Below are 257,255 nucleotides of genomic sequence, written 5' to 3' on the forward strand. Positions count from 1 at the left end.
GTGCCAGGAGGAGTTATACTGTGAAGGAGGAGTTATACTGCGCAGGAGGAGTTATACTGTGCAGGAGGAGTTATACTGTGCAGGAGGAGTTATACTGTGCGGGAGGAGTTATACTGTGCCTGGAGGAGTTATACTGTGCAGGAGGAGTTATACTGTGCGGGAGGAGTTATACTGTGCAGGAGGAGTTATACTGTGCAGGAGGAGTTATACTGTGCAGGAGGAGTTATACTGTGCAGGAGGAGTTATACTGTGCAGGAGGAGTTATACTGTGCCAGGAGGAGTTATACTGTGCAGGAGGAGTTATACTGCGCAGGAGGAGTTATACTGCGCAGGAGGAGTTATACTGTGCCAGGAGGAGTTATACTGTGCAGGAGGAGTTATACTGTGCAGGAGGAGTTATACTGTGCGGGAGGAGTTATACTGTGCCAGGAGGAGTTATACTGTGCCAGGAGGAGTTATACTGTGCAGGAGGAGTTATACTGTGCCAGGAGGAGTTATACTGTGCCAGGAGGAGTTATACTGTGCAGGAGGAGTTATACTGTGCAGGAGGAGTTATACTGTGCAGGAGGAGTTATACTGTGCCAGGAGGAGTTATACTGTGCAGGAGGAGTTATACTGTGCCAGGAGGAGTTATACTGTGCAGGAGGAGTTATACTGTGCGGGAGGAGTTATACTGTGCAGGAGGAGTTATACTGCGCAGGAGGAGTTATACTGTGCGGGAGGAGTTATACTGCGCAGGAGGAGTTATACTGTGCCAGGAGGAGTTATACTGTGCAGGAGGAGTTATACTGTGCCAGGAGGAGTTATACTGCGCAGGAGGAGTTATACTGTGCAGGAGGAGTTATACTGTGCCAGGAGGAGTTATACTGTGCCAGGAGGAGTTATACTGCGCAGGAGGAGTTATACTGTGCAGGAGGAGTTATACTGTGCCAGGAGGAGTTATACTGCGCAGGAGGAGTTATACTGTGCCAGGAAGAGTTATACTGCGCAGGAGGAGTTATACTGTGCAGGAGGAGTTATACTGTGCCAGGAGGAGTTATACTGTGCAGGAGAAGTTATACTGTGCAGGAGGAGTTATACTGTGCCAGGAGGAGTTATTCTGTGCAGGAGGAGTTATACTGTGCCAGGAGGAGTTATACTGTGCCAGGAGGAGTTATACTGTGCAGGAGGAGTTATACTGCGCAGGAGGAGTTATACTGTGCCAGGAGGAGTTATACTGTGCAGGAGGAGTTATACTGTGCCAGGAGGAGTTATACTGTGCAGGAGGAGTTATACTGCGCAGGAGGAGTTATACTGTGCCAGGAGGAGTTATACTGTGCAGGAGGAGTTATACTGTGCCAGGAGGAGTTATACTGTGCAGGAGGAGTTATACTGTGCCAGGAGGAGTTATACTGTGCATGGAGGAGTTATACTGTGCAGGAGGAGTTATACTGTGCTAGGAGGAGTTATACTGTGCCAGGAGGAGTTATACTGTGCAGGAGGAGTTATACTGTGCAGGAGGAGTTATACTGTGCAGGAGGAGTTATACTGTGCCAGGAGGAGTTATACTGTGCCAGGAGGAGTTATACTGTGCAGGAGAAGTTATACTGTGCAGGAGGAGTTATACTGTGCCAGGAGGAGTTATACTGTGCAGGAGGAGTTATACTGTGCCAGGAGGAGTTATACTGTGCCAGGAGGAGTTATACTGCGCAGGAGGAGTTATACTGTGCCAGGAGGAGTTATACTGTGCGAGGAGGAGTTATACTGTGCCAGGAGGCGTTATACTGTGCAGGAGGAGTTATACTGTGCCAGGAGGAGTTATACTGTGCAGGAGGAGTTATACTGTGCAGGAGGAGTTATACTGTGCCAGGAGGAGTTATACTGTGCAGGAGGAGTTATACTGTGCCAGGAGGAGTTATACTGCGCAGGAGGAGTTATACTGCGCAGGAGGAGTTATACTGTGCCAGGAGGAGTTATACTGCGCAGGAGGAGTTATACTGCGCAGGAGGAGTTATACTGTGCCAGGAGGAGTTATACTGTGCCAGGAGGAGTTATACTGTGCAGGAGGAGTTATACTGTGCCAGGAGGAGTTATACTGTGCAGGAGGAGTTATACTGTGCAGGAGGAGTTATACTGTGCCAGGAGGAGTTATACTGTGCCAGGAGGAGTTATACTGTGCCAGGAGGAGTTATACTGTGCAGGAGGAGTTATACTGTGCGGGAGGAGTTATACTGTGCCAGGAGGAGTTATACTGTGCAGGAGGAGTTATACTGTGCCAGGAGGAGTTATACTGTGCTAGGAGGAGTTATACTGTGCCAGGAGGAGTTATACTGTGCCAGGAGGAGTTATACTGCGCGGGAGGAGTTATACTGCGCGGGAGGAGTTATACTGTGCCAGGAGGAGTTATACTGTGCAGGAGGAGTTATACTGTGCCAGGAGGAGTTATACTGTGCAGGAGGAGTTATACTGTGCCAGGAGGAGTTATACTGTGCCAGGAGGAGTTATACTGTGCAGGAGGAGTTATACTGTGCGGGAGGAGTTATACTGTGCCAGGAGGAGTTATACTGTGCAGGAGGACTTATACTGTGCAGGAGGAGTTATACTGTGCCAGGAGGAGTTATACTGCGCGGGAGGAGTTATACTGTGCTAGGAGGAGTTATACTGTGCAGGAGGAGTTATACTGTGCCAGGAGGAGTTATACTGTGCAGGAGGAGTTATACTGTGCTAGGAGGAGTTATACTGTGCAGGAGGAGTTATACTGTGCGGGAGGAGTTATACTGTGCGGGAGGAGTTATACTGTGCCAGGAGGAGTTATACTGTGAAGGAGGAGTTATACTGCGCAGGAGGAGTTATACTGTGCAGGAGGAGTTATACTGTGCAGGAGGAGTTATACTGTGCGGGAGGAGTTATACTGTGCCAGGAGGAGTTATACTGTGCAGGAGGAGTTATACTGTGCGGGAGGAGTTATACTGTGCGGGAGGAGTTATACTGTGCAGGAGGAGTTATACTGTGCAGGAGGAGTTATACTGTGCAGGAGGAGTTATACTGTGCCAGGAGGAGTTATACTGCGCAGGAGGAGTTATACTGCGCAGGAGGAGTTATACTGTGCCAGGAGGAGTTATACTGTGCAGGAGGAGTTATACTGTGCAGGAGGAGTTATACTGTGCGGGAGGAGTTATACTGTGCCAGGAGGAGTTATACTGTGCCAGGAGGAGTTATACTGTGCAGGAGGAGTTATACTGTGCCAGGAGGAGTTATACTGTGCCAGGAGGAGTTATACTGTGCCAGGAGGAGTTATACTGTGCAGGAGGAGTTATACTGTGCAGGAGGAGTTATACTGTGCCAGGAGGAGTTATACTGCGCAGGAGGAGTTATACTGTGCCAGGAGGAGTTATACTGTGCAGGAGGAGTTATACTGTGCCAGGAGGAGTTATACTGTGCCAGGAGGAGTTATACTGTGCGGGAGGAGTTATACTGTGCGGGAGGAGTTATACTGTGCGGGAGGAGTTATACTGCGCAGGAGGAGTTATACTGTGCCAGGAGGAGTTATACTGTGCAGGAGGAGTTATACTGTGCAGGAGGAGTTATACTGTGCAGGAGGAGTTATACTGTGCCAGGAGGAGTTATACTGTGCGGGAGGAGTTATACTGCGCGGGAGGAGTTATACTGTGCGGGAGGAGTTATACTGTGCGGGAGGAGTTATACTGCGCGGGAGGAGTTATACTGTGCAGGAGGAGTTATACTGTGCAGGAGGAGTTATACTGTGCAGGAGGAGTTATACTGTGCCAGGAGGAGTTATACTGTGCCAGGAGGAGTTATACTGTGCGGGAGGAGTTATACTGCGCGGGAGGAGTTATACTGTGCGGGAGGAGTTATACTGTGCGGGAGGAGTTATACTGTGCGGGAGGAGTTATACTGCGCGGGAGGAGTTATACTGTGCCAGGAGGAGTTATACTGTGCAGGAGGAGTTATACTGTGCCAGGAGGAGTTATACTGTGCAGGAGGAGTTATACTGTGCGGGAGGAGTTATACTGTGCCAGGAGGAGTTATACTGTGCCAGGAGGAGTTATACTGTGCAGGAGGAGTTATACTGTGCCAGGAGGAGTTATACTGTGCCAGGAGGAGTTATACTGTGCCAGGAGGAGTTATACTGTGCAGGAGGAGTTATACTGTGCAGGAGGAGTTATACTGTGCCAGGAGGAGTTATACTGTGCCAGGAGGAGTTATACTGTGCAGGAGGAGTTATACTGTGCAGGAGGAGTTATACTGTGCAGGAGGAGTTATACTGTGCCAGGAGGAGTTATACTGTGCCAGGAGGAGTTATACTGTGCGGGAGGAGTTATACTGCGCGGGAGGAGTTATACTGTGCGGGAGGAGTTATACTGTGCGGGAGGAGTTATACTGCGCGGGAGGAGTTATACTGTGCAGGAGGAGTTATACTGTGCAGGAGGAGTTATACTGTGCCAGGAGGAGTTATACTGCGCAGGAGGAGTTATACTGTGCCAGGAGGAGTTATACTGTGCCAGGAGGAGTTATACTGTGCAGGAGGAGTTATACTGTGCAGGAGGAGTTATACTGTGCAGGAGGAGTTATACTGTGCAGGAGGAGTTATACTGTGCCAGGAGGAGTTATACTGTGCCAGGAGGAGTTATACTGTGCGGGAGGAGTTATACTGCGCGGGAGGAGTTATACTGTGCGGGAGGAGTTATACTGTGCGGGAGGAGTTATACTGCGCGGGAGGAGTTATACTGTGCAGGAGGAGTTATACTGTGCAGGAGGAGTTATACTGTGCAGGAGGAGTTATACTGTGCAGGAGGAGTTATACTGCGCGGGAGGAGTTATACTGCGCGGGAGGAGTTATACTGCGCAGGAGGAGTTATACTGCGCAGGAGGAGTTATACTGTGCCAGGAGGAGTTATACTGTGCAGGAGGAGTTATACTGTGCAGGAGGAGTTATACTGTGCGGGAGGAGTTATACTGTGCCAGGAGGAGTTATACTGTGCCAGGAGGAGTTATACTGTGCAGGAGGAGTTATACTGTGCCAGGAGGAGTTATACTGTGCCAGGAGGAGTTATACTGTGCAGGAGGAGTTATACTGTGCAGGAGGAGTTATACTGTGCAGGAGGAGTTATACTGTGCCAGGAGGAGTTATACTGTGCAGGAGGAGTTATACTGTGCCAGGAGGAGTTATACTGTGCAGGAGGAGTTATACTGTGCGGGAGGAGTTATACTGTGCGGGAGGAGTTATACTGCGCAGGAGGAGTTATACTGTGCGGGAGGAGTTATACTGCGCAGGAGGAGTTATACTGTGCCAGGAGGAGTTATACTGTGCAGGAGGAGTTATACTGTGCCAGGAGGAGTTATACTGCGCAGGAGGAGTTATACTGTGCAGGAGGAGTTATACTGTGCCAGGAGGAGTTATACTGTGCCAGGAGGAGTTATACTGCGCAGGAGGAGTTATACTGTGCAGGAGGAGTTATACTGTGCCAGGAGGAGTTATACTGCGCAGGAGGAGTTATACTGTGCCAGGAAGAGTTATACTGCGCAGGAGGAGTTATACTGTGCAGGAGGAGTTATACTGTGCCAGGAGGAGTTATACTGTGCAGGAGAAGTTATACTGTGCAGGAGGAGTTATACTGTGCCAGGAGGAGTTATTCTGTGCAGGAGGAGTTATACTGTGCCAGGAGGAGTTATACTGCGCAGGAGGAGTTATACTGTGCAGGAGGAGTTATACTGTGCCAGGAGGAGTTATACTGCGCAGGAGGAGTTATACTGTGCCAGGAAGAGTTATACTGCGCAGGAGGAGTTATACTGTGCAGGAGGAGTTATACTGTGCCAGGAGGAGTTATACTGTGCAGGAGAAGTTATACTGTGCAGGAGGAGTTATACTGTGCTAGGAGGAGTTATAATGTGCCAGGAGGAGTTATACTGTGCAGGAGGAGTTATACTGTGCAGGAGGAGTTATACTGTGCAGGAGGAGTTATACTGTGCCAGGAGGAGTTATACTGTGCCAGGAGGAGTTATACTGTGCAGGAGAAGTTATACTGTGCAGGAGGAGTTATACTGTGCCAGGAGGAGTTATACTGTGCAGGAGGAGTTATACTGTGCCAGGAGGAGTTATACTGTGCCAGGAGGAGTTATACTGCGCAGGAGGAGTTATACTGTGCCAGGAGGAGTTATACTGTGCGAGGAGGAGTTATACTGTGCCAGGAGGCGTTATACTGTGCAGGAGGAGTTATACTGTGCCAGGAGGAGTTATACTGTGCAGGAGGAGTTATACTGTGCAGGAGGAGTTATACTGTGCCAGGAGGAGTTATACTGTGCAGGAGGAGTTATACTGTGCCAGGAGGAGTTATACTGTGCAGGAGGAGTTATACTGCGCAGGAGGAGTTATACTGTGCCAGGAGGAGTTATACTGCGCAGCAGGAGTTATACTGCGCAGGAGGAGTTATACTGTGCCAGGAGGAGTTATACTGTGCCAGGAGGAGTTATACTGTGCAGGAGGAGTTATACTGTGCCAGGAGGAGTTATACTGTGCAGGAGGAGTTATACTGTGCAGGAGGAGTTATACTGTGCCAGAAGGAGTTATACTGTGCCAGGAGGAGTTATACTGTGCCAGGAGGAGTTATACTGTGCAGGAGGAGTTATACTGTGCGGGAGGAGTTATACTGTGCCAGGAGGAGTTATACTGTGCAGGAGGAGTTATACTGTGCCAGGAGGAGTTATACTGTGCTAGGAGGAGTTATACTGTGCCAGGAGGAGTTATACTGTGCCAGGAGGAGTTATACTGCGCGGGAGGAGTTATACTGCGCGGGAGGAGTTATACTGTGCCAGGAGGAGTTATACTGTGCAGGAGGAGTTATACTGTGCCAGGAGGAGTTATACTGTGCAGGAGGAGTTATACTGTGCCAGGAGGAGTTATACTGTGCCAGGAGGAGTTATACTGTGCAGGAGGAGTTATACTGTGCGGGAGGAGTTATACTGTGCCAGGAGGAGTTATACTGTGCAGGAGGACTTATACTGTGCAGGAGGAGTTATACTGTGCCAGGAGGAGTTATACTGCGCGGGAGGAGTTATACTGTGCTAGGAGGAGTTATACTGTGCAGGAGGAGTTATACTGTGCTAGGAGGAGTTATACTGTGCAGGAGGAGTTATACTGTGCCAGGAGGAGTTATACTGTGCAGGAGGAGTTATACTGTGCTAGGAGGAGTTATACTGTGCAGGAGGAGTTATACTGTGCGGGAGGAGTTATACTGTGCGGGAGGAGTTATACTGTGCCAGGAGGAGTTATACTGTGAAGGAGGAGTTATACTGCGCAGGAGGAGTTATACTGTGCAGGAGGAGTTATACTGTGCAGGAGGAGTTATACTGTGCGGGAGGAGTTATACTGTGCCAGGAGGAGTTATACTGTGCAGGAGGAGTTATACTGTGCGGGAGGAGTTATACTGTGCGGGAGGAGTTATACTGTGCAGGAGGAGTTATACTGTGCAGGAGGAGTTATACTGTGCAGGAGGAGTTATACTGTGCCAGGAGGAGTTATACTGTGCAGGAGGAGTTATACTGTGCAGGAGGAGTTATACTGTGCCAGGAGGAGTTATACTGTGCAGGAGGAGTTATACTGCGCAGGAGGAGTTATACTGCGCAGGAGGAGTTATACTGTGCCAGGAGGAGTTATACTGTGCAGGAGGAGTTATACTGTGCAGGAGGAGTTATACTGTGCGGGAGGAGTTATACTGTGCCAGGAGGAGTTATACTGTGCCAGGAGGAGTTATACTGTGCAGGAGGAGTTATACTGTGCCAGGAGGAGTTATACTGTGCCAGGAGGAGTTATACTGTGCCAGGAGGAGTTATACTGTGCAGGAGGAGTTATACTGTGCAGGAGGAGTTATACTGTGCCAGGAGGAGTTATACTGCGCAGGAGGAGTTATACTGTGCCAGGAGGAGTTATACTGTGCAGGAGGAGTTATACTGTGCCAGGAGGAGTTATACTGTGCCAGGAGGAGTTATACTGTGCAGGAGGAGTTATACTGTGCGGGAGGAGTTATACTGTGCGGGAGGAGTTATACTGCGCAGGAGGAGTTATACTGTGCCAGGAGGAGTTATACTGTGCAGGAGGAGTTATACTGTGCAGGAGGAGTTATACTGTGCAGGAGGAGTTATACTGTGCCAGGAGGAGTTATACTGTGCCAGGAGGAGTTATACTGTGCGGGAGGAGTTATACTGCGCGGGAGGAGTTATACTGTGCGGGAGGAGTTATACTGTGCGGGAGGAGTTATACTGCGCGGGAGGAGTTATACTGTGCAGGAGGAGTTATACTGTGCAGGAGGAGTTATACTGTGCAGGAGGAGTTATACTGTGCCAGGAGGAGTTATACTGTGCCAGGAGGAGTTATACTGTGCGGGAGGAGTTATACTGCGCGGGAGGAGTTATACTGTGCGGGAGGAGTTATACTGTGCGGGAGGAGTTATACTGTGCGGGAGGAGTTATACTGCGCGGGAGGAGTTATACTGTGCCAGGAGGAGTTATACTGTGCAGGAGGAGTTATACTGTGCCAGGAGGAGTTATACTGTGCAGGAGGAGTTATACTGTGCGGGAGGAGTTATACTGTGCAGGAGGAGTTATACTGTGCGGGAGGAGTTATACTGTGCCAGGAGGAGTTATACTGTGCCAGGAGGAGTTATACTGTGCAGGAGGAGTTATACTGTGCCAGGAGGAGTTATACTGTGCCAGGAGGAGTTATACTGTGCAGGAGGAGTTATACTGTGCAGGAGGAGTTATACTGTGCAGGAGGAGTTATACTGTGCCAGGAGGAGTTATACTGTGCAGGAGGAGTTATACTGTGCCAGGAGGAGTTATACTGTGCAGGAGGAGTTATACTGTGCGGGAGGAGTTATACTGTGCGGGAGGAGTTATACTGCGCAGGAGGAGTTATACTGTGCGGGAGGAGTTATACTGCGCAGGAGGAGTTATACTGTGCCAGGAGGAGTTATACTGTGCAGGAGGAGTTATACTGTGCCAGGAGGAGTTATACTGCGCAGGAGGAGTTATACTGTGCAGGAGGAGTTATACTGTGCCAGGAGGAGTTATACTGTGCCAGGAGGAGTTATACTGCGCAGGAGGAGTTATACTGTGCAGGAGGAGTTATACTGTGCCAGGAGGAGTTATACTGCGCAGGAGGAGTTATACTGTGCCAGGAAGAGTTATACTGCGCAGGAGGAGTTATACTGTGCAGGAGGAGTTATACTGTGCCAGGAGGAGTTATACTGTGCAGGAGAAGTTATACTGTGCAGGAGGAGTTATACTGTGCCAGGAGGAGTTATTCTGTGCAGGAGGAGTTATACTGTGCCAGGAGGAGTTATACTGCGCAGGAGGAGTTATACTGTGCAGGAGGAGTTATACTGTGCCAGGAGGAGTTATACTGCGCAGGAGGAGTTATACTGTGCCAGGAAGAGTTATACTGCGCAGGAGGAGTTATACTGTGCAGGAGGAGTTATACTGTGCCAGGAGGAGTTATACTGTGCAGGAGAAGTTATACTGTGCAGGAGGAGTTATACTGTGCTAGGAGGAGTTATAATGTGCCAGGAGGAGTTATACTGTGCAGGAGGAGTTATACTGTGCAGGAGGAGTTATACTGTGCAGGAGGAGTTATACTGTGCCAGGAGGAGTTATACTGTGCCAGGAGGAGTTATACTGTGCAGGAGAAGTTATACTGTGCAGGAGGAGTTATACTGTGCCAGGAGGAGTTATACTGTGCAGGAGGAGTTATACTGTGCCAGGAGGAGTTATACTGTGCCAGGAGGAGTTATACTGCGCAGGAGGAGTTATACTGTGCCAGGAGGAGTTATACTGTGCGAGGAGGAGTTATACTGTGCCAGGAGGCGTTATACTGTGCAGGAGGAGTTATACTGTGCCAGGAGGAGTTATACTGTGCAGGAGGAGTTATACTGTGCAGGAGGAGTTATACTGTGCCAGGAGGAGTTATACTGTGCAGGAGGAGTTATACTGTGCCAGGAGGAGTTATACTGTGCAGGAGGAGTTATACTGCGCAGGAGGAGTTATACTGTGCCAGGAGGAGTTATACTGCGCAGCAGGAGTTATACTGCGCAGGAGGAGTTATACTGTGCCAGGAGGAGTTATACTGTGCCAGGAGGAGTTATACTGTGCAGGAGGAGTTATACTGTGCCAGGAGGAGTTATACTGTGCAGGAGGAGTTATACTGTGCAGGAGGAGTTATACTGTGCCAGAAGGAGTTATACTGTGCCAGGAGGAGTTATACTGTGCCAGGAGGAGTTATACTGTGCAGGAGGAGTTATACTGTGCGGGAGGAGTTATACTGTGCCAGGAGGAGTTATACTGTGCAGGAGGAGTTATACTGTGCCAGGAGGAGTTATACTGTGCTAGGAGGAGTTATACTGTGCCAGGAGGAGTTATACTGTGCCAGGAGGAGTTATACTGCGCGGGAGGAGTTATACTGCGCGGGAGGAGTTATACTGTGCCAGGAGGAGTTATACTGTGCAGGAGGAGTTATACTGTGCCAGGAGGAGTTATACTGTGCAGGAGGAGTTATACTGTGCCAGGAGGAGTTATACTGTGCCAGGAGGAGTTATACTGTGCAGGAGGAGTTATACTGTGCGGGAGGAGTTATACTGTGCCAGGAGGAGTTATACTGTGCAGGAGGACTTATACTGTGCAGGAGGAGTTATACTGTGCCAGGAGGAGTTATACTGCGCGGGAGGAGTTATACTGTGCTAGGAGGAGTTATACTGTGCAGGAGGAGTTATACTGTGCCAGGAGGAGTTATACTGTGCAGGAGGAGTTATACTGTGCTAGGAGGAGTTATACTGTGCAGGAGGAGTTATACTGTGCGGGAGGAGTTATACTGTGCGGGAGGAGTTATACTGTGCCAGGAGGAGTTATACTGTGAAGGAGGAGTTATACTGCGCAGGAGGAGTTATACTGTGCAGGAGGAGTTATACTGTGCAGGAGGAGTTATACTGTGCGGGAGGAGTTATACTGTGCCAGGAGGAGTTATACTGTGCAGGAGGAGTTATACTGTGCGGGAGGAGTTATACTGTGCGGGAGGAGTTATACTGTGCAGGAGGAGTTATACTGTGCAGGAGGAGTTATACTGTGCAGGAGGAGTTATACTGTGCCAGGAGGAGTTATACTGTGCAGGAGGAGTTATACTGTGCAGGAGGAGTTATACTGTGCCAGGAGGAGTTATACTGTGCAGGAGGAGTTATACTGCGCAGGAGGAGTTATACTGCGCAGGAGGAGTTATACTGTGCCAGGAGGAGTTATACTGTGCAGGAGGAGTTATACTGTGCAGGAGGAGTTATACTGTGCGGGAGGAGTTATACTGTGCCAGGAGGAGTTATACTGTGCCAGGAGGAGTTATACTGTGCAGGAGGAGTTATACTGTGCCAGGAGGAGTTATACTGTGCCAGGAGGAGTTATACTGTGCCAGGAGGAGTTATACTGTGCAGGAGGAGTTATACTGTGCAGGAGGAGTTATACTGTGCCAGGAGGAGTTATACTGCGCAGGAGGAGTTATACTGTGCCAGGAGGAGTTATACTGTGCAGGAGGAGTTATACTGTGCCAGGAGGAGTTATACTGTGCCAGGAGGAGTTATACTGTGCAGGAGGAGTTATACTGTGCGGGAGGAGTTATACTGTGCGGGAGGAGTTATACTGCGCAGGAGGAGTTATACTGTGCCAGGAGGAGTTATACTGTGCAGGAGGAGTTATACTGTGCAGGAGGAGTTATACTGTGCAGGAGGAGTTATACTGTGCCAGGAGGAGTTATACTGTGCCAGGAGGAGTTATACTGTGCGGGAGGAGTTATACTGCGCGGGAGGAGTTATACTGTGCGGGAGGAGTTATACTGTGCGGGAGGAGTTATACTGCGCGGGAGGAGTTATACTGTGCAGGAGGAGTTATACTGTGCAGGAGGAGTTATACTGTGCAGGAGGAGTTATACTGTGCCAGGAGGAGTTATACTGTGCCAGGAGGAGTTATACTGTGCGGGAGGAGTTATACTGCGCGGGAGGAGTTATACTGTGCGGGAGGAGTTATACTGTGCGGGAGGAGTTATACTGTGCGGGAGGAGTTATACTGCGCGGGAGGAGTTATACTGTGCCAGGAGGAGTTATACTGTGCAGGAGGAGTTATACTGTGCCAGGAGGAGTTATACTGTGCGGGAGGAGTTATACTGTGCGGGAGGAGTTATACTGTGCCAGGAGGAGTTATACTGTGCCAGGAGGAGTTATACTGTGCAGGAGGAGTTATACTGTGCCAGGAGGAGTTATACTGTGCCAGGAGGAGTTATACTGTGCCAGGAGGAGTTATACTGTGCAGGAGGAGTTATACTGTGCAGGAGGAGTTATACTGTGCCAGGAGGAGTTATACTGTGCAGGAGGAGTTATACTGTGCAGGAGGAGTTATACTGTGCAGGAGGAGTTATACTGTGCCAGGAGGAGTTATACTGTGCCAGGAGGAGTTATACTGTGCGGGAGGAGTTATACTGCGCGGGAGGAGTTATACTGTGCGGGAGGAGTTATACTGTGCGGGAGGAGTTATACTGCGCGGGAGGAGTTATACTGTGCAGGAGGAGTTATACTGTGCAGGAGGAGTTATACTGTGCCAGGAGGAGTTATACTGCGCAGGAGGAGTTATACTGTGCCAGGAGGAGTTATACTGTGCAGGAGGAGTTATACTGTGCCAGGAGGAGTTATACTGTGCCAGGAGGAGTTATACTGTGCGGGAGGAGTTATACTGTGCGGGAGGAGTTATACTGTGCGGGAGGAGTTATACTGCGCAGGAGGAGTTATACTGTGCCAGGAGGAGTTATACTGTGCAGGAGGAGTTATACTGTGCAGGAGGAGTTATACTGTGCAGGAGGAGTTATACTGTGCCAGGAGGAGTTATACTGTGCCAGGAGGAGTTATACTGTGCGGGAGGAGTTATACTGCGCGGGAGGAGTTATACTGTGCGGGAGGAGTTATACTGTGCGGGAGGAGTTATACTGCGCGGGAGGAGTTATACTGTGCGGGAGGAGTTATACTGTGCAGGAGGAGTTATACTGTGCAGGAGGAGTTATACTGTGCAGGAGGAGTTATACTGTGCCAGGAGGAGTTATACTGCGCAGGAGGAGTTATACTGTGCCAGGAGGAGTTATACTGTGCAGGAGGAGTTATACTGTGCCAGGAGGAGTTATACTGTGCCAGGAGGAGTTATACTGTGCAGGAGGAGTTATACTGTGCGGGAGGAGTTATACTGTGCAGGAGGAGTTATACTGCGCAGGAGGAGTTATACTGTGCCAGGAGGAGTTATACTGTGCAGGAGGAGTTATACTGTGCAGGAGGAGTTATACTGTGCAGGAGGAGTTATACTGTGCCAGGAGGAGTTATACTGTGCCAGGAGGAGTTATACTGTGCGGGAGGAGTTATACTGCGCGGGAGGAGTTATACTGTGCGGGAGGAGTTATACTGTGCGGGAGGAGTTATACTGCGCGGGAGGAGTTATACTGTGCAGGAGGAGTTATACTGTGCAGGAGGAGTTATACTGTGCAGGAGGAGTTATACTGTGCCAGGAGGAGTTATACTGCGCGGGAGGAGTTATACTGCGCGGGAGGAGTTATACTGTGCGGGAGGAGTTATACTGTGCGGGAGGAGTTATACTGTGCGGGAGGAGTTATACTGCGCGGGAGGAGTTATACTGTGCCAGGAGGAGTTATACTGTGCAGGAGGAGTTATACTGTGCCAGGAGGAGTTATACTGTGCAGGAGGAGTTATACTGTGCGGGAGGAGTTATACTGTGCCAGGAGGAGTTATACTGTGCCAGGAGGAGTTATACTGTGCAGGAGGAGTTATACTGTGCCAGGAGGAGTTATACTGTGCCAGGAGGAGTTATACTGTGCCAGGAGGAGTTATACTGTGCAGGAGGAGTTATACTGTGCAGGAGGAGTTATACTGTGCCAGGAGGAGTTATACTGCGCAGGAGGAGTTATACTGTGCCAGGAGGAGTTATACTGTGCAGGAGGAGTTATACTGTGCCAGGAGGAGTTATACTGTGCCAGGAGGAGTTATACTGCGCAGGAGGAGTTATACTGTGCCAGGAGGAGTTATACTGTGCAGGAGGAGTTATACTGTGCAGGAGGAGTTATACTGTGCAGGAGGAGTTATACTGTGCCAGGAGGAGTTATACTGTGCCAGGAGGAGTTATACTGTGCGGGAGGAGTTATACTGCGCGGGAGGAGTTATACTGCGCGGGAGGAGTTATACTGTGCAGGAGGAGTTATACTGTGCAGGAGGAGTTATACTGTGCAGGAGGAGTTATACTGTGCCAGGAGGAGTTATACTGTGCCAGGAGGAGTTATACTGTGCGGGAGGAGTTATACTGTGCGGGAGGAGTTATACTGTGCGGGAGGAGTTATACTGTGCGGGAGGAGTTATACTGCGCGGTAGGAGTTATACTGTGCAGGAGGAGTTATACTGTGCGGGAGGAGTTATACTGTGCGGGAGGAGTTATACTGTGCGGGAGGAGTTATACTGCGCGGGAGGAGTTATACTGTGCGGGAGGAGTTATACTGTGCGGGAGGAGTTATACTGTGCGGGAGGAGTTATACTGTGCGGGAGGAGTTATACTGCGCGGGAGGAGTTATACTCAGAAGCCGTACTGCGCATAGTCCTGTACACAGGGGAGTGAGTATAACTTGTACTGAGCATTCTGCGATGACGTAACATCACGTGACACCGCAGCAGCGCCGTTAGGGATTGTGCTTGTCTCATTGTACGGAATGATGTTCTGGTTGCTGAGTGATGACGTATCTATCACATGACACAACAACCCATTGACATCCTGGAGATTCCTCCCGTAGTCACCGGCCTGTTGTCTGGGCCGCTTTATTCTTCCATCGTCCCCGGCTCTCTCACATTCCTGCAACCGGGCCGGTAAGTGTCGTCAATGTGAATATGGGTGGAGGCTGAACGCCATATTGTTGGTGGGTTGTAGTGCTTGTGTGTCATCTACAGATCCCCCATAACAGTGTCATCTACAGATCCCCCCATAACAGTGTCATCTACAAATCCCCCCCCATAACAGTGTCATCTACAGACCCCCCCATAACAGTGTCATCTACAGACCCCCCATAACAGTGTCACCTACAGATCCCCCATAACAGTGTCATCTACAGATCCCCCATAACAGTGTCATCTACAGACCCCCCATAACAGTGTCATCTACAGATCCCCCATAACAGTGTCATCTACAGACCCCCCATAACAGTGTCATCTACAGATCCCCCATAACAGTGTCATCTACAGATCCCCATAACAGTGTCATCTACAAACCCCCCCCCATAACAGTGTCATCTACAGACCCCCCCATAACAGTGTCATCTACAGATCCCCCATAACAGTGTCATCTACAGATCCCCATAACATTGTCATCTACAGACCTCCCATAACAGTGTCATCTACAGATCTCCCATAACAGTGTCATCTACAGATCTCCCATAACAGTGTCATCTACAGACCTCCCATAACAGTGTCATCTACAGATCCCCCATAACAGTGTCATCTACAGATCCCCATAACAGTGTCATCTACAGATCCCTCATAACGGTGTCATCTACAGACCCCCCCCCCCCCATAACAGTGTCATCTACAGATCCCCCATAACAATGTCATCTACAGATCCCCCATAACAGTGTCATCTACAGATCCCCCATAACAGTGTCATCTACAGACCCCCCATAACAGTGTCATCTACAGATTCCCCCATAACAGTGTCATCTACAGATCCCCCATAACAGTGTCATCTACAGACCCCCCATAACAGTGTCATCTACAGATTCCCCCATAACAGTGTCATCTACAGATCCCCCATAGCAGTGTCATCTACAGACCCCCCATAACAGTGTCTTCTACAGATCCCTCATAACACTGTCATCTACAGATCCCCCATAAGTGTCATCTACAGATCCTCCCATAACATTGTCATCTACAGACCCCCCATAACAGTGTCACCTACAGACCCCCCATAACAGTGTCACCTACAGATCCCCCATAACAGTGTCACTTACAGATCCCCCATAACAGTGTCATCTACAGATCCCCCCCATAACAGTGCCATCTACAGACCCCCCCATAACAGTGTCATCTACAGACTTCCCATAACAGTGTCATCTACAGATCCCTCATAACAGTGTCATCTACAGATCCCCATAACAGTGTCATCTACAGATCCCCCATAACAGTGTCATCTATAGATCCCCCATAACAGCGTCATCTACAGATCCCTCATAACAGTGTCATCTACAGATCCCCCATAACAATGTCATCTACAGATCCCCCATAACAATGTCATCTACAGATCCTCCATAGCAGTGTCATCTACAGATCCCCATAACAGTGTCATCTACAGATCCCCCATAACAGTGTCATCTACAGATCCCCCATAACAGTGTCATCTACAGATCCCCCATAACAGTGTCATCTACAGATCCCCCATAACAGTGTCATCTACAGACCCCCCCATAACAGTGTCATCTACAGATCCTTTATAACAGTGTCATCTACAGATCCCCCCATAACAGTGTCGTCTACAGATCCCCCATAACAGTGTCATCTACAGATCCCCATAACAGTGTCATCTACAGATCCCCATAACAGTGTCATCTACAGACCCCCCATAACAGTGTCATCTACAGATTCCCCCATAACAGTGTCATCTACAGATCCCCCATAACAGTGTCATCTACAGATCCCCCATAACAGTGTCATCTACAGACCCCCCCATAACAGTGTCATCTACAGATCCCCCATAACAGTGTCATCTACAGACCCCCCCATAACAGTGTCATCTACAGATCCCCCATAACAGTGTCATCTACAGATCCCCCATAACAGTGTCATCTACAGATCCCTCATAACAGTGTCATCTACAGATCCCCCATAACAGTGTCATCTACAGATCCCCATAACAGTGTCATCTACAGATCCCCCATAACAGTGTCATCTACAGATCCCCCATAACAGTGTCATCTACAGATCCCCCATAACAGTGTCATCTACAGATCCCCCATAACAGTGTCATCTACAGGTCCCTCATAACAGTGTCATCTACAGATCCCCCATAACAGTGTCATCTACAGATCCCCCATAACAGTGTCATCTACAGATCGCCATAAGTGTCATCTACAGATCCCCCATAAGTGTCATCTACAGATCCCCCATAACAGTGTCATCTACAGACCCCCCATAACAGTGTCATCTACAGATCCCCCATAACACTGTCATCTACAGATCCCCCATAACAGTGTCATCTACAGATCCTCCATAACAGTGTCATCTACAGACCCCCCATAACAGTGTCATCTACAGACCCCCCATAACAGTGTCATCTACAGATCCCCCATAACAGTGTCATCTACAGACCCCCCATAACAGTGTCATCTACAGATCCTCCATAACAGTGTCATCTACAGACCCCCCATAACAGTGTCATCTACAGATCCCCCATAACAGTGTCATCTACAGATCCCCCATAACAGTGTCATCTACAGACCCCCATAACAGTGTCATCTACAGATCCCCCATAACAGTGTCATCAACAGATCCCCCATAACAGTGTCATCTACAGATCCCCCATAACAGTGTCATCTACAGACCCCCCATAACAGTGTCATCTACAGATCCCCCATAACAGTGTCATCTACAGACCCCCCATAACAGTGTCATCTACAGACCCCCCATAACAGTGTCACCTACAGATCCTCCATAACAGTGTCATCTACAGACCCCCCATAACAGTGTCATCTACAGATCCCCCATAACAGTGTCATCTACAGACCCCCCATAACAGTGTCACCTACAGATCCTCCATAACAGTGTCATCTACAGACCCCCCATAACAGTGTCATCAACAGATCCCCCATAACAGTGTCATCTACAGATCCCCCATAACAGTGTCATCTACAGACCCCCCATAACAGTGTCATCTACAGATCCCCCATAACAGTGTCATCTACAGATCCCCATAAGTGTCATCTACAGATCCCCCATAACAGTGTCATCTACAGATCCCCCATAACAGTGTCATCTACAGATCCCCCATAACAGTGTCATCTACAGATTCCCCCATAACAGTGTCATCTTGTTTCTTCAGGCCTCCTCGTAGCGTCATGCATATCTGTAAGGAGCGCAGTCGGATTTCAGACGTCTTGCGCCATTCACTGATGATGACAAAGGACAAGATGGAGGTGACTGAGAAGATCCTGAACCTCACCCTGGAGATCATATTCCTGCTGACCGGAGAGGTGAGGACGAGGGCGGTGGGATCTTGTTTTATTCTCCACGTCATATTATAGGACTTATGTGGCTGGCGTATAACACATGCTGCCATTTATGAGCCCATCATGACATTGCCCTCTGACCCTCCACCATCCACATCCGTGTTCACACCTAGCTGCTGGCTGGTAGGATGGAGATGCTGATGTGGTGGGTGATTTGTCTCCAGAGCCGTCCTCCATGATCTAATAACCATTATATCTCCTTACAGGATTTTGTCCTGAGCAAGAAGCAGAATGACCAATCCTCAGATGACTGCCAGGCATGTTTATCAGAGGGACCGACCAAGGTAAAAAGTCCAAGCAAGGAAAGCATATGTCAGACTTCAGCACCTGAGGAAACCACAGAGGAAGAGACCCCAAAACCTACCAAGACCACCAATAGCAACACTCAAGAGGTGGCCATGTTATCTGTATTGCAACTGCCTCAGTGAATGTGGAATAATAATCCCAGTAACTTGTTTTCTCTTCATTGTCTCAGTTTCCTGTGCGGTGTGAGGATGTCGCCGTCTTCTTCTCCATGGAGGAATGGGAATATCTGGAAGGACATAAGGAGCGTTACAAGAACCTGGTGTCAGAGAAGCATCAGTTGCCAATATCTGCTAGTATGTTATTAGGGTGGATTCCCCTTTAAATAGTATATTACTGATTGCTGATCTTCAGTTACATCCTGTATTATACTCCAGAGCTGCACTCACTATTCTGCTGGTACAGTCACTGTGTACATACATTACATTACTTATCCTGTATTATACTCCAGAGCTGTGCTCACTATTCTGCTGGTACAGTCACTGTGTACATACATTACATTACTTATCCTGTATTATATCCCAGAGCTGCGCTCACTATTCTGCTGGTACAGTCACTGTGTACATACATTACATTACTTATCCTGTATTATACTCCAGAGCTGTGCTCACTATTCTGCTGGTACAGTCACTGTGTACATACATTACATTACTTATCCTGTATTATATCCCAGAGCTGCGCTCACTATTCTGCTGGTACAGTCACTGTGTACATACATTACTTATCCTGTATTATACTCCAGAGCTGCGCTCACTATTCAGCTGGTGCAGTCACTGTGTACATACATTACATTACTTATCCTGTATTATACACCAGAGCTGCGCTCACTATTCTGCTGGTGCAGTCACTGTGTAATACATTACATTACTTATCCTGTATTATACTCCAGAGCTTCGCTCACTATTCTGCTGGTACAGTCACTGTGTACATACATTACATTACTTATCCTGTATTATACTCCAGAGCTGCACTCACTATTCTGCTGGTATAGTCACTGTGTACATACATTACATTACTTATCCTGTATTATACACCAGAGCTGCCCTCACTATTCTGCTGGTGCAGTCACTGTGTACATACATTACATTACTTATCCTGTATTATATCCCAGAGCTGCGCTCACTATTCTGCTGGTACAGTCACTGTGTACATACATTACATTACTTATCCTGTATTATATCCCAGAGCTGCGCTCACTATTCTGCTGGTACAGTCACTGTGTACATACATTACATTACTTATCCTGTATTATACTCCAGAGCTGCGCTCACTATTCTGCTGGTACAGTCACTGTGTACATACATTACATTACTTTTCCTGTATTATACTCCAGAGCTGCGCTCACTATTCTGCTGGTGCAGTCACTGTGTACATACATTACATTACTTATCCTGTATTATACTCCAGAGCTGCGCTCACTATTCTGCTGGTACAGTCACTGTGTACATACATTACATTACTTATCCTGTATTATACTCCAGAGCTGCGCTCACTATTCTGCTGGTGCAGTCACTGTGTACATACATTACATTACTTATCCTGTATTATACTCCAGAGCTGCGCTCACTATTCTGCTGGTACAGTCACTGTGTACATACATTACATTACTTTTCCTGTATTATACTCCAGAGCTGCGCTCACTATTCTGCTGGTGCAGTCACTGTGTACATACATTACATTACTTATCCTGTATTATACTCCAGAGCTGCGCTCACTATTCTGCTGGTACAGTCACTGTGTACATACATTACATTACTTATCCTGTATTATACTCCAGAGCTGCGCTCACTATTTTGCTGGTGCAGTCACTGTGTACATACATTACATTACTTATCCTGTATTATACTCCAGAGCTGCGCTCACTATTCTGCTGGTACAGTCACTGTGTACATACATTACATTACTTATCCTGTATTATACTCCAGAGCTGCGCTCACTATTCTGCTGGTACAGTCACTGTGTACATACATTACATTACTTATCCGGTATTATACTCCAGAGCTGCGCTCACTATTCTGCTGGTACAGTCACTGTGTACATACATTACATTACTTATCCTGTATTATACTCCAGAGCTGCGCTCACTATTCTGCTGGTGCAGTCACTGTGTACATACATTACATTACTTATCCTGTATTATACTCCAGAGCTGCGCTCACTATTCTGCTGGTGCAGTCACTGTGTACATACATTACATTACTTATCCTGTATTATACTCCAGAGCTGCGCTCACTATTCTGCTGGTGCAGTCACTGTGTACATACATTACATCACTTATCCTGTATTATACTCCAGAGCTGCGCTCACTATTCTGCTGGTACAGTCACTGTGTACATACATTACATTACTTATCCTGTATTATACTCCAGAGCTGCGCTCACTATTCTGCTGGTGCAGTCACTGTGTACATACATTACTAATCCTGATGACGTCACATTTCCGTCTCTCAGGCTGTGAGGGTGTCACTGCTGTAGATGAAGATGAGGAGCTGCAGAACATCCCGGTAGATCCGTCCTCTACAATTGCAGACGCTTCCATCACAGGTCAGTGTACGGTAACATCTTACTCTGGGTTTTCCCTCCACTCCTCTGTGTGCTCATGTCTGTCTATTCCCTACAGCTGGACGTGTTCCTACAAACCCCCCTGAAAGCTGCATGAGTCCCCTCGTCTCTGATCAGGAGGAGGAGAGCCGGAGCGTGTCACAGGAATCCCAGGTACAAGGACCTGCCGCACCCACTCTAGCTCACCCCTCTTGACACATTAGGTGACTATGCCGAGCAGTCACTGGCAGCTGCTCACTCAGCACATGCCCCTCTTTATCCCCAAATGCACCCAGTAACTTTTTCACAATTCCCCAGGGTGGAGCTTCACACTTGAATCAATTTTCTTCTAATACTCTGTCTGCAGTAGATTACCGGCTGCAGCAGGAGCCTCCCCCCACTGCTCTGTCTATAGTAGATTACCGGCTGCAGCAGGAGCCTCCCCCACTGCTCTGTCTGCAGTAGATTACTGGCTGCAGCAGGAGCCTTCCCCCACTGCTCTGTCTGCAGTAGATTACTGGCTGCAGCAGGAGCCTCCCCCACTGCTCTGTCTGCAGTAGATTACTGGCTGCAGCAGGAGCCTCCCCCACTGCTCTGTCTGCAGTAGATTACTGGCTGCAGCAGGAGCCTCCCCCACTGCTCTGTCTGCAGTAGATTACCGGCTGCAGCAGGAGCCTCCTCCCACTGCTCTGTCTGCAGTAGATTACAAGCTGCAGCAGGAGCCTCCCCCCACTGCTCTGTCTGCAGTAGATTACAAGCTGCAGCAGGAGCCTCCCCCCACTGCTCTATCTGCAGTAGATTACCGGCTGCAGCAGGAGCCTCCCCCCACTGCTCTATCTGCAGTAGATTACCGGCTGCAGCAGGAGCCTCCCCCCACTGCTCTGTCTGCAGTAGATTACTGGCTGCAGCAGGAGCCTCCCCCCACTGCTCTGTCTTTATTAAGCCACACCCCTTTAGTCAATCCTTGGGCAAAAATATACTGTGCCTCTACGTGTAAGAAGTCAAGCCTTGTTCTTCTGTGACAGGCTCATCCTGAAGAAGGGACATCATCGCCCCAATGTAAGGAGGAGGACGTCCCAGTGGAGATCGGCTCAGGTGAGATGTCACAGGGTTTTATAGATTCGGAAATATTGCTGCAAAGTGTCCAATAATCTGGAATATTTTGCCATTGATTTACATTGATTCTGGATTATAGTCCAGACTATGTAATAATCCAGTGCCGGACAATAGGAATGTCACTGCTCTACCTCTTGGTAGCAGGTACTTATAATAACTGAGGCCCTATGTCCATCTCCTATAGGTGACCAGAGATCTGTGAACCGCCCCAAAATAAGGGGGAGCCCCGCCCGTACCCAGGATCATGTAGAGAAAGATAACGGGACCAGTCCACAGGAATATCAGGTACTACAACCTCCTCCATCTTTACACCACCTTAAAGTGAAACCCGCCCGTTTAACCCTTTGATCACCACAGGTGTATGTGGCATGATTAAAGGGGCACCCTACCCTAATTGGTTTGCCATGTTTCCCAACACAGACAAGTATGACAGGTCCCCTGATGGGGGGTGCACACATGAGTCCCTAAATGGATAGGTCATCAGTATGTCATCTGTTGGAGTCTGACCCCCGGACCCTGCGCAGATCAGCTGGACCAGAAGCTGCTATAGGGGATGGGGTATGTACATGTCACTACTATTCAAGTAATAGGCACTGCTATACCCCTAAAACCAATGCTATGGGGTGCGGCGCCGCTCCTATTACTTGACTAGGAGAGCCTGCACATGCGCCACGTCCACTCCAGTAACTGCTGATCTTCATGTTGGACCCCCACAGATCAGACAGAGATACTGATCAGCATGAAAAATCCATTTGGGGCTAAAAAATTCCTTTAAGAGGCCATTGCACCATGTGACCTGTGGGAGTCACGTGACCATTGAAAGTTTTGGATGGTAAGGACAATAGCAAGTCTGGGGCTCATTACAGCAACAAAAAAGTTTGATCCTGGAATATCCCTTTAATGAATATCCCTTTAATAAATTCTTCCTTAAATGGGTTTCCTGGCTCCTCCGTGGTCTTTTTTGTACTGATGACCCATCCCCCAGGGTAGGCTGATTGGTGGAAGTCTGATACCCCGACACTGCAGCGGTCAGCTGATCGGGTACCCTCCAAGGCTAGACACGGAGCCCTGTATAGCAGTAGCAGCGGAGTACTGCAGCTCTTTGCCTATTACTTGTATAGTACGAGAGCTGCTTCAGATGATTGTGGGTGGTCCAGGTGTCAGATCCCCTCCGATCGAATATGACAAGACTGCCTGGGGGCCAGAAAAACACTTTTAGGGGCGTGGTCGAAAATAAAGTGGAATTCTAGCAGCACATCCGCTTTGGATTCCTCTTTATTTCCCATGTCTCGTTGTGGTTTTCCACCATTGATTAGGTCCAGATGAGTCAGCGGGGAGTCTCTGCACCTAAATCCATCCCAAATCAGCGTGTGAACATACCCTAAGTACTGCCTTAGCAGCAGCCGGTGTCATGGCGGTGGTGGATTGAGATGAGATGCCTTGTTTGCCAGAAGACTAGTGTACAAGGCATGATCAATTGGCCCAATGGGATACCAGTTATGGGTTGGGGGCCCGGTGCCTAGCACGTTCATGTCTACTATTGTGACGATTCTTGTATTACAGGATGTAGATGGAGACAACATGTTGCTTAGCTGGTGTAAGAAGGATCCAGAGCCTTCCAAGATCACCACAGGTGAGTAAAGAAACCATTTTTAGTGTCGGGCCGGCTAGCACTGACCACTTTTTGGTGTCCTACACTGTTTACAATGCTGAGCAGCTCCGCGTGGGCGGGGCTTCACTGTGATTGGCTTCTCTGCTCCAGAACAATATATCCTGTTATACCATTGTCCTGCGTTGGGGGATCACTGCATAATTTCGTCAGCCAGACATGACCACTTTTTGTAAGCCACCATATTATGTAGGGGCCCTAGAGCGGGGGGTCATTTTCATATTATAATGAGGCCGTGGTCAACTTCTCCCCTCTGACTCTATTCCAGGTCTACCAACCAGCTGGAAGGTGCAGCCCAACTCCCCCCACCTGCTGATTCCTGTCCATAAAAAGGGCGTTAACCCAAATAACCCGGAAGGGAGTATTCCCAGTGACAGTCCCCCCATGGTGGTAATGGTAAAACCCAAGACCGTTCCAAATGACGTTCCGGCCTTGAAGTGCAGAACAGACCAACCACACCTGTACTGGCAGAAACCCCGGAAAGATGGCTCCTCCAGCAGTCTAATGAAGTACACCAGTGGGGCCTCAAACGTACAGCCGGTCCTGGAGAGCCCCATAGTGCATAAATGTCTACAGTGTGGGCGGGGCTTCCGAAACGAGATCGACCTGTTCTGTCACCAGAGGACGCACAAAAAAATGTACCACTGTGCTTTGTGTCAGCAGAGCTTCATGGATAAGGCCGCCCTGGTGGTCCACGAATGGACTTTTCATATTCACGAACCCAAGGTGGGGGAACCCCAACCCAAACACGTGGCGAAGGAGGAAAGGCCGTTCTCGTGCCTGGAATGCGGGAAGTCCTTCATGAAGAAATCGAGTCTGGTCAAGCATCAGAGGATCCACACCGGCGCCTTCGCCTGTCCGGACTGCGGGAAGTGTCTCTCGGACAAGACGGGACTCATTATACACCGGCGGACTCACACGGGGGAGAAGCCCTATGCTTGTTCTGAGTGCGGGAGACGGTTCACCCAGCGCTGCCATCTCATCACCCATCAGAGCGTCCACACGGGCAAGGAATCGTTCGCTTGCGCTGACTGCGGGAAGTGTTTTCCGGTCAGGTCGGTCCTGGAAGCTCATCAGGCCTTCCACAATCGGCACAAGGCCTTCCCCTGCTCGGACTGCGGAAAGAGCTTCCTGCAGAGGTCCGCCCTTATGGCCCACAGCAAGGTGCACGCCAGGGGAACGGAGCCCAGGTCATGATCCTGGTTGGGAGCACTCGTGATGAATTGTTAAAGATTAGAGATGAGCGAGTAGTATTCGATTGAATACCTCGCTCCCGTAGGAATGCGTGTAAGCGGCCGAACACCAAGGGGTTAAGAGCAGTGAATATTCTCTGGTGTTCGGCCGCTTTCACGCATTCCTATGGGAGCGAGGTATTCGATTGAATACTACTCGCTCTTAAAGATGTCTTCTGGGACTTGTATATCGATGACCTATCTATAGGTTCATCAGTCACATGGTACAGCAGCAACTCAGTCCCATTCAAGTGAGTAAGGCTGAGCTGCAATACCAAACACAACCACTATCCAATGTACGTAGCTTTGTATTCAGCAAAGAGGCCGCAGTTCAACCAAAAGATCATTGGGGGTCCTGGGTGTTGTACCCCTATTGATAGAGAACACCAATGTGTAAGTCCCTAAAAAACCTTTTTACTAGCCCAATTCAGTCCCTCATCATTTTAAAGATTTCTGCTTGTTGTCAGTAAAAAGGATAATTCTGGTTTACATGCAGAGGTTACAGATCTCAAGCTGAGGGTTTGCTGCAATGTTTTAGTGTAGTCCCCCTATATGATACTAGGACAGGATGGAGAAGCTCCTGGGCCCCAAGGCCTTCTATAATACTGATGTCTTATTACACTAAACCTTTGGGTCCCCTTTGACTTCAGGGTCCGGTAGCAACTGTTAACTCTGCACCCCCTATAGCTGCACCCCTTGTAACAAATCCTCAGCTGTGAGAAGGTTTTAGATCTGTGCAGGTGTCCAGCCTCGGAGTAAGTATCAGCGTGTCCATTCACTGACAGCAGACCGGGATCTTGAAAATGATGAAGAACTTTATTATTCGAGGATTAGATGGTTCACTCCATAATATGGAGCAAACAAGATAATACGTGTAAGATGCCGAGTCCGTAACACAGATTAAAGGTTTTGTGTCTTTTGTGCCCTTATATTTTGTATATGTTACGTTGCACACAATCTGCCTTATTTATCATTAAAAAGTAACCGATACAAGGCCGTATACTGGTGACTGACTATATACCATACACAGCCTGTATATACCTCCATGTCCTGCCGTATCTCATCTTGTATCCAGACTACAGGTGTAACATCTGTGGTAAAGGTACTGCTATATACCATACACAGCCTGTATATACCTCCATGTCCTGCCGTATCTCATCTTGTATCCAGACTACAGGTGTAACATCTGTGGTAAATGTACTGCTATATACCATACAGAGCCTGTATATACCTCCATGTCCTGCCGTATCTCATCTTGTATCCAGACTACAGGTGTAACATCTGTGGTAAAGGTACTGCTATATACCATACACAGCCTGTATATACCTCCATGTCCTGCCGTATCTCATCTTGTATCCAGACTACAGGTGTAACATCTGTGGTAAATGTACTGCTATATACCATACACAGCCTGTATATACCTCCATGTCCTGCCGTATCTCATCTTGTATCCAGACTACAGGTGTAACATCTGTGGTAAATGTACTGCTATATACCATACACAGCCTGTATATACCTCCATGTCCTGCCGTATCTCATCTTGTATCCAGACTACAGGTGTAACATCTGTGGTAAATGTACTGCTATATACCATACACAGCCTGTATATACCTACATGTCCTGCCGTATCTCATCTTGTATCCAGACTACAGGTGTAACATCTGTAGTAAATGTACTGCTATATACCATACACAGCCTGTATATACCTCCATGTCCTGCCGTATCTCATCTTGTATCCAGACTACAGGTGTAACATCTGTAGTAAATGTACTGCTATATACCATACAGAGCCTGTATATACCTCCATGTCCTGCCGTATCTCATCTTGTATCCAGACTACAGGTGTAACATCTGTGGTAAATGTACTGCTATATACCATACAGATCCTGTATATACCTCCATGTCCTGCCGTATCTCAGCTTGTATCCAGACTACAGGTGTAACATCTGTGGTAAATGTACTGCTATATACCATACAGAGCCTGTATATACCTCCATGTCCTGGCGTATCTCATCTTGTATCCAGACTACAGGTGTAACATCTGTGGTAAATGTACTGCTATATACCATACACAGCCTGTATATACCTCCATGTCCTGCCGTATCTCATCTTGTATCCAGACTACAGGTGTAACATCTGTGGTAAATGTACTGCTATATACCATACACAGCCTGTATATACCTCCATGTCCTGCCGTATCTCATCTTGTATCCAGACTACAGGTGTAACATCTGTGGTAAATGTACTGCTATATACCATACAGAGCCTGTATATACCTCCATGTCCTGCCGTATCTCATCTTGTATCCAGACTACAGGTGTAACATCTGTGGTAAATGTACTGCTATATACCATACAGAGCCTGTATATACCTCCATGTCCTGCCGTATCTCATCTTGTATCCAGACTACAGGTGTAACATCTGTGGTAAATGTACTGCTATATACCATACAGAACCTGTATATACCTCCATGTCCTGCCGTATCTCATCTTGTATCCAGACTACAGGTGTAACATCTGTGGTAAATGTACTGCTATATACCATACAGAGCCTGTATATACCTCCATGTCCTGCCGTATCTCATCTTGTATCCAGACTACAGGTGTAACATCTGTGGTAAAGGTACTGCTATATACCATACACAGCCTGTATATACCTCCATGTCCTGCCGTATCTCATCTTGTATCCAGACTACAGGTGTAACATCTGTAGTAAATGTACTGCTATATACCATACACAGCCTGTATATACCTCCATGTCCTGCCGTATCTCATCTTGTATCCAGACTACAGGTGTAACATCTGTGGTAAATGTACTGCTATCCACCATACACAGCCTGTATATACCTCCATGTCCTGCTGTATCTCATCTTGTATCCAGACTACAGGTGTAACATCTGTAGTAAATGTACTGCTATATACCATACAGATCCTGTATATACCTCCATGTCCTGCCGTATCTCATCTTGTATCCAGACTACAGGTGTAACATCTGTAGTAAATGTACTGCTATATACCATACACAGCCTGTATATACCTCCATGTCCTGCCGTATCTCATCTTGTATCCAGACTACAGGTGTAACATCTGTAGTAAATGTACTGCTATATACCATACACAGCCTGTATATACCTCCATGTCCTGCCGTATCTCATCTTGTATCCAGACTACAGGTGTAATATCTGTGGTAAATGTACTGCTATCCACCATACACAGCCTGTATATACCTCCATGTCCTGCTGTATCTCATCTTGTATCCAGACTACAGGTGTAACATCTGTGGTAAATGTACTGCTATATACCATACACAGCCTGTATATACCTCCATGTCCTGCGTATCTCATCTTGTATCCAGACTACAGGTGTAACATCTGTGGTAAATGTACTGCTATATACCATACACAGCCTGTATATACCTCCGTGTCCTGCTGTATCTCATCTTGTATCCAGACTACAGGTGTAACATCTGTGGTAAATGTACTGCTATATACCATACAGAGCCTGTATATACCTCCATGTCCTGCCGTATCTCATCTTGTATCCAGACTACAGGCCTGTAACATCTGTGGTAAATGTACTGCTATATACCATACACAGCCTGTATATACCTCCATGTCCTGCCGCATCTCATCTTGTATCTAGACTACAGGTGTAACATCTGTGGTAAATGTACTGCTATATACCATACAGAGCCTGTATATACCTCCGTGTCCTGCTGTATCTCATCTTGTATCCAGACTACAGGTGTAACATCTGTGGTAAATGTACTGCTATATACGTACACAGCCTGTATATACCTCCATGTCCTGCCGTATCTCATCTTGTATCCAGACTACAGGTGTAACATCTGTGGTAAATGTACTGCTATATACATACACAGCCTGTATATACCTCCATGTCCTGCCGTATCTCATCTTGTATCCAGACTACAGGCCTGTAACATCTGTGGTAAATGTACTGCTATATACCATACACAGCCTGTATATACCTCCATGTCCTGCCGTATCTCATCTTGTATCCAGACTACAGGTGTAATATCTGTGGTAAATGTACTGCTATATACCATACAGAGCCTGTATATACCTCCATGTCCTGCCGTATCTCATCTTGTATCCAGACTACAGGTGTAACATCTGTGGTAAATGTACTGCTATATACCATACACACCTGTATATACCTCCATGTCCTGCCGTATCTCATCTTGTATCCAGACTACAGGTGTAATATCTGTGGTAAATGTACTGCTATATACCATACAGAGCCTGTATATACCTCCATGTCCTGCCGTATCTCATCTTGTATCCAGACTACAGGTGTAACATCTGTGGTAAATGTACTTCTATATACCATACACAGCCTGTATATACCTCCATGTCCTGCCGTATCTCATATTGTATCCAGACTACAGGTGTAACATCTGTGGTAAATGTACTGCTATATACCATACAGAGCCTGTATATACCTCCATGTCCTGCCGTATCTCATATTGTATCCAGACTACAGGTGTAACATCTGTGGTAAATGTACTGCTATATACCATACAGAGCCTGTATATACCTCCATGTCCTGCCGTATCTCATATTGTATCCAGACTACAGGTGTAACATCTGTGGTAAATGTACTGCTATATACCATACACAGCCTGTATATACCTCCATGTCCTGCCGTATCTCATCTTGTATCCAGACTACAGGCCTGTAACATCTGTGGTAAATGTACTGCTATATACCATACAGAGCCTGTATATACCTCCATGTCCTGCCGTATCTCATCTTGTATCCAGACTACAGGTGTAACATCTGTGGTAAATGTACTGCTATATACCATACATAGCCTGTATATACCTCCATGTCCTGCCGTATCTCATCTTGTATCCAGGCGAGGTGTAACATGTGTGGTAAATGTACTGCTATATACCATACACAGCCTGTATATACCTCCATGTCCTGCCGTATCTCATCTTGTATCCAGACTACAGGTGTAACATCTGTGGTAAATGTACTTCTATATACCATACACAGCCTGTATATACCTCCATGTCCTGCCGTATCTCATATTGTATCCAGACTACAGGTGTAACATCTGTGGTAAATGTACTGCTATATACCATACAGAGCCTGTATATACCTCCATGTCCTGCCGTATCTCATATTGTATCCAGACTACAGGTGTAACATCTGTGGTAAATGTACTGCTATATACCATACAGAGCCTGTATATACCTCCATGTCCTGCCGTATCTCATATTGTATCCAGACTACAGGTGTAACATCTGTGGTAAATGTACTGCTATATACCATACACAGCCTGTATATACCTCCATGTCCTGCCGTATCTCATCTTGTATCCAGACTACAGGTGTAACATCTGTGGTAAATGTACTGCTATATACCATACACACCTGTATATACCTCCATGTCCTGCCGTATCTCATCTTGTATCCAGACTACAGGTGTAACATCTGTGGTAAATGTACTGCTATATACCATACACAGCCTGTATATACCTCCATGTCCTGCCGTATCTCATCTTGTATCCAGACTACAGGTGTAACATCTGTGGTAAATGTACTGCTATATACCATACACAGCCTGTATATACCTCCATGTCCTGCCGTATCTCATCTTGTATCCAGACTACAGGTGTAACATCTGTGGTAAATGTACTGCTATATACCATACACAGCCTGTATATGCTTCCATGTCCTGCCGTATCTCATCTTGTATCCAGACTACAGGTGTAACATCTGTGGTAAATGTACTGCTATATACCATACACAGCCTGTATATACCTCCATGTCCTGCCGTATCTCATATTGTATCCAGACTACAGGTGTAACATCTGTGGTAAATGTACTGCTATATACCATACACAGCCTGTATATACCTCCATGTCCTGCCGTATCTCATCTTGTATCCAGACTACAGGTGTAACATGTGTGGTAAATGTACTGCTATATACCATACACAGCCTGTATATACCTCCATGTACTGCTGTATCTCATCTTGTATCTAGACTACAGGTGTAACATCTGTGGTAAATGTACTGCTATATACCATACACAGCCTGTATATACCTCCATGTTCTGCTGTATCTCATCTTGTATCCAGACTACAGGTGTAACATCTGTGGTAAATGTACTGCTATATACCGTACAGATCCTGTATATACCCCCATGTCCTGCCGTATCTCATCTTGTATCCAGACTACAGGTGTAACATCTGTGGTAAATGTACTGCTATATACCATACAGAGCCTGTATATACCTCCATGTCCTGCCGTATCTCATATTGTATCCAGACTACAGGTGTAACATCTGTGGTAAATGTACTGCTATATACCATACACAGCCTGTATATACCTCCATGTCCTGCCGTATCTCATCTTGTATCCAGACTACAGGTGTAACATCTGTGGTAAATGTACTGCTATATACCATACAGAGTCTGTATATACCTCCATCTCCTGCTGTATCTCATCTTGTATCCAGACTACAGGTGTAACATGTGTGGTAAATGTACTGCTATATACCATACACAGCCTGTATATACCTCCATCTCCTGCTGTATCTCATCTTGTATCCAGACTACAGGTGTAACATGTGTGGTAAATGTACTGCTATATACCATACAGATCCTGTATATACCTCCATGTCCTGCCGTATCTCATCTTGTATCCAGACTACAGGTGTAACATCTGTGGTAAATGTACTGCTATATACCATGCACAGCCTGTATATACCTCCATGTCCTGCCGTATCTCATCTTGTATCCAGACTACAGGGGTAACATCTGTGGTAAATGTACTGCTATATACCATGCACAGCCTGTATATACCTCCATGTCCTGCCGTATCTCATCTTGTATACAGACTACAGGTGTAACATCTGTGGTAAATGTACTGCTATATACCATAGAGATCCTGTATATACCTCCATGTCCTGCCGTATCTCATCTTGTATCCAGACTACAGGCCTGTAACATCTGTGGTAAATGTACTGCTATATACCATGCACAGCCTGTATATACCTCCATGTCCTGCCGTATCCCATCTTGTATCCAGACTACAGGTGTAACATCTGTGGTAAATGTACTGCTATATACCATACACAGCCTGTATATACCTCCATGTCCTGTACATGAGTGTATAGTCAGAGTGCTTGTGGTGATGTCTTGTCCAGCTCAGGAATGGCAGGGACGACGCAAGTAAATGTTAGTGTAAATCTATAACACATCCCCTGCTGTCTGCAATAAAAGTTTTGATCCTGGGACCCCTTTAAATGAAAGGACCAATGTGAACATCGGGGGCAGAATTTTCAGGGGATGTCCGTTTCCACATCGATGCAATTAGTAAATCCACATCCAGATCTATCACCAGATATATGTAATGATTTGCTTTATTTTTGTGTTATACTCCAGTTAGATCCAGAGCTGCAACCACCTGCATAAAAACCAGTAACAGATTATATACAGTATATACATATAATAGATACAAGCAGAGGGCGAGTCTGTGGTGTTATCTATCCGTATTCAGTGACCGTCACTACTGCACATGGCGGTAATACACACAGATCATTGGGTCTCAAAGCCAAGTGGCTGCTGCAGAGGGGTAAAGCTCCCAGCACTGACCTGTGGAGTCCTTCTCCCAGTCCCATGGATGCCAATGAAAAGAAGCTGCATAGCTCCATAGCTTCTCCAGGATGATGGTCGTGTCCGCTCCCGCACAGGTGCATAAACGGGACATCCAGAGCCCCGACCTCCACCTCACACAACACTCCCAAAATCAGGGTCAATCACATCAACTGACTGAAGATCAATGGCCAATGAGGAAGTTATAGAAATGATGGCTGGAGACGGACAGAGCAGTCTGGAGAGGATAAAAGGAGTCTGGAGGGAATAGGAGGAGTCTGGAGAGAATAGAAGGAGTCTGGAGGGAATAGAAGGCGTCTGGAGAGGATAGGAGGAGTCTGGAGAGAATAGGAGGCGTCTGGAGAGGATAGAAGGCGTCTGGAGAGGATAGGAGGAGTCTGGAGAGGATAGAAGGAGTCTGGAGGAAGATAAGGGAGTATGGAGGAAACAGAGGGATTTGGAGGGAACAGGAGGAGTCTGGAGAGGATAAAGAAGTCTGGGGCAGGGGTCTGGAGGGGACACAAGGAGTCAAGAGGAAGACATAGCAGGCTGGATAGGATAGAGGAGTCTGGAGGAGGACACAGAGTTCTGGAGGAGGATATAGTAGGCTGGGGAGGATAAAGGAGGAGTATGGAGGAAACAGAGGGGTTTGGAGGGAACAGGAGGAGTCTGGAGAGGATAGAGAAGTCTGGAGGAGAACACAGGTGTCTGGAGAGGACAGAAGGAGTCAAGAGGAAGACATAGCAGGCTGGAGAGGATAGAGGAGTCTGGATGGGAGAGGAGTTTGGAGGTGGACATAGCAGGCTGGAGTGAATAAAGGAGTCTGCAGAAGACAGAAGAGTCTGGAGGTGGAAAGAGAAGTCTGGAAGGAGACAGAAAAACCTGATAAAGAACAGAAGAGTCTGTAGGGGATCGAGGTCTTAAAAAGGACAGAAGAGTTTGAAGGGAACAGGGGAATCTGGAATGGAGCAGATGGGTCTGGAGGGAACAGAAGGGGGCAGGCAGAGACTTATTCCCCACTACATATTGAGAACACATACACCCTCATCCAAGCCCGGCATGCATGTGTATGAGAGACTCAGGAGAAGTATGTGTCATCCATCTGCCATGTCATGTGTATGGTCAGGGTCAGTCCGTGCAGTCAGCACACATCCATAACCACAAAGTCCTTCTCAGAAAGTGCTGTCAGCTGTCACCCCCTAAGAAAGTGGTTCCTTCCACCAAGTCCATAGACACAAACAGGAAGATTATCATAAATAGGAGGCAAATGGGGGAGGACGTGTCTATAAGACCTGGTGCAGTATTCTTTGGTGCCGCACTAGATTGGAGCTCTGAGAGAAGCAGCGCCCGCACTGAGAACATACAAACGGTCTCTCGCCGGTGTGGATTCGCTGGTGTTTGACCAGGCTGGACCTCTGGACGAAGCTCCTGGCGCATTCTGAGCAGTTAAAGGGTTTCTCTCCAGAATGGATCCTCTGATGAGTAACCAGAGCCGACCTTTCCGCAAAACATCTCCCGCACACCGGACACGAGAACGGCTTCTCCCCCGTGTGTTTCCTCTTATGGGACAGGAGACGTGAGCGCTGGTTGAAGGATTTGCCGCAGTACGTGCAGTCGTAGGATTTCTCCTCCGTGTGGAATCGCTGGTGGGCGGCAAAAGTCATCTCAGAAGTGAAGCGAACTCCGCAGATGGAGCAGGAGAGCGGGTTATCGGCGCAGGACGATTTGTGACAGGCAGCCCGGTCCGAGCGATTGGGGAAATGGCGAATCGCCAACACGTCCAACGAGGAGACGGCCGGACCTGTAGGGAGCGAGATTAATGGCATAAGAGCACAATAAGTGTTAGTATAGAAGATACACAAAGTGTCTAGAAGTCTGGAGACACCGGGATTAAGGAAAACAGGGGATGGGAACGCCATCTTGTGTGTGGCATGTTATTAAGGCGGGACTATATATACTGTATATATACAGTACATATATAATATAATACACTATAATAGTACATAGACCAGACGTTGTGTTATTACCTGAGGTCACCTCCTCATACCCGGCCTCCTCCTTACACGGCTGGTGAAACATCTCGTCCCCGACATCAGACTGCAATAAGGGAGCACGATATAACGGATCACATGACTCACACGTGGGGCGGGGCACAGGAGGAATACAGGACACGTGTAGACTGTATGTGATATGGGGTCAGTGTACCTGATACGGGGTAATCATCTGGTTATCCTCCTCTATAAGATCCTCAGAGCAGGCAGGGTCCCGATATGGCTCCTGGGGGTCCGAGGAATCATCTCCACCTACAAGACATGAAAGGACAACACTAGCCCAACATGAAAACTTCCATCCTTATGAGACAGGAAGTAGCTGTCTGTGCGTCAGTTTCTGGGACAGGAAGTAGCTGTCTGTGCGTCAGTTTCTGGAACAGGAAGTAGCTGTCTGTGCGTCAGTTTCTGGAACAGGAAGTAGCTGTCTGTGCGTCAGTTTCTGGGATAGGAAGTAGCTGTCAGTGCGTCAGTTTCTGGGACAGGAAGTAGCTGTCTGTGCGTCAGTTTCTGGGACAGGAAGTAGCTGTCTGTGCGTCAGTTTCTGGAACAGGAAGTAGCTGTCTGTGCGTCAGTTTCTGGGATAGGAAGTAGCTGTCAGTGCGTCAGTTTCTGGGACAGGAAGTAGCTGTCTGTGCGTCAGTTTCTGGGACAGGAAGTAGCTGTCTGTGCGTCAGTTTCTGGGACAGGAAGTAGCTGTCAGTGCATCAGTTTCTGGGACAGGAAGTAGCTGTCTGAGTGTCAGTTTCTGGAAGGGACAGGAAGTAGCTGTCTGAGTGTTAGTTTCTGGGACAGGAAGTAGCTGTCTGTGCGTCAGTTTCTGGGACAGGAAGTAGCTGTCTGTGCGTCAGTTTCTGGGACAGGAAGTAGCTGTCAGTGCGTCATTTTCTGGGACAGGAAGTAGCTGTCTGAGTGTCAGTTTCTGGAAGGGACAGGAAGTAGCTGTCTGAGTGTTAGTTTCTGGGACAGGAAGTAGCTGTCTGTGCGTCAGTTTCTGGAACAGGAAGTAGCTGTCTTTGCGTCAGTTTCTGGGACAGGAAGTAGCTGTCTATGCATCAGTTTCTAGGACAGGAAGTAGCTGTCTGTGCATCAGTTTCTGGGAAAGGAAGTACCTGTCTGAGATTCAGTTTCTGGGACAGGAAATAGCTGCCTGAGCTTCAGTTTCTGGGACAGGAAGTAGCTGTCTGTGCATTAGTTTCTAGGACAGGAAGTAGCTGTCTGTGCGTCAGTTTCTAGGACAGGAAGTAGCTGTCTGAGTGTCAGTTTCTGGGACAGGAAGTAGCTGTCAGTGCGTCAGCTTCTGGGACAGGAAGTAGCTGCCTGAGCGTCAGTTTCTAGGACAGGAAGTAACTGTCTGTGTGTCAGTTTCTGGAACAAGACGTAGCTGTCTGAGAATCAGTTTATGAGACAGGAGGTAGTTGCCTTAATTTCCGTTTCTGGGACAGGAAGTAACTCTTTAAATTTCAGTTTCTTCTCTTATGTATAAATGGCATCCTGGGAAATAAGCTAAAAATCAAGGAGAGCTTGGAAGTATAGTCGTATCATTAAGGAAGTAGCTACATATAAATGGAAGCATAGGACACAAGCTAAAATCAAGGAATGCTGGGAGGTGTAGTGCTATCATTAAGGAAGGGATCATAGTAGCCAAACTTAGTTAGCTACTCATCCTGCATATAAATGGTAGTCTAAGAAAAAACAGACTGAAAAACACGGAACGCTGGATTGTGTAATTCTGCCTGTGAGGGGAAGTAGCTAACTTCTTCTACATATAAACAGCAGGCAGTCTGGAACAAGTTGATAATTAAGGGTTGCTGGGAATTCTAGTTCTATGACTGAGGAAGGAAGTAGCTAACGTCTTCTTCTATATATAACTGGCAACCAGGGACATAAGGGGTTAAAAAAGAAGGCTTGCCGGTAAGTATACTCACACTGAGGGGGAAGTAGCTAACTTCCCCTTTTATATGTAATTGGCAGCCTGGGACATGACAAGCTGGAAAACAAGGAATGCTGGGAAGTGTAGTTTTATCTTTAGGGAAGGAAGTAGCTAACTTCTCCTCCTAAATAGAATCGTCAGCTTAAAACCTCTGGAACTACATAGTAATTTAGGAATCTTATGATTTATGTGACTGCTATCAGGATGGGGGAATCCTATACAGGTCACATGGCCGCGTGGTTATGATCTATCCTTACCTGACCCAGTGACATCAGGAATGGCCGTCTCCTCCTTATACTGCTGATGAAATATCCCATCCCCCGGCGGGTCAGCCTGTCATACACAGACAGTCATGTTATATGAATATATTCTAGCACGGATGAGACCTTGATGAATGCCGCCATATTGTGTGATGTGTCTATAGTCAGGGTGGCCATGTCTGATCAGTCTCATTTACAGTACCTGGTACTCCAGTGTGCTTGAGTCCTGAGAACACAGGGGGGTGCGACATTTTCTGGGGGGGCTTTCTGTGCCATGTGCTGCTGTGGAGGAGACAGTGATAAGGATAATGGGTATATTCTACAGAAGCCGCCACTACCCCCGCACAGCAGAGCCGACTACTCGCCTGATATGTAAGGAGCTTTAAGGTCTGTAGAGTCCTGGAGACCAAAGACACCCAACTCGAAAATTTCCTGAACTGGGGCCGAATCTCAAGAAAATGAACAATTTCATTTATAACTTTGTAAATTCTTAAAGGGGGACCCCACCTCAGTCCGATACAGTGACTACATACATAGGGTACGACTAGTGTCGCCCACCGTGGCAGGATCTAGGTTTATTTCTCCCATTACAGCTCGCTTTGCTGTATTCCACTATGGGTCACCTGGCTACTACATCACTTCCTGTCTGGGTGACTACCATTTATGTACATGGAGTTCAAAAGGGACCAAACTTATATAAAGGGTCCCTGGTTCTAGTGACTGAGGGGGTCTCTGGGTCTGTATAAGTAATGACGTATCACAGGATAGAGGAGTGAATATTATCAGACGTAATTAGGCAGATTTATTGGCCTTAAAGGGAATCTATTTTACTTGCCCACAGCAACCAATCACAGCGCAGCTTTCATTGTGTATTCTGCTCCTGAAAAATGAAAGCTGAGCTGTGATTGGTTGCTATGGACCACAAATACAGATTTGCTTTTACACCATGTTCATAGATCTGCTCCAATATGTCTGAACAGGTACTTACTGTCTGAGCAGCGCCGCTCCGGGCCACTAACCGCCATGGCGTCCTTCTGCTCCGCCGAATAGTCCCAGGCGCAGATTTCTGCATCTTCGGATTTTATGAGAAGCTGTAAAGCAGGAGGTGTCAGGCGTCAGTACTGGAGCTGCGTACAACAAACGAGAACTCATAAGATTAGGCAAAACACCTGAGGCGGCCTTGTACTTCTCAGGCCCCGGTCACATCTGCGTTCGGGTTTCCGTTTGGGGACCCCCCCGAATGTAAACCTATACGCATTAAAGGGATCCGATCATTGGAATCCCTTTTTTTCTGACTAACACGTCTTCTTCTACCTCTAGATGTCTTCTCTGCGCCGCCATTTGGGAGAAATCTGGATTTTCTTCAACATGCAAATGAGTTCTCTCGCAGCACTGGGGGCGGGCCCCAATGCTGCGAGAGGACTCTCCAGCACCGCCTCCATCTTCTTCTGTTACGCCCTCTCCCTGTGTCTTCTTCCGTCCTGGGTTTCAATCTTCTAGGCCTCGGGCGCATGCTAGCGGCCACAAGAAAATGGCCGCTTACTCGGTAAGCTGTGTATACAGGCACAAGAAAACGGCACAGTGTAAGCGGCCCTTTGCTTGTGGCCGCTAGCATGCGCCTGAGGCCTAGAAGATAGTGTTACGTCCGTTGCGTTTTCAATGGACCCGCCCACGACTACGACTACATCACCTTTTCTGCTTTGCTGTGATTATTCTTGGCAGGTTCCAGGGTCCTCTGGGCGGGGGTCTCTTCTGTTACAGGCGGGCGAGGTGAACCCCTTAGACCCTGGGCCTCGCTACACTTGTCCACCACACGACGCCCCCTTTTCTCTGCGGATTTTCTCACCACGATATAATCCTAAACATAGAGAAACCTCATTAGCATCCCATTAATTAATCTCATTAATGTCGCTATAAATTAATAATAAGTGGTTAAAGGGGATGTCTGGGCCGATAATATTGAGCGCCATTTCTTCTTCGAAGGCGGAGACGTCACGACCATTGGTCACATCTCCATGTTGCAGCTCAGCCCCATTCAAGTGAATTAGGCTGAGCTGTAATACCAGACACCACCTCTATACTATGTGCGGCGCTGTCCCTGGTAAGTAGTGAAGACACCACAGAAATCAATACCCTAGTCCTGGTTAACCCCTTAAAGGGGGCGGGGAAATAGTTTCATATCTATGCCCCTCCCACTGTACGAGCAGAAGCAATAGAGATGACATCACACACATCTCTGCTGACATCACTACTAGAAAGGGGAGGGGCTGACAAATAATGGATCCATTAACCCATTCCCGTTTCTCACCTCCCCGGTCAGCAGGCAGATGATCTCCAGGGTCAGGTTGAGCAGTTTGTCTATGATGACATCTTTGTTCTCGTCCATCAGGAGGGAGTGACGGACGTGATCCATGAAGGGGATCTCCATGTCCATTGGTCGATGGCGGCTGCGGGATAAAACAGTAAACAGAAGTCATGAGGGGGTTCATAAGTGTCACCCCTGAGGCCCCTCGTCCACTCTGACCACGACCCCTGAGGTCACCAGTCCATGACATCATCCGGCTCCAATCTACCAATCTGTTCATTTCGAGGGTAACTCCGAAAACCATAAATTTTAGGTTTGGCGGATAGTATAAAGTCACTCAAATGACTTTCTCTAGTTTGATTTAGTTTGTTTCGATTTTTTGGCCATATTTCAAGTTGGATAGTGCGGACTCAAGAGCGTGGGACGGACCAGGACTAGCCACGCCCACTGGAACGTGCTCAGCCAATGAGAGCGTGGAAGGCCAGAATTTACTAACGTCATTGGCTAGGCTGAATGTCACTTAAGTTACGAGGGGCTAAACCTATGTCCCCGCCACCAGGTGGGTCATTCTCACTAATAGCATTCCCAAAATTTTGGCCAATTCTGCCCTTTGGGAGCGATTACTGGCTAGAGAGTGCTAAAGGCCATGTCTGCTACAGCGCCCCCCTACTTCATAGCATAGAATAGCACATAGACCTGATAGCCAAGCTGGCCGTGGTCCTGGAGCAGCAGATGGACACCCGGATCACGGCAGGATCTCCTGTCCACACTGTACCTGTATTCTGCCTGCAAGGGGTCACGGGAGTTGTAGTCCGTTCTGTTTACAAACCAAGGTAATTCCAATACCACAAGACTTCAATTCCCAGAATCCCCCGCGCGATAACGGCTGCAGTAACTATTGGTCTTCAACAAGATGGCCGACGACTGATTGTACACTACAGAACGCTGACAAGATGTTACTTCAAGATGTTGCTGCCATCTTCTGGGAGATGGTGGAATTGCACGCTAGGAGGTTAGTCAGGGACGTGTGCTTGGAGTCTCCATGGTAAGGGTGTTGTGTCTCTCCCAGGGTGCACCGCGGCCCGGCGTCCTTAGTGACAGCGGCAGCACGGCCGGGGCTCATCATGGGGCAGGATTACTACTCGGTGCTGGAGATAACCCGCAGCGCTGGGGATGCCGACATCAAGAAAGCGTGAGTGTGACCCTGAAGCTAGGCCGCGGAGCTGGCACTCACTAGGGGGATGTGTCCAGGCATGCTGGGAGTTGTAGTTCTTTGACAGCTGGTGCTGTTGTTTTGCTGGGACTTGTAGTTTTTCCACTACAATAGTGACCCCCCTCCCCCAACTCTTATACAGGGTGTTGGGGCATTGCCCTGCGCTCACTGATGGGGGCGCTGTAACCTGCTGCCCCTTATTACCCCATTAACCCTTCTTGTTCCCGCTTCAGGTATCGCAGGTTGGCTCTGAAGTATCATCCGCTGAAAAATAAGGAGCCGTCCGCACCGCACCGATTCCGGCAGATCTCCGAGGCCTACGATGTTCTCAGTGACCGTAAGTCATTTGTATAGTGTAGGTTATATTTACCGCCAAATTGTGTATCCTCCATTATACTAGTCACAGCTGAGCGGGGGCGTAACTAGGAATGGCGGGGCCGCGGCCAACTGGTGATATGGGCCCACCCATGACTGCGCCAAAGACCCCGACCCCCCCCCTCATATTCCTGCACACAGTATTATCCCCCATAGTGGCCCCTGCACACAGTATTATGTCCCATAGTGGCCCCTGCACACAGTATTATGTCCCATAGTGGCCCCTGCACACAGTATTATGTCCCATAGTGGCCCCTGCACACAGTATTATGTCCCATAGTGGCCCCTGCACACAGTATTATCCCCCATAGTGGCCCCTGCACACAGTATTATGTCCCATAGTGGCCCCTGCACACAGTATTATGTCCCATAGTGGCCCCTGCACACAGTATTATGTCCCATAGTGGCCCCTGCACACAGTATTATCCCCCATAGTGGCCCCTGCACACAGTATTATGTCCCATAGTGGCCCCTGCACACAGTATTATGTCCCATAGTGGCCCCTGCACACAGTATTATGTCCCATAGTGGCCCCTGCACACAGTATTATGTCCCATAGTGGCCCCTGCACACAGTATTATGTCCCATAGTGGCCCCTGAACACAGTATTATGTCCCATAGTGGCTCCTGCACACAGTATTATGTCCCATAGTGGCCCCTGCACACAGTATTATACCCCATAGTGGCCCCTGCACACAGTATTATGTCCCATAGTGGCCCCTGCACACAGTATTATGTCCCATAGTGGCCCCTGCACACAGTATTATGTCCCATAGTGGCCCCTGCACACAGTATTATACCCCATAGTGGCCCCTGCACACAGTATTATCCCCCATAGTGGCCCCTGCACATAGTATTATGCTCCATTGTGAACACCCATGAACCATTATTATACTCACCACTGTCACTTACTATAACCCACTGTCACTTACCTATCCCTGGCTCCGCTGCACTGCTCAGTGGTGTCAGCCATCTTTAATGACGTCTGGGACGTCACATGACCTGAGACGTCACACAACTAGGCCCGAAGCCTGCCCAGAGAGGTAAGTAACACTATTCTTTATGTTCTCTTACCTCTCCCGGGCCTCTGATCATTATACTCTGAAAAGACCCCCGAGTATAATGATAGTGCTTGTGGGGCCCCTGCCAGGATCGGTAAGTAAATAGGGCCCGTTACCATCTGGAGTTACTCCAGTCGATAACGGCCTATTAAGGAAAAAGAAAAAACGCAGCAGTAGCGGCTGTCACTGTGCACCTTAATGTCCCGGGCCCTGTGGCAGCCGCTACCCCTGCTACCCCGGTAATTACACCCCTGCAGCTGAGGGTTTGTTACAATGGCTTCCATCTTGTCCTGTCCTACACTAACACCGAACATTGTCTGTTATCTCCGAGCAGTCAGGAAGAAGGCGACCTATGATAAGTTCGGAGAGGAGGGGCTGAAAGGTGGGATCCCGGCTGAGTTTGGGGGTGAGGACGCCTGGACCTCGGGGTACGTGTACCATGGCAATCCGGAGAAGACCTTCAAGGAGTTTTTTGGGGGTGACAATCCGTTTGCAGGTAGGAATGGGTAAAGGCCACACCAAATGAATTTCGGTTTCTATAGATTTAGTCCTTCTTCAAGCTTTATTTTTTGCGCACCAAGGTGGGGGTTGGGGTCGCACCCACTGTAAATTTGGCGTCCGGTAATCTGGGGATGATCTCACGTCTGATCTTCCGCTGATTTATTTTATTATATTTCTGCTCTAGACTTTTTCACACCAGATGGGTCTGAAGTGAACACAGGATTTGGGGGTCTTAGAGGACGAGGAGTCAAGAAACAGGACCCCCCGATCGAGAGGGACCTCTACCTGTCTCTGGAGGACTTGTATTTTGGGTGCACAAAGAAGATCAAGATTTCACGGAGGGTGAGAGGCGCCCCCTGTGGAAGATCTGTTACTGCACAGGCATTTTACCCCAGCCCATTACTTGCGCTTACTCAGAAGCCAAGGTCGGGCAGTTGCTCTTTGCTGAGACACCCAGGGTCGGGCTGTTGCTCTTTGCTGAGACACCCAGGGTCGGGCTGTTGCTCCCTTGCTCAGACACCCAGGGTCGGGCAGTTGCTCCTACAATCAGACACCCAGGGTCGGGCAGTTGCTCCCTCACACAGACGCCCAGGGTCGGGCAGTTGCTCCCTCACACAGACGCCCAGGGTCGGGCAGTTGCTCCCTCACACAGACGCCCAGGGTCGGGCAGTTGCTCCCTCACACAGACACCCAGGGTCGGGCAGTTGCTCCCTCACACAGACGCCCAGGGTCGGGCAGTTGCTCCCTCACACAGACGCCCAGGGTCGGGCAATTGCTCCCTCACACAGACGCTCAGGGTCGGGCATTTCCTCTTACATTCAGATACCCAGGGTCGGGTAGTTGCTCCCTCGCTGAGACACCCAGGGTCGGGTAGTTGCTCCCTCGCTGAGACACCCAGGGTCGGGCAGTTGCTCTTCGCTGAGACACCCAGGGTTGGGCATTTCCTCTTACATTCAGATACCCAGGGTCGGGCAGTTGCTCCCTCGCTCAGACGCCCAGGGTTGGGCAGTTGCTCCCTCGCTCAGACGCCCAGGGTCGGGCAGTTGTTACCTCTCTCAGATGCCCAGGGTTGGGCAGTTGCTCCCTCACACAGACACCTGGGGTCAGGCAGTTGCTCCCTCACACACACACGGCCAGGGTCGGGCAGTTGTTACCTCTCTCAGACACCCAGGGTCGGGCAGTTGCTCCCTCGCTCAGACACCCAGGGTCGGGCAGTTGCTCCCTCGCTCAGACACCCAGGGTCGGGCAGTTGTTACCTCTCTCAGACACCCAGGGTCGGGCAGTTGCTCCCTCGCTCAGACACCCAGGGTCGGGCAGTTGCTCCCTCACACAGACACCCAGGGTCAGGAACTTTTACTTACAGTTTCTATAACCTGCAGGTAATGAATGAAGATGGCCACACGTCCAGTATACGGGATAAAATCCTCTCCATAGACGTCCATCCTGGTTGGAAAGCGGGGACCAGAATTACATTTCCTAATGAAGGTGACCAGGTCAGATCGGCCGCTTCTCTACTGCTTACTTTACATTGTGTGTGTCCCTTTAAGGCTGGAATATAACCAAATTCTGTCCTCAGGGCCCCAACATTATCCCAGCAGACATTGTATTCCTCGTGAAGGAGAAGCCCCACCCCCGCTTTGTAAGACAAGGGGACGATTTAATCTACACGGCGAATATTGAACTTGGCAAAGTAAGAAGTGTAGTAAGAAATACTTACATGGAGCGCGTATTGTGCTTGCTCTGGGGTTGCCTTGGTAGCATTAGCAGATTAACTGGACTTCCTGTCATGTGATCTTCACTCTGTGTGCTTATGATTGGAGGTCACATGTCTCTGCTACTATGGCAACCCCAGAGCAAGCACAACTATTACACTGCAGCAGGGACTTGGTACAATGTGTCTTATAGGTTACGGATACATCATCCAGTATGGAGAAGCGAAAGCAGAGAAGACACTACAATATAACGGCCAGCCAGCAGGGGGCAGCGGTGCACTCACAATCTTATTGTATTTTGCAGGCCCTGATTGGCTGCACTGTGGAGGTGGAAACACTGGACGAAAGGATATTAAATATCCCCATCAATGACATAGTACAGTGAGTATTAACCCTGTGAGTGCTGGAGATATAGGGGCAGACCCCAGGCGACGGCCACCATGTGCCGCAGAGAGATGGCCGACTGCAGGTTGTGGCCGCGCTGGTCACTGCACCCCTCACGAGCTCTCAGTCTGGCCTTACACACCACGGGACAGCTCTGCGCCCCAACCAAATGTCAATTGACCCATTTAAAGAGGTTCTCAGGCTTAATAATCGATGACCTATCCCTATCTCATCCTCACATTCCACTTCACAGGTCAGGTGAGGTCACAGTCCTATGGCCTAATCACAGCTCAGATCCATTCAGGTGCAATACCAGGCACCACCACTATATGGTGCTGTGTTTTATAGGCTGCAGCGATCACCTGATCGTGTGGGAGGGGTTTCCAGATGTTAGGCCATGAAGATACATGGAGATCCATCTTAAAGATATCAATTGATAAGCCTGGAAAATCCCTTTAAATGGGATAGTTGGTGCCAAATAAGATGACTAGGTGTCAGACTCACCACCACATACGGGAGGCACCCAAGACATTGGTGGGCCCTGTGTCACGACTTCCTGCCTCCAATTTCATGTTACCCCTTTGACCCAAGGTACCACTATGATTAAAGCAGCCCTGGGGGTGGGGTGGGCACCATGTGGCTCCCTCTTTACATGCACCTAGTGGTTACTGAAGGTAATAACACCTCATCTTTCCCTCCAGCCCCAAGTACAGTAAGGTTGTTCCGGGGGAGGGGATGCGGACGCCCGGAGACCTCACCGTGAAGGGAGACCTCATCGTCCAGTTTGATATCCAGTTCCCCGAGCACCTGACACCGCAGAAGAAGGAGCTGCTGCGGAAGGCCCTCCTGTCCTGAGCCGTGGGTACAGTGTATACCGGTCATGTATCAGATACTCACCATGTGGACTCATAATAAAGAGACATGTCCCATAGACACCAGATCCTCCTCCTGTCTGATTGTAGGGGTCGGGCACCCCACTACTGGATTGTGACTGCACTGCGGGGGGTGGGGCAGAGACTACCCTGGACGTAGTGAAGAGTCAGTGCACCTCTACTTCTGGCATGGGGTTCACCATCAGATTCTGGCTGTGTATTGACCCCTCAGTGCAAGACCCTTGACCATCACCCAGTAAAGTGACTACCTTAGAATCAGGGAATAATCATACACATCACAGAGAGTGTGTGCCTACATGGGCGTACGGAGACTTACAAGTCATTCCTGCTCCGCTAGGGATTCTGGGTAAAAAAAAATATGCAATATCTATTCAGGATGTAAATAGAACAGTGCCTCTGTATGCCGCCCTCTAGAGGGCAGCCTCCTTAACATCATGCATGACTCAGTTAATAAGCCTACTATCATGATGCGGATTTAATTGCCAAATTAGTATTTCTATTCCAAAAGGAACAGATTCCCAGCTATGGACAGCGCTGTTTTGGTCTTTTGGACCTCCTCAGCATAGCGCAGAGATACTGATTTACATCCTGGAGAATAGATTTGCATATTTTTTTTATCCAGAATCCCTAGCGGTGCAGGGATGACTTGTAAGTCTCCGTACGCCTATGTAGGCACACACTCTCCCTGATATGATTATCCCCTGACTCTGGTTTATAGTCTCACTCTGCCAAATCAGTATCCCTGCGCTATGCTGAGGAGGTCCAAAAGAGCAAAACAGCGCTGTCCATAGCTGGGAATCTGTTCCTTTTGGAATAGAAATACTATGTTACGGAGGCTGCCCTCTAGAGGGCAGCATACAGAGTGCACTGTTCTTCTAATTACATCCTGGAGAATAGATTTGCATATTTTTTTACCTTAGAATGGGAGTTTACAGCTCAAGTGAGGTCAGATCTCTATGATAGAAACAGATTTAAAGGGCCAGCCTTTCACAAGTATGACTCCTCCAGAGACAGCACCACCCCTGCCATTTGGTTGCAGCTAGAATTGCAGTTAAGTTCTATTGCAGTCAGTAAGGATGAGCTGCAGTACCAGATGCTGCCTGTGGTCAGGTGTGGTGCTCTTGTTTTGGTAGCAGCCATATATTTCTAGTCTTCTACAATCCCTTTACCTTACAGTAGAGCGATTCAATGTTATCTATACTTTGTGGAGCTGAGTGATGACCAGTATAGCTACAAGCGCAGCTCCCCCTCCCCCCGGGAACATAAATGGAAATCTCAGGTAAATCTGATGATTCCTATACTGGCAACACCCAGCTTTCCCAGGAAGTGACAGCTAAGCAGCTTCTGATTTGCGCTGTGTGAGCTCTGCTACATTCCTTCCCCCGCTGCAGTTTCGGTTCCGCGACTGGGACAATAACCTCCGGAGGCGACAGCTCTTGTTTGTGAATTGTCTTTATTTTTAGAACATGCAGAGTCATCCATAGAAAAGACAGACTAAAAACAGCGTGCACAGAAGATTTGGTCTTGGGCGAGGCGTCAGCGTCACAGGAAGACGACGAGTTACGACAGTCACTCAGACTATGAAGGCAGAAGTGGTCTGGGCTTGCAGCTTGGGTTGTGCATGGAGGAACCAGAAACTGCAGCCAATAACTAAAGCTCTTACAGTGACCTGCAAATACTGAGCGCTAGATCAGTTATACTCCAGTCACAGCCAAAGCTGCACTCAAGTTTTTAACTTGATGTCACTTAATTCGCCTGCCCAAGCCAGCTTAGACAGGATTGCATGTGCTTGACCGCTGCATGGCATTGTGGGAGATGCAGCTTTATACATAGGAGGACACATGGTCCCGGCACAAAGACTACATCTCCTACAATGCACTGCAGCACGCTCAGAACCCCCCCCTATAACTCCCAGCATCCTCCAACATATGACTCCCATCAGGTCTGTAGTCTAAGACATTTAGGGCAACATGGTCCTGAGCCAAACTGTCACAACGGCAGCTTTGGAAGTGACTGGAGTAGACTAGGATTTAAGCAGTCACAGACTTACACATTCTCAAAACCTCAACGTGTAAAAATTTTAAGTCTGATTAAAAACAAAGGAAATTAAAAAAAAAAGTTCTAAAAAGTTGCCCATATTTGTAAAGCTGAGGACTAAGCAGGCAACATGGCCGACAGGAAGTGACAGCCGAAGCCGCCTGATTGGTTACAGAACAGGAAGTTTCTTTTTTCTAGATTTTCTCATTTTATTTTTCTTGTAAGAAGTTGGGGGAGGGGGAAGGGGGAAGGGTAGCCTGCGGATAAGGATGTAAACAATACTACGAGAGGTAGAGACAGTTCGGAGTACGACAGAGGCCTCAGACTGGAGCCTCCCAGGAGACGCGGGCCGACATCATGGCCCTCTTAAGCTGCTCGTACGTCACAAACATCACGACATTCCAGGAGCCCAGCCGCAGGAAGGACGGCATGAACCTGTACGGGGAGAGGGGCAGGTTAGAAGGTATACTTCCCCTTTAAGAGCTACCTCACTAATGTGATTGTTAGCTACCATGCTTTCCCAATATGGCCAACCAATATGGTCAATGAGAACTCTTACAGGGCCACTGATTGGTTGCAGTGGCCCAGATTTGCATCATCCCCCAGCTTTGCCCTGCCTTAAAGGGGTTTTCCTGCCTTCTTCCAGAAAGTACAGCACCTCCGCAGGTTGTGTATGGTATTACAGCCAAGCCACGTTCTGGAAGTGAGCTGCAATACCACGCTCAGCCTGAGCACAGGTGTGGTGCTGTTTCTGGAAGAAGTCAGACATGTTTTTCTTTCCTAATTCTTGACAACCCCTTTAGAGGACACAAGGAAGACCCATTCATTATAATTCCAGTGGTGACCACTAGGAGCACTGTTGTACTTGAATCCAAACAATTCTACTTTCTGCCTTGTGCGAGTAACCCCTCCCCCCACTCTTTTCCAGTTAAGTGACATCGCAGCACCACTTACCCCTTGTAGAAAGCGTGGGGCCCCTCCTTCCGCAGCATGGTGAGGGCACAGTTCAGGGCACTTTGGTACTGTCCCTTGGCAGAGTTCATGTATCTTGTCTTCACTACATCAACGGGGGAAGCGATGACTGTGGTGCAGAAGCCAGCGCCGAAGGCAGAGGTGAAGTGACATGGTAGGTTGTCTGCAAGAAGATTTATAGGATGAGCATTGGCTGCCTGCTCTATGGACAAGGGGGCGGTGCTTAACATGCAAGAGTCGATACAGTGCCACCTACTGGATGACCACCTGGCCAGGGAGAATCTACTTCTAACCACTCCATAGTAACATCTACCATACTAGAGACATTAGACAAGTTGGCTGAGGACCTGCACAGATCTGGTCATGTGACCTTATTTGTGCAGGTCCTTATAGGTACAGTGTTTGTCCCTCTTTCTACTCCTCACCCTGGTCATGTGATCTAATGAAGATAGTTATGGAGGACTCACCACTCATCAGGTTGGACTTCAGGAGCGAGTCCTTGATGAGGTCATAGGTCACCAGCTCGGTGCAGTTCACAAGGGCGTTTCGGGTGATGTTGGGGGCGGTACCTACACAAAAAGAGTTTGATAAATTATAAACTTGTCCCCATATAACAATAATTCTTAAGATAAAATAATCTTGACACCGACCTTTCCAGAGGCCGCGCACGCCTTCCTCTTTGGCGATGGTCTTGTAGGCGTCCATTGTTCCCTTGTACCTTCTAGAGCTGGAGACGTTGGCCTGCGCTTGGAAGCGAACCTTCACCACGTCTGTGGGCTGAGCGATCGCAACGGCCATGGCTCCGGTGGTGCAGCCGGCCAGCAGTCTGCTCCCGATTCCAACATCTGTGTGTGTGGGGGGGGGGGGGGGGTAAAAGGAGCGGATGGTGAGAAACCCTAAACCTACATCTCCCACAATGCACTGCAGCAGAGACTGAGCAAGCACTTAGTGCAGCTTTGGATGTGACTAGAGCATGATACTCACGTTCAGATCCTTTGGTGTAGAACTGTTTGACAGAATCATAAAGTCCGATGCGGACGGAGGCGAAACTCATCTGTCGCTGGAGACCGGCCACCAGCCCGTTGTACAGGCTCCGGGGCCCTTCTGTCTTCACCATGGTGGAGATGGTCCCGAAGACGCCCTTGTACTGGGCACACTTCATGTTGGCTGAGGACTTGGTCTCTCCTTGGATCTACATAGGGGGAAGGTGGATATACAGATAAATATACACTCAACACTACCCAAAAACACTAGGGATTATCCGATTCAGGGAAAGCTGGGTGATGAGGATTGCTGGGCCAATAACAGAGCACACCAAGCTCTTCTGCAGATCAAAGTGGCAGATTACTGAATAGCAAGGCCGGCACCATCTGATGGATCTGCAGTGAGGGCAGTCACCCAGCTTTCCCAGGAACAGATACTGTAAATACCTATATATCTATGCATCTCACCTGGAGACGGACTTTAGCAGTGTCCAGAGGGAAGGTGAACAGGTCAGCGATACACGCTGCCGTACCTGCGCCAATGAACTTGACTGCGGCGGTGGGGGGCACATCCGTGGGCTTGAATCCAACCATTTTGAAAATTTGGACGATGCAGAGATCCGAAAAGGTGAAAGTTGGACGGTCCGGGGTTGGACTTGTAGTGACAAGACAAGGCAAATAAACTCTGCCGGAATCTGAGAAAAAAAAAAAAAAAAAGTTAAAATTTTTAAATTATTTTTATCATTAAGTCTCAGTATTTTGGGGATGGGGGGTGTCCTGCATTACAGAATTTATTGCAAAAAAGTTGGGCATTGTAGTACAAGACATCATGTAAGAGCCTGTCCAGACAGTAGTGCTGGGGGATGGGACCCTGCACAGACATCCCACCACCCTGAGACATTACAATGGATCCTATGGAAGAGGCTGCAAACCAGATCAGGCCAGTTCCCGGGGACCAGACCCCTGTGCAGATGTCTACGGCTCATTGTAGAACCATCTGTGGGGGGTGGAGGGGTCATAAAAGGTGTCAGGAAAGGAATGCATGTATTGGATTTTATTTTATATAATTTATTGTACAAATTTTAAGTTCTATTTTATTTTTTACTATTTTAAGTTCTCCAGCATGGACGCCCATTATCTGCAGGAGACAGATGGGTGCCTTGGCTCAGACCTTTCACCTACATCCTGCCAGTGCCATGATCAGTGCAGGCGCGGTTATCTCCAGGGTCAGGTTACCAGGCTCAGAGATATTACTGCAATTGTTTTCTAGGAAACAAGAGAAGGGAAGACTACAGAGGAGGGGAGCGGCCGGACAGGTGCAAAGCAGGAGCAGACATGAATTGTTTTTGAGTCTTGACTTTCCAACAGATGTCAATGCAAGAGATCAGGCATATTGAGTTGTATATGCCCAATCTATGTTTTCCAGGGGCATAAGCTGCTGGTTGTGAGCCGAGACTGCATGTGTATGATGGAGTCAGGAGGAATAGCCGTCAATGACGTCCTCCAGCAGCTGTACAGATAGGACATTACCTTCAAGTATTCCAGTTGGAGTGGGATTTGTGGAGATCAGGCTTCCCTGAAGGCGTCGCGCCCGTCGGATTTGCCACTAGAAGTGGATATACGATACCCTTTACTTTCCATAGAAAATTGGTGGGAAAGACGATGCTGTAAAATCATAATCCTTATGCTGGAAGAGAAGTGGGAAGAAGTTATAAGACAACGGTCTCTGACTACAGACAAACTTATAATACAGATAGAAAGCTGCAGGTCTTAGGTGATCGGTGACACCATAGGATCAGCCCCGGGGCCCAGACACCTATTGTGTCCCACGACTTTTAGAATACAGATTGTTACTTCCCCCCCATCCTGAGATTAGGATTTGCACCAGGATACAGACATCCTTCCTACAGATTATTCTCTATAGGACACTGGGGAGGCTTTTGTGGGTTTCCATATTCGTTGTGCTCTCCTGGGAGGGGGGCAAGGACTGAAGAAGCCCTCAGTGATAAACCTTACATGGTCACCCCATAAAGTCCCTCCTGATGAGGTCACTACAAGTCAGTTCTCAATGTAAAGCTCACAGGATCATCCCCAGTGTTGTGTGGGCAGACAGACTATTGTTCTCTGTTATCAGCCATTACACAGAGGCAGACTGTATGCTCCCCTATAGTTCTCTTCTCAGCAGGATTAGTATTATTCACCCCCCCCCCCACACACACACTACTGTATGACAAGTGCTGAGACCCTCCATGGAGGTGACTAATATCTGCCATTATATACTGATGCCAAATTCCAGCAACCCCCCCCACAGGGGGCACCACATCTCCATATGTCCAATTAACAGATAATGAATTAACCCCCTGTATCCCCCTCCCCCAGCAGGCACCATATAGAAGGGGGGCACATTTACTAGAGCTTGTCCCTAAAACTAAGAGCCCCCCAATCTGGTCAGGAGAAGTTCTGTGATGCCAGCATGATGTCCATTACAGGTCACTATGGGCTTCCACCAAACTTTCTTTGGTTCCAGAATGGTACAGACATGTTAAGCAGTGATCGAGAAATACATCAGTGCACAGCAAAGTACAACACCATTCAGACACCAGGAAAAGCTGGGGCACCTCTAGTGATTATTAGTTAGCAGTACATCATCAATAGGTCTCAAGGAAAGGGGGGGCATAAGTTGTCACTACTACTAAGAATTCTTTTACAGTGTGCACTAGAAGTTGTTTCTCACTTCTATATACTGGATATTAAAGGAGTTCTCTAACCACAGGTTATAATATCACATGAGTGCAGAGTATGATGGGGAATTAATCAGCAATAATTTGGGTAACAAGACTAGTAGTTTATGATTAGAAACTCAGTAATAAACCAAATCGCAACAATGTATCAGCTGTGAGGAATAAATATAATACAAACAATAGATCAGCTACTAACAATGTATCAAATAGCAATAGGAGTCTATAGACTGAATACCATGACACTGAATTCTAACAATGTATAAACTAGTACAAGTGGATGAAATCACAAAAGTCCATAAAAGAGCCAAAACTAACAATGTATCAGCCACAACTAGAATCCAAACCGCAACAATGTATCAACCGTGAGGAATAAATACAACAACAATATATCAGCTACTAACAATGTATCAACGAAACACAAAGACACTTACCAGTAGGAGAAGAAAGGGAATCCGTGCTGTGAAGGGGGGAGAACCTGGAGGGGGCAGCAGCGAGAGGGGCAATGGAGGGGGAGAGGAGCCGTGCTTGTCCTCAGCTGAGTGTGATGGGGCTGAGGAAGTGCCCAGGGCTGCGCTGCCTTATATATCCTGGAGGTGGGGGAGGGTCAGGTCTCACCCCTCCCAGCCGCCTCCTTCTCTTTTATCACCCTAGACTTTCACCCCCCTCCTCCTTATTGTAACCTTTCACCCCAACCCCCCAGCAAAACCTACAGCCTCATCCTGCTGCTTTCAATACTACATCATTTGTATGCTAATATGTCACCCTATACATAACCCTACAACCTGTTCCCCTATAGTCACCCTACAGCAGTTATACACCTGCACAGGCTATGTATGCTATAATACACCCCCTATTACTATACTGCACCCCTCTCTTATAAACACTGCACTGTCCCACCCCAACCCTATAACCCCCATTAATAATAATACATTTTATTTCTATAGCGCCAACATATTCGGCAGCGCTGTACAATTTGTAGGGTTCAGATACAGACAGAAAGATACATTACAGAGAAAGTCATGTCACACAATGGGACTGAGGGCCCTGGTCACAAGAGCTTACAATCTCATTACTCCACATTGTCACCCTGCATCTTGTGTCTACACCCCTCCTTATTACAACGCTGCACTGTCCCCCCAGTATCTCCCCATTAATCCCATTTTCTGCCCCCACCACTCAGTTGCCATACAGCAGGTGGTTATGTGACTGATATTATGTCATCTATAGGGCTAAGTAGTAATAGATACCGGAATGTGTCAGAGCTGGATGAACTACAAGGCTCAGCATAGTGCGCCAGGGCTGACAGTCCTACATTTATACAACCCATTATATCATACACAGTACCTGTATAATAATAGAGATGTGATGTGCAATAGTTATATATCAGATCTGGAGGGTGCAATATCTCAGGTGACCACCAGGGGGCAGGATGGAGGCTACTGTGGTATCAGGTCCTCAGTGTCCTGTTTCCTATCAGTATTTAATGCTTTGTTTTCCTTCATTGTGTGAGAACATAAAGGAGACAACAATGAGATGAGGCGAAGTGTCAGGTAGTCAGAGAGGATTTACACAGGGATTCTTGTCTCCTATGTCTCGCTTCCTCTGGATATTTGCCCCGGTGGTTCCGTTCTCCAGTCCCGGTGTCTAGTAGAGATGCACAAATAGTATTCGATCGAGTAGGTATTCAAAATACTCGTACTTGATCGAGTACCACTTGCTATTCGAATGTAAAAGTTCGATGCAGAACCAGCATTGATTGGCAGAATGCTATACAGTCAGATAATCAACGCTGGTTCTTGTCCTACCTTTAGAAGTCTTCTCCGTGCAGCTTCCCCGCGGCGTCTTCCGGCTCCGAATTCACTCTGCCAGGCATCGGACCTCGGCAGAGCCAACTGCGCATGCCCGCGCTACAAGAAAATGGCCGCTTTGGACTTTTTTCTTACTGACAAAATTGGGTTGATGCAGACGGAATCTACGGATATTGGGCTGATCACCTGGACTGATCATGCTCCGGTGTCCCTTTCTCTACATGAGAAGTTCTCCACTGCCATGCCTACCCAGTGGCGATTGAATGAGTATATCCTAGATCACCCTTCCTATGGTGAGCACCTTCGTGAGGCCCTGAGGGAATATTTTTCCCTTAACTTTCCTTCCATGTCTGACCCTCATGTGCTCTGGAATGCCCATAAGGCGTATATGCGAGGGATTCTTATTCAGGCATGCGCTAGAGCTAAAAAAGAAAGATCTAAGGACATAGATGCTACACTTCGCTCCCTATCCTCCCTCTCTGCAATTAATAAGCTTAACCCCACTCCCTCTGTCTCTGCGGAGATTAGGCAATGTCAACTCCGATTGCAGGGTCTTCTGGCTTGCCAACAGGACTTAGCTTTTAGGCGTTTTCAATGTCAGGCCTATGTGCATAATAGTAGGGCTAGCGCCTTTTTAGCCAAAAAAATCAAACAGTCACGCCCCAAAACTCGTATTGCTCACCTTATAGATGATTCGGGTACTAAAGTAATTGACCCCCGTCTTATTGCAGAGCAGTTTCGCTTATATTACAAGTCACTATATAATCTTAGGGACGACCCCCAGACGTACCAGCCATCTCGGGAAGAAATCGATAGATTCTTAGATTCTGTGGCCCTTCCCCGCCTTTCCCCTGCGCAGTCTGCCTCCCTGGCCTCGCCTATTACCCTGGTTGAGGTTACGGAGGCTATAGCCTCACTGAAACCGCTAAAATCTCCTGGTCCTGACGGCTTCTCAGGGATTTACTACAAGAAATACGCTGATATTTTATCCCCTTATCTTTTGGCTGTGTTTAGGAGGGCGGCGGAGGAACAATGCTTCCCGGAAGAAATGTTGTCGGCCACTATAGTGACCATCCCTAAACCTGGCAAATCTCCCACTGTCCCGGCTAATTTTAGACCTATTTCCCTTCTAAACACAGATATTAAATTGTACGCTAAAATCCTTGCTGAGCGGTTGTTCCTCCTTCTCCCCCAGTTGGTTAGTCCTGACCAGGTGGGTTTTGTATACGGTAGGCAGGCTCCGGACGCCACACGGAGGTTTATAGACCTCATTCAAAAAGCCGAAAAAGATGGTGTGCCTTCTTTGCTTCTGGCTCTGGATGCTGAGAAGGCTTTTGATAGGGTCCACTGGGGTTACTTAGATAGCCTTTTGGATAGGTTTGGTATGGGGCCAGTTTTTAAATCTGCTATTTTGGCTCTGTACTCCCACCCGTCCGCTCGTGTGCTCTCATCAGGTTTTTTGTCTGAGCCCTTTTGGATTTCGAATGGTACCCGCCAGGGTTGTCCTCTCTCCCCTATTATTTTTGCGCTAGTGATGGAGCCCCTGGCGGAGTCCGTTCGGTCTGCGGAAAATATTGGGGGTATTACTGTGGGCCGCCAGCAGCATAAAATTGGCCTATACGCTGATGATGTCATACTGGCCCTGACCTCCCCTGGTCCCTCCTTGAGTGCTGCTACGGAGGTCCTAGAGGGATTTGGTAGAGTTTCGTACTATAAGGTAAATTCCTCCAAATCTCAAATCTTGCCTGTTATTATTTCTCCCTCGTTGAGACGGGACCTTAGTGTTCAATTCCCCTACCAATGGAATGATTCCCGTATAGCTTACCTTGGCATCTCTCTGACGGCCCCTAGTTCGGATCTGTTCTCTGCCAATTATATCCCCCTCCTGACTAAAATTACTTCTCTCCTTGCCTCCTTCTCGCAGCCGATGTTGTCTTGGGCTAGCAGAATCGCCATTGTCAAAATGATGGTGTTACCACTAATTTTGTATGTGTTTCGTACAGTTGCCATCCCCCTCCCTGACTCATATTTTACTAAGCTTCAGTCTATTCTGTCCAATTATATATGGGAGGGTAAGAGGTCCAGGGTCCGACTTAAGGTGATGACGCGCCCTTGGTCCCATGGGGGTGCGGGTGTCCCAGATGTTAGAAAATATTATATGGCGTCTATCCTTGATCAACTTAAGGTTGGGTGGGATGAGACTTCTAAATGGCGTTGGGCTGAAATTGAGGAAAGCCTTCTAGATGCCCCACTTTTGAGTATTTTACGTCCTAAGGATTTGGGCCCCCCCATCACTTCCCCTCTCTTGCTGAGTATTAGGGCCTCAGTGTCTGCTTGGAGATACTTTTTGTCATATACCTCTAGGGAAGACCTGGTCCCTTTGTCGAAGCTACCTCTGTTGTATCTGACCTCTTTTCTCCCCCAGCTCCAGCTCCGTGGATGGGTCTCTAGGGGTCTCTATAAAGTGGCCCATCTATATTCTGATGACGGGTTTAAGTCGTTCTCCATGTTACAAGAAGAGTTTCAGCTCCCTAAATCAGACTTCTTTAAATATTTACAGTTGCATCATTTTTTGCAATCCTATGAGCCCTCTAGACTGACCTTTCCCAGACTAGCTTTAAAGCTGTGGAATAGATCCTTGCCTGTTAGAGGTGGGTTGTCTGCGTTTTATGGCTTTTTCTCTGTCCCTCCGGAGCGGGTCAAGCCTCTTCACCTGCTCCGTTGGGAAACGGATCTTGCCAGAACCATCCCTCTGTCTGACTGGTATACGGCAGCTGGGTTTGTTAAGCGTGTTTCTAGGGGGGCGTCTCATTGGGAAACGGCTTTGAAAATTATGCTGAGGTGGTATAGGACTCCGACCCAACTGGCGCATATTGATCCTTCTTGCTCCAGACTCTGTTGGAGAGGATGTGGCCAAGTAGGTTCCTTCTTGCATTTGTGGTGGGATTGCCCTCCGGTTCGTGCCTTCTGGATAGCGGTATTCCACTTCATGTCTAATATAGCCGGTTTTGATATCAGTCCTTCCCCTGGTCTCGCCCTATGCTTCTTAGACGTTGGTAGTTTTCCCGCAGAGTCGCAGGTCGTTCTGGGGCAGATCGTGCTCGCAGCTCGGGCCATGATCGCTCGTCAGTGGAAGTCTGCTCTTTGCTTGACCGTAGCTGAATTATTCCACCATGTGAACTTGGCATGCACCTTGGAACGTCTGTTGTCCAATAAGAATCATACTTACGCCAAGTTCCGATCCCAGTGGTCCCTCTGGATTTCGTATGTGGAGTCTCATAAGGGAGTTCCTTCTCCTCGGCCTCAGGTTGCTCCCGTGGGGACCCCTTGATCACTATCTACTTATTGTGTTGTTATCCCAGGTGGCTTTATTTTCTTTTCTTTTTTGGATGTACCATGTGTGTTTCTGTTTTTTGTCCATTTCAGTATTGTATTCAGGTATGTGGTTATGTTGTTCATGTTATTGTTTGGTCTTCTCGTTCTCTTCTGTTTCTATTCTATCTCCTCTACTTTTTCTCTTCCCTTTTCCCTTCTTGTACCTCTCTGGTTGTGTTCCCCTCTCCATCCTTTCATTTCCGTCTCGTGGAATCGGTGTCTTTGTAGTGTTTGTATATCTGGTTCTTTGGTCTTTGTTTATTTGGTCATGTTTGTGTCACCCATGTATTTGGGTTGCAGCCCGAAGTTCCAACTTGTAACTCCTGTTTTACTGATTGGACCCATGCCGATTCTTCTTATGTTTGTAACTGTTTTTCTATTATATTGTAAAAGTTTTCTTCTATTCAATAAAAATCATATTTAAAATAAAATAGAAAATGGCCGCTTTGACTGTAAGCGGCCATTTTCTTGTAGTGCGGGCATGCGGAGTCGGCTCTGTCCAGGCCAATGCCGGGTAGAGTGAATTCAGAGCCGGAAGACGCCGCGGGGATGCTGCGCAGGGAGAATCCAGCCCGACCCTCACTCGTGGACTTGGTAAGTTCAGTTTGATCGAATGTTGCCTACCCCCGAAGCGAGCATTTTCCCCCCATAGACTATAATAGGGTTCGATATTCGATTCCAGTAGTTGAATATTGAGGGGCTGCTCGAAACGAATATCATATATAGAGTATTTAACTACTCACTCGTCTCCAGTGTCTAGTCCTTCTGTTCTCCAGTCCCCGGTGTCTAGTGGTTCCATTCACCCAGCTTAACTAAGCATCTGAATAGCAAACCTAGCAGAGTATTCAGAGTGTTTGGAAAGCTGGGTGACAACCCCTACGGCAGCTGTGGCACCCAGGTTCCCTTCCTTCTGTACATATGGAGTTCCCCTTTAAATTTGGGACCGAACTCTGTTCAGCATTACATTATTAGTGACAACACAGTCGGTGGCAGTGATGGGGTTAATCGAGGCTGTGTAACATGTCCTGTATATTACACGCCAATCCATAGTGTCCGCTCCCATCACCAGTTCGCCTCCCATTGGAGGAGCAGGACAGCACCCCCGCCTGGGCAGCCAATGACGGTGCACGGACAGAGTCAGGTTTCCCAGGGTCCAGGAAGGCGTAAAGTTACTGTAAACAGCTCATGTAATGCTTGCATCACCATGACAGTAGCCTGCACCTTAACCCTATACTAACCAGGCCGCAAGAGCAATAGATATAGGTGTCTGATCGATGGGGGTCCGACTGCTGGGAATATAGATGGTCAGCTCTTTGGGGGTGATGGAGAAGGCTGAGTACAGCGGGTACAGCCATCTTTACCAGCCCCATAGACTTTGAATGGAGCGGCAGCGCTTATGTATGACTATTGACCAATTCAGTAGGGGGGCATGGGACCCTTGTACCCCAGATCGTGAGGGTCACATTATCAGGGCCACCAGTGGTCAAACATTTAGAGATTGATGGAGTGGTATCGTGACCATTGCCCCATTCGTGTGGGGTTACATTGATCGATTCCTTAAAGGGGTGGCCGATAGGGGGGCAAGTTTCTGATCACTGCGGCCGCTACTTTCAGAGAGGGGTACAGGGAGCCTCTGTTCTCACGACCAGTCGAGGACCATCTGTGATCAAAACTTAGCACTGGGCCGGAAAATGGGGTTCACACACGGTCCAGATTTCCTGACCCCCAGATCTGCTGCCCTATATAATATAGAGTACAGGACGGCGGGGCTAGGGTGAGGTAGGGGTGTACATCACCATGCCGTGGGGCGGTCGGGCCTATCTGGATTATCCGGTTTGGATGTATGGGGCCTATGGCGCCGCTACGATCGGTGACCCCACTGGGGTCGACTATCTGTTGGGGTCTGAGGTTGTTTCCTCCATTGTTGCTGTGTATGAGGCTGGCGGCCATGAGATACTGACTAAAGCCTCAGATAATAGTTCCCCCATACATGTCCATGTCCGACACGTCTCCCCCATACAAGAAAACCAAAATCCCTGCCATGGGGGGAGTTGAGAGGACACCTTAGTGGTCCGGCTGGTTTGGCCACCAGACAAATCATGTTTCGGGCCATCTTTAGCATTACAATGGGGTGACTGGTGTTGTATATTCCAGAGTGGGGGGTTCTGCATATCAGTGATTAGATGACAATGGTGGTGGGATGGGAAGGGTCTCGGCCATTACCATCTCCACATCTCATATCCACCTCTCCTTTGTGAGCGCCTGATGGGATTTGGATCTCTTTTGACTTAGTGGGAGACGTCTTATCATGGCTGACAATATGAAGGCCTCATGTAGGTAAACAAGGCCTAAAAGAGGGCGGTGGGCACCATGGCCACCAATTAGCACCTTCCTATCTGGACATTGGCCTGTAATGGCGGCAGACGCCCCGACTGCAGGACTGACTGACCATTGTGTGCAGTAACATTGGAAGTGACGGCTGATATCGCAGATTTATGACAAAAATTCTCCCCCAAAAAAAGGGGTGCGATGTGGGTGCGCCGGGAGTCAGATTTATTACCAAGGCCGGGGCACATTGATGCTTTGCATCCTGATATATTGTGCACACTGTACGGTTTATTATTTTAGTACTGTATGGCGCTATTAGTCCATTAAGGCACATGGATACGTTTCCATCCTTGCAGATTTTGGTCACTATATGGCAGAATTATTTCAATACTGTATTTCGTTATTAGCACATCGTTGCTTTGTATCATAGTACATTTTGGGCACCGTATGGCAGTATTTTACAGGTACTATATGGTGCTGTTAGCACATTCATGCTTTGTATTATAGTACATTTTGGGCACCGTATGCATACCTCCCAACGTTTGAAGAATCGAAAGAGGGACAAAATGTGCGGTGCGCATAGCGCGCCGTGGCAAATTTAGCCCCACCCACTTTTGTGTTGACTCCGCCCACTCGTTAATTTTTCATGTGCCTGCACACAGTATAATCCTCCTACAGTCACCCGTAAATTATATGTCCCCCCTCCATCTCTCCCCCAGTTTCATATACACCCTTCATCTGCCCCCAGTTTCATGTCCCTCTTCCATCTCTGCCCCCAGATTCATGTCCCTCCATCACTGCCCCCAGATTCATGTCCCTCCATCTCTGCCCCCAGATTCATGTCCCACATCTCTGCCCCCAGATTCATGTCCCCTCCATCTCTGCCCCCAGATTCATGTCCCCCATCTCTGCCCCCAGATTCATGTCCCCTCCATCTCTGCCCCCAGATTCATGTCCCCCATCTCTGCCCCCAGTTTCATGTCCCCCATCTCTGCCCCCAGATTCATGTCCCCTCCATCTCTGCCCCCAGATTCATGTCCCCCATCTCTGCCCCCAGTTTCATGTCCTCTCCATCTCTGCCCCCAGTGTCATGCCGTCCTCTCCTTCATCTGCCCCCAGATTCACGTTCCACCTCCACATTAAACTTACCTTCTCCTCCGCTCCCTCGCCGCTCTCTGCCCGCCTCTCTCGCTGACACATGCGGCTGAAGCGAGGAGCTGACCTGTGTCAGCTCCTCGCTTCGCTGCTGCCGCCGGCTCCTGGCTTGTAGACGCGATGTACAAACCAGTAGCCGGCGGCAGCAGCGAAGCGAGGAGCTGACACAGGTCAGCTCCTCGCTTCAGCCGCATGTGTCAGCAAGAGAGAGACGCAGCGGCGAAGCGAGCACGCGAGCAGCTTCAGCCGCATGTGTCAGGGAGAGAGGCGGGCAGCGGCGAAGCGAGGAGCTGACCTGTGTCAGCTCCTTGCTTCAGCCGCATATGTGTTCAACTCAGATCTGCGTCCTCTGGACGGTATTTTCGGTATTTTACAGGCACTATATGGTGCTATTAGCACATGGATGCTTTGTATCATAGTACATTTAGCGGCACTGTATGGCAGTATTTTACAGGTACTATATGGTTCTATTAGCACATGGTTGCTTTGTATCATAGTACATTTTGGGCACCATATGGCAGTATTTTACAGGTACTATATGGTTCTATTAGCACATGGTTGCTTTGTATCATAGTACATTTAGCGGCACTGTATGGCAGTATTTTACAGGTACTATATGGTGCTGTTAGCACATGGATGCTTTGTATCATAGTACATTTAGCGGCACTGTATGGCAGTATTTTACAGGTACTATATGGTTCTATTAGTACATGGTTGCTTTGTATCATAGTACATTTTGGGCACTGTATGGCAGTATTTTACAGGTACAGTATGGTGCTGCTTTCCATCATTGCATATATATTTGGCACTGTATTGCAGCATTATCTTAGTACTGTATGGTGCTATCGGCACATTAAAGCACATTGATATTTTGCATCCTGGTATATTTCGGGCACTGTATGGCGGTATTATTTTGGTATTGTATTTGCAATTTACAGAATTCTTACCGCCTTGACAGAAAACAACTAAAAGACTTTCACATAACAGCGCGGTGCTTTTTAGGAAATCCCAGGTGGTGTGGGCAGGTGGCGCATAGAGCGGTATATTTAGGGCGTTATTATAGATGTTTTGAGCTGTGTCTGAAGTTCATGCAGCTATAATTAATCATGTGACACCGCAGGGATACGCAGGTGGCGGACATTTGCATCAATGCTGTGTACTGTGTGCAGTGTCCGATGTCACAGGCCGGATCCATCCAGTCATGTTCTGGGTAAATAGCGCAATACTATTATAAGCCTGACTGGTGCGAGCCGGGGACAGCGAGAGGACATCGTCATAGATAACGCTATGGGAGATAACACTATGACGGTGTGTTATGTTATACTGTAATATTATATTATATAATAGGAACCCAGGGGGCCCTTAAAGGGATAGAAGACATTGTGACGCCATTTGTCTGACGACTCTCAGCATCGCTTCAGGATAAGTTTTCATCTGTGTTGGAGATGAAATCGACAGATCACGTTATAAGTCGAGGGTCCTTCATGTTTGTTTTGGTTCTCTGCTCCTGTGATGGAACATAATCCCAAAAATGGCACCATAGACGTTAACCCCGTCTTGCCTGGAGGGATTATTGACATCTCGTGTTAGTTTTTTTCCACTGTGATAGTCGCTGACTAAAAGAACAGATGTCCTGAGTCCTATCAACAGTGTCGTACAGGACATCATGGTCCAGCCAAGATGAATTCCAGGAACCGCGGCCTCCGCGTACAACACTGCGCCCGCAACCAAGTCACACAACAAAACCCAGTCACAGCGACATCTAAGGCCGTATTCACATGGGGATAAGGGATGGAATCTCATTCATGCTGGGGAAAGTGTCACATATGGTAGGATTAGATACAGCAGACAGTACCACACAGGATAGGATTAGATACAGCAGACAGTACCACACAGGATAGGATTAGATACACAGCTCAGTATACAGTATCACACAGGATAGGATTAGATACACAGCTTAGTATAAAGTATCACACAGGATAGGATTAGATACACAGCTCAGCAGACAGTATCACACAGGATAGGATTAGATACACGGCTCAGTATACAGTATCACACAGGATAGGATTAGATACACAGCTCAGCAGACAGTATAACACAGGATAGGATTAGATACACGGCTCAGTATACAGTATCACACAGGATAGGATTAGATACACGGCTCAGTATACAGTATCACACAGGATAGGATTAGATACACGGCTCAGTATACAGTATCACACAGGATAGGATTAGATACACGGCTCAGTATACAGTATCACACAGGATAGGATTAGATACAGCTCAGTATACAGTATCACACAGGATAGGATTAGATACACAGCTCAGTATACAGTATCACACAGGATTGGATTAGATACACAGCTCAGTATACAGTATCACACAGGATAGGATTAGATACACAGCTCAGTATACAGTATCACACAGGATAGGATTAGATACAGCTCAGTATACAGCATCACACAGGATAGGATTAGATACACAGCTCAGTATACAGCATCACACGGGATAGGATTAGATACACAGCTCAGTATACAGTATCACACAGGATAGGATTAGATACACCGCTCAGTATACAGTATCACACAGGATAGGATTAGATACACAGCTCAGTATACAGTATCACACAGGATAGGATTAGATACACGGCTCAGTATACAGTATCACAAAGGATAGGATTAGATACACAGATCAGTATACAGTATCACACAGGATAGGATTAGATACACAGATCAGTATACAGTATCACACAGGATAGGATTAGATACAGGGCTCAGTATACAATATCACACAGGATAGGATTAGATACACAGCTCAGTATACAGTATCACACAGGATAGGATTAGATACACAGATCAGTATACAGTATCACACAGGATAGGATTAGATACAGGGCTCAGTATACAGTATCACACAGGATAGGATTAGATACACAGCTCAGTATACAGTATCACACGGGATAGGATTAGATACACAGCTCAGTATACAGTATCACACGGGATAGGATTAGATACACAGCTTAGTATAAAGTATCACACAGGATAGGATTAGATACACAGCTCAGCAGACAGTATCACACAGGATAGGATTAGATACACAGCTCAGTATACAGTATCACACAGGATAGGATTAGATACACAGCTCAGTATACAGTATCACACAGGATAGGATTAGATACACAGCTCAGTATACAGTATCACACAGGATAGGATTAGATACACGGCTCAGTATACAGTATCACACAGGATAGGATTAGATACACAGCTCAGTATACAGTATCACACAGGATAGGATTAGATACAGCTCAGTATACAGTATCACACAGGATAGGATTAGATACACAGCTCAGTATACAGTATCACACAGGATTGGATTAGATACACAGCTCAGTATACAGTATCACACAGGATAGGATTAGATACACAGCTCAGTATACAGTATCACACAGGATAGGATTAGATACAGCTCAGTATACAGTATCACACAGGATAGGATTAGATACACAGCTCAGTATACAGTATCACACAGGATTGGATTAGATACACAGCTCAGTATACAGTATCACACAGGATAGGATTAGATACACAGCTCAGTATACAGTATCACACAGGATAGGATTAGATACAGCTCAGTATACAGCATCACACAGGATAGGATTAGATACACAGCTCAGTATACAGCATCACACGGGATAGGATTAGATACACAGCTCAGTATACAGTATCACACAGGATAGGATTAGATACACCGCTCAGTATACAGTATCACACAGGATAGGATTAGATACACAGCTCAGTATACAGTATCACACAGGATAGGATTAGATACACGGCTCAGTATACAGTATCACAAAGGATAGGATTAGATACACAGATCAGTATACAGTATCACACAGGATAGGATTAGATACACAGATCAGTATACAGTATCACACAGGATAGGATTAGATACAGGGCTCAGTATACAATATCACACAGGATAGGATTAGATACACAGCTCAGTATACAGTATCACACAGGATAGGATTAGATACACAGATCAGTATACAGTATCACACAGGATAGGATTAGATACAGGGCTCAGTATACAGTATCACACAGGATAGGATTAGATACACAGCTCAGTATACAGTATCACACGGGATAGGATTAGATACACAGCTCAGTATACAGTATCACACGGGATAGGATTAGATACACAGCTTAGTATAAAGTATCACACAGGATAGGATTAGATACACAGCTCAGCAGACAGTATCACACAGGATAGGATTAGATACACAGCTCAGTATACAGTATCACACAGGATAGGATTAGATACACAGCTCAGTATACAGTATCACACAGGATAGGATTAGATACACAGCTCAGTATACAGTATCACACAGGATAGGATTAGATACACAGCTCAGTATACAGTATCACACGGGATAGGATTAGATACACAGCTTAGTATAAAGTATCACACAGGATAGGATTAGATACACGGCTCAGTATACAGTATCACACAGGATAGGATTAGATACACGGCTCAGTATACAGTATCACACAGGAGAGGATTAGATACACAGCTCAGTATACAGTATCACACAGGATAGGATTAGATACACAGCTCAGTATACAGTATCACACAGGATAGGATTAGATACACAGCTCAGTATACAGTATCACACAGGATTGGATTAGATACACAGCTCAGTATACAGTATCACACAGGATAGGATTAGATACACAGCTCAGTATACAGTATCACACAGGATAGGATTAGATACAGCTCAGTATACAGTATCACACAGGATAGGATTAGATACACAGCTCAGTATACAGTATCACACAGGATTGGATTAGATACACAGCTCAGTATACAGTATCACACAGGATAGGATTAGATACACAGCTCAGTATACAGTATCACACAGGATAGGATTAGATACAGCTCAGTATACAGCATCACACAGGATAGGATTAGATACACAGCTCAGTATACAGCATCACACGGGATAGGATTAGATACACAGCTCAGTATACAGTATCACACAGGATAGGATTAGATACACCGCTCAGTATACAGTATCACACAGGATAGGATTAGATACACAGCTCAGTATACAGTATCACACAGGATAGGATTAGATACAGGGCTCAGTATACAGTATCACACAGGATAGGATTAGATACACAGCTCAGTATACAGTATCACACAGGATAGGATTAGATACACAGCTCAGTATACAGTATCACACAGGATAGGATTAGATACACAGCTCAGTATACAGTATCACACGGGATAGGATTAGATACACAGCTTAGTATAAAGTATCACACAGGATAGGATTAGATACACAGCTCAGCAGACAGTATCACACAGGATAGGATTAGATACACAGCTCAGTATACAGTATCACACAGGATAGGATTAGATACACAGCTCAGTATACAGTATCACACAGGATAGGATTAGATACACAGCTCAGTATACAGTATCACACAGGATAGGATTAGATACACGGCTCAGTATACAGTATCACACAGGATAGGATTAGATACACGGCTCAGTATACAGTATCACACAGGATAGGATTAGATACACAGCTCAGCAGATAGTATCACACAGGATAGGAATAGATACACAGCTCAGTATACAGTATCACACAGGATAGGATTAGATACACAGCTCAGTATACAGTATCACACAGGATAGGATTAGATACACAGCTTAGTATAAAGTATCACACAGGATAGGATTAGATACACAGCTCAGCAGACAGTATCACACAGGATAGGATTAGATACACAGCTCAGTATACAGTATCACACAGGATTGGATTAGATACACAGCTCAGTATACAGTATCACACAGGATTGGATTAGATACACAGCTCAGTATACAGTATCACACAGGATAGGATTAGATACACAGCTCAGTATACAGTATCACACAGGATAGGATTAGATACACAGCTCAGTATACAGTATCACACAGGATAGGATTAGATACACAGCTCAGTATACAGTATCACACAGGATAGGATTAGATACACAGCTCAGTATACAGTATCACACAGGATAGGATTAGATACACAGCTCATCAGACTGTATCACACAGGATAGGATTAGATACACAGCTCAGTATACAGTATCACACAGGATAGGATTAGATACACAGCTCAGTATACAGTATCACACAGGATAGGATTAGATACACAGCTCAGTATACAGTATCACACAGGATAGGATTAGATACACAGCTCAGTATACAGTATCACACAGGATAGGATTAGATACACAGCTCAGTATACAGTATCACACAGGATAGGATTAGATACACAGCTCAGTATACAGTATCACACAGGATAGGATTAGATACACAGCTCAGTATACAGTATCACACAGGATAGGATTAGATACAGCTCAGTATACAGCATCACACAGGATAGGATTAGATACACAGCTCAGTATAAAGTATCACACAGGATAGGATTAGATACACAGCTCAGTATACAGCATCACACAGGATAGGATTAGATACACAGCTCAGTATACAGTATCACACAGGATAGGATTAGATACACAGCTCAGTATACAGTATCACACAGGATAGGATTAGATACACCGCTCAGTATACAGTATCACACAGGATAGGATTAGATACACAGCTCAGTATACAGTATCACACAGGATAGGATTAGATACACAGCTCAGTATACAGTATCACACAGGATAGGATTAGATACACAGCTCAGTATACAGTATCACACAGGATAGGATTAGATACACAGCTCAGTATACAGTATCACACAGGATAGGATTAGATACACAGCTCAGTATACAGTATCACACAGGATAGGATTAGATACACAGCTCAGTATACAGTATCACACAGGATAGGATTAGATACACAGCTCAGTATACAGTATCACACAGGATAGGATTAGATACACAGCTCAGTATACAGTATCACACAGGATAGGATTAGATACACCGCTTAGTATACAGTATCACACAGGATAGGATTAGATACACAGCTCAGTATACAGTATCACACAGGATAGGATTAGATACACAGCTCAGTATACAGTATCACACAGGATAGGATTAGATACACAGCTCAGTATACAGTATCACACAGGATAGGATTAGATACACGGCTCAGTATACAGTATCACACAGGATAGGATTAGATACACGGCTCAGTATACAGTATCACACAGGATAGGATTAGATACACAGCTCAGTATACAGTATCACACAGGATAGGATTAGATACACAGCTCAGTATACAGTATCACACAGGATAGGATTAGATACACAGCTCAGTATACAGTATCACACAGGATAGGATTAGATACACAGCTCAGTATACAGTATCACACAGGATAGGATTAGATACACAGCTCAGTATACAGTATCACACAGGAGAGGATTAGATACACAGCTCAGTATACAGTATCACACAGGATAGGATTAGATACAGCTCAGTATACAGTATCACACAGGATAGGATTAGATACACTGCTCAGTATACAGTATCACACAGGATAGGATTAGATACACGGCTCAGTATACAGTATCACACAGGATAGGATTAGATACACAGCTCAGTATACGGTATCACACAGGATAGGATTAGATACACAGCTCAGTATACAGTATCACACGGGATAGGATTAGATACACGGCTCAGTATACAGTATCACACAGGATAGGATTAGATACACGGCTTTGTATACAGTATCACACAGGATAGGATTAGATACACGGCTCAGTATACAGTATCACACAGGATAGGATTAGATACACAGCTCAGTATACGGTATCACACAGGATAGGATTAGATACACAGCTCAGTATACAGTATCACACGGGATAGGATTAGATACACAGCTCAGTATACAGTATCACACAGGATAGGATTAGATACACGGCTCAGTATACAGTATCACACAGGATAGGATTAGATACACGGCTCAGTATACAGTATCACACAGGATAGGATTAGATACACGGCTCAGTATACAGTATCACACAGGATAGGATTAGATACACGGCTCAGTATACAGTATCACACAGGATAGGATTAGATACACGGCTCAGTATACAGTATCACACAGGATAGGATTAGATACACGGCTCAGTATACAGTATCACACAGGATAGGATTAGATACAGCTCAGTATACAGTATCACACAGGATAGGATTAGATACAGCTCAGTATACAGTATCACACAGGATAGGATTAGATACACAGCTCAGTATACAGTATCACACAGGATAGGATTAGATACACAGCTCAGTATACAGTATCACACAGGATAGGATTAGATACACGGCTCAGTATACAGTATCAGACAGGATAGGATTAGATACACGGCTCAGTATACAGTATCACACAGGAGAGGATTAGATACACAGCTCAGTATACAGTATCACACAGGATAGGATTAGATACACAGCTCAGTATACAGTATCACACAGGATAGGATTAGATACAGCTCAGTATACAGTATCACACAGGATAGGATTAGATACACGGCTCAGTATACAGTATCACACAGGATAGGATTAGATACACGGCTCAGTATACAGTATCACACAGGATAGGATTAGATACACAGCTCAGTATACAGTATCACACAGGATAGGATTAGATACAGCTCAGTATACAGTATCACACAGGACAGGATTAGATACACAGCTCAGTATACAGTATCACACAGGATAGGATTAGATACACAGCTCAGTATACAGTATCACACAGGATAGGATTAGATACACAGCTCAGTATACAGTATCACACAGGATAGGATTAGATACACAGCTCAGTATACTGTATCACACAGGATAAGATTAGATACACAGCTCAGTATACAGTATCACACAGGATAGGATTAGATACACAGCTCAGTATACAGTATCACACAGGATAGGATTAGATACGCAGCTCAGTATACTGTATCACACAGGATAGGATTAGATACGCAGCTCAGTATACAGTATCACACAGGATAGGATTAGATACGCAGCTCAGTATACAGTATCACACAGGATAGGATTAGATACACAGCTCAGTATACAGTATAACACAGGATAGGATTAGATACACAGCTCAGTATACAGTATCACACAGGATAGGATTAGATACGCAGCTCAGTATACAGTATCACACAGGATAGGATTAGATACACAGCTCAGTATACAGTATCACACAGGACAGGATTAGATACACGGCTCAGTATACAGTATCACACAGGACAGGATTAGATACACGGCTCAGTATACAGTATCACACAGGATAGGATTAGATACACAGCTCAGTATACAGTATCACACAGGATAGGATTAGATACACAGCTCAGTATACAGTATCACACAGGACAGGATTAGATACACAGCTCAGTATACAGTATCACACAGGATAGGATTAGATACACAGCTCAGTATACAGTATCACACAGGATAGGATTAGATACACAGCTCAGTATACAGTATCACACAGGATAGGATTAGATACACAGCTCAGTATACAGTATCACACAGGATAGGATTAGATACACGGCTCAGTATACAGTATCACACAGGATAGGATTAGATACACAGCTCAGTATACAGTATCACACAGGATAGGATTAGATACACAGCTCAGTATACAGTATCACACAGGGTAGGATTAGATACACAGCTCAGTATACAGTATCACACAGGATAGAATTAGATACACAGCTCAGTATACAGTATCACACAGGATAGGATTAGATACACAGCTCAGTATACAGTATCACACAGGATAGGATTAGATACACAGCTCAGTATACTGTATCACACAGGATAGGATTAGATACACAGCTCAGTATACAGTATCACACAGGATAGGATTAGATACAGCTCAGTATACAGTATCACACAGGATAAGATTAGATACACAGCTCAGTATACAGTATCACACAGGATAGGATTAGATACACAGCTCAGTATACAGTATCACACAGGATAGGATTAGATACACAGCTCAGTATACTGTATCACACAGGATAGGATTAGATACACAGCTCAGTATACAGTATCACACAGGATAGGATTAGATACAGCTCAGTATACAGTATCACACAGGATAGGATTAGATACGCAGCTCAGTATACAGTATCACACAGGATAGGATTAGATACACAGCTCAGTATACAGTATAACACAGGATAGGATTAGATACACAGATCAGTATACAGTATCACACAGGATAGGATTAGATACACAGCTCAGTATACAGTATCACACAGGATAGGATTAGATACACAGCTCAGTATACAGTATCACACAGGACAGGATTAGATACACGGCTCAGTATACAGTATCACACAGGACAGGATTAGATACACGGCTCAGTATACAGTATCACACAGGATAGGATTAGATACACAGCTCAGTATACAGTATCACACAGGACAGGATTAGATACACAGCTCAGTATACAGTATCACACAGGATAGGATTAGATACACAGCTCAGTATACAGTATCACACAGGATAGGATTAGATACACAGCTCAGTATACAGTATCACACAGGGTAGGATTAGATACACAGCTCAGTATACAGTATCACACAGGATAGAATTAGATACACAGCTCAGTATACAGTATCACACAGGATAGGATTAGATACACAGTTCAGTATACAGTATCACACAGGATAGGATTAGATACACAGCTCAGTATACAGTATCACACAGGATAGGATTAGATACACAGCTCAGTATAAAGTATCACACAGGATAGGATTAGATACAGCTCAGTATACAGTATCACACAGGATAGGATTAGATACACAGCTCAGTATACAGTATCACACAGGATAGGATTAGATACACGGCTCAGTATACAGTATCACACAGGATAGGATTAGATACACGGCTCAGTATACAGTATCACACAGGATAGGATTAGATACACGGCTCAGTATACTGTATCACACAGGATAGGATTAGATACACGGCTCAGTATACAGTATCACACAGGATAGGATTAGATACACAGCTCAGTATACAGTATCACACAGGATAGGATTAGATACACGGCTCAGTATACAGTATCACACAGGATAGGATTAGATACACAGCTCAGTATACTGTATCACACAGGATAGGATTAGATATACAGCTCAGTATACAGTATCACACAGGATAGGATTAGATACACAGCTCAGTATACAGTATCACACAGGATAGGATTAGATACACAGCTCAGTATACAGTATCACACAGGATAGGATTAGATACACAGCTCAGTATACAGTATCACACAGGAGGGGATTAGATACAGTATAAACATCAGATACGACCAGTATATTTTTATCATCTTTATTTGTAAACTTCAGAGCAGAGAATCTTTATCACTTCAGGCCGGACGCAGTAAACAAGAAACACGTATGATATGTAACGTGGAATGTATCCGAGCCGTCATACATCAGGTCTCCTTAGTCATTACTCCTGGCAGCAGAATTGGTCGTTCTGATGGATTTCGCCAGTTTGTGTAATATCCCTTTAAGACTTAAAGGCACTCAGTGATTCAGTGTGCACCATTGTGATCTGCTGATCGGTGGCTCCCATAGAAGCGTCCATCTTGGTCCCTAAAAGGCTCCATTAGAGTGATGTGGGGGTACACGGGGCCACTGCTGGCTCTGTAGTCTGGGGCCCTCTTGTGGTTGGGGGGGGAGCCTGGTATGCGGACAGACTTATCTTTGGATCACTAGAATTGCAGGCTATATACATATATGTACAGTATATATTACAGTCAGGTTCTGCTCTTTGCCCTCCTGGACCTTGCCCTCTTTTATACCCACACAGCCCAGGCGTGGCACCAATAAAGTTTTATATACTGGCGGAAACAGCAGCTCACTTATAGAGTCTGGAACGTCGTCCTGCCAAGTGTAAAATTACAATCCACTTCCATATAATCCTGTAGGGCCAGGTATCCCCCACTGTGTCCACCCTAAACATGGCTGCCACATGTCTGAAGGTAGCTCGTCCCCGGGAAGTGCCATTGCTCCTTAGTGAGGGTCTTCCCAGGTGCCGTGGACCATCATCAGCGCCCTCTTCAGTTGCTCGTAGCTTACGAACATGACGATATTCCAGGAGCCGAGTCTGAGGAACGCCGGGACAAACCTGGGGGACGGAACGCAAAAATTACAAGAGAATTCACCCCCAAATCTTGTGTGAGATCTTCATCGGTTTCTTGTATTGGGGCCTTCGTGCAACCTTGCCATTGATGTTTGTAGCAAGGTTGCATGAGGGTGTGATGTGACTCGTTAGGTTGTGATGATGTCATCACGTGATGTCACAATTGGCCCCCTTATTATGAAGTCTTACCCCTTGTAAAACGCTTTGCTGCCCTCATTCACCAGCATGGTGAAGGCGCAGTTCAGGGCGTTCTTGTACTGGCCCGCTGTAGAGTTCATGTACCGAGTCTTCACCACATCCACCGGTGAGGCCACGATGGTCGTACAGAATCCAGCGCCAAATGCAGCCACGAAATGACACGGGAGGTTATCTGGGGGGGGCATACATAATACAGGAGATCAGTAATAACCCGTATCATCCTGTCCATGCCCATTACAGACCACTAGACAGCCTACAACTGAGTGACAAACAGCGCCACCTTCAGCTGGAGGAAGGTAATACACCCTAGAAAACTAAACTGTTAGTGTATCAACCCATAACATCTGAAGTATACATCGCCCTTCTATAAGAGTTATATATGTATTAGAGAGATGGATCTGATTCTCGGCATTATGTTATTATTACAGCTCTGAAGATGATAAGATTTGTTATGGCTCGGGTGTATTTTCGGCGATGGACATCTTGTGCTCTCTGTTATCTTCCAGGTGTACAGATAAGTAATAGTGTGAGTAGATATTGTAATAAATAACCTGCAAAACCTGTGAACAGCCAGAGTACAATGAAGATTACATAAGTACATGGATGAGCAAAAGGGTAACAATGTCTCCATGTCTCACATCCACTACAGCTTGGAACATGAGACTCCCATTATGTTACAGACCACCATCTTGGCTCTCTCATACCTAGATGTGACTAGTGACTATTTGGCCTATGATCAGTTCTGCAGATTCTTCTCATTGTTACCGTTTTGTGTTTTTATTATTTTGTCAATCCATCTTTGACTTTCACTGTCTGAATCCTTCTGGGCATGTTCTCCATCAGATACAAGCAAATCTGACCCCGGGTCTCTTCTACACCTTCCCAATGTTGTTACATACTGGACGACTCACTTGGGTATGAATACAGCTTTATCTTCAAGTGTTGGATTGGGTTGAGGTCTGGGGACTGTGGGGGCCAATCCCGCCCCTCTACTCCATTGACATTGAGCCATTTTGTCACTAATCTTGGCGTAGCTTTGGGTCGTTGTCCTGCGAGAACACTATGGCATCCTCTTCATACTGATAGTAGTCGAGTATACGAAGTAACTCATCTTGTAGGATACTCACCTATAGCTCAGCATGGAGACCACCATCGATCCTGCTCAAGTGTCCAACACCTTTGGCTGTGACCCAACCCCATATCCTCAGGTGTCCTCCACCAAATTTGACTTCAATTTCTCAATCTGTTAACCCCTTTTCCTTTCTAGATCCCATTTGCCCCATCAGAGCCCAGTCTATTGAGTTTTGTCTCATGGCTCCAGATCCTCCAATCTTCTCTTGTTCCCTTTTTTCGTACTTCTTTGCAGACTTGAGCTGATGCTTCTTATGATGATATTGCAGTTGAGGCTTCTTCACCTTTATTCGGGCCACCATTCCAGACTTGTGTAATGCGCCTGCACGGACGTCTGTGATCTCACTATTATGGAGCACACGAGTCTCCTCCACCATCATGTTTGTCCTCCAGAACGGATACACCCGTTTTGTTGACCCCTGATATTTTGCACCTCTTGGCTTCTGAATGGACGGACTTCATTTGGTTTCTTCCCCCTGTCATGGCGTCACATGATGCTTGTTGTTTGGCATCTTCTTGGCCCAGACACCGCCATCGATGAGCTGGATGACGCCATTTCTCTTTCTTCTTCATGGCTGATTCTCTCTATATATCCAGTGACCTCCTAATAACACCCTGAGCTATCGGGAATGTGAGAACAAGTTGTCTTTTGTAGTACGAGAAGAGAAAGGTTTTTGCAGCACCAGAAGCAAAACAGTAACAATGAGAAGAATCTGCAGAACTGATCATAGGCCAAATAGTCACTAGTCACATTTATGTATCAGCTAGCCAAGATGGTGGTCTATAAGATGATGGGACTCTCACGTTCCAAGCTGTAGTGGACGGTGAGATCTGGAGCCTGAAAGTCACAAGTGCTAAACATGTCAAAGTTTTTCCCGCTCCCCCGGTGTTATAGACTTTCCTATGTTGTTTACGTGTTTTCTATTCCCTCTTTATAGCGGTATAACACACGGGCACCGCTGGTGTCTAGGACGGTAATAGAAGAACATGTCCTGTACCGTGGAGATAGTAGATATTGTAGGTTCCAATGTCCACGCGCAGTAAACCTCACCTGTCATGAGCTGGCGGGTTAGGATGGCTTCCTTGATCAGGTCATAGGTCACTAGTTCTGCGCAGTTCACTATGGCGTTGCGGGTGATATTGGGTATGGTCCCTGTGTAGAGTAAAAGGAAGTTAATCCAGTTATGGTCCATACAGATCTGTATAATATAAATATTTCCTATATGAATTTTATAATGACGTATCGCCCCCTGGTGGCCAAATGTGTGTGAAAAGGAAAGCTGGGTTTGTAACATGGGGATAGAGGGAAGGTAGTGGACAGTGGTGATGTAGACAGTCATGTCTCAGGATTGTGGTTGTGGACACTGGCGGTGTAGACAGTCATGGAATGGGATCGTGGCTGTCTTAGGGGATTTCTATGAATCCATAGGGATCTGATCCCCGCGTCTCCCACCTTTCCACAGTCCTCGCACTCCCTCCTCCTTGGCGATGGTCTTGTAGGCGTCCACTGTGCCATTATATCTTCTGTTCCCATCGATGACTCTGACGTCTGCCTGGAATCTCACTTTCACCACATCTGTTGGCTGAGCGCAGGTGACGGCCATCGCCCCAGTTGTGCATCCGGCGAGAAGTCGGCAGGCGACCCCGGAATCTGGAGGAGGAGGAAGAGGTAAGTGGTAGTCAGTACTAGCCGGGCCGCACACCACCTCCGTTATATGACCTACCCCTATATCCAATTACCCTAGATAGTGGGCACCCCTATCTTGGACCCAGAACACACTGCAAATCTTGTAACAGCGCCCCCTAAGGCACTACCCTGCATTAAATATAAAAAAGCGCAATACAAGCCATTGTGGCCCTATAGGGTCAGGCCACAGTGTCAGGTTCAGGGTAGCGAGGTTACAAGATAGAGGGGTTCTCACCATTATGGGTGTACGGGATGTCACTATTATAGATGTATGGTGATGTCACTATTATAGATGTATGGTGATGTCACTATTATAGATGTATGGTGATGTCACTATTATAGATGTATGGTGATGTCACTATTATAGATGTAGTGTAGAGATGAGCGAACAGTGAAAAATTTGAGATTCGATATTCATTTCGAATAGCCGCTCAATATTCGACTATTCGAACGAATATCAAACCCCATTATAGTCTATGGGGAAAAATGCTTTGTTTCAGAGGTAGGCACACTTCAACTCAGGAGAGTCACCAAGTCCGCTATGACACGCCAGGAAATGATACCAACACGTCTGCAATGCAACTGGGACAGCAGGGGAAGCGTGTCTGGGGGCATCTAACAAGCCCAAGTGACTGTATTACGTCGGGATCCCTGTCAGCTTGCGATATGCACGAGCTGCCTTTTTCCCATAGGAATGCATTGACCAGCGTTGATTGGCAAATGCCATACAATGTACAACATTCGGCCAATCAACGCTGGTTCTGCCGGAGGCTCCTCTGTGAGGAGGCAGAGTCTAAGATCGGTCCACAGCAGTCTCCATTCTGGTCCGAGCTCAGATGTAGCAGAGCTGACTGTGTGCTGAACCCTGCTGTATCTCAGATGTAGCAGGGTTCAGTACACAGTCAACACTGCTACATCTGAGATTGGACCACAATGGAGACCGCCTCCTCCGGCAGAACCAGCGTTGATTGGCCGAATGCTGTACTCTATATGGCATTCAGCCAATCAACGCTGGTCAATGCATTCCTATGGGAAAAAGTCAGTTCCCACATATCACAAGCTGACAGGGATCCCGACCAGATAGAGCCCCAAAGAGCTGGGTGAGTGACATTCCCACCTAAATAAAGGTAATCCCTAGCTAACCCTCCTGTACATCTGTCCCTGTCTCACAGTCACATAGTTCACAGTCTCATATGACCCGGATCTTAAATCCACCATTCGTATAAATTGGAGGTCACCTGATTTCGGCAGCCAATTACTTTTTCCGATTGTTTTTCGATGCCTCCGTTGTCGTAGTTCCTGTCCCACCTCCCCTGCACAGTTATTAGTGCAAAAAAAGCACCAGGGAAGGTGGGAGGGGATACGAATTTTTAGTGTGTTTGCCTTGTGGTGCTCAATTGTAATCGAATATCTCGAGCAGCCTGATATCCGATAGATGTATGGTGATGTCACTATTATAGATGTATGGTGATGTCACTATTATAGATGTATGGTGATGTCACTATTATAGATGTATGGTGATGTCACTATTATAGATGTATGGTGATGTCACTATTATAGATGTATGGTGATGTCACTATTATAGATGTATGGTGATGTCACTATTATAGATGTATGGTGATGTCACTATTATAGATGTATGGTGATGTCACTATTATAGATGTATGGTGATGTCACTATTATGGGTGTAGTGTGATGTCACTATTATAGATGTATGGTGATGTCACTATTATGGGTGTAGTGTGATGTCACTATTATAGATGTATGGTGATGTCACTGTCACATTTCCTCTACCAGGGAGTGTCACTGAAAGCCAAGGAGCCCTTGTGAAGATCCCATATATGATACAGAGCTTTGGAACAGTAACCTGAGCTTTTCCCTGCTGACTGTTTCCTTTGACGCTTCAATAACTCACTTTCTGACTGCCGACAGTAAAACTGTTTCACCGAGTCGTACATCCCAATACGAATAGAGGCGAACGTCATCTGTCGCTGCAGGCCCGCCACCAGCCCGTTGTAGAGACTGGCGGCCCCCTCCATCTTCACCATGGTGGATATTGTGCCCATCACCCCCTTGTACTGGACGACTCGCAGGCCGGACTCGGCCAGACCTTCCCCTTGGATCTGCAGAGAGGACAAAGAATGAAGACTGTTCCTTATCCCCCCCCCTCCCCATCTGCTCCATATGAATTACCTGCAGTCTGACTTTGGCTGTGTCCAGGGGGAAGGTGACGAGATCTGCGATACAGGCCGCCGCCCCGGCACCCACAAACTTCACCGTCAGGGTGGGGGGCACCTCGGAGGGCTTCAGTCCAACCATCTTTCTTCAAAGCCAAGTAGAGTTGCCGTTGACGGCCAATGATAACTTTCACTTGTTACCTGCGAAGACACAAAACTATAAGGTAAGGAACGTATTGGAATGCTGACGGTCTCCATACATGTTCTTAAAGGGATAATAACCAATTAAGGTGAAAGTGAAGAAGTGGCGTCACAAGGATAACTCAGCACCGATGACTCACAGATTTCACAACGATCACATTATTTCCCTTTTCTATCAGGTCACTTCCTGCTAAATCACCAAAAAATGACGGTGAACGTTTCCTGCACGTTCCATACGGAAAAAACAGAAACGTTCATTTAAAGGGATTGTCAGCCCAGGGGCCCCTTCACTATATCAGACATGAACTCAGCCCAGGGGCCCCATCACTATATCAGACATGGACTCAGCCCAGGGGCCCCTTCACTATATCAGACATGAACCCATCAGCCCAGGGGCCCCTTCACTATATCAGACATGGACTCAGCCCAGGGGCCCCTTCACTATATCAGACATGGACTCAGCCCAGGGGCCCCTTCACTATATCAGACATGAACCCATCAGCCCAGGGGCCCCTTCACTATATCAGACATGAACTCAGCCCAGGGGCCCCTTCACTATATCAGACATGAACTCAGCCCCGGGGCCCCTTCACTATATCAGACATGGACTCAGCCCAGGGGCCCCTTCACTATAATGGGGCCCGGCAAGTGTCCATTTTTTTCAATTTCTGACTGACACTATGACGGAGACTCCACGCAGATGTGAACGTAGCCTTACCGCAGAACAGAGCGAGGCAGATTTGGGGTGTGTTCAAGGATTGCCAGGGGTGTGGCCAGTGTGTGCTCAAGTTGTGCATGGGTGTGGCCAAGTTGTGCTGGAGGTGTAGTGAGGGTGTGCTGGGGGTGTGGTCAGGGTGTGCTTGGGGTATGTGGTCAGGGTGTGCTGGGGGCGTGGTCATGTTGTGCAGGGGTGTGGTCAAGTTGTGCTGGGGGTGTGGTGAGGGTGTTCTGGAGGTGTGTGGTCAGGGTGTGCTGGGGTGTGGTCATGTTGTGCAGGGGTGTGGTCAGGGTGTGCTGGAGGTGTGTGGTCAGGGTGTGCTGGGGTGTGGTCAGGTTGTGCTGAGGGTGTGGTGAGGGTGTTCTGGAGGTGTGTGGTCAGGGTGTGCTGGGGTGTGGTCAGGTTGTGCTGAGGGTGTGGTGAGGGTGTTCTGGAGGTGTGTGGTCAGGGTGTGCTGGGGGTGTGGTCATGTTGTGCAGGGGTGTGGTCAGGGTGTGCTGGAGGTGTGTGGTCAGGGTGTACGGGGGTGTGGTCATGTTGTGCAGGGGTGTGGTCAGGGTGTGCTGGAGGTGTGTGGTCATGTTGTGCAGGGGTGTGGTCAGGGTGTGCTGGGGGTGTGGTCATATTGTGCAGGGGTGTGGTCAGGGTGTGCTGGAGGTGTGTGGTCATGTTGTGCAGGGGTGTGGTCAGGTTGTGCTGGGGGTATGGTGAGGGTGTGCTGGAGGCGTGGTCATGTTGTGCAGGGGTGTGGTGAGGGTGTGCTGGGGGTATGGTGAGGGTGTGCTGGGGGTGTGGTGAGGGTGTGCTGGAGGCGTGGTCATGTTGTGCAGGGGTGTGGTGAGGGTGTGCTGGGAGTGTGGTGAGGGTGTGCTGCAGGTGGCAGATTACAGGTGGCAGTGCAGTGTGCCTTGTCCGCCAGCACAGAGGATATATAGAATGGCATTGAAAACTACAGTCTGTATAAATCACCCCCAATATTTTATATAAAAATCCCAGTAAATATGGATCGGTTGGTTATAGCCCCCGTGCTCATCTCTCCCAATCCCACCCCACCACTCCCAGGTGCCCCCATACTCATCTCTCCCAATCCCACCCCACCACTCCCAGGTGCCCCCATACTCATCTCTCCCAATCCCACCCCACCACTCCCAGGTGCCCCCGTACTCATCTCTCCCCAATCCCACCCCACCACTCCCAGGTGCCCCCATACTCATCTCTCCCAATCCCACCCCACCACTCCCAGGTACCCCAGTACTCGTCTCTCCCCAATCCCACCCCACCACTCCCAGGTGCCCCCGTACTCATCTCTCCCCAATCCCACCCCACCACTCCCAGGTGCCCCTGTACTCATCTCTCCCCAATCCTACCCCTCCCAGGTACTGCCGCAGACAATGTCCTGACACTGAGCACCATAGGGGTCTGCGGTGGCTCCTGAGACAGGAAGGTAATGCAGGAATCTGAATCTTTAAAGGACTGTTAGTTTTTGGGGTTTGGTTTGCTGTATAAACAAGGTGCTCTGGGGGGTCTCGGCTCTGTAGTTGGGGACATCGGATCTTGAGTCTGTTATTTTTAGGTTATGGTCAGATATGTTACACGTCAACTCATACTACTCTACCATTAGAAATATTCCATTCAGAACTGCAGAAAAGCTGGGTGCCAATATGCCAAACAGTCTGGATAGTCAAAGTAGCAATAGGAAACAGCGTAGAAAAGTCTCACAAGACACCAAAAAGGTGGTCACTCAGCTTTCCCAATAACAGAATGGAAGAGCCAGCTGGGATTGTGTCATTTTTGGGGTAACCGTGTTATGTCCTGCCGTATTACCCGAGTACAGATCGGCAGGAATATGGGTGAAGGGTGAGACTTGTTGACTGCTCAGCGGGTGCCCTGACATGTGACCTTACCCGGGTATGAGCAGTAATGGGATCTGTCGTCCTCAGCCCTGCCAAGTCCGATCTGCGGTCACGTCCTGCACTGACCCGACATCCCATGTGGTCACCCAGACCAGAATACCACACAACTTGTTATCTTCAAGACATTTCCCCATAACTGCACCTGTCATGTGTGACGTCTCCTACAGGGACAACAACTCCTAATAGTCACGATTATGGTGTCCATAGGGGGTTGTTATCCCTCATTCTACAGCCAAATAGTCCTCCCAACCCAATATGTATGTGTGTCAGTCTGCACTGCAGTTCTGGCATTCTATTCATAAACCGCAACTTCAGTGTAAAGGACTCGGGGCACGATAACATCATACATATGAGATCTGCTTGGTCTATAATGGTATCTGCCATGTTGGATTGGCAAAAGATTACCTGAGTCGGCGTCGGCGGCAGATTCTGCGTGTCTATAGTGATTACGGCATCTTTATATATATACACGTCCCCAGCCCTCGCCTCAGGCGGCGTCCTTCTACCTCCATTCTCCGTCCCATCTGCTCTATTGTTCCCCATTCTATTCTGACCGCTGACGCTTCTTCTTCGGCGTCGACGTAAATCTTTATAGAGACTATTATTACAATCGGCTTCTCGGGATGACAGATATGACGACGCCGCGGATTCCTTTCTTAATCCCGGGCCGGGCAGGACTGAAACCCTGTAAATATATTCACGCACTTTGTGAGGAAATCAACGCAAAGTCACCAAAAGATCTGCAGGACGCCCAGTCGCCGGAATGAGGGTCCTGTCCCCCCCTATATTGGCTGCAAATGGTATCTGCCACTATATTCAATGACTATAGGGGAAGCCGTACTCTGCCAGGGCCATAGACTGCGCATGCGCGGATGTTACTCCATTCATATGGGGACCCCCATACTCATGATGGGTGGGGGGGCCCGGCAGTGTTCAGTCACTTATCACCTACCCTTTAATTGTGCACAATATGGTATATATATATATATATATATATATATATATATATATATATATATATCACAACAACCTATGTATAGCATCACTTGCCATATACATCAATATATTATATATATATCCCTTCCATCTTCCTACCTGCGGCTCCCGGTTCCGCTTCCTCCTCGTGGGTCTCTCCTCAGTCCAGTGTTGACAGCCTCGCGCCGCGCTTCAGCTTTTATATTTTGGGCACAGCCGCCTCATCTGGTTACCCGTCTCCTGAAAACAGGGATCACTTGTCACTGGTGTAAATCACTGAGCATGACGCCGGACAAAGCACAAAGAGCGCAGGTCTCTAAGGCCTCGTGCACACTGACACCAGAACCAAAGCCCCGCATTATGTGTATCCGTTCTGCATTCCGTCCCCCGTGGCGGACAATGGCGGCATTTGGGGACTTAAAGGGAATGTGTCACCACAAGATGGACTATTTTTAAACCGAGTTTTTATATTGAAATTTCTAAGAATTTTAGTACGTCCTGTTACTAAATCCTATAGTTACACTTTGACCACTAAGCCTAATAATAGACTGACACTTGCCAATTCTGTAGTGGTTCTCTTTGCAGCAGTCACCTCATTTACTTCACAGATAGGATTATGGGGATAGATAACACCTCTATAGATAACACCACTGACCCAGCATTACATCATTGCTGATGTACCGCCCAACTTTCAAAGGATAGAAACAGGGATCGAATGTGTGGTGCGCTAGCGCAGCGGGGCAAATTTAGCCCCACCCACTCCTAAATTGACTCCTCCCATTCCCATCCATTTCTCTTTATTCTGCCTACACAGTATAATCAGCCTAATATAATACACTCCTAATTATAATGTTCTCCTCAAATTGACCCCACAGTATAAAGTCTCTCTCCTGGTGCACCCATAGCTTAATGCCCCCCTACATCTGCTCAAGTTTAATGTCCTCCTCCAACTACCTCCCTAGTTTAATGTCCCCCATCTGCCCCAAGATTAATGCCCCTTCCATCTGCCCCAAATTTAATGACCCCTTCATCCGCCCTCACAATTTAATGACCCCTTCATCTGCCCTCGCAGTTTAATGACCCCTTCATCTGCCCTCGCAGTTTAATGACCCCTCCATCTGCTCTCACAGTATAATGCCCCCTCCATCTTCCCTCACTGTTTAATGCCCCCTCCATCTTCCCTCACTGTTTAATGCCCCCTCCATCTGCCCCAAGTTTAATGCCCCCTCATCTGCCCTCACAGTTTAATGCCCCCTCCACCTGCCCTAAGATTAATGCCGCCTCCATTTGCCCTCTCAGTTTAATGTCCCTCTTCATTTGCCCACACAGTTTAATGTCCCCCTCCACCTGCCCCAAATTTAATGCCCCCTCCATCTGCCCCAAAATTAATGCCCCTTCCATCTGCCCCAAATTTAATGACCCCTTCCATCTGCCCCAAATTTAATGACCCCTTCATCTGCCCTTGCAGTTTAATGCCCCCTCCATCTTCCCTCACTGTTTAATGCCCCCTCCATCTGCCCCAAGTTTAATGCCCCCTCCATCTGCCCCTAAGTTTAATGCCCCCTCCATCTGCCCCTAAGTTTAATGCCCCCTCCACCTGCTCCAAGATTAATGCCCCCTCCATCTGCCCCCACAATTTAATGTCCCTCTTCATCTGCCAAAATTTAACATAAAAACCACTGCTCCTCCCCTCTCCTCGCTCCCCAGTCTGCAGTCGCTTGTCCCGGACTGTGAATGATGTCATCACATTGCGCCTACAGCTCCCGAATCCGGGGCACAGGGGTGGGGAAGGGGCTGTCCACTCCTCCTTCACCACTGTATTCAACTCCTCTATGTCCTCTCTGGTCTCAGATTAATTGAATCCAGGACGTTCCTCTCGTCGACCGAGACCGCAGGACAGGACCCGGAATCGAGGACTGTCCCGCTGAATCCGAGACCGTTGGGAGGTATATGCTACTGCCTATAGATGAGGTCACAGGTTATCCCTCCCCCTCCCTGCACTGAGCATGTCTACAAAACTCTCCCATAGATCTCAGTGTATCGGCTCCAGATTATTGCACCTATGGCCATAACTTTACTCAAAACGGACGGCGGACGCAATCCATCAGTGTAATCAGGAGGTTGGTGGTGGTGGTGGGGTGGGGAGTCCTGAGATCTTCCTGGTATTCAATAACATCTACTCTTCAGCTGTGCCTCAGCTTTGTCTGTTTTTGGGAAAGCTGAGTGACAATCAATATGGCTGAATGACGTTACAGCTGCTACAGAGGTGGTCACCCAGCTCTCCGAGTGTCCAGAAGGGCAAGTATACAGCTCAGGCAGCCATATTGATTGTCAGGCAGCCTTTCAGAATCATAAATAACTGAGCAATAGGAAGGGTAACAACAGGTGGGCTCAAGGACGGATATTTACAGGGAATTGTGGGTGGTGGGGGGCCCCGGGTGGGGGTAAGGTGCTCCTTTACATTGCTTCCCAGGATTTTGAGGGTCTTTCTGTTCATCCTGACACCCCGGTGGAAACTGTGACACTCCTCCCCTGCGTCACAGGTGTCTCATTCCCAGAACGTCCCGAGAAATGGGAACAACAGCGAAGACTTCATCCTTCAGTAAGTGACAGCCGAGCCCTGTGATTGGCCGGGGGCGTGGGGCTGAGCCAATCACAGTCAGGGGCTGGTGGAGGGCCCGGTCCTGGGAACTTCATGTCCTCATATGTGGCAGGTTGTGTACTGAGCCCTGATGGGAGACCTGACCCTGAGAGTGCGGAGGAACCTGATAGGATTAGATACACAGCTCAGTATACAGTATCACACAGGATAGGATTAGATACACGGCTCAGTATACAGTATCACACAGGATAGGATTAGATACACGGCTCAGTATACAGTATCACACAGGATAGGATTAGATACACGGCTCAGTATACAGTATCACACAGGATAGGATTAGATACACGGCTCAGTATACAGTATCACACAGGATAGGATTAGATACACGGCTCAGTATACAGTATCACACAGGATAGGATTAGATACACGGCTCAGTATACAGTATCACACAGGATAGGATTAGATACACGGCTCAGTATACAGTATCACACAGGATAGGATTAGATACACGGCTCAGTATACAGTATCACACAGGATAGGATTAGATACACAGCTCAGTATACAGTATCACACAGGATAGGATTAGATACACAGCTCAGTATACAGTATCACACAGGATAGGATTAGATACAGCTCAGTATACAGTATCACACGGGATAGGATTAGATACACAGCTCAGTATACAGTATCACACGGGATAGGATTAGATACACAGCTCAGTATACAGTATCACACAGGATAGGATTAGATACACAGCTCAGTATACAGTATCACACAGGATAGGATTAGATACACAGCTCAGTATACAGTATCACACAGGATATGATTAGATACACAGCTCAGTATACAGTATCACACAGGACAGGATTAGATACACAGCTCAGTATACAGTATCACACAGGATAGGATTAGATACAGCTCAGTATACAGTATCACACAGGATATGATTAGATACACAGCTCAGTATACAGTATCACACAGGATAGGATTAGATACAGCTCAGTATACAGTATCACACAGGATAGGATTAGATACACGGCTCAGTATACAGTATCACACGGGATAGGATTAGATACACAGCTCAGTATACAGTATCACACAGGATAGGATTAGATACACAGCTCAGTATACAGTATCACACGGGATAGGATTAGATACACAGCTCAGTATACAGTATCACACAGGATAGGATTAGATACACAGCTCAGTATACAGTATCACACAGGATAGGATTAGATACACAGCTCAGTATACAGTATCACACAGGACAGGATTAGATACACAGCTCAGTATACAGTATCACACAGGATAGGATTAGATACACAGCTCAGTATACAGTATCACACAGGATAGGATAAGATACACAGCTCAGTATACAGTATCACACAGGATAGGATTAGATACACAGCTCAGTATACAGTATCACACAGGACAGGATTAGATACACAGCTCAGTATACAGTATCACACAGGACAGGATTAGATACACAGCTCAGTATACAGTATCACACAGGATAGGATAAGATACACGGCTCAGTATACAGTATCACACAGGATAGGATTAGATACACGGCTCAGTATACAGTATCACACAGGATAGGATTAGATACACGGCTCAGTATACAGTATCACACAGGATAGGATTAGATACACGGCTCAGTATACAGTATCACACAGGATAGGATTAGATACACAGCTCAGTATACAGTATCACACAGGATAGGATTAGATACACAGCTCAGTATACAGTATCACACAGGATAGGATTAGATACAGCTCAGTATACAGTATCACACAGGATAGGATTAGATACAGCTCAGTATACAGTATCACACGGGATAGGATTAGATACACAGCTCAGTATACAGTATCACACAGGATAGGATTAGATACACAGCTCAGTATACAGTATCACACAGGATAGGATTAGATACACAGCTCAGTATACAGTATCACACAGGACAGGATTAGATACACAGCTCAGTATACAGTATCACACAGGATAGGATTAGATACACAGCTCAGTATACAGTATCACACAGGATAGGATAAGATACACAGCTCAGTATACAGTATCACACAGGATAGGATTAGATACACAGCTCAGTATACAGTATCACACAGGACAGGATTAGATACACAGCTCAGTATACAGTATCACACAGGACAGGATTAGATACACAGCTCAGTATACAGTATCACACAGGATAGGATAAGATACACGGCTCAGTATACAGTATCACACAGGATAGGATTAGATACACGGCTCAGTATACAGTATCACACAGGATAGGATTAGATACACGGCTCAGTATACAGTATCACACAGGATAGGATTAGATACACGGCTCAGTATACAGTATCACACAGGATAGGATTAGATACACAGCTCAGTATACAGTATCACACAGGATAGGATTAGATACACAGCTCAGTATACAGTATCACACAGGATAGGATTAGATACAGCTCAGTATACAGTATCACACAGGATAGGATTAGATACACAGCTCAGTATACAGTATCACACGGGATAGGATTAGATACACAGCTCAGTATACAGTATCACACAGGATAGGATTAGATACACAGCTCAGTATACAGTATCACACAGGATAGGATTAGATACACAGCTCAGTATACAGTATCACACAGGATATGATTAGATACACAGCTCAGTATACAGTATCACACAGGACAGGATTAGATACACAGCTCAGTATACAGTATCACACAGGATAGGATTAGATACAGCTCAGTATACAGTATCACACAGGATAGGATTAGATACACAGCTCAGTATACAGTATCACACAGGACAGGATTAGATACACAGCTCAGTATACAGTATCACACAGGACAGGATTAGATACACAGCTCAGTATACAGTATCACACAGGATAGGATTAGATACACAGCTCAGTATACAGTATCACACAGGAGAGGATTAGATACACAGCTCAGTATACAGTATCACACAAGATAGGATTAGATACACAGCTCAGTATACAGTATCACACAGGATAGGATTAGATACACAGCTCAGTATACAGTATCACACGGGATAGGATTAGATACACAGCTCAGTATACAGTATCACACGGGATAGGATTAGATACACAGCTCAGTATACAGTATCACACGGGATAGGATTAGATACACAGCTCAGTATACAGTATCACACGGGATAGGATTAGATACACAGCTCAGTATACAGTATCACACAGGATAGGATTAGATACACAGCTCCGTATACAGTATCACACAGGATAGGATTAGATACACAGCTCAGTATACAGTATCACACAGGATAGGATTAGATACACAGCTCAGTATACAGTATCACACAGGATAGGATTAGATACACAGCTCAGTATACAGTATCACACAGGATAGGATTAGATACACAGCCCAGTATACAGTATCACACAGGATAGGATTAGATACACAGCTCAGTATACAGTATCACACAGGATAGGATTAGATACACAGCTCAGTATACAGTATCACACAGGATAGGATTAGATACACAGCTCAGTATACAGTATCACACAGAGGATTAGATACACAGCTCAGTATACAGTATCACACAGGATAGGATTAGATACACAGCTCCGTATACAATATCACACAGGATAGGATTAGATACACGGCTCAGTATACAGTATCACACGGGATTGGATTAGATACAGCTCAGTATACAGTATCACGCAGGATAGGATTAGATACACAGCTCAGTATACAGTATCACACAGGATAGGATTAGATACACAGCTCAGTATACAGTATCACACAGGATAGGATTAGATACACAGCTCCGTATACAGTATCACACAGGATAGGATTAGATACAGCTCAGTATACAGTATCACGCAGGATAGGATTAGATACACAGCTCAGTATACAGTATCACACAGGATAGGATTAGATACACAGCTCAGTATACAGTATCACACAGGATAGGATTAGATACACAGCTCCGTATACAGTATCACACAGGATAGGATTAGATACACCGCTCAGTATACAGTATCACACAGGATAGGATTAGATACACCGCTCAGTATACAGTATCACACAGGATAGGATTAGATACACCGCTCAGTATACAGTATCACACAGGAGAGGATTAGATACACCGCTCAGTATACAGTATCACCGTACTAGGCTGTTTCTTGCTATGTAGCCGGTGATATTTGCGCTCATACGTTATATATACCATACTGTATCCGCAGACATGTTGCACTCTTGGGAGGGTCGGCGGTCCGGACTAGTGGCCACATTAGGGTATGACACATTTTGGGCGCTCTCGTGTACCCGCACTCTGTGAAAAGAAAAGCCATGAAAATACTCAGGTGTGAGGAGAGGCCAAGGCTCAGGCTCTGCCACATCTTCAGGATCAGACTACACAGGGTCTGTTTGTAGTCTGTAACCATGGAGACACATAGCTCTGCTCAGCAGCTGTATACACCATTGGTTCCTCATACACTAGATATACAAGACACTGTGCAGAACTCACATGCACCTGGAGGATCTGGATGAGCGTGGAATCAGCCCAGGCATCGTGTGCAGACGTCTTATATAGGATATATCCCAGCAGACAGATCTGCATGGCTGTGATAAGACGCCGCTGAGTCACGTCACCGCATCATCTGTCCCCAACTGCGAATGGCGACTGTTATTGTTTACGTTCAGCGGCTGAAAACCTGAGTTGACCTCACACCGCTGCAGACTTGTTACAGTGTATCAGTCGAGCATCCACTACGACCCCGGCAGCTGTGTGAGCCTGGATGTGAATAGGAAAGGCGGCCATGTTGGTGCATCTGTAAAAAAAATTGCACCAAAATGCGACTAAATTGATACGAAATTAGGTGAGGGATTTTTTCGTGGCCATACACGTAATCCCATAGGGTTACACACGCAACATTGCACCATAAGACAGCGCAGAGGGTCCACACGTGAAAGTGATTATGGGTGGGTGAGGGGGCACATGTGGGTGACATTGGATGTGGCGGGGCGGGGGGGGCAGTGACTCAGCACATGGAATAATTTCATTCAGCTGCTGGGCTCAGCCAATCACAGAGCTTTGTCTTGGGAGGTGTGCGCGTCTTTAAGGGCCCGACTGAGCTGCGGGTGACGGATCTACGGCCCGTAAATATCTGGATAACTACCAGACAATGATCCATCACTTACCTTACTGCCATGATGGATGAATATATTATATATATACAGAGCTTATTGGCTAATGAACAGAATGCTAGACCTGCAGTAAAGACTGACACATTCAGAAGGAGGAGAGCGATAGGGTCTGATAGAAGAGTAGGGGGTACATCTTGTATACCGATGTAGAGTCATATCAGCACATCACTGGCGGCCATTACAGACCGCCATCCCCTTGCTGCTATGGGATCCATGACACCTGGTTATCACTTCCTCCTTATCATTTTATGGTTCCCTACAAATAACCTCCATCGCGCCAAAGTAAACACCGCGGGGGCGGAGGTCGACCTCACGGACTGGTATCATAGAGCCGTCACGTGTGCGGACACCTGAGGATGTTACTACCAATATACTGCTAAGGGATTATGGCAACCTATCATAGAATACAACCAAAATGGCCGCAAATGTGATGCGGAGGGCCCAACGTCACTATGTATGTTATCACGACTCATTTGTTTATACTACATTTTCTCGTCTGCATGTTTACACCGCCATATTGTGGTGGGCCTTAGCACAAACATGGCCGCAGCATAGCAACAACAGGGGGAAGAGCTAGGCTAGGAGAGCACTTGCCCATAGCAACCAATCAGGTCACTGCTTTCATTTTCCAAAGCATCTATCAGAGATGAAAGCTGGATTCTGATTGGTTGTCCTGTTACCTCAGGTCCTATGACAAATGAAAGCTGGAATCTGATTGGTTGTCCTGTTACCTCAGGTCCTATGACAAATGAAAGCTGGAATCTGATTGGTTGTCCTGTTACCTCAGGCGCTATGACAAATGAAAGCTGGATTCTGATTGGTTGTCCTGTTACCTCAGGTCCTATGACAAATGAAAGCTGGATTCTGATTGGTTGTCCTGTTACCTCAGGTCCTATGACAAATGAAAGCTGGATTCTGATTGGTTGTCCTGTTACCTCAGGTCCTATGACAAATGAAAGCTGGATTCTGATTGGTTGTCCTGTTACCTCAGGCGCTATGACAAATGAAAGCTGGAATCTGATTGGTTGTCCTGTTACCTCAGGTCCTATGACAAATGAAAGCTGGATTCTGATTGGTTGCCATATTACCTTCATATGGGATCTTGTGGCTAAGGGCGACAACGCTGCTGTCCGATAACTATACAGGAATGTGCGCCATTGACGTAGAAAATTCCCTTATGTTTTGGGCATGTTTTGCCCCCTCGGTTACTCCTGGCACTGCCAGTCTCGCCCCGCGTGTTAACGTAAGAATGGAAAGTTCACATCTATAACTGGGAGAAAGGTCGTTGCGAGGCGTCCCAAGACACGGATCAGGTGGCGTTGCTGGCAGCGACCCCCGCAGTTCGCTCTTCACTCATCAGGGACTTATTTACTAATAAAATCCTAAAGGTCAATGATCAGCAGCGACCAATCAGCTCCGAGAACACGGCGTTACATAATGACGGTCACCTCTAATTCAAGTCCGTCAGTGGCCACTGCAGTGCTGGCATTCCGTTCACCAAACTCAGGATGAAGATCATTACAAGTTCCGTCCAAAAGTAGAACAACAAGTGAGGATGACCGGCCACGAGGATATACAGATGTAGCAGAGCCGCGCCGGCGCGATGTGTTGTGATGTCACCACGTATGACCTGGCACACAATCTATACAAACTTTTATTGCAAAATTATTGTCAAAATGTAATAAATTAGACAAAATAAATCTGTAGAAATAAATTATCTATAAAAATATCATAAATAGTTATAATACACGATTGTAGGGGATATTTACATCATGTGACATTGTGCACTGTAGGGGACGCTAGTGAGGGGGCACATCACCATAAACACCCCCCCTCCCCCCATTATACACCACGGCTTAGTACGGGATTGGTCCTCCATTGATCGGCTGGTGAGAAGGGTCGGTAGATGTAATGTATAGATATAGGGTAGTGTGACCTTACAGGTCCGGATCACCTGTGAGCAGCTGCGGAACTACAAGTCTCAGCAAACAACCAGCCGCGGCGGGGTGCAGAGATCAGGGGGAGGGGATGCAGATTTCACTTTTTATTGGAAAACTGGGCTGTGAAAATCCTTGCAATGCGGTTGACCTCGGCCTTTGGTAGTTCGGTACTTGCCATTCTGGGTATTTGGCGAGGGCGACGCCGGAAAGGAATTCCCCTGGAGGAGACGGAGTCATCATCACCCTGGAGAAGGAGAGATCAGTGTGAACAGAGGCCGAATACTGCAAGTAACACCCCGTCATCATAGGAGCGGATGTCAGCCTGTCATTACCCTGTACTCCGAGTATCAGCCTGTCATTATCCCGTACCCCGAGTATCAGCCTGTCATTATCCCGTACCCCGAGTATCAGCCTGTCATTATCCCGTACCCCGAGTATCAGCCTGTCATTATCCCGTACCCCAAGTATCAGCCTGTCATTATCCCGTACCCCAAGTATCAGCCCGTCATTACCCTGTACCCCGAGTGTCAGCCCGTCATTACCCTGTACCCCGAGTATCAGCCTGTCATTATCCTGTACCCCGAGTATCAGCCTGTCATTATCCTGTACCCCGAGTATCAGCCTGTCATTATCCCGTACCCGGAGTATCAGCCTGTCATTATCCCGTACCCCGAGTATCAGCCTGTCATTATCCTGTACCCCGAGTATCAGCCTGCCATTATCCTGTACCCCCAGTGTCAGCCCGTCGTCACCCCGTCCCCCCAGTGTCTGCCCGTCGTCGTCCCCTACCCCCAGCGTCAGCCCATCGTCCCCCCCAGTGTCACCCTGTCGTCGCCCTGTACCCCGGGCCAGCACATCTGCATACAGTAGCGGCCCCCAGGTGGTGCGGGGGTTAATAGTACAGTCGGCAGCTGCCATTGAGCAATGTTCCTATCAGCTCCCGGCGTATTCGCAGCCAGTTTGGGAGATTTCGCTCCGTCAGCCGGACTGAGCCGGTTGCAGATTATCAGCTGCTGACCTTTGTACACAGTGTCCTCAGGAATAGGAAGACGCGAGGCCGGGACGCTGCCGTTATGTCATCTGCAAGACGGGGCGCAATGTACGGAAACCCAGGAGATTCTACGAAATTCATATGAGGAGCGGGAACACGTGACGGGAGACCCCCGCCAGGACCCCTCCTCATACATTATACCCTATAGATTACAGCTGTTTAACCCTATCACTGCCTATTATAACAAACTAGAACACCGTTATAATCATCAGATGAGCCATTTGTAAAAGTTTGTGCACCCCGAGGCCTTACATTACCCTGCACTAACCACACCGGTGCCCAAACGTTTGCACTTGGCGTCTCTTATGTCCCGTATCTCTCCGCTATAATCAATGGCACATCTGTGGTTGTCGTAACGCAAAACTTTGTGCGCCCCTGGTCACATGACCTATTCAACATAAAGCATGTGACAAGGGGTGCACAAACTTTTGCAAGTGACCATCTATATCCCTCCCTGCATTAGGACAGTAATGGACAAAAAAAACTTTTTTCACATTCTCGCTTGTTCAGGGTTTACAGAAAGCTGGGTGAAAAATTCTGGGGGTCGCCCTTGGCCACTAGGAAGTGGTGTGATCCCCAAAGGTAGTCACCCAGCTTTCCGTAAACCCTGAATAGTATAAATATGCAGTACTCCCTATGGAAACCGCCTGTGACTGTCCAGGACAGTGTCAGTCTTCACTGCACCTCTGGCATTCTGTTCGTGAACCAGAAGGCTCAGGATGATCAGATCTATACGCTCTTCCCAGACAGGAGACTATAAGTCTATGGTGAGATCTAGCGCAGATTCTACAGAGGAAAGGGTTAACGTCACGTCCATGGAGGACACGTATGTGGGCGCTGTCCTCCCTTTGTTTGCCGTCCCTCAGTTAAGCCGGTTCTCGGAGACAAAAGACGAGAAAGAAAACATGTTTATGATGTGACAGAGACGGTCGGAACATTCTCAGCGCCGTGACCCTGACCTGCGGGGTACACGGCTCCTCACACGCTCCCCACATACATGTTTACAGCATTCCTGGACGGCGAAACCGCCCGCTGCCGGAACAGGTCCAGGGTGGGAACGTCTCTGACAACACCGCCAAGGTCCTTCACACAGGAGTCAGGACTACGCTAAGGCTAATGTATAAGGGGGAGGGGCAGAGGGGGAACTACAACTCCCAGCATGCCTGGAACATCAGACTGAACCCTCATCCTGCCCCTGATACTTCTCACAGCAGGGGGTCTGTTACAATTGTACCCCGAGACAAAAGACAAGTCTAAGTTCACCGAAAGTTGTAGAACTTCTCACCAGTCACCTATCAAAACGGGAAGGGGGGGCAATGCTGATCTGTGAGGACCGACCAACGGCACCCCACCGATCACGAGAACACCCGTTATCATGGAAATATCCCGCCCTGCCACGCAAACTGTGAATAAGGGGTTAACTGCTGTCTCCGGGACACCCCTTTAAGCTTTATTTCTGGTCGCCGGCCCTTTAAGATGTATGAGTGCTATATGGCGGGTGTCGTGGTACAGTCTCGTTCCATTGTGTGTGGTGCCGGCTCGTGACACGAAGGGTCTATCCTCTGTAAGTGAGTGCAGACCCCCCCCCCCCCACAATAATCTATTGTGCGTCCTCCTAGCCGGATGTCTCACTTTAGGACCCTCTCGCGCTCCATGTGACCACATTATCCACCTTCATGGTTTATAATGGATTCCTATGCTCCCCCAATGACCGGCGCCATTGTACACCATAAAGCAACCAATCAGATCTCGGCTCATGGACTGTCCTCTCCATAGGTACCAATCTGATTCATAAGATCTGCCAGCTGCAGCCAACCTACTTGCTGATGGTTTCCAATCCGTAAACTATTATAGCCTGAGCTAACGCCAAACGACAACCCAAACCCCCATGTACACGTCTATACAGCCGCCATCACAATACCAACTCTCTCGCTAATCCTGATGACGACTCATTTCAGGAAACGTCATGGTACAATCCGGAACGCTCCATTTTCCATTGATCTCTATTAGTTTACAGTCTCATCATTCCAAGCCCATCAGCGCCTCCTAGTGGCCGCTACACAGAACCGGTATAATGGGGAGTCCCCCTTGGAGATAAGAAGGTCCTCCCTGGTGTGAGGCAGATCCAGTAGGTGGCGCCGGACACAGGGGGTAGTGCTGAATACAGTCACAGGAGGGGGCGCGGATGGCGGAGATGAGACAGCGCCATCTAGTGGAGAAGCTATATTTAACCCCTTCCCTGGCACTACTGATTAGGTAGCAATGTGGCTGAGGACTCCAGGACCAGTACATGGGATGGGGGAGGGGGGTTATAGTCATCCTGCGCCATGTTTTCTTCTCCTATTTTGTCTTCTACTCCAGTCACCTTCAGAGCTGCGCTCACTATTCTGCTAGTGAATGGTCCGCACATTGGTGGGGTCGCTCTACATTCCTACAGTCCATCAGAGTGCTGCTGCTTGTACGAACCGTTCCTGCAGAACCTTGACTGCAGCTTTGGATGTGACTGGAGTATAGTGAAGGTTTATGTTAATACAAATGGCATGGGTGCCACCTAGTGGTCACAGATGACACTGCAGAGAAGCATAAAGCAGAGTCTATGTCATGTAAGGGGCGATACATTTTTGTTTTCGCCTCTCCCTGTCCCCACAGCCATAACTTTTTACCGATATAATCCTACGAGGTCTTGTTTTATGTGGACGCAATACAGTGAAGGCGGCGATCACCTTCATTATTCCAAAATATCCTGACTGCACCAATCAAAGGGTTAAAAGGTGAGCGCAGCCGCCTCCTCAGTACATGGCCATCACAGTGCCGTCCATTCTATAGTGGCTGTGCTTGGTATTGCAGCTCAGCCCATTGACTTGAGTGGGACTGCACTGCAGTCAGGTCATGTGACCCATGTGACATGGCCTGTAAAGTGACTACCGCTTCCAACAGCTGATCTGTAAGGTCCCCGGGTGTCAGACCCCCCCAATTGATGGCCTATCCTAAGCACAGGGCATCCACCAATAATCCTGACGACCCCCCCCAGAGACTGGCAGTCTCAATGCCACAAACCTTCTGAGCGGAGGATGAGGAGGAGGACGGGATGGCGGGAGAAAGGCTCAGCAACCTCATCGACGCCTCCAAGTGCTCCGGAGGAAGGAAGAAGTTTGGGAGAAGCACCGGATCCGAGCTGGACATGCGAGAGTTAAGGAGAAGATTAATGGAGGAGACGAATCCCAAATACAGAGGACGTGGCCACAAGGAGGCGCTGCTGGGTAAACCTGTAGTAACACTTCTCACAGCTGAGGGTTTGTTACAGCTGTATCCAGCATAAAACATATCATTGGCAGAAATGCTTTCCCTCTCGTCAGTTTGTTACAATGTATCAGTGCAGGGATATTGTGGTTACATAGTCTGGACAGACTTTCTGCTTCTCACAGCTGAGGGTTTGTTACAAATGTATCCAGTCAGGTCGATTTCTCATTAATAGTGTGGCCTCCATTGCTGAGTAATTTTAAAGGGGTTTTCCATATTGATGACCTATCTTTAGTCGTTGGCAGGGGTCGACAAATCACCCCAAGGATCTGAAGTGGTTGCAGCGTCTGGGCAAACGCTGCTACACAGGCGTGATGTCATCGGTCACATGACCTGTCTGCAGTTGAAGTTAATGGGATGGATCTGCCATACCAAGCACAGCCACTATACAATGTATGGCGCTGTGCACTTGTCTAAATGCTGCAGCCTCAAGAGCTGATCAGCTGCGGTGCTGCGTGCCTAACTACCCATGGATCTGATACTAAGCAGATATCATCATCCTGGAAAATCCCTTTAACCATATGCCGAGCGTCTGGGCGTTTGGCATGATCTCCGCAGCGGCTGTGGCACCGGGGAGTTGGACACCCCCTGACCCACCGGATCGCTGTATATCCAATGTGATGTGTATACAGCTATGGGAGCAGCCATGATGCAGCTCCCGTTCCAGCAGTCATGTGACCTGCCGGGGCCCAGGAGCTGCTGAGGACTACAAGTCCCAGCTCTGCAGCACAACAAGGGAGGTTGTGTATGTTGTGTAAGTGTCAGCACAGGGGAAAGCAGCAAGAAAAAACAGATTAGAGGTAAGGATACAGTAAGTGGCCAGAGCTCGGCTCGCTGGTCTCCTCGGCCGGGCCGGTGTCAGGGGGTGTGGGGTCCCCCTGTAATGGCCGCTCTTCCTCCCCCTGGACGCCCGGGTTCTCAGGTTCCTCCTCATGCAGGTGAGGGTCATCGGTCTCTTCCACTCCTCTCATTTCATCGAAGTCTTCACCCTCATCGTGGTCAGAGGCTGCGACTCCGTGCACACCGAATGCTTGTAAATCCAGGGATGTCTCCGCCCCTTGAGCCTCATTCGGGGCAGGGAGGTCCAGGCCTGGGCTGTGGGAGTCACAGGATCGGTCAGAGCTGAGGGCATCGGACTGGTCAACCTTATAGACAACCTGGGAGAGCAGCTCACGGATCTCAGTGTGGTCTCCAGCAGTCAGGGCGTCTTCTGGAGATGTCCGATCTGTTCTCAGGTTGTGCTCCATGACATCGTTCTCAGTATCGGAGACCATGCTAGACCAGGGGCTGGTCCGATCCGTCATGGTGGTGATCTCATTAAGAGTTCGTGGCTCTATGACATCTTCCTCGTATTCCTCATCGCTGCCATCGTGGAAATCCTGCCCCAGGAAGAAGCTGCCTTCTCTGAGAGAAGAATCCAACAAGTCCTCCATGTTGTCCCCTCTATGTGGGGGAGACCCGGCAGCGGAGAAGGGCGGGGTGTCTGCTCTGTGGTGGTCGCTCTCATCACCCGACTCCTCCTGGTGACCCATGACCTGCTCGCTCTCCATTACCTGGGCACAAGGTGGTTCCTGAGCTGCTGGGTCTATGTGCCGGACATGACATGTAGCATCGGTGCTGCTGCTGGTGCAGGGTCCTCGGAGGAGACAATTCTCCTGAAGACCTGGGGAAGAAATAAACTGCAGGTCAGGAAATAGATCACACTGTAACAGACCCGCTCTAAGCAGTCACCCCTTAAAGGGATTTTGTGTCCCTAACACATCAGAATAGCTTTAAGAACGTCTACTCTTCTCCTACCCTTAGATGCCTTCTCCGCACCGCCATCCGTAGAAATCAGTATGCAAATGATTCTCTCGCAGCACTGGGGGCGGTCCTCAGCGCTCAAACAGCGATGGGGGCGTCCTCAATGCTGTGAGAGAACTCTCCAGTGCCGCCTCCATCTTCTTCAGGAACGGACTCTCTGTGCGTCTTCTTCCAGCGCTGGCTTTAAACTTCTAGGCCTCGCTGACTGCGCATGCCCACAGCCACAAGAAAATGGCCGCCTACACAGTAAGTAAGCGGCCATTTTCTTGTGGCCTGTGGACATGTGCAGTGGGCTCTGCTTCAGGCCTAGAAGTTTGACCGCCAGCGCTGGAAGAAGACGCACAGAGATGCCGTTCCTGAAGAAGATGGAGACGGCGATGGAGATTTCTCTCGCAGCATTGGGGACACCCCCAGTGCTGCGAGAGAACTCATTTGCATACCGACGAAAACCAGGATTATATACCGAACGGCGGCCCGGAGAAGACATCTAAAGGTAGGAGACGAATAGCCTTTCTTAAGGCTATTCTTACGTGTTAGTCACGAAAAATTGCTTTTTAATGATAGGATCCCTTTAAGTGTCAGTGTTTACAGTTCTATCATTACGTTCATGGACCAAGCTGATAAATCTTCTCACCACTGATGAGGTCGCTGACTTGGGACACCAGTAGACTGGACTTAGTCAGCAGCAGACGAGTCTCCACATCTTCAGTAGTCCTGGCGGGTTCTGACTCTACTTTCTGCAGGGACGCTCCTTCCGCCGGTTCTGTATTTGACAGACTTCGGTACAACTTCTGGTTGAAATACTTCTGAATGTCGTCGAGTTCACTCAGATTCTTCCTGCAAACACATGACCACTCCTTATTCATTACAACAGATTCCGATTCGCCATTTTTAGGATCTCTGCCGCTGTCAGTGACTGGACCATCCTTGTGTAGATGTACAGCATGAGGTCCTAATGATGTCACAGCGGAGGGTTTGTCACAGATCGGCGGCACAATCCTTCAGTGCTGATAGTCTGTTACAATGTATCAGTACAGATCTGACCTCATTCACATTTGGGTTACAGTCAGAAACCAGCACTGACTTATTTTGGGGCCCATAGGGCTCAATCAAGGTGCAACAAAGATGTGAATGTGGGAAATGGTAGGACCAATGATACCAGACCATCATGGACCGAAACGGAGGCAAGGTGGCAAACCCTCAGCTGTGAACAGGACTGGTTGAGGAGTAACCGCTGTGCAGATTTCTCCGTCATGCCCCCTATATCCTTACCTGAGAGCAGACAGTAGAGAGGAGCGCGATGACTGCGACAAAGCGTCCATATGTTCTGCGCTCCACGTGTTCCTCTCCGCCTGCTGCACTGACTCCTGGAAGCGACGCATAGTCTCCATATGGTTATCCTGCTGTATGGATGGGGGTATAACCTCCCTACAAAAAAATGATGGGTCACGTAACACATACCAGGGCAGTGCTGCGTGTCAGGTAGTTGCGTCCATTGCTTCTATCTAAAAGGTTACAGGCCCAAAGCCTGAGGCTGCACCACTAGTGGAGAAATGACCTGTCCACGCCAATGCAGCAGACTTACCTGTCACTGGCTTCGGGGTGGACGTCGGTGACATCAGTGGTATGGGCAAGAGGGTAAGGGGCGAAGGAACCAAAGAAAGCAGGACCGGGGTGATAAAGAGAAGCGGGATGTGACAGGACCTGGGGACAAAAAAGGCAAAGACATATTTACAGAACCTCTGCAGAGCTCTACGTCTTAATCCAATGGTCGCTTGTCAAGTGTCCGGAAACCGCCAGGTATGCCAATCGCACTTAAAGGGATTATACCACCTGGAATATTTGTCCTCCAGGCTGAATGCCGTCAATGGGAACACCGGAGATAGCAGAGTGCTGTACTTTGGTCATCTCCGGCATTGCCACGGAAGTGAATGGGAGCGAGGATTTGTCCATTCACCAAGTGACAAGGCGGGGAGGTTTCAACAGACCCCCACCGATCAGATATTTACCCTCTATCTTATGGAAAGAGGAGAATTATTCTTAAGGGTACAGTCCCTTTAAAATCCCTGTCTATTAGCCACACACATACCGCAGCAATAGAGATGAATTGTTGGACTGAATGCAATACCAGGCAAAGCCACAACCAAATATATGGCGCTGTGCTAGATACATAGGATGACTTGGCCTCAGGATCGGTCATCAATATCAGATGGGTAGGAGTAACATGACCACTGGTCAGCTGGGGGAAGAGGCGTCGGCGTTTCGTTAAGTGTTGCAGGCACAGCGCCGTGCATATCATAGGGGCTGGACTCGGTATTGCAGCTCAGCCCCACTCACTGTTGTCCCATGCGGCCAATGAAAATGACATCATTGACACAGGGAAGAGGCCGGGGCTCTTCGAGTAGCTGATCAGCGGGGATCTGGTCCTAAAGACCTGGAAACCCCCTTTAAATGGCCGCTCGCCTCTTTAAGAATGTGCTCAAAGAAGATCTCAAACAGTGAAGACCTGCACCGCCCAGGAGGTTATTAAAGGGTTAAAGTGATCCTCCATTGTCCGACGCCAGGTCACTCCCAGCTTCAGGGTCAGGATAATACAGAGCTCCAAAGCTGCAGCTCTCCAGACATTACCCACCTTGGGGGGTCTCGGTGCGGTCTCCTTCCTCAGCCGTCTCTCCTCCTTCAGATGTGAGATGTTCTCCAGAGGGGTGATGGACACTTTGATTTGCCCCTGGCACTGACCGGTGAAGTCACCGATATTGTACCAACCGCACACGGACTGAAAGCCGGACAGTAAAGGAGACAGATCCACAGCGGCGAAGCCCAGGACGCGCTCCACGTCTGCGAGAAAACGGAGACAGGTTTACAACTGGACAGACGGGGCAATGGGGGCAAATGGTAAAGGGGCATCGGGTTGGGCTGGGGCCTGCAAATGGGGAGGTAGTTCTGGACTAGGTGCAGTAGGCTGCCATCATTGGCCCGGGGGCACAGGCGGTGTATTAAACATTTACTTTTTTACTAGCTGGTACCCGCGACTTGGTCTGCGGTGATTGTAGCAGTGGGTATATACAGGCGCGGGTAAGGTTTTCGTACTGTGTATACGGTATGGGATATGAAATGTAACTTTGTATCTTGTTTTTGCTGTAATTCAGAGAATACGTGAGACTGTTGTGTTGCAGTTACTTTGTATTTGAGCTGCTATATATACGGTGTTGTGAGAAACTACATAGTGACTTTGGGACAGAAGTATTTGAAGTTAACCCTTTCCCGCCGATGGCATTTTTTGATTTTCGTTTTTGACTCCCCTTCTTCTAAACCCCATAACATTTTTATTTCTCCGCTCCCAGAGCCATATGAGGTCTTAATTTTTCCTGGGACAAATTTTTCTTCATGATGCCACCATTATTTATTCTATATAATGTACTGGGAAGCAGGGAAAAAACTCAGAATGGGGTGGATTTGAAGAAAAAATGCATTTCTGCGACTTTCTTACGGGCTTTGGTTTTACGGCGTTCACTGTGCAACCAAAATGACCTGTCCCCTGTATTCTGTGTTTCCTTACGATTCCGGGGATACCAAATTTATATGGTTTTATTTACATTTTGACCCCTTAAAAAAAATCCAAAACTGTGTTTAAAATTTTTTTTTTGAAAAGTCGCCATATTCCGACAGCCGTAACTTTTTTATACGTCCGTGTACGGGGATGTATAGGGCGTCTTTTTTTGCGGGACTGGGTGTACTTTGTAGTTCTACCATTTTCGGGAAATGTTATTGCTTTGATCACTTTTTATTCAAATTTTTCATCAGAATCAGAATCAAAACAGTGAAAAAACAGCGGTTTGGCACTTTTGACCATTTTTCCCGCTACGGCGTTTACCGAACAGAAAAAATATTTGTATAGCTTTGTAGAGCGGGCGATTTCGGACGCGGGGATACCTAATATGTATGTGTTTCACAGTGTTTAAGTACTTTTATATGTGTTCTAGGGAAAGGGGGGTGATTTGAATTTTTAATCCTTTTTATTTTTTATATTTTTTTTTACTTTTTTTTTTACATTTTTTTTTTGCATTTATTAGACCGCCTAGGGGTATTGACATGGGTGGGGGGTGTCGCGGATTGTCAGAGCGGTGAGGGTTGGCAAACATGGCTGCTCCGGAGCGTTAAAGAGCGCCTCCTGGAGTATCGTTAAGGTGAGGGGTAAAGTGGTAAAGTATATGTATATGTGATTGTGTGGGGTTAGGGGCGAGGCTGTAGAGGGCAATAGGAATTCTGTGGCTTGCTATGGTCCAAAGTGTGTGAGATTGCAGAGATGGTGGTGTGAGTTTGGGGTTTGTGGGGGTCCTGGCACAAACGTATGTGCGCTATTGTGACGAAAAGTAGCCTATTGTTTAATCGGGTGTATTAACTATGTTTGTGGAAAATTTCAGCCGAATCGGTGGAGCAGTTTTTCCGTGATTGAGGAACAAACATCCGAACACACAAACACACAAACTTTCACATTTATAATATTAATAGGATTGCGCAATTTTCCACCAGGGACATCGCCCCCTAGAGGTGATATCACTAGCAGAACGGAAACCAATCAGCCAAGACCGATCCACTCTGCCAGGCAGGGGGACACCGGCCAATCATGTGATCACTAGGTCCTATAGGGGCAGTAACATGGCCGCTGCCTCTGCTGACCACACAGGGATCACTGACTGCTATGGAAGTGGTAAAAGAGAAGTCAGAAGCTTCATCCGGACACCAACCCGAGCTTTCAGCCCACGTATCGTACATTTACAATGCTGGGACCCCGACCACGTATTTACAGCGGGTCGCCCACCACAATGACCTTACCCGCTTTGTGCCAGACTTTGAACACGAGAGTCTGCTGAGGATCCAGGAGGAGATCTCTGCTGAGTCTGCGGGGAAAGTGAGGAATAGAAGACGTGAGACAAGACTTCCAGAAATCGCCCCCCATAGTGCAATCTAATACCAGGCGCCACCACTATAGTCTATAGAGCTCCGTCCCATGTATACAGCTCCCTCTCTGTGCACTATAGTGGTGGTGCCTGGTACTGCAGCCATGTTTCTATTCACTTGAATATGAGCAGGACTGCTTCTGGTTGTATACGGAGAACACTGTACACCGCTCCGACACCAATGGCTCCTGATATCAGCGGACTAGTGGCGGTGCTGGGGGTCAGAGCGCCTCTAATCTGACACTGATGAACTAGCCTAAGGACAGGTAATCCATATTAAAAGCCAAGAAAATCCCTTTAATACAGGAGAGTCCTTATCTCTTTGGCAGAGACCTGCATTACCCAGTGAGTGCAGATTGTGTAATAGTTCATTTCTCCTGTGGTGGTGCTATAGGGAAGCTGAACATTAAAGGGATTTTACCATTAAAATCACATTTTTTGTTGTCCACACGTAGGAATAGCCTTAAGAAGGACTATTCTTCTCCTACCTTTAGAGGTCTTCTCTGCGCCGCCGTTCAGTAGAAATCCCGGTTTTCGTCTGTATGCAAATGCGATCTCTTGCAGCACTGGGGGCGGGCCCAATGCTGCAAGAGGAATCTCCAGCGCCGCCTACATCTTCTTCAGTAACGGCCTCTCCCTGCGTCTTATTCCGGTGCTGGGGTCAAACTTCTAGGCCTCAGGCAGAGCCGACTGCACATGCCACAAGAAAATGGCCACTTACTTACTGTGAAAGTGGCCATTTTTCTTCTTCCTGAAGAAGATGAAGGCGGCGCTGGAGATTCCTCTTGCAGCATTGGGCCCGCCCCCAGTGCTGCAAGAGATCTAATTTGCATACAGACAAAAACCAGGATTTCTACTGAACGGCGGCGCGGAGAAGACATCTAAAGGTAGGAGAAGAATAAGCTTTCTGAAGGCTATTCCTACGTGTCAACAAGAAAAAATGTGATTTTAATGGTAGAATCCCTTTAACTGTGAGGTTTTCCCAAAGATTACACCCGATTGCTGTGGGGGCCCAAACATGTCTCATTAAAGGACCCTTATAAGAAGTAGGAATTGTCTAAGATGCATTTACATAAAACTGGACATTCCCTTTAAGTGTCGGACCCACCTTGCTTGGTGCTGGAAGTTCCACGTTGGGGAGTCGTCGTGGTCAATGATTGGGGTAGTTACAGGGATTGTAGAACCAGCCACGGGGAACGACACACAAGCGCTGGGCGTGGAGACGGCCCTCTCGGTCAGCGGACTCCCTGCAATCACATACAGGTCAGTACATATTTTTTGCTGGATTTCTAGAATGATCTTTCTGACCCGTTACCTTTCAGGCTGAGGTGCATGGCCCGCTCCACCACTATTATCACAGCGAAGGTGTTCTCCAGGTCTGCAGTCGCCGGACTCTGTGGGGACCGATCTGTCTGCTCCTTCTTAGACGCAGCGAGGTCATCTCGCTCCTGGTCAGTATGATCCTTGGAGACATCTTGTGCCTCGTAGTCTTCCTCGAGGCTCTCTTCCTCTGGAGAACTGTGACATTGGGCACTAAGTGATGGGTGATAAGCAGAGCTCAGGCACAGGTGAACCCTCACTGCTGCCCCCCACAGGTTGGGTACTTTGTGCTTGAAGAGGGGGTATACACCTGAAACATTAGAAGAAGGAATCCTATAGAAGCTCCTGGACTTTGCGCATAGAATACCACTGCATGGACATACATCCACCTACCACTAACTGAGAGGGTCCGTGCGGTGTTCTCGGACAGGGCAGCGAGGTCCACGTAGGCGCAGCCGAGGAGACGGTCGGTGTCCTGAGGTCTCGGCCCGCTGGTGTCCTTCCCATAGGAACGCCAGATCTGAATCTCCAGCTTCTCTTCTCTTAGATACCACACGAGCGGCTGATGTCTCATGAGCTCCACCGCTCTCGTCTGCTCGAACACGACCGTCGCCCGCTGTCCATCTTCGGATAAGGTCGGCCTCTTTAAGGTGGAGCAGACGGCCTCCTTATCGTACAGCTTGTACCTCAGGTAGCAGTGAGTGCTCTTGTGGAGGTGTCTGTGGCCGGCCATGAGGAGGCAATGCACCGGAAGCCAGACCTTGGGGATAGTCACCGAGAGATTGACCAGTTCATCGTCGCCATCCCGATCCTCGTCCTCCGTCCATCCCAGACCTCGCGCCACCTCCAGGACACGTTCTCTGTCTGAATGATGAGTGAAACTTATAGAGAGCTCCAGGCCGCCTACGACATTGTCCAAGACGCCACCCGCCATTCCGGAGAGCCCGGAGTCTTCAGGAAGCATCACGGGAAACCAGCCAGAAACTCCTGCAAGGAGACATGGACACGACACACGATTTAACCCCTCAATGACCAAACCTACTCTCAGCACCATCATTACGACACTGTCCTGTTTGGATTAGGTCTTGTTTTGTAATAAATTTTTTTTTTTTGGCAGACGTCAGGTCTGTTTGTACATGGCTGATGCTACAATGGGCTGTGGGTCTAGTAGGTGGCGCTAGGCCTGTTCGATGTTCTTCACCCCCCAGCCCATCACACCTAACATGCCCTCCACCTCCACATTTCTTACTGCAGAGACGTCCAAAACACAAAACCTAAAAATGTCTCTCATAAATGCAACCCTAACCCTGCCCGGTAGACATGGCTGGAGCTGAAGCAGCGCCACCTACTGGATCCTGACATACTAGGTAGCACCTACTGGACTCTAGCCACTGCATTCTAGCACCCACCTCCCCAATTACATCACCAGAACAAAAAGTTGTCCGACATGTGGTCCCCCTGTGGATTGGACGCCTCAAGCAGCAGCGGCCGAGTGAGGTTGTGTTCATGTTATGGTCACTCTTCAAGTGATACCATGTGATACACATGCGGTGCCATGTTTGTTAAGTACTGAAGAGGCCTGATTTTTATTTGATAACGTACCCTAGGGATCGAATATCTTGCCTGCTATACTCCCCCTTAGGCCCCCACGAAGCGAGCTACAGTCAAAAATTGCTGCGGCAAAAAACTGCAGTGGAGACGCATGGTGTTTTTTCACAGATCATCTGCAGTGGTTTCCTTCAATTCTAACTATAGAGAAACCGCCAGATATGATACGATTTACAAAATCGCCTAATAGCAGTTCTGCAATGGAAGAATGGGAAGAAATCCACACAAACGGATGTTGTTCGTGGAGGGATTTGAACCCAGGACCCCAGCGCTCCAAGGCTGCAATGCTAACTACCGAGCCACCGTGTTGCCCCCAACACTGTGGTTTTTTGCCATGGCATTTATGCTATCTGGGGCCCCGGCCTTAAAGGGTTAATTCTCTTTTAAGAATAGGGGGAGGGGGTTACTGAAATCTCATGGAGCCAGACATTACCTGATCTCTTGGTCAGCAGGTCTCTGGTAGGGATTCTCACCACTCCCAGCAGATGGTCCCGTGATGGCTGTCCTCTGCTCACACCTGCTATAGACAAAAGGTTCATATATATATATCTTATGTGTATACAGGTGTGTGTATAGAGGATATATGAGGCGTTTCGCTGGAAGAAGCCTGGAGGGTAAGTATAATGGGGTGGATGGGGGAAGTAGCAGTGACCATCCATTTCCGAAAATAGGGAAACGGATCGTCACGACATCGTTATGACCTCCTTGTAGATGACCAGGGCACTGTAATAGTAAGGCGCGAGGAGGTATCACAAGGCTCAGGTCACAGTGGTAGCTGTCCCGAAGTACTTTCAGACCCTTACCTGTGGTCACGCTCTGGTGATGGACGGAGAATACGACCTCTGAGGAGCGCAGGGTCTCGGCCAGGCTGCAGGCCTCTCCGCTGCTCCTCTGCGTCACCAGGTGACAAGGAAATTCCGAATGATGATCAAACTCCGGGCAGAAACTGCGAGCAATTGTACGGGTGTTGCGAACCTCAATCTCCGGCAAGAAGGATGGGCGGATGATGATGAAAGCGTTCACTCCGACGTCTGCGCTGTGCTGGAAGGAAGGGTCCTGCTGGGCCAGAGCTCTGTCGTAACCGAACAGACAGCAGATTAGATACAAGGACCGCGCCTACGGGTCTAGTAGCGGTCACTGTGTGAGGACTACCTGGCCGCCGCCTGCAGACCGGACGCCCTGTGGATCTGAACCGATATAGAAGCCATACGTGTAGCCAGCACCCCCGCCGGGTGTCTAATAGAGCGTCTATACGTCACATTTACATTCAGCAGACCTATAGACAAGGGAAGGTCATGTGTTAGCGGATGGCTCTGCGCTGTATACTCACCAGTACAGTGACAGTATATATTACCTACCTGAAGATGGAGGATGAGCGTCCGCTGAGGTCTCACTCACTAGACTAAGCGGCAGGCAGAACGCCTGGACTCCCGGCTCTTCTCGATGGTGCATTGTCACCATGGCACACAGACGGGACAGCGGGAGGAGAGCCTTGGCCACAAGCTGGTCCCTGACATTGGGGTAATAATACCTACAAGAGATGGAAAGGTAGAACAAACTCTCAAGCTGCTCATTTCCCATCCTCCATAACACAAGATCAGGAGGACGTTCACGGCTCCGGCTGTGGATAGGCCATAAGAGAATGAGACGTAACAATCAGACTCCCACTTACACCCTATAAAAGGGATTGGCCGGGAATTGGGTGACACCTGTAGTGGAAATGTAGGTGAGCGCAAAATTATTATTTTATACAGAACTTGTGGGATCGTTCCCTCTTTAGCCAACTGTCCCGTGCCGCCTTTCCTCCCTATGTACAACATGTGTGATCTGCCCTCCCTGAAGACTTGGATGCTTTTGACACTTCTCCATACTCTGTTCTGCCATGAGAAGGAAGATGGATAACAGACAGAGCTGATGTGGCCAAGAAGTAGCAGGACAGCGAGCCAGGTGGAGGAGAAGCGCAGACTGTACAGCAGCAAAATGGGAAAAATTGGGGCTAAACTTTCAATCAACTTTATATCATCCTGCACTACGGACGCCATTAAGCAGGAGGACGCGGCTTCGCACGGGTATATTACATTTTATGTTTGTGTAGTGGCCCCATAAGAATTGTCCAATTTTGCACTGGTGTATTATGTATGTGGTTTGTGTGTATGTCCATAAGTGTCATGTGATTATGTGTATCTCATTTTGGATATCAGTGAAAAACCTGTGATCAGTTGTTATGGATACCTGGAGTAAAGCTGTATCTAATCCTTCCCCATGTAGTACTGTGCTCAGACGTGCTTATCTAATCCTCTGGCATGTGGTACTGTGTGCAGATGCATGCATCCAATCTACCGGCGTATGGTACTGTGTGCAGGTGCACGTATCTAATCCTCCGACGTGTGAAACTGTGTGCAGACGCACATATCTATTACTACGGCAAGTGGTACTGTGTGCAGACGGGCTTATCTAATCCTCTGGTGTGAGAGTCCGTGTGCAGACCCATGTATCTAATCCTTTGGTGTGTGTGATACTGTGTGCTGATCTGTGTATCTAATCCTCTGATGCGTGTATCTCAGTTTGGATATCAGTGTTGTATTGTGCGTGTGGAGTGACCGTGTGTACTGCAGTTGGAATATGAGTGAAAGACTTGCAGGTTTGTATTGGCTAAGGGGGGGGGCACTGTGTTTGGGAATGCTGTATCTCAGCAACGGTACGTCCGAGTGAGTTGGAGTCTCGTCTTAAACCTTCCCAGATACCTGAAGTATCTCTGTACCAAATTTGGTGAAGATTGGTCCAGTCGTTTGGTTCGCATTAGAGAACAGACAGACAGACAGAAATTCATTTTTATAATATAGAGATATACACTCACCGGCCACTTTATTAGGTACACCTGTCCAACTGCTCGTTAACACTTAATTTCTAATCAGCCAATCACATGGCGGCAACTCAGTGCATTTAGGCATGTAGACATGGTCAAGACAATCTCCTGCAGTTCAAACCGAGCATCAGTATGGGGAAGAAAGGTGATTTGAGTGCCTTTGAACGTGGCATGGTTGTTGGTGCCAGAAGGGCTGGTCTGAGTATTTCAGAAACTGCTGATCTACTGGGATTTTCACGCACAACCATCTCTAGGGTTTACAGAGAATGGTCCGAAAAAGAAAAAACATCCAGTGAGCGGCAGTTCTGTGGGCGGAAATGTGTTGTTGATGCCAGAGGTCAGAGGAGAATGGCCAGACTGGTTCGAGCTGATAGAAAGGCAACAGTGACTCAAATAGCCACCCGTTACAACCAAGGTAGCCAGAAGAGCATCTCTGAACGCCGCACAGTACGTCCAACTTTGAGGCAGATGGGCTACAGCAGCAGAAGACCACACCGGGTGCCACTCCTTTCAGCTAAGAACAGGAAACTGAGGCTACAATTTGCACAAGCTCATCGAAATTGGACAATTGAAGATTGGAAAAACGTTGCCTGGTCTGATGCGTCTCGATTTCTGCAGCGACATTCGGATGGTAGGGTCAGAATTTGGCGTCAACAACATGAAAGCATGGATCCATCCTGCCTTGTATCAACGGTTCAGGCTGGTGGTGGTGGTGTCATGGTGTGGGGAATATTTTCTTGGCACTCTTTGGGCCCCTTGGTACCAATTGAGCATCGTTGCAACGCCAAAGCCTACCTGAGTATTGTTGCTGACCATGTCCATCCCTTTATGACCACAATGTACCCAACATCTGATGGCTACTTTCAGCAGGATAATGCAATGCCATGTCATAAAGCTGGATTCATCTCAGACTGGTTTCTTGAACATGACAATGAGTTCACTGTACTCCAATGGCCTCCACAGTCACCAGATCTCAATCCAATAGAGGAGCATCTTTGGGATGTGGTGGAACGGGAGATTCGCATCATGGATGTGCAGCCGACAAATCTGCGGCAACTGTGTGATGCCATCATGTCAATATGGACCAAAATCTCTGAGGAATGCTTCCAGCACCTTGTTGTATCTATGCCACGAAGAATTGAGGCAGTTCTGAAGGCAAAAGGGGGTCCAACCCGTTACTAGCATGGTGTACCTAATAAAGTGGCCGGTGAGTGTATATGTATATATATATATATATATATATATATATATATATATATATACTAGAGGGAGGACCCGGCTTCGCACAGGTATATTACAATTTATGTTTGTGTAGTGGCCTCATAAGAATTGTCCAGTTTTGCACTGGTGTATGTTGTATGTTGTTTGTGTGTATGTCCATAAGCGTCATGTGATTATGTGTATCTCATTTTGGACATCAGTGAAAAACCTGTGATCAGTTGTTATGGATACCTGGAGTAAAGCTGTATCTAATCCTTCCCCATGCAGTACTGTGTTTAGACGCAAGTATCTAATCCTTGTTGGTGTGGTACTGTGTACAGATGTGTGTATCTAATCCTCCGGTAAATGAAACTGTGTGCAGAACTGCATATCTAATCTTACAGCATGTGGTACTATGTGCAGACAGGTGTATCTAATCCCTGGCGTGAGGTACTGTGTGCAGATGCGCGTATCTAATCCTCCCCGTGTGGTACTGTGTGCTGAGATGCGTATCTAATTATCTGGCATGTGGTACTGTGTGCAGATGCATGTATCTAATCCTCCAAAGTGTGGTACTGTATTCAGACGCATGTATCTAATCCTCCCCTGTGTGGTATTGTGTGAAGAGGTGCGTATCTAATCCTTTGGCGTGTGGAACTGTGTGTAGACGCGCATATCTAATCCTACAGCATGTGGTACTGTGTGCAGATGTGTGTATCTAATCCTATGGCGTGTACAACTGTGTGAAGACACGTGTATCTAATCCTCCCCTGTGTGGTATTGTGTGAAGAGGTGCGTATCTAATCCTATGGCGTGTGGAACAGTGTGTAGACGCGCGTATCCAATCCCCCGGCATGTGGTACTGTGTGCAGACGCGCGTATCCAATCCCCCGGCATGTGGTACTGTGTGTAGACGCACGTATCTAATCCTCCCCCGTGTGGTACTGTGTGCAGACGCGCGTATCTTATCCTCCCCGTGTGATACTGTGTGCGGAAACGCGTATCTAATTCTCTGGCTTGTGGTACTGTGTGCAGAGGCATGTATCTAATCCTCCAAACTGTGGTACTGTGTTCACACACACGTATCTAATCCTTCCCTGTGTGGTATTGTGTGAAGAGGCGCGTATCTAATCCTTCCGCTTGTGGAACTATGTGTAGACGCGCGTATCTAATCCTACTACATGTGGTACTGTGTGCAGACGCGTGTATCTAATCCTATGGCGTGGACAACTGTGTGCAGATGCGCGTATCTAATCCTCTGGAGTGTGGAACTGTGTGTAGATGCGCGTATCTAATCCTACGGCAAGTGGTACTGTGTGCAGACACGCGTATCTAATGCTACGACATGTGGTACTGTGTGTAGACGCGCGTATCTAATCCTACGGCAAGTGGTACTGTGTGCAGACACGCGTATCTAATGCTACGACATGTGGTACTGTGTGTAGACGCGCGTATCTAATCCTACGGCATGTGTTACTGTGTGCAGACGCTTGTATCTAATCCTATGGCGTGTACAACTGTGTGAAGACACGTGTAACTAATCCTCCCCTGTGTGGTATTGTGTGAAGAGGCGCGTATCTAATCCTATGGCATGTGGAACTGTGTGTAGACGCACGTATCCAAGCCCCAGGCATGTGGTACTGTGTGCAGACGCGTGTATCTAATCCTATGGCATGTGGTACTGTGTGTAGGCGCGCGTATCTAATCCTCCCCCGTGTGGTACTGTGTGCAGACGCACGTATCTAATCCTCCCCCGTGTGATACTGTGTGCGGAGATGCGTATCTAATTCTCTGGCTTGTGGTACTGTGTGCAGAGGCATGTATCTAATCCTCCAAAGTGTGGTACTGTGTGCACACACACGTATCTAATCCTCCCTTGTGTGGTATTGTGTGAAGAGACACGTATCTAATCCTTCGGCGTGTGGAACTATGTGTAGACGCGCGTATCTAATCCTACTGCATGTGGTACTGTGTGCAGACGCGTGTATCTAATCCTATGGTGTGTACAACTGTGTGCAGATGCGCGTATCTAATCCTCTGGAGTGTGGAACTGTATGTAGACGCCTGTATCTAATCCTTCGGCATGTGGAACTGTGTGCAGAAGTGTGTATTTAATCCTCTGGTTTGTGGGACTGTGTGCAGACGCGTGTATCTAATCCTCTGGCGTGTGATACTGTTTGCTGATCTGTGTATCTAATCCTCTGATGCGCGTATCTCAGTTTGGATATCAGTGTTGTATTGTGCATGTGGAGTGACCGTGTGTATTGCAGTTGAAATATGAGTGAAAGTCTTGCAGGTTTGTATTGGCTAAGGGGGGGGGGGGGGGCACTGTGTTTGGAATGCTGTATCTCAGCAACGGTACGTCCGAGTGAGTTGGAGTCTCGTCTTAAACCTTCCCGGATACCTGAAGTGTCTCTGTACCAAATTTGGTGAAGATCGGTCCAGTCGTTTGGTTCGCATTAGAGCACAGACAGACAGAAATTCATTTTTATAATATAGGGAGATATCTCATACATATGCCATATATTAGTATACAATAAAAGGTAAAGCTTTGAGTTGAGTCCGAGTCCCCCAACAATGAGGAGAACCTGGGACAGAGTCATTTTTGGATAATCGGCACTCCATTCACTGCTATGGGATTGGTGGAATGTAATCTCCAGTAGCCCCCACAGAAGTAATTGCAGTGCCCTATCAATCTCCCATTCCTGGTGACCGGACCCCCAGGGAATCAACACTTATCCCTTGTTCTGTGGATAGGACACTGTCCCTCATATTAACCCTTCTGATCAACATGTGACAAGGTCACTAGGGTTCATCGTTTCTTTATCTTACCGGCACCAGATTTCGAAGGTCATCCCCCCTCCGGCAGAGAGGCCTTGCATGGAGAACGCGCTGAGCAGGAGCCTCTGGACCGGAGTATCTGATGGAGAAACCAAGGAGTGGCTCTGGCGATCATTGAAGACGGGGTCTGGGACACACAGGGTGGTGGCCGTCCTCACGGGCTTTAGACTCAGACCTGAGAGGGACACTGGAATTAAAAAAAGTCTATACAACATGAACGGACTACTGATCATGTGCAGGGTCCACCATCTTGTACCTGACTCCGGCAGCTCTGATCCTGCACTGGATACCGTAGACTGTACCGGGAAGTAATACTGTACAAAGCAGTCGGCTTCCCCCCACACCGTGGACTGCAGAGGGGCGAGACCTTTCAGGTTTTCCACATGTATCTCAAACACATGATCGGTGCTGCTCTCCGAAGGTCGGGATACCTGAAAGATCGCACGTCACATAATGAATAAGTCACGGAGTCACCTCGTGTGAGCGCGTCCGCTTCAGTATAACACATACCCCTGCTGGGGGCGGTGGCGGGTCCAGGAAGTGCGCCGGCCTTGGGATTTGACCTGTAGAGGTTCCCTCCTCGTTTTTAAGTCTTTGCAATGCCACCACTTGGTCTCCGGATCCCATAGCAAGTAAGACCTTGAGTCGGCCACGCTCGCCACCGCTGAACATGTCAATGACAGGGACAAAGCTGTCCACCGAAACTACCGGGTACTGCGCTTGGAGCAGAAGACACCGAATCTTTGGGTCACTGCAACAAAAATAACGGAATTGAATAAATTGTTAGAAAATGAAGAAAGCAGATGAAGGCTCTAAGGCCCAAGACCTGCCTGGTCATCCAGCTAAGGAATTACCGCTGCACTTGTACTTTAACCCCTAAAGAACACCGTGATTAAGTTTTTCTGTTTTAGTCCCCAACTTCCAAAAGCCATAACTTTATTTGTCCGTTCATATGGGGGCTTATTTTTTGTGCGACAATTTATACTTGATAATGGCGTTCTTTAAAGGGATTCTACCATTAAAATTTTCATTTTTTCTCGATTACACGTAGGAATAGCTTTAAGAAAGGTTATTCGTCTCCTACCTTTAGATGTCTTCGCCGTTCGGTAGAAATCTGTGTTTTCTTCGGTATGCAAATGAGTTCTCTCGCAGCACTGGGGGCGTCCTCAATGCTGCGAGAGAAATCTCCAGTGCCGCCTCCATCTTCTTCAGGTACAGCCTCTCCCTGCGTCTTCTTCCGTCCTGGGTTTCAATCTTCTAGGCCTCGGGCAGAGCCGAGCAATCTTCTAGGCATGCACAATTGGCTGTGCCATCGGGCCTCAGGCAGAGACGACTGTGCATGCCCCAAGGCCACAAGAAAATGGCCGCTTACACCAGCTTACTGTGTAAGTGGCCATTTTCTTGTGGCCGTGGGGCATGCACAGTCGTCTCTGCCTGAGGCCTAGTAGATTGAAACCCAGGACGGAAGAAGACGCAGGGAGAGGCCGTTCCAGAAGAAGATGGAGGCGGCGCTGGAGAGTTCTCTTGCCGCATTGGGGACGCCTCCAGTGCTGCGAGAGAACTCATTTGAATACCGAAGAAAAACAGATTATATACCGAACGGTGGCGCGGAGAAGACATGTAAAGGTAGGAGAAGAATAGCCTTTCTTAAGGCTATTCCTACGTGGTAGTCAGAAAAAAGGTATCCAATGATAGGATCCCTTTAAGGAGCACAGTGAGGACTGTTCCACCTGTACACACCAGATCCAGCAGACCGCCATGTTCCTGCGCCCTCACCTGAAGGACATGTAGAACTGATGTAAGGAGAGCTTGGCTAGACCCACCAGCTGGTCTGTACTGGGCCCGGGGACTTTATTCCAGATTTCAATGATCATGACGTTATTCTTCATTCTCTCCAGGAGACGACTTGTCAGAGTGACAGGAGCGACCTAGTGGAAGAAGTACAAACACAGCCGTCACCCTGGAGTGACTAGAAGAACAAGGATCCACAACCCCCTTCCACATAGCTCAGGGATGCCCAAATATGTGCTCTAGTGAGGATCGCTCCCGTAGCTCAGCTTCCTGCACCCTGTGAGACATCGGGGTGGAGGGATATTTAGCGTGTTCACCATTAAATCAAACCCAAAGCAATCTCAATACTAGATAAAAAAACAAAGATACCCGCAAAAACTCAAAGCACCAACTAAGTATCAATGTATAAATAACACAAAGAATTTTTTTGATTTTAAATCTAAATTTATTACTACAAAAATGTTTTTAATTGTAAAAAATATTGGTATCAGGAAAACAAACACATAAAAACATTTAAAAACACACAACAAGAGTGGAGGTCGCACTGGACTGAGCAGCTCCAGCAGGTGTATAATCTGCTAGTGGTGTAGGGGATGAGAACAGCCGCAATAAAGGTGTGTATAGAGAGGCCCAGTATTTAGTATATTTAGTATATACTGGGCCTCTCTATACACACATTTATTGCGGCTGTTCTCATCCCCTACACCACTAGCAGATTATACACCTGCTGGAGCTGCTCAGTCCAGTGCGACCTCCACTCTTGTTGTGTGTTTTTAAATGTTTTTATGTGTTTGTTTTCCTGATACCAATATTTTTCACCATTAAATCACCTACCTGCGAGAAGCTGAACAGGGGTTGGTTGCTGCCCCACACCACCGCAGAGCGAGTGGCCTCCTGGCTCGAGAAGAGTTTGCAGTTCAGATACGGATTACAAATGGAGGAATACTCCGGCTCGCACACGAAGCCTTTTCCTTCGGGCACCATCAGGAGGACATGTAACAATAAGCCGCTCTCCTCTTCTGTCTCCAGTCTTGGCGCAGACGGCGCCCCTAGTGGCTGCTCTGGCTGATGGAGGACTTGCTGTTTCGTAGGTGGAGTTGAGGGTACAGGCCCCGTGTGCTGTTCGGAGGTGTCCTCTGGATAGGACTGATCTTCAGGTGCCAAGACGCTGACGTCAGGTCTGGAGGACGTGTCCTGCCTTCTTACAGGCGACTTCTCTGAGATGTTTGTGAATTCTCTGCTGTCTCCAGCAATGGATACTGACACCTGTCACAGAGAAATTGGGATGGGGGGGATCAGAATACTATTTATCCCTGCAAACAGGGCCTCCTGTCTGAGCAGCCCAGGCATTACCTTCAGAGGTCCAACATCCTGTAATTCCTTCTCCAAGGAGCGCACTGGAAGGGACTGTGAGATGGAGAGATCCCGAGACCGCAGAACCTCACGAAGGGGCAGAACGGCAGAGCCGAGAAGTCCGGGCTGAAGAGACAAGACACAAATTGGATTTTCTGGGTTTTCGGTTACATCAGTAGGTGATCGGTGTGGGTCCAACATCTGGGACCGCCACATACCAGCTGGATGAAGAGGCTACGTTTAGGGTAAGTGCTGCAGCCCCTTCACAAACATGGAATAACTGGTCACAGGACCCGACTACCAAAGTGGGTCTTATGGATACAACTGAGCGGCGCTGCTCTATACGGACGTCAATAGAAGTGAATGAGAGCCATGAAAATGGTTCAGCTCAGCTGTGCCACGCTGTTCCAGTAATTCCCATTCACTCCTATGGTTGCGGCGGAAACAGTGTTGAGTTGTTTCAGTAAGTCCAGGTCCTCGGGACTGACAACCTGGTATTCCCGTATCAGCCACGACTGGTTGAGATGGGAACAACCCTTATAGTTGTGGGGGTAGAACCTGTGATGGGTGGGGCAGGCTGGTTGCGGGAGTTGTGTGTGCGCAAAAAAATAATAATAAATAAATTTCTTTTCTTCTTTCCTGTACCTGGGGCTGAGACATACAGCCTCCTACGCTGGACCTCTTGGAGTTGTAAGCCCACTAGCGGTCATGTGACCACCAGGTCAGAGGCATCATGGCCGCTCCGCTGTGTGGACACTGTGCACACAGCTATCGGGAAGGCAGGGACAGTAATAAACCATCCCTGACTTTTCTAAGAGCGAGTTCACACCCACGCCCGGTCTCTGCTTTGTGGGTTTCCGTCTTCTGCCCGAGAAACTGGACAGGAGACGGAAATCTGGCAGTCAGGGTCCAACCACGATTGTGTGCAGCAGGATAACCTTGCAAGGACATATAAATACGTCCTTGCAGGGTTAGAGGTGGACCACATGGGCGTATATAGCCTATGACTGGTCCAGTAGCGTCCTCTGATACTTTCGGCAACGTTATCACCGCACTGCCAGAGGGGACGGCCTCGCAACTCAGCATCATTGCCGAATGGTGAAGAACGTCCCCCTGTCAGTACAAGGCATTAGTGGAGCAAGGATGACCCTGACATGTGAGGCCGACTTCTCTGACAATGGAGTGATATTGGTGCTAAAAGTAACAGCAACCAGGGTGCACACCAGCAAAGCTGACACCACGCCCATGCCGCATGTCGGGAGGGTTACCTTTTTTTGGGTGCCCTTCCTCATAAAGATTCGGAAGGTCAGGCTGGTATTCCACCAGTGCTGGATCATCTGCCCATGGAACAAGATGGGAAACACAAATCTCTGCTGGAACTTCACAACTGCAACAAAGAACGTAAAACTAGACTTGTGATAGTGTGTGAGGAAAGGGATACGGTGACATGGAAGATTTCTAATTTCTGTGCCACCCTCACCACTTTCCCATGCAGAGGATGGGGCCCTACCTGATTTACAGTCAATTGCAACAGAAATCTGGTTTAAATGACGTGGGAAACGTACACCAGCTACCAGTGGACCCTCGCAGAGGAGGCGCCCCCTCCGTCAGCTCAAAACTGCCCTAAAGTTTTCATGTAATATCATTTAATTTATATCTCAGTCACTGATGCACATGTAGATCTCCCCATTCACCTCTTTTCATCCTTCCATAGATGTCCCTCCACTGATTCCAGCACAGTTGGAATTTATTCTCTAGCCCCCGCCATTCCTGAGCAATAAGTGCAGTTAGTTTTGGTGTCCGATGAGCTAAACTAAACTCCCTAATGTCAAGCGGGTGCCTTCACACAGGAACAGGCAAGGGGGCGTGACTCTAACACCGGCACACCTGACCTGGAAATGAATCCATGACCCCGGAGCTTCACGGCAGAGCAAACAGCTGCATCTTTACCATTGTACACGGTAAGGAGAAGGAGCAGAGTCTGGAGAGGTGGACCATTTACCTCCATTTACGATCTTGCTCGACACCAGTCGGGTTATTTCCGTGGCCTCTGTTGAGTCTCCAGTTCTGTTCTTGGAGGAAACTGGAAACTGGAATTCCACAAAAAAGGTCCTGGCAGGAGAGAAGAGACGTGACATGACGCGATGTTACAGACTGCGGGGTGGGTGAGAAGATCTACAGATGTCAACAGTGAAATGGGACCTCACATCTGGACCTTGTACAATTCATCTGTCCTACCGTAGAAGCCTCCGGTGCTGGAATATGCTAGTGGATAGAAAGCCCTGTCCACTGTATAGCGATGGTTCTGGGGATTTATAGTGCCACGCCAGATACTTATATAGGAGTGGTGATGTGCATGCTCCCCGTCCACTAGCACATACTAGTCACATACTGATGACTTACCCTGTGGATTGGTCATCAGTATGAAAAAATCAATATTGATCTGGAAAACTCCTTTAACCACTTCCGGACCGCCCATAGACTATAAACATCCGGAAGGTGGTTGCCGTGTTCTGATAGGACGTACTGGTACGAGATCGTGCAGCTGCTGATACCGGGAGGCGGCTGTAACTTCAGCCAGAGCTCCCAGAGAGCAGGTTTATTCCCTTCCCTGCCTTCTCGATAGCGGTGTATACAGATCTCAATGAACGCTGTATACACAGCTATGGGCGCCGCCATGATGCGGCCGCCCTCTGACCCGGCGGTCACATGATCCGCCGGGCTCAGTGTCTTACAATTGCTGCTGGGTCCTACAGTACCCCAGATCAGCTCTGTATACTGCGTATACAACGTGCAGGAGGCTAAATGTACCAGCCCCAGTTATAGGAGAAATCAGCCTCTCTAACAAAGGAAAAAGGGATCAGATGTCCCCAAAGGTCTCTTATAACCTTATGGGGACACCATGTGAAAAAAGATATAAAAAAATTATAAAAAAGTTTTAAAAAAATGTAAAGAAAATAATTAAAAAAATAAGTAAAATAATACGCCAATAAAACGCTGTTATTAAAGGTTATAGCCCCACCACCGACAACACCATACAAAATAAGAATTACCGTAACAGAGAGGAAAAAAATTTTTTATAAAGTTTTTCAGTGACACTTTGTGTTATTAAATAAAAAAAATAAAAAATAAATAAAGTGAAAACCAGACACAATTTCCCTCCTATTTTGTTTATATTTTCCTGGATATAAAAAAAATTAAAACACATTGGAAAATAAAAACAACATAAAAATAAAGCCCTCTGTGTCCCCGAAAAAATTCGCAGAAATCAGTTGAATGAGACGTACGGGAAAAATGTTACAGCCGTCTAACCTGCGCATACAAAATAAACCGAAAATGTGTCTGGTCCTGGAGCACAGATTGGCCCGGTACTGAAGTGGTTAAAGGTAGGCAATAGAGATGAGCGAGGACTATTAGAAACTCCCGTTTTGAATAGCACGCACCCATAGGAATAAATGGACGCAGCGATTTGTTCTAGTGTACGATCCCTGTGAGGGCGGTGATTGGAGGACCTACCGTTTGGCGGCTGACGTCGGCCGCGGCGGTTTCCCTTTGCTGCTTATCTTGCTGGGTGTCATTTGGTTTCCCTCTGGTTTGGTCTTTAGCGATTCCACCATGACGCGTGCGGCGTGCATACGACCCAGCAGGGCAAGGCGATCAACGCTCAAGTCGATGGTTTTGGATCTTGTCCCATCTTTACTTGGACGCTCCGGGGATCTGATGAATTTGACAGTATTTATTTTTTTCTTTTTAATCTTAAAATGACTTCTATATTGATGACGTAACCTTAGGATAGATCAATGTGTGATCAGTGGAGGACCAATAACCCGGACCACCAATCCGCTGCCTGAAGAGAGTTGCCGCCTCTTTGCCGAATACCAGGCACATGTCATAGGGGCTGTGCTTGGTACACACCGTCTGGGTCTGTCTTTGCCATGCCAGTGAATAAGTGACATTACCTAGAGGAGACGTCCGCCGATTCCTCGGGGTCACACGGCGCTGGTTTGCCGTCATCCACCTTCACAGATTTCACGGTTTTCTTTCTCTTGGATTTAGATAGATCCTCATCACTTACAACATCGCTGGAGCTGTCATCTAATTTCTGCCAAAGAGATGGGAAAAAGCACCTTTAAGACTCCATATTTGCACAGTATACACAGTTGTGTCTCATACACCAAGTAACTAGAACGTGGCGACTTCTCAGCCCTCACCGGCGCCTTGTAGAAGAGATTCTCCAGCAGGCTCTGGTCGTACAGGGGATCGTTCAGCTCGCTCTCATTGTAGAAGTCGCTTCCTGCTATGGACTCAGGGGGTGAGCCGGTCCCATCCCAAAACTGGCTGATAGACACAGGGGAGCTGATGGTGAACGACAACAAAAGCAGCTGCATTATGGGCTGTGCAACCACTGGCAGACAATGGATCGTCAACATCTAATTCAGTCATTATAATGACTTCTCTCTAGGAGTCAATCCGATCCCTCCGCTCTAGTAACGGTTGTAAACTTAAAGGGGCTGTTTCATGAAGACAAAACCCATCGGTATGGCTTACAGGGCGTATGGACATCTTTAAAGGGAACCGGTCACGGTCCACAGGGACACTAAATGAGCCACAGATCCTTATGAACCTCTTGATGGCACCCATGCCAGTGACAAGAATAAAAAACATTTACACTTATCCATTCCGGTACTCTCGATGCCAGCACTGCTCTTCAGTGAAACTGCAGGAGTAAACCTCGGCTTCAGTGTACGTGTAAGACCTCAGGTACATGTGCAGTGACGTTGCGGGGTACACTCCTGGTTTCATGAAAGAACTGCATAGGTTTCGGGAGCAGCAGAGAGGCGTTCAATGAGACTCATCTCTAGGTAAGATGTGAGCACAGATGGCCCAGCTACAGGTCTCCTCTATGAGACACTAAACCCTACATCACATAAGGACCTAATGGTGGTTTAGTGTCCCATATCGGCCTGACAGGTTCCCTTTACGGTGATCTGCTGAATGATGAAGCAACCTGATTGGTTTCTATAGATCACGTGCCCATTTTTGGCTTCATTGGCTTTAATCAATCATTTTCCCCAGGAGCAACTGTGGTTGGGGTAAAACGTGACACTTGTCTACCCTTGACCCTCCATTGCAGCACTGAGTCCCTTGTTCCATCCCCGTGTAAGCGCTGGTGGGGCCGGAATTAAAACGGCTCAGGTGAAGGCTGTATGGGGTAATAGTGATGTCACTGATATTCAACATGTGACTTATGAGGCCTCTGATTGGCTGCAGCAGTCATCTCAGCCACTACATGGACTACGGGACTGGTGGTAGGTGGGCATTGCTTCAGGCCCATCCTAGGTTTTTCAGTTTGCCTGGAAAAGCCCTTTAAGCTTTTTACTATTTAATAATGGTTCTTACCTTCCCAGGAGCAGCTCTATGGCCCGGGTCTCACTAGTCATCTCTAATTCAGGAAGAGTCCCATCTGCAGGGGGCAGGATTATGCCACGGCCTGGCAAAGACTTGTGGGCATTTAGAAGGTTTCGCTCAATATGCCTGGTGAGGGCTTCCGGTGCGGCCCTAGAGGGGAACAGAGAGACAGAACCTAACTGACAGACTCACCCAAATATCCCTGACACTATCTCCTAGCTGTCCTGTCCTTATAGTGGGGCTATTAACAGCTGGGAGATGTATTGTATAGCACAATCACCTGAGAGACTGGGAACCGTAATGTCCTTCATATAACACAGGGGGCAGTACTGATTCGGCATCGAGGTCCATCTGAGGGTCTACCTGTAGCGTCGATTCAACCATAGCATTTCTCAGCTTGCTGCCCTTATCCAAGAGAGCTGAAACACAGAAAGACGAGTTTTATTATAGAAAAGGAGCCGGTAACACTGAAAACGGAGTCTTATCTGCAGGCGGCAAGTTATAGAGCAGGTGAGGATGAGCAGATTGTACATAGGATGTGAGAAAAGATTCAGAACTACTTGTAATATGTATCCGTACCTGTTCATTCTGGGCCTAGGATTGCAATGGGAGGGAGGCCTTACTCTTATAGGAAATGCTATAAATCACTGAAAAGACCACCCACATAACTCCCAAGCCAAGAATGAGCTACAATATTAATTAATTAATGTTATATTAAGTTATACTAACTATGGTACTATTCTGTTATTGGGCCAGCGCAGTTCAGCACCAGCATGGGGACAGCAGCGATCAGCAGTTTAGTACAGCAGCGGGAATTACAATGACATCCGAGGACTGCTGGCCCAATGCTTGTGCCTGCAGACAGGATACTATGTACCATCTGCTCAGCTCTATACCAGGCTGCCTGCAGACAGGACACTATGTACCATCTGCTCAGCTGTATACCAGGCTGCCTGCAGACCAGACACTATGTACAATATACTCAGCTCTATACCAGGCTGCCTGCAGACAGGACACTATGTACCATCTGCTCAGCTCTATACCAGGCTGCCTGCAGACAGGACACTATGTACAATATACTCAGCTCTATACCAGGCTGCCTGCAGACAGGACACTATGTACCATCTGCTCAGCTCTATACCAGGCCGCCTGCAGACAGGACACTATGTACAATATACTCAGCTCTATACCAGGCTGCCTGCAGACAGGACACTATGTACAATATACTCAGCTCTATACCAGGCTGCCTGCAGACAGGACACTATGTACAATATACTCAGCTCTATACCAGGCCGCCTGCAGACAGGACACTATGTACCATCTGCTCAGCTCTATACCAGGCTGCCTGCAGACAGGACACTATGTACCATCTGCTCAGCTCTATACCAGGCTGCCTGCAGACAGGACACTATGTACCATCTGCTCAGCTCTATACCAGGCTGCCTGCAGACAGGACACTATGTACCATCTGCTCAGCTGTATACCAGGCTGCCTGCAGACCAGACACTATGTACAATATACTCAGCTCTATACCAGGCTGCCTGCAGACAGGACACTATGTACCATCTGCTCAGCTCTATACCAGGCTGCCTGCAGACAGGACACTATGTACAATCTCCTCCAGCTCTATACCAGGCTGCCTGCAGACAGGACACTATGTACAATCTCCTCCAGCTCTATACCAGGCTGCCTGCAGATTAAAGTGCATGTTCAATGTGACTTTGAAGTGAGGTTGAAAGGCAGACCCGGACTTTTAGGTGTCTAACCTGTTAGCAGGTCTTTGGCTGCAGGTGCGGTGCTCACACTTGACGGCCCCTTGGATTGATCAGCCGACCTCTCCTGTGTAACAGGGATGACAGACCCCTTGTCCTTAGAGTGGAGGTATGTATGCGCATCTTCATCTTGTGACCCTTTCCTCTCCCCTCCATTAGGTTCTGTGTTTTCCTTGAAGTATAAATGGTCTCTGCCCCTGGAATACAACAAAAAGAAAACCGCCATGGTTGGTTAAAGGGGTTATCCACCTCTACAGAATTGATGGCCCATAGCCCCAGCGGTCTAACATCTGTCACCTATTCCACTGACCTTGGTGTGGGCACCCGGCTGCTCTCAGACTCTCTGCGGCCTGCAGTCAGTTTGCTGGGTTCCCCCTTTTTTGGGTATTCTGACGGAGCTGTATCCTGGCTCATATCGGAATTTAGGATGGAGCTGCTGTCATCATACGTCTCACTAAGGGGCTCCAGAGCCACGGACACCTGGGAAGAGTTAAGGTCACCAGTTAGGAGCGGGCCAGAAAGACCACATAGTCCACCATCAATTACAGCAGATACTATGTTACCTGTAGTTCTCCCAGTTTCTCTGATGTCGGCGAGACCACTGTGAAGAAACCGCTGAGAGGATGAGTCGGGGAGAGCCGTGAGATGTCGCTGATCTGAGCACGACCAAGAGGCAGGTGGTCAAGTCTGGTCAGGACTTCCAGTACAAGCGCCCCCATATCTGCAGAGGATGTAAATACAACGTATAAAGAAAGAAATCACCTCCCCTCCAATACACATTCTACAACTGAGCTAAATGGCTGATAACAGGGAACAACAGACCGATGAGACTGTAGATCGAGGCCTCTCCCAGTATATGACGCCATCTTACCTGTGAGGTACGAGGTGAGCTGTTTGGGTCCACAGTGGACGGCATAGCGGGTTGTGGTCTGCACTTCCTTCTGCTCAGTCTGTGAGGAGTCCCTGGGATGGAAGATGGTCCCATTGGTTGTCTCTCCCCACCAGCGAAGTCTTACCAGGACAACCCGGGGCGGTCTTGGGACAGTCCATAGGATCTTACTGACGGTGACCCTCAAAAAGCAGCGAAGGTGACCCTGTACAAGTGGCGGGAGGGAGGTGGATGGGGGGACGTCTGTGACTCCTAAAATGGTATGGAAGAAAATTGGAAGGCAGTGATATTTGTGTCACAAAGTACAAGGCCCGGCCGGCATCACTGCATATAATATCATCCTGATTGTCACATCTATACTGACCTACTCCCTCCATATTACACCGTCCTCCTCCTCCCTACACATTACAGTATACGCTCAAGTCCCGATATCTCTCCTACAATGGAGCTGCAGGGGTTACAGCTGTCACACTTTTAACCGGGCCCCTAAGTAAGGGGGCCCCACATCTCTCCTGCTCTATGCTACCACAGAACCTCGTCCTCCCTCTCCCCAGTCTCACTTCTAGTCCTCCACCTAGTTATCCCTCTCCCCGTCCTCATCTCTTTCTTCCCGCTCCCCATCTCCTCCCTCCCCCCTCCTTGTCCCTCTCCCCGTCCTCACCTCTCTTCCTCCCTCTCCCCGTCCTCACCTCTCTTCCTCCCTCGCCCCGTCCTCACCTCTCTTCCTCCCTCTCCCCGTCCTCACCTCTCTTCCTCCCTCTCCCCGTCCTCACCTCTCTTCCTCCCTCGCCCCGTCCTCACCTCTCTTCCTCCCTCTCCCCGTCCTCACCTCTCTTCCTCCCTCTCCCCGTCCTCACCTCTCTTCCTCCCTCTCCCCGTCCTCACCTCTCTTCCTCCCTCTCCCCGTCCTCACCTCTCTTCCTCCCTCTCCCCGTCCTCACCTCTCTTCCTCCCTCTCCCCGTCCTCACCTCTCTTCCTCCCTCCTTGTCCCTCTCCCCGTCCTCACCTTTCTTCCTCCCCCTTGTTGTCCCTCTCCCCGTCCTCACCTCTCTTCCTCCCTCTCCCCTCCTTGTCCCTCCCCCTCCTTGTCCCTCTCCCCCTCCTTGTCCCTCTCCCCGTCCTCACCTCTCTTCCTCCTTCTCCCCGTCCTCACCTCTCTTCCTCCCTCTCCCCGTCCTCACCTCTCTTCCTCCCTCACCGCTCTTCCTCCCCCTCCTTGTCCCTCTCCCTGTCCTCACCTTTCTTCCTCCCCCTTGTTGTCCCTCTCCCCGTCCTCACCTCTCTTCCTCCCTCTCCCCGTCCTCACCTCTCTTCCTCCCTCTCCCCGTCCTCACCTCTCTTCCTCCCTCTCCCCCTCCTTGTCCCTCTCCCCGTCCTCACCTCTCTTCCTCCCCCTTGTTGTCCCTCTCCCCGTCCTCATCTCTCTTCCTCCCTCCCCCTTGTTGTCCCTCTCCCCGTCCTCACCTCTCTTCCTCCCTCTCCCCGTCCTCACCTCTCTTCCTCCCTCACCGCTCTTCCTCCCCCTCCTTGTCCCTCTCCCTGTCCTCACCTTTCTTCCTCCCCCTTGTTGTCCCTCTCCCCGTCCTCACCTCTCTTCCTCCCTCTCCCCGTCCTCACCTCTCTTCCTCCCTCTCCCCCTCCTTGTCCCTCTCCCCGTCCTCACCTCTCTTCCTCCCCCTTGTTGTCCCTCTCCCCGTCCTCATCTCTCTTCCTCCCTCCCCCTTGTTGTCCCTCTCCCCGTCCTCACCTCTCTTCCTCCCTCTCCCCGTCCTCACCGCTCTTCCTCCCCCTCCTTGTCCCTCTCCCCGTCCTCACCTCTCTTCCTCCCCCTTGTTGTCCCTCTCCCCGTCCTCATCTCTCTTCCTCCCTCCCCCTTGTTGTCCCTCTCCCCGTCCTCACCTCTCTTCCTCCCTCTCCCCGTCCTCACCGCTCTTCCTCCCCCTCCTTGTCCCTCTCCCCGTCCTCACCTTTCTTCCTCCCCCTTGTTGTCCCTCTCCCCGTCCTCACCGCTCTTCCTCCCCCTCCTTGTCCCTCTCCCCGTCCTCACCTTTCTTCCTCCCCCTTGTTGTCCCTCTCCCCGTCCTCACCTTTCTTCCTCCCCCTTGTTGTCCCTCTCCCCGTCCTCACCTTTCTTCCTCCCCCTTGTTGTCCCTCTCCCCGTCCTCACCGCTCTTCCTCCCCCTCCTTGTCCCTCTCCCCGTCCTCACCTTTCTTCCTCCCCCTTGTTGTCCCTCTCCCCGTCCTCACCTTTCTTCCTCCCCCTTGTTGTCCCTCTCCCCGTCCTCACCTTTCTTCCTCCCCCTTGTTGTCCCTCTCCCCGTCCTCACCGCTCTTCCTCCCCCTCCTTGTCCCTCTCCCCGTCCTCACCTTTCTTCCTCCCCCTTGTTGTCCCTCTCCCCGTCCTCACCTTTCTTCCTCCCCCTTGTTGTCCCTCTCCCCGTCCTCACCTCTCTTCCTCCCTCTCACGGTTCTTCCATTCTTACTTCCCCGGCTCTTCATCCTGTCTCCCCGCTGTCATATGGTTTTCCCCGCCTTCACACGGAGGCTTCTCTCCTGTCTCCTGGCAACCATACGCTGCCACTTCCGCTTCCGCCCGCAGAGGCCAATCAGGATGGAGAGAAGCCTAGGCCGCAGGGGGTTCTGGGAGTGACAGTTGGACACGATACGTCACGTGACCAGTATAAACACTGAGCGGCGCTATCTGGGATTTGCAGTTCTGTAGAAGTGACCACAGAGAGCCGAACACTGCGCGGTCATCGCCATCACAGGGCAGATGTATGAGCGGCGGAGACTAGTGGTGCCTACAATCACACCCTTCAGGCATACTTCTGTTGTTGTTCACATCTCTCTATACTAATAAAGTTATTGCAAAATGTTTCCGTAGGTAAATATTAATAAAGTTATTTTGAAGTTAAAAAAAAATTCAAACAGATAGAACGCTTCTCCCAGCGTGCTCTGCGCGGTGACGTCAGATCCGAGGGCACCAATTGGCGGGCGGGGCTTGCTGTCTCCACGGAAACCCCAGTGGCTGGTGGGCTGAGGCCTGGAGGGGACGGTGATAGTGACGGTAAGTATGACGGGAGGGTGCGGGGGCTGTACCGGATACAGAGGTGGGGGAGTATACAGGGGGGCAGGGAGACCGAGGAGGAGGAACCCGGACACCTGGAAGATGAGAGAGCTATATATAGACTGCTGTGTTATTATATACGGAGGGGGAGAACAATATCATCACAATAGGTGTGTGGTATACTGAGGAGACAGGCAGTCAGTGCTATATACACACAGTGATGTCACAGTACAGAGATAATACACACAGTGATGTCACAGTACAGGATAATACACACAGTGATGTCACAGTACAGGATAATACACACAGTGATGTCACAGTACAGGATAATACACACAGTGATGTCACAGTACAGAGATAATACACACAGTGATGTCACAGTACAGGATAATACACACAGTGATGTCACAGTACAGGATAATACACACAGTGATGTCACAGTACAGAGATAATACACACAGTGATGTCACAGTACAGAGATAATACACACAGTGATGTCACAGTACAGGATAATACACACAGTGATGTCACAGTACAGAGATAATACACACAGTGATGTCACAGTACAGAGATAATACACACAGTGATGTCACAGTACAGAGATAATACACACAGTGATGTCACAGTACAGGGATAATACACACAGTGATGTCACAGTACAGGGATAATACACACAGTGATGTCACAGTACAGGGATAATACACACAGTGATGTCACAGTACAGGGATAATACACACAGTGATGTCACAGTACAGGATAATACACACAGTGATGTCACAGTACAGGATAATACACACAGTGATGTCACAGTACAGGATAATACACACAGTGATGTCACAGTACAGAGATAATACACACAGTGATGTCACAGTACAGGGATAATACACACAGTGATGTCACAGTACAGAGATAATACACACAGTGATGTCACAGTACAGGATAATACACACAGTGATGTCACAGTACAGGATAATACACACAGTGATGTCACAGTACAGGATAATACACACAGTGATGTCACAGTACAGGGATAATACACACAGTGATGTCACAGTACAGGGATAATACACACAGTGATGTCACAGTACAGAGATAATACACACAGTGATGTCACAGTACAGGATAATACACACAGTGATGTCACAGTACAGGGATAATACACACAGTGATGTCACAGTACAGGATAATACACACAGTGATGTCACAGTACAGAGATAATACACACAGTGATGTCACAGTACAGGATAATACACACGGTGATGTCACAGTACAGAGATAATACACACGGTGATGTCACAGTACAGAGATAATACACACGGTGATGTCACAGTACAGAGATAATACACACAGTAATGTCACAGTACAGAGATAATACACACAGTGATGTCACAGTACAGAGATAATACACACAGTGATGTCACAGTACAGAGATAATACACACAGTGATGTCACAGTACAGAGATAATACACACAGTGATGTCACAGTACAGAGATAATACACACTGTGATGTCACAGTACAGAGATAATACACACTGTGATGTCACAGTACAGAGATAATACACACAGTGATGTCACAGTACAGAGATAATACACACAGTGATGTCACAGTACAGAGATAATACACACAGTGATGTCACAGTACAGGATAATACACACAGTGATGTCACAGTACAGAGATAATACACACAGTGATGTCACAGTACAGGATAATACACACAGTGATGTCACAGTACAGAGATAATACACACAGTGATGTCACAGTACAGAGATTATACACACAGTGATGTCACAGTACAGAGATAATACACACAGTGATGTCACAGTACAGAGATAATACACACAGTGATGTCACAGTACAGGATAATACACACAGTGATGTCACAGTACAGGGATAATACACACAGTGATGTCACAGTACAGGGATAATACACACAGTGATGTCACAGTACAGAGATAATACACACAGTGATGTCACAGTACAGGGATAATACACACAGTGATGTCACAGTACAGAGATAATACACACAGTGATGTCACAGTACAGGGATAATACACACAGTGATGTCACAGTACAGGGATAATACACACAGTGATGTCACAATACAGAGATAATACACACAGTGATGTCACAGTACAGGATAATACACACAGTGATGTCACAGTACAGGGATAATACACACAGTGATGTCACAATACAGAGATAATACACACAGTGATGTCACAGTACAGGATAATACACACAGTGATGTCACAGTACAGGATAATACACACAGTGATGTCACAGTACAGAGATAATACACACAGTGATGTCACAGTACAGGATAATACACACAGTGATGTCACAGTACAGGATAATACACACAGTGATGTCACAGTACAGGATAATACACACAGTGATGTCACAGTACAGAGATAATACACACAGTGATGTCACAGTACAGGGATAATACACACAGTGATGTCACAGTACAGAGATAATACACACAGTGATGTCACAGTACAGAGATAATACACACAGTGATGTCACAGTACAGGGATAATACACACAGTGATGTCACAGTACAGGGATAATACACACAGTGATGTCACAGTACAGAGATAATACACACAGTGATGTCACAGTACAGGGATAATACACACAGTGATGTCACAGTACAGAGATAATACACACAGTGATGTCACAGTACAGGGATAATACACACAGTGATGTCACAGTACAGGATAATACACACAGTGATGTCACAGTACAGGATAATACACACAGTGATGTCACAGTACAGAGATAATACACACAGTGATGTCACAGTACAGAGATAATACACACAGTGATGTCACAGTACAGGATAATACACACAGTGATGTCACAGTACAGAGATAATACACACAGTGATGTCACAGTACAGGATAATACACACAGTGATGTCACAGTACAGAGATAATACACACAGTGATGTCACAGTACAGGGATAATACACACAGTGATGTCACAGTACAGGATAATACACACAGTGATGTCACAGTACAGGATAATACACACAGTGATGTCACAGTACAGGGATAATACACACAGTGATGTCACAGTACAGGGATAATACACACAGTGATGTCACAGTACAGAGATAATACACACAGCGATGTCACAGTACAGGGATAATACACACAGTGATGTCACAGTACAGGATAATACACACAGTGATGTCACAGTACAGGGATAATACACACAGTGATGTCACAGTACAGGGATAATACACACAGTGATGTCACAGTATAGATATCTGACCTGGCTTGTACTGACTGCTGTGATGTCATTGTTACTGTCTGTAATCACATAATGTGAAGCTTCTGCAAAATCTTATTGAGTTTGGGGTGTTTGATTTCAGTTGAGCTGTGTATTATGATGTTCCGCAGCAGATGAGATTTGTATTATGAGGTTCTGTAGCAGCTGGGTGACTCTAGGGGGCGCCTCACCAGCACTGCTGTAACCTGCGTCATGTGTTGGTTTTGGCTCCGCTCCTCAGGCCCAGTTCACACTTGTCTTCTCACCATCTCGGTGATATTCGCTGACGCTGCAGGTTTCTTGTCTTCCACAGAACATGTCTACCATGGAGAAGCAGCTTCACCTGGGCCGGTTGCCCCCACGTCCTCCTTTACCAGGCGGCCTGCAGTCTGGGTCCAAGATGAGAATGGGGTAAGAGAGGGCGAGCGCGGTCACTGTGGCACTAGGTCTGGTTGGCTGGGATTTAAAGGGAATGTCTTAAAGAAACCCCGCAAAACAGCTGATGAATGTAAATGACTGTCAGGAATTAATAAGAATAATAAAGATGTCATATTTGCCACTAGAGGGAGCAGTACCTGTGTGCTGTATTAACCCCTTATTGTGTGTAGACATGGCGGCTTCTCTGGAGCTGAATGGCCGCCATCGCTGCTGGGTCTCCACTGTATTATAGTGCGGGCACAGATCGCGGGCATTAACCACTCTGACCAAGGTACGGTTTTCCCGAAGGCACATGGGCGCCGCCATTTTGGGGTGGATCTATTACAATGACAGCTGGAGCCTATTGACGTTGCCTTGTCATTCGGTTACATTGTTAGGCCATCTGTATTTCTCAAAACACTACAATCCATTGGTGATCAGACCTCTGGGGTCCAAGATCCCTCGGGGGGCCTAACATGAAATCCACAAAAAAGGTCTAAAATTTCCAATCAACCCCCCCCCCCCCCCCCGAAACACATACACCCCTCCCCCGCCAACTGGAAAACCCCTTTAAGTACCTTGGATGATGTCATCAGTAGTGGCAGCAGCGACCGTAAACCTGTGTACTGTGCGGTGCTCCCTCTAGTGGCCAATAGTAAGGGTTTTTTTTAAAGAATTTTTAATATTTCATGACCTTAAAAAAAAAAAAAATAAAGTCATTTTCGTTTTGGTTTATGACACAACGCCCCGATATCTGATCTATCCTGTAACATCTGGTCACAGACTTTGCGGACTATCTGAGGACTTTCCCCTCTATATAATGACGTCTCGGCGCTTCTTATTTCTAGGCCAGGACGGAAGCGGGATTTCTCGCCGGTGCCCTGGAGTCAGTATTTCGAGTCCATGGAAGATGTGGTCGTGGAAAGTGAAACCGGCAAAGATATATCCTTCACTGTGTCATGGGGGGTGCGAGGGCCACGCTTATTATTGGGGTTTCTTAAAGGGGGACTGGGACCTATGTTGCCCAGTGTAAAGGATTCATAAATGAGGCCCCCTCCCCATCAAATTTGTCAGAGCTGTGTTGGGGGATCATATGGACTGGCTATTCCTCCATATACATGCATTCAAGTTCCCTATGAAGCACCTAACTGGTTTTTAGGAGACTTCAGCAGACCTAGGGGGCGCTATGAGGGCAAAAGAAAGAGCTTGACTAGCTGTAGCAGAGCGAGGGAATTCTATCTCATTGAGCCCATCTCTTCCTTAACGGTGAGCACAGCTTTCGTATATACAAGAGTGGATCCGAGGGGCCCGTCTTGCTGCTGCTTCATGGAGGCGGACATTCTGCCCTGTCCTGGGCTGTGTTTACTGTGAGTGTGGAGACTGCACGAAGATGGGGTGCAGGGGAGGTCAGAGGGGGTGCAGTGATGGAGGAGGAGGTTCAGGAAAGTAAGAAGACATGGAATGGTAGAGGGGGTGCAGGTGGTGGGTGGGAGGAGAGCACTGGGGTGCAGGGTGGCATGATGGTAGCGGAGGTGCAGCAGAGCCTGTAGAGAGAGAGTGTGTGTGTGTGTGTGTGTGTGTGTGTGTGTGTGTGCGTGCGTGCGTGCGTGCGTGCGTGCGTGCGTGCGTGCGTGCTTTTTACAGGGATGCTGCGAGTTATAGTGGAGGTGTAGGGGGGCATGTTAGAAGGGGGTCACAAAGTTTCAAAAAGCAATGATGTAAGTAAATGTGTAGCAGAGCATGCAATGTGGGGGTCACAGGGGTGCAGCAGGTGCAGCAGAGCATGTAATGTGGGGGTCAGGGGTGCAGCAGAGCATGTAATGTGGGGGTCAGGGGTGCAGCAGAGCATGTCATGTGGGGGTCACAGAGGTGCAGCAGGTGCAGCAGAGCATGTGGAATGGGGTCCTGGGATGCGACTAGCTATGTTTGGGGTGTAAAGGATCATGTTAGCTGTGGTAAGGTGCAGCTGTGTTGGAAGTGGAAGTGCAGCACAGCATGGGGGGGGGGGGGGGGTCACAGCGGTACAGCCATACAGCCGCCCATGAAGCAGAGTTGTATATTGGCTTTGGGGGTCAGGGGTTCAGCAAGCTATGGAGGAGGTGTAGTGGAACCTGATGGAAGTGGAGGTGCAGGAGAGCAGGGGGTTCACAGGGGTGCAGCAATGTAAAGGCAGGGGAGAGTTATATTGAATGGGGGTCACAAAGGTGCAGGAGGCCGTCAGTATGGGGGCCAGAATAAGACTCGACTAACCACAGGACCATTGTATTTTATTTTTACTCTCAGACGGCGATCATCAGCCGCATTCAGTGTCGAGTTGTGGCGTTAGATCAGCGGGGTCACGGTGAGTATTGGGCCCGCCCTCCTGACTATATACACTAATATCTGTGTAATATCTGCTTGTCAGATATATATATTACCCATATGATTTGTGTTTTAGGAGAGACCAAGGTGAGGAACCCCGAGGACCTGTCAGCAGAAACCATGGCCCGGTGAGTCTGAGGCGCTCCCCTTGTCCTTCGAGTCATCGTCTTCTATTCTGCTCTTTTTTTGACTGGTTTTGGGAGGGCTAGGTGACAACCAATATGGCCGCCTTTACCGTCTCTGCCTGTGTAACAGTCTGTAGGGGTCTGACCTCGCATATTCTCATACATGACTTCTTATATGTTACAGGGACATTGGTAACGTGGTGGAAGCCTTGTATGGAGACCTCCCCCCTCCCATCATGCTCATCGGACACAGTATGGGGGGAGCGATCGCCGTCCACACCGCCGCAGCCAATCTCATCCCCAGCTTGCTGGGACTCTGCATGATCGACGTTGTGGAAGGTCAGAGTCCTGTCGTAGCTGGAGAATAGGAGATATGGCCCTATGATAAGCCTGAGCTCATGTGTGCACCCACAGAATGTTTCCCTTCACTACGCTGTGTAACCTCTTCCTTCTTCCCCAGATGATATTCAGGAGTTTCGGCTCCAGGATTAGATATAGGGAACAAACGTATGATCACGGGGGGCCCCACTGGTCACTGGAATGGGGGTCCTGAGTCTCTGGTGGACCAGACACATTCCCTGGATGGCCAGTAGGTTTCCCCGTGTACTGTACGTTGCATCATTCGATACTGTCAACCGCTCCCCCAATGATTGCGCTTTATCCTGATGGGTCTGGGCCCTGGGGTTCAGGTTTTGGGCCACTAAGGCCTTGGGCTTGAGGTTTTTTCCCCACGGTAGCTCCAGACTTTAATCTATACTCTTCCTATTTCTCAGGAACCGCCATGGACGCCCTGAACAGTATGCAGAACTTCCTGCGCAGCCGCCCCAAGACCTTCAAGTCCCTGGAGAACGCCATTGAATGGAGGTCAGTACTTACAGGTCTCGCCAGATTGTAGACAATCAAAAACTGCCTGCTTTAGTATGAATGCGTCCTGACTACAACTACATCTCCCTCAGTGTGAAGAGTGGTCAGATCCGGAATTTGGACTCTGCTCGGGTCTCCATGGTGGGACAAGTCAAGCAGTGAGTATTAGGGCTGACACTTGTATGGCCGACGGCTACGACTCCCAACTCTCCACTTAACGGGCACGGTTGGCTTGGCCGAGTGTGCATGTTTGTTTCTAGGAGCAGCTTTCTCTCGGGTCCTGATGATTTTGGTTTTGGCAGTCACATAATGACATGACGTCCGCTGCAGGATCATATGACCGTGCTTGGCTGTCCATAGTCATGTCATGGCTGATATCATGTCATCATTCACTTCAGTAGGAAAAGCGTCAGGGCCTGGTGGAAACGGGGGAGGGGCAAGTTTATTGGATAATTTGGTTGCTGGTTATTGTGTATTCGGCGAGCTAGGGTGGGATGATGGTTGTCCTGTGTGCACAGACTGGATTCTGAGGCAAGAGCGAGAATCTTTACCTGGCTGGACGTCTTCCGCCTGCTAAGATGAAGGCGCTTCAGATCAGGCTTTACAAATGTCCGGTCACCCGATGTAAGATGGCCTGTGCTGCTCTCTGTAGGTGTGAAGAAGCCACAAGTCCTGAAGGACCAAAAGCTTTAGTGGAAGGAATCATTGAGGAAGAGGAAGAAGATGAAGAGGAGAACGGAGGCCAGTCCATTAACAAAAGGAAGAAGGAGGACGATACGGAGGTGAGAGGAGGAGGAGGAGGGAGCAGCCCTGAGTCTGTGAGCGCTCATAGGGTTAAACCTAACCTCTTCTGTTTGGTCTGTTTCAGACGAAGAAGGAGCGCCCCTATACCTGGAGGATCGAGCTGTCCAAAACCGAGAAATACTGGGAAGGCTGGTTCAGGGGTCTGTCCAATCTCTTCCTCGGCTGCTCGATTCCTAAACAGCTCCTCCTGGCAGGTGAGCGGCATCCCGGCATGTTTTGGGTCACTTATAGTCGGGTGTAATGTCGGCACTTTTTGTATTATGGAGCATATCATCAGCACCAGAGACACTTGTAGTGCACCAGCACCGGGTCTGATGGATGGCAGGAAGCCTCGGTGCTATATCAAGAAGAACAAGTCCTACAGCCTATATTATTATGATCAATTTGTCACCAGGCACCCCCACAGATCAGCTGTTTGAGGAGAGCACCATAGCTTCAGCACTATTTACTAGCCACAGCTCCGTTCCTTGTATTGTGGCTGTGCTTTGTGCTTTGTATGGCAGCTCAGCCCCATTCAATTTAATGGGACCGAGCTGCAGGTAGATGATGAATGAATATCACTGGCCTTTAGAGTGGAAGTGGTAACGTCAAAAGTGGTGCTGCAGCGTCAGTCAGCTGATCACGTGGAGGCCTTGGATGTTGAATTACCACTGATCAGATATTGATCCTATATAAGGGATTGTCCGAGCCAACCTCAGGTTAAGCCATAAATACCTGATTGGAACGGGGCTGACTAGTAGCATGGAGCCACTCCCGGCTCTCGTCCTGTACACAATGCAGGGCCTGAAGTAGAAAGCTCCTTCCGTTTGTATCATGGCCGCCTGCCGTGACTGCAGCTCAGCTCACATTGGCATGATTGCTAGCAATGCTGCAGTGAAGGCGCCCAGCTGCTATACAGTGGATGGAGCTTTCTGCTTTCAGTTTAGTATTGTGTACATGAGGATAGGCCATAAAAAAATTAAGCCTGAACAGACCCTTCAAATCCCTGAAATCCCCATTTAAAGGAGTCAGGACTACCACCCGCCATTGCGCTCCTATTGTCTGTAGGCGCTGTGTGATCCTGCAGCTCATCCCCATTCACATGACGAGGCCAGACATGGACGTATATGTTTGTTGCAGCATTGTGCGGGTGAAGGGGATCTTTTTTTGTAGGTATATCTCACGAAGAATACTTGAGTGCGCCCTCATTGTGTGCCTACTCTCGCCAGAAGGGGGCACACTCAGCAAAGGGGCATACAGGTGACTCCAGGCTTTATACCGGCCATATTACTATTCTGTGTAGCCCTGCTGTCATCCTACGTACTGGTAGATCGGCCTGATCATAGGACTGGATGATTTCTGATATTTTCCCCCTTTTTTTCTGTTTGTGCTTTTAGGAGTGGACAGATTGGACAAAGACCTCACAATAGGACAGATGCAGGGTAAGAGCACCGGGCTCGGGGGTTTAGGTCATATCTTCGCCCCCCCCCCCAGGTCCTGCAGATAACCTCCCTGGAGATGGGTGCTGTTACATACGGCCCATTCTAATTAATAGGTGACCCTATAAAACGTGGTCTTGCTGAGTCCTCCAAAGCCCCCAGTGTTGTAGAGTCGCAGACCGCAAGGTATCCTGGTCCTAGAACCGCACTAGTAGAATGCAACGCATATCAGGAAGGTTGGGGGAGGGTCTGAGATGCCGTGTCCTATTGGTTGAGGGTCTGAGATGCCATGTCCTATCATGCGAGGATCGGAGGTACGCCATAGCAGGCACGCGGGGTTTGGTTTTGATCTACGGTTGTCTGTATCCGCTCATGGACGTCTTATGTCTTTCATTTCAGGCAAGTTCCAGATGCAGGTTCTTCCGCAGTGCGGCCATGCTGTACATGAAGACGCTCCAGATAAAGTAAGATGTTATGTTTGAGGACTACTAAAGGCAAGGTCGGCCATGTACTTTGCCTTCGTCACTCCTCCGTTGTAGAGCGGCGTCTTTGGTCCCCCATTGCTGGAGCTGTGAGATGACCTCACCGACTAGACCTAGATTAGCGATAGACGGAAGCTTTAGTTGGTGATGCCATCTTGGAGCGCCAGCAATGGGATGGTGACGAGCGAAATGGGCAAAGGGGTGGCAACCTTACCACCCATACCTCCTGAGTATGCTATATCTACAGTGTGACCCCTTCCTTCTAAGAATCATTGGGGGGTCCAAAGGTCTGGACTGATCATAACGAAATGGCCCCTTTTTCTAAAGTTATCCAGTTTCTAATAGAATGTTAGATCTGCATTGGTCCAACATCTGGGACCCTCGCAGATCAGCTGCACTGGGGTAGCACAGCTCCCGGCAATGTTTGCATGTAGTTGTCAGTACGAAGTGCTTCAGTAGCTAAACCCTCAACTACCCTTGTGGGGTTCCCGGCTTGTAGGTGTCACCGCCCTGGTACAGATGTAATATTGGTCTTTTGTCCTAATATTAGAAATGAAGTAACCCTTTAATGTCAGAGCTGTACTGTCCACCGTGTGGCGCTATAACTCTCTCTCTATAAGCTGATGTAATGTCTTCTCCTCCTCACAGGTCTCTGAGGCCGTCGCCACCTTCTTGGTGCGTCATCGATTTGCAGAACCAGTCGGGGGATTTCAGTGGTAAGAACGTAACGTTAACCCTGCGTGTAGTCAGGATATTATGGTTGCTCATTGCCTCAGCTCAGATAGGGAGCGCTGATTGGGGTTGAGCCGATCTTGAGATTTCAGGATCGATTTTAAAATCCGGTTTCTGATCATTTTTCAGCCGATCCCGATCACTCAACCCCATTAATGATATATAGATGAATGGGGTTGAGCCGATCTCGATCCCACCGGAAAACATCAGGATCGGAATTCCGATCGCAATCCTGAAATCTACTCGATCTAATCTGATCTGTTGCGATCCCGATCGCTCACCCTTAGTGCTGATCCCCCTTATGACCTGTTTTCTCCTTTGCCGCAGCGTGTTCCCGGCCTGTTAGTGCCCTGCGGTCGGCGGGCGCGCCATCGTCTTGTAAATACCTTGCTCCAGAGGCCACAGCGATGATCCCGGCTCCTCTTCATCGTCCCTGGTACAGCAGAGCGACGCCTCCATCAGTACATGCCAATCAATACCACAGTCAAGTATCCATGGTGTCTCTTCTTCCTCCTTTTCCCAGTCGGGGGGCGCTGTTGCTCATCATACTCTGTGGACCGATGACCTGCTCATCCCGGAGGTGACGGCGGCGTATCTCCATTAACACTTACGGTCACAGTTTGGAGGAGTGTAATCTATTCAGGGGGGTCGCTAGTGCCCCCTGCTGGTGAGAGCCATGCAGACCCTTGTTTATTTTTCCTTATTTTAATCATGTACTGTGTCGCTTCTACGGTTTCCGAATTCTCATTGGATGTGTAGCTTTGTTCTGAAGATTTCAGTACATCTTAATATGGGGGATCCCTACCGAATCTGAGAACAGGGGGTCCTGTGTCACCATTTGAATGGAGCATTGCTTAAACTGGTAGGGTCGGACACCCAGGACCCCCACAGATCAGTAGGGGCAATTTGTATCTGCATCATAGGCCATGTGACGTCCTATCCATTGATCTCATGACTTTGTCGCAGGTCAGTCCCATTCAAGTGTTTGGCGATGAGTTGCAATACCAAGCACTGCCACTATGCAATGTACGGCGCTGTGCTTGGTACGTATTGATAAGGCTGTAGTGCTCAGTCTTTTATAACAGCTGATCAGTGGGGGGCCTGGATGTCGGGGTGCCACACTAATCTTCTATTGATGGTCTATTCTAAGGCTAGGTCCTCCATTGTTATGCCTGGAAAACCCCTTTAAGAAAACCTCCGCTCCATTCACTGTCTATGGAACTACTGAGATAGTGACGCGCAGTCATTGGTTGTCTCCGTCAGTCCCATAGACATCTGTATGACCAACTCGCCATTGGGGGGCCCCTTCTCATGATTAGTGAGGATCCCCTAGCCAGCAGATAATTGATTATGACTGGAGTATCCCTTTAATGATTGTAACTTTCCAATCACAAGCCACAGCCTGGGGGTTCTCCAGTATCCATGGTCAGCGCTGGTGCCATAAAGCAGGATGCTGTGATTCACAGATTCAATATGGCGGAGTGTTCCTCTTGCAGCGGTTGTCGCGCCGTCGCCGCAGTCACACTCCTCATGGACTTTACCACAAGATCAGAGTTTTGCTTTGTGGCCGGGGTTGTTTTTCTGTTGATGAATGTAAACCTTTTATTTATGGACAGAAGTACGAGAAGGCGAATAAAACTGCGACTAAACCTTCCCGCCGACTCCGAGCGTCCGGGTCAGGAGCCACAATAAAGGCCATACAGTCATCCGTGGTGATGGGGGCGCTGTGTGTTATTACAGGGGGAAGGGTACTAACTATGGAATCTGACAACTACATAATAGTGTGGGGAAAGTCAGGGAGACGGAGAGAACAAAGCCTGAGACGGGGGAGGGGTGATGGGGTCTCCGTAATCAGAAGAGCGTACATACAGGTCCTACAGTATACAGTAACACATCTGTACACACACAGTATACACCGTATATACAGTCCTATGAAAAAGTTTGGGCACCCCTATTAATCTTAATCATTTTTAGTTCTAAATATTTTGGTGTTTGCAGCAGCCATTTCAGTTTGATATATCTAATAACTGATGGACACAGTAATATTTCAGGATTGAAATGAGGTTTATTGTACTAACAGAAAATGTGCAATATGCAATAAACCAAAATTTGACCAGTGCAAAAGTATGGGCACCTCAACAGAAAAGTGACATTAATATTTAGTACATCCTCCTTTTGCAAAGATAACAGCCTCTAGTCGCTTCCTGTAGCTTTTAATCAGTTCCTGGATCCTGGATGAAGGTATTTTGGACCATTTCTTTCTACAAAACAATTCAAGTTCAGTTAAGTTTGATGGTCGCCGAACATGGACAGCCCGCTTCAAATGATCTGAAAACAAAGATTGTTCAACATAGTTGTTCAGGGGAAGGATACAAAACGTTGTCTCAGAGATTTAACCTGTCAGTTTCCACTGTGAGGAACATAGTAAGGAAATGGAAGACCACAGGGACAGTTCTTGTTAAGCCCAGAAGTGGCAGGCCAAGAAAAATATCAGAAAGGCAGAGAAGAAGAATGGTGAGAAGAGTTAAGGACAATCCACAGACCACCTCCAAAGAGCTGCAGCATCATCTTGCTGCAGATGGTGTCACTGTGCATCGGTCAACTATACAGCGCACTTTGCACAAATAGAAGCTGTATGGGAGAGTGATGAGAAAGAAGCCGTTTCTGCACGTACGCCACAAATAGAGTTGCCTGAGGTATGAAAAAGCACATTTGGACAAGGCAGCTTCATTTTGGAAACAAAAATTGAGTTGTTTGGTTATAAAAAAAGGCGTTATGCATGGCGTCCAAAAAGAAACAGCATTCCAAGAAAAACACATGCTACCCACTGTAAAATTTGGTGGAGGTTCCATCATGCTTTGGGGCTGTGTGGCCAATGCCGGCATCGGGAATCTTGTTAAAGTTGAGGGTCGCATGGATTCCACTCAGTATCAGCAGATTCTTGAGAATAATGTTCAAGAATCAGTGACGAAGTTGAAGTTACGCCGGGGATGGATATTTCAGCAAGACAATGATCCAAAACACCGCTCCAAATCCTCAGGCATTCATGCAGAGGAACAATTACAATGTTTTGGAATGGCCATCCCAGTCCCCAGACCTGAATATCATTGAACATCTGTGGGATGATTTGAAGCGGGCTGTCCATGCTCGGCGACCATCTAACTTAACTGAACTTGAATTGTTTGTCCAAAATACCTTTATCCAGGATCCAGGAACTGATTAAAAGCTACAGGAAGCGACTAGAGGCTGTTATCTTTGCAAAAGGAGGGTCTACTAAATATTAATGTCACTTTTCTGTTGAGGTGCCCATACTTTTGCACCAGTCAAATTTTGGTTTAATGCATATTGCACATTTTCTGTTAGTACAATAAACCTCATTTCAATCCTGAAATATTACTGTGTCCATCAGTTATTAGATATATCAAACTGAAATGGCTGTTGCAAATACCAAAATATTTAGAACTAAAAATGATTAAGATTAATAGGGGTGCCCAAACTTTTTCATAGGACTGTAGAAGCCTGGTCCTACACACACCATGTACACTCTCCATATGGCCACCAGAGGGCGCCCTCATCCTGGAGGACAGCGGGATTTAGGAATCATTTACCATGCACAATATGAGTTTGATATCGTCTACTGAGCTGTATCTAATCCCCTCCTGTGTGATACTGTATACTGAGCTGTATCTAATCCTATCCTGTGTGATACTGTATACTGAGCTGTAGCTAATCCTATCCTGTGTGATACTGTATACTGAGCTGTATCTAATCCTATCCTGTGTGATACAGATGTAGCAGAGTTAGAGGGGTTGTGCTGTTCTGGATACTCGTCCCCTGCTTTGTGGCTCGGGGTTCAGTGTCTGTTTGCAGGTTCCCCCAGTGAGCAGGAGGATGGAGGACCGAAAGTGCCCCTAACGCCACCTCGTGAATGGAACCCCAGTGTGGATAGCGGATCTGTGTCCATATTGGCAGAACCCCTTTAACTCTTCTACGTCTGTATCACACGGGACCACAACCCCTTTAACTCTGCTACATCTTTACATTCCTCCCCTGACCTCGCCCTTTCTATATAGGATCTGTCATCGTGCGGCCGGGTCACTGATTCTCTTCCCATGTGGATCAGCGATTGTCGGTGAAGGATTCTTCTGGGTTATATTCCTAAAAGATTGTTCTGGAATATTCCCATTCTACCCTTTCCATTTTACATCTGTTCTCCCACACTTCCATGCACGGCATCATCCCCCTGTCCTAGTGATAGACACATCTCTGCACCCTTAGTGTTCTAACTCATGAACAGAATGCTAGAGTCGCAGTGAAGACTGACACAATCCCTGGCTTAGCTGAAAAAAGGGACTTCTGGTGTATCTGCCCCATATCTGTCCAGATAATATTCCTTACATCCAGAACGTATACATCAGGGGGTGCTGACTGCAATGTATGGCCCGGGGTCATATGGTGGTACAATGGAGGCCTCTGATTCCTAGAGAATGGTATGTACTGGGGGGAGGGGAGATAGTTGTACAGGGGCGAATCAGACCCTATTTTTTAAAATTTCTCAAAGAGCTCTTCCCCTTAAAATCACCCTTAGATTGTCACCCAGCTTTCCTAGACGTCTGAATGGCAAATCTCCACTGCATTTATAATGTATTACTAAGCAGATTGACCATGTGTTTGTCAGATCCGAGCAGTGACAGAGGAGACTCCTGGCAGGTGAACGCTCTCTGCACAGTCACCAGGTGCTGCCGGGGGGCCCCGGAGAGCAGATCCCTGCCGCTGAGCTCGGTCTCACGCATGTCCCGAGCGTACGGACCGACGCCACAGACACGACAGCGGCTGCCACTTGTCTCCTGAGCTGATACACAAGGCAGGGAATGCTGGGATAGAGACATTGTGCCCCCACCTGGTCATACAAGTGAACTGCCCCTCCATCCCTTTCTATGATTTGTATTCAGCAGTCCTATAGAGACAGCGGGGTCCACGTGTGATCATTGCACCCTTCAGATGGAGATGAGCAAACTGGATTTTCCCCAAAACTTTGGGGGTTTGCCACCAAGGAATCTCTGTTCTAGTCTGTGATCTCGTCAGACCCCAGAGTATAGGGAGGTGCGGTACATAATAAACCCCAATACCTCTCCCTTTCAGATTCTTGTCTTCCACCCTACTTGCGGCCATCATGGTGGCATCTTGGGCCCCATATGCTGGTCCTGGTTCTCTGGGGTTACGTCGAGTGCACTGACATTGTGATGTGAGTGAGTCCTGCCGTAATGTGAGCTTTATATTAGGGAATTGTTATGTATGCAGCTCCCTAATATTGTGGATTCCACCTCACCCCCAGGGTAACAATCTTCCCCCAGCAGGTGCCCCTGATCTGCACCTCTCCCTGATATGTGATCTGTGAGGACCCCCGGGCTGAGCTGGAGAGGACGTCCCCGCACCCGGCTCCTTGTCTGTGGGATGAAAGGAGAAGATTCTTGTGCTGCTGACAGAGAACACAGCAGGAGGTGCGAAGACCCCGAGAAGAGGGACTGATCACATTTTGGAAAAGGTGCAGCTCATGGGATATGTCGTGGTTAGTTCATGGTTAATAGTAGCCTAGATGGTTTGCAGCAGTGAAAGAGTTAACGCTGGTTCTCCTGCCCCAAACAGGTGATGACACGAGGAGCTTTACAATTCTGGGAATTGCTGGTGCACCTACGTAGCGCTACTAGGGCCGGGCTCACACCATGTGAAGGGGTTAATATTAGCGCCCCCAGCTAGTTCAGGTCAGGCGACGCAGTTTATTTCAGCACTCCGGATATATGGAAGAGAATAGGTTAATGTCAGCTTCCCTTGTAGTCATTAAAGTTTTAGTTAATTTGAATATTCCTGGGGTCTAAGGCGGTGAAGCTTCAGCATCCCTGGGGGTCTGAGGCAGTGAAGGGGTTAATAGGCAGGTAGGAGGGACAAGGACCCCCCAATGGTTTCTTATTGACCTGTTCTAATAAAGAATTGGACATCCGTCTTAATATCCCTGGTGGTCTGGGGCCAGTAAAGCCGGTAACTGGAGCGTCCTAAGTGGTGTAGGGCAGTGAAGGGGTTCATTTCTGCATTCGAGGTGCTCTGTGGAAGGGAAGCAGTTAATTTCGGCCTCCTTGACTTTCTAGGGCAGGGTGTTGGTCCTTTTTAAACATCCCTGGTGGGCCGGTGTTGTTCATTTTCACACTTTGCAGCTTAGGGAAGCAGTGGGTTCATTCTCCCCTGGTGGTCTATGGTAGCATAGTGGCTGATTTTAAACATCCCTGGCGGTCTGGAGCAGTGCAGTGGTTTCTTTTAACATCTGGGTGGTGTATGGCATTGTACTGGTTTTTGGGCTGGTCCTGCACGATCCCTTCCTGCCATCCTGCAGCGTGTGGACAGGCTCTTTCTTCCTTTGTGTGTTGCAAGAACAATAAAGTGCGTACAAAGAATCGGGGACACGAGATGTTTATTACTTGTTACACAATGTGTCTCCTTCCACTATGTGACTGCAACCTCTTACAACATCAGCACCCTAAATACTCTGCACTGCTGGGGCACCCCAATTAACCTCCAACCAATATGTAACGTTCAATCTGTGCCCTCCCAATTGTCACATTTCCGGTCACCGCCCCGCTACTTGCTGCCTTGTCCCCCCCCCCCCCATGATCAGCACACTATGCTCCTGAAATACTCTGTGCTTTAGGGTCACCCTTCTCCTTCCTCTATGTAGTCTAGAAATGGACAAATCATCATCCCCAGAAGATCAGAACGCTCCTCTCCTGAAACACTCTGTGCTGCTGAGCGTAGTTGTTCCTTCTAACTGTCCACTTAAGTCCTCCCAACATTCTCCATTTCTGTCCTCCATGACACCTTTATGTAATAAGTCACTGCTGTCCTGATATCTCTATTCCTGAAGATCCTGCTCCTGCCTCCATTGGAAGATTGTTTCTAGATCTCCTTGTTCTAGACTCCAGGCCTGGACCTAGGTGGCCATTCTGCAAACGTCAAGGAGCTGAGAGCCATCGACTATGACATCCTCCAGTCATGGATACACGTCCACCTGCACTCTCTGGATCCTCTACTCCTCTTTATCTCCTAAGATGTCCGCCTGTCCTCTCAGGGTCCGCTAGTCTCCAGGGTTCAGGCCACACGGTCTCTTGAACTCTTGGCCGTACTCATGGATCCATTTGTTTGCCACTGCAGAAAATTGGAGACATGAGAGACGTCAGAAGATGCAATGAGGGTCAAGAAGAGTTCTCCGACCAAAGGATGTGGTCATGTGAGATCCTGAGTGGTGGGACACTGGCCCCGGGGCTGAAATTGTTCCACTTTGGTTCTAGAATGGTTGGTAGGCTCAGCTCAAGGCCCCCACCAATGGCTACCTAAATCTGTGATATACAACACCACCCTACACATAATATGGTTCCTATACTTTTTGGTACTCACCCCATTTACTTCCAACCAGTACTGGGCAGCCGGCGTGCAGCATGTCCTCATTACCCTCACCGTTCTTATGGAGGTTCCACCAGAAGATGGCAGCGTTCTGGAAAGAGACCCGTATGTATTATATACAGTCCTATACCTCACACATGTAATATATACAGTCCTATACCTCACACATGTAATATATACTGCCCTGTACCTCACACGTGTATTATATACAGTCCTATAATTCACATGTGTAATATATACTGCCCTATACCTCACATGTGTAATATATACTGCCCTATACCTTACATGTATAATATATACTGCCCTATACCTCACACGTGTAATATATACTGCCCTATACCTCACATGTGTAATATATACTGCCCTATACCTCACAAGTGTAATATATACTGCCCTATACCTCACATGTGTAATATATACTGCCCTATACCTCACACGTGTAATATATACTGTCCTATACCTCGCAGCATTATTATTATTATTGTTTATTTATATAGCACCATTAATTCCATGGTGCTTTACATTTGGGGGTTACATACAATACACAGAATATACAGGTAGATATAATACTAACAATGACTGACTTGCACAGTGGTGTAGAGGGCCCTGCCCGCGAGGGCTTACAATCTATGGGGGAAGGGGGTAGAGACAGAAGGAGAGGGGGAGACTGTACAGATGGTGGTGCGGTGATAGTGTTATTGGGGGGTGTAGGCCTTCCTGAATAGGGGAGTCTTCAGCGCCTTCTTGAATCCTGTGATTGTGGGGATCAGTCTTATGTGTCTTGGTAAGGAGTTCCAGAGTATGGGGGATGCACGGGAGAAGTCTTGGAGACGGTTGTGTGAGGAGCGGATGAGAGCAGAGCGGAGTAGGAGGTCATTGGAGGATCTGAGGTTACGTGTGGGCAGGTAGCGGGAGATTAGGTCAGAGATATATGGAGGGGACAGGTGAGGATGAGGTCAGAGATATATGGAGGGGACAGGTGAGGATGAGGTCAGAGATATATGGAGGGGACAGGTGAGGTCAGAGATATATGGAGGGGACAGGTGAGGTCAGAGATATATGGAGGGGACAGGTGAGGTCAGAGATATATGGAGGGGACAGGTGAGGTCAGAGATATATGGAGGGGACAGGTGAGGTCAGAGATATATGGAGGGGACAGGTGAGGTCAGAGATATATGGAGGGGACAGGTTGTGGATGAGGTCAGAGATATATGGAGGGGACAGGTGAGGTCAGAGATATATGGAGGGGACAGGTTGTGGATGGCTTTGTATGTTAGTGTTAGTAGCTTGAACTCAATTCGCTGGGCTATAGGTAGCCAGTGGAGGGACTGGCAGAGGGGAGCAGCCGATGAGGATCGGGGGGTGAGGTGGATTAAGCGAGCAGCGCAGTTTAGGGTGGACTGGAGGGGGCGAGGGTGTTTGCTGGGAGTCCATAGAGAAGGGTGTTGCAGTAGTCTAAGCGGGAGATTATGAGGGCCTGGACGAGCATCTTGGTAGTTTCCTGGGTGAGGAAGGAGCGGATTCGATGGATGTTCTTGAGCTGGAGGCGGCAGGAGGTGTTGAGGGTTTGAATATGTGGTTTGAAGGATAAGTCGGAGTCCAGGGTTACCCCAAGGCATCGGGCCTGTGGGACAGGGGTAAGTGGGGTTCCATTAACTTTAGTATATACTGCCCTATACCTCACATGTGTAATATATACAGTCCTATACCTCACACATGTAATATATACTGTCCTATACCTCACACATGTAATATATACTGCCCTATACCTCACATGTGTAATATATACAGTCCTATACCTCACACATGTAATATATACTGTCCTATACCTCACACATGTAATATATACTGCCCTATACCTCACATGTGTAATATATACAGTCCTATACCTCACACATGTAATATATACTGTCCTATACCTCACACATGTAATATATACTGTCCTATACCTCACATGTGTAATATATACAGTCCTATACCTCACACATGTAATATATACTGCCCTATACCTCACATGTGTAATATATACTGCCCTATACCTCACATGTGTAATATATACAGTCCTATACCTCACACATGTAATATATACTGCTCTGTACCTCACACGTGTAATATATACTGTCCTATACCTCACACGTGTAATATATACTGCCCTATACCTCACATGTGTAATATATACTGCCCTATACCTCACATGTGTAATATATACAGTCCTATACCTCACATGTGTAATATATACAGTCCTATACCTCACACGTGTAATATATACTGTCCTATACCTCACATGTGTATTATATACTGCCCTATACCTCACATGTGTAATATATACAGTCCTATACCTCACATGTGTATTATATACTGTCCTATACCTCACACGTGTAATATATACTGTCCTATACCTCACATGTGTATTATATACTGCCCTATACCTCACATGTGTAATATATACAGTCCTATACCTCACACGTGTAATATATACTGTCCTATACCTCACATGTGTATTATATACTGCCCTATACCTCACATGTGTAATATATACAGTCCTATACCTCACACATGTAATATATACTGTCCTATACCTCACACATGTAATATATACTGCCCTGTACCTCACATGTGTAATATATACAGTCCTATACCTCACACATGTAATATATACTGCTCTGTACCTCACACATGTAATATATACTGTCCTATACCTCACACGTGTAATATATACTGCCCTATACCTCACATGTGTAATATATACTGCCCTATACCTCACATGTGTAATATATACAGTCCTATACCTCACATGTGTAATATATACAGTCCTATACCTCACACGTGTAATATATACTGTCCTATACCTCACATGTGTATTATATACTGCCCTATACCTCACACGTGTAATATATACAGTCCTATACCTCACACATGTAATATATACTGTCCTATACCTCACACATGTAATATATACTGCCCTGTACCTCACATGTGTAATATATACAGTCCTATACCTCACACATGTAATATATACTGTCCTATACCTCACACATGTAATATATACTGTCCTATACCTCACACATGTAATATATACTGCCCTGTACCTCACATGTGTAATATATACAGTCCTATACCTCACACATGTAATATATACTGCTCTGTACCTCACACGTGTAATATATACTGTCCTATACCTCACACGTGTAATATATACTGCCCTATACCTCACATGTGTAATATATACTGCCCTATACCTCACATGTGTAATATATACAGTCCTATACCTCACATGTGTAATATATACAGTCCTATACCTCACACGTGTAATATATACTGTCCTATACCTCACATGTGTATTATATACTGCCCTATACCTCACATGTGTAATATATACAGTCCTATACCTCACACATGTAATATATACTGTCCTATACCTCACACATGTAATATATACTGCCCTGTACCTCACATGTGTAATATATACAGTCCTATACCTCACACATGTAATATATACTGCTCTGTACCTCACACGTGTAATATATACTGTCCTATACCTCACACGTGTAATATATACTGCCCTATACCTCACATGTGTAATATATACAGTCCTATACCTCACATGTGTATTATATACTGCTCTGTACCTCACACATGTAATATATACTGTCCTATACCTCACATGTGTATTATATACTGTCCTATACCTCACATGTGTATTATATACTGCCCTATACCTCACATGTGTATTATATACTGCCCTATACCTCACATGTGTAATATATACAGTCCTATACCTCACACATGTAATATATACTGTCCTATACCTCACACATGTAATATATACTGCCCTGTACCTCACATGTGTAATATATACAGTCCTATACCTCACACATGTAATATATACTGCTCTGTACCTCACACGTGTAATATATACTGTCCTATACCTCACACGTGTAATATATACTGCCCTATACCTCACATGTGTAATATATACTGCCCTATACCTCACATGTGTAATATATACAGTCCTATACCTCACATGTGTATTATATACTGCCCTGTACCTCACACGTAGAATCCGGTCAAAAAAACAGCTAGCCGCGACTGGATGCCGGTGCTGTGCATACATACAGTGCACCTCATCTAGTCATGGCACTCCACTCCAGATTAGGCCCAAATGAATGGGAGGGAGTGTTCGCACCACAGACTGCGGCTGATCTAGGCGCGGAATCCGCCTCTAGTAAGGGCATATTGAATTCAATGGGAGGCGGTTTTTTGAGCCGGATTCTGACATGGATTCCGCGTCAAAATCCAGCCCAACAAACCCTGTATGAACCCGGGTTTAGGGTATGTCGACATGGAGTTTTTGGAGAGGAAAAAATCCACTTCAGGAATTGTGAAATGGTTTTTTGACGTGTTTTTTTTACATGGAGCGTTCTTTGAGGTGTTTTTAGTTGTTTTTTTTTTTTTTGCCCTAGCACAGTCTATGGACCTCTTTGAAAAACACTAGCGGAAAAAAAAACCTAGCGGCTCCCACTGAAATGAACGGGAGGTGTTTTTGCAGGCGGATTATGAAATGGATTCCGCATCAAAATCCGCTGGCAAAAAACTCCATGTGAACTACAGCTATCTGCAAGCTTCTCCATTCACCCTATGACACTGCTATTGGGGGACTGGACGCAGTAAGGCTGCATTCACACTGAGTTACGTTGGCGTTTTTTGTGCTGTTTTTGTGCTGATTTTGCACATAACGCCGCGTTTGCGCCGCGCTATTTTGCGGTCGCATTGACCGCGGCGTTATGTGCAAAATCTGCACAAAAAACGCCAACATAACTCAGTGTGAATGCAGCCTAACTTTACTACAGCGGGGGTGCAGTTCCAAGCTGCTGATAGCAGAAAGCAAAGGAGGCCTGCCCTAGTGAAAGGGGGTGAGGTGAGTAATAAAAATGTGTCGTCATATTGTGTGAGAGGCCACTGTTGGACCATTATACCATGCGGGGGTCACTAAGGGGGCGTTATACTACATTGGGGGACTATGAGGATAGCATCCTGTGAGGGGTCACTATATTATGTGGGGAGCATTGTACTATGTGGAGACACTATAGTGGGTCATTGTAATGGGTGGGAGCCATTATATATGGGGACATTATACTAGGTGGGACATTACACTGTATAGGGCATACTAAGCCAGCAATATACTGTGTATTACACAAAGGAGGTCACCATTTTTGTTGGACTATGTTGGATTGAGTAGGGGACATGGCTTAACATCTGTCCCTCTTTCTAGAAGGGGCGAATGCGTAATATATACTGCCCTTTATCACACACATGTAACCTATATTTTGCCCTCTATTGCACATATAATATACAGTACATCGCCCTCTACAGGTGGTGCTCACCATAACATACCTTTACCACAGGGGTACTGAAGTTTGCGTATATAAAGGCCGTGGATCCTCCCACATCTACAGAGCTGAGCTGAAATAAAGAATAATACCAATAATAGTAATAAGCCCCGGGATCCGTCTTATGTTTATCTATATATACACCCGGGGATCCTTCTCCATAATACATGCCCTATTCTATCACTAGAGTCCCGCCCCATCTGTCTCCTCCCACTCATTTACATTTCATTGATGGCCCCGCCCCCGCGGAGCAGGGGCCTTAATGATATTAATGTGTTCTATAGCTCCCTCAGGGCAACATAAGTGGGATTTCGGAAACGGGAAGTGACTTACATAAATCATGAAGGTGGCGATCCTGTTGCCGGTGTTGGTGCTGTAGACGGGGCTTTTTCTGGACTGAAATTAAAAATATAGATTGATATGAGTTGGCGGAGAGATGATCTATAATGCCTACAATAAGGGCCACTGTTTCAGGCCCCCATACCATATAGTGCCCCCCATAGGTGGTTACCCATCATACCGTCGCATGATCAAAGTGCGGCTCATAGTGTCCCCCAATGCCGTAATTCACCACCTGCAAATACTCCGCATACGGAGCTTTGGCGTGTAAACCGGTGGCCGCGGCGATGCGAACGTCCAGATTTTGGAGGATCGGGTCCACGGTGTCTTTTAGCCAAGCACTGCAATATATGACAATGGGAGAAGCGATGTCATGTCAGAGGCAAATACCGGGCCCCATAACAAAACCGTAGAATATCCCGTACACCGGAAATGATCCCGAGTCTCCCTTATAAAGGGGTAGCCAAGATTAGAAAACATGGCTGCTCTCTTTCAGGAAGTGACATCACGTCCCTTGGTCACATGGTCATGCTATAGCTCAGTCCTACGTTGTAGTATGGCCATGTGACCAACAAACATGATGTCACTTCCTGAAGAGGGCAGCCATGTTTTCTAATGCTGGATAATCCCTTTAATCCCAAATCTTTGGTGTTGATTTACTTGTGTGTGATTTTTGGACAAAAAGCACCAAATCTCCAGCTTTCCTTATAAATTGATGGGGTAAAGTGATCAAATTTTGGTTACCTGCTGCCGCCACTAAGGGGCGCTCACTGTATACAGATTTGGAATGTGTATAAATTTGAAGTGGCAGTTAAGTGACACGGATCTGCTCTGTCCCACAGGGGCTGGCAAGGGAACTATTATGGGGGCAATGTGACTACTGGGGCTGCCATGGTCAACAATTTTACCATCACTCTTCATTGTGTCCCCGTTCTGGTAATAATTTCAGCAAATTTTTCCGGTCTTGGTTTGAAAGGGTCAATCCCAAAGTTTGGCGCCTCCTATGGGTCATTGTACAAAATATTTAAGCTCCCTGTTCTGCATTGTTCTATCCAATGGGTAAGAACCAGATCTGCCCCGTAACAAGGTCATTTCTGACAGGCGCCAGATCCCGTAGAGTTCCTTACCTTTTGCTGATCCTGTACTCCACCTGTGCCTGCTGGACTCCGGAGGCCACCACCGACCGCTGCAGCTGGAGAAGGCCATGAGCAGATATTAAATGCGCAAAACGTTAACGCAGATTAGGGTTCTACATGTCTGATACGTCATATACTGCACAGTATAGGGACATTTTGAGGAATAAGGGCCCTTCATCTAATATTTTTGCTATTATTTGCCAAACCAGGACTGTAATGGTGTGTAATGTGCTTGATGTAATTCCAGCCCTAATAGCGGTCACCCAGCTTTCCCTGGAACAGATAAAAAGGCTGAGCAGGATACTATAATAGGTGACTATTTTCCATCGAGCGCCCCCTTCCTCTGTATCTCAGTCTATAGGATGTGCTGAGGTTTCTGGAGGAAAGGAATTGACTGTGTCGGAGACAAGGAACGTTCCCCCCCCCCCCCATTCTCCTCCTCCGGTCTCCAGGGTCCCCGCCAGATCTTATGAGAAAGAGGAAAAAGCTGCGTCATAATGGTGGATGGAACCTCACCAAGCCGACTTCTAGGAATGTGTAATGAAGAACGTCCTGGCTTTATAGTCTCATAAAACGTCTTATACTCCAGAGGAGGGCGGATTTATATCCTGCCAACTGTATCAGAGTCTCCATATGTAAGAAGCAAAAGCCAACTCCAAGATCCCATATTACATATACTGTAATATATCATTGTATGTAGGTGTTATAGAGGATAACCAACCAACATAGTCACAGTATATACTCATACATTATGTACTCCAGAGCTGCGCTCACTATTCTGCTGGTGCAGTCACTGTGTACATACATTACATTACTTATCCTGTATTATACTCCAGAGCTGCGCTCACTATTCTGCTGGTGCAGTCACTGTGTACATACATTACATTACTTATCCTGTATTATACTCCAGAGCTGCGCTCACTATTCTGCTGGTGCAGTCACTGTGTACATACATTACATTACTTATCCTGTATTATACTCCAGAGCTGCGCTCACTATTCTGCTGGTGCAGTCACTGTGTACATACATTACATTACTTATCCTGTATTATACTCCAGAGCTGCGCTCACTATTCTGCTGGTGCAGTCACTGTGTACATACATTACATTACTTATCCTGTATTATACTCCAGAGCTGCGCTCACTATTCTGCTGGTGCAGTCACTGTGTACATACATTACATTACTTATCCTGTATTATACTCCAGAGCTGCGCTCACTATTCTGCTGGTACAGTCACTGTGTACATACATTACATTACTTATCCTGTATTATACTCCAGAGCTGCGCTCACTATTCTGCTGGTGCAGTCACTGTGTACATACATTACTTTACTTATCCTGTATTATACTCCAGAGCTGCGCTCACTATTCTGCTGGTGCAGTCACTGTGTACATACATTACATTACTTATCCTGTATTATACTCCAGAGCTGCGCTCACTATTCTGCTGGTGCAGTCACTGTGTACATACATTACATTACTTATCCTGTATTATACTCCAGAGCTGCGCTCACTATTCTGCTGGTACAGTCACTGTGTACATACATTACTTTACTTATCCTGTATTATACTCCAGAGCTGCGCTCACTATTCTGCTGGTGCAGTCACTGTGTACATACATTACATTACTTATCCTGTATTATACTCCAGAGCTGCGCTCACTATTCTGCTGGTGCAGTCACTGTGTACATACATTACATTACTTATCCTGTATTATACTCCAGAGCTGCGCTCACTATTCTGCTGGTGCAGTCACTGTGTACATACATTACATTACTTATCCTGTATTATACTCCAGAGCTGCGCTCACTATTCTGCTGGTGCAGTCACTGTGTACATACATTACATTACTTATCCTGTATTATACTCCAGAGCTGCGCTCACTATTCTGCTGGTGCAGTCACTGTGTACATACATTACATTACTTATCCTGTATTATACTCCAGAGCTGCGCTCACTATTCTGCTGGTGCAGTCACTGTGTACATACATTACATTACTTATCCTGTATTATACTCCAGAGCTGCGCTCACTATTCTGCTGGTACAGTCACTGTGTACATACATTACATTACTTATCCTGTATTATACTCCACAGCTGCGCTCACTATTCTGCTGGTACAGTCACTGTGTACATACATTACTTTACTTATCCTGTATTATACTCCAGAGCTGCGCTCACTATTCTGCTGGTGCAGTCACTGTGTACATACATTACATTGCTTATCCTGTATTATACTCCAGAGCTGCGCTCACTATTCTGCTGGTGCAGTCACTGTGTACATACATTACATTACTTATCCTGTATTATACTCCAGAGCTGCGCTCACTATTCTGCTGGTACAGTCACTGTGTACATACATTACTTTACTTATCCTGTATTATACTCCAGAGCTGCGCTCACTATTCTGCTGGTGCAGTCACTGTGTACATACATTACTTTACTTATCCTGTATTATACTCCAGAGCTGCGCTCACTATTCTGCTGGTGCAGTCACTGTGTACATACATTACATTACTTATCCTGTATTATACTCCAGAGCTGCGCTCACTATTCTGCTGGTGCAGTCACTGTGTACATACATTACATTACTTATCCTGTATTATACTCCAGAGCTGCGCTCACTATTCTGCTGGTGCAGTCACTGTGTACATACATTACATTACTTATCCTGTATTATACTCCAGAGCTGCGCTCACTATTCTGCTGGTGCAGTCACTGTGTACATACATTACATTACTTATCCTGTATTATACTCCAGAGCTGCGCTCACTATTCTGCTGGTGCAGTCACTGTGTACATACATTACATTACTTATCCTGTATTATACTCCAGAGCTGCGCTCACTATTCTGCTGGTACAGTCACTGTGTACATACATTACATTACTTATCCTGTATTATACTCCAGAGCTGCGCTCACTATTCTGCTGGTACAGTCACTGTGTACATACATTACATTACTTATCCTGTATTATACTCCAGAGCTGCGCTCACTATTCTGCTGGTGCAGTCACTGTGTACATACATTACTTATCCTGTATTATACTCCAGAGCTGCGCTCACTATTCTGCTGGTGCAGTCACTGTGTACATACATTACATTACTTATCCTGTATTATACTCCAGAGCTGCGCTCACTGTTCTGCTGGTGCAGTCACTGTGTACATACATTACATTACTTATCCTGTATTATACTCCAGAGCTGCGCTCACTATTCTGCTGGTACAGTCACTGTGTACATACATTACATTACTTATCCTGTATTATACTCCAGAGCTGCGCTCACTATTCTGCTGGTGCAGTCACTGTGTACATACATTACATTACTTATCCTGTATTATACTCCAGAGCTGCGCTCACTGTTCTGCTGGTACAGTCACTGTGTACATACATTACATTACTTATCCTGTATTATACTCCAGAGCTGCGCTCACTATTCTGCTGGTGCAGTCACTGTGTACATACATTACATTACTTATCCTGTATTATACCCCAGAGCTGCGCTCACTACTCTACTGGTACAGTCACTGTGTATATACATTACATTACTTATCCTGTATTATACTCCAGAGCTGCGCTCACCCATGGAGCAGCCAGTTTCTTTATCTTCTCTGCCTCGTAGTCACTGACAAAGTCATGGTAGAGAATGACATAAGGCTCCAGGTTCACCACCTCCGTCTTCAGGGGCTGCAGTATGAGGAAGGGGCTGCTGTTTGTCTCATACAAGCACTTGTGTTTTGGATCTTCATAATGATAAGGCTGAAGGGAAGGAGACGGAGCAGATGAGAGTCAGCAGGACCTCCAGTACTGAGCCCTCCCATAGTATACAGTATGAGCCATCCATAATATACAGTATTAGCCTCCCATAGTATACAGTATGAGCCCACCCATAGTATACAGTATGAGCCCTCTCATAGTATACAGTATGAGCCCACCCATAGTATACAGTATGAGCCCTCCCATAGTATACAGTATGAGCCCTCCCATAGTATACAGTATGAGCCCACCCATAGTATACAGTATGAGCCCTCCCATAGTATACAGTATGAGCCCTCCCATAGTATACAGCATGAGCCTCCCATAGTATACAGTATGACCCCTCCCATAGTATATACAGTATGAGCCCACCCATAGTATATAGTATGAGCCCTCCCATAGTATACAGTATAAGCCTCCCATAGTATACAGTATGAGCCCTCCCATAGTATACAGTATGAACCCTCCCATAGTATACAGTATGAGCCCTCCCATAGTATACAGTATGAGCCCTCCCATAGTATACAGTATGAGCCCTCCCATAGTATACAGTATGAGCCCTCCCATAGTATACAGTATGAGCCCTCCCATAGTATACAGTATGAGCCTCCCATAGTATACAGTATGAGCCTCCCATAGTATACAGTATGAGCCCTCCCATAGTATACAGTATGAGCCCTCCCATAGTATACAGTATGAACCCTCCCATAGTATACAGTATGAGCCCTCCCATAGTATACAGTATGAGCCTCCCATAGTATACAGTATGAGCCCTCCCATAGTATACAGTATGAGCCCTCCCATAGTATACAGTATGAGCCCTCCCATAGTATACAGTATGAGCCTCTCATAGTATACAGTATGAACCCTCCCATAGTATACAGTATGAGCCCTCCCATAGTATACAGTATGAGCCTCTCATAGTATACAGTATGAGTCTCCCATATCCTGATGATGTCATCAGACTACTAATTACGTCCCTATTACAGCACAGTACAAGGTGATGTCATCAGATACAGCGACTGGTGACATCACTGGTGGTCAAATCCTTTGTATTCATATCTGTGCCTATACCTGGGACCCCAAATTCTGGCAGAGCCTCTCGTACTGGTCTCGTGTCCTCAGGTGGGTGACATTCGGTCTCAGCAGGTACGGCTCCTCCTCACTTTCTTGATCCGGAGTCTCTTCTAAGATCTTTTCATATTTGGCGATATTTTCGGCCAGTCTCATATTATAAGGATCTGCAATAAAGTGTCACGAGATTCGCACAATTAACTTTTTTCATCCTGACCATGAATAGAATACCAGAACTGCAGTGCAGACTGGAAGAAAGCCGCCATGTCTTACTAATCCTGGACATCCCCTTTAACAAGGTAGATACTTGGGATTCCAACATGATCCCTACTTAGATTAGAGTCATGCTAAGATCAGTCAACAGCAGCCGACCTGCTTGCTGATGGTTTCCTCATTCACATAGATTTGTTTTCTGGACATGATGTCACGGACTGGGAGTATCTGATATTTCCGGACTAGTAGGTGGACGTGGACGCGGAGCTTCACCTTCCAGCACAGACACTACACAGACATGCAGGATTTTTCACATACCGTACAGCAGACACTCCCTGGAGAGGTATAACGCCCGAGACACGTTCCCTGCCTGGAAGAAGATCACACTGTCAATAATAGAGACTGACACGGGGTCATTAATATGGCGACACACCCCAGACAAAGACCATAGCTATATAGAAGGCTGATATCCCATCCCTGGAAAGTTGGGTACTTGCATTCTCTCATATGGTAATAGTTTGCGCACAGTATGGACGGGGTGTGTGCACATTGGAAGGTCCCACAGCAAAGATTAAAGCGGGCCCTTTTTGTTACTTGTTCCTACCATCCCCTTTATTCCCCGTGTTGGGGCCCCCGGTCCAATCTTTCATAGCAGAGAATCCGCCGAGACCCCGCGAGTAAGAAATCAACCATAGCGAGACCTCCCGTGTGGGTCATAAAGAGTCAACAGAAGGAACTTCATCACCCCCACAAAAAGGATTTGGTTTTCAGTATTGCTAGCAATGTAAATGATGGATATATATATATATATATATATATATATATATATATATATATATATATATATATATATATATATATATCAGTGCTGCCATATAATGCCAAATAATACTGACACAATACTGCCATTCAGTGCTAAATGTTAATACCATGCTATACTTACATTAAATGCCAAACAGTACACACACACACAATACTGCCATTCAGTGCAAACAATAATCCTGCTCAATACTGCCATTTAATGCCAAATAATAGTCCCATATAACACTGCTATCTAATGCTAAATACTCCCACACATTCTACCGCTCAGCACCGAATAAAAATCCCACAGTGCCACACACTGCTAAGTAATAGTTGTAAACAATATCGTCATACAATGCGGTCAGGGCCCTCTACCCCCCTGTGCCAGTCACTGTTAATATTATATCTGCCTGTATATTCTGTGTATTGTATGTAACCCCCAAATGTAAAGCACCATGAGATTAATATAATAATGTACAGCACCATGGGATTAATATAATAATGTACAGCACCATGGGATTAATATAATAATGTACAGCACCATGGGATTAATATAATAATGTACAGCACCATGGGATTAATATAATAATGTACAGAGCACCATGGGATTAATATAATAATGTACAGCACTATGGGATTTATATAATAATGTACAGAGCACCATGGGATTAATATAATAATGTACAGCACCATGGGATTAATATAATAATGTACAGCACCATGAGATTAATATAATAATGTACAGAGCACCATGGGATTAATATAATAATGTACAGCACTATGGGATTTATATAATAATGTACAGAGCACCATGGGATTAATATAATAATGTACAGAGCACCATGGGATAAATATATTAATGTACAGCACCATGGGAGTAATATAATAATGTACAGCACCATGGGATTAATATAATAATGTACAGAGCACCATGGAATTAATATAATAATGTACAGCACCATGGAATTAATATAATAATGTACAGCACCATGGGATTAATATAATAATGTACAGCACCATGGGATTAATATAATAATGTACAGCACCATGGGATTAATATAATAATGTACAGCACCATGGAAGTAATATAATAATGTACAGCACCATGGGATTAATATAATAATGTACAGCACCATGGGATTAATATAATAATGTACAGCACCATGGAAGTAATATAATAATGTACAGCACCATGGAAGTAATATAATAATGTACAGCACCATGGGATTAATATAATAATGTACAGCACCATGGGATTAATATAATAATGTACAGAGCACCATGGGATTAATATAATAATGTACAGCACCATGGGATTAATATAATAATGTACAGCACCATGAGATTAATATAATAATGTACAGAGCACCATGGGATTAATATAATAATGTACAGCACTATGGGATTTATATAATAATGTACAGAGCACCATGGGATTAATATAATAATGTACAGAGCACCATGGGATAAATATATTAATGTACAGCACCATGGGAGTAATATAATAATGTACAGCACCATGGGATTAATATAATAATGTACAGAGCACCATGGAATTAATATAATAATGTACAGCACCATGGAATTAATATAATAATGTACAGCACCATGGGATTAATATAATAATGTACAGCACCATGGGATTAATATAATAATGTACAGCACCATGGGATTAATATAATAATGTACAGCACCATGGAAGTAATATAATAATGTACAGCACCATGGGATTAATATAATAATGTACAGCACCATGGGAGTAATATAATAATGTACAGCACCATGGAAGTAATATAATAATGTACAGCACCATGGAAGTAATATAATAATGTACAGCACCATGGAATTAATATAATAATGTACAGCACCATGGGAGTAATATAATAATGTACAGCACCATGGGATTAATATAATAATGTACAGCACCATGGGATTAATATAATAATGTACAGCACCATGGGATTAATATAATAATGTACAGCACCATGGAATTAATATAATAATGTACAGCACCATGGAATTAATATAATAATGTACAGAGCACCATGGGATTAATATAATAATGTACAGCACTATGGGATTTATATAATACTGTACAGAACACCATGGGATTAATATAATAATGTACAGCACCATGGAATTAATATAATAATGTACAGCACCATGGGAGTAATATAATAATGTACAGCACCATGGGATTAATATAATAATGTACAGCACCATGGGATTAATATAATAATGTACAGCACCATGGGATTAATATAATAATGTACAGCACCATGGAATTAATATAATAATGTACAGCACCATGGAATTAATATAATAATGTACAGCACCATGGAATTAATATAATAATGTACAGAGCACCATGGGATTAATATAATAATGTACAGCACCATGGGATTAATATAATAATGTACAGCACCATGGGATTAATATAATAATGTACAGAGCACCATGGGATTAATATAATAATGTACAGCACTATGGGATTTATATAATACTGTACAGAACACCATGGGATTAATATAATAATGTACAGCACCATGGGATTTATGGTGCTATATAAATAAACAATAATACGGTGCTCAGTTATACTCCCACATAGTACCCATGTAGTACTACAATATACTGTAAACATTATACCACTAGTGTGTGTCCATATAAGAATACCTTACACCTAATCTCACTATATAGCTGCTGCTCCCTGTTATCAGCCAAATCAGACAGAAGAGACTCTGACAGCAGGACGGGAGCACATAACCTGCTCCTCCACATATAACGCTGCAGCTCTCGGATCTTCCCGAGATTTTAGGGTTACTGGCCCTTTAAAGGGGTCTCCCATTTACATAATCACATCTATATTTGTAGATAAGTAAGAGGAAATATAAGTAATTAAAAATTCTGCAAAGTTTTAAAGATTTTCTCTAACTTTCTTAGTGGCGACAGTCTGTTATCCGGATTGCTTGCCAATGGTTATGACCACTAATGCAGAAGCTTTCTATGGTCTGGGACTTGTCAGGAACCAGCTATGATTCTCTTATTGTACCTGCGTTATCAGGCAGGGACACTACATGTATCAGAAGAAAATCGTTAAAGCTCTGCAAAATGTTTAATGACTTATATTTGCAAAAATGTTTAACTTTTAATTATTTCCAAATTTAAAAATAATTATGTAGATGGGAGACCCCTTTAATTATACAGTAGGTCATCTAGAAAGCAAAGACTGAAAAGTCACCCAGTGACGGAATATTGGGGCAGCAAGGGTGAATGACTTTTATTATAATTCTTTTGCCATATGGGTCAGGACATCCTCCCCCTACCCAACTCCCCCTGACCCAGAACTCCCATAATGCTCAACACAAACGTTCAGAGACTGACACGTATACTTTCCATAATGTGCACAGCTGAGCGCAGAATACCTGAGCGCAACTCAGACGTACCGCCATATGGCTACTGAGAAGTCATGGTCTGTCAATAGAGACATATCATTGTATATAGAGGATAACCAACCAGCACAGTCACAGTATATACTGATACAGCGCTATACCATGTACTTCAGAGCTGCGCTCACTATTCTGCTGGTGCAGTCACTGTGTTCATACATTACATTACTTATCCTGTATTATACTCCAGAGCTGCGCTCACTATTCTGCTGGTACAGTCACTGTGTACATACATTACATTACTTATCCTGTATTATACTCCAGAGCTGCGCTCACTATTCTGCTGGTGCAGTCACTGTGTACATACATTACATTACTTATCCTGTATTATACTCCAGAGCTGCCCTCACTATTCTGCTGGTACAGTCACTGTGTACATACATTACATTACTTATCCTGTATTATACTCCAGAGCTGCACTCACTATTCTGCTGGTACAGTCACTGTGTACATACATTACATTACTTATCCTGTATTATACTCCAGAGCTGCACTCACTATTCTGCTGGTGCAGTCACTGTGTACATACATTACATTACTTATCCTGTATTATACTCCAGAGCTGCACTCACTATTCTGCTGGTACAGTCGCTGTGTACATACATTACATTACTTATCCTGTATTATACTCCAGAGCTGCACTCACTATTCTGCTGGTACAGTCACTGTGTACATACATTACATTACTTATCCTGTATTATACTCCAGAGCTGCACTCACTATTCTGCTGGTGCAGTCACTGTGTACATACATTACATTACTTATCCTGTATTATACTCCAGAGCTGCGCTCACTATTCTGCTGGTGCAGTCACTGTGTACATACATTACATTACTTATCCTGTATTATACTCCAGAGCTGCACTCACTATTCTGCTGGTGCAGTCACTGTGTACATACATTACATTACTTATCCTGTATTATACTCCAGAGCTGCACTCACTATTCTGCTGGTACAGTCACTGTGTACATACATTACATTACTTATCCTGTATTATACTCCAGAGCTGCGCTCACTATTCTGCTGGTACAGTCACTGTGTACATACATTACATTACTTATCCTGTATTATACTCCAGAGCTGCGCTCACTATTCTGCTGGTGCAGTCACTGTGTACATACATTACATTACTTATCCTGTATTATACTCCAGAGCTGCACTCACTATTCTGCTGGTGCAGTCACTGTGTACATACATTACATTACTTATCCTGTATTATACTCCAGAGCTGCGCTCACTATTCTGCTGGTGCAGTCACTGTGTACATACATTACATTACTTATCCTGTATTATACTCCAGAGCTGCGCTCACTATTCTGCTGGTACAGTCACTGTGTACATACATTACATTACTTATCCTGTATTATACTCCAGAGCTGCGCTCACTATTCTGCTGGTACAGTCACTGTGTACATACATTACATTACTTATCCTGTATTATATTCCAGAGCTGCGCTCACTATTCTGCTGGTACAGTCACTGTGTACATACATTACATTACTTATCCTGTATTATACTGCAGAGCTGCGCTCACTATTCTGCTGGTACAGTCACTGTGTACATACATTACATTACTTATCCTGTATTATACTCCAGAGCTGCGCTCACTATTCTGCTGGTACAGTCACCGTGTACATACATTACATTACTTATCCTGTATTATACTCCAGAGCTGCGCTCACTATTCTGCTGGTACAGTCACTGTGTACATACATTACATTACTTATCCTATATTATACTCCAGAGCTGCGCTCACTATTCTGCTGGTGCAGTCACTGTGTACATACATTACATTACTTATCCTGTATTATACTCCAGAGCTGCGCTCACTATTCTGCTGGTGCAGTCACTGTGTACATACATTACATTACTTATCCTGTATTATACTCCAGAGCTGCGCTCACTATTCTGCTGGTGCAGTCACTGTGTACATACATTACATTACTTATCCTGTATTATACTCCAGAGCTGCGCTCACTATTCTGCTGGTACAGTCACTGTGTACATACATTACATTACTTATCCTGTATTATATTCCAGAGCTGCGCTCACTATTCTGCTGGTACAGTCACTGTGTACATACATTACATTACTTATCCTGTATTATATTCCAGAGCTGCGCTCACTATTCTGCTGGTACAGTCACTGTGTACATACATTACATTACTTATCCTGTATTATACTGCAGAGCTGCGCTCACTATTCTGCTGGTACAGTCACTGTGTACATACATTACATTACTTATCCTGTATTATACTCCAGAGCTGCGCTCACTATTCTGCTGGTACAGTCACTGTGTACATACATTACATTACTTATCCTGTATTATACTCCAGAGCTGCGCTCACTATTCTGCTGGTACAGTCACTGTGTACATACATTACATTACTTATCCTGTATTATACTCCAGAGCTGCGCTCACTATTCTGCTGGTGCAGTCACTGTGTACATACATTACATTACTTATCCTGTATTATACTCCAGAGCTGCGCTCACTATTCTGCTGGTGCAGTCACTGTGTACATACATTACATTACTTATCCTGTATTATACTCCAGAGCTGCGCTCACTATGCTGCTGGTTCAGTCACTGTGTACATACATTATATTACTTATCCTGTATTATACCCCAGAGCTGCGTTCACTATTCTGCTGGTGCAGTCACTGTGTACATACATTACATTACTTATCCTGTATTATACTCCAGAGCTGCGCTCACTATTCTGCTGGTACAGTCACTGTGTACATACATTACATTACTTATCCTGTATTATACCCCAGAGCTGCGCTCACTATTCTGCTGGTGCAGTCACTGTGTACATACATTACATTACTTATCCTGTATTATACTCCAGAGCTGCGCTCACTATGCTGCTGGTGCAGTCACTGTGTACATACATTACATTACTTATCCTGTATTATACCCCAGAGCTGCACTCACTATTCTGCTGGTGCAGTCACTGTGTACATACATTACATTACTTATCCTGTATTATACTGCAGAGCTGCGCTCACTATTCTGCTGGTGCAGTCACTGTATACATACATTACATTACTTATCCTGTATTATACTGCAGAGCTGCGCTCACTATTCTGCTGGTGCAGTCACTGTGTACATACATTACATTACTTATCCTGTATTATACTCCAGAGCTGCACTCACTATTCTGCTGGTGCAGTCACTGTGTACATACATTACATTACTTATCCTGTATTATACTCCAGAGCTGCGCTCACTATTCTGCTGGTACAGTCACTGTGTACATACATTACTTATCCTGTATTATACTCCAGAGCTGCGCTCACTATTCTGCTGGTACAGTCACTGTGTACATACATTACATTACTTATCCTGTATTATACTCCAGAGCTGCGCTCACTATTCTGCTAGTACAGTCACTGTGTACATACATTACATTACTTATCCTGTATTATACTCCAGAGCTGCGCTCACTATTCTGCTGGTGCAGTCACTGTGTACATACATTACATTACTTATCCTGTATTATACTCCAGAGCTGCGCTCACTATTCTGCTGGTACAGTCACTGTGTACATACATTACTTATCCTGTATTATACTCCAGAGCTGCGCTCACTATTCTGCTGGTACAGTCACTGTGTACATACATTACATTACTTATCCTGTATTATACTCCAGAGCTGCGCTCACTATTCTGCTAGTACAGTCACTGTGTACATACATTACATTACTTATCCTGTATTATACTCCAGAGCTGCGCTCACTATTCTGCTGGTACAGTCACTGTGTACATACATTACTTATCCTGTATTATACTCCAGAGCTGCGCTCACTATTCTGCTGGTACAGTCACTGTGTACATACATTACATTACTTATCCTGTATTATACTCCAGAGCTGCGCTCACTATTCTGCTAGTACAGTCACTGTGTACATACATTACATTACTTATCCTGTATTATACTCCAGAGCTGCGCTCACTATTCTGCTGGTACAGTCACTGTGTACATACATTACTTATCCTGTATTATACTCCAGAGCTGCGCTCACTATTCTGCTGGTACAGTCACTGTGTACATACATTACATTACTTATCCTGTATTATACCCCAGAGCTGCGCTCACTATTCTGCTGGTGCAGTCACTGTATACATACATTACATTACTTATCCTGTATTATACCCCAGAGCTGCGCTCACTATTCTGCTGGTGCAGTCACTGTATACATACATTACATTACTTATCCTGTATTATACTCCAGAGCTGCGCTCACTATTCTGCTAGTACAGTCACTGTGTACATACATTACATTACTTATCCTGTATTATACCCCAGAGCTGCGCTCACTATTCTGCTGGTACAGTCACTGTGTACATACATTACATTACTTATCCTGTATTATACTGCAGAGCTGCGCTCACTATTGCTCTTCTGTTATACTCTATGTGTGTTATTAATCTGCAGTTCTGTAAGTAATTTTCTAGATTCTTTATATCTCGTTCCCGACCACAGGATGGAAATGGAAATGAAGTAAAGCTGGAGCCTGGTGTGAGGTGAGATCCTGCGGGGGAGCGCAGCGCAGTCAGCACATTTTCTTATTACATATTGGGGTTTTCTGTCTGCGCTTGATGTTCACAAGCCAAGGTCATGGCTGACAACAGAGAGCAGAGGAGAGAACAGAAGGAGCAGTTACTGAGGTCACTCACCTTATAGTAGGAGAAAGCCAAATAATCCAGTGCAGCCTCCAGGGATCCTTGGTCCTCAGTGAACCAGCGGCCATAGGAATCCCGGAACTTGCTGACGGCCTCCTCCAGCCATGGGATAGAGTGGTAGAAATCCTCCATGTCGTAGGCCACCTTGGGAGGGGGAGGGGAGGGGAGGCAAAAGGGGATATGTAATATAATATAAGATGGAATAATATATCATGAAATTGTATATGGTAATGTGTTATCTGAAGAGAATGGCAAATAAGGGAAGGGTCAGCAGAGTCGTCTTATTATTATTATTAGAGGAGAGGGTCAGCAGAGTCGTCTTATTATTATTAGAAGAGAGTGTCAGCAGAGTCGTCTTATTATTATTAGAGGAGAGTGTCAGCAGAGTCGTCTTATTATTATTAGAGGAGAGTGTCAGCAGAGTCGTCTTATCATTATTATTAGAGGAGAGTGTCAGCAGAGTTGTCTTATTATTATTAGAGGAGTGGGTCAGCAGAGTCATCTTATTATTATTAGAGGAGAGTGTCAGCAGAGTTGTCTTATTATTATTAGAAGAGAGTGTCAGCAGAGTTGTCTTATTATTATTAGAAGAGAGTGTCAGCAGAGTTGTATTATTATTATTAGAAGAGAGTGTCAGCAGAGTCGTCTTATTATTATTAGAGGAGAGTGTCAGTCGTCTTATCATTATTATTAGAGGAGAGTGTCAGCAGAGTTGTCTTATTATTATTAGAGGAGAGTGTCAGCAGAATCGTCTTGTCATTATTATTAGAGGAGAGTGTCAGCAGAGTTGTCTTATTATTATTAGACGAGAGGGTCAGCAGAGTCGTCTTATCATTAGAGGGGAGGGTCAGCAGAGTCATCTTATTATTATTAGAGGAGAGTGTCAGCAGAGTTGTCTTATTATTATTAGACGAGAGTGTCAGCAGAGTCGTCTTATCATTAGAGGGGAGGGTCAGCAGAGTTGTCTTATTATTATTAGAAGAGAGTGTCAGCAGAGTTGTCTTATTATTATTAGAGGAGTGGGTCAGCAGAGTCGTCTTAATATTATTATTAGAGGAGCGGGTCAGCAGAGTCATCTTATTATTATTATTAGAGGAGAGGGTCAGCAGAGTCGTCTTATTATTATTAGAAGAGAGTGTCAGCAGAGTTGTCTTATTATTATTAGAAGAGTGGGTCAGCAGAGTCGTCTTAATATTATTATTAGAGGAGAGGGTCAGCAGAGTCGTCTTATTATTAGAGGAGGGTGTCAGCAGAGTCGTCTTATTATTATTATTGGGAGGAAGGTCAGTAGAGAACACAGCACTCTCTCCTCTTCCTCCGCACATAGCACTCTCTCTCCTTTCTCCGCACACAGCAATCTCTCTTCTCTTCTCCACACACAGCACTCTCTCCTCTGCTCCGCACACAGCACTCTCTCCTCTTCTCCGCACACAGCACTTCTCTCCTCTTCTCTGCACACAGCGCTCTCTCCTCTTCCTCCGCACACAGCACTCTCTCCCCTTCTCTGCACACAGCACTCTCTCCCCTTCTCCATACACAGCACTCTCTCCACTTCTCCACACACAGCACTCTCTCCCCTTCTCCGCACACAGCACTCTCTCCTCTTCCTCCGCACACAGTACGCTCTCCTCTTCTCCGCACACAGCACTCTCTCCGCCCACAGCACTCTCTCCACACACAGCACTCTCTCCTCTTCTCCGCACACAGCACTCTCTCCGCACACAGCACTCTCTCCTCTTCTCCGCACACAGCACTCTCTCCTCTTCCTCCGCACACAGCACTCTCTCCCCTTTCTCTGCACACAGCACTCTCTCCTCTTCTCCACACACAGCACTCTCTTCTCTTCCTCCGCACACAGCACTCTCTCCTCTTCCTCTGCACACAGCACTCTCTTCTCTTCCTCCGCACACAGCACTTTCTCCTCTTCCTCTGCACACAGCACTCTCTTCTCTTCCTCCACACACAGCACTCTCTCCTCTTCCTCCGCACACAACACTCTCTCCTCTTCCTCTGCACACAGCACTCTCTTCTCTTCCTCCACACACAGCACTCTCTCCTCTTCTCTGCACACAGCACTCTCTCCCCTTTCTCTGCACAAAGCACTCTCTCCTCTTCTCCACACACAGCACTCTCTCCCCTTCTCCGCACACAGCACTCTCTCCTCTTCCTCCGCACACAGCACTCTCTCCTCTTCTCCGCACACAGCACTCTCTCCGCACACAGCACTCTCTCCTCTTCTCCGCACACAGCACTCTCTCCGCACACAGCACTCTCTCCTCTTCTCCGCACACAGCACTCTCTCCTCTTCCTCCACACACAGCACTCTCTCCTCTTCTCCGCACACAGCACTCTCTCCCCTTTCTCCGCACACAGCACTCTCTCCCCTTCCTCCGCAGACAGCACTCTCTCCCCTTCCTCCGCACACAGCACTCTCTCTCCTTCCTCCGCACACAGCACTCTCTCTCCTTCCTCCGCACACAGCACTCTCTCCTCTTCCTCCGCACACAGCACTCTCTCCCCTTTCTCTGCACAAAGCACTCTCTCCTCTTCCTCCACACACAGCACTCTCTCCCCTTCTCCGCACACAGCACTCTCTCCTTTTCTCCGCACACAGCACTCTCTCCGCCCACAGCACTCTCTTCTCTTCTCCGCACACAGCACTCTCTCTGCACACAGCACTCTCTCCTCTTCTCCGCACACAGCACTCTCTCCTCTTCTCCGCACACAGCACTCTCTCCTCTTCCTCCGCACACAGCACTCTCTCCCCTTTCTCTGCACACAGCACTCTCTCCTCTTCTCCACACACAGCACTCTCTTCTCTTCCTCCGCACACAGCACTCTCTCCTCTTCCTCTGCACACAGCACTCTCTTCTCTTCCTCCACACACAGCACTCTCTCCTCTTCCTCCGCACACAACACTCTCTCCTCTTCCTCTGCACACAGCACTCTCTTCTCTTCCTCCACACACAGCACTCTCTCCTCTTCTCTGCACACAGCACTCTCTCCCCTTTCTCTGCACAAAGCACTCTCTCCTCTTCTCCACACACAGCACTCTCTCCCCTTCTCCGCACACAGCACTCTCTCCTCTTCCTCCGCACACAGCACTCTCTCCTCTTCTCCGCACACAGCACTCTCTCCGCCCACAGCACTCTCTCCTCTTCTCCGCACACAGCACTCTCTCCGCACACAGCACTCTCTCCTCTTCTCCGCACACAGCACTCTCTCCGCACACAGCACTCTCTCCTCTTCTCCGCACACAGCACTCTCTCCTCTTCCTCCACACACAGCACTCTCTCCTCTTCTCCGCACACAGCACTCTCTCCCCTTTCTCCGCACACAGCACTCTCTCCCCTTCCTCCGCAGACAGCACTCTCTCCCCTTCCTCCGCACACAGCACTCTCTCCCCTTCCTCCGCACACAGAACTCTCTCCTCTTCTCCGCACACAGCACTCTCTCTCCTCTTCTCCGCACACAGCACTCTCTCTCCTTCCTCCGCACACAGCACTCTCTCCCCTTCCTCCGCACACAGAACTCTCTCCTCTTCTCCGCACACAGCACTCTCTCTCCTCTTCTCCACACACAGCACTCTCTCCCCTTTCTCTGCACACAGCACTCTCTCCCCTTTCTCCGCACACAGCACTCTCTCCCCTTCCTCCACACACAGCACTCTCTCCTCTTCTCCGCACACAGCACTCTCTCCTTCCTCCGCACACAGCACTCTCTCCCCTTCCTCCGCACACTGCGCTCTCTCCTCTTCTCCGCACACAGCACTCTCTCCCCGTTCTCCACACACAGCACTCTCTCCCCTTCCTCCGCACACAGCACTCTCTCCGCACACAGCACTCTCTCCTCTTCCTCTGCACACAGCACTCTCTCCTCTTCTCCACACACAGCACTCTCTCCCCTTCCTCCGCACACAGCACTCTCTCCTCTTCTCCGCACACAACACTCTCTCCCCTTCCTCCGCACACAGCACTCTCTCCTCTTCTCCACACACAGCACTCTCTCCTCTTCTCCGCACACAACACTCTCTCCTTTCTCCGCACACAGCACTCTCTCTCCTTCCTCCGCACACAGCACTCTCTCCGCACACAGCACTCTCTCTCCTCTTCTCGGCACACAGCACTCTCTCCTCTTCTCCGCACACAACACTCTCTCCCCTTCCTCCGCACACAGCACTCTCTCCTCTTCTCCACACACAGCACTCTCTCCCCTTCCTCCGCACACAGCACTCTCTCCTCTTCTCCACACACAGCACTCTCTCCCCTTCCTCCGCACACAGCACTCTCTCCTCTTCTCCGCACACAGCACTCTCTCCGCCCACAGCACTCTCTCCTCTTCTCCACACACAGCACTCTCTCCCCTTCCTCCGCACACAGAACTCTCTCCCCTTCCTCCGCACACAGCACTCTCTCCTCTTCCTCCGCACACAGTACGCTCTCCTCTTCTCCGCACACAGCACTCTCTCCGCCCACAGCACTCTCTCCACACACAGCACTCTCTCCTCTTCTCCGCACACAGCACTCTCTCCGCACACAGCACTCTCTCCTCTTCTCCGCACACAGCACTCTCTCCTCTTCCTCCGCACACAGCACTCTCTCCCCTTTCTCTGCACACAGCACTCTCTCCTCTTCTCCACACACAGCACTCTCTTCTCTTCCTCCGCACACAGCACTCTCTCCTCTTCCTCTGCACACAGCACTCTCTTCTCTTCCTCCACACACAGCACTCTCTCCTCTTCCTCCGCACACAACACTCTCTCCTCTTCCTCTGCACACAGCACTCTCTTCTCTTCCTCCACACACAGCACTCTCTCCTCTTCTCTGCACACAGCACTCTCTCCCCTTTCTCTGCACAAAGCACTCTCTCCTCTTCTCCACACACAGCACTCTCTCCCCTTCTCCGCACACAGCACTCTCTCCTCTTCCTCCGCACACAGCACTCTCTCCTCTTCTCCGCACACAGCACTCTCTCCGCCCACAGCACTCTCTCCTCTTCTCCGCACACAGCACTCTCTCCGCACACAGCACTCTCTCCTCTTCTCCGCACACAGCACTCTCTGCGCACACAGCACTCTCTCCTCTTCTCCGCACACAGCACTCTCTCCTCTTCCTCCACACACAGCACTCTCTCCTCTTCTCCGCACACAGCACTCTCTCCCCTTTCTCCGCACACAGCACTCTCTCCCCTTCCTCCGCAGACAGCACTCTCTCCCCTTCCTCCGCACACAGCACTCTCTCTCCTTCCTCCGCACACAGCACTCTCTCTCCTTCCTCCGCACACAGCACTCTCTCTCCTTCCTCCGCACACAGCACTCTCTCCCCTTTCTCCGCACACAGCACTCTCTCCTCTTCTCCGCACACAGCACTCTCTCCGCCCACAGCACTCTCTCCTCTTCTCCGCACACAGCACTCTCTCCGCACACAGCACTCTCTCCTCTTCTCCGCACACAGCACTCTCTCCTCTTCTCCGCACACAGCACTCTCTCTCCTTCCTCCGCACACAGCACTCTCTCTCCTTCCTCCGCACACAGCACTCTCTCCCCTTCCTCCGCACACAGCACTCTCTCCTCTTCTCCGCACACAGCACTCTCTCCTTCCTCCGCACACAGCACTCTCTCTCCTTCCTCCGCACACAACACTCTCTCTCCTTCCTCCGCACACAGCACTCTCTCTCCTTCCTCCGCACACAGCACTCTCTCCCCTTCCTCCGCACACAGAACTCTCTCCTCTTCTCCGCACACAGCACTCTCTCTCCTCTTCTCCGCACACAGCACTCTCTCTCCTTCCTCCGCACACAGCACTCTCTCCCCTTCCTCCGCACACAGCACTCTCTCCTCTTCCTCCACACACAGCACTCTCTCCTCTTCCCCGCACACAGCACTCTCTCCCCTTTCTCCGCACACAGCACTCTCTCCCCTTCCTCCGCACACAGCACTCTCTCCCCTTCCTCCGCACACAGCACTCTCTCCTCTTCACCGCACACAGCACTCTCTCTCCTTCCTCCGCACACAGCACTCTCTCCCCTTTCTCTGCACACAGCACTCTCTCCCCTTTCTCCGCACACAGCACTCTCTCCCCTTCCTCCACACACAGCACTCTCTCCTTCCTCCGCACACAGCACTCTCTCCCCTTCCTCCGCACACTGCGCTCTCTCCTCTTCTCCGCACACAGCACTCTCTCCCCTTCCTCCGCACACAGCACTCTCTCCGCACACAGCACTCTCTCCCCTTCCTCCGCACACAGCACTCTCTCCGCACACAGCACTCTCTCCTCTTCCTCTGCACACAGCACTCTCTCCTCTTCTCCACACACAGCACTCTCTCCCCTTCCTCCGCACACAGCACTCTCTCCTCTTCTCCGCACACAACACTCTCTCCCCTTCCTCCGCACACAGCACTCTCTCCTCTTCTCCGCACACAACACTCTCTCCCCTTCCTCCGCACACAGCACTCTCTCCTCTTCTCCGCACACAGCACTCTCTCCCCTTCCTCCGCACACAGCACTCTCTCCTCTTCTCCACACACAGCACTCTCTCCTCTTCTCCGCACACAACACTCTCTCCTTTCTCCGCACACAGCACTCTCTCCCCTTCCTCCGCAGACAGCACTCTCTCCCCTTCCTCCGCACACAGCACTCTCTCTCCTTCCTCCGCACACAGCACTCTCTCTCCTTCCTCCGCACACAGCACTCTCTCTCCTTCCTCCGCACACAGCACTCTCTCCCCTTTCTCCGCACACAGCACTCTCTCCTCTTCTCCGCACACAGCACTCTCTCCGCCCACAGCACTCTCTCCTCTTCTCCGCACACAACACTCTCTTCTCTTCTCCGCACACAGCACTCTCTCCTCTTCTCCGCACACAACACTCTCTCCTTTCTCTGCACACAGCACTCTCTCTCCTTCCTCCGCACACAGCACTCTCTCTCCTTCCTCCGCACACAGCACTCTCTCCGCACACAGCACTCTCTCTACTCTTCTCGGCACACAGCACTCTCTCCGCACACAGCTCCGCCACCTCCGTGCGCTCTCACACATGTTCTGGATTAATAGAAGGTTTTCTGTAGATTGGTTCCAGACTTCAGGCTACTGACCACGTGGCCACATTTTCATTTCATTTACTGAACATCCAGTGACACGAAAGATAATTTAGAAATAAATAGGAAGAAATCCAGAGTCAGCGCCGGACCCCGGCGGGGGGAACGAAGGGAACAATGTAATTTAATTCACTTTAATGTAACCATGTTAGGCCCGGAAGGAACTTTGTGTAGTAATGTATGGCTGAGAGTGCAGTGTTACATTCACAGGTAATTAATATAATATTCACATCATTATTAAACCCTCCAATACCCTAGACCACCAGGGAAATATATCCCACAGAAGCCAGAGAAGCAATAATCTAGGCACTACCCTAGACCACCAGGGAAATATAACCCATCCTCTACTATAGAAACCAGAGAAGCCATAAGCTAGTCACTACCCTAGACCACCAGGGAACTATATCTCATAGAAACCAGAGAAGCCATAATCTATTCACTACCCTAGACCACCAAGGAAATATATCCCATAGAAACCAGAGAAGCAATAAGCTATTCACTACCCTAGACCACCAAGGAAATATAATCCATCCACTACCCTAGACCAACAGGGAAATACAACCCATCCACTATCCTAGGCCACCAGGGAAATATATCCCATCCTCTACTATAGAAACCAGAGAAGCCATAATCTATTCACTACCCTAGACCACCAGGGAAATATAACCCATAGAAACCAGAGAAGCAATAAGCTATTCACTACCCTAGACCACCAGGGAAATATAACCCATCCACTATCCTAGGCCACCAGGGAATTATAACCCATAGAAACCAGAGAAGCCATAATCTATTCACTACCCTAGACCACCAGGGAATTATAACCCATAGAAACCAGAGAAGCCATAAGCTATTCACTACCCTAGACCACCAGGGAAATATATCCCATCCTCTACTATAGAATCCAGAGAAGCAATAATCTAGTCGCTTCCCTAGACCAACAGGGAATTATAACCCATCTACTACTATAGAAACCTATTCATTACCCTAGGCCACCAGCAAAATATAATATATCCACTATCCTAGGCCACCAGGGAAATATAAACCATCAAGTTTTCTGGACAACTAGAAATACAGTAAGCCATCTACCACCTAGACCACCAGGGAAACATAACCTATCCACTACTATAGAAACCAGAGAAGGAATAGACTTGTCACTACTGTTGACCACCAGGAAAATATAATCTACAATGTTCCCTAGTCCACGAGGGCAAAAAAACCAATCCAATACCGTAGAAACCGAAGAAAGAATAAGTTATTGTCTACCCTAGACCACCAGGGAAACATAAGCCATTCATTACCAGGGAAGAATAAAATTACTCGCCTCCATAGACAAACAGGGAAAGAGACATTCTGGGAATAGGCCATCAATCCAGAACAAACCCTTTAATCCCTCCACTGCTCTAGACCAACAGGGAAGTAGACAATAACCTTCTTATAACTGGGCAACATTAGGAGAAGATGGAGGAGGAGAAGGAGAAAGAAATATGTATCAGAAATCATGAACACGGAACTAAGAATTCTGAAGACTCCACAGATCTCAGAAAGTTCAGAAGAAAAACTGAAACAAGTCATGGTTGAAATCAACTTGAAGATACCTTGCCAATATGGAAACAGTCATCTGCAGACATGCTGGAGACCTGGTCCGGCTGGTACAAGACACTAAGCTGTGAGGTGGATCCACTGTGGAAGACTCCTTGCGCCAAACCCTTCACATTCAAGGAGTAGACATCTTGTAACCTCATGAGAGCTTTGGCAGCTCCTTCAACATCTTCCACCACTGGAAGGTTCTTCTCCATTTTCTCGTAACCATCCTTCAGCTCTGAGAAGACATGTACAAAGACAATGGATTTACTACGCTGGCTACGTCTGAATTTTAAGACTGTCTAGTCTAGTCTTAGTCTCTAGACCAACTAGTCTAAAGTTTAGTAAGTGTGGGCTAATGAAGTTACCTGGTACTCGGACTTAGTCCACCTGATAACCTAGACGTGTATACCTCAATATTTCCATATAGTGCCAAATAATGTCTATATACCGAGCCAACCTGTGGTCATCTCTTTGGCCGACTCCCAAGGAGGATCTCAAAAAGAATCTCAAAAATTTCAAGTTCCAAATTTTTGGAAATTTAGCGACGAACTCAGTTCATTAGGAATGGCTTCACCCAATTTTATTGCTGTCTATGGCGGGCCTTCTATGAGTGAGAGAATGATCTTCTGACCACCTAGTCCTCAAAGGTGTCATGGCGAGTACCTGCCTCCTCATGGCTCCATCATCCCATACTGTAGATAGGACTCCAGAATCCAGCATTTGGGATTGGAGATCTGGCCAATTTATGGTCCAGATTTTCTGGTTTGTATTCCACCATGTGTAATCTAAAGTAGGATCTTTCCATTCAAGAACAGAAAGCAGAGATCTTGCCTACAAATCTGGTGGTTTTCAATTGCCCCTCCTCTTGACCTCAGGTTTATGACCCCATTGGTTACCTCTGATGTTCTCGGTGTTCTCCAGACTATTGACCACATTCAACCACTCGGACTGCAGCCTCTTTAATAGGGTGTAGGCGAAAACTGGATCCGACACCGGAGAACCATCGATACGATGCAAAGCCCTCACCTTATTGTAGAACCTGCAAGACAACGGGGCGGATTTATAGTCAAAAACTACACCAGATTTATCACAGTGACTGGATCGTGGTGCAGCTTTACACAGTCTAGTCTGAGTTTAGCTGGTTCACCTTGTACCAAAATTGTAGGTTCTTGACCTCTTTTCTGATTCCCTTTGATGACCGTCAGTCTGTGCAACTTTATTCCCCTTCCCTCTGGTGCACTGGAGCGAGAAGATTTACGATGCACAGCCTTCCACTGTCAGAAAGGAGAACATTAACCCTTTCGTGGCAAAAATATTAGTTGGCCAGCAGCGTATATAGGGGGAATGATGTGGGGGGATGGGAATAATGGGAAGCTTGTGTGTACATGATGTGAACAAGTCCTCACGGTGGTCTGGGCCCAGATAGAGAATGTACAGCAGGGACGTGGCTGGTGGCTGTGAGGGGGAGGTGCATGGGAGGCCAGAGCTGAGCCCTGTATAGAGTATTACTTAATATGGAGGAAATATAATATTTACATCATCTGGAATGGGTTAAATGATCGCCCCTCTGACTTCAGATATCAGGAATCTGAGGCTGCGGTGACTCATTCAGCCACGTATGTGATTTACATGGGGGGGGATTATTCACCCGATAGAGGGGAGGAAATGTAAGACAATTGTTAGGGAACACAGCGAGCCCCCGGGTAAGGTCCCAGGTGCTGGGATCCTGCTCGATTTTGGGAAGAATACGGAGAAATATTCAGAAAATGCACCCTAGAGGCGAACGATGAAATTACAGGAGCATTCTGTGGAAGGCGACGAGATAACAAATAGAATGTGCTGTGTAATACAGAATGTGCAAAATGGACAAAAACTTTATACAATCCTGTTATTCTGCGAGTACGGAGTTTATGTTGTGTCACAAATACGGAAACAAAATAAAATGTTTGTGTCGTAAAAATAAATTTTATTGCAAAATTCATAAAGTTATTTTGTTGCACAGAATGTTGCACAGAATGTTATTATCTGATACAATGTTATTTGTAGGACACAATCCATTCTGTAATACAAAACATTGGGGAAGGTAAACTCATGAATTCTGGTGGAATTTTTACCTCAAACTACTTTTGATCAGTTCTTTATATGACAAGTAGGTGGGACTTAATAAAACCGGGGCGGAGCTTAGCACACAAAACCTTATATCAGAAATGCGCCAAATTTGTGCAGGAAGCTAAACTAACTAATAACTGGTGTAAAATTAGACAAATCAAACAGATCTTCAAAGAACATCTGGCGCGGTTTGCGACGGTCTAATCCGACTCTATTCTCCTAAGAAGTCACACAAAAAAATTCTGTACAACAAAATTACATTTTGTGACCCGAAAATTGTGCTTTTATGAACTTGATTGATTGTGTAAGCGCACACTAATGGATGGATATGTAGATCATCTGTTTTCCCTTAGACCAAACAGCGGCACAAGGCTCGTATTGTGCCGCTGGTGGGACGACAGGGAAACGATCCAAGGTCCCGGGTGCCTTCTTAAAGGGGTTGTCCCCAGAAAGACACTAGATAGATGTCTGATTGGTGGGGGTCTAGTGTGGAAGCAGAGATGCAGTGTAAAGTATGAAGGAAGGACTAAGCAACCTCACGGGGTAAATGTCAGACTACCAAAGAGCCCAACAGATAATGGAGCTAAGCCATAGTCATAGGAGGCCATAGCTGTGTCCCATTAGTGCACAGCTGTAGTGTAAAGTATGGTGGACACAGCAGTAGTCTGAGCCTCTGATGTGACATCGGCTAGATTTCAGACCACAGTATATCCAGGCCGCAGTCACTGATCATTGCGTTGTCCGGATGGCGTTCAGCTAGTCACCGGCTGGACATAACACGAGGGTGACTTTTTTTTTCATATTTGCCTGACACAATTTAGATTTCGGCAGCTGCGAAATTTTTTGGCTTGGCAGAAATCTGACTGCGGACACATTGGAGCCATCTGCTGTAAACTGATCCTGTGAAATAACACAAGATGGAGCCGATCATCACCCCGGAGTCAAGACACCGACCTGCGAGAAGCAAATATTTGTGTCTCTTCACCTCATCGCCGTCGCCTGTCAATCTTCTCCTAAGTGTGAATGTTCCATCTGCAGGACGAGGACTTGAATGCAGGAACTTTCTTTGGGTTATTCTAAGAAGCTCGGTCGGGACTACCTTACCCCGTGTTCACACTGAGGGATTTGAAGCAATTGTTTTCTGCTTGACAAAACCAGATGTAAATTTGGAGAATTCGGAATTTCTATGGGCAAATTTTGACAAATTTTGGCAAAGGTGGACTTTCCGCCTCCCCGTCTTGGCTAGTTTTTTCTTCTAGCTGATTTTTTTTTTTTTTTTGGGGGGGGGGGGGGGGCAATGAGACGGATTTCAGGCGGATTCAGCCAAAAATTTAGCATCAAATACCTTTGTGTGAACCCCCAGGGCTGTTTTAATACACTAGGGGCCCTTGTTCAAACTCTTTGTTAGTGGCCCCCCCACCAATATTTAATTTCCCCTGCCCAACTCCACATAAGAGTCCCTGTCCCCTCAACCACCGAAAAACACCCAACGTAACCTCACCCATACCTCCCAACTGTTCAAGAACTCAAAGAGGGACAAAGTGTGCGGCGCGCGTAGAGCGCTGCAACAAATTTAGCCCCACCCATCTTTATGTTGACTCCGCCTATTCTCATTCATTTTTCATGTGCCCCCACACAGTATAATCCTACAGTCACCCGTAAATTATATCTCCCCACCCCATCTCTGCCCCCAGATTCATGTCCCCCCATCTCTGCCCCCAGATTCATCTCCCTCCATCTCTGCCCCCAGATTCATGTCCCCTCCATCTCTGCCCCCAGATTCATGTCCCCTCCATCTCTGCCCCCAGATTCATGTCCTTCCATCTCTGCCCCAGATTCATGTCCCCTCCATCTCTGCCCCCAGATTCATGTCCCCTCCATCTCTGCCCTCAGTTTCATGTCCCCCCATGTCTGCCCCCAGATTCATGTCCCCCCTCCATCTCTGCCCCCAGATTCATGTCCCCACATCTCTGCCTCCAGATTCACATCCCCCCATCTCTGCCCCCAGATTCACGTCCCTCCATCTCTGCCCCCAGATTCACGTCCCTCCATCTCTACCCCCAGATTCACGTCCCCCCATCTCTGCCCACAGATTCATGTCCCCCCATCTCTACCCCCAGATTCACGTCCCTCCATCTCTGCCCCCAGATTAACGTCCCTTCATCTCTGCCCCCAGATTCACGTCCCTCCATCTCTGCCCCCAGATTCACGTCCCCCATCTCTGCCCACAGATTCACGTCCCCCCATCTCTGCCCACAGATTCACGTCCCCCATCTCTGCCCCCATATTCATGTCCCCCCATCTCTGCCCCCAGATTCATCTCCCTCCATCTCTGCCCCCAGATTCATGTCCCCTCCATCTCTGCCCCCAGATTCACGTCCCCCATCTCTGCCCACAGATTCATGTCCCCCCATCTCTACCCCCAGATTCATGTCCCCTCCATCTCTGCCTCCAGATTCATGTCCCTCCATCTCTGCCCCCAGATTCATGTCCCCTCCATCTCTGCCCCCAGATTCATGTCCCCTCCATCTCTGCCCCCAGATTCATGTCCCCTCCATCTCTGCCCTCAGTTTCATGTCCCCCCATGTCTGGCCCCAGATTCATGTCCCCCCTCCATCTCTGCCCCCAGATTCATGTCCCCACATCTCTGCCTCCAGATTCACATCCCCCCATCTCTGCCCCCAGATTCACGTCCCTCCATCTCTACCCCCAGATTCACGTCCCTCCATCTCTGCCCCCAGATTCACGTCCCCCCATCTCTGCCCACAGATTCACGTCCCTCCATCTCTGCCCCCAGATTCACGTCCCCCCATCTCTGCCCACAGATTCATGCCCCCTCCATTCCTGCCCCCAGATTCATGTCCCCCCATCTCTGCCTCCAGATTCATGTCCCACCATCTCTGCCCCCAGATTCATGTCCCCACATCTCTGCCCCCAGATTCATGTCTCCTCCATCTCTGCCCCCAGATTCATGTCCCCCCATCTCTGCCCCCAGATTCATGTCCCTCCATCTTTGCCCCCAGATTCATGTCCCCCCCATCTCTGCCCCCAGATTCATGTCCCTCCATCTTTGCCCCCAGATTCATGTCCCCCCATCTCTGCCCCCAGATTCATGTCCCTCCATCTCTGCCCCCAGATTCATGTCCCCTCCATCTCTGCCCCCAGATTCATGTCCCCCCATCTCTGCCCCCAGATTCATGTCCCTCCATCTCTGCCCCCAGATTCATGTCCCCCATCTCTGCCCCCAGATTCATGTCTCCTCCATCTCTGCCCCCAGATTCATGCCATCCCGCCCCCCCTTCATCTGCCCCCAGTTTCATGGACCCACCTCAATGTTTAACACAAAAAAACACTTATACTCACCTTTTCCTCGCTCCCCCGCCGCTCTCTCCCGGACGCAGATCTGAGTTGAAATCGGGACATACCTCCCGCCAACCGGGACCACGGGACAGGACACCGAAATTGTGAATGTCCCTCGGAAATCAGGGCGTTTGGGAGGTATGCCCTCACCTGCTGCCCAAAACAGCACCCAAAATCGGGACTTTCCTGCTACCATAGGGTGTGGATACCCCTTTGCCCCTATGGTTATAGCGGCCCGGTGAACACCCCCTTACTGTGGACAGGTGATCAGGCAGGGGCACTACAGGTACGAGAAGATAATTCAGGCACAAGAAGGTCATTATGGTGGGGTGTCTGACCACAGAACGTTCCTGCATTCATGTTCGTATCCATTGGCAAGCGATCAAGACAAAAGACGTCACCACTAAGATGGTTAGAGAAAACCTTTAAAATTCTGCCAAATTTTTAATTATTTACATGTGCAAATTTTTTTTTTGACTTTTGATTGTCTACCATTGTAGATATGGTTATGTTCATGGGAAATCCCTTTAAGAATTAACTATTTAACTACCATTATCTCTTGTGTCCCATGGGATTGAGTCTGGCTTAAAGGGGTCCTCCACCCATGTGTATTTTTCAGCGCATTTTATGGTGGGGTTAAGAAATGACATCATATGATGTGACCACGGCCAAACCGGTTTTTCTCACTTTTCTGCCGACCATCTGATTGCTATGGATACATGACCTGACAACAACATCTACGGCTTTAGTATTCAGATTTTTGTAGAAAGAAACTTTATTGACACTAGACATGAACAAGCCAGTTGGATTTATTATTACCATTCAGGAATCATGAAAAGCTGAGTGGCGACCCGTATAGTGGCCATATTCATTTTGAATGTACACCAAGAGGTATGTGAGACAGCGATGTGAGGAGACAGACAAGCCCCCTGTGACTGCGAGCGGGACCCCCGGGGCACCGGCTGCTAAATGGAGCTCTTGTTGTAGGGTTCAGCTCCTGCCCCTTCCCCCGAACCTCTGCCAAAAAGGAATCAACTGCAAACACCATTTGTATCCCCGTCCGCATAAATTATAACCTGCCGGGAATATATTATTGTATGAATGTAGAGCTGTGTATCACACACAAGAGGCTTAGATACAGCACTACTAAATACGGCAGGCTTACCAGACTGTATCACACATAAGAGGATTAGATACACAGCTCAGTATACAGTATCACACAGGATAGGATTAGATACACAGCTCAGTATACAGTATCACACAGGATAGGATTAGATACACAGCTCAGTATACAGTATCACACAGGATAGGATTAGATACACAGCTCAGTATACAGTATCACACAGGATAGGATTAGATACACAGCTCAGCATACAGTATCACACAGGATAGGATTAGATACAGCTCAGTACACAGTATCACACAGGATAGGATTAGATACAGCTCAGTATACAGTATCACACAGGATAGGATTAGATACACAGCTCAGTATACAGTATCACACAGGATAGGATTAGATACAGCTCAGTATACAGTATCACACAGGATAGGATTAGATACACAGCTCAGCATACAGTATCACACAGGATAGGATTAGATACAGCTCAGTATACAGTATCACACAGGATAGGATTAGATACACAGCTCAGTATACAGTATCACACAGGATAGGATTAGATACACAGCTCAGTATACAGTATCACACAGGATAGGATTAGATACACAGCTCAGTATACAGTATCACATAGGATAGGATTAGATACACAGCTCAGTATACAGTATAACACAGGATAGGATTAGATACACAGCTCAGTATACAGTATCACACAGGATAGGATTAGATACACAGCTCAGCATACAGTATCACACAGGATAGGATTAGATACAGCTCAGTATACAGTATCACACAGGATAGGATTAGATACACAGCTCAGTATACAGTATCACACAGGATAGGATTAGATACACAGCTCAGTATACAGTATCACATAGGATAGGATTAGATACACAGCTCAGTATACAGTATAACACAGGATAGGATTAGATACAGCTCAGTATACAGTATCACACAGGATAGGATTAGATACACAGCTCAGCATACAGTATCACACAGGATAGGATTAGATACAGCTCAGTATACAGTATCACACAGGATAGGATTAGATACACAGCTCAGTATACAGTATCACACAGGATAGGATTAGATACACAGCTCAGTATACAGTATCACACAGGATAGGATTAGATACACAGCTCAGTATACAGTATCACATAGGATAGGATTAGATACACAGCTCAGTATACAGTATAACACAGGATAGGATTAGATACACAGCTCAGTATACAGTATCACACAGGATAGGATTAGATACACAGCTCAGTATACAGTATCACACAGGATAGGATTAGATACACAGCTCAGTATACAGTATCACACAGCATAGGATTAGATACACGGCTCAGTATACAGTATCACACAGGATAGGATTAGATACACAGCTCAGTATACAGTATCACACAGGATAGGATTAGATACACAGCTCAGTATACAGTATCACACAGGATAGGATTAGATACACAGCTCAGCATACAGTATCACACAGGATAGGATTAGATACACAGCTCAGTATACAGTATCACACAGGATAGGATTAGATACACAGCTCAGTATACAGTATCACACAGGATAGGATTAGATACACAGCTCAGTATACAGTATCACACAGGATAGGATTAGATACACAGCTCAGTATACAGTATCACACAGGATAGGATTAGATACACGGCTCAGTATACAGTATCACACAGGATAGGATTAGATACACGGCTCAGTATACAGTATCACACAGGATAGGATTAGATACACGGCTCAGTATACAGTATCACACAGGATAGGATTAGATACACGGCTCAGTATACAGTATCACACAGGATAGGATTAGATACACGGCTCAGTATACAGTATCACACAGGATAGGATTAGATACACAGCTCAGTATACAGTATCACACAGGATAGGATTAGATACACGGCTCAGTATACAGTATCACACAGGATAGGATTAGATACACGGCTCAGTATACAGTATCACACAGCATAGGATTAGATACACGGCTCAGTATACAGTATCACACAGGATAGGATTAGATACACAGCTCAGTATACAGTATCACACAGGATAGGATTAGATACACAGCTCAGTATACAGTATCACACAGGATAGGATTAGATACACGGCTCAGTATACAGTATCACACAGGATAGGATTAGATACACAGCTCAGTATACAGTATAACACAGGATAGGATTAGATACACAGCTCAGTATACAGTATCACACAGGATAGGATTAGATACACAGCTCAGTATACAGTATCACACAGGATAGGATTAGATACACAGCTCAGTATACAGTATCACACAGGATAGGATTAGATACACAGCTCAGTATACAGTATCACACAGGATAGGATTAGATACAGCTCAGTATACAGTATCACACAGGATAGGATTAGATACACGGCTCAGTATACAGTATCACACAGGATAGGATTAGATACACGGCTCAGTATACAGTATCACACAGGATAGGATTAGGTACACGGGTCAGTATACAGTATCACACATGATAGGATTAGATACACGGCTCAGTATACAGTATCACACAGGATAGGATTAGATACACGGCTCAGTATACAGTATCACACAGGATAGGATTAGATACACAGCTCAGTATACAGTATCACACAGGATAGGATTAGATACACGGCTCAGTATACAGTATCACACAGGATAGGATTAGATACACAGCTCAGTATACAGTATCACACAGGATAGGATTAGATACACGGCTCAGTATACAGTATCACACAGGATAGGATTAGATACACAGCTCAGTATACAGTATCACACAGGATAGGATTAGATACACAGCTCAGTATACAGTATCACACAGGATAGGATTAGATACAGCAGCTCAGTATACAGTATCACACAGGATAGGATTAGATACAGCAGCTCAGTATACAGTATCACACAGGATAGGATTAGATACACAGCTCAGTATACAGTATCACACAGGATAGGATTAGATACACGGCTCAGTATACAGTATCACACAGGATAGGATTAGATACACAGCTCAGTATACAGTATCACACAGGATAGGATTAGATACAGCAGCTCAGTATACAGTATCACACAGGATAGGATTAGATACACAGCTCAGTATACAGTATAACACAGGATAGGATTAGATACACAGCTCAGTATACAGTATCACACAGGATAGGATTAGATACACAGCTCAGTATACAGTATCACACAGGATAGTATTAGATACACAGCTCAGTATACAGTATCACACAGGATAGGATTAGATACACAGCTCAGTATACAGTATCACACAGGATAGGATTAGATACACAGCTCAGTATACAGTATCACACAGGATAGGATTAGATACACAGCTCAGTATACAGTATCACACAGGATAGGATTAGATACACAGCTCAGTATACAGTATCACATAGGATAGGATTAGATACACAGCTCAGTATACAGTATCACACAGGATAGGATTAGATACACAGCTTAGTATACAGTATCACTCAGGATAGGATTAGATACACAGCTCAGTATACAGTATCACACAGGAAAGGATTAGATACACGGCTCAGTATACAGTATCATACAGGATAGGATTAGATACACGGCTCAGTATACAGTATCACACAGGATAGGATTAGATACACGGCTCAGTATACAGTATCACACAGGATAGGATTAGATACACAGCTCAGTATACAGTATCACACAGGATAGGATTAGATACACAGCTCAGTATACAGTATCACACAGGATAGGATTAGATACAGCTCAGTATACAGTATCACACAGAATAGGATTAGATACACAGCTCAGTATACAGTATCTCACAGGATAGGATTAGATACACAGCTCAGTATACAGTATCACACAGGATAGGATTAGATACACAGCTCAGTATATAGTATCACACAGGATAGGATTAGATACACAGCTCAGTATACAGTATCACACAGGATAGGATTAGATACACAGCTCAGTATACAGTATCACACAGGATAGGATTAGATACACAGCTCAGTATAGAGTATCACACAGGATAGGATTAGATACACGGCTCAGTATACAGTATCACACAGGATAGGATTAGATACACAGCTCAGTATACAGTATCACACAGGATAGGATTAGATACACGGCTCAGTATACAGTATCACGCAGGATAGGATTAGATACACAGCTCAGTATACAGTATCACGCAGGATAGGATTAGATACACAGCTCAGTATACAATATCACGCAGGATAGGATTAGATACACAGGTCAGTATACAGTATCACACAGGATAGGATTAGATACAGCTCAGTATACAGTATCACACAGGATAGGATTAGATACACAGATCAGTATACAGTATCACACAGGATAGGATTAGATACACAGCTCAGTATACAGTATCAAACAGGATAGGATTAGATACACAGATCAGTATACAGTATCACACAGGATAGGATTAGATACACAGCTCAGTATACAGTATCAAACAGGATAGGATTAGATACACAGATCAGTATACAGTATCACACAGGATAGGATTAGATACACAGCTCAGTATACAGTATCAAACAGGATAGGATTAGATACATCTCAGTATACAGTATCACACAGGATAGGATTAGATACACAGCTCAGTATACAGTATCACACAGGATAGGATTAGATACACAGCTCAGTATACAATATCACACAGGATAGGATTAGATACAGCTCAGTATACAGTATCACACAGGATAGGATTAGATACACAGCTCAGTATACAGTATCACACAGGATAGGATTAGATACACAGCTCAGTATACAATATCACACAGGATAGGATTAGATACAGCTCAGTATACGGTATCACACAGGATAGGATTAGATACACAGCTCAGTATACAGTATCACACAGGATAGGATTAGATACACAGCTCAGTATACAATATCACACAGGATAGGATTAGATACAGCTCAGTATACAGTATCACACAGGATAGGATTAGATACACAGCTCATTATACAGTATCACACAGGATAGGATTAGATACACAGATCAGTATACAGTATCACGCAGGATAGGATTAGATACACAGGTCAGTATACAGTATCACACAGGATAGGATTAGATACACGGCTCAGTATACAGTATCATACATGATAGGATTAGATACACGGCTCAGTATACAGTATCACACAGGATAGGATTAGATACACAGCTCAGTATACAGTATCACACAGGATAGGATTAGATACACAGCTCAGTATACAGTATCACACAGGATAGGATTAGATACAGTAGCTCAGTATACAGTATCACACAGGATAGGATTAGATACACAGCTCAGTATACAGTATCACATAGGATAGGATTAGATACACAGCTCAGTATACAGTATCACACAGGATAGGATTAGATACACAGCTTAGTATACAGTATCACTCAGGATAGGATTAGATACACAGCTCAGTATACAGTATCACACAGGAAAGGATTAGATACACGGCTCAGTATACAGTATCATACAGGATAGGATTAGATACACGGCTCAGTATACAGTATCACACAGGATAGGATTAGATACACGGCTCAGTATACAGTATCACACAGGATAGGATTAGATACACAGCTCAGTATACAGTATCACACAGGATAGGATTAGATACACAGCTCAGTATACAGTATCACACAGGATAGGATTAGATACAGCTCAGTATACAGTATCACACAGAATAGGATTAGATACACAGCTCAGTATACAGTATCTCACAGGATAGGATTAGATACACAGCTCAGTATACAGTATCACACAGGATAGGATTAGATACACAGCTCAGTATATAGTATCACACAGGATAGGATTAGATACACAGCTCAGTATACAGTATCACACAGGATAGGATTAGATACACAGCTCAGTATACAGTATCACACAGGATAGGATTAGATACACAGCTCAGTATAGAGTATCACACAGGATAGGATTAGATACACGGCTCAGTATACAGTATCACACAGGATAGGATTAGATACACAGCTCAGTATACAGTATCACACAGGATAGGATTAGATACACGGCTCAGTATACAGTATCACGCAGGATAGGATTAGATACACAGCTCAGTATACAGTATCACGCAGGATAGGATTAGATACACAGCTCAGTATACAATATCACGCAGGATAGGATTAGATACACAGGTCAGTATACAGTATCACACAGGATAGGATTAGATACAGCTCAGTATACAGTATCACACAGGATAGGATTAGATACACAGATCAGTATACAGTATCACACAGGATAGGATTAGATACACAGCTCAGTATACAGTATCAAACAGGATAGGATTAGATACACAGATCAGTATACAGTATCACACAGGATAGGATTAGATACACAGCTCAGTATACAGTATCAAACAGGATAGGATTAGATACACAGATCAGTATACAGTATCACACAGGATAGGATTAGATACACAGCTCAGTATACAGTATCAAACAGGATAGGATTAGATACATCTCAGTATACAGTATCACACAGGATAGGATTAGATACACAGCTCAGTATACAGTATCACACAGGATAGGATTAGATACACAGCTCAGTATACAATATCACACAGGATAGGATTAGATACAGCTCAGTATACAGTATCACACAGGATAGGATTAGATACACAGCTCAGTATACAGTATCACACAGGATAGGATTAGATACACAGCTCAGTATACAATATCACACAGGATAGGATTAGATACAGCTCAGTATACGGTATCACACAGGATAGGATTAGATACACAGCTCAGTATACAGTATCACACAGGATAGGATTAGATACACAGCTCAGTATACAATATCACACAGGATAGGATTAGATACAGCTCAGTATACAGTATCACACAGGATAGGATTAGATACACAGCTCATTATACAGTATCACACAGGATAGGATTAGATACACAGATCAGTATACAGTATCACGCAGGATAGGATTAGATACACAGGTCAGTATACAGTATCACACAGGATAGGATTAGATACACGGCTCAGTATACAGTATCATACATGATAGGATTAGATACACGGCTCAGTATACAGTATCACACAGGATAGGATTAGATACACAGCTCAGTATACAGTATCACACAGGATAGGATTAGATACACAGCTCAGTATACAGTATCACACAGGATAGGATTAGATACAGTAGCTCAGTATACAGTATCACACAGGATAGGATTAGATACACAGCTCAGTATACAGTATAACACAGGATAGGATTAGATACACAGCTCAGTATACAGTATCACACAGGATAGGATTAGATACACAGCTCAGTATACAGTATCACACAGGATAGGATTAGATACACAGCTCAGTATACAGTATCACACAGGATAGGATTAGATACACAGCTCAGTATACAGTATCACACAGGATAGGATTAGATACACAGCTCAGTATACAGTATCACACAGGATAGGATTAGATACACAGCTCAGTATACAGTATAACACAGGATAGGATTAGATACACAGCTCAGTATACAGTATCACACAGGATAGGATTAGATACACAGCTCAGTATACAGTATCACACAGGATAGGATTAGATACACAGCTCAGTATACAGTATCACACAGGATAGGATTAGATACACAGCTCAGTATACAGTATCACACAGGATAGGATTAGATACAGCTCAGTATACAGTATCACATAGGATAGGATTAGATACACAGCTCAGTATACAGTATAACACAGGATAGGATTAGATACACAGCTCAGTATACAGTATCACACAGGATAGGATTAGATACACGGCTCAGTATACAGTATCACACAGGATAGGATTAGATACACGGCTCAGTATACAGTATCACACAGGATAGGATTAGATACACGGCTCAGTATACAGTATCACACAGGATAGGATTAGATACACGGCTCAGTATACAGTATCACACAGGATAGGATTAGATACAGCTCAGTATACAGTATCACACAGGATAGGATTAGATACACAGCTCAGTATACAGTATCACACAGGATAGGATTAGATACACAGCTCAGTATACAGTATCACACAGGATAGGATTAGATACAGCTCAGTATACAGTATCACACAGGATAGGATTAGATACACAGCTCAGTATACAGTATCACACAGGATAGGATTAGATACACAGCTCAGTATACAGTATCACACAGGATAGGATTAGATACACGGCTCAGTATACAGTATCACACATGATAGGATTAGATACACGGCTCAGTATACAGTATCATACATGATAGGATTAGATACACGGCTCAGTATACAGTATCACACAGGATAGGATTAGATACACAGCTCAGTATACAGTATCACACAGGATAGGATTAGATACACAGCTCAGTATACAGTATCACACAGGATAGGATTAGATACACGGCTCAGTATACAGTATCACACAGCATAGGATTAGATACACGGCTCAGTATACAGTATCACACAGGATAGGATTAGATACACAGCTCAGTATACAGTATCACACAGGATAGGATTAGATACACAGCTCAGTATACAGTATCACACAGGATAGGATTAGATACACGGCTCAGTATACAGTATCACACAGGATAGGATTAGATACACGGCTCAGTATACAGTATCACACAGGATAGGATTAGATACACGGCTCAGTATACAGTATCACACAGGATAGGATTAGATACACAGGTCAGTATACAGTATCACACAGGATAGGATTAGATACACGGCTCAGTATACAGTATCACACAGGATAGGATTAGATACACAGCTCAGCAGACAGTATCACACAGGATAGGATTAGATACACAGCTCAGCAGACAGTATCACACAGGATAGGATTAGATACACAGCTCAGTATACAGTATCACACAGGATAGGATTAGATACACAGCTCAGCAGACAGTATCACACAGGATAGGATTAGATACACAGCTCAGTATACAGTATCACACAGGATAGGATTAGATACACAGCTCATCAGACAGTATCACACAGGATAGGATTAGATACACAGCTCAGCAGACAGTATCACACAGGATAGGATTAGATACACAGCTCAGCAGACAGTATATATATATATATATATATATATATATATATATAGTTCATGTGATGATAGATCTGTGATATGTTGCAAAATTTCACTCTTCACTTTCAAAGTAAGAATCTCTCCCCCCCTCAACTGCAGAGACGTCTCATTCTAGATGATTTGTTCACTATTGTGCAAACTCAAGAGGTTGCCAAAAATTTGGTGTTAAGTATTAACCCATGGGTGTCTAGAAAGTCATGAAGTTTTTTATTCCCACGCACCTTCTTCAGGCTTCTCATGTCTTTCACTGCTACTACCCTACTCTCATTCTTACTACTACTACCCTACTGTCAGTCCTACTCTTACCCTACTCTTACTCCTACTGCTACTACCCTGCTGTCACTCCTCCTTCTACTACTACTACCTTATTGTCACTTCTACCACTACTACTACTACTACCCTACTGTAATTTCTATTACTACTACCCTACTCTCACTCCTATTACTACAACTCTACTCTCACTCCTCCTCCTCCTACTCTCACTCCTACTACTGCTCTCATTACTACTACTACTACTACTACTACTACTACTACTACTACTACTACTACTACGACTACTATTACTACCCTACTGTTAGTCCTACTCTTACTCCTACTACTACTACCCTGCTCTTACTCCTCCTTCTACTACTACTACCTTATTGTCACTTCTACTACTACTACTACTACTACTACTACTACTACTACTACTACTACCCTACTGTCATTTCTACTACTACTACCCTACTGTCATTTCTACTACTACTACCCTACTCTCACTCCTATTACTACAACTCTACTCTCACTCCTCCTCCTACTACTCTCATTCCTACTACTGCTCTCATTACTACTACTACTACTACCCTACTGTCATTCCTACTACTACTACTACTACTACCCTACTGTCATTCCTACTACTACTACTACTACTACCCTACTGTCATTTCTACTACTACTACTACTACTACCCTACTGTCATTCCTACTACTACTACTACTACTACTACTACCCTACTGTCATTCCTACTACTACTACTACTACTACCCTACTGTCATTTCTACTACTACTACTACTACTACTACTACTACTACTACTACTACTACCCTACTGTCATTTCTACTACTACTACTACTACTACTACTACTACCCTACTCTCACTCCTCCTTCTACTGCTACTACCTTGTTGTCACTTCTACTACTACCCTACTCTCACTCCTACTACTTCTACCCTACTCTCACTCCTACTACTTCTACCCTACTGTCATTACTACTACTACTACTACTACCCTACTGTCATTTCTACTACTACTACTACTACTACCCTACTTTCACTCCTATTACTACTACCCTACTCTCACTCCTATTACTACTACCCTACTGTTACTCCTTCTACTACTACTACTACTACTCCTCTCACTCCTACTACTACAACTCTACTCTCACTCCTCCTCCTACTACCCTACTCTCACTCTTCCTACTATTACCCTATTCTCACTCCTACTACTACCACCACCCTACTGTCACTTCTACCACTACTACCCTACTCTCACTCCTCCTTCTACTACTACTACCACCCTATTGTCACTTCTACTACTACTACTACCCTACTCTCACTTCTACTACTAATACCCTACTGTCAATCCTACTATTACCCTACTCTCACTCCTACTACTACTACCCTACTGTCAATCCTACTACTACCCTACTCTCACTCCTCCTATTACTACTACCCTACAGTCATTCCTACTACTAGTATCCTACTCTCATTCCTACTACTACTACTACCCTACTGTCAATTCTACTACTACTCTACTGTCACCCCTACTACTATCCTACTGTCATTCCTACTACTACCACCCTACTGTCACTCCTACTACTACTACTCTCACTCCTCCTCCTACTACTACTTTACTCTCACTCCTCCTCCTACTACTAATGCCCTACTCTCACTTCTTCTATTACCCTATTGTCTACTACTACTACTACTACTACTACTACTACTACCACCACCCTACTGTCACTTCTACTACTACTACCCTACTATCAATCCTACTACTACTACCCTAATCTCACTCCTACTACTACCCTACTGTCACTCCTACTATTATTACCCTACTGTCACTCCTACTACTACTACCCTACTGTCATTCCTACTGCTAGTATCCTACTTTCATTCCTACTACTACTACCCTACTGTCATTCCTACTGCTAGTATCCTACTTTCATTCCTACTACTACTACCCTTCTGTCACTCCTACTACTACCCTACTGTCACTCCTACTATTACTATCCTACTCTCACTCCTCCTACTACTCTACTGTCACTCCTACTAATACTACCCTACTTTCACTGCTATGCCTTCTACTACCCTACTGTCACTCCTACTACTACCGTACTATCACTCCTCCTACTACTCTAATCTCACTCCTACTACTACTACTCTACTCTTACTCCTACTACCCTACTCTCACTGCTACACCTACTACTACCCTACTATCACTCTTACTACTACTACTACTCTATTTTCACTCCTACTACTAACCTACTCTCATTTCTACTACTACTACCCTACTCTCACTCCTACAACTACCCTACTGTCACTCCTACTACTACTACTACCCTACTCTCACTCCTACTACTAGTATCCTACTCTCATTCCTATTACTCCTATCCTACTCTCACTCCTACTACTCCCTTACTGTCACTCCTACTACTACTACCCTAATCTCACTCCTACTACTACCCTACTGTCACTCCTACTACTATTTCTTCTGTCATTCCTACTACTACTCCCTCCGTTGCTTCTTCTACTAGTACCGTACTGTCACTCCGCCGTCATTACATTAGCTGTACATACTTCCCCTATACAGTATACATAGCTGGAAGCAGAATGCTCTGTACACTGTCCTGCAGCTCTGCTCTTATTCACAGTAGCCAACATCTGAATATTGTTTTGTGGGAAAGTGGGTGGAGTTTCCAAGAATATTCAATTTATAGGGAGGGAAGGCCATGTGATATGTGTGGTGCACTGATTTTTTAGGCCATGCCCACTATTCCTATGTCACGCCCCCTGTTTACAGGCAACGCCCCCCATTTATAGGTCATAAAATCTGAGCAAAATACTGCAGCATGCTGTGCCATTTTGTCTGGTAAAATGCCAAAGGTTCCCTAGGCTGCACCGCCTCAAATTTGAAATGGGACGAGGGCTCTCTCCTACACAGTTTAACGCCTCTTAGTCGTCACACAGTACAATACCCCTATAGTACTCCCACGTAGTATAATGCCCCTACACAGTATAATACCCCCTTAATACCCTCATACAGTATAATGCCCCCGTAATGCCCCCCACACAGTATAATACCCCCTTAATACCCTCATACAGTATAATGCCCCCGTAATGCCCCCCACACAGTATAATGCCTCCTTACTATTCCCTGTAGTCCTCTCATTATTCAGGGTGCAAACGTAACATGTGGCATGACCTGGAGTCGCACGTCACAAACAGGAGATGGGCCTATGGGGGATCGAGGATCGGGGAATTTAATAATGACTGTTCCTTACTGGAATAATCCAATAGGGACAGTCCTGGCAAATTCAGGGTATTTGGCAAGTATGTAAACCCCTGATTTCCTATTTTGTGGGCGGGGTTGTGTTCATGCCATGGTGTATAATCAACTATTGTCTATCCAACCATTGCAACTTTTTGTTTTCTCCAATATATTGACAACTTTTCCCCATTAAAGGGGCGTGGCTAGTAAGTTGTACAACTGCTACATGTATATCTCTCCTGTCATAGGCTGGACCTGTTGTCCAATATTCTCCAGTTTGAATCAGAAAATTTTTTGGAATTTTTTGGAAACTTTTCGATAGTAAGCTGCAATTTTAGCATTCTGTATCTCACATTGACCCTCACCTGTCTAGACCAACCATAGCTCATGGGTCCAGCCCACGAAAGGAGTACAATAAGTATTTGCGTACCTGCGCAGGTCGTTGAGCCGGAAGGTCTCTTCTTCCAGGTAGGTCCCCAGGTGCTCCATTAAGATCTTCTCAGTGTCCAGGGCTTGCTGGATGGTCAGCATGGAGCTGTACATGTCCCCAGAGATCACCTCTAGACATCCCAGATAGAAGAAGAATACAATCCACATACCTGGACACTTCCCAAGGGAGCAAATACACAAAAACCAAAAAAACCCCAAAATTTGCAGGGAGTGATGCTGTGAGTGGAGCGAAGTGTGTGAGACTGTGCAGGACTGAGCTGTGAGCGGCCAGACTGGCCCCGGGATATGTGGTTTTGGCAAGTTCTGCAGCCTTCAGCTGTCTAATAATTCTGGGAGAGCCCACACCGAGGAGAGGGGGGGGGAGACAAGTCATCTTATTACAGGCGGAAACTTCTCCAGTCATTCCCTGCTCACTCTTATTCACACAGAGACATTTTTTTTTTTTTATCTCCTTTATTGTTCTTTTATTTCCGCTAAAAGTATTTCATAAGATTGTGTAATAGCCGGTCATGAGAAGGCAATATAACTGATTGTGGAGGCAGCCAATACCTATCTATCTATCTATCTATCTATCTATCTATCTATCTATCTATCTATCTCCTATCTATCTATCTATCTATCTATCTATCTATCTCCTATCTATCTATCTATCTATCTATCTATCTATCTCCTATCTATCTATCTATCTATCTATCTATCTATCTATCTATCTCCTATCTATCTATCTATCTATCTATCTATCTATCTATCTCCTATCTATCTATCTATCTATCTATCTATCTATCTATCTCCTATCTATCTATCTATCTATCTATCTATCTCCTATCTATCTATCTATCTATCTATCTATCTATCTATCTATCTATCTATCTATCTTTCTATCTATCATCTATCTCCTATCTATCTATCTATCTATCTATCTATCTATCTCCTATCTATCTATCTATCTTCTATCTATCTATCTATCTATCTATCTATCTATCTATCTATCTCCTATCTATCTATCTATCTATCTATCTATCTATCTATCTCCTATCTATCTATCTCCTATCTATCTATCTATCTATCTATCTATCTATCTATCTATCTATCTATCTTTCTATCTATCATCTATCTCCTATCTATCTATCTATCTATCTATCTATCTATCTATCTATCTCCTATCTATCTATCTATCTCCTATCTATCTATCTATCTATCTATCTATCTATCTATCTATCTATCTATCATCTATCTATCTATCTATCTATCTATCTATCTATCTATCTCCTATCTATCTATCTATCTATCTATCTATCTATCTATCTATCTATCTATCTATCTCCTATCTATCTGTCTACCTATCTCCTATCTATCTATCTATCTATCTATCTATCTCCTATCTATCTATCTATCTATCTATCTATCTCCTATCTATCTATCTATCTATCTATCTATCTATCATCTATCTATCTATCTATCTATCTATCTATCTATCTATCTATCTATCTATCTATCCAGGGCCGCCATCAGGAATTTTGGGGCCCCATACAGCCTAAGTGTCTGCCCCCCCCCCCGCCATTTTAATACTACTTTATTTTGCGACATACCAATTCTGTATTACATTTCCCTTTATTTAGCAGCATTACAAGGCTTAATCAGATTCTATTTGCAGGTATAATCTGCTACGTGTGACAGCGCCTATAGAGAGCCAACACCATTTATAAGAGCCCTCCTAATAAATCCTCAGGGCTTATTCACATTGTGTTTTTGGCCTCCCTTGCCGGGATCCGTTGGTAACCAGTCAGAATCAGCTGTCAACTTATCCCTGCACGAAGAACTGGCCATTAAAAAAATGGGGGGGGGGGAGGTCTGCAGTTCTCTGTGCAGGGATAAGTGGGGAGCTGATTGTGACTGGTTACCAACGTATCCCGGCAAGGGAGGCCAAAAACGCAATGTGAACACTCTTTTAAAGTGAGAGTCCCACCCCCAAACAGGCTGCTATGCTAGTAGCATAGCAGCCCTTACATCATTATTAATACAAAGCACACATACCTTTGGAGGTCTTGTGTGCTTTGTAGTTCTCCAGCTAAAAACATATATATTATATATTATTGCCCCAGTTCCCTCTCCGCAGTGCCGCACACCCGATGCCCCAATAATCCCCCTCCCCCCCCCCCGTCCACCTTCTAACATCTTTCCATTGCCCCCTGTACCCATACCTCCCAACTTTTGAAGAACCGAAAGAGGGACAAAATGTGCGGCGCGCTGTGGCAAATTTAGCCCCACCCTTTTTTATGTTGACTCCACCCATTCTCATTAATTTTTCATGTGCCCTCACACAGTATAATCCTCCTAGTCACCCGTACATTATATGTCCCCCCTCCATCTCTCCCCCAGCTTCATATACACCCTTCATCTGCCCCCAGTTTCATGTCCCCTCCATCTCTGCCCCCCGTTTCATGTCCCCCCTCCATCTCTGCCCCCAGTTTCATGTTCCCCCTCCATCTCTGCCCCCAGTTTCATGTCCCTCCTCCATCTCTGCCCCCAGTTTCATGTCCCTCCTCCATCTCTGCCCCCAGATTCATGTCCCTCCATCTCTGTCCCCAGATTCATGTCCCTCCATCTCTGCCCCCAGATTCATGTCCCTTCCATCACTGCCCCCAGATTCATGTCCCCTCCATCTCTGCCCTCAGATTCATGTCCCCTCCATCTCTGCCCCCAGATTCATGTCCCCTCCATCTCTGCCCCCAGATTCATGTCCCCTCCATCTCTGCCCCCAGATTCATGTCCCCTCCATCTCTGCCCCCAGATTCATGTCCCCTCCATCTCTGCCCCCAGATTCATGTCCCCACATCTCTGCCCCCAGATTCATGTCCCTCCATCTCTGCCCCCAGATTCATGTCCCCACATCTCTGCCCCCAGATTCATGTCCCCTCCATCTCTGCCCCCAGATTCATGTCCCCACATCTCTGTCCCCATATTCATGTCCCTCCATCTCTGCCCCCAGATTCATGTCCCTCCATCTCTGCCCCCAGATTCATGTCCCTCCATCTCTGCCCCCAGATTCATGTCCCCCCCATCTCTGCCCCAGTGTCATGCTGTCCTCTCCATCTCTGCCCCCAGATTCATGTCCCCTCCATCTTTGCCCCCAGATTCATGTCTCCACATCTCTGCCCCCAGATTCATGTCCCTCCATCTCTGCCCCCAGATTCATGTCCCTCCATCTCTGCCCCCAGTGTCATGCTGTCCTCTCCATCTCTGCCCCCAGATTCATGTCCCCTCCATCTTTGCCCCCAGATTCATGTCCCTCTTCCATCTCTGCCCCCAGATTCATGTCCCCCCATCTCTGCCCCTAGATTCATGTCCCCTCCATCTCTGCCCCCAGATTCATGTCCCCCCATCTCTGCCCCTAGATTCATGTCCCCTCCATCTCTGCCCCCAGATTCATGTCCCCCCATCTCTGCCCCCAGATTCATGTCCCTCCATCACTGCCCCCAGATTCATGTCCCCTCCATCTCTGCCCCCAGATTCATGTCCCCTCCATCTCTGCCCTCAGATTTATGTCCCCACATCTCTGCCCTCAGTGTCATGCCGTCCTCTCCTTCCTCTGCCCCCGTTTCACGTTCCACCTCAGTGTACTGTGTACACATTAAACTTACCTTTTCCTCGTTCCCCCGCTGCTGTCTGCGCGCCTCTTCTCTCACTCACGCATAGTTGTAGACGCGATGTGACGTCATCACATTGCGTCTACACAGCCGGCGTGCAGCGGCGGCAGCAGTAGCCAGTGTGCAGCAGCGAAGCAAGGAGCTGACCTGTGTCAGCTCCTTGCTGTAGCAGCATATATGTCCAACTCAGATCTGCGTCCTCTGGACACAGATCTGAGTTGAAATCGGACACACGACTGCTGCAGGCGCCAGGGGGCCGGCACACGGTAGCGGTCCAAATCTATCTATCTATCTATCTATCTATCTATCTATCTATCTATCTATCTATCATCTATCTATCTATCTATCTATCTATCTCCTATCTATCTATCTATCTATCTATCTATCTATCTATCATCTATCTATCTATCTATCTATCTATTATCTATCTATCTCCTATCTATCTATCTATCTATCTATCTATCTATCTATCTATCTATCTCCTATCTATCTATCTATCATCTATCTATCTATCTATCTATCTATCTATCTCCTATCTATCTATCTATCTATCTATCTATCTATCTATCTATCTCCTATCTATCTATCTATCTATCTATCTATCTATCTATCATCTATCTATCTATCTATCTATCTATCTATTATCTATCTATCTATCTATCTATCTATCTATCTATCTCCTATCTATCTATCTATCTATCTATCTATCTATCTATCTCCTATCTATCTATCTATCTATCTATCTATCTATCTATCATCTATCTATCTATCTATCTATCTATCTATCTATCTATCTGTAACACTGCCCGGGCTAAAGAGTACAATCAGTATATTTATCAAGGAATGTTCTGAAGATTTTAAAAAGCTTCTACAGAATAATTTAGTTTTCCTGGCACGTGACGGACTATTGTCACTACAGATCGGGGGATATTAACACTTCTTAGGGAGAGTCTGCACCTTCACAGGCCTATGGAGACCTACAAGCCATTTCTGCTCCACTGGAAGCTATGGGAAAAAAAAATATGCAAATCTGTTCTCTAGAGATCGGCAAACAGAGGGGCTGTGCTCCTAATTACATCCTGGAGAACAGAGTTGCATTATATCCCAGACTGCTCAGCCCCTGACAGGTGAGATGGGGCTGCAATGTCCTCAGAACAGGAAGATAAATAAAGACCATTGACCTGAGGAGGTGACCTGTGACCCTGAGGTGGAAATGACCTGTTATTAAGGGCTATGGGAAGAATATGCAAATCTGTCTTCCATGATGTAATTAGGAAGTCCAGTGCCTCAGTATTGCAAACCAAAAGAAGGCGCTCACTGGAATGTGCAAGACTGTCTTCCCTGATGTAATTAGGAAGACAGAATCCCAGTGAAATAACCCAATAAAGGTTTGCTCCCTTTAACATCATGCTCAACCTTCCAAGAGGGCCTTTGTTTTGCAATGATGCTGGGATTATTATCAGGTATAGTCTCTCAACCAAGGACTGCCATTTCAATGTTATTGCATCTCATCAGCCCGGTGTAGAGAAGACTAACCTGGTAGAGGTGAGAGGCTTAGACAGGGTTAGGGGGGTATCGTCACTCCTTGGGGAGATATCACCATATAGGTGTGTGGAGACTTATTAAGCCTTTAGTACTCCACTTTGCAAGGGACTATGGCCTAATTACATCATGGAAGACAGATTTGCATATTCTTCCCATAGTCCCTTGCAAAGTGGAATGCTAAAGGCTTAATAAGTCTCCACACACCTATATGGTGATATCTCACCAAGGAGTGACGATACCCCCCTTACCCTGTTATTAGGGGATCAGAGAAGACCGAACAGAACATGTCTATAGAAAGAATGACAGTCAGAGAGAACAAGAGAGCCACCTAGTGGACACACTGTAATTCTATCTATCTATCTATCTATCTATCTATCTATCTATCTATCTATCTCCTATCTATCTATCTATCTCCTATCTATCATCCATCTATCTATCTATCTATCTATCTATCTATCTATCTATCTATCTATCTCCTATCTATCATCTATCTATCTATCTATCTATCTCCTATCTATCTATCTATCTATCTATCTATCTATCTATCTCCTATCTATCTATCTATCTATCTATCTATCTATCTATCTCCTATCTATCTATCTATCTATCTATCTATCTATCTATCTTCTATCTATCTATCTATCTATCTATCTATCTATCTATCTCCTATCTATCTATCTATCTATCTATCTATCTATCTATCTATCTCCTATCTATCTATCTATCTATCTATCTATCTATCTCCTATCTATCTATCTATCTATCTATCTATCTATCTATCATCTATCTATCTATCTATCTATCTATCTATCTATCTATCTATCTATCTATCTCCTATCTATCAGGCAGTAATTGATCTACCACTGTGGGGGTCAATATGTTGTTTGTGGGCCAATAAAGGGGGAATTATAGTTAGTCGGGGCCAGCAGTGCACTATACCATATGGGATATACCTGTAAAGGGAGAGTTACACTTTGTGGGGACCAATATAGGGGCCAATTATAATGTGTGGGGTTCAGTAAAGCCAGGGGGGACCTATTCAGAAGTTTGCTTGGGGCCCCATCTTTAGTATTTACACTCCAAAACCACAAATGAATTTTCTCTTTAACCTTTATTTAATATATTCAGTACCAGACCTTGTGACCGAGCCCTCCTTATAAGAAACTCACACAAATGCAGTTTTTCTCCAATTCCACCCCATTCTGGATTGTTTCCAGCTCCCCAGTCCATTGTACAGGCTAATAAATGGCGCATCATGAAGAACAATTTGTCCCTCAAACATGAATCCCTCGTACGGCCCTGTGAAAGGGACAATAAAATAGGGGTTTGGAAGGCGAGGAGTCTAAGACAAAAACCAAAAACTGCCTCTGGCGGGAAGGGTTAATGGAAGTATTTCCCTACAGACCTTTGGATTTGTTTTTTCAGTTCTTCATCCCGGATTCCATAGATGATGGGGCTGAGGAACCTCGGGAGACAAGTGAAGAAAAAAAAGTTTGTGATTGGCATGTATTCAATCTTTTTGGGCAAAAATGTTTCGGTGAGTGTGGACAATAAGGAAGACATACATAGAAGTAACTGAAACGCATGGAGCATGACCGTCTTCCCGGCCTTGGAAGCAGAAGATGACTGAGATTTTAGTCGGTGGGCAACCAACATGATCTTGATGTAGGTGAATATGATGACGAGTCCCACCAAGCCGAAACATAGGATGAAGCTGAGGGTCCTTATGACATTCTGAATGGGATTTACCAGTAGGGTGTCATGCTTGCAGATGGCATACAGACGTAGATTTACAACGGAGAAGAACATGAGGAACAGTTCGGCACCATGGAAGGCTACGACTAACAGCCATATTAAGGCATAGGCTATATTTGCTCGTTGGGTGGTGCACAGCTCAGCATGGCGAAGGGGGTAACAAATGGCCACGAAACGTTCCAGAGCCATGGCCCCCAGGTTGTATGGCGTTACCCTAAATACACTTGATGAAATGGCATATAGGATGAAGCAGATGGGTAGAGGGGTGTAGAGCACATACAATCCCGCCAACAGTAAGTAGGAGGCCAGGATGATGTACACGGTATCGTTGACCAACATGTAGACAAAGAGAAGGTAGCGGGCGTTCTCCCGAAGCTGAGGGCTGGCGAAGAAGACATTGAGGACCATGGCCATAAAGTAGATAAAGAAGCAGAACCCAACTATGGTCAAGAAGACGAATGACCATCGTATGACCTCGGATGTCTTGCTAAGGGTGACGGGCACTTGGGTGGTGTTGACTTGAAAGGTTGATGAGATGTTCACCATAGTTGGAGCAGTGGTGTTATTTCTGCTCACACTGAAAAGAAGGAAAGACCATGAGCCCCCCATGTCTTAATAAATCCCAAGTACAGATGTAGCAGAGCTGAAGGTTGACCTGATAGCTCAATGTGTTAAAAGGAACATTTTTTAATATTCCCATAGGTATACCTCATAGGTATCGATAGATTAGAGCTGACTTGTTGAGGTCTATGGGCCAGTTTTCTAGACAAGGCTGGCTCAGGTCTCTGATTTGTTCACATAGAAAAGGATTTTTGTATGCTGGGTTCTCTTCAGGCCGAGGCCGAGAGGAGGTGACAAAAAAAAAACACTCGCCTTCCCTCACCTTTTTCGGGTCCCCTTGCAGTGTCCAGCGCTCGTTCTCGGTCTTCTTGGCGACATTAAGACACTTGGTGTACCCGTGTGACCACTGTGGCCCAATCATGGGCTTCAACAGTGACCCCAGATGAATTACATCATCAGTAGAGCACCACTCACTGCGAGTAGGCCCAAAAGAGGTGAGGGAAAGTGAGTAGAATTTTTTTTTTTTTTTAATCCAGCTTTTGTATCTGGAGAGAAATCGGGATCTAATAATTTACTGCAATGCATGTTGCGGTGACCATTTTAGTTTTTTCGAGACTATTCCCTGATTTTTTTTGGGATTTCTTTTTACGAAACCAACCAATTTGAGATTTTTGGGTCGAACCTATCTCATGCCAAAGTGGTTTGCTCATTTCTAGTAGGAAGAGAGTAGTCTTTCCGGAGAGGAAGGAGAGAGCAGTCTGCGTGGAGGTGAGCAGTAAGGTAACAGTATATGAGAAAGATGGGGTATGGGGAGCAGTCTGTGTAGTAGAGAAGTCATGGGGAGCAGCTTGTGAGAGAGATGGGGGCATGGAGAGAAGTCTGTGTGACAGACAGGGGCATGGGACGCAATCTGTAAGAGATAGGGAGCATGGTGAGCAGTCAGAGGGTGCGAGGGGGCATAGGGAACAGTCTGTGTGAGGGTAGGGGGGGAGCAGTCTGTGTGAGGGTAGGGGGAGAGCAGTCTGTGTGAGGGTAGGGGGGAGCAGTCTGTGTGATTGTAGGGGGAGAGCAGTCTGTGTGAGGGTAGGGGGCAGTCTGTGTGAGGGTAGGGGGGGAGCAGTCTGTGTGAGGGTGGGGGGAGTAGTCTGTGTGAGGGTGGGGGGAGCAGTCTGTGTAAGGGTAGGGGGAGAGCAGTCTGTGTGAGGGTAGGGGGGAGCAGTCTGTGTGAGGGTAGAGGGAGAGCAGTGTGTGTGAGGGTAGGGGGAGAGCAGTCTGTGTGAGGGTAGGGGGAGAGCAGTCTGTGTGAGGGTAGGGGGGAGCAGTCTGTGTGAGGGTAGAGGGAGAGCAGTGTGTGTGAGGGTAGGGGGAGAGCAGTCTGTGTGAGGGTAGGGGGGGAGCAGTCTGTGTGAGGGTAGGGGGAGAGCAGTCTGTGTGAGGGTAGGGGGGGAGCAGTCTGTGTGAGGGTAGGGGGAGAGCAGTCTGTGTGAGGGTAGGGGGGGGAGCAGTCTGTGTGAGAGAAGAAATATTTTCAATCTAGTCTACAGAGACAATGCTGGATCTTGGAGTAGTGAGTAACCCACTGAACTTTTTTGTGCCCCAGACAACCAGGAACTAGTAATCCAAATAACTATGGATCAAATAGTCCTATATACCCCATAATGTTACCAATAGAAATGACGTCTCATCCTAAAAAAAACAAAGCTCTGTAGATGGAAATATTAAAAAGTTATAGGGATTTACGATATAGTGATGCAAAGGAAATTTTGTATTAAAATTTTAAAAATTTTTTGTAAACACAATGAACGAAAATAAAACTGCATAAAGCTGGTCTCACCCCAATTCCACCCCATTTACAAATTTTCCAGATTCCCAATACATCATGTGGACTATTAACTGATTCCATTAAGAAGTGCGATTTATTCCACAAAAAACAAGCCCTCACAAAATTTAAAAAAAAAAGAATTTTGGATAGCAAAAAAGAAAATTGAAAAATTTACGCTACACTGCATAGGTGGAAGATGGAATTGGGGGCCATAGGACGAGTCCTTGGGGTAGACGTTGCCCCCACAAACTTGCCGCCCTCACATTAATTTTTGTATGTGATGTAAAATTGTGCAAAAACCGTTAACATTTTGCATTTGTTGCCAAAATTATCTCATCCTTCTCCTACCGCACATCAAAATGGAAAAAATGGAGGGCAAAACGAACAATTTGGCATCTACGGAACTTTATAAAATTGAGAGCTGGTAATAGTTTGATTTCATACATTTTTTTTGCAAGAAAATATATCTTTGAAAATTTTGTAAGTTCAAAAATAAATTCTAATCTAGTGCAAAATTTTAATAAAATTCATAAATTTCTATATTTTAAATTTTTTTTTTATTCCAGTGTTAATGTTTCCTATCTGTCTACTTCGATATTCTCGCCCAGACCTTTGAGCATACTCACACTAGTCCCAGTACTGTGAAGTATTCGTTGTCCAGATGGGCGCCAGAGATTTCGCTTGGATCAGATTTGGGTATTTAAAGGCTTTCTACTCCCTGAAGTTTACCTTTGCCTTAACCCTTTGCTGACCTACATTGCTGATAATAACTCTGAAGATCCAAAAAACCGTATTGCGTGGATCCTCCCTTGTGCGCGCTTTCTCCCCAGGTGTTATCATACGCATTGCGTTATACCTGAGTGCTCGGAGATAATCACGTCCCTCTTGGCGTAGTGTTGGCAGCCTGCCCAGTCAACATCCACGTTAGATTACCCATATCCTTCAGCGAAACATCAATGACCTCCATGGACTGAGTTTATAGGGAAATCAAAAAATATCCAATTTATGTTGAGATTTTTTGAGTCAATAAAAAATAATAATAATTTGATTAAAAAATGTCAAAAAATAAAAAAATTTAATCAATAAAAAAATCTATGTGTCATTGAAAAAAGATACAATTATTTGAATAATTCGATCAAAAAGTCATATTACCATCAAATCTGCATGTGCCCAAACAAACTGAAAAGGTGTCCAGTCATGGCCCCAGTCTGGAAGTGGTTAAAATACTGTATGGTTTATGTGGTGTGTGCTGTATGTACAGGGGTGGGAGCCTGATTCAGGGTCTACAATGGCTCAGGGTCCTTAACGCCAGATATACTTTCTCCTGTAGGTCTCCTGTAGGTCAATCTTTTCTGGTTGTAGATGTTTTCCTTTCTTATCTTCTCCATTCAGCCCTGCCACCCTGACAACTTCTCCTGACCACTGACCACTTACCAGGGGATGTGGCCTACCATGATCTACCGCATGGTCATAGGCCGTAAGCTTAAAGGGGTTGTCTGGGCTTAATGGCTTCTCCTCTCCTGTATATTGTCTGGGCGCCATCTCTGCAGCTTAGCTCCCAATTACATCAATGAGCGCTAAGACGGAAGTGGCTTCGTACAGCTGACCGATCCAGTGGCCTCCTCTTGGCCCCTAACAATCAGGAATTTATGGCCTAACCTAAGTACAAGCCATAAGTCGCTTACGTCCAGACAAACCCTTTAAAAGTGCCCCCATAGTTGACCAGTGTGATCCAGATTGAAGCTAGAAGTCGAGTAGTTTGAAAGCGTAATGGTTACCCCGGGGTGCCGAAATTCACTTGAGTGAGGAATTTGTGACAAAAGGGAAGCATGCGTGGGAGAAGTGTGGAAGATAGGGGTGATCCATGAGGCAAACAATAGGGGGGATGATAGGGAGCCGCCCTTAAGGTGGGAAGGGAATCCAGGAATGAAATAGGGAAGAAGAATAGGGTGGAAGGGGATAATGGAAGATGGGGGAGGTGATAGTCTGGGGGAACGATGGAGAACCCGTAAGTGAAAAAGGGGAGCGGGATGGAAAAGAGGAGGAGCAGGGAATCCATGAGTGGAAGAGGGGAATGTGGGTTGGAGAAGTGTGGAAGATAGGGGTGATCTATGAGGTGAACGATAGGGGGAACGATAGGGAGCCGCCCGTAAGGTGGGAAGGGAATCCATGAGCAGAAGAGGGGAGAAGTGTGGTAGATAGGGGTGATCTATGAGTTGAACAATAGGGTGAATGATGGGGGGAACAATAGGGAGCAGCCCGTAGGGTGGGAAGGGAATCCATGGGTGGAAGAGGGGAGAAGTGTAGTAGATAGGGGAGATCTATGAGGTGAACGATAGAGGGAATGATAGGGAGCCGCCCGTAAGGTGAGGAGGAAATCCATGGGTGGAAGAGGGGAACGTGGGTTGGAGAAGTATTGAGGATAGGGTTGATCTATGAGTTGAACGATAGGGTGAATGATGGGGGGAACGATAGGGAGCAGCCCGTAGGGTGGGAAGGGAATCCATGGGCAGAAGAGGGGAGAAGTGTAGTAGATAGGGGTGATCTATGAGGTGAACGATGGGGGGAACGATAGGGAGCCGCCCGTAGGGTGGGAAGGGAATCCATGGGTGGAAGAGGGGAGAAGTGTAGTAGATAGGGGAGATCTATGAGGTGAAAGATAGGGGGAATGATAGGGAGCCGCCCGTAAGGTGAGGAGGGAATCCATGGGTGGAAGAGGGGAACGTGGGTTGGAGAAGTATGGAGGATAGGGTTGATCTATGAGTTGAACGATAGGGTGAATGATGGGGGGAACGATAGGGAGCAGCCCGTAGGGTGGGAAGGGAATCCATGGGCAGAAGAGGGGAGAAGTGTAGTAGATAGGGGTGATCTATGAGGTGAACGATGTGGGGAACGATAGGGAGCCGCCCGTAAGGTGGGAAGGGAATCCATGGGTGGAAGTGGGGATCATGGATGGAAGATAGGGGTTGATCTATGGGGCGGTAGTCTGGGGGAACAACCTAGAACAGTCTGTAAAATAGGGTTGATGAATGGATTGTAGGAAGCAATACCCTTTTGGGATGCCCTGAAGTGTTGCAGGGCATTAGACAAGCAATAAAGATTTCACAGACTTAAAGGGGTTGTCCCATCACAAGGATCCTATCTATACTGCTTGTTAATGTGGATGTAAGACTTTTCCTAAATACACTGCTTCAGCAAAACTGCTTTGTTTGTCCACTATCTTACTTTATTCAATTCTTTGTGGCCACAGCCCTGACCTAGCTGCTCATGAGTCAAATGATGTATCTGCTGCTCTCAGGGGGGAGGGAGGAGGGGCTAAGTGCACGGGAGCGAGCCTGTGTATCTAGCTATTCCTGTGTCTGCACCATGTGACCTAGCTTCCTGCTATCAGATAGGGGAGAGGAGCTGCTTTCATTTCTTCTGTTCTCCCAGTTTTCAGGCTAGCTAATTCAATTGTGTTCATTATGGCAGAGACAGGCAGTCTCTGTATGTAACACAGAATGGCGTTGCTGCTGCCTGTACATAGTCCAATATGGGTGGGCGGAGCTTCACGCTAATTTGGGGGCGGAGCCAAACGGCAGGTTGCATGTGAAACCCCGCGCCCACCAAATGATGCAAGAAACCAGGAAAAAAGAAGATTTTACAGCAGTGAAGACTGGTGAGTATGCGACGTGGGAATACCCCTTTAAGTCCCGCAGTGAGACTAAATAAAAATAAGAAAATATGAAAAAATTGATTTAAAAAATAAAAAAAATCATTAAGCAATTTTCCCTTAATACACAACTTTATTATGTTAAAAATAAAACAATACAAAACATAAATACTATTACCTCGTCTGAAACAACCTGCGCTTAAAAGCCAATATGTTATTTATGCTGCACAGTGATCACCGTAAGAAGAATAAATAAAAAAAAATACAAAAAGTTATATTTTTATTATTCTCATTTCCCCAAAAAATGATCAAAAAGTCGAATGCACCCACAAGACAGTACAGAGGAAAACTACAGCTTGTCCTGCAAAAAATACACCCTACACATGTCGGTTAAGTGATAAGTTAAGAAATGATGGCTCTAAGAATATGGTGATGCAAAAACAAAATATTTAATTTAAAGGGATCCTATCATTCAGATCAAATTTTTTGTCCCTACCATGTAGGAATAGCCTTAAGAAAGGTTATTCTTCTCCTACCTTTAGATGTCCGCGCCGCCTTTCTGTAGAAATCCCGGTTGTCGCCAGTATGCAAATGAGTTCTCTCGCAGCACTGGGGGCGGTCCTCAGCACTCACAACACTGGGGGCGTCCCCATTGCTGCGAAAGAACTCTCCAGCGCCGCCTCCATCTTCTGCAGGAAAGTCCTCTTCACGCGTCTTCTTCCGGCGCAGGCGGTGAAACTTGTAGGCCTCAGGCAGAGCCTACTGCGCATGCTCATGGGCCACAAGAAAATGGCCGCTTACTTACTGTGTAACCTTCCATTTTTCTTGTGGCTGTGGGCATGGGCAGTCGGCTCTGCCCGAGGCCTAGAAGTTTGACCGCCAGCTCCGGAAGAAGACGCATGAAGTGGACGTTCCTGCAGAAGATGGAGGCGGCGCTGGAGAGTTCTCTCACAGCATTGGGGATGCCCCCAGTGCTGTTTGACTGCTGAGGACCGCCCCCAGTGCTGCAAGAGAACTCATTTGCATACTGTCAAAAACCGGGATTTTTACCGAATGGCGGCGCGGAGAAGACATCTAAAGGTAGGAGAAGAATAGGCTTTCTTAAGGCTATTCCTACGTGTTAAGGCCAAAAAAATTTGATCTGAATGATAGGATCCCTTTAAAAAAGTTTATCATGCAAAAGTAGTAAAACGCAAACATGACTAATAAATTGGGCATTGCTGTAATTTTACTGACTATGTCACTTTTGTATCATTGTATCATTGTTCATCATCAGATTATTGTAATAGAACCCAACATGAGTCCAAAGGGTCAATACTTTTGAAGCCAAAATTTTTGGAATTGAGTGACCGGCGGACGAATCCCTCCATAGATCCGGGAGTAGAAGGTTTCTGTATCTAACCAAAGTATCTAGAAAAAGATTTCTTAATCAATTGTCTCAAGAGTTCATCTCGGAGTCCGTAGATCAAAGGGCTGAGGAACCTGGGCAAACAGGTGAAGACAAAAAAATGCACCGTCGCCAAAATTCCTGGCCATTTGGTGGAAAATGATTGGGTAAGTATGGTCAGTAAGGCGCTGGTGCATAATAGTACCTGGAAGGCGTGGATCATGACGGTCCTGCCGGCTTTAAAGGCAGAAGAAGACTGTGGAGTCACTTTCTTGGCCACCTGCATGATCCGGACGTAGGTAAATACAATGACTATCCCGACTGAGGTGAAACAGAATATGAGAGCTACGGAGCGTATGACATTCTGGATTGGGTTGAATATCAGATTTTCATGACGACATATGAGGTAAAGCTTGAATATATTTGTCATTGATGAGGCCATGACAAAGAATTCGATCAAAAACGGGATCAACATCAGGGAACACATCCCAATGAAGACAACATTAGCTCTTTGGGGTGTGCAGAGCTCCATGTGTTGCAACGGGTGACATATAGCAACATATCGTTCCAAAGCCATGGCCGCCAAGTTACACGGGGTGACCCTGAAGGCGGCCGAAGACAACGTGTATAAAATGTAACAAAGTGGCACCGGGGTGTGCAATGAATATATAGACGCTAACATTAAGTAGAACCCTAGAAGAAGATACAACGTGTCATTGAGGAGCAAGAAGACAAAAAGGACATAGCGGGCGCTGTTTCGAAGAATTGGGGTCTTGAAGAAAATGTTGGAAACCAATGTAATAAAGCAAAGGAAAAAGCTGAAGCTGATGATAATGGAGAGAATGCAAAACCATTGTATGAACTGGGATATTTGGCTGTTGATGGTCGGTGTGTCGGTCGAGTTGTCTTGGAGCATGGTTGAGGTCACCATGGCTGGAGCAGGGATGGCCTCATCTTGTGTGAATGTCAAGTCTATAGAGATAGAAAAAGGCCATCATATACAGATATACAGGTCACAAATATGCAACCAAAGTACACTGTAGACAAACATTATATTCTTCATACAGTACAGACCAAAAGTTTGGACACACCTTCTCATTCAAAGAGTTTTCTGTATTTCATGACTATGACAATTGTAGATTCACACTGAAGGCATCAAAACTCAGAATTATCACATGTGGAATTATAGACTTACCAAACAGTGTGACACAACTGACAATCTGTCTTATATTCTCGGTTCCTTTTGCTTTGATTCCTGCTTTGCACACTCTTGGCATTCTCTTGATGAGCTTCATGAGGTAGTCACCAGAAATGGTCTTCACTTCACAGGTGTGCCCTGTTAGGTGTAATAAGTGGGATTTCTTGCCTTATAAATGGGGTTGGGACCATCAGTTGTGTTGTGCAGAAGTCAGGTGGATACACAGCTGATAGTCCTACTGAATAGACTGTTAGACTTTGTATTATGGCAAGAAAAAAGCAGCTAAGTAAAGAAAAACGAGTGGCCATCATTACTTTAAGAGATGAGGGTCAGTCAGTCCGAAAAATTGGGAAAACTTTGAAAGTGTCCCCAAGTGCAGTTTCAAAAACCATCAAGCGCTACAAAGAAAATGGCTGACATGAGGAAGGAAGACCAAGAGTCACCTCTGCTGCGGAGGATAAGTTCATCCGAGTCACCAGCCTCAGAAATCGCAGGTTAACAGCAGCTCAGATTAGAGAGCAGGTCAATGCCACACAGAGTTCTAGCAGCAGACACATCTCTACAACAACTGCTAAGAGGAGACTTTGTGCAGCCACTGGCCTTCATGGTAAAATAGCTGCTAGAAAACCACTGCTAAGGACCGGCAACAAGCAGAAGAGAACACAAGGAATGGACATTAGACCAGTGGAAATCTGTGCCAAGGTCTGATGAGAACAAATTTGAGATCTTTGGTTCCAACCATCGTATCTTTGTGCAACTCAGAAAAGGTGAACGGATGGACTCTACAAGTCTGGTTCCCACCGTGAAGCATGGAGGAGGAGGTGTGATGGTGTGGGGGGCCAAGCTGGTGACACTGTTGGGGATTTATACTGAACCAACATGGCTACCACAGCATCTTACAGCGGCATGCTATTCCATCTGATTTGCGTTTAGTTGGACCACCATTTATTTTTCAACAGGACAATGACCCCAAACACCTTCAGGCTGTGTAAGGGCTATTTGACCAAGAAGGAGAGTGATGGGGTGCTACGGCAGATGACCTGGCCTCCACAGTCACCAGACCTGAACCCAATCCAGATGGTTTGGGGGTGAGCTGGATCGCAGAGTGAAGGCAAAAGGGCCAACAAGTGCTAAACATCTCTGAGAACTCCTTCAAGACTGTTGGAAGACTATTTCAGGTGACTACCTCTTGAAGCTCATCAAGAAAATGCCAAAATTGTGCAAAGCAGGAATCAAAGCAAAAGGTGGCTACTACAATATAAGGGTGCATTCAGACTACGTAACGCCGGGCGTGTATGAGAGCCGTACACGCCGGCATTACGGCAGACTGCCGAACACTTCCCATTCACTTCAATGGGAGCGCTCGTAAACGCCGCTGTTACGAGCGCTCCCATTGAAGTGAATGGGAAGTGTTCGGCAGTCTGCCGTAATGCCGGCGTGTACGGCTCTCATACACGCCCGGCGTTACGTAGTCTGAATGCACCCTAAGACAGATTGTCAGTTGTGTCACATTTTTTTGGTAAGTATATAATTCCACATAGTTTTAATGCCTTCAGTGTGATGTACAGTCATCATAGTCATGAAAATACAGAAAACTCTTTGAATGAGAAGGTGTGGCCAAACTTTTGGTCTGTACTGTATGTTGTGATGTGATGGGTCCACAGGTGGTGGTATCTGGTCTAGGGCACCAACACTTAACAATGTTGGATTGAAGCTTCTTGGGTGCACCAGATTAGATGAATCTGGGGTCCAAACTCCAACAACCCCTAGGGAATAGACCATAGTACCCTACATATATGATTGTCTTCTGCTGTATTACTGAATTAGAGCCGTGGCCTTGTGGAGGAACCTCTGGTAGGTCACTAAAGCAAAAGCTATGCTATGTACGAGGATAGACCAGATGTCTCCTGTGGATGTAGAAGACAGACTGGCAGACATTGTGTTTTCTCTATTGGTGCACACCTAAGGAATCTGCTCTACTCCTGCCCTTACAGTAAAGAATATAACAACGGAGAATCCATCTTTCCTCTGTGGCTTTGTGCTGTTCATTGGATCATACTCACGTCAATAATGTTCATGTAAACCTGGCGGGGGCGAGGAGCTCTGGTCTTGTCAGTGAAGATGCTCCTCCACCTCCTTATATCTACACGGTCCCTGTACTATACTTCATCATTTGGGTTCTGCTTGATTGGTTTGACAAAGTAGCAAATGAACTGGAAACTGAGCTGAAATCCTGAGGGTTGTGGAGAATTCTCATCTGGATTCTGTTTCTAATTCTAGATAGAAGATTTTTCTGGAGAAGGCACATCATGTAATGTCTCGGGTGACCCTTGTTGCGAAGGATACTTATCATTACAATACATATATGTGTATACACTATATGGACAGGCATATTGGTCCTGGAATTCTGGTGTTTTGTTCAGTCTCATTACCCCGGTGTATAAAATCCAGCCAGCAAACATGAGAGCCGTATTATTGAGAAATGGAACTGGGCCACAAAGTGCAGGAAAACCATATACAGTTACAGAGCGGGGCAACAAAATGAGTTCCAAAGAGCAAAGTGCAGGAAAATCAATCTACAGGCTCCACACCTTCTCTGGTATTAACGTCAACACAAATACTGAATTCACTGGGAACTTCATGGCAAGAGTTTGCCATGCATGCCAACCTTATATCACCATGTACAATGCCAAGTGTCAGGTGGAGGGGTGTAAAGTCCAATGCTGGAGTCTAGAGTGGTGGTAACGTGGTCTGTGCCGTGACCAATCACACTTTTATATCTGGTGTCTTATGGCCGGGGAATGCCAGGAGGACGTTACCCGCCTGACTACATTGCACCCAGTTAACAACATCTTTGTTAAACAGAGGTCGGTGAAAAAATCTGGGCTGCTGGAACACCTACATAATCTGCACCCAGGTGTAAACTGGCCTCAAAGTTGGCCCTAAGAGATTCTGTGCAGTTGACGTCGACTGAATCCCTATGTCGCCGCCATCCCTAGAGGTCTGGGAGGAGTCCGCCACAGCCACCCCTGGTCACCTGCTACTAACAGCCGCAGGCCTGGCCTCCGGTTCACTTTCCTCCGGGGCTGCACTAGAGGCACCTGTATCACCGCCACGCCCTGCTCCTGCTACATCACCACCTGCTGTCTTGAGCACCATTATCATCTCACGGGGTGACCACATCTCTGTTGGAGGTCATTCTGCAACACCATTAACGGCTGCACAGCAAGCTGAACCATCTGTCTACAAGTGCAGCATGAAGGCGGCCACCGTCACCACCTTCTAACAGGCCGTGGAGAAAAAGATAGATAAAATAGGTGGGCATTGCAGCATCCCAAAGTGCTACTGCTTTAAGGGTTTGTCTATTGTGCCTCTAGGTTATGTTGGTATGTTCCGTCCTTTATGTTGTATGTACATTGTTTCGCAGTTTTCCCTTGTTATTTCCCCTCATTGAATCAGCCTTGTCCAATCACAGGCCACTGGGCGGGGTTGTAGGAGACTTTAGTCTCCATCGCGACCGTTGGTCTTCAGTGCTCAGTGTGCAAGTCTAGAGTTCAGCGTGCAGAGCATTCCTGCATCCAGCATCTGGACTGAGGCCCAATGGCTAGCTTTACAGCCTCTGGATGATTATTCATCGCCCCCGGCTCATCTAGAGACAGCCCTGAGAAGGGAGTGTAGCCGTCTGGAGTATTGAACAATTTGTGTGCCGTACTAGGAGGAGAAGGAGAGGACCCTGACAAGAGGAACATGTTCAGGCCTAGTTTACAGGTAACCGTATATCTGTCAGGGCTCCCAGTATCCATAACAAGGGAGAGGCACAAGAGGAGTAGTTGTAGAAGTCTGCCATAGAGCCTGTAGCATCTTTGGGCACCCACCTATAACCAAGGCTGGAGGATTGGACAGTATGGTGCTATCGGCCCCATTTGGAAGCTGCCGTTTACTTCTGTTCCAGTTGCTGAATAAAGCTGTTACCTGTTTCACTGCATCTCTGGACTCCTGAGTCGTGTCTGCTTCATCATCAGGGTGCTTCTGACCAACATCACACCGGCTCATAGAGGAGAGGTCCGCTCTTCAACTGGAAGCGCCCCAGGGGAAACTACTACCACCACCATCCGGTAGTGCTGCAGGACCCCATCAACCGTGTCTGGCCCATTACCGGGCTGGAGTGTTTGGTTGAGTCTGCTGGGCCTAGGAGTTGGCATATCATTCACCACTACAACTCCCATCCTCCTGTCTCCTCCATCTGGGTTGCGGCATGTCATTTTTGGTGTAGTGAGCAGGATGAAGACCCCCATATCCCTAACATGTACAGACATTGGTGGACAAGATCCTAGAAACTCCCATCTACAACTGGTGATCAGAAAACACCTTGTGATTATCCTGTGGACTCTATCATATGTGCCTGAATTCCCCTGTCGTTAGCCTGTCTGGATTAATTGCAAAGACTGTGGTGTGTTGCAACTGTTTTGCTGTGTTTATGCCACTTATTGTAAGCAGAGGACTGTCAGCCATTAGTGGACTATATTTATTGCTGCGAGATCTCCTGTGCATGTGAGCCCAACCAGCAAGGGGTAAAAGCCAGCGTCAGTCGGAGCTGCATCATTCAAAATCCTACAGCTCCGCAGGGGATAGCCCCCAGCCCACCAATCCAGCGCTCAGGCGGGAAAGGCCTACGTCAGCATAGCAACGGGCAAGCTCCTCCCACCTATTCAAACTGAGGCCAAACAACAGCCACTAATGTCAGCGGAACAGCTCCTCCTATAGGACAGCGTCAGCAGAGCCTCCTGGGCGCCGCCATCTTGGGTGAGTCCAAAAGCAACCTGTCCTATGCGTAGTTAGTACTGCCCACCAGGTTCATCAAAAGTTCTGTGCCTGGAAAGTTCCAGAGAGTGCTGCGCACGTTCAACAACTGTATTGCCTGCAAACTGAGCCACTGTATCCTGCTGCAAAATGTCACATCCCCCACCAGTTTGGGATATTAACCAAGACAATTGTGCCTAGACCCGGGAAGAAGAGACGGAAGATGAGGTGATGGAAGAAATTCCAGTTTCTGCCGTGCAAGAAACCTATCCAGGTGCAAGACCCCACCTCGGGTAGACCTTTCTCAAATCAAATTGACCTCAGGCCTGTACCCCGCAGGGACCTTAGCCCAACTAGGGTACTTCCCAGGGCTAGACATTCACCACCAGGATCCCCATACCACAGATGAGGTCCTACAAATCCAACAAAGCCTCTCACCCCACCAATAACCCCTGGCCAGACTCACCCCTGCACTTTACTTAACCTCTGACCGCCCCCCCCCTGTTGTAGCTCATCTCTTAGTTAACCCTTTCATTGCCTGATTTTCCCCCCTGTCATGTCGGCCCCATCTCCAAGTGTCTAGGGTCTTTCCTACTCCATCTGGTTGAGGTGCATAGAGGATTTCTGCCTCAGAGTTTGCTTTTCAGCAGGGATCATGGGAGGAATATGCAAATCTGTCTCCCAAGATGTAAATAGGGAGACAGTGCCTCTGTTATGCTGCCCTCTATAGGGTATGTTTGCATATTCCTCCCATGTTCCCTTGCAGTGGAGCGACTATGGCTGTATAAGTCTCCACACACCTAATAGGTGGTTTCTCCTTAAGGAGGAACATTATCCCCTCAATCAGCAGGGAGCGGCGCGGCGCGGCGCGTACCCTGTGGATGGATCTGCTGCAGAATCTACGGCCGGATCGAGACGATAATTTTTTTGACGGCCGACTTCAAGTGCTGCTTCCCATTGTAAACCATCAGTGCGGATTCTGCCACTGACTTTGAGGCAGAAACCTCCTTAAAATCAGTGCCAGATTCCATCATGTGAACAGGTCCTAACACTATCACATTATTTTAAAAACACTCCTCAAAAAAAAACCATTCATAATGTGACTAGGAGGCAAAAACTAGAGGGTCAGCCAGTCTCTTATAGCATAAGTCAGTAGGTCTCACTCTATTGTTCAAGGGTGTAACTATAATCTCACAAGGTTGCAGGTATAAGAATGATTTATGGATGATGAACCCCAAAAAGATTGGGTCTTTCTGAACCTGATATTTTCGGGAAGTTTGTAATGAATCTGGCTCATTACACCCTGGCTCACCTCCGCTTGTGTCTGCTGCCCTCTGCTCTGACTTGCTATGCACCGATTGTTTGTGCCAAGACCTCAATCCTGATGTCACCCCTCCTTACTACTGTGTGTGGATCCTGATATCTACTGGTTCTAAGCCTGACTCTTCCTGGAATCTGTTCCTGCCATCAACTGTGTCCATGTCTAGGATGTGGGGCTGATCACTACTCCAGACATGTCCAGCTGCTCCATATGAGGGCACTTCCTATTCCCTCTAAGGTCTGCTGTGCCGCGTCTTGTCTGTCCCACCTTGGTGCATATGGATTGTCAGTTGTCACGGCTGTTTTTGGCTACTAGCTGGTTGGTTTTTAAGGTTCACAATCTTATTTGAGTTGCATATTGCTTTCTGAGAAGTGTTGTTGTTGTCAGGTCTTAAAGGGAGTGTCCGACACTGTGGCATGATGGATACTGGATAGTTCATCAGTACAAGAACTAGCTTTATTCCTCTTTAAGTGAAGGGGAGAGGAGCTGCAGTTTCCTGGTGCTACTGATACAGTATACAGTGTACTGAGCTGTAGCGGTGGTACTAGGAACCTGCAGCTCCTCTCCCATTCATATTAATTTCTTTTGGCCGTTTACCTTGTATATGGCTTCTAGCGGCCAAATCAGCTGAGCTTGGTGGGGTCCAGATGGTAGACCCCCTACCGATCTCATATGGATAGGTCATCAGTATCCATTATGCCTAGGTCTTGGAGAAGAACACTTCACCAGCAACATAGACGGGCATTGTTTATTGTGAGGCTAGGTAACTCTCTGCCCCGGGAAGAGGTGATGGTGGACTCATTGTGCCTGGACGCCTTCTTTGAACATAAAAACAATAAGGGTTACAGGTTTTTGGTAGAATCTGTAAGGAATTTTTTTTCCCTGATATGGAGCAATTTGCATCAACCTCATGAGTTTTTTTGCCTTGCTCTGGATCAACACTGTAGCGTTATACGTTGGACTTGATGGACTTCATCCAACCTCCATCTACTCAGTTACAATTCCTACACGTGTCTTAACTTTTGGAAATTATTTTCCAACCCTCCGACTCTACGTAACCCAGTGTTGTAACGGACTGCAATACAACACCCACTAGGGCAGGATTTGGGCAGTTTACTCTTCAGAGACAATTGTAACCCTTAGATGTGTAGGCCCGTCCTATAGAGAACTTGCCAAGTAAGCCAAGGTGGCAGTCAGTAGATTTCCTATACCATCAAACAGCACAAGGAAACTCTGATAGGAAGAGGTCTGACAGACCAAAGGCCACTACGAACTGAGATGGCAAGAGTCAACAGTTTGTGTGATCGGTGGTGGCATCTCACATCGCAAAAGTTTCCATTTCATCGGTGAAGAGAAGACTTCCATCTGAAAAAAAAAGACTTGCCTAGCCAACAGAAGAGTGGAGGACAATCTTCTGGACTGATGAATCAAATGTGAATCAAAATCACGCAGGTGGTACGTGGTCGAGAAAATGAAAGGATGGACCTTCTGTGTGACAGCAATTGCCAAACGTAGAGGAAGAACCATGATGGTCTGGGGCTCATCGTGGGGCACATTTTCCATGACGTATTTTTCTGTTCTTTCTGGTGTTGTCTTGGGGCTTGTACCTCTGATTTGGTAAGGTTCTACCAATACTCCTGTTGTATCGATGGGACCTATCGATTATGATGGGACGATGTGGTCTTTTTGCCCACTTGTCTGCACCAGATGGAAATCTGAACATATCTTAAGGATTTTTCCACATTTTCCTAGATACTAATGAGTCTTTGTGACACATTTTTGGTCATCCTGAGACATTTACTTAATTTTTACCCAATAGTTTTTGGAAATAATGTGGCATGGACCTTCGGATATACTTTTTCAATGTCTCATCGCTGATTCCATAAATCACGGGACTGATAAATCTCGGCATGCAGGTAAATATGTAAAAATTTATCGTAATTACAACTTCATTCTGAGCGACTGGAAGGGATTCTGTTAAGGTGGACAACACGGAAGTCATGCATAATAGTAACTGAAATGCGTGGAGCATGACCGTTTTTCCAGCTTTGGAGGCAGAGGATGACCGAGAACTTAGTCTACGGGCGACCAACGTGATCTTGACGTAGGTGAAGAGGATGACGATTCCCACAGAGGAGAAGCATAGGATCAAAGTGAGAGATCTTATAATATCTTGGATGGGATTTACTACCAGTAACTGATGCCAACATACAATATACAGATTGAATATATTTGTGAAGGAGGACAACATGACATATAGCTCAACTACATATGGTATGGTCGAAATGGAACATATCATGGTGAAGACCACGTGAGCTCTGAAGGTTGTACAGAACTCTGCATGTCGTAACGGGTGACAAATGGCCACGTATTGTTCTAGAGCCATGGCGGCCAGGTTGTAAGGGGTGACTTTGAAAGATGCTGAAGATACGATGTACACAACATAACATACAGGCACATAGATATATATTTGAAGTTGAAATGCGACCATCATAAAGAACCCTACGAAGAGAAACCAAGCATCATTGAGGATCATGTAGATGAAGAGGACGTACCGAGCCTTGTCCCGGATGTGTGGGGTCGAGAAAAAAGCATTCAGTATCATTGTAATAAAGTAGACGATAAAACCAAATCCCACCAAGATCAGCAATATTAGAATCGCCCTTGCGTAGTAAGACACCTGGTTGGATATGGCGGACACTTGGGTCAGGTCGCTTTGGAGCTCCGATGAGTTTACCATATTTGGTGGAGCGATGTTCATGTCTTCGGTGATTTTCATACTTATAGTATCATTATAGTTGCAAAAATTTTCCCAAATTGGACTAAATCATATACGGCGTAGGTGAGACAAACGCTTCCGTCCATCCCATTGTAGAGGAACCAAGTCCTTCAGTACAGGGCCAATGCTTTTCGTTGTATTATTTTTAATAGAATAAAATTGGGCTTTGAATTTGCAACTAAAGCGTTTGAAAAGAAGAAAGAAAAGTATATTATTTTCCAAAATTGGATAAAATTTTTAAACCAGTTACAAAAACTGAATAGAAAAATGTCTAAAAATACAGAAACCCCCTAAAAATGAGCAACGGTGAGTTAGACAATTACAGCCGATGGAAGTTTATTTATGGGGAATTATTTGGTTCCTAAAATTTTTGGCTCCTTAAACATGGCGCCTACTCATAAGTACTAGAGATGAGCAAATATGCTCCCGGCGGCAGGGACACTTCCAGGGCATCCAATTTTTACTGCCCCTCCCACCCTTCCCTGGCTCCAGGAGCAATGCGGCCTCGGTATTCGATCGAGCATATTCGCTCATCTCTAATAAGTACCATACCTGCCAGATCTCTGCTATACTCTGATCGTAGCCATTTTCTCCTTCTATTTCCTCCGTGCCTTTGATCCCCCTTTTGGTGCCACTCAGCGCCGCACCTCCCATGAGGCGACCTCTTCAGGCGTCGCTATGCCAGGGCCCCAGGGAGGGCGGCATTTTTGCTGACCTAAGCCAGTCCAGGACAAGCTGTCTGTCCTGGACTGGCTTAGGGTCACCGTCACTGAGCGGTGGATTGGGGAGGCCCCTCACGCTCAGGCAGAGAGCAGGTCCTCTCCCTGCCTGCTCTCTGCCTGCTAAAAACGCTCGCTCCGCTCGGCCCCGCCGGGGAAGGGGGGGCGGCTTTCTGACATTCGCCTCAGGCGGCAGAAACCCATGGTTCACCCCTGGTGCCACCCTGGTACCGACCCCCACCGCTACTGTACTTCTTTCGTTGCAGGACAGCTCCCTTCTGGAGAGATTTGGGGGAGCAGTCCTGTAGCTATGTCAGCCAGGAGCCTGACCTGTCAAAGGTAGATAAATATGGAGGCTTGCAGGGATTTTTCATAGAAAGGCGAAAACAAAAAAAAATAATAAAAAATTGAAATACAAATTATAACTTGTCCCGCACAACCTAAGCCCCTCCTATGGCTCTGTGAATGGCAAAATAAAAAGTTGAGGCTTCTGGAAGGTGGAGAGTTACAAATGAAAAAAAAAAAGAAAAATGGCGGAAAAGGGTTAAAAATTTTTCCGGCCCCTAATGCATATTCAATCCGGACGACCTGTCCATTGGGTAGACTATTGGTATCTGTGGCCCACACCCGGCGAGCGCTTTAGTGTATGATGGAAGTCTCCGATCTTTGTGCCAGACATGGAAGGGTTTAATATAATGGAAAGAATACGTTTACTTCGCCTCTTCTTCTCGCCGCGGCCCCAAGGGTCTCCATCAATCTCTGAGATCACTAAGTCTAGTTCTTGGCCATGTTGGGGGTCATTGATGTCTTTCTGCTGCAACATCAGAACAGGAGACCCTCGGAGACAACAGGGTGCAGCGAGGGGTGGAAATGGTGAATATAACTTAGCGTTATGTTAACCCTTTCCCTGCCCTTACCTATTTCAGCCCCTTTAAGATCCTCTCTTAGCCGGTAACTTTTTTTGATATTTTTTTCATGTACATCTACATTATAGTGTAATAGGATTCTACTGTATTATTAGGATTCTACATTATACTATAATAGGATTCTGCTCTGTATCCGCCTTGGTTTCCCATATTCTATAGACATATCTCCTATGTATCCTGTATACTCACAATGATAATGTATCGTTAACCCTTGTGGGTGAGGTCAGAGCTCGGGTCCGATTATTCTGGTGCCTTGTGCCGCTGTACGGTGAGATGGCGGTATATTTATACTCTTATGGCTTCCATATCATTGAACATATAATCGGAGTAATTAGCAGAACCTCCAGTATGTGACACTGTAGACATTTCCCATGGAGATGGTTCTTCTCCGCTCTATCCCCGGTGACCCAATACCAGATGTGTCACCTTAATAGAGAAGCTTCATGGGACTGTGAATTTCTGTGTGTCCATGTTGACGTCTTCTATCAGACTGGTTGGACATCAAATAACCATAATCCTAATTTTTAACTGTACAGTTATGTTCTGCAGCTGCCCCATGCTGTATACAGTTTGGTACTGATGGATGTGAATGATATATAAATATATATATACTGTATATAGTCAGGGTCTGGGGTTGCTAGGTGGGGTGACAGATACACAAGTCCAGTTTCTTTTAGTCCAAAATAAAGTTAGAGTTTATTTTCACTCAAAAAGGTAGTGCAGCAACAAAAGGAAACAATACAAAAATAAATCCCTGCCCGGCTAGGCACTAACTAAACATAGAATAGGTTACTGCACCTAGAATAACAGGAATCCAATACCAGTAGAATCAGTCAGGACACAGCTCCAAAAATATGACCTCTCTGTCAGCTCTCCAGACAAGCTCTGCCAATGTGTTGCTGCTGGAGCTGACTTCTTAAGCCTCCTTGATGAGGAGACTCTCTGCAGCTCAGTCGCTGCTGGAACATCCCCAAAATGTGGACTGGAGGGGGGTGGAATGACAGGTCCCACTACCAACCTACCTGCCATTCCTAAAATTCCAGCCCAATACTGAGCATTTACCAAAATGCTCAGCAGACGAAAGTTGTCTACTGAGAACAAACATTCCCGGAGTTTTCTCATCTCACCCACCTGAGTAGTCTGGGTGAGATGTACACCCCCTCCATTACCTGACCAGCCATCCGCTTACAATATATATATAGAGTGCTGAGTACACAATAGGGTTCCGATCGGCGATTGGATAAATTTCACAATCGGGATCGGCTGGAAAATGATCGGAAATCGGATTTTAAAATCGATCCTGATATTTCAAGATCAGCTCAACCCTAGTACACACTCTATCACAATGCTAATTTGCTATAATACAAAACTGCAAAGATTGTGTCCTTGTTGGATCTATAGGGATCGCCTCTGAGTGGAGAACAGATTTAAGGTGGACATGTGCACCAACTTGGGGCCTGGCCGTGTGGAGATTTCCCAGTTAGAAGTAGGCCCAAGATGGTGGTCTTGATGGGCACCAATGCTTTTGGAGCCAAACCCTCTTACAGGACTCAGGCTGACACAGTGATGAGGGGGTCACACTGTGATGGTGTTGGGTACTCTCTGTTATTAGGGACCTATAGCTTAGTCCTTGCTACAGGGGCACAAGATCAACTGGGGAATGTCCAAGAGTTCTTGGTGCATGAACTTGAGGGGTGGAAGGTAAACATAAAAGCTGGTGCAAAATTCTGGATGGTCTATACCAAAAAGGGCAATGTAAAGTTGGCTTTGTGGATACTTCACCCCCAGCAGGGGTAGATCCAGAGTCTCCAGGGCTGTCGGCACCTCACAACAAAGGGGCAACTTAACTTGAATGGATATGACTAGAGATGAGCGAGTAGTTAAATACTCGAGATTCGAATATTGAATCCCATTATAGTCTATGGGAATAAAATGCTCGTTTCAGGGGAAACCAATATTCGACAAATGGGAGTCACCAAGTCCATGAGTAGCAGGAGGAGCGAAGGAGAGTGCGGTACTTGGGCAGTCAGCACCGGGAACTATCAAGTAAAAGCAAGAGCAGTTCCCCGCGCCTGCTGACACGCCATTAACCCTGTACGGTACATCTGTATGATTATGGGGACACATTATTATTATGGGGACAATTGTTTTCTGGCGTAAAGGATCATAGTACGGTACGTATATGTCAAAATATCACATCGTTCAAAGACGAGCCTCCTGCAGAACCAGCGTTGATTGACTGAATGCTATACAGCAAATATCATATAATTACATGAAAAGTTTCAAGCGGTAAGCAATGAAAGCACACGGACCCCATAGACTACAATGGCGCCCATAGACTATAATGGGGTCCATGTGTTTTCTGCGTGGTGTCCGCAGGAGTTATACGGAGAGAATAGTACTACATGAACTACTATCCTCTCTGCATGACTCCTGCGGACACTGCGTGGAAAACACATGGACCCCATTATAGTCTATGGGGGCCATTATAGCCTATGGGGTCCGTGTGCTTTCATTGCTCACCGCTTGTCAATGCGTTCGGTATGTGCCACTAAGATTAGAGAATTATTCCAAATATTCAATTATTTCCGCAGCATCATGTGTACGCCTGCAAAACGCCGGGTTGGTTTCTTCAACAGAATCCTTCCACCAAAGCGGATGTCTGAGTCTGAGCATGCCCACGAAGAGAAGAATCAGTGGAGCAGGAGTGCTGCTAGAGTCTTAAGAAATCAAGGACACGAGCCCTAAAACATATATGTTACCCCCTCAAAAAAAAATAAACCCAAACAAATAAATAAATATATACATTACTGTGGAAAGTTCTACGCAAATGTGTGCAAAAATGCTACAAAGTGAGAACACTCTCAGACATAGAAGGGTTAATAGGTTATTTTTGTCAATTAACAAAATAAAGTAAATGAAGAAAAGAGAAATGTAAATCCCACTGATATTTGGTGTGACCTTTGCTCTTTGAAGGAGGAGGAGTCCTGGAAGTGATAATCCGGCCCCCACAGATATAGCCCAGTCTGTCTGTGATGACATGAAGAGACAGAAGGATTGGAGCAAACGACATCCACAGAAGATCTGGGCGTAGTTCTCCAAGATGGCGACGGGAACAACCTCCCTGCCCAGTCCTGCCAAATACTGTCTGCAAAAACCGAGGAGAAGTGATGGAAGGCAAAAGGGGATTTACATTTCTCTTTTCTTTATTCATTTAATTTGGCAAGTCAGAAATAGTAATCTATCAACCAGTGGCGGAACTAGGAATAGCAAACTTTTGACATGGGGCCCCTACTGCCGACACCGATGCCGAAGACCTCGACCGACCCCTCCTACGCATTCCTGCACGCTCTATTATGTCCCTCAGTGGTCCCTGCACACAGTATTATGTCCCATAGTGGCCCCTGCACACAGTATTATCCCCCATAGTGGCCCCTGCACACAGTATTATCCCCCATAGTGGGCCCTGCACACAGTATTATGTCCCATAGTGGCCCCTGCACACAGTATTATGTCCCATAGTGGCCCCTGCACACAGTATTATCCCCCATAGTGGCCCCTGCACACAGTATTATCCCCCATAGTGGCCCCTGCACACAGTATTATACCCCATAGTGGCCCCTGCACACAGTATTATGTCTCATAGTGGCCCCTGCACACAGTATTATGCCCCATAGTGGCCCCTGCACACAGTATTATCTCCCATAGTGGCCCCTGCACACAGTATTATGTCCCATAGTGGCCCCTGCACGCTCTATTATGTCCCTCAGTGACCCCTGCACACAGTATTATGCCCCATAGTGGCCCCTGCACACAGTATTATGCCCCATAGTGGCCCCTGCACACAGTATTATGTCCCATAGTGGCCCCTGCACACAGTATTATGCCCCATAGTGGCCCCTGCACACAGTATTATGTCTCATAGTGGCCCCTGCACACAGTATTATCCCCCATAGTGGCCCCTGCACACAGTATTATGTCCCATAGTGGCCCCTGCACACAGTATTATCCCCCATGGTGGCCCCTGCACACAGTATTATGTCCCATAGTGGCCCCTGCACACAGTATTATACCCCATAGTGGCCCCTGCACACAGTATTATGTCCCATAGTGGCCCCTGCACACAGTATTATGTCCCATAGTGGCCCCTGCACACAGTATTATCCCCCATAGTGGCCCCTGCACACAGTATTATCCCCCATAGTGGCCCCTGCACACAGTATTATACCCCATAGTGGCCCCTGCACACAGTATTATGTCTCATAGTGGCCCCTGCACACAGTATTATGTCCCATAGTGGCCCCTGCACGCTCTATTATGTCCCTCAGTGGTCCCTGCACACAGTATTATGTCCCATAGTGACCCCTGCACACAGTATTATGTCTCATAGTGGCCCCTGCACACAGTATTATGTCCCATAGTGGCCCCTGCACGCTCTATTATGTCCCTCAGTGGTCCCTGCACACAGTATTATGCCCCATAGTGGCCCCTGCACACAGTATTATGTCTCATAGTGGCCCCTGCACACAGTATTATGTCCCATAGTGGCTCCTGCACACAGTATTATGTCCCATAGTGGCCCCTGCACACAGTATTATCCCCCATAGTGGCCCCTGCACACAGTATTATACCCCATAGTGGCCCCTGCACACAGTATTATCCCCCATAGTGGCCCCTGCACACAGTATTATCCCCCATAGTGGCCCCTGCACACAGTATTATCCCCCATAGTGGCACCTGCACACAGTATTATGTCCCATAGTGGCCCCTGCACACAGTATTATGTCCCATAGTGGCCCCTGCACACAGTATTATGTCCCATAGTGGCCCCTTCACACAGTATTATGTCCCATAGTGGCCCCTGGACACAGTATTATGTCCCATAGTGGCCCCTGCACACAGTATTATGTCCCATAGTGGCCCCTGGACACAGTATTATGTCCCATAGTGGCCCCTGCACACAGTATTATCCCCCATAGTGGCCCCTGCACACAGTATTATGTCCAATAGTGGCCCCTGCACACAGTATTATGCCCCATAGTGGCCCCTGCACACAGTATTATGTCTCATAGTGGCCCCTGCACACAGTATTATCCCCCATAGTGGCCCCTGCACACAGTATTATGCCCCATAGTGGCCCCTGCACACAGTATTATGCCCCATAGTGGCCCCTGCACACAGTATTATGTCCCATAGTGGCCCCTGCACACAGTATTATCCCCCATAGTGGCCCCTGCACACAGTATTATCCCCCATAGTGGCCCCTGCACACAGTATTATACCCCATAGTGGCCCCTGCACACAGTATTATGTCTCATAGTGGCCCCTGCACACAGTATTATGTCCCATAGTGGCCCCTGCACGCTCTATTATGTCCCTCAGTGGTCCCTGCACACAGTATTATGTCCCATAGTGACCCCTGCACACAGTATTATGTCTCATAGTGGCCCCTGCACACAGTATTATGTCCCATAGTGGCCCCTGCACGCTCTATTATGTCCCTCAGTGGTCCCTGCACACAGTATTATGTCCCATAGTGGCCCCTGCACACAGTATTATCCCCCATAGTGGCCCCTGCACACAGTATTATACCCCATAGTGGCCCCTGCACACAGTATTATCCCCCATAGTGGCCCCTGCACACAGTATTATACCCCATAGTGGCCCCTGCACACAGTATTATGTCTCATAGTGGCCCCTGCACACAGTATTATGCCCCATAGTGGCCCCTGCACACAGTATTATGTCCCATAGTGGCCCCTGCACGCTCTATTATGTCCCTCAGTGACCCCTGCACACAGTATTATGCCCCATAGTGGCCCCTGCACACAGTATTATGTCTCATAGTGGCCCCTGCACACAGTATTATGTCCCATAGTGGCCCCTGCACACAGTATTATGCCCCATAGTGGCCCCTGCACACAGTATTATGTCTCATAGTGGCCCCTGCACACAGTATTATCCCCCATAGTGGCCTCTGCACACAGTATTATCCCCCATAGTGGCCCCTGCACATAGTATTATGTACCATAGTGGCCCCTGCACACAGTATTATGTACCATAGTGGCCTCTGCACACAGTATTATCCCCCATGGTGGCCCCTGCACACAGTATTATGTCCCATAGTGGCCCCTGCACACAGTATTATCCCCCATAGTGGCCCCTGCACACAGTATTATGCCCCATAGTGGCCTCTGCACACAGTATTATCCCCCATAGTGGCCCCTGCACACAGTATTATGTCCCATAGTGACCCCTGCACACAGTATTATGCCCCATAGTGGCCCCTGCACACAGTATTATGTCCCATAGTGACCCCTGCACACAGTATTATGCCCCATAGTGGCCCCTGCACACAGTATTATGTCCCATAGTGGCCCCTGCACACAGTATTATGCCCCATAGTGGCCCCTGCACACAGTATTATGCCCCATAGTGGCCCCTGCACACAGTATTATGCCCCATAGTGGCCCCTGCACACAGTATTATGCCCCATAGTGGCCCCTGCACACAGTATTATACCCCATAGTGGCCCCTGCACACAGTATTATGTCTCATAGTGGCCCCTGCACACAGTATTATGCCCCATAGTGGCCCCTGCACACAGTATTATGTCCCATAGTGACCCCTGCACACAGTATTATGCCCCATAGTGGCCCCTGCACACAGTATTATGCCCCATAGTGGCCCCTGCACACAGTATTATCCCCCATAGTGGCCCCTGCACACAGTATTATCCCCCATAGTGGCCCCTGCACACAGTATTATCCCCCATAGTGGCCCCTGCACACAGTATTATGCCCCATAGTGGCCCCTGCACACAGTATTATACCCCATAGTGGCCCCTCCACACAGTATTATGTCCCATAGTGGCCCCTGCACACAGTATTATGCCCCATAGTGGCCCCTGCACACAGTATTATGTCTCATAGTGGCCCCTGCACACAGTATTATGTCCCATAGTGGCCCCTGCACACAGTATTATGCCCCATAGTGGCCCCTGCACACAGTATTATGTCCCATAGTGGCCCCTGCACACAGTATTATGCCCCATAGTGGCCCCTGCACACAGTATTATGTCCCATAGTGGCCCCTGCACACAATATTATCCCCCATAGTGGCCCCTGCACACAGTATTATGTCCCATAGTGGCCCCTGCACACAGTATTATGCCCCATAGTGGCCCCTCCACACAGTATTATGTCCCATAGTGGCCCCTGCACACAGTTTTATCCCCCATAGTGGCCCCTGCACACAGTATTATCCCCCATAGTGGCCCCTGCACACAGTATTATGTCCCCATAGTGGCCCCTGCACACAGTATTATGTCCCATAGTGGCCCCTGCACACAGTATTATGTCCCATAGTGGCCCCTTCACACAGTATTATGTCCCATAGTGGCCCCTGGACACAGTATTATGTCCCATAGTGGCCCCTGCACACAGTATTATGTCCCATAGTGGCCCCTGGACACAGTATTATGTCCCATAGTGGCCCCTGCACACAGTATTATCCCCCATAGTGGCCCCTGCACACAGTATTATGTCCAATAGTGGCCCCTGCACACAGTATTATGCCCCATAGTGGCCCCTGCACACAGTATTATGTCTCATAGTGGCCCCTGCACACAGTATTATCCCCCATAGTGGCCCCTGCACACAGTATTATGCCCCATAGTGGCCCCTGCACACAGTATTATGCCCCATAGTGGCCCCTGCACACAGTATTATGTCCCATAGTGGCCCCTGCACACAGTATTATCCCCCATAGTGGCCCCTGCACACAGTATTATCCCCCATAGTGGCCCCTGCACACAGTATTATACCCCATAGTGGCCCCTGCACACAGTATTATGTCTCATAGTGGCCCCTGCACACAGTATTATGTCCCATAGTGGCCCCTGCACGCTCTATTATGTCCCTCAGTGGTCCCTGCACACAGTATTATGTCCCATAGTGACCCCTGCACACAGTATTATGCCCCATAGTGGCCCCTGCACACAGTATTATGTCTCATAGTGGCCCCTGCACACAGTATTATGTCCCATAGTGGCCCCTGCACACAGTATTATGCCCCATAGTGGCCCCTGCACACAGTATTATGTCCCATAGTGGCCCCTGCACGCTCTATTATGTCCCTCAGTGACCCCTGCACACAGTATTATGCCCCATAGTGGCCCCTGCACACAGTATTATGTCTCATAGTGGCCCCTGCACACAGTATTATGTCCCATAGTGGCCCCTGCACACAGTATTATGCCCCATAGTGGCCCCTGCACACAGTATTATGTCTCATAGTGGCCCTTGCACACAGTATTATCCCCCATAGTGGCCTCTGCACACAGTATTATCCCCCATAGTGGCCCCTGCACACAGTATTATGTACCATAGTGGCCCCTGCACACAGTATTATGTACCATAGTGGCCTCTGCACACAGTATTATGTACCATAGTGGCCTCTGCACACAGTATTATCCCCCATGGTGGCCCCTGCACACAGTATTATGTCCCATAGTGGCCCCTGCACACAGTATTATCCCCCATAGTGGCCCCTGCACACAGTATTATGCCCCATAGTGGCCCCTGCACACAGTATTATGTCCCATAGTGACCCTCTGCACACAGTATTATGCCCCATAGTGGCCCCTGCACACAGTATTATGCCCCATAGTGGCCCCTGCACACAGTATTATGCCCCATAGTGGCCCCTGCACACAGTATTATGCCCCATAGTGGCCCCTGCACACAGTATTATGCCCCATAGTGGCCCCTGCACACAGTATTATGCCCCATAGTGGCCCCTGCACACAGTATTATACCCCATAGTGGCCCCTGCACACAGTATTATGTCTCATAGTGGCCCCTGCACACAGTATTATGCCCCATAGTGGCCCCTGCACACAGTATTATGTCCCATAGTGACCCCTGCACACAGTATTATGCCCCTCAGTGGCCCCTGCACACAGTATTATGCCCCATAGTGGCCCCTGCACACAGTATTATCCCCCATAGTGGCCCCTGCACACAGTATTATCCCCCATAGTGGCCCCTGCACACAGTATTATCCCCCATAGTGGCCCCTGCACACAGTATTATGCCCCATAGTGGCCCCTGCACACAGTATTATACCCCATAGTGGCCCCTGCACACAGTATTATGTCTCATAGTGGCCCCTGCACACAGTATTATGTCCCATAGTGGCCCCTGCACACAGTATTATGCCCCATAGTGGCCCCTGCACACAGTATTATGTCTCATAGTGGCCCCTGCACACAGTATTATGTCCCATAGTGGCCCCTGCACACAGTATTATGTCCCATAGTGGCCCCTGCACACAGTATTATGCCCCATAGTGGCCCCTGCACACAGTATTATGTCCCATAGTGGCCCCTGCACACAGTATTATGCCCCATAGTGGCCCCTGCACACAGTATTATGTCCCATAGTTGCCCCTGCACACAGTATTATCCCCCATAGTGGCCCCTGCACACAGTATTATGCCCCATAGTGGCCCCTCCACACAGTATTATGTCCGATAGTGGCCCCTGCACACAGTATTATCCCCCATAGTGGCCCCTGCACACAGTATTATCCCCCATAGTGGCCCCTGCACACAGTATTATGTCCCCATAGTGGCCCCTGCACACAGTATTATGCCCCATAGTGGCCCCTCCACACAGTATTATGTCCCATAGTGGCCCCTGCACACAGTATTATCCCCCATAGTGGCCCCTGCACACAGTATTATCCCCCATAGTGGCCCCTGCACACAGTATTATGTCCCCATAGTGGCCCCTGCACACAGTATTATGTCCCATAGTGGCCCCTGCACACAGTATTATACCCCATAGTGGCCCCTGCACACAGTATTATGTCCCATAGTGGCCCCTGCACACAGTATTATGTCCCATAGTGGCCCCTTCACACAGTATTATGTCCCATAGTGGCCCCTGGACACAGTATTATGTCCCATAGTGGCCCCTGCACACAGTATTATGTCCCATAGTGGCCCCTGGACACAGTATTATGTCCCATAGTGGCCCCTGCACACAGTATTATGTCCCATAGTGGCCCCTGGACACAGTATTATCCCCCATAGTGGCCCCTGCACACAGTATTATGCTCCATAGTGGCCCCTGCACACAGTATTATGCCCCATAGTGTCCCCTGCACACAGTATTATGCCCCATAGTGGCCCCTGCACACAGTATTATCCCCCATAGTGGCCCCTGGACACAGTATTATGTCCCATAGTGGCCCCTGCACACAGTATTATCCCCCATAGTGGCCCCTGCACACAGTATTATGTCCCACTTTGGACACCCATAAACAATTATTATACTTTTCTTTTCAGACCCCAGAGTACAATAATCAGAGACCCAGGTGGAGAATAACATGGAAAAAACTCTGTTACTCACCTATCTCCCGGCTCCTCTGCTGTTGGCCTTCGTTGTAGTCCATCTTCAATGACGTCAGACGTCACAAGACCCGGGACGCAGGCCGGGGTCATAAGACGTCAGACAACTAGGCCAAAGCCTGCCCGTATTGTGGAGAGAAAAGTAACAGTGTTTGTTACATTCCCTTACCTCTCCCGGTCCGCCGATCATTATACTCGGGGGTCCGAAAAGACCTCCGAGTATAATGATAGCAGCGGTAGCGGCTGTCGCCGGACCCCTAATGTCCCGGGCCCTGTGGCAGCTGCCTCTGCTGCTATGGCGGTAGTTACACCACTGCTATTAACCCTTTTATTTTTAAAAGCATTCTTACTCTGAATTTTCCCCAAACTTTCCTAAACTCTTCCTCTGTACAGGGGCTAAACCCCTCATAGCCTTAAACTGGAGATCAGTTACCCCCCATCTATTTCTGACTGTTCTCCTTGTGTTAAGAATTTCCGTAACTTGAATAACACAATGGTGGCCTCAACTGAATCCGGTCTCCTTGGGATACCTACTGCACCCTGCCAGATCTCTGACGCCCCCATCCTTTTTTCCTTTTTTCGTCTCTCCCCATCTTTGTGTCTTATTCGCTTTATCCCTCCCTCGTTGGATTTTCATGTTATTGTATTTACCTTGTGACACCGTGTATTATTATCTGGAGTATAAGACTGAAAAATGTAATAAAAATTACAGTTTTAAAAAAACAAAAACAAAAAAGGTCTTATACTGTGTGTGTGTGTGTGTGTGGGGGGGGAGAGGCTAAAAAAAAGGGCCAATAACGGTGTGAAGGGTCAGAAAATGGGGGTCATATACTGAGTGATGGGCCAAAAGGAGGGGGGGGGGTAGTCATGTATCATGTGGTGGGCCCCAGAGTATAATAATGGCAAAAGCTCTAGGAAGGAAGTCTTGGGAATAATACTGTTTGGGGGCCATTGTGTGGAGCATATAATACTGTGTGAAGGCCACCGTGGAGAATATATTGCTGTCTGGGTGCCACTGTGGAGCATATAATACCGTATAGGGGCCACTGTGGAGCATATAATACCGTATAGGGGTCACTGTGGAGAGTATGATACTGTGTGGAGACCACTGTGGGGCATATAATACTGTGTGGGCCACTGTGGGGCATATAATACTGTATGGGGTGACTGTGGAGCATATAATACTGTGTAGGGTCCACTGTGGAGAATATGATACTGTGTGGAGACCACTGTGCAGCATATAATGCTGTGTAGGCCACTGTGGAGCATATAATACTGTGTGGGGGTCACTGTGGGAACATAATGCGGCATGGTGGCCACTGTTGAGTAGCACTATTAACAGTATCAGGCCCTGTTCACATGGTAGAATATGGCACTGATTTTGCAGCCGATTTCCCCCCTAAATCAGCAACAGATTCTTCCCTTATTCTGCTCCCTTATTGAAACTAGTTGGAGCAGGAAGCTGGAAACAAATGTGTCCTGCTGGATCTTGCCACAGATTCTGCAGCTGATTCGGAGGTCGTGGCTTGAGACTCCGCACTGGTTAGACTCATTAATTTGGGCCAAATCAGTGATGGAAAACCGCAACAGAAAGCAGATAACCCGCACTGGGAGCCGAGGGCAGAAAAGAAAGAAGAATCCTGAGCAGATGTCGCCTTAAATTCCTCTTTACTTTCTGATATCTGAAGAGGTTGTATCTACTTCTAATAGAGTGGACTGTATTACAATCTATTCCTTACGTCTCCCTCAGCAAAAATACACCCAATTTCGATTGTTTTTTTTTTCTACAACATTAGGGTAAGTTCATACGGGTTTTTTGGTCTGGAACCTGAGGCGGCGTTCTGGCCCAAAAGCCGGGTGGCTGTGACTCAAAGCCGGTGCACTCCATCCAGATACGGCCTCAAAATCCTGACCAAAAATTTCTGTGTGGACTTACCCTCACTCTCAAAGGGGCCCACTGGGGCTCTGTCGCCCAAGGGCCCACACAAACCTGGAGCCGCCCTGTCAGCACTGATGACATGACCAGGAATCAAACCCAGTCTGGAACCCGAAGGAAGTAAGTAGAATAAAACTGTCTGGACAACCCCTTTAAGAGGGACATCTTCACTTCACACTTCACAGTTTTAGGGTGAATTCACACTGAGTAAACGCTAGCTTATTCTGAACGTAAAACACGTTCAGAATAAGCGGCGTCTAAAGCAGCTCCATTCATTTCTATGGGAGCGGGGATACGAGCGCTCCCCATAGAAATGAATGGTCTGCTTCTTTCACTCCGTGCAGTCCCATTGAAGTGAATGGGGAGTGCCGACGTATACGGCAAGCTCTGCTCATGCCGGAGCGTACACGCCGGCACTCCCCATTCACTTCAATGGGACTGCACGGAGTGAAAGAAGCAGCCCATTCATTTCTATGGGGAGCGCTCGTATCCCCGCTCCCATAGAAATGAATGGAGCTGCTTTAGACGCCGCTTATTCTGAACGTGTTTTACGTTCAGAATAAGCTAGCGTTTACTCAGTGTGAATGCACCCTTAGTGCCAAATTCTGTGAACCCAGGCTGAATGGATTTATGTTTGTATCATGATGAAGCTGAATGTGAACTGTGCCCTACTGGATCAAGATATTACTGAAACTAATAATATTAATATAATAATACTACAAAATAATAATAATAATAGTAATAATAATAATAATAATAATAATAATAATAATTACAAAATAATAATAATAATTAATACAAAATAATAATAATAATAATAATAATAATTAATACAAAATAATAATAATAATAATAATAATAATAATAATAATAATAATAATAACAACAATAATAATAATACAAAATAATAATAATAATAATAATAATAATAATAATAATAATAATAATAATAATAATAATACAAAATAATAATAATAATAATAATAATAATAATAATAATAATAATAATAATAATAATAATGTAATAGCTAGCACCACCATAGCAGCACTTTTCTCATCCATATCTGAACAGAGGAAATCAGAGGATTTAAACTTTATTTAATTTTTTTTTAAATTCATATATTAACAAAAAGTCAGAATATCCGATATATATAGAACAAATCATCCCCTTATAACGGAGAAATCTCCTCATAGAACTAAACAGTCTGGAACCCGAAGGAAGTAAGTAGAATAAAACTGTCTGGACAACCCCTTTAAGAGGGACATCTTCACTTCACACTTCACAGTTTTAGGTGCCAAATTCTGTGAACCCAGGCTGAATGGATTTATGTTTGTATCATTATGAAGCTGAATGTGAACTGTGCCCTACTGGATCAAGATATTACTGAAACTAATAATATTAATATAATAATACTACAAAATAATAATAATAATAGTAATAATAGTAATAATAATAATAATAATAATAAATACAAAATAATAATAATAATAATTAATACAAAATAATAATAATAATAATAATAATAATAATAATAATTAATACAAAATAATAATAATAATAATAATAATACAAAATAATAATAATACAAAATAATAATAATAATAATAATAATAATAATAATAATAAATAATAATACAAAATAATAATAATAATAATAATAATAATAATAATAATAACAATAATAATACAAAATAATAATAATACAAAATAATAATAATAATACAAAATAATAATAACAACAATAATAATAATACAAAATAATAATAATAATAATAATAATAATAATAATAATAATAATAATAATAATACAAAATAATAATACAAAATAATAATAATAATAATAATAATAATAATAATAATAATAATAATAATAATAATAATAATAATAATAATGTAATAGCTAGCACCACCATAGCAGCACTTTTCTCATCCATATCTGAACAGAGGAAATCAGAGGATTTAAACTTTATTTAATTTTTTTTTTAAATTCATATATTAACAAAAAGTCAGAATATCCGATATATATAGAACAAATCATCCCCTTATAACGGAGAAATCTCCTCATAGAACTAAACAGAAACAATAAGTAAAAAAAACCAAACAAATAAATAAGTAATAGAAAGAAAAACAGAGTACACAACATATCTAGAGAACCCCAGAGAACATGGGGACTTCACCTCGAAGATGACTTTCATGTACAATTACCCCCTTCCTGCGGCGGCGAATGTCAGATATTCAAATATGGCGGCTGCTGCAGCAGAGATCCAGGGCTAATACTAGCGATCTGTGCCCTCATGTTTTACGGGCTTTGAGGTCCCCGACATCTTGAAGTTGACCAAGTCATCATTTTAGGCTTGTCTAGCATTAACTTCTATGACAGTCTATGCAGAAGTGCCGATATTTTACAATACACTATCTCTGTAATACATTGCTTTAGTGATCATGTGATCAGGGGGTCTAATAATTACAGTACAAATAAAAATAAAAAAGAAAAATTAAAATTTGAGTCCTACCCCCACTTTCCCTAGAACACATATAAAAGCAACAAAATGACTGTGAAACACATACACATTACATTTCCCTTTGTCCAAAAACGTCCGGTCTACAAACTTATAGAATTTTTTTCCCCTTACAGCCCCTGCAACCTCTATTATGCCCCACAGTGGCCCATCCAAGGGCCCCATGCAACCTCTAATGCCCCACAGTCTATTGTACCACTGTGGGGCATAATAGAGGCTGCAGGGGCTGCTGTGGGGTATAATAGAGGCTGCAGGGGCTGCTGTGGGGTATAATAGAGGCTGCAGGGGCTGCTGTGGGGTATAATATAGGCTGCAGGGGCTGCTCTGGTACATAATAGATTCTGCATGGGCTGTTGTGATGCATGATAATAATTGCTGCAGGGACCACTGTGGAGCATAATACAGGCTGCAGGGGCTGATGTGAGGAATAATATAGGCTGCAGGGGCTGCTGTTGGGCATAATAGAGGTTGGGTGGGCCACTGTGGGGTATAATAGAGGTTGGGTGGGCCACTGTGGGGCATAATAGAGATTGCAGCGGCCACTTGCAACCTCTAATGCCCCACAGTCTATTGTACCACTGTGGGGCATAATAGAGGCTGCAGGGGCTGCTGTGGGGTATAATAGAGGCTACAGGGGCCACTGTGGGGAATAATAGTGGCTTATGGGCCACTGTGCTGAGTAATAGAGGCTGCAGGGGATGCTGTGGGGCATAATAGAGGCTTCATGGGCTGCTGTGCTGAATAATAGAGGTTGAGGGGCCACTGAGGGACATAATAGAGGCTTCATGGGCTGCTGTGGGGCATAATAGAGGCTTCATGGGCTGCTGTGGGGCATAATAGAGGCTTCATGGGCTGCTGTGGGGCATAATAGAGGCTTCATGGGCTGCTGTGGGGCATAATTCCGCATGCAAGGGACATTTATAAAAACATTCATTAGAGGACATTATGAATAGAAGGGGCTATATATATATATATATATATATATATATATATATATATATATATATATATATGCGTTGGATGCGTGGAGAAGTGCAGAGTCAAAGATTGTCGAAGTGGTCATGGCAGTCCAAAGGGAAGAGATGGGAGATGTGGGAAGACGTCTCCTGTAAGTCACAAAATGTTGCTCCACTGTATTCAATGTAATGTTACCCCCGCCCCCACCTAGCCTCTTTGTTGCAATCGAAAGGCCATCCCTTCAGTCCAAGGAGGAGGAGCTGTCTTTTAATCTTTCGATCGAGGCTAGGTTCACCACTGGTTACCTGTGACTACATATGACTTGTACTGCGCAGGGCCCAAGGTCTGCTCAATTTTCCCTTGACCATATGTATGTCAGGAACACTGCGTTGTCTTCTTCATTATAACTGTGTGCGAGGAGCCTGTCTAAATATCAGCAGTAACTGTGACAGGAGTGTGTGCACCCTGATGGGATATCCCTGTGAATCTGTCCTTTGTCCTTGTTTTAATTTGAATAAAAGTTTTTCTCCATATTATTTGTACAGTTGCGTTTTATTGCTGTCATTAGAACAGTCTCATTTAACAGAGAGTCTATCATCTCTCCAAACCACTGTAAACTATTGGTATGGTACTATACAGAATATGAATACGTCTATTTGCACCTTTGAAACGTTGATGAGACCCTGGGATACATGTAAAAAGATGTTTTAACCGATATGTAAATGAGTTTCACAGAACACAGGGGGCATTGTCTTTAATCCCCGAGCACAGCCACGTCACCACTAAACACGCCTATCCAGTCTTTTGGTTCAGCCCCCTGGACAGTGGAAGATGCACATCATCCAGCCTGATCTGAGTGAGCACCCACGAAATCCCGTGCATGCACAGTACACTTCTGTAGTCCAGGACTGCGAATGCATCACCGGCAAATTCTACCCTCACACTGAACACCCTCTTTTTCTCATCCTGGTGTAGGGCACCATAGATTTGGACAAGTCCTGAACTTCAGAAGTATACTGCGTATGCGCAGGACTTCGACAGCACTCACTGACATCAGGCTGGATAATGGGGATCTTCCATTGCCCAGGGGACCGAACAAAAAGACTGGATAAGCGTACTTAGTGATGACGTGGCTGTGCTCGGGGATTGGAGACCACATCCCCTATGCTTTGAACATCATTTACATATTGTACATTCTGTATACCTACAATTTTACATACAGATATTTTGTCTCCAATGTGTATATTTTGTTTGTCTTTAGTTTTGGGTGGCCAAAACATTTGTCTTCAGGATTGTGCCCTTGATTTTTTGGATTCTGACAACACTCCTGGAACATTGATGACTCCCTTAAAGTGGTTGTCCAAGGATTTTAGAAATCTCGAAGGGGCCGGGGAAGGTGAAACATAAAAACCAAAATCAACCTCACCAGTCCCCAGTCGAGTATGTTGTTTTTATTTTCTAAATTTGACCTTTTTGCACAACTTTGACACCAGTCCTCTTGAACCTGGAATAAAATTTGACATTTCGGGTATGAGAAATCTTTTATTTTCACATTTTCCTATATAGTACTAAGCCTTTCTAAAATAGTTTCGGTCATCTGGAGACATTTTCTTAGTTTTTACCAAGTAAGCTTTGGAAAAATTTTGGTAACGACTTTTTCATATACTTTTTCAATGTTTCGTCGCGGGTTCCATAAATCACAGGACTGATGAACCTCGGAATGCAAGTAAATATGTAAAAACTTAACGAGCTGATAACTTTATTCTGAGTGACCGGAAGGTACTCTGTTAAGGTGGACAACAAGGACGACATGCTTAAAATTAACTGAAATGCGTGGAGCATGACCGTTTTCCCGGCTTTGGAGGCAGAAGATGACTGAGAACTTAGTCTACGAGCGACCAACATGATCTTCACGTAGGTGAATAGGATGACAACTCCCACAGAGGAGAAGCATAGGATCATAGAGAAAGATTTTATAACATCCTGGATGGGATTAACTACCAGTAACTGGTGCATACATATAATATACAAACTGAATATATTTGTCATTGAGGACAACATGAGATATAGCTCAACTACAAATGGTATGGTGGAAAAGGAACATATCATGGTGAAGACCACGTGAGCTCTGAAGGTTGTGCAGAGCTCCACATGTCGTAGTGGGTGACAAATAGCCACGTATTGTTCTATAGCCATGGCCGCCAGGATGTAAGGGGTTATTCTGAAAGCCATTGAGGATAGGAAGTACAAGATGTAACATATAGGAACATAAATATATAATTCAATCTCATAGCCAAGAAACATAAAGTACGCCAAGATCAGAAACAAAGCATCATTGAGGAGCATGTAGACGAAGAGGACGTAGCGAGCCTTGTCCCGGATGTGTGGAGTCATGAAAAAAGCAATCAGTATCATTGTAATATAGTAGGCGAAGAAACCGAAGCCCATCAAGATCAACAATTGTAAAACCACCTTTGAGTAGTGAAATATCTCATCCGACACCATAGTCACTTGGGTCATGTTGCTTTGTAGTTCCGATGAGTTTACCATATTTTGAGAATCGATGTTCTTTTTATTGAGGAATTTCATACTTCAGTATTCAAAAGGAGAACAAAACGACTGGGCTGATGGTCATCAATTAATATTTGCAAAAATTTTTACAAAATTGGACTGGATGATATGTGGTGTAGTAGCGACAGATGCTTTAGTACGTCCCCATGATTCCAGCCAGAAGTGAGAGTGTCGTAAAACAGAACTTTGAAATTTGAAAATGAGTCACTGCAAGAAATAACGGAAGAAGATGATGAAGCAACACAGGCAAGAAAAAGGTTTGGCTTTTCCAAATTTGCATCTAAAAAATGAATACCAATCTAAAAACATTGGTACACTACACTGGACGTAGTATCCTGAAAATGAAGCAAGGTTTTCAAAATTTTTAGCAAATACAAATCTGAAAAGTGTGAAGTGCAAAGTCTTCAGCCCTCTGTTCTCTGATACCCCAAAATAAATTCCAGTGCCCGCAATTGCCTTCAGAATTCACTTAATGAGTTAATAGAGTATGGCTATGTTTAATGTAGTCTCAGTATATATATATACAGTCCTATGAAAAAGTTTGAGCACCCCTATTAATCTTAATCATTTTTAGTTCTAAATATTTTGGTGTTTATAACAGCCATTTCAGTTTGATATATCTAATAACTGATGGACACAGTAATATTTCAGGATTGAAATGAGGTTTATTGTACTAACAGAAAATGTGCAATATGCATTAAACCAAAATTTGACCGGTGCAAAAGTATGGGCACCTCAACAGAAAAGTGACATTAATATTTAGTAGATCCTCCTTTTGCAAAGATAACAGCCTCTAGTCGCTTCCTGTAGCTTTTAATCAGTTCCTGGATCCTGGATAAAGGTATTTTGGACAAACAATTCAAGTTCAGTTAAGTTAGATGGTCGCCGAGCATGGACAGCCCGCTTCAAATCATCCCACAGATGTTCAATGATATTCAGGTCTGGGGACTGGGATGGCCATTCCAGAACATTGTAATTGTTCCTCTGCATGAATGCCTGAGTTGATTTGGAGCGGTGTTTTGGATCATTGTCTTGCTGAAATATCCATCCCCGGCGTAACTTCAACTTCGTCACTGATTCTTGAACATTATTCTCAAGAATCTGCTGATACTGAGTGGAATCCATGCGACCCTCAACTTTAACAAGATTCCCGATGCCGGCATTGGCCACACAGCCCCAAAGCATGATGGAACCTCCACCAAATCTTACAGTGGGTAGCATGTGTTTTTCTTGGAATGCTGTTTCTTTTTGGACGCCATGCATAACGCCTTTTTTTATAACCAAACAACTCAATTTTTGTTTCCAAAATGAAGCTGCCTTGTCCAAATGTGCTTTTGCATACCTCAGGCAACTCTATTTGTGGCGTACGTGCAGAAACGGCTTCTTTCTCATCACTCTCCCATACAGCTTCTCCTTGTGCAAAGTGCGCTGTATTGTTACCGATGCACAGTGACACCATCTGCAGCAAGATGATGCTGCAGCTCTTTGGAGGTGGTCTGTGGATTGTCCTTGACTGTTCTCACCATTCTTCTTCTCTGCCTTTCTGATATTTTTCTTGGCCTGCCACTTCTGGGCTTAACAAGAACTGTCCCTGTGGTCTTCCATTTCCTTACTATGTTCCTCACAGTGGAAACTGACAGGTTAAATCTCTGAGACAACTTTTTGTATCCTTCCCCTGAACAACTATGTTGAACAATCTTTGTTTTCAGATCATTTGAGAGTTGTTTTGAGTAGCCCATGATGCCACTCTTCAGAGGAGATTCAAATAGGAGATCAACTTGCAATTGGCCACCTTAAATACCTTTTCTTATGATTGGATACATCTGGCTATGAAGTTCAAAGCTCACTGAGGTTACAAAACCAATTTTGTGCTTCAGTAAGTCAGTAAAAAGTAGTTAGGGGAATTCAAATCAATAAAATGATAAGGGTGCCCATACTTTTGCACCGGTCAAATTTTGGTTTAATGCATATTGCACATTTTCTGTTAGTACAATAAACCTCATTTCAATCCTGAAATATTACTGTGTCCATCAGTTATTAGATATATCAAACTGAAATGGCTGCTGCAAACACCAAAATATTTAGAACAAAAAATGATTAAGATTAATAGGGGTGCCCAAACTTTTTCATAGGACTGTATATATACCTGTTCTGTGACGGCCTCAGTGGTTTGCTAGAGAACACTAGTGAACAAACAGAATCATGAAGACCAAGGAACTCACCAGACAGCTCCGAGATTAAGTTGTGGAGAAGAGTAAAGCAGGGTCAGGTTATAAAAATATCTCCCAAGCTTTCAGCATCCCAAGGAGCCCTGTTCAATCCATCATCCAAAAATAGAGAAAGTATCTACAACTGCAGACCTACCAAGACATGGCCGTCCACTTAAACTAACAGATCAATGAGCAAGGAGAGCGCTGGTCAGAGAAGCCGCCAAGGTCAGTGTGGAGGAGCTGCAGAAATCCTCAGGTACAGGAGAATCTGTCCACAGGACAACTAGAGGTCACTGCGCACCCCACAAATCTGACAATCTATATGGAAGAGGGGCAAGAAGGAAACCATTGTTGTAAAAAAGACATAAGAAGTGGCGTCTGCAGTTTGCCATCTGCCATACAGGGGACACCACAAACATATGGAAAAAGATGGGAGGAGACCAAAGGAGAACTATTTAGAAGATGGTGGGGGCTTTTCTTCAGCAGGAACAGAGAAGCTGCTCAGAGATGATAGGAAGATGGATGGAGCTAAATGCAAGGCAATCCTGGAAGAAAACCTGAGACTGGGAGGGAGATTAACCTTCTAGAAGTGTGGAAGAGGTAGCTCGGTAGCAGCAATGGTGCAAATGCAAACCGTCAAAGACAGGGACACAAAATATGCAGCAAACTGGTTTATTTAGGAAAAAAACAGGAAAATAAATAAAGCCTTAACTTCAGGCAAAAACAAAAGAAAATCCTGCTCGTCCGAGTGACTAACTAAACAGAACTGATAACCTAACTATACGTGTGGCTTACTACAAGCCACATGAACAAAAGAAGTGCAATACAGTCTCACCGGACTCAGGGTTACAAGACAGACCCAGACACCTCCTTTTGCTCCCTGGATCTGCACTTGAAGTGCAGGATATGCAGCCTTTTTCTGGCCCAGTAATGAGCCAAGGACTCACCTGGAGCTGAGGCCTCCTCCAGACCAGCACTGGACCACACAAAGCTTATAAACCTGGGGGAGTTATAGCGAGATTCCAGCACTCTGCCTGTCACCTTCTCACACAAGACATTGACCCTAAACCTCCAGCCCGAGCTCCAGTGAATGGTTTAGATCACAGACTAATCTGGGGTTAGAATGGCCCAGTCATAGTCCAGACCCAAATCCCATTGAGCATCTGCGGCATAAGAATGACGTTGGGTTCACATCGGCGTCCATTCTCTGTTCTCAGGTTTCCGTCATCTGCAGGCAGAAGACGGAAACCTGTCAGACCATGTCCGGCTGTTTTTTGTAAACCGGACACAGAGTCCTGCATGTCCGACTGTGTGTCCGGTTCAAAAAAAATGGTTTTGCCACGGAGAGCATAAAATGCTCACCGGCGCTCATGGGTTTGAAAAATGCCTACAGGTTTCCGTCTCCTGTCCAGTTTCGGGCAGGAAACTCAAACCTGAAAGCGGAGACCCCCGGGCGCAGATGTCAACAAGCCCTTACCTTTCACAGACGCTCCATCCAATCTGGCTGCCAAGAAGAAGAAGAGGCAGAAATCTCATCTCTAGATGTGCAAAGCCGAGACCGAGCCCAAAAGACTCGCAACTGGAATTGCAGCAAAAGTTGGCTCTACAAAGTATTGATATAAGGGGCTGAAGACGTTTCAGATTTTGATTTGATTAAACCTTCTATCATTTTCCTTCCACTTCACAATTATCTGATACTTTGTGTTATCGCTGAAAATCTCGAGAAAATAAACTTAGTTAGTGATCGGCCGCAGCCGCCATGTGGAGGCCATCACCAGCTGGAGTGTCAGATCTGGAGACCTAAGGAGACAATGGGGTGCTTGTTGCTGTACGGTGCGGTGAAGAAGAGGTGACCATTGTTTATAGTTGTTATTTTAACCCTTTCCCTGACCTCACCTATTTCTTATTTTGCCCGGAGACCCCCTACAAGATCCTCTCACCTGGTACAACTTCTTACATTATACTATAATAGGATTCTGCTCTGTATCCGCCTTGGTTTCCTCTTTACCTATATAACCATATTCTATAGACATATCTCCTATGTATCCTGTATACTCACAATGATAATGTACCGTTAACCCTTGTGGGTGAGGTCAGAGCTCGGGTCCGATTATTCTGGTGCCTTGTGCCGCTGTACGGTGAGATGGCGGTATATTTATACTCTTATGGCTTCCATATCATTGAACATATAATCGGAGTAATTAGCAGAACCTCCAGTATGTGACACTGTAGACATTTCCCATGGAGATGGTTCTTCTCGGCTCTATCCCCAGTGATACATTAGCAGATGTTTCATCTTAATGTTTGATGTTAATGAAGAATCCTCTTGTGTTATACGGGACTGTACAATCTCGATCTGTGTCCCCGTTGACGTTTATCATCAGATTGGCTGAATATAGATGTTAGATGACCATGGCCCTAGGTTTTACCTGGTCAGTTATCTTCATCGAGCCTTCCATGAATCTAGTTTAGCACTGACAAATTTCATTTGCAACTCCCAGTCTTGCTCCTGCACCTTTATGGGTGTGGTAACCAGGGGTAACATTGTTTAGGAGATGAAACTAGCTGACACATGTACACTGTAGCTAATCCTACTGATGACAACTAGGGAAACAATCTCTTCAAGTCCTATATGAAAAGGCCCGTAGATCTCAACTTTTTGCTAAGCAATGGTTTTATGAGTTGGTTAACCAGTCTAGCAGCCTTTTGGCACATCTGATCCATTACAACACAGCTTCTCCAGCCATCTTGAGAATTCATTCGGCTGACGGGGTCACTCTCTCTGATAGTGTAGCAATCCGGGACCGTTTCCATCAATATTATTCAGCCCTTTACTGATCTCAATACTATGCCCCTGCTCGGGAACTAGTCCAGTATTTGGCAGGCGTCCCCTTTCCTAGTCTGACAGCGGAACAATGGGGGTCTACTACTCTTTGTATTGGCGATACAGCCTCTTGCTATTTTCTCAGGATGTCCCCTCTAATGAGGTGAGGTGAGGCAGCCACTTCAGGCGGCACTTTGAGAGGGGGCGTTGGCCGCGGGACTTTTTTTTTTTACCTAAACATTATTAAAGTTAAAGGACCTGTGATGATGTCATCAAAGGTCCTTTAATGTCCCCCTCCAGCTGCCCCAGTTTAATTTCCCTCTCCAGCTGTGTCACGGGGTGACTAATGCTATACAGTCTCAGAACACTTCTCACTGACAAGTGTGTGATGTGATAATAGCAGTGGTAAAAGGAGATGTTTCTGTAATGAAAAATTCTATTGTAGTAATTCTTTTTGACCACAAGATGCCGCTGTGTTAGGTAAAGGAAAAACCAGGAAGTGACGAGTTCAGGAAGTGGACTGCTGTAGTGGGGGAGAAGAAGCTGGCTGTGAGCAGTGAGAGAGCTGAGGGACAATCCATTGCCATCCGCTGCCCTGCAACGCTTGTTTCAGGCCAGGGCCAGCTCTGGAGAAGCCCGAACCTGTTGCTGGTTCCCATGTCAGGAGAGTTGGAGACGATTGCTGTGCAGACGCCGCGGAGCGGATGACAAGAAGGACCAGCCCTTGTGACACCGTGTTCCAGTTGCCTGGAGGCAAAGAAATTCCTGTTTCCTTCGGAAAGTCCATCTGACTGTTCGCCCCCTTGCTAACCCGGGTAAGCGGAGCTCCGATTCACCTTTCATAAGGGTGAATAGTGTATACACGCAGTAAATAGTTTTTTTTTTTTGGCGCCAAAAACCTAGCATAGACTGGTTCCGGCCATTTTGCTTTAAAGCGAGTTCTATCCAAACGGAGATACAGCACGTGTTGTCCTGCTATTCAAAAGAGACACTATATCCTGGATTATAGTACCAAAAGCACGTCATAAGAGGAGTTATTTGTTTCACTAAGACTTGTGCAGCTAAGCACCAACTTCTGATAAAACAAAACCGGTTGCTGAAGTCTTCCCTGCAGGGTTGGGGTAGTGTGTTGAAATGTGGATATTGGGGAGTGGGTAAGTTAAATAGTAAACTGTGATATTGTTAACCCCAGTGTGACACCGCAGGTGATCTTCCTCTGCATACTTACATTGTTTTGTTAGCTTGGTATTAATAGGTAAATTGCAGCTGCTATATATATGTAGCCGCTAGTTAAAGGCATAGTTCACTAGTTCTGACATATTAGGTCACGGTGCAGTGTCACTCAGGGGTCTCAGCCCTCGGCTGAGTGTCTTGTAATTATTGATTTCATCAGGCCTGTTAGCCTGGAGTTCACCCCAAAAGGGTATAGAGTAAAATTTATATTTCTTACTTCGTGTCTGGTGTGGTTGTGCCTGTCCGTGGAACCGCTGTATCCTAAAAGTTCCTGCAAGAGCCCCGGTAGCCAGTCGGCTGCCGTGTCTTTCCCTTCCTCCTCCCCCCTTACATTTTTGGCGTAGTCGGCAGGATACGGTGCCACCATGGACATGGACAACGCATCTGGGGACGCGCCCTTGGTGGACGCGGACCGTGTGCCTAATGGCGGGGTGGCTGTAGGTGCTGTCCTCCCGCCTGTTGCACCTACCCTTGCACCGACAGCCCCAGTCAGGTGTTTACCAGCAGGTGCCATCTTAAACCAACTGACTAAATTTGACGGACATAACATGTTGCTGACCGATTGGACTGAACGACTGAGGAGTGCGATTAAACTGTGTAATCTAGCCCCCGAACTCCAACCGGAGGTAGCGATAAATGCTCTGGAAGGGAATGCCCGACGGACAATCACATTACTGCCAGAGTCCCAGAGGAGTACGGTGACAGACATAGTAAACAGGTTGGAGAAGGTTTACGGGAACCGTGCCCCGTCAGTTGATTTACTTGCCCGGTTTGTTAATCGGAGACAGAGGGAGGGGGAGACCGTCCCTGAGTATGCTAATGAACTACAGGGGTTGTTAGCTGATGTCCGGAGGGCCGAATCCCACGCCCAGCGTGCCCCTGAGGAAGATGACGAGCTGTTGAGGGACTATTTTATTCGGGGATTATGTTTGAGTACGGTGAGGCGGGAACTACAGAACCGCGTGCTGGCGGACAAGACCCTGACCTTTGTCCAGATTCTGGAGGAGACCATCGCCAGGACTCAAATGGAGGAGCCAGAGGTGGGTCAGGTCGCCATGCAGAGAGCTGGAAGGGTGATGACCAATGCTATAGGGGGTGAGACAGAGGCCCAGATGAGAGAAATGCAGCGTACTATAGATGCGCTAACCCAACAATTGAGCCAGGTGCAGAGTAGGGTACAGACTCCTGCTGCTGGGAACCCGTTACCAACTCCCTCAGACGGGCCCCCATGTCAATGCTCAGCAAGACCCCCCATGTGGCAAACAGAGGAACCACAGGGAAGGCCATCTCCATCACGGCCGTGGTATCGCTCTCCTCCTGACCCCCAACTGCGACAAAGGCCACCACCTCGGGAGTGGGACTATAGCAATGTTCAATGTTGGCAATGTCAAGAGTTCGGGCATATCTCAAGGAACTGCCCAGGACCGAGAAGGGCCAGGCCCAGCAACTCACCGCCGTTAAACGGGAGACCTCCGCGATAAGAGGGCGCACCGCGGGGGTATCAGGGGGCCCAAGTGCTCCAAAAAGCCCACATGATTTGATCGCAAAAAGCCCCGTGCTGGAAGTGAGTTTTGAGGGAAAGAAGGTCCCCTGCCTAGTGGATACGGGTTCTGAAGTGACAACAATGCCCTTAGACTATTTTGAACGGCATCATGGCCACCTTATGCGACCAAACACCGGAATGGTTATCCGACTGAGAGCGGCAGATAATGGAACTATCCCTGTACATGGGGTAGTCTGGATGCGGCTTCGGGCCTGTGGCCAAGAATTAGGAGTCAAGGGAGTTATCCTTGTCAAGTCTACCTACTTGCCGGAGGTCCCGGTGATTCTAGGCATGAATGTGTTGCGAGACCTGAACCACGTGCTTTTCACCAAGAAAGGACCGGAGTACTGGAAGCGGACTACGGCACATAGGCCAACACAGCAAGTTTTCCGGCAAATTGTCCAGACTTGCCGAATCCAGAAGGGACTCCCTGAAAACCACCGGCTGGGGGCGGTGTATACCCCGAATGGTGCGCCCGTAAAAATACCTCCCCGGCAGGAACGGACATTGATGTTGCCTGTGGGGACCAATCTGAATGTGGACGGATTGGATGTCGAGCTGGAACCGGTAGAGCGGTGTGAAGAGATAACTGGTGTGATGTTTGGGCGAGTGGTGGCCACAGTCCGAAACGGGCGAGTGCCGGTGCGGTGCGTGAATCTACAGGATCATGAAGTGACCCTACCAAGGAGAGTCAAAGTCGCCAGAGTCTTCCTACACCAGGGTGAGACAGCCCGGAGAAGACCCTTTACTCTTAGGGAAGAGAGAGGGGACGTTTGGACCTTGGCGGTACAGATGGATCAACCTGAAAAACCCACGCCCGAGTGGAATGGGAGGAAGATCCTGGAAATGATGGGAATAAACCGTCCCTCTTTGAGTCCAGACCAAGTACGGCTAGTGGAAGAGACCCTATGGGAGTTCCAAGCTGCATTTTCTAGGCATGACGAAGACTTTGGCTGTACGTCTGCTATCGAGCACCGAATACCGACCGGGAACACGGCCCCAATCCGTGAAAGGTATCGACAGATCCCACCAAACATGTACCAAGAAGTGAAGGAGATGTTACATCAAATGTTGGATAATGGCGTGGTACAACCAAGTCAGAGTCCGTGGGCTGCCCCGGTGGTGCTGGTCCGAAAAAAAGACGGCACCTTACGCTTCTGTGTCGACTACCGGAAGCTGAACGCAAAGACAGTGAGAGACTCTTATCCCTTGCCGCGGATCGAGGAATCCTTATCCGCATTGGGAAAGGCGAAATACTTCTCATCCCTAGACCTGGCGAGCGGATACTGGCAAGTGCCAATGGCAGCAGAAGACAGACAGAAAACAGCGTTCATCTTGCCGATGGGCTTGTATGAGTTCAGAAGGATGCCCTTTGGATTGTCCAATGCCCCCGGCACGTTCCAAAGACTCATGGAGTATTGTCTTGGTGACCTAAACTTTGAGTCAGTGCTCATCTATCTGGACGATATTGTGGTCTTCGGATCGTCCTTCGAACAACATCTTCAGAGGCTGAGACAAGTCCTGAAGCGCCTGATGGAGCATGGGCTCAAGGTCAAGCCCAAGAAGTGCCAGCTGTTCCAGACACAGATTGAGTACCTGGGGCATATTGTCTCTGCTGAGGGGGTGCAACCGGCAAGCAGCAAGGTGGAAGCGGTACAACGCTGGCCTGTCCCAAGAACCCTCAGGGAACTTCGCGCATTCTTGGGCCTAGCTGGATATTACCGGCGCTTCATAAGAAATTTTTCAAAGAAGGCAGGACCGCTGAACGAATTGCTGAGGGGGACCTCCCGGGGGCCAAAGAACCAGCCCATTCCATGGGGAGAGAAACAACAACAGGCGTTCGAGGAGTTGAAGGAAGCCCTGACGAGTGCACCAATACTCGCCTATGCGCAGTTTGACAAGCCCTTCATGTTATACACAGATGGGAGTCTCCATGGCCTAGGTGCGGTGCTCGCCCAAGAACAAGATGGCCGTGAGAGGGTCATAGCCTATGGAAGCCGGTCCCTGAGGGAGACAGAGAGGAACTTTGACAACTATAGTTCATTCAAGCTGGAACTACTGGCCCTAGTGTGGGCCATGACGGAGAAATTCTCAGAATACTTGACAGGAGCGGAAGTGACTGTTATGACCGACAACAATCCCTTGGCGCACCTAGACAATGCAAAGTTGGGTGCTTTGGAGCAGCGATGGATGGCCAGGTTGTCCAGGTACAAGTACAAGATCAAGTACCGATCCGGTAGAGAAAATGCAAATGCGGATGCCCTGTCTCGAGTGACGCCGGATGACTCCGGACGAGATAAGGATGGAGAGTTGGAAGACTCAGAGGTTCCCCACTTGGGTAGAATACCCTTGTTTGTGATACTGGCACGGACAAGTGGGGTGGTGACAGACCGACCAGTGTTGCTTGGGAAAACCCATGGAGATTGGGTATATGCTCAGAATGATGACGTGACCCTAAGAAAGATCAAGCAGTGGGTGATGGCAAAGGAGTGGCCTACCCCGATGGAGCGCAAACGCTTGCCACCTATGGGGGCAAGAGTAATGCAACAGTGGGATAGACTGAAGTGTGAGAATGGGTTACTGTACCGTAAAGTATATTTAGAGACTGAGTTGGAGGTGAGATGGCAACTAGTAATACCAAGTACCAGTGCCAGGGAAGTTGCCCGTGAGGCTCATGTGAGAGGGGCCCACTTTGGTCCTGATAAAACGTTCAAGTGGCTCCAGCGATTTGTCTATTGTCCTGGTCTTGAGCAGACAGTGCAGGACGTGTGCCAAGCCTGCAGGGCCTGTGAGCTCGCTAAACCCCCAGAACAAAGGGCCCCCACTCAGACGATTAGGACCACTGCGCCGTTGGAGGTGCTGATGATTGATTATGTCCTGATAGGACACTCCAACAGCGGACATCAGTACTGTTTGGTAATGACCGATCACTTTACCAAGTTTGCAGTAGCAGTAGCTACGAAAGATCAGACTGCCGAATCTGCCGCCAGGGCTGTGTGTAAGCACTTCATCCAAGTGTATGGGTGCCCCACTCGTATTCACTCAGATCAGGGGGCATGTTTTCAGGGGCGGCTCATGTCGGAGTTGTATCGGGTGTATGGTATCCACAGATCCCGGACGACTCCTTATCACCCAGAGGGGAATGGGGCCTGTGAGTGATTCAATCGCACCCTCCTTCAGATGTTGCGAACGTTGGAGAAAGATCAAAAAGCTCGGTGGCCAGAGAGCTTAGCTGAGTTGCTCTGGGCCTATAATAATCGGGTCCATAGTACCACCGGCTACACGCCATACCTGATGCTGTTTGGGCATCCCGGACGGGAGATTGAAGAATTGAACTTGACAAATCCTGAGAGGGAGGGCGCTCGCTCGCCCGATGACTGGGTAGAACTACACCGTCGAAAACTGCAGACCATACACCGATTGGTGATTGACAAAACCCGACTGTCCAGTCACCCAGACAAGACCCCGGTTCAACATGAACCCTTCCAACCTGGGGACAGGGTGTTAGTAAGGGCCAAGAGACCCTCGGGAAAGTTGGATGATCGGTGGGAGGCAATGCCATATCGAGTAAAACGAAGGGTCATCCCTGACGGACCAGTGTATGAGATAGAGCCTGAAAGGGGTGAAGGAGTTACCCGGACTCTTCACCGTAATATGCTCAGACCTTGTAATTCAGAGACTCCCACAACGGAGACTGAGGTGCATCGGTTGAATCCGACAGCCCCAACCTTCACACCTGCTGCACAGATTGATCCCGATGAGTGGTGGGATGTACCAGTTCCCATGTCTGAAACGGTTCCAGCCGTGGTGATCTTACCTCCACGGGAGGGGACGACACTAATGGCTGCTCCTGTACAGGAACCTGAGCCGACCTGTGGGAATGAAGTGACTGATGCCCCGACTTTACGCAGAACGCCAAGGTCTAATGCTGGGGTTCCCCCACAGCGATACGCCCAGGATGAGTTTGTCTGGGGAGGTCTGTCGAGGACGCCGACCTCTAGTGGGGTGGTGTGTCACGGGGTGACTAATGCTATACAGTCTCAGAACACTTCTCACTGACAAGTGTGTGATGTGATAATAGCAGTGGTAAAAGGAGATGTTTCTGTAATGAAAAATTCTATTGTAGTAATTCTTTTTGACCACAAGATGCCGCTGTGTTAGGTAAAGGAAAAACCAGGAAGTGACGAGTTCAGGAAGTGGACTGCTGTAGTGGGGGAGAAGAAGCTGGCTGTGAGCAGTGAGAGATCTGAGGGACAATCCATTGCCATCCGCTGCCCTGCAACGCTTGTTTCAGGCCAGGGCCAGCTCTGGAGAAGCCCGAACCTGTTGCTGGTTCCCATGTCAGGAGAGTTGGAGACGATTGCTGTGCAGACGCCGCGGAGCGGATGACAAGAAGGACCAGCCCTTGTGACACCGTGTTCCAGTTGCCTGGAGGCAAAGAAATTCCTGTTTCCTTCGGAAAGTCCATCTGACTGTTCGCCCCCTTGCTAACCCGGGTAAGCGGAGCTCCGATTCACCTTTCATAAGGGTGAATAGTGTATACACGCAGTAAATAGTTTTTTTTTTTTTGGCGCCAAAAACCTAGCATAGACTGGTTCCGGCCATTTTGCTTTAAAGCGAGTTCTATCCAAACGGAGATACAGCACGTGTTGTCCTGCTATTCAAAAGAGACACTATATCCTGGATTATAGTACCAGAAGTATGTCATAAGAGGAGTTATTTGTTTCACTAAGACTTGTGCAGCTAAGCACCAACTTCTGATAAAACAAAACCGGTTGCTGAAGTCTTCCCTGCAGGGTTGGGGTAGTGTGTTGAAATGTGGATATTGGGGAGTGGGTAAGTTAAATAGTAAACTGTGATATTGTTAACCCCAGTGTGACACCGCAGGTGATCTTCCTCTGCATACTTACATTGTTTTGTTAGCTTGGTATTAATAGGTAAATTGCAGCTGCTATATATATGTAGCCGCTAGTTAAAGGCATAGTTCACTAGTTCTGACATATTAGGTCACGGTGCAGTGTCACTCAGGGGTCTCAGCCCTCGGCTGAGTGTCTTGTAATTATTGATTTCATCAGGCCTGTTAGCCTGGAGTTCACCCCAAAAGGGTATAGAGTAAAATTTATATTTCTTACTTCGTGTCTGGTGTGGTTGTGCCTGTCCGTGGAACCGCTGTATCCTAAAAGTTCCTGCAAGAGCCCCGGTAGCCAGTCGGCTGCCGTGTCTTTCCCTTCCTCCTCCCCCCTTACAGCTGCCCCAGTTTAATGTCCCTCTCCAGCTGCCCCAGTTTAATGTCCCCCTCTAGCCTTCTAGTTGAGTAACACTGTTTATTATGTTCTCTCACCTCCCCTGGGGCTCTGAATATTATACTCAGGGGTCTGAAAAGACCCCCAAGTATAATGATAGTTCAGGGGTGGACCACTATGTGGCATAATAGAGTTGGGTGGGCAACTGTGGGGCATAATAGAGGTTGCAGGGGCCACAGTGGCCCCTTCAACCTCTATTATGCCCCATATTAATCACTGCAACCTATATTATGCCCCACAGCAGCCCCCTGCAACTTCTATTAAGCTCCACAGCCGCTGTGGGGCATAATCTATCTATCTATCTATCTATCTATCTATCTATCTATCTATCTATCTATCTATCTATCATCTATCTATCTATCTATCTATCTATCATCTATCTATCATCTATCTATCTATCTATCTATCTATCTATCTATCTATCTATCTATCATCTATCTATCTATCTATCTCCTATCTATCTATCTATCTATCTATCTATCTCGTATCTATCTATCTATCTATCTATCTATCTCGTATCTATCTATCTATCTATCTCTCTATCTATCTATCTCCTATCTATCTATCTATCTATCTATCTATCTCCTATCTATCTATCTATCTCCTATCTATCTATCTATCTATCTATCTATCTATCTCCTATCTATCTATCTATCTATCTATCTATCTATCTATCTATCTCCTATCTATCTATCTATCTCCTATCTATCTCCTATCTATCTATCTATCTATCTATCTATCTATCTATCTATCTATCTATCTCTCTCCTATCTATCTATCTATCTATCTATCTATCTATCATCTATCTATCTATCTATCTATCTATCTGTCTATCTATCTCCTATCTATCTATCTATCTATCTATCTATCTATCTATCTCCTATCTATCTATCTATCTATCTATCTATCTATCTATCTCCTATCTATCTATCTATCTATCTATCTATCTCCTATCTATCTATCTATCTATCTATCTATCTATCTATCTATCTATCTATGGGTTGGGTGTGTGGAGAAGTGAGGAGTCAAATATGTCTGTGTTTCAAACTTTAAAGAGTCAAGTCACAGCTGGAAGAAGTGGTCATGGTCGTCCAAAGGGAAGATGTCTGGAAATGAGGGAGTCTGGAAATGTGGGAAGACGTCTCCTGTAAGTAACAAAATATTACTGCACTGTATTCACTGTAATGCTACTGCTAGGACACACACCTTCCCCCGCTACCTGATGTAGACGATCAAAAGAAAAACCTAATCTCCCCTCCCCTACCGGTCTTCAGTCGGGGGCGTCTTTTGATCGTCCGCCTCAGGCAGCAGAGGGTTCACCACTACCCCCGAGCTATGGCAATCATTGATAAATTCGGTGTATACTCTGGTCTGAGGATAAATAGGTCCAAGTCATCATATATGTCCCTATCTGAACAGCTGCCAGTGTGTGATGGAGAGTATATTCGTGGTCTTCATATCTCTACTGACCATAAACACTTCCTGAGTCTATATGCATTTCTACTCCTTGGTCACTTCCGACTCAAGTTTCAGGTGTGGTGGGCCTTACCCTTGTCAGTTGCTGGGTGTATTAACCTTATCAAAATGGTGCTTCTTCCAAAATGTTTGTATATTTGTAAGTTGGGGTTAGCAGGTAACGAGGATCCACCCATAGGAGAGAGGCGCACACTCGCTGGTATATAACAGCGGGAACATAGAAGTTATATATAACAGTATGAGTACAGTACTGGATTTATACAGTCTCTTAGCTCCCTCGGTGCAGGCCTGGACCTAGGAACTCAGCAGACTCTGTCTTGCTTCCATCTTGGGTGAAGGTCTGAATACGGCGATGGCAGTAACTCGGAGACGTCTAAGGCACAGTCTGTAACACACACACAGCAATCCTCCATAACGGTGAGGCAACTACAGAAAACAGTCTATACAAAATTGGTTGAGCTTCAGCCGTCCATAGAAAGATTCTCAACCAGGTTTTAGTCTCTAAGAACACCCTCAGTATCACTGCTGCTTTTTCCCGTAAGTCTCTGCAGTGCTTCAGGCCTTCTACTGTGCCCTAAGTCAGAGACAGCCTCTAACAGGTCCTCGTAGCACAAAATCTGGGCCCAAACTGGCTGCTCCGGGCTTCTGGCTTCATGTCACTTCCTTTGGACCGCACCAGTCAGCAGGCCGAAACAGAAAGATTATTGTCTCTCACATTAGCACAATCCTAGGTGGCAGCAAAACAACACAGTTAAGGTAATTTCACAGAAAAGGGGGCAACTGACTCCTACATATTTTAGGACATGCAGCTGTATCAGTGCCATGGAGGTTCTTCAAACAGTTGGACTCCTTACTTATTGGACTACTTTTATATGGGGCATCTCGAGGTCTAAGATACGCCTCTCCACTCTGCAAAGACTTAAAAATATGGGTGGGATGGCTCTTCCTAACATATTTCTGTATTACCTAGTTGGCCAACTTTGCTATCTCAGGTCCTGGTTATTGGGGGATCTTCTGCCTGACCTGGAGGCTCATTTAGTTAATTGGTCTCAATTTATGGTCTGTCTTGGAACACCCCCACCTGTATAGAGGTAAGCTACTGCCGATTAATGTCTTGGCATCACAGGTTTGGCGACAAGCTAAGAAAGTAGAGGCCTACACTGATGTCCCTATTGAAACCCCGATGTGGGATAATCCAGGTTTGATGGAGCTATCTGCCCTTCCAGATGCACGGAGTTGGGAGCAGTTTGGGGTTTTGGTCCTGGCTGATGTTTATGACCAAGGAGTATTCCGCTCTCTTGACTCCTTAAGCAACCAATTTGGTATTCCTCATACTCAATTTTATAGAGTTCTCCAAATCCGGCACGCCATGTCCAGAGAGTTCGCTCCACCTAATGTGACCATTTCAGCATATCCACTTATAGGGGGGGCTTCGTCCTCAGGGTCCCAATTTCGGCATTATATGATCATTTCATACAGGTTAAGATGTCTCATCTGGAAGCAACTGCTTTACCGAGATGGCGCACTCTTATTCCTGATCTAACAGACGAGACATTTTCTGACCTCGCCACAATTTAAAGAGGATTAGGGGGCCGATGGCTGATTTGTATTTTTATAATATTTTAAACCGAAATCACAACCTACCTGCTACACTTACCGCTGTTTTTGAGTAAATTCGAGCCGGATATTAAGAAACTTGTTAAAAATCATCAGATTCACCTTCACATTAGATTAGTTTTAAAACTTAAATTGAAATGTTTGTTTTAATTTGAAAAAAAAGTTTTTCTATGTCTTATTTACAAAGTTGCGTTTTATTGTTCTCAGAACACAGGGACATTGTCTTTAATCCCCGAGCACAGCCGCATCACCACTAAACATGCCTATCCAGTCATTTTGTTCAGCTCCCTGGACAGTGGAAGATCTGCATCATCCAGCCTGATGTGAGTGAGCACCCACGAAATCCCGCGCATGCGCAGTACACTTCTGTAGTCCAGTCCATGTTTTAGTGTTCTGCGCATGCATCACCGGCAAATTCTGCCCTCACACTGAACACCCTCTTCTTCTCATCCTGGTGTCAGGCACCACATTCGCAATACATTTGGACAGGTCTTGGACTTCAGAAGTATACTGCGTATGCTGCGCAGGACTTCGACAGCACTCACTGATATCAGGCTGGATAATGTGGATCTTCCATTGCCCAGAGGACCGAACAAAAAGACTGGCTAGGCGTACTTAGTGATGACATGGCTGTGCTCGGGGATGTAATACCACATCCCCTGTGCTCCAAATATCATTTACATATTAGTTAAAGCTGATTTTTACACATCTCCCAGGAGTTCATCAACATTTTAAAGGTGCGGTTGGACTTGGAATTCACAGTCTGTACAGTGCTATAGTAACACTCCTAGAACATTGATTGTCCAAGAATTTTAAAAATTGTCAAGGGGCCAGGGAAGGTGAAACATAAAAAACAAAATCAACCTCACCAGTCCCCAGTCAAGTATGTTGTTTTTATTTTCTAAGTTTGACCTTTCCTGCCCCAATCTGGATTACTAAAATTTGGTCGACAACCCCTTTAAGAGACCCAATGATGGAGCTGTGCAGTGGGGCAAAACTTTGACACCAGTCTTTTTGAAACTTTAGATACATCCTGTAATAAAATTTAACATCTCAGGTATGAGAAATCTTCTTTTTCACATTTTCCTATATACTACTAGGCCTTTCTAAAATAGTTTCGGTCATCTGGAGACATTTTCTTAATTTTTACCAAGTAAGCTTTGGAAAAATTTTGGTAAAGACTTTTTCATATACTTTTTCAATGTTTCGTCGCGGGTTCCATAAATCACAGGACTGATGAACCTCGGAATGCAAGTAAATATGTAAAAACTTAACAAGCTGATAGATTCATTCTGAGCGATTCGAAGGAACTCTATTATGGTGGACAACACGGACGACATGCATAAGATTAACTGAAATGCGTGGAGCATGACCGTTTTCCCGGCTTTGGAGGCAGAAGATGACTGAGAACTTAGTCTACGAGCGACCAACATGATCTTCACGTAGGTGAATAGGATGACGACTCCCACAGAGGAGAAGCATAGGATCAAATTGAGAGTTTTTATAACATCCTGGATGGGATTGACTACCAGTAACTGGTGCATACATACAATATACAGATTGAATATATTTGTCATTGAGGACAACATGAGATATAGCTCAACTACATATGGTATGGTCATAATGGAACATATCATGGTGAAGACCACATGAGCTCTGAAGGTTGTGCAGAGCTCCACATGTCGTAGTGGGTGACAAATAGCCACGTATTGTTCTAGAGCCATGGTGGCCAGGATGTATGGGGTTATTCTGAAAGCCATTGCAGATATGGTGTACAAGATGTAACACAGAGGCACATAAATATATATTTGAATCTCATAACCAAGAAACAAAAAGTACGCCAAGAGCAGAAACAAAGCATCATTGAGGAGCATGTAGACGAAGAGGACGTACCGAGCCTTGTCCCGGATGTGTGGGGTCATGAAAAAAGCAATCAGTATCATTGTAATATAGTAGGCGAAGAAACCGAAGCCCACCAAGATCAACAATTGTAAAACCACCTTTGAGTAGTAAGATAGTTCATTGGACACCATAGCCACTTGGGTCATGTTGCTTTGTAGCGCCGATGAGTTCACCATATTTTGAGAATCGATGTTCTTTTTTTTGAGGAATTTCATACTTCAGTATTCAAAAGGAGAACAAAACGACTGGGCAGATTGTCATCAATTAATATTTGCAAAAATTTTTACAAAATTGGACTGGATGATATGTGGTGTAGTAGGAACAGATGCTTCAGTACGTCCCCATTATTCCAGCCAGAAGTGAGAGTGTCGTAATAGAGTAACCAATTCACTCAATACGGCTCCATTGTTTTTCATTGTGAATTTTTTTAACCGAATAAAATAGAACTTTGAAATTCCTAAAAGAATCACTGCAAGA

The 257,255-nt window shown here is 46.5% G+C and overlaps 13 protein-coding genes across 14 annotated transcripts; 3 read left to right on the forward strand and 10 right to left on the reverse strand.

The window, feature by feature from the left end:
• The first annotated feature begins 14,814 nt into the window (after window positions 1-14,814).
• LOC142194143 (uncharacterized) lies at window positions 14,815-26,137 on the forward strand. Its single transcript, XM_075263158.1, has 10 exons — window positions 14,815-14,930; window positions 18,148-18,298; window positions 18,541-18,726; window positions 18,810-18,933; window positions 21,088-21,180; window positions 21,257-21,351; window positions 22,203-22,272; window positions 22,478-22,578; window positions 23,857-23,926; window positions 24,231-26,137. The coding sequence occupies exons 1-10, from the start codon at window positions 14,815-14,817 to the stop codon at window positions 25,157-25,159; spliced, it is 1,935 nt and encodes a 644-aa protein (XP_075119259.1). The 3' UTR covers window positions 25,160-26,137.
• A 6,584-nt stretch (window positions 26,138-32,721) lies between these two features.
• Window positions 32,722-40,134, reverse strand: LOC142193979 (uncharacterized). Its single transcript, XM_075263003.1, has 9 exons — window positions 40,064-40,134; window positions 39,371-39,509; window positions 38,753-38,920; window positions 38,051-38,153; window positions 37,265-37,344; window positions 37,060-37,135; window positions 35,027-35,124; window positions 34,849-34,918; window positions 32,722-34,622 (listed from the first exon to the last, which is right to left on the reverse strand). The coding sequence occupies exons 2-9, from the start codon at window positions 39,494-39,496 to the stop codon at window positions 34,105-34,107; spliced, it is 1,239 nt and encodes a 412-aa protein (XP_075119104.1). The 5' UTR covers window positions 39,497-39,509; window positions 40,064-40,134; the 3' UTR covers window positions 32,722-34,104.
• Window positions 40,135-40,480: 346 nt separating this feature from the next.
• DNAJB13 (DnaJ heat shock protein family (Hsp40) member B13) lies at window positions 40,481-45,526 on the forward strand. 2 transcript variants are annotated; one of them, XM_075263006.1, is made up of 8 exons: window positions 40,481-40,559; window positions 40,814-40,917; window positions 42,348-42,512; window positions 42,702-42,859; window positions 43,897-44,010; window positions 44,094-44,207; window positions 44,534-44,610; window positions 45,315-45,526. In XM_075263006.1, exons 1-8 carry the CDS (start codon window positions 40,492-40,494, stop codon window positions 45,466-45,468), a joined length of 954 nt encoding a protein of 317 aa, XP_075119107.1. In that variant the 5' UTR covers window positions 40,481-40,491; the 3' UTR covers window positions 45,469-45,526. The 2 variants fall into 2 exon arrangements, with proteins under 2 accessions (XP_075119107.1, XP_075119106.1); XM_075263005.1 differs by having other exon boundaries at window positions 42,351-42,512.
• Window positions 45,527-46,940: 1,414 nt separating this feature from the next.
• On the reverse strand, window positions 46,941-52,806 carry UCP2 (uncoupling protein 2). The gene is made up of 8 exons (XM_075266272.1): window positions 52,671-52,806; window positions 51,029-51,185; window positions 49,967-50,193; window positions 49,500-49,707; window positions 49,166-49,360; window positions 48,983-49,084; window positions 48,498-48,678; window positions 46,941-47,978 (listed from the first exon to the last, which is right to left on the reverse strand). The coding sequence occupies exons 3-8, from the start codon at window positions 50,090-50,092 to the stop codon at window positions 47,864-47,866; spliced, it is 927 nt and encodes a 308-aa protein (XP_075122373.1). The 5' UTR covers window positions 50,093-50,193; window positions 51,029-51,185; window positions 52,671-52,806; the 3' UTR covers window positions 46,941-47,863.
• A 19,434-nt stretch (window positions 52,807-72,240) lies between these two features.
• On the reverse strand, window positions 72,241-82,302 carry LOC142196078 (dicarboxylate carrier UCP2-like). The gene is made up of 7 exons (XM_075266273.1): window positions 82,194-82,302; window positions 78,283-78,467; window positions 78,005-78,212; window positions 75,856-76,053; window positions 75,454-75,555; window positions 73,263-73,443; window positions 72,241-73,058 (listed from the first exon to the last, which is right to left on the reverse strand). The coding sequence occupies exons 2-7, from the start codon at window positions 78,406-78,408 to the stop codon at window positions 72,944-72,946; spliced, it is 930 nt and encodes a 309-aa protein (XP_075122374.1). The 5' UTR covers window positions 78,409-78,467; window positions 82,194-82,302; the 3' UTR covers window positions 72,241-72,943.
• Window positions 82,303-91,910: 9,608 nt separating this feature from the next.
• C2CD3 (C2 domain containing 3 centriole elongation regulator) lies at window positions 91,911-126,540 on the reverse strand. Its single transcript, XM_075263007.1, has 33 exons — window positions 126,426-126,540; window positions 123,960-124,229; window positions 123,652-123,809; window positions 123,399-123,568; window positions 123,083-123,285; window positions 121,597-121,735; window positions 121,308-121,466; window positions 120,119-120,263; window positions 119,867-120,009; window positions 119,424-119,624; window positions 117,910-118,019; window positions 117,176-117,294; window positions 115,908-116,033; window positions 115,389-115,820; window positions 114,540-114,691; window positions 113,274-113,514; window positions 113,020-113,194; window positions 112,755-112,938; window positions 107,215-107,387; window positions 107,009-107,132; window positions 106,660-106,928; window positions 106,290-106,376; window positions 104,642-105,235; window positions 104,244-104,558; window positions 104,037-104,175; window positions 102,804-102,868; window positions 100,600-100,805; window positions 99,553-99,671; window positions 99,240-99,395; window positions 98,602-98,804; window positions 96,975-97,827; window positions 95,922-96,039; window positions 91,911-92,057 (listed from the first exon to the last, which is right to left on the reverse strand). Exons 1-33 carry the CDS (start codon window positions 126,475-126,477, stop codon window positions 91,911-91,913), a joined length of 6,747 nt encoding a protein of 2,248 aa, XP_075119108.1. The 5' UTR covers window positions 126,478-126,540.
• Window positions 126,541-126,926: 386 nt separating this feature from the next.
• PPME1 (protein phosphatase methylesterase 1) lies at window positions 126,927-139,233 on the forward strand. The gene is made up of 15 exons (XM_075266274.1): window positions 126,927-127,045; window positions 130,637-130,734; window positions 131,589-131,682; window positions 132,015-132,107; window positions 133,024-133,081; window positions 133,178-133,229; window positions 133,411-133,565; window positions 134,000-134,090; window positions 134,183-134,248; window positions 134,743-134,872; window positions 134,959-135,088; window positions 136,271-136,315; window positions 136,712-136,776; window positions 137,443-137,510; window positions 137,854-139,233. The coding sequence occupies exons 2-15, from the start codon at window positions 130,640-130,642 to the stop codon at window positions 137,870-137,872; spliced, it is 1,161 nt and encodes a 386-aa protein (XP_075122375.1). The 5' UTR covers window positions 126,927-127,045; window positions 130,637-130,639; the 3' UTR covers window positions 137,873-139,233.
• Window positions 139,234-144,462: 5,229 nt separating this feature from the next.
• P4HA3 (prolyl 4-hydroxylase subunit alpha 3) lies at window positions 144,463-194,320 on the reverse strand. The gene is made up of 13 exons (XM_075266287.1): window positions 194,139-194,320; window positions 175,395-175,537; window positions 174,510-174,733; window positions 165,815-165,964; window positions 157,201-157,252; window positions 156,670-156,836; window positions 155,422-155,598; window positions 151,832-151,896; window positions 150,886-151,045; window positions 150,699-150,761; window positions 150,370-150,438; window positions 144,970-145,066; window positions 144,463-144,720 (listed from the first exon to the last, which is right to left on the reverse strand). Exons 1-13 carry the CDS (start codon window positions 194,303-194,305, stop codon window positions 144,650-144,652), a joined length of 1,605 nt encoding a protein of 534 aa, XP_075122388.1. The 5' UTR covers window positions 194,306-194,320; the 3' UTR covers window positions 144,463-144,649.
• A 6,410-nt stretch (window positions 194,321-200,730) lies between these two features.
• LOC142196095 (odorant receptor 131-2-like) lies at window positions 200,731-201,651 on the reverse strand. The gene has a single exon (XM_075266308.1). The coding sequence runs from the start codon at window positions 201,649-201,651 to the stop codon at window positions 200,731-200,733; it is 921 nt and encodes a 306-aa protein (XP_075122409.1).
• Window positions 201,652-208,537: 6,886 nt separating this feature from the next.
• LOC142194144 (odorant receptor 131-2-like) lies at window positions 208,538-209,458 on the reverse strand. Its single transcript, XM_075263159.1, has one exon. It carries the CDS (start codon window positions 209,456-209,458, stop codon window positions 208,538-208,540), a length of 921 nt encoding a protein of 306 aa, XP_075119260.1.
• Window positions 209,459-217,647: 8,189 nt separating this feature from the next.
• Window positions 217,648-218,607, reverse strand: LOC142194145 (odorant receptor 131-2-like). The gene has a single exon (XM_075263161.1). It carries the CDS (start codon window positions 218,605-218,607, stop codon window positions 217,648-217,650), a length of 960 nt encoding a protein of 319 aa, XP_075119262.1.
• Window positions 218,608-237,710: 19,103 nt separating this feature from the next.
• LOC142194146 (odorant receptor 131-2-like) lies at window positions 237,711-238,688 on the reverse strand. The gene has a single exon (XM_075263162.1). The coding sequence runs from the start codon at window positions 238,686-238,688 to the stop codon at window positions 237,711-237,713; it is 978 nt and encodes a 325-aa protein (XP_075119263.1).
• Window positions 238,689-256,015: 17,327 nt separating this feature from the next.
• On the reverse strand, window positions 256,016-256,954 carry LOC142194147 (odorant receptor 131-2-like). The gene has a single exon (XM_075263163.1). The coding sequence runs from the start codon at window positions 256,952-256,954 to the stop codon at window positions 256,016-256,018; it is 939 nt and encodes a 312-aa protein (XP_075119264.1).
• Between the last annotated feature and the right edge of the window lie 301 nt (window positions 256,955-257,255).

Source organism: Leptodactylus fuscus, chromosome 2 (assembly GCF_031893055.1).
Source record: "Leptodactylus fuscus isolate aLepFus1 chromosome 2, aLepFus1.hap2, whole genome shotgun sequence".
Classification (NCBI taxonomy): domain Eukaryota; kingdom Metazoa; phylum Chordata; class Amphibia; order Anura; family Leptodactylidae; genus Leptodactylus; species Leptodactylus fuscus.

What these genes read in the sequence shown, in the direction of transcription:
- LOC142194143 (XM_075263158.1), top strand. Translation starts at nt 14,815, where the DNA reads ATGACACAACAACCCATTGACATCCTGGAGATTCCTCCCGTAGTCACC. An exon ending in TGCAGACGCTTCCATCACAG is followed by an intron (nt 21,181 to 21,256) that starts GTCAGTGTACGG and finishes TATTCCCTACAG; the next exon opens with CTGGACGTGTTCCTACAAAC. An exon ending in GCCTTCCAAGATCACCACAG is followed by an intron (nt 23,927 to 24,230) that starts GTGAGTAAAGAA and finishes ACTCTATTCCAG; the next exon opens with GTCTACCAACCAGCTGGAAG.
- LOC142193979 (XM_075263003.1), bottom strand. Translation starts at nt 39,496, where the DNA reads ATGGACATGGAGATCCCCTTCATGGATCACGTCCGTCACTCCCTCCTG. An exon ending in TCCTGATGTCACTGGGTCAG is followed by an intron (nt 35,125 to 37,059) that starts GTAAGGATAGAT and finishes CATGTCTTGTAG; the next exon opens with GTGGAGATGATTCCTCGGAC. An exon ending in AGATGATTACCCCGTATCAG is followed by an intron (nt 34,919 to 35,026) that starts GTACACTGACCC and finishes CCCTTATTGCAG; the next exon opens with TCTGATGTCGGGGACGAGAT.
- DNAJB13 (XM_075263006.1), top strand. Translation starts at nt 40,492, where the DNA reads ATGGGGCAGGATTACTACTCGGTGCTGGAGATAACCCGCAGCGCTGGG. An exon ending in CGAATATTGAACTTGGCAAA is followed by an intron (nt 44,208 to 44,533) that starts GTAAGAAGTGTA and finishes TGTATTTTGCAG; the next exon opens with GCCCTGATTGGCTGCACTGT. An exon ending in CCCATCAATGACATAGTACA is followed by an intron (nt 44,611 to 45,314) that starts GTGAGTATTAAC and finishes CTTTCCCTCCAG; the next exon opens with CCCCAAGTACAGTAAGGTTG.
- UCP2 (XM_075266272.1), bottom strand. Translation starts at nt 50,092, where the DNA reads ATGGTTGGATTCAAGCCCACGGATGTGCCCCCCACCGCCGCAGTCAAG. An exon ending in CTGCTAAAGTCCGTCTCCAG is followed by an intron (nt 49,708 to 49,966) that starts GTGAGATGCATA and finishes CCCCCTATGTAG; the next exon opens with ATCCAAGGAGAGACCAAGTC. An exon ending in GAAGTCCAACCTGATGAGTG is followed by an intron (nt 48,679 to 48,982) that starts GTGAGTCCTCCA and finishes ATCTTCTTGCAG; the next exon opens with ACAACCTACCATGTCACTTC.
- LOC142196078 (XM_075266273.1), bottom strand. Translation starts at nt 78,408, where the DNA reads ATGGTTGGACTGAAGCCCTCCGAGGTGCCCCCCACCCTGACGGTGAAG. An exon ending in AGTGCGAGGACTGTGGAAAG is followed by an intron (nt 75,556 to 75,855) that starts GTGGGAGACGCG and finishes TACTCTACACAG; the next exon opens with GGACCATACCCAATATCACC. An exon ending in AACCCGCCAGCTCATGACAG is followed by an intron (nt 73,444 to 75,453) that starts GTGAGGTTTACT and finishes TGCCCCCCCCAG; the next exon opens with ATAACCTCCCGTGTCATTTC.
- C2CD3 (XM_075263007.1), bottom strand. Translation starts at nt 126,477, where the DNA reads ATGAAGAGCCGGGGAAGTAAGAATGGAAGAACCGTGAGAGGGAGGAAG. An exon ending in GGTCTGCAGGCGGCGGCCAG is followed by an intron (nt 106,929 to 107,008) that starts GTAGTCCTCACA and finishes CGGTTACGACAG; the next exon opens with AGCTCTGGCCCAGCAGGACC. An exon ending in CATGCACCTCAGCCTGAAAG is followed by an intron (nt 104,176 to 104,243) that starts GTAACGGGTCAG and finishes ATGTGATTGCAG; the next exon opens with GGAGTCCGCTGACCGAGAGG.
- PPME1 (XM_075266274.1), top strand. Translation starts at nt 130,640, where the DNA reads ATGTCTACCATGGAGAAGCAGCTTCACCTGGGCCGGTTGCCCCCACGT. An exon ending in AAAGTGAAACCGGCAAAGAT is followed by an intron (nt 131,683 to 132,014) that starts ATATCCTTCACT and finishes AACGGTGAGCAC; the next exon opens with AGCTTTCGTATATACAAGAG. An exon ending in ATGAAGACGCTCCAGATAAA is followed by an intron (nt 136,777 to 137,442) that starts GTAAGATGTTAT and finishes TCCTCCTCACAG; the next exon opens with GTCTCTGAGGCCGTCGCCAC.
- P4HA3 (XM_075266287.1), bottom strand. Translation starts at nt 194,305, where the DNA reads ATGTGGATTGTATTCTTCTTCTATCTGGGATGTCTAGAGGTGATCTCT. An exon ending in CGGCTCAACGACCTGCGCAG is followed by an intron (nt 175,538 to 194,138) that starts GTACGCAAATAC and finishes GTTGTCTTGCAG; the next exon opens with GTTCTACAATAAGGTGAGGG. An exon ending in TCAGTACCCCTGTGGTAAAG is followed by an intron (nt 145,067 to 150,369) that starts GTATGTTATGGT and finishes GTCTCTTTCCAG; the next exon opens with AACGCTGCCATCTTCTGGTG.
- LOC142196095 (XM_075266308.1), bottom strand. Translation starts at nt 201,651, where the DNA reads ATGGTGAACATCTCATCAACCTTTCAAGTCAACACCACCCAAGTGCCC.
- LOC142194144 (XM_075263159.1), bottom strand. Translation starts at nt 209,458, where the DNA reads ATGGTGACCTCAACCATGCTCCAAGACAACTCGACCGACACACCGACC.
- LOC142194145 (XM_075263161.1), bottom strand. Translation starts at nt 218,607, where the DNA reads ATGAACATCGCTCCACCAAATATGGTAAACTCATCGGAGCTCCAAAGC.
- LOC142194146 (XM_075263162.1), bottom strand. Translation starts at nt 238,688, where the DNA reads ATGAAATTCCTCAATAAAAAGAACATCGATTCTCAAAATATGGTAAAC.
- LOC142194147 (XM_075263163.1), bottom strand. Translation starts at nt 256,954, where the DNA reads ATGGTGAACTCATCGGCGCTACAAAGCAACATGACCCAAGTGGCTATG.